Source organism: Aricia agestis, chromosome 1 (assembly GCF_905147365.1).
Source record: "Aricia agestis chromosome 1, ilAriAges1.1, whole genome shotgun sequence".
NCBI lineage: Eukaryota > Metazoa > Arthropoda > Insecta > Lepidoptera > Lycaenidae > Aricia > Aricia agestis.
Window position 1 is genome coordinate 16,251,381 of NC_056406.1, and position 243,793 is coordinate 16,495,173.

General features: G+C 36.1%; 4 protein-coding genes across 7 annotated transcripts; 2 read left to right on the top strand and 2 right to left on the bottom strand.

Moving 5' to 3' along the window:
- Window positions 1-35,377: 35,377 nt before the first annotated feature.
- Window positions 35,378-220,846, top strand: LOC121727706. 3 transcript variants are annotated; one of them, XM_042115698.1, is made up of 16 exons: window positions 35,378-35,909; window positions 92,270-92,298; window positions 138,070-138,130; window positions 146,137-146,192; window positions 176,835-177,056; window positions 178,570-178,660; window positions 178,697-178,761; window positions 178,981-179,104; window positions 179,265-179,951; window positions 180,057-181,621; window positions 181,853-181,998; window positions 183,987-184,187; window positions 185,187-185,313; window positions 189,804-189,988; window positions 210,541-210,612; window positions 220,082-220,846. In XM_042115698.1, exons 4-16 carry the CDS (start codon window positions 146,146-146,148, stop codon window positions 220,168-220,170), a joined length of 3,621 nt encoding a protein of 1,206 aa, XP_041971632.1. In that variant the 5' UTR covers window positions 35,378-35,909; window positions 92,270-92,298; window positions 138,070-138,130; window positions 146,137-146,145; the 3' UTR covers window positions 220,171-220,846. The 3 variants fall into 3 exon arrangements, with proteins under 3 accessions (XP_041971632.1, XP_041971616.1, XP_041971624.1); XM_042115682.1 differs by having other exon boundaries at window positions 178,570-178,761; XM_042115690.1 differs by lacking the exon at window positions 92,270-92,298 and having other exon boundaries at window positions 178,570-178,761.
- LOC121727739 lies at window positions 101,572-108,210 on the bottom strand. The gene is made up of 15 exons (XM_042115724.1): window positions 108,106-108,210; window positions 107,415-107,451; window positions 106,768-106,797; window positions 106,477-106,533; window positions 106,174-106,188; window positions 106,028-106,096; window positions 105,927-105,959; window positions 105,695-105,754; window positions 105,379-105,477; window positions 103,902-103,988; window positions 103,415-103,480; window positions 102,567-102,605; window positions 102,268-102,300; window positions 102,072-102,137; window positions 101,572-101,614 (listed from the first exon to the last, which is right to left on the bottom strand). The coding sequence occupies exons 1-15, from the start codon at window positions 108,145-108,147 to the stop codon at window positions 101,583-101,585; spliced, it is 765 nt and encodes a 254-aa protein (XP_041971658.1). The 5' UTR covers window positions 108,148-108,210; the 3' UTR covers window positions 101,572-101,582.
- A 74-nt stretch (window positions 220,847-220,920) lies between the features above and the next one.
- Window positions 220,921-231,967, bottom strand: LOC121727749 (profilin). The gene is made up of 4 exons (XM_042115735.1): window positions 231,742-231,967; window positions 225,843-226,014; window positions 222,203-222,302; window positions 220,921-221,917 (listed from the first exon to the last, which is right to left on the bottom strand). The coding sequence occupies exons 1-3, from the start codon at window positions 231,850-231,852 to the stop codon at window positions 222,205-222,207; spliced, it is 381 nt and encodes a 126-aa protein (XP_041971669.1). The 5' UTR covers window positions 231,853-231,967; the 3' UTR covers window positions 220,921-221,917; window positions 222,203-222,204.
- Window positions 231,968-234,915: 2,948 nt separating this feature from the next.
- Window positions 234,916-239,147, top strand: LOC121727726 (eukaryotic initiation factor 4A). 2 transcript variants are annotated; one of them, XR_006035716.1, is made up of 8 exons: window positions 234,916-235,089; window positions 235,491-235,866; window positions 235,950-236,164; window positions 236,587-236,734; window positions 237,306-237,437; window positions 237,997-238,220; window positions 238,420-238,625; window positions 239,069-239,147. XR_006035716.1 is itself a non-coding variant. In XM_042115713.1 (7 exons), exons 1-7 carry the CDS (start codon window positions 235,067-235,069, stop codon window positions 238,562-238,564), a joined length of 1,263 nt encoding a protein of 420 aa, XP_041971647.1. In that variant the 5' UTR covers window positions 234,916-235,066; the 3' UTR covers window positions 238,565-239,147. The 2 variants fall into 2 exon arrangements, 1 of the variants encoding a protein (XP_041971647.1); XM_042115713.1 differs by having other exon boundaries at window positions 238,420-239,147.
- Window positions 239,148-243,793: the final 4,646 nt, after the last annotated feature.

Below are 243,793 nucleotides of genomic sequence, written 5' to 3' on the forward strand. Positions count from 1 at the left end.
TACTTACTTAATATTAGTTTCGATTGTGTTAATAATAGCAGATATAATTGGAGAATGCACATCACGCTTGAACACAATATTTACAAATAGACGAAAGAACAAGGACTCAATACAATAATTATTATAAGTCTAACATATTATTAATGAGTAAGTACTAATATGTACCTAGTTACTAAAAGTTCATATCGGGTATAATAATTTAGGTCTCTTTATCCACTAGGTAGGTAGAAACTAGAAAAGAACCTTCTATAACGGTACTGAGTTGAAACTTCAGTAACTGTTTATCCTCCAGGAGGCTATGTCTAAATATGGCAAATTGTTCTATGTCTTTTCCAACTAGCCGGCTAAATGACAAGATAACGGCGCTTCTGCCTTCTAGACTAAAATAAACGCGATGTTATCTCAGAATAGATGAGGTGCAATAATCCTTTATTTTCACCAATACGCTGGTGACAAAGTTTCTAAAATCTTAAATTCTAATTTTTGACCGACTTCAAAAAAGGAGGTTAGTAATGTATGTAATATCACCAGAAATGTCCGAAAATCGGTGCAGTGAGATAGGGATTTTACATAAATGGGTACACACATGAATGTGCCTGCCTAATGCTTACTTACACTTACCTGCTTACTAAATGCAAATTTTTCATGCGTAAAGCGTATTATGTTTAAATACGATACAATAATATGTACGGTACCAATTTATGGGACAGAATGTTTCGAAGGACATTTAATTACGAAAGTCTGCGAAATATCATTTTTGAGTCAATAAAGGCGTACGGCGATTGTCACGTTTATTCTCAACTTTTAGTGAAGTCAGTCGGTGAAGGGCCGTCTGAGGGCCTGCGCAGTGCACTAATTGTCGGCCCTGTTAGTACCGAGCTTCAAATTCAAGCTCTACACCAGACGTGTAGGTAACTATATTGTCCGTATGATGCCTTGTTTGTCGAGGAGCGGTTTTCTTTGACGTGCGTAGGTAATTTAAGAGGAGTCCACACCGCCCTTTTTTCCATACAAACGTTGTCCCCTGTTTCCTCCCTGGATAATGCTAGTAGAGTTATAATTTTTTTCCTGAATATCTACGGCCACTAATACGATGTCCCTATGTTTTCTTTTTTTTCATAATTTAATTATTAAATAAGATATGAACGTTCAAAAAACCAAAAAACTGGCCAGATTTTCCGCTGTGTTCAAACGTCCAGAAAACAGATTTGGCTAGATTATACAAAAAAAGTAAAACATAGGAACGCAGCTCAAGCCTTATTTTAATCTTTAATGAAAAAAGTACTTAAATCGGTTAAGTTTTGGAGAAGGAATCAGGGGACAACGAATCGTTGATTTTCTGGATTTTCTGCAGTTGTCTCTATCGCGTTCTGCGGTATAGGCTTGAGGTAAGGGAGACAGCTATAGATATTACACGTACTTTTTTTTCATTTCTCTAGCCCCTGGTGTATCCTCTTAAGAACGCCTGAAAAGGTGACACTATAGTTTTCTATACTCTACTTCGATCACAGTTTCCAGGAAATGCTAGAATACAATTCTATTGTTGTCGCGATCACCGGTGTTCTTAGGGGGCTTGAAGAATTAAAAAAAAACGTTTGAAAGGAAAACTGCTGAGATATTAATATTATACTTAGTACCTGAACTAATTCCTCTATTTTTCTCTAACTTAGTTTTTCCACTTTTACAACTGCGAAATTTACTTTTTATACTTTTTGTGCTGAATTTTTAATTCCCTTACGAAGGATGGCAGTCAAAATGTTCGCACTTCGCAGGGATTTCGGAGCTCCCTGTGAACCGGCAATCGCGTAATTTGATGAACACTCTCTAATCGAGTGACCGATGGTTGCTCCGAGAGGTAATGATATCACAATTCACAGTTCTTTCATTTTACGCTTTTTATTTTGTCATTTAAACTTTAACTAACGTTTAAGGCATTTAAAAATAAAATGCTAAGTAAATATATTAGAGTTTATCATCAACGAGTTAAAATATATTTAAGAGTTATAATAACATCTGCTGGTTTAGACTTTAGACCACAATCCACATACAGACTCTGATGACGCCTAAGAAAAAAATTGGAGCAATCTTCACTCTTCAGTCCTGAAGATTGTAAGCGATAAAAATTTCTTAACTTACTGAAATTATGTGCTAACTGCTTAAAGTAATTTAGATACAAGTAGGTATTCTAGTTTTTATTGTAGTAAGTATAAAAGTTAAGACATAAAATTCCTTGCAAATCTTGCAATATAAGCCGATGAAGCAGAAAATAAGGAACCGCTATCAGATTGAATTATGATTAGGCTCGATTCTGTTATGGAAACTCGCATAGAATACGAACTAACTAGGTAGGGACTAGGGTCGAGTAAAGTAGAAACCGTCGACATCAAGAGTTTTTATTTTTTCCAGTTGGAATGTGGAAGGTTCAACAAACTTAAACAAGAAAACAAATGTTTAACTGACGTCAGTATTTAGCCCTCCGGGCTCCGATCAATAAAATATTGACATTAAGAGGGCGACTAACCCCAAAAATCAAACATCGTCCTTCTCTCTTCTCTCGTCTTTCATTTGCCAGGTGAAAAAGAACGACGCGGATTCATCGCCAAATTAGTTTTTTCTCAATAACTCGTTAAATATACAACTTTTTAAAAATCCGCTAGGTCGATCTCTCAATTATAGAATTTTATACAAAGTGTTAAAATATTAACTTAGTCCAATGCGAAAGTTTGTTTGGATGTATGGACGTATGGATGTTTGTTACTCTTTCACGCAAAAACTACTGAATGTATCTTAAGGCGGGGACTAATCTCAATCCACAATCCAAAACGATAACTTTGCACACAACCAAAGACTAAGCGTATACGCATCGCAATAAGATTCATTTTAGCTTAGCATAAAACTGTAGTCACTCGAGCGGATCTTCTCTATTTTTCATGTTTTTTTTAAATATCTTTGGAAATAAATATTAAGAAACAAAATTGTTCGTTTAAAGAGATTTTAATATAGATTTACTAACAATTTATTCAAATAAAATGTATATTTATCCTAGTTAATACTTATATTTCGATGAAATAGATTTTTTCGGAGGTGAGTTTGTAAATTAATTACAGCGAAAGTATTAGGTTTTATTAAAATGTTTATGGTTTAAAGTATTTTAAATATTGTGCTTCATATCTCATATTTTTAACACTTCGTTATTATATTGGAACTAGGTAAACCGGGAGTCACGGAATAACAAATTGGGGTTTATCCTCGCCTTAAGGAGTTAGTGACTACTCCTAATAAATTATTATTATTAAATGCCTCTGAGTGCGGCCCTGCTGTAGCCAAGTCTAGAGTACACTGTACAACAGAAACTACCTACCTACGTTCTTCGATCATTTAAATCTCAGGATTTTTTCTCTTGGGAGTCGCATACTAATTATCCTGCAACTTTGTAGTGGCGTAAATAAGGAGTTCACGTACGGACTACGGTATTATATTCCCAAGTACTAAGTAGGTCGTGTCTTCAAATAGAATCCTATTGTGCATAATGTATTGCGCCTCTTCCACTCCGCTGAGTTACTTTAGAGTAGGCAGTTCGCTTACACGTTCCTGCAAAGTTTCGATAAGTTCAGTCTCTAGCTATCGTCTCGTATAACTGTCTATCGAGTTACACATAATTGGCCCGATTCGAAAAGAGAATGAACAAGTATGTAGACATAAGGATTCAATTTATGCCGGCCGCCTTTCTAACATGGATGAAATGGATTTTAAGTTCGCTTTCAATTTTCGTTTAAAAGCAAACAAAATATCTCTACTATCGACTATCGAGGGCTATGCTACCAGTAATGTCACGTATTAACCACGCAATAAATAATTTAAGTTAAGTTGCGTTTAAATGTTTTCCCTACGCATAAAATAATTTTAAATAAGTAAGTAATGTACCTAAATGTAGGTACGCGTACGTAAAATATACTTAGATTCAAATTTTCGGAGTACTTAATAATATATTATACTTAATATGTTACCGTTAGAATGCAGAATAGGTTAACGTGCACATTACCTAGGTAATCTGCAGGTTCCCTGATACCATCCGTTAAAGTGTGAGATTTCTAAATAAAAAAGCGTATATTTTCACTTTACCTAGTTAGTTTGCATTCCCTTCCTTCGTAAAAGTCCTAAAAACTATGAAGCTTGTGGAGTACTTGGGCGATTGCGCCCAGGGTTCTTGGGCCCAGTGGGCCCAATGACTAGATATTATGAATTTTTAACATTCTTTTATCTAGCGATTGGGCCCACTTTTATGAACCATTGTTTTCTGGCAAGAAATTTTGAAGTAGGGTTGACACAAAAATAATCAGCTGTTATAACTTATAACCATAATAATTATTGTTTTCCACATTCATTATAATTATTATTATTACCTCATCATACTGCGTTGAATTAAGTTTAAAAAAATACCTGCTCCATATATCTTAATGTCTGTCATAATAAGTAATATTTAAGGTACTTACATAGTGTTATTAATTTTGTATTTAAAATAACGTAAATTTGAGTGTTAGTGTTTCGTAGCTATTGTCATAATATTGTTTTAGTGTGCAAAAAGGAACCAAATTCAAAACGGTTGCAGTGTGGGAGTTACGTTTCCTTAGTTTTATTATTCGTTGGTTACACAAGTAGAAAAGTCAACTAAGAATATGAAACTACATTATTTTATTGTTACGAATAACTTATCATAAGGTTATAATTTTATTATTAGTTTTAATTAATGTTACTTCACTAAATACTGATTTCAGGCATTTAATTCTTTATTTATAATTAGCTTTTATTGTATATTAAAAAAAAAAACTATATATGTTTGTATTTATAACCATAGAAATTACTTAATGTAACATAATATGATTATTTTTATGAAAAAAATGTAATATTATCGAAAATTAGAAAAAATAATGTACGAGACGTACGAACAATTTAATGTTATTAGTTTTAATAGTAATACTTATTATATAAGTGTTTTCTTGTTGTTTTAGATCCTTCGAATAAAACGTTCTTTAGGAACATGGATCTATTGGTTTAAATTGAGTTTTATGTTGCAAAATTTACTTGTAGATAGACAAGCAGATACCTATTTAAATTTTAAGCACGTGTCCGTCTTTACAAAGCCATCGGCTTTGTAAAGACGGACACGTGCATTCACTTAGCCTAGATAGGTATACCTATATAGGTACTCCATCTTCTTAACCCGGCAGGGTATGCTTTGCAGAGGCGAAATTTCTTTGATGCAATTATTTATCAATTATCATCATATTTTATAACTAGCTGTTGCCCGTGACTTCGTCCGCGTGGACTTCAGTTTATAGCGCGCGATGTCAACAAAATTGGTGTCAAAAGCTTTTATAAAAAACCCTGTGCATGTAACTTATTTCATTTTTTTAAATTAAACTTTATTTATGCCAAATTTTAAAGTATATTTAGGCCAACAATACACAACTTTACCCATTAACTATTTATCAATAAGGTTACGTCACTGCATAGATGAAGTACCGTACTGAGTTATTTAATAACGTTAACAAGAAATAACAATCGCAAAAACCATATACTTACGTTAAAGATGATACCACCTCTTATAGAAAGATGTTTGAGCAAGCGTCAGCGCGATGTAGAAGACGGCACGGCGCCATCTATTATGCATTTTTGGAACTAACTTGAACATATTTACGTATTTTCACCCTCTTACAACCCCTTTTTCTAGTTAAAAAGTAGCCTATGTCCTTTCTCAGGCTTTAGACTACCTGTGTACAAAATTTCATTATAATCGGTTCAGTAGATTTGGCGTGAAAGCGAGACAGACAGACAGACAGACAGAGATACTTTCGCATGTATAATATTAGTATAGATTACAGCTAAGTAATAATAGATACTATTATTATAATATTCAATTACCCACCCCAATTAGGTATTAATAACTATTATCTATTCTGTGGTATTAATCAAATCTCTTTTTACACCTCAATTCAGGAAATCCATGGAGGTTCTATTCCGAAAAAAAAACACCTCAATAATTTGTGAACGCCCCCTTAGCGTTCACAAATTATTGAGGTGTTTTTTTTTTAATTTTTGACCCGCCTCCCTGGTGAGATTTCGTGAGATTTTATTCAACCACGTGAAAATTTCACGTGACATTTTTCAAAATGTAACCCACATTTTACTTTACAACTTACGTAAACGTTTGGTTTGGCAGTCAGTAGATTTTCTTTCGAACGAATTTGTGATCTTAATCGTATAACGATTACGACAGATTACGATTTACTAAGATTACGATTAAATCTTCTAATGATATGGACCAAAATAGTATTATTTTGTTGAGAAAAAAATACGTGAGATTTGTCGAGACCCCCCTCTTCCCAACGTGAGATTAGATGAGATTTGAGTCCCCCCCCCCCCCAAACACCTCACGTAATTTGTGGATTCGGAAGGACTCATACGGAATATAAAGTTTTATTATGTTTGTGTAAATAGAGCGACGTTGTCGCGTGAGGTCGGAGGAAATGTAATCAGGATCGAAACGATCCCTTGGAAATAAAACACCCCATAGTCGTTTGGTTATGGTTGTTGTTACTGTTACAGCACCGTCGTAAAGGCTGGCTCTGAGCTAAAAACTATGTGCCTATTACGGTACAGTTGTGTTGTGCAGCATGTAAGTCGCAATATTAATGAATGCTCGTTACACTTTCATTCTAGTCGGTCATACTGTACGAGGGCTGCTATTTATGTATCCGGAATTAAAAAAAGAAATAAACATATATCATTTAATATGGTTTTATTGCTTTTCAAAATATTCGCCGCGATGATCGACACACTTTTGCATACGCTGGAACCAATTTTCATAGCACTTTTTCCATTCTGATTGAGGTATCTCCAAAACGTGCATTTTGAACGCATCAACAGCCTCTTCGCGGCTCGAAAAACGTTGACCACGTAATTTGTTCTTCGCGTATGGAAATAAAAAGAAATCGTTAGGTGCCAAAGTTCTACTCCTGCATTTGAAATATAAGACGATTTTTTTTTAATAAAAAAAAATCTCCTATAGTTTTAATTTTATTGTTAGTCATAAACAACGTAAGTATGTGATCTTTTCCAAACTTATTACTAGTCATAAGCATCGTCTATTTATACTAGTAATAAACATCATAATGAATAGGCAAACATGCGTTTTTTATGACTAGTTTACTTAGAATTTTGACGTATGAAATACTAAGCATAAAAAGCGCATCTGGTACTTGGTAGTGGGAGAAGCCCCATTAGTGAGTATAGAGGCACAAGAACCGGAGAATAGTTTGCTTCTACCAGAAGATCCCTACGGCCAAGACTAGAATTTCCGATCGTGAAAAACCGATTCTTATGCAAATATAGTTTCTGAAAACGCGGACTTGCTGTGTATGTTCTGCGATACAAATAATTATTCTAATGACAGAGCTAGGGAACCATGGGTATATGTACTGTCAAAGTAGTGACTTATGGCCCTTATGGGCTCATGAAGCCTCTGAAGGTGATTAAATGTAAGTTATACCTTTGATAAATATAAGCACCACAATTATGCATTTCCTAGACATAAACCACGCAACTGTCACACATGCGTTGATTATGCTTAGTAAACTTATATTAATTAATGCAATCTATGTTTCCTAGTCTTAAACAATTTTTCGTAAGTAATTAAAATAAGTACTTACTTAAATTAACTAAATTTATAAACAGCAAGCAATTATTACTTATTACTTATTATCATGATATATTTAAAATTAGAAATGTACTTATTAAAATTATGTATAAATAAAATATCATTTATAAATATTCCATCGCAAATGCGAAGTTCACATTTAAGGGCACCAAACAAAACAAAAATATTTGAAATATTCCTGTTAGTTTCGTAGGGACAACAAAAAAAAAGAATAAAACTTTAGGCGCGAATTACTCGAAAGTTGCCGCCATGCAGATGCGTTGTTTATTATAAGGACGGCAGAATTACTGAAACAAGGTCAGAATTTAATTGAATAACTCCGAGTAGTAAGGCTCTACATTGGGCTCTACTAAAATAAGAGACTAGTCAGTCGTGATGGATCACTATTCCAGTTATTCAATATATAACGTACAATTTTATGTCTATTCAGTGATATTTTACCGCCGCTAAGTCCTTGTATCAAAGAGATAAGGAACACTTTCGCATGAACTCCGATGTAAAATAATTAAATAACTCGAAACGGACAATTTAGCATTGGCGCTCAGGATAACAGACATTACGCTGTGGTCTGTTTGAAAAAGTTTCTTTGTATACTTATTATATAAGTGTTTTCTTGTTGTTTTAGATCCTTCGAAAAAAACGTTCTTTAGGAACATGGATCTATTGGTTTAAATTGAGTTTTATGTTGCAAAATTTACTTGTAGATAGACAAGCAGATACCTATTTAAATTTTAAGCACGTGTCCGTCTTTACAAAGTCATCGGCTTTGTAAAGACGGACACGTGCATTCACTTAGCCTAGATAGGTATACCTATATAGGTACTCCATCTTCTTAACCCGGCAGGGTATGCTTTGCAGAGGCGAAATTTCTTTGATGCAATTATTTATCAATTATCATCATATTTTATAACTAGCTGTTGCCCGTGACTTCGTCCGCGTGGACTTCAGTTTATAGCGCGCGATGTCAACAAAATTGGTGTCAAAAGCTTTTATAAAAAACCCTGTGCATGTAACTTATTTCATTTTTTTAAATTAAACTTTATTTATGCCAAATTTTAAAGTATATTTAGGCCAACAATACACAACTTTACCCATTAACTATTTATCAATAAGGTTACGTCACTGCATAGATGAAGTACCGTACTGAGTTATTTAATAACGTTAACAAGAAATAACAATCGCAAAAACCATATACTTACGTTAAAGATGATACCACCTCTTATAGAAAGATGTTTGAGCAAGCGTCAGCGCGATGTAGAAGACGGCACGGCGCCATCTATTATGCATTTTTGGAACTAACTTGAACATATTTACGTATTTTCACCCTCTTACAACCCCTTTTTCTAGTTAAAAAGTAGCCTATGTCCTTTCTCAGGCTTTAGACTACCTGTGTACAAAATTTCATTATAATCGGTTCAGTAGATTTGGCGTGAAAGCGAGACAGACAGACAGACAGACAGAGATACTTTCGCATGTATAATATTAGTATAGATTACAGCTAAGTAATAATAGATACTATTATTATAATATTCAATTACCCACCCCAATTAGGTATTAATAACTATTATCTATTCTGTGGTATTAATCAAATCTCTTTTTACACCTCAATTCAGGAAATCCATGGAGGTTCTATTCCGAAAAAAAAACACCTCAATAATTTGTGAACGCCCCCTTAGCGTTCACAAATTATTGAGGTGTTTTTTTTTTAATTTTTGACCCGCCTCCCTGGTGAGATTTCGTGAGATTTTATTCAACCACGTGAAAATTTCACGTGACATTTTTCAAAATGTAACCCACATTTTACTTTACAACTTACGTAAACGTTTGGTTTGGCAGTCAGTAGATTTTCTTTCGAACGAATTTGTGATCTTAATCGTATAACGATTACGACAGATTACGATTTACTAAGATTACGATTAAATCTTCTAATGATATGGACCAAAATAGTATTATTTTGTTGAGAAAAAAATACGTGAGATTTGTCGAGACCCCCCTCTTCCCAACGTGAGATTAGATGAGATTTGAGTCCCCCCCAAACACCTCACGTAATTTGTGGATTCGGAAGGACTCATACGGAATATAAAGTTTTATTATGTTTGTGTAAATAGAGCGACGTTGTCGCGTGAGGTCGGAGGAAATGTAATCAGGATCGAAACGATCCCTTGGAAATAAAACACCCCATAGTCGTTTGGTTATGGTTGTTGTTACTGTTACAGCACCGTCGTAAAGGCTGGCTCTGAGCTAAAAACTATGTGCCTATTATGGTACAGTTGTGTTGTGCAGCATGTAAGTCGCAATATTAATGAATGCTCGTTACACTTTCATTCTAGTCGGTCATACTGTACGACTATTAAAAATCTAGACTAAAAGGATTTTGGTGCAAACTGAGGAAGTTTGCAGGTGCAACCGAGTCCGTACTCAAATTGTCGTTAGGCAGTTGTTGTTGATGGTTTAGACTGCTAAAATCACAAATGTATGGGATGTGATGATGACACTTTGACATGCGTTATGTCAAATCCCATACGCTTTTTGACTAAAGAAAAAATCATTGACCCCCATAACTGGACGCTGTTAAGCATTCGTGTACTAACCCACACAAAAATTACGTATTGAGTTATGAATGCAGTTATGTTCTTTAGATGATTTAGAACAAGACTGCATTAAAATTTAACAACAAAAAAAATTGTGGGTTAGGACACTAATGCTTAACAGCGACCAACTATGCCTAAACTAAATAGGCATCTTAGCTCTCCCTACACTGTAATTCAGCATTACATGCATTTACGTGACAGTATTAATTGTTGTGCGCCGCATTGAATCGGTTAACCTAAACCAAAATCTGTACAAGCGATACTTAACATGTTCATGGAACTAAATGCCCTAAACACAAAATAGCAGTAAACCGCCAACATTTATTAGCAGTAATATCTGCCATTTTGTCTGAACATCAGAAATCAATTCCATAGAGAACAAATAACAATCACAGCTAATTATCTATCAGATTAGTGGTCTCAGAATCACGGGCTCAGCTCGCTCGGCGCTCGGCTCTCGCTTCGAGTTAGAGAACTTTTATCGGATAAGATATATTGGTTCTGTATGTATTATTGGCTCCGATAGTGTCACTACTTACAGTTAATTATATCATTTCACATATAAGTGATATTGGAAAATTAAAGGTGCCTTCAAGTAGAGCAGGAGCAATATTCACGAATCACGACGCTATGACAACATCGCATCGAGATTTGTGAATAGTCCGTTTAAACTTTAACAGGAAGCAGCAACTACATACTTACAACATATTATATAGTACATAATATTATACACTATACAGTGTGTAAGTGGAAACTGTAAACACCGTTATCCTTGAAACCATCAAATGAGCCCGTCAAAATGAACAACTTTTTCTATGAGAACAATGCTGGGAAATTAAAAAAAATGCCGTCTTCGTACCCATACGGATGCCCGGATCGGCAATTTGTATCCCAAGGTTTTGAGTTCCCAGGATTGTTCGCATAGAAAAAGTTGTTCATTTTGACGGGTTCATTTGATGGTTTCAAGGATAACGGTGTTTACACTAACATCTTATATACTTGTAACATAACAAATAAGTTTTTTAATTATTCAAATTCTAGTGCCTGCATAAATATCTTGATGAAAGTAAATACTGCTCACTTTTGTGCCAAAATCAATATTCCCATAACTCTAGAGTCTAGCATTTAACGCGATGAAATGCTAGACGTTATCTAACGCTGGATCTAGCAGCTGGAAGTTCGTCGAGTGTCGGCTATAATCCGGCAGCTCTGTTTACATTCAGCGAGATTGAAATTATTAAGATGGAATTGCGATTGTGCTAAACTTATTCGAAGCCTGATCCCTCCGCATTGAAATGCAAATTTAGGTCAGACATCAATTGCCTTCCAACAATATAATTAAGAATCCGAAAGTTAGGTTTTGTCTTATCTTACAATGACGATTTTATAAGAAAGGTTTATTTTCATGTAAAATTTTTGTTTGGGACTCAATAATTAAAGACTTTGAAAGTTTTTGCTTTTTTTTTAATTGCCTCTACATTAAAAAAAAACTTTTCGGTATCGATTCTAACTCTATATAAAACTCTTTGTGTCGAAGTTATGTGCACCCACAGACATTTGCACCACTCAAAAGTAATCATGAGCCCTTATATAAATAATCGTAAATCGTAATTTTACGCAATTACGCCCGCAACTCCGTCGCGCCAAAATGCGTTTATCGCCCGGGAACCGTATATTTTTTCAGGATAAAAAGTATCCTTGTCCTGTGTTGTGTGTAAGTGTCTTTTCTCGGGAGTCGGGACTCAAAGTATCGCCATACCAAATTTCAGCCAAATCGGCTCAGCGGTTTGGGCGTGAAGAGGTAACATACAGAATATAGTCGTAAAGACAGACACACACACTTTCACATTTATAATATTAGTATGGATTATTTGCATGACAATTTTGACAGTTCGTAATACATTTCACATTTGAATTTCAAAAATGTAAACGTAGCTGTCGAAATATAGTCCTGCCTATCCCCCACTTTGTTCCGATTTCTACTGCTCGGAATAACCTAAAAATTTACAAAGGCCCAAATTCAGTAAGTTAGTGGTTCAAGCATACAGCAAACGTTGGGCATAATAATATGGTTAGAAGTGGCTGAAGCGTCAAGGCAGGCGGCAGCGTTCGGCGTAATCTCATCACGGGAGACTTCACATTAGATACTCGTAGGTAATATGCAAGAAGATGCATTCGACAGCGGATTAACCAGTCTATGTTAAAGCCTTGTGTTTAATGTTTCGCTTGGCATTCATATGCAGTCTATAACGACACTATTTCATGAAGCAGGGATGCATGTGAACATGTTGTGAAAAAAGTAGGTAAGGTATGTATTTTGAGCACATTTCTGAAACTTAATCTTGATTATTATGCACTTTTAAAGTTAATTAGTAACTTATTGTTTATTGTTACTAATAATGGAAGTATTATACCGGCAACAACGTTTGCCGTATAACATTATACATAATATAATATCATAGACAGCTGCACTGCATAATGCAGTTAGTCAATAGTCGGAAATCAATCAAAGCAATATAAATAAACACTTTCACGCAATACGGAAAAGTCCGAAACATTTCATTGAAAAGTATCTTTATTCAGTGCGTTTGCGTGCACTGGGGGCGGCCGGCGGTTACGTACAGACGGACATGCGATCGAAACGTTAACAGATAATAGTGATATTGCGTAATTCATGTTTAACTAATTCTTCTAAAACTTTCATATCTTGGATGTAACTCGTAATTTGAAAGTTATTTAGAATTACTTTGTAATTCTCGTTACTTTGTAGAAACGTGGAGATTATCTTCCGTTTTCATTTTGTCTATGATTTACCTTAAATCTATTAGTATTTAAAAGTTGAGGGCAAAACAAACCATCTTTTTACAATCAATTCTTGCTCCATTCGTAGCACTTCCGTAGTGGGGGGCTATTATAAGTTTTGTAATTAATGTATAAAATTTATAACAGCTGAACGCCAAGCTGCCGGCTTTATCACTTAACAGATGGCTTCTGTCTTCGAATCATTTATTGGAGGCGATAGCACGTAATAGACGAATACAATCTGTTAAAGGCGCGTCATTTTGCTGACACTTAACAAATTCTTGATAAGCATTAACGTCAAATCTTAGACACTTCAGAATTCGTAATTAACATTCAACTTGTAATTTAAAATGGTCTGTTTGAAAATAGAACACGTAAGGAGGTGTTTTGTTTTTCAGCCGAAGGCAACAAATTTATTACTAAATAAAATCATGTTTATTTTATAAATAAATAATAAAATCGGCCAAGTGCGAGTCGGACTCGCGCACGAAGGGTTCCGTATATATATAGAGCGAAAAATTGTGTTTTTTGTATGGGAGCTCCCCTTAAGTATTTAGTTTATTTTAATTTTATTATTAATTATTAAAGTACAAATATAATTAAGGATTTTGTGAAAATTTCAAGTGCCTAGCTGTTACCATTATTGATTACGAGCTAAAAAGGCCGAAAAAATCACGTTTCTTGTATGGGATAAATATTAACTTTATTTTATTTTTAGTAAGTATTTGTTGTTATAGCGGCAACAGATATACATAATTTGTAAAAATTTCAGAAATCTAGCTATAGCCGTTCTTGAGTTACAGCCTGGAGACAGACAGACATACAGACAGACGGACAGACAACGAAGTCTTAGTAATAGGGTCCTGTTTTTACCCTTTGGGTACGGAACCCTAAAAAGTAAATGCTCAAAACTTTTTAACAGTATTTTATATATTTTCGTGTGAAACTTTGCTTTGAAATACAAAAATACTATAATAATATACTTGTAATACATTTTGATCGTATGTTGCCTATAATATTATAATTAGGTGTGTACTCATTTAAATATTATTTTAAACTTTTGCACCATGCATTTTTATACAGGCTGTAACAAAAATAAGTGATAATACTTTAGGGTGTGTACGTGTTCCTTGTAGAGAGTTCACTGTGAAAGTAGCAGCGCTGAAAGACCAAAAATTTTTTTCACTTTTGTATGGGGAAACTCGTGACGCTCGGGCCCTTGCCCATGCAAAAGTGAAAAAAAAATCACACTCACGCTCTCACAGTGAATTCTCTACAAGGAACACATACACATCCTAAAGTATTATCACTTATTTTTGTTACACACTGTATATACGTATGTGTCGTCTAAACTCTAAACTCTAAAACATGGTTTTAAAAGTGATTCGTGCTACAAGCTTCACAATATTAATTATTATCATTTCGTAAAAGCGTAGTCAAGAATAATTATGTCAGTAAATAAAATTAGATAATAATGACAAATTATTAAACTTCTCTTTAACTGTTGGTTTATGGGTAAAGTTAAATTTAATTTGTTGAATGTGCCGTGTCTTATAACTCTTAGTTTCGTCATTTATCATGATCACACAGTGAGGGAAAATAACACGAGCTCGAAATTGTATTATCTTCCACAATTATTTATTACTTTGAGCTATTAATGAAAATATATGAAACGCTTTTAAGGAGTTTGAACATTTAAAAAAAGCTGCTTAAGAATCATGCATCAAATTCTCATTATTATTATGTACCTGTTTGTGCTTCTGCATATAAACATAATTATTTTACCTTACTGTTTTAGAATGGTCGTTTTTTAGATAATTTAATAGGTATTGTTTTTCGTTGTATTGTTGTGTATGCCCTAAGGCCTTCCTAAATAAAATTTACTTAAGTTTCCGCGTACTATGAGTCTATCACAATTGACACGTCGTCATAATATATATACTTAATCTGATTGTTATTATCATCATTATTTCCGGACGATTTATGTTCATGATAATACGTGTGTAAATATGTGACACTTGACAGTAATCACAGATCGTGTTAAGAGATACAAGATTTGTAGCCCGAGGCGGGGACGGTGGAGGTCACTGACCTGTTACGCGCCCTACGTATAAATTTTCTTTTCGGACACTCGCGTCCTGCCTTGGGGTGCACTACGGCCGAAATGTGCCTTGTCGTCACTTTGTGTTACCATTGTTTTTCGTCCTCAGTTAATGTAAGTAGGTAGCTACTAAATACTTATATAAAATAGGTCGGGTTTTCCTTCCTGACGCTATAACTCCAATGCACGAACCGATTTCCACGGTTTTACATTCATTGGAAAGGTCTTGGGCTCCGTGAGGTCTACAGAAAAAAGAATATTCAGAAAAAACTTCAAGAGAAAAGCAGGCAAACAGGGAAAATCATTTTATGGCAAAACAACGTTGCCGGGACAGCTAGTTTTTTATAGAAAAAATATTTTGCAAGTAGTATCTTTTGAAACTTTCAAATACAATTTCTTAGAAATAATCCATAAGTCCTGTTTTGAGAACAACGCAACTGACCTCTGTTTATTGAAGTGTTACCTAAAAAAAGAGTACTAAAAACAAAAATGGTCCGAAAGCATTCAAAAAGCTCTCAATACGATATCGCTGTAACAACAAACTGCTAACAATAATATTCGTTACTTAGCACACAAGTAACAGAATATATTATTTTGTGTCATAGCAAAGTTAATTGTATCCAACACAAACATCCAGAACAAATATTTGTGTGTGCCGAGTCAACAGCGGCTTCTTCGATTTCATTTATCTGCACAATCGTACACGGGAGACTCGGCCGCCATAATAATAAAGAAAATTAATACGTAGAGTCGCCAAAATCAATAATTATATTAATGAAGCTGGAGCGCTAAGTAGTTTGAACAGCGCTAATAGGATTACGTGCACTTAGCAATTTGCGGCCGCGGGCGATGCTAGTTTATACATTATGTATTATTATAGCTTTGTAACATTATACCTGCGTGAATTTAGTATCGTTATTGTATCGTAGACTAGTTTGATACTCCGCTAACGCAGTTATTTCGGTGAGTTCGTTATATCCGGATGAATTTAGACCGGCTGACATTGTAAATTCTATTAACGTTAAAAGGACTATGTTTTGGCACAGACCAACTGTAACTGGTCTGTGGTTTTGGTTACTATTTAGCAAGTGTAAAACATGAATACAGCTTTGGTTAGGCTAGGTTTGTTAAACCTGGGTTATAGGTTTTTGACCATATACTTACCTTAAACGCGTTTGTCAGTAGACGTTTCCTGAGTATACTGATTTGTTATAGCTTGATCTTATAGACTTATAAAGATTACAATATCGAAACCATAACCAAATTATTATTGAATGTTGGAAATATATATTGCAGAATTCTAAAATCTTCAAGTAACAAAATGGAATGAATATTACGAAAGTGCCCATTTTAAACCTACTGGCTGCTGGGCAAGGTTCAAAACTGCAGCAACGTTAAGTAGTAAGTACCTACCTAGTATAGTACCTACCTTGCTACGCGCATTGCGCTACGAACCTACGAGCGCCTAAGCAATATTGTACTAAAAAAACTTATGCGTAATCTAATTTCACTCAATATCTAATACCCGAACACTATAACCCTAAAAAGGTCGATCAATATGTCTTTCTCAACGTCCCAATAGCGGGGATAGCGAGCACGCGGTCCTTATGGGCTCTCGGCCATCTGTTTTCCGGCGAGTTATCGGCACACTTCAACTTCAAAGTGCCCCGATTGCTTCATGGAAGGCGCATTTTGTTTTATGACTGATGCGGACGGACTATATTTAGATGTCCAAATATTATACAGTACTAGCTGTCCCGGCCATGTCCCGGCAAACGTTTCTTTGCCATATAAAGTATTTCGCCCGTATTATTTTATTGAAGTGACTAAATAAGTATGTCACCATGGCAACGTCCATCGCTATCCCGTCGCACAAACAATGGTCGCCGTCAGTTTTGAGTTGTAATAATTTACTATTATTTATTCAACAAATGCACTTATCAAAATAAAAAGTACCCAGTAGCCGATTCTCAGACTCACTGATTATATATGAATATAAAATTTGGTTAAAATCAGTAAAGCCGTTTCGGAGAAGTACGCGGCCTAACATTGTGACACGAGAATTTTATATATAAGATATGGTTTCCTCAATTGTATTCTACACATATTTGCGTTTTTCATATAATATCATTGGTTTTCCTGTAAGTAGTTATATTTCGAAAGTTTGGAGACAAAACAGTTTCAGAAATATTTCTATGCTAATGCAAAAAGCTGACTGTTACTTAGTAGTTAGTATCATCTCATGCATGATGCAAGTGTTGCAGTGGCGGATTTACAAATTTGCCGCCTGTAGGCTATTCAATTTTTGCCGCCCCTATTGCTGACCTTTGAAATTCAATACGTTAGTTTAGTTCGCAATCATATCCCACCAAAAACATTTTTTGAAAATTTTTGCTGAGACGACCACACAAGGTTTCACCCTGTGCGGTAGCAAAACGGCGAAACCTTACATATTTACTGGTATGTAGAATTTGTTTAAGTTAGGGTCAGTAGAGTTAGGCCGTGAGGATTCAGAAGCTAATTCGCTCTACAGTCTACATGAGATCTCATATCTTTTTCACAGGGTAAACCTTATGTGTTCGTCTCGGCAATATTTTACAAGAAATGTTTTTGGTGGGATTTTTTTATTTCTGTAAGATAAGAAAAAAGATAATAAATTTGCCGCCCTAGGCTCCAGCCTACTTAGCCTATTGGTAAATCCGCCACTGAAGTGTTGACTGATTTAGATGAAATATGGCATGGGGATTGTTTCTTTTATAAAATAGGTAAGGGGCAAACGAGGAAACGGCTCACCTGATGGAATGCAATTTCCGTTGCCCATGGACGCTCGCAACATTTTGGCAGAGCTGCAGGTGCGCTGCCTAGGAAAAGGTCAAGGAACATGAATATAGTATGTAATAACTAATTTTTATGTTGGAAAAAATGTGCGATTTATACCATAAAGTTAATATACTTAGCAAAAGAGACGTGTGATACATGACAGCAGGACTCTTTTTTTAGGGTTCCGTACCCAAAGAGTAAAAACGGGACCCTATTACCAAGACTTCGTTGTCTGTCCGTCTGTCTGTCTGTCTGTCTGTCTGTCTGTCTGTTTGTCTGTCGCCAGGCTGTATCTCAAGAACCGCTTTAGGTAGACTTCTGAAATTTTCACAGATTGTGTATATCTGTTGCCGCTATAGCAAAAAATACTAAAACAAAATAATATTATTATTATTTAATTATTATTTATTCCATACAACAAACATGATTTTCTTAGTCTTTTTTGCTCGATATCAATAATGGCAACAGGTAGGCACTTGAAATTTTCACAAAGGCACAGAATATATGGCTGCTGTTAAGCATTGGTGTTTCATCCCACATAAAATCGGGTTTTGAGTTAATAATGCAGTTTTGTTCTTTATAACATAAGGTTTACGACAGTGAAATCCATTTTTTTGAAAACCCACTGTAGCAAATTCTAGAGTACAAAAATGGTTAATGATTATTCGTCTTAGTGAGGTTTCGTATACAGCATTTATGTACTATGTTTCTAAAATGATTTGCGCTTAAACCGCTGAACCGATTTTGATAAAATTTTGTATGCGGATACTTTGAATCAATTAAAATGACATTCGATATTTTTTGTCCCGGAAAATGTACGGTTCCCGCGCAGTCAACAACAATGAATTTGGCATAAGATATCGATATTGAGTACATGTAGATATTACGTAAGGTTTTGGAGAAGGACATAGGAAAATATTTTTTATCATGGAAAATGTTCGGTTTTCACGCAATAAACTTTATTGATTTGCGTTTAAGCTGCTGAACCGATTTTGATTAAATTTAGTTAATGTAGAAATAATTAGTTTGTCACGTGCAGAGTTGGGCAAAAAGTAATTAGTAATTTTAATCAGATTACAAATTAATCAGATTGATGAAGTAATTGTACATCTGAAATTACCCGTAAGTTGATTAATAATAATATGTATAAAATGTATTCTAATTATTTTAGTTTGCAATTAGATTAATAATTTAATTAGACTAACAAGTATTTCAATAATTATGCCCAATGTCCAATGCTGGTAATTATAATAAATAAAAAAACTCCCACACCGATTTCGGGGCGGTGGCCGGTTTCAATAAAACCAGGCCAGTTACGCAGGAGTAATATCATAGTGCCCAAGTGTGTGCGCAATACACAAGAGCACTCTGGTTTCAATGAAACCAGGCCAGTTACGCAGGAGTAATTTTTATAGTGCCCAAGTGTATGCGCAATACACAAGAGCACTCTGGTTTCAATGAAACCAGGCTAGTTACGCAGGAGTAATTTTATAGTGCCCAAATTTGTGCGCGATACATAAGAGCACTCTGCGGGAAGCGCGGGAAGGGAAGAAGAAGCGGGAACTCTCTGTCCTTTTCCGATACATAACGTATCTGCATACCAAATATCATCAAAATCCATGTAGCGGTATAAGCAGAAATCATTTTATTTAACGCCTGGGAACCGTACATTTTTCCTAGACAAAAAGGATCCTATGGCCTTTTCCGGGACTCAAAGTATCTCCATACCAAGTTTCATCAAAATCTGTTCAGCGGCTTAGGCGCAAAATAGGAAATTTTATAACGCGGTAACCGTACATTTTTCAAGACACTAATTATCTTATGTCCTTTCACGAGAGTCAAAGTATGTGCACACCAATTTTCATCAAAATCGGTTTAGTGGTTTAGGCACAAATCATTTTTGTTTATCATACGGGTACCGTACCTTTTTCACGGATGTAAAGTATCCTATGTCCTTTCCCGAGACATAACGTATCTGTATACCAAATATCATCGAAATCCACGTAGCCGATAGCGGTATAAGCTGAAATAATTTTTATTTAATGCCTGGGAACCGTACATTTTTTTAATAAAAAGGACCCTATGTCCTTTCCCGAGACTCAAAGTATCTCCATACCATATTTCAGAAGAATCGGTTCAGCGGTTTGGGCGTGACAAGGTAATTTTATAACATTTTGTTAAAATTAAAGCACTTAAATTTATATTGAAAGAACAAATCAGAATTTTGCATTTATGTGAAATAGCACAAAGGACATTAATGCTATGTAATAAGCCCTATAGCAATATTGCATTAACCATTTTTATACGTTTTCTCTTAATACTGAATGTAAAATTAAAATGTTTTTTCATAATTATAATCTACGCATTTCAACAAAAAAAAAAGATACCGCACAATAACATTTTTTTGTTTAAAATAAGCAGAAAATAAAGATTATTCCAAAAAAACTTAAAACACCGATTACTCAAAACTAGTCCGATGTGGGATGACAAACCAATGCTTAACAGCTTCCATTATTATATTAGTAGTACCAACAGAAGTCTCACTAGCGAAACCCGTTTAAAGAAATAACGACTCTTGTTACGATACTATTCAATTCAAATTCCGACCGCGCAGTGCTAGGTGCCTACAATTATATTCACCTACATGTCCGCTCTCTGTCTATCGCATAACTCGTACCTTTTCTGACGAAATCAAGGTTTTCACCTTTTAGAAAACAAAATATTCTTTTTTAATTACTATTGGTATGAATAGCAAACCTTTTTATAGTAATATAAAATTTTAGTAACCCAACCTATATTTTAAAGTAGTTTTATATATTCGATTATAGTGCAGGAAACTTTTACAATTTAAACATAGTAACTTGTGTTTATTTCTGTGTAGTTTGTGCGTTTCTTTGTATGAAATTGGTTTATTTGCTATGTTTGTATAGTTTTTATCTACTTTTTATATTTAAACTAGATGTCCCGCGCGGCTTCGCCCGCGTAAATTAGGAATTTTACAGAAACCGTACATTTTCCCATAAAAAAATATTTTCCCTGTTTTTCCCGCATTTTCCTGAGTTTCTTCGGTCGTATTAGTCTTAGCGTGATAATATATTATATAATATATAGCCTATAGTCTTACTCGATAAATGATCAATCTAACACTGAGATAAGTTTTTAAATCGGACCTGTAGTTCCTGAGATTGACGCGTTCAAGCAAACATACTCTTCAATGTTGTTATATTAGTAAGTACCTGATGGACTTGTGTTACAGGTACCAGACAACGGAAATATATTTAATACTTTTATACTATACATATATTTAAGATTTTTATTATATGATACACATATTTAATACACATCCATGACCCAGGAACTTTGAAAACTTTTTGTTCCGTCGGCGGGATTTGAACCCGCAACCTCCGGCTTGAGCTACCAACGCGCTCACCACTGAGCCACAGAGGTCGTCAAACTATTTTTAGACATAAAATAAAGATTTTTTTTAATTATCGCTTGACAAACTCGAGTCTCGATCTAAAAGACTATGAAATGGTATAATATGGTAGTGATGATGATGATGATGATGATGATGATGATGATGAATGTAATTTGCATAGTAGCATATGGTTCCTGTTCTTAAAACAACGCCGAAACTCCCAAACTTGTATCTATAAAGAATCAAGAGTTCTCTCAGCACCTTCCGAACCACGGTATACCAGGTATATCTCGGTGCAAAATCTTACTTGTTGGTAGCATATGCTTAGAATACTTCTCACGTAACCGAAGTCACCACACGTTTCCCTATAAGTTTTGAGGAGTTCCCTCGATTACTTATGGATCCTTCATCAGATCACCACTTTTGTGAATATAAAAATCGGGTAACATACGGCGGAGTAATCGTTGAATATAAGAAAACGAACATAACACCTCCCCCATTTTGAAAGTCGGTTAAAATTGTAGCCTTTGTGTTATTCTGATGTATAAGCCATATTATTGTAAAGTTTCATTAAAATCCGTTCAATAGTTTTTGCGTGAAAGAGTAACAAACATCCATACATCCACACATCCATACATCCAAACAAACTTTCGCCTTTATAATATTAGTAGGATGTAGCCTATAATATATTATCACGCTAAGACCAATAGAAGCGGAGCACCAATGAAGAATGTTTCAAAATCGGGTGATTTTTCCTATTGTGCTGCGTAAACGATAAAAGTTTCGCAAAAATTGGCAGAATTTTCTTTATTTACCCATGAATTAGTTACTCTCTCGGGTCTGTGGCTGTTTGGTTGTTCGTTTTGTTCGGTGTTGCTATGTGTCTGTGCGGATGATTTTCTTGCTCTCTGTATTCGATGCCTATCCCTATTCTGGCTGAGGCGAGCCTCACGCTCTACAGATGATTCTCTTTCTCTCTGTATCCGAATTCTATCATTTTTCCGACTGAGGCGAGCCTCACGCTCTACAGACGATTCTCTTTCTCTCTGTATCCGAATTCTATCATTTTTCCGACTGAGGCGAGCCTCACGCTCTACAGACGATTCTCTTTCTCTCTGTATCCGATTTCTATCACTATTCTGGCTGAGGCGAGTCTCACGTTCCGTTGACGATTCTTCATCTCTTGCTGAACGTGCTCTTTTGGCATTCACTGTACTACGACCTAAGCAACAAATAACCCAATCGCAAAGCAAAAACAAAAGTCCGTTTTTCTAACGCAAGTCAAATATATTTTTATCGACAATTCAGAAACCAAAGAACCAGAAACAATGAATATCTGAAAGAAAGCGCTGTGGTTGCTCCTCTGCGTTACCGTCTGCACAACCACACAATGACGAAATACACTATCTACTACAATAACATAAGCCCGAAGCTTATGAGAGCCCCCGGCCGGTTCTGCCGTAACCGCTATGTCCCTCGGCCGCCGCCGCGCGACATATTTTTTGATTCCGCGTAAGTTTATACGTTTGAAAACTTCTAAAGTATTGATCGAAATTGTATAGTGTAAAAGACAATTATAATCTACATTTAATGTCTTAGCTTCCAAACATGTTTATTTGGATAAGGGTTAATGTTGTAAATTGTTAAAATCGCTTCGTAAATAAGCCATTATTTTTCGTAAAAAGTAAAGAACAAAAATGGCTATTGTGAGTTATCCCTAAGAAATAGACATATACCATCGCGGACTTTTTTGTTTACCTAATTAAGGTGTACAATACTGTAGTACATTATTTTGATCTATCTCGTAGGGTTTAGCCAGCGTTTGCAATATAAACGCAAAAAAATGAATTTATTTACGACATAACATTAGAAACCTCTAAAATTATCAGTGTTTCTCTACCATATTATGCATATGTTATACATATAAACCTTCCTCTTGAAACACTCAATCTATTAAAAAAAACCGCATCAAAATCCGTTGAGTAGTTTTAAAGATCTAAGCATACATACACACATACAGACAGCGGAAAGCGACTTTGTTTTATACTATTTAGAGATACCTTATTCAAATACATATTTCATTGGCCTTTCTTAATTGTTTATTTATATAAGATTTATAACGATTTGGTCACAGCGGTTAAATCAGTATCATGAATAAAATTCCTCTATGACCACTGATCAATAAACAGTAGATACGCGACGAAAAATCTTGCGCGTGCGTCACCGCTCGCTTGTGAGTCCCTACTGATTGGCCGCCCGCGGGTGGTACTTACAGTTCGATACCTATTCTCGCGAGTGGAACGGCCTGACAAAGGCCTTAAATATACGTGTACATTAATAAATAATAATAATATTGAAATAAAATAAAAATTTAAGGGGGGGGCTCCCATACAAAAACACAATTTTTTTGGCCATTTTTCCTCTATAACGGTACGGAACCCTTCGTGCGCGAGTCCGACTCGCACTTGGCCAATTATTTGACGTCCAGTCGGCACTTATTGGCACGTAGACAATTTAATCTTTAAGAAAGATGCTTGTGTACAAATATTTTTACACACAGATGTAAATCAATTTCGGTTTCGTTTGACAGCTCGAGATTGTTGCTGTATTCCGCTAGGTATATTATTAACTTTATGATTAAAACGGGTGAAGAAAATACCAATAACACTTCCTTAAAATATCTTTATTCACATCAAAAAGTCCAAGCTCTATTTCGTCTACATCACATCTACCTTGGTGACAGCACATGTCACCTTCTTAGTCTATAACTAGATTCTACATGCCGCCCACCATGAATGTATATAATGAATACATTCGTAATACTTAAATAAAATTATGAATCCCAGTACAATAACAAAATATAACAAGCCTACCTACTACAATAACAAAATATAAGAAGTGTCATCGCCCAGCATTTTTAAATAAACCAGACCCTGTACAGTGTACATACAATCTATAGTTTAACCTGTTTAATATTATATCTAACCATAAAAATACAAAATAGAATCTACAAAAAATAAAATAATAAGTATGTATTTACATTCCTTTGCTATTGGCCCTAAGCAAAAATAATAACTGTTAAAAACTATCGTAATTCTCTTTATAATGTTATCAACCAATAAAAACATTAACCTATCCTACCTTAAATTCTTTTGAACTTCTTGGGACTCTACCAGATAGTATCCACCCAAGGTGAGTACTTTGCGCGGTTAAACTGTATGACGCATCTCGAAGAACACTATTTTGTAAAATACGTCCATATATATCAGCACCCAACAATACATCTATTCTACCAGGCTGGTAAAAATCAGGATCCGCCAATTTTAAGCATGACAACTCTGGCCAATTATTATTGATGTCTATAGCTTTTACCTCAGGGGTTGACAGAAGTTCATTTAGAACGTAGGCTTGTACGTTACAATTAAAATCACTAGCAGTGGACTGTATACTGAATTCTACCATATTCGTTATAGCCACGTTCTGATCTTCTCCCCCCACACCAGTGACAAATTCTTCTACCGGTAGCTTTTCAAGGCCTAAAATTTCTGCGATTCTCTCAGTGACAAATGAAGCTTGTGAACCCTGATCTAGCAATGCTTTCAGTGTGATATTGGTATTCCCTGTTTCAACCTTAACCAAGGCTGTGGGCAATATGACATGAGATATTTCAAGTCTGTTCTTACCCTCGTCATTATGATATTTACTCTCTTCGTGAACCTCATCTACAGCCCTTACGTTCCTCTTTGGATACCAAGTAGTTCTCTCTCGGTGTAACAATGTGTGGTGTCGACCACTACACCGTTGACACGTTCTAAGACGCCTGCATGCAGATGCCCTGTGATACGAGCTAAAACAATTAAAGCATAAATGATTACTTCTAAAAAATTCAAATCTAGTGCCAAATTCTTCTTCTCGAAACGTTTCACACTGGTCTAGCGTATGGTTCCTTTTACAGTATAAACATATCACGACAGTGGTGGCAAAGGTATGTGTATTTTGTCTTTGATCTGCAATTGTCTTCCGCTCTCTTAGCTCTAAAAATTCTAAGGCTCTAAATCTGTTTTCTAAAAATGTATAAAATTCATCTAAAGTAGGTAAATTCTCTAAATCATTACTGATCTTGTGCTCCCATTGCTTTCTAGATTCCTGATCTAACTTTTGTGTTATAAAGTAAATAATCATTAGGTCCCATGTGGAAACATCTACATTTAATTTAGAGAGAGCGCTCAAACATTCATTTGTGGTATCGAGCAATTGTTTTATTCCGCAACTTTCCTCTGAACTTAAATCCTTTTGTCCGAACAGGCGATTCAATGTGTGATTTACTATGTACCTTTTGTTATTATACCTCCTTATCAATAATTTCCAACACTCTTCATAACCAGCTTCTGTGATAGGTACATGGCGTAGTAATTGCTCTGCTTCACCGGTGATAAAAGTTTTTAAATAATAAAGTTTCTCAATATTATGTAATTTTTGATTTTTGTGTATCAATGTATCAAATAAATTGTAAAAAGTTGACCATTCCGTGTACCTCCCCGAAAACGTTGGTAATTCAACGTTAGGTAGATTAATTGACAATGCGTCTCTTTGTTTAGCCTTAGAAATAGTGGGGTCATTAATGAATCTTAAATAACTACAATAGAAAATACATGAGCTCGTGTTACTTTATCGTTAGTTGACTTTTGGAAATTTTCATAATCTTTCAAAATTTGATTTTGAATATGTTTTTGTATTCTAACAAGTCCTTCCATTGCATAAAAATACTAGCTATATTATTTTAGTTGAATATTTTCCACTCTTGTTTACTTGTTGCCAGGATACCAAGTAAAATTTTCTAAGATACAATTCCAATAATGCTTACATCCATTATTACTTGTTTAGTTCTGCTTACAATACTTCCATAGCATAGGCTAGCTCATCTACTATCCGGCTGCTGATGGACCATGAAGAAAATACCAATAACACTTCCTTAAAATATCTTTATTCACATCAAAAAGTCCAAGCTCTATTTCGTCTACATCACATCTACCTTGGTGACAGCACATGTCACCTTCTTAGTCTATAACTAGATTCTACAACGGGTTTATGTGCCACAATTAGACAATAGATCAAGATAGGTGTCAAAAATATTCTCCCAGTCAGCGTAATATAAATAATAATTTAATTATTAAACTTATATTAGAAGTTTTCTTGTTACAAAATGTAGGTGTAAATGTAGAACAGATCATTATTTATTTACATGGTTTTGTATGTTGTAAGGAGACAAACTATGCGATTTGTCAACGGCAAATTGCGTGTAATTTTATGTGGTGCCAACAGCGACGCCTCAGTCACATCATGTTGTAACAATTTGGTACATTTGGATCAAAGAAGGTCTGTCCATACAACTCGTGTAATTTGTGCATCTACTTATTACGTAATCAGTGAGCACCATGATTGAACTTTTATATTACTTTTATTTATATACCTAGAGCGATAGAGGTCAGGATAACTTGACCGCTATAAAGCTTTAGGAGGCGGTTAGCGAAAATGGGCAAAAATAAGCTATGCACTTCCTAAATCCCAGTTACGAAATCATTCCTATCTATCGCTTACAAAATACACTATTATCGTTACTAAACAATATGACAAAGCGAAAACGGAGTAAAGTACGATGCCTAATGATGCGTTATTGAAAGCTCAATAAAAGATTCCTTATTTCAATAAAATATTTCGGCCGTACGTGTCGGTTATTGGCTAGAATATTTTCTTACATGGATAAAAAGCTTTTATTAACATAAGGGAACATTTAAATTACGGTGCGGTAATCTTTATCAATACCAATTGTTATTCTACATATTATTCAAAATAAAATGTACGGCTTTCTATGACATCAACAGTTTGACTATAATTTATAGGATTATTAAAGTACTGACGTATTAATCTAATATATTATAAAATTCTCGTGTCACAGTTTTCGTTGCCATATTCCTCCGAAACGGCTTGACCGATTCTCATGAAAATTGAGTAAATGTTGAGTAGGTCTGAGAATCGGCCAAAAAATTATATGGCAAAACAACAATTGCCGGGACAGCTAGTAAATCGTAAATTATTGTTATACCTGTGTTAATGAATGAAATATATAATTTTTTATTGAATTTGTGGTTTGTATTTAGACCATTTAAATAAATAGCCGACCATTAAGAAGGTCTCCGAATTTTACAAAACATTCAAAATAGAGCATACGGAGACAGAAAGAGAGAGTTACACATATTACAGCTGCAATTATAAAAACACTTAATATATTTAAAATACTGTAATAAAGGCAAAATAAATAAATTGATCAAAGACTGTGTAGTACAAAAACAACCCGCCTCTGGCAGTCGGAAAATGTAAAGTAACTAGGTACTGCCAGCACGTAGTTAGTGTACATCACGTAGACTCTGTAAAAGGAGAGCACTGAGCTATGTTATCTAACAAACAAAAAAGAAGAATACCAAGCAACGACCTACAATCAGAATCATTGTGTTTACAGAATATTATACGTCTAGCGAAAAGTCGTCGTATGCAAATTAGTTAGATATAGGTCTACCAGGATCTGATGGCAAAAAGTGCGAAAGTAAATTGACTCTAGTAATACCGGGATAGGTAATTGGAACCTTTTGATCCTTTTTTTCCTTATAGCGGCTGCTTCTGTGTGTGAAAACAGAAACATGCAAATATAAAAATTTATCCAATGATCAAGGATATTTTTTGAAAATCTGCTGTCAAAATTTGCCATGATTCTGGTAGACCTATACTAACAAGCGACTAAAAATACCGGTTAACTAATCTAATAACAAATTAGTAATTTCTTGTTAGATTAGGTAAACAATATCTAATGTAATTTGAAATTAGGTACATTAGACGTACAGTTTCGACGGCGAAGTCGGATACTAAAATATACCTACGGCAACCTACGGCAATTTACGAATTCCATGTCACTAAATGCCGCACAGACATTAAATTATGATTAACCTTCAATTTAATGATAAGTTTGACAGATAATGTATATGGCTTAGGTCAAAATTTTAAATTCATTACATTTATTTGTGTATGATTTATTAAGTAATTAATGTTCCACTCTAAGTACGGCAGTAACCGATGTAAATAAAGAATAAACTAATTAATATTTAAAAAATTCTTTGTAAAACTTATCAAATCTATTATTGGTCCCTGAAACTGAAACTCCGTTTATCCGCCCACGCCCACCGCTTCAAAAAACAAAGGTGAAAAAAGGAAACCAAATGGTAATTTTCAATTGTTACGTAGAACCGTGGGTTTCTATTTCCGTAAGTGTCCGGCCGATCTCGTTAAGTATTTAATTGGCGTAATTAGTCCTCGAGCCCGCCATTGGACGGACCTTCGACCTTCAGTCCTATCTAGGTACTCCACTTTTTCCTTTTTAAGGGCCTCTTGACTCCTCTTTAATTATTTAGGAAAATCCCTTTCAGATGTTTCAGTTCTCCTGAAAATGTTCACCTTTTTATTTTTACGCGCACCGATCCGTCATCGCTTATGAATTTTTAATTCGGTTTTCAGTTTTGCTTTGAAAATTGCTACGAAATAATGTGAATTTTAAAGTACTACAAAATAGAAAATAGTATTATGAATATTGTTACTCCTTACTACGTACGTACATACTTCCATATTTTTTTAATTTTGCCGTACTGTTTCAGCTAAACTTAAGTACCAACCTATCTGCTATCTATATAGGTTATTAGGGTAGCAGATATGTTGTAAATATTCTTCTTCAGTAATATGGGAGGAACATTAAAATATTAAAGCGGTAAAGTATTAAAAGCGGTAAAAAATAATAATAATAATAATAATAATATCTATGGACGCTTCACACCACGTCAGTCTGGCCCCGTGCTAAGTACCTAAAGGACTTGTGTTACAGGTACCAGACAACGGAAATATATTTAATACTTTTATACTATACATATATTTAAGATTTTTATTATATCATACACATATTTAATATACATCCAGACCCAGGAACATTGAAAACTTTTTGTTCCGTCGGCGGGATTCGAACCCGCGACCTCCGGCTTGAGCTACCGACGCGCTCACCACTGAGCCACAGAGGTCGTCGTCTGCGATTGATAGCGGTGTTGGAGGGAAACTATTGGCAGTTCCCGCAGAACCCTGTGAAAAATGGCCTCTAAATCACTGCCCATGGCTACACACTACAATAGGCTGCCCACTACGCGGCTGAGACAAAACACTTCTTATTATATTCATGAATTTATGAATATTTTGATAAAGATTGAAAACTAGCAGACAGGGCTAAATAAATTAATCAGAATAACATTAAATTTATTATTTTTTTATTTTATTATAATGTGTAGAAATTAAAATAATAATATTATAAATTGCCATAAGACGTAATCGCTGTAATGAAATAACTTTAAAAAGGAGATAATTTGGAGTGAAGAGAAATTTGCAGTAGCTTCGGCCTGACGGATTAAAAGCTACACCGTACACGGGAATTAGATATCAGTGAAAAAGCCGCACAAAAAAATTATTTTATGGACTTTAACACCAGATTATATTTAGTAACCATGGTTATCCTAAAAATGACCCCATTACACCACAACACCGCATAAACAACTAATAAAAGTTTATTGAAACTGCACGGAAATAAATACGCGATGCATGAAACATGCGATGTAACAGTTTTCTCTAGTGCATGTTTTATTGGCCTATAAAAAGTCGCAATGCTGTTTAGTGTTTATCAATAACAGATGTTCCTTGTTCGGAAACGTTTTTGTTCCTTTCATAATCGTTGATGGGTTGACAGGAGAATGTTACAGTCGTTTTAGCTAGACTTTTATACAGCGATCAATATTCAATGTTTATGCTAGAAAAATTTTCAGAGATCAGTATGCATTGCTTTACCCAAACTTTACGGCATTTTTGTTGAGGTCCAAGATCTAAACTACCAGACTACGGACACGGAGCCATTCATATTATTATAATGAAGTGCAAATTAGTTATTGAATGTTTTCGGAAAATTTTTTAGAGGAAACGCTAACACTGTTTTTCCATACAAACGTATTCCCCAATTTACTCCCTGGACAATTCGTCTATATAAATGATTTTTATACAATATTGGTATCTGTTAAAGCTATGCGGTATGCCTCTACGTTCTTTTTTTTCTAAATTAACATACCTAAACATAAAACAAAAACGTAGAGGCATAGACTCACTCTTCCTGAAGATATTTAAAAAATAATAATTAGATAGGCTCCATTTTTTTGAGGAGGAATCAGAGGACTACTTAACCTCGATTTACTGTTATATATTAAGTCTCTATCACAATACACGTGCCGGCCGGCGCGGCGCACGGTGAAGCGAATACGCTTCACCGTGTTCGCTTCACCGTGCGCTATTCAAACTATTGCCAACAGGCAATAGTTTCTTCGTTTAAATTCTACTGCACCCGCGTTCCCTCTTAATGTTCGGAGGAGACTTGGGACAGTTTATCCTCCATAACTTTTTGTCCATTGTAATTTTCTCATTAGATGTTACAATTTCTATCTAGACACGCGGTAGCATGTCAAGCCAAGTTCCAGCATAACAGAACTGGCGAGCAGCACCGTGGCTGCGTTCCAGAAGACGTTAATTTTGACCAAAACGCTCAAAACGTCCCCTTCTGCCGTTCCCTTTGGCGACCGGGGTCGTTTTGATCGCGGCTATGACGTCACTCATGACGTCATCATTTTCGCTCAAAACGACCCTTGACGAAGATGGGTCAAAGTGGGCGCTGTAATTTTTTTTTAATTTTAACGTAACTATATCGCGAAAGCCATGTTCGGAAAGTTTTCAGGAGAGAGTAGAGACAAAAAAACTTTATATTATTTCATTACAAAAAATATTTTAATTGAAATATATTAAATAACATTTAATCAAATATTTTGATTGGAAAAGAAATTGTTTTTAATGAAAGGAAAGGAAAAAAATGATTTCTTATAAAATATAATACTAATTTTCATATCTCCTGCACTTGTTGACTTACTCGTACTTGACTTTACGCGGTATTGTTACCTAACGTTTATATGTGACAATAGTCAATATGCAAAGTATATTATAATAATATTATGTGGTTTTGTTATGCATTAATAAAAATTTAATTACTATTTACTATATTAAAATACAATTACGTAACTAAAAAAATATAATACTAAAAACGAAACAAATATAATATCTATTATGTATTTTGTAATAAATGTAACTATAAACAATTATTACTTTTATTTACGACTTCAAGAAAAGGATCGTAATATCCAAGTTCGGTTCAATGTACCTATGTATAAAAAAATATTATATTATGTTCTTTTTTTAAACTTTTCTCAAAACGCTCAAAACGCTCCATAATCCATTCCACTTGGGTTTGTGTCACTGACGCTCACATGCTAGTGGAACGGGAAAAACTACGGTCTTGAGCGTGAGCGTTTCTAACATCATCTGGAACGCGGGGCGTGTGTAGTATTACACGAACCATTTGCAGCTACTTTTGATATAAAATTAAAACTTACATAAGCGCAGCAACAAGACTGGCGAAAGCATTAATTTTATGGGATTAGTAAAGTTTAGAATATTTACATGGTCTCCAGAATCTCGCCAGAACTTAAGGGGTTCATAAATTACCGTGGATGGTGTTTATAGCCGTGCACGCTCGACACTGTCAGATTAACATACACTACACCCTCATTGTATGAGTCTAATTATGATATTATATCTATTACTCCTAATTATTTCATGTAGTGTATTAATTTTATCTCTTTTTCAATTCATAGCTAACGGAAGACATTTTTAAATCTACAAAATAAATACTTACTTAAATATTTTTATCTAGGAAATATAAAGTTTTTAGGTAACCGTAATACATGCTTATAATTTTGTCAATGGTCAGGTGTGTAGTGGGCTGTGGGGCGTAATGTAGGGTCCCAGTGTGGGCACCACAATGGGCCCCGCTGTAATACGGGCACCGTCCCGAGGCCGGCGTGAATTAATCCTCGCATCTGAAAAGGTTTAAGATGAATGCAAACCGTGTACTCTCACAATGCAGCAACAGTTTAGAAACTACTTACTTCTGTTCAGTGAACACAAACAGCTGAATTATACAGCTTTAATGACTTTTTTCTATGAGTATAGTCAACAAGTATATATTTGTAACATATATATAGTCGACTTAGATAAATAAATAGTAAAAAAGTTGTATTCATTGCTTTGGTTATATTGCTAAAGTCCGGTTGCTTGATATAAGTAAATAAATCCGTCCATATTGTTGCTTGTGTTTTTCACACGCGAACGACTATTTTGTTATCTAGCTCATATTAACGTACTGTGTTATATGTCTTATATAGTTACCAATATTTCTTTTGTATCCAGAAAACAAGCTGGACTTCTCTGTCCTGCGACAAAACTATCCCGACAACAATCAAAGCAATTTTCTTTACACAGCTGGTGTTTAAAAAATACTCCGCATTATCCAACTTCATCAATAATTTGGCAACACCAATATAATGAGTTTGGCGGGTTTCAGCAATCCGTCTGCACAGGAAATGGCTCGCAGATGACCTGTAACAGCAATACACCAGCCAAATCATGTGTTAAGTTTCATTTTGCCTTTAAAGCGACCTTTTTGCCAATGATGATAAGGATTAATGTCATAGAAACTCGAAGAAAAATTCTGAAAGGTCTATGCAGCCACATCTTATAGCAATTACCTACAAATTTGTTGACCTATGATACCTAAATTCTACATGGTTTGCCTTCTTAGCGCCGAAATTACAGAATACGCTACTAACTCACGTACAGACGGATATATCCTCTTCCTTTTTGGAGGTCGGTTTAAAAGCTTCCAAATCTTCGAAGTTTTCGTAAGTCCTAAAAGTTTGCATAATGCAAATGGCACGAAGAAGAAAAACTGCTTATCTAACCACCGCACTCAGAGACATTTACGATTAACCTTTAATTTAATGAAGATTTTGTCAGATAATGTAATGAGGATTATGTCAAAATCTGAAATTAATTACATTTATGTAGCATTTATGTTAGTAATTAATGTTCCACTCTGAGTGCGGCAGTAAATGTAATAAATAATAATTAATTTTCACATACGTAACATAGAACATTGCAAAAAGTAATCTCATCTTGACACATTCGGTTTATCTCACTTTTTAAACAGGAATGAAGAATTTGTTACGTACTTGCAGTTCCCTCTTCGTGTTGGTCTTAATGAATCTGTACAATGTGCAGCGAGTTTCACACGATTGATCAACTTGAGTATGTCGTAATGGAAGTGCAAAACATTTCTAGTCTTATCTTCAGCTTCCTTCCTATATGTACTTCTTTTTTGTGCAGCTGGTTAAAATTTTAGTTACAAGGAGTATGACATAAAATTTATGGTATTTGGTAAAATGGCCAATACTTATAGTACAATTCTTTACTAAATACTGAATCATTATAATCAGACCGCAATCACAAATTATGCCCTGTCAGTGAAAAGTTATGGCTGAATGAAAAGTCATGTTTTATACCATTTTATATGAAAAATATTGTTGATGTAAGTAATAAAAATGTATATGATACCTACGTATGTAATGGTCTGTTAAATACTGAATCATTATAACTGGGAAGCAACCAAAAATATCCTGTCAGTGAAAAGTTATGATGGAATGAAAAAGTTTTCTACCATAATAAGTCTATATGGGTCTCGTTAGTGGTGGACATTTGGACCACTTCACGTCATTCTCCTTTAACTGTATTTTGTTCAATATTAAACTGACTGTCAGTAGAAAAAAAAAACTATTTTTATATTTTTCCATAACAATAATATTAATTAGTAAGTTTTTACTTGATAGAGTAGTCTGGGCACATTTTAACCAGCCTTTGTTTGTTACCAATTTTTTATAACGCAAATAAAAAAATAGGGGCAGTACAATTTTTTTATGAAGCAAACATTGACAATTATTGGACTTCGATCCCATACAGTAAACTTTTAAGTTTATCGAAATTTGATTATGGTATCGTTACTAAAATTGTAACTTTGCTAACAGTTAAAATAATATATTTTGTAATTTTAAGGAGCTGTCGAAAGATAAAATATGGGGGAAATAGGAGTGACACTTACGAGTTCCATTTTCACCCTCTCGGGTCTCGAAACATTTCTCTTTACTTTTTGATAAGGACGGGATCCTGTCCGTGACAGCAATACAGTACAATGCTTCGCATAAAATTTATTACGAATAAATGCTACTTACGAAATTTCAAAACAGTGTATATTTTAATGCCCTTTTCTTTTTTTCTACAAAAAAGGTTTTTTTTATTATTATTGAAACACATAAACACGACAATAAGATACAACTGTCTACTATTGAGTGCTTTTATGTCTACAAAATGTTATTCTTTGAATCTAGGTAGGTACTAACCAATGTGAAATGTGAATTATTTAATCCCCTCACTATCTACAAAATCGTCTCCCACGCCAAACTGAATTACTCCTAACTTTAGCTTTTACTAAACTTTCACCATAGAAATTCGTACTTATGACTATTAAAATAGGCGTTCAAATCACAAATATTTTTTTATGTGCATTCTACCTGTGCTTACCTCGGATAGGGATTTGCTGGCCAATAAAGAATATAGTTTATTTATTTACATTCTTACATTTTATATTGTTCTAATTTCGCACTCACTTATTTTTATGACTACTTAAAAAATTAATTAGTGTTTCGTTTACAATGGAAACCTAATTACTCATTAATTCTAAATGATATTATTTCAGTTTTATAGACTGATAGGTTTGTGCGTAGAGGCGCGCGCACAAGGAGGTATGCGGCAGGCGGCAGGCGGCGCGGCGGCGTGAGGAGGCGCGGGGTCCTTCGCTGTTCGTTGTTCCGCCATACGCTCGGCGGCGCCCTCACAGTTCAGTCAGTGCTAAACTACGAGGGAATGAGCGCGGTTATGCGGTCGATCTCACCCGGCCGCATCGCTGTCCCGACACACACAACATAGCGGCCCTACGCCGTGTATCGTACGAGGGCATTTTTTAAAATTCCGTAGAACCCTTTTTTTTGTTTTGTCTAACTCACCGAGACCGGCTTCGAACTTGACCTGTGATTGTTTGGGCGAACTGTTAGTGCGCGTGTTGTGCTTTATCGATAATAATATTATAACCTATACGACTTCAAGGGCACGGCGCTCGGACCTTGTGTTTTGAACGTAGTGTTGGGACGTTGTCCCGGGATACTTGCACTGTAAATTTTAGTGGGCGTATTCGAAAGTTTGAAAATCGATCGGGTGACGTGTGTGCGTGGGATTGCGTTTACGTAATCTTTGTTTACCTTGGGAATATGCACTCTACCCGTAGTGTGATGATAATACGCCACCATTGACAACTTTCAAAACAAGCCCGGGATCTTGAAGGTGAGTCTGTGACATCGCATGCTTTGTATTCATGTTTTTTTTGGCCAGAGTATTTTTGTCGTGAAGTTTAAGTGGTAAATAATTTTGCTTCTTTGTTAACACGTCTAGTTTGCTTTGCGATAAGAATAATATTATCTTTACCTGCTAAATATACCCAGAAAGGTACTTATTACTATTATAAACATTTCATTTTCAATAATTCAACGCTTTTAGCAATAAAGTAATAATAATTGAAGTCGTCACTGATATCTTATTAAGAAGAAATATAATTTTATAAAGCTGACAAAATGTTATTAATTTTTAATACTTAATGAAATTAAATTTTTAACTTAAGTAAGTAATTTTTTTATATGGGATATTTTTTATAAAAATAGGAAATATCATAAGAAAAAAATGTTTATCAAATTTTTTAAATATACTAAATAATATAAAACAATATTTCAAATAAAATTTAAAATAACTTTACTTAAGTATAAAAATCTGGCGGCGTGGCGTGACTACGCCTTACGAAGTTCCTGAGTCCTTGCACGAGCGAATGTTGCCAAGTCTCCCCCTTAAGATTTTCCAAAAAAAATCTTCAAAAACCAAAAATATACTTTCGTTATCGTAAATACACTTTCTGCTTTTGTATTTAGTTCCGTTTATTTTGAATTTAGTACTTACATATTATATTAAATAACTTTTATTTTTGTATATTTACCTACGAATATTTTCATTAGTTTTATTTTAATTAGATTTTCAGTAAGTTGTCACTTGTGGATGTAGTGTAGGTTGTTGTAAACGATATCATTACCATTAGGCATTAACCATAGTTTAATGACCTGATAATGAGGTATACCGGTATACGGTATACCCCTCCTTATTTATACTAGGTATGTCATTACTTTATTGTTACTTAAGTAACCACTTACTTAAAGCTTAAGTAATCAATTAATGTTGTACATCAAGGAGGTTTATGTAATAAAGCAGCCGATGTGTATTTTCGTTCATTACGCCAATATTGAGGTTACCATTAATTAAAATAAGTATAAATAATCTTAATTACTTACCTTTCATATTACTCATTTTAAACGAGTTACACAATTTTTATTTTAAGTTATGTTTTCAAACAAAAGGGGTCAGGAGTCAGGTCTCACGCGGAACCGGTTAGCATGGGAAATATGGGAATGTTGTTCTACAATAAAAGGTTAAGCATATTAATGTCAGCGGGTATTCACGCTCAATCGTAAGTGAGGCGCTTTTGTGTCAATATTAGGGATCTATGGGCATTTAAAACGAGCAAGTAAGGGACCAGCCGGTCTTTCAGGAGGTGCATTCATATTTCATGAGCACCGCTCCGAGTCACAATGGCGTCGCGGGGTCGTTGGACGGGCACACTTTGCTTAAAAACTGCATGTATTTTGCGCCGTATGAGCTTATGAGCTTACTCGTTATTAAGTAAAAATTACCCTATTAGCTTTTTTATTATATTGTATATATGTAAGTATACCATTTAGGTTAGCCCTATTTGTTATCGGTTTATCTTTTGGGTATGTGTATCTTTAGCTAATTGAATGCCGAGAAGCTGCTCTAAAAGTAATGCAATGTCCACAATATAAATGGTAAATGGTAAGATAACTGATGAGTTAATAGTAACAATAATTAGTTACATCTTTTGAAATAGAGAACCTAATATTAGGGAAATATGACCATTGACCATATTATCATTTGGTTACAATAATATCATTACTGTGCCTATTCAGTATATTGATACATTCACTTATCATTGACTCGTGAAGGTTATCGTTAGGTTTGTCCAGAACAATACATGACCTACAAGATACGAAAGTGCATACTAGGAACTAGTAGTAATGAATTAACATCGATATCTTCGGTGTTTGACTGACGTTTGTATCTATAATATTGTACAATCTAGCATAAACAGAGTTTGGTTAGTGGGCATTTGAATTTTGGTACGAAATGTCAAAATTAAATGGATCCTGGAGTCTGGACCCATAAACCATTAATAAGTTATCCAGAAATGATGTTTTCTAAATCTGCTGATGATGAATTCCATCGATTTAATTGCACACAATATAAGTTGCTACAGTAGACATAGTTTGAATTATAAAATGATACCTCAAAGACTGTATAAAAACAAACTGTACCAGTTTTATTTCCCCGGAGAAATTACTGTGAATTACAGATGACTACAAGATATAGGCGCGCTATTTGACGTATCATGTAAATCTCGCAGTTCCTGGGAGTGACGTAACGAGAAAACTTTGTAGATAGGCATTGCTCTTTAGTTTAATATTTTGTCAAGAGGTTTCCTCCTTATAGCTTTTTAACTCTCATTTTATTTAGGGATTTTAGCTCACACATTGGCTATGTCAATTCCATCTTGCTAGTAAAAATTAAGGCTTATTCCACTTTTCCCCGTTGAGGATCCTTGTCAACGGCGATTAGTGAATTTTTTGTTCACTAATACCCGTTGACCACAATTTTTGCTTGTAATGGGGATTTGTGAACTAAAAAAGTTCAATAATCCCCATTACTTTAAAAATAAAATACTAATGTAAGAATTAGGTACCTTTTATTTATTATTGGATAAGAACTCACTTATTGGTTTTTATAATCAAATGAAATTAAATTTAAGCCCGATTACTATAATAAAAAAAATACTTAATTTACAAAATACAGAAATCAGAGTCCCAAACGTTGCTATCAACTTTTATATTACCCTGACTATTTTTTATTCAGAGCTCTATCTATATAATATCTATATATATAGCCAATTACATTCATTAAAGGCATTAAAGGCATTTGATGGGCCACGTATTTTTAGTGTCACATAATTTTATTATTATTGTTACTCTAGGTTTCTAAATCCCGACCTTTCGTTGTCCGTATAGCTAGCTGTCGATTTTGTACATATCCAATTTAATTGACTTTGTAAAGGGTAAACGATGTACTTGGAAGATCACAATATTATGTAGGTATAATTATTATATCGTTTTCATAAGATTTAGTTAGTTTTCGCACGATATAAACAAACAAGACGAGGTGATACAAGCGTGAGTCAGTGTGACGCCATCAGGCATCAGCACATTACAGAACACGGAATACTAATTAGGTAGTCTCTACCTAATTGTTAATGATGACTTCATTTTGGTTTCGTATTCTTAACCAAGTAAAAAGTGACTGGGTTACTGTTTACAGCTGTTTAGTATCGTGAAAATTAACATTTAGCATTTACTGTTAAATATATTATGCTACCCATCAACGTGTGTTAAAAGTAAAAAGTGATTAAATCGTTCATTAGTTACTGAGTACCTATACTTGATGGTATTGTGATTAGTCCTTGCAGTTCGTAACAATGTTCCCAGAAAATTATTAAAGCAGTAAAATAAAAGAGAAAATCTATTATTACGTCTTATTTACACTATTGACGACATGACACTTATAGACAGAGGGTGAGCCTACGTATGTTGTCGGATTATATCAAGGTGACGATTAACATTGACTCTACCTAACCCAAAATATAATGTAAGTCCGCCATCTGTCTATAAATATTTTATGTGATGGTACATATCAGCTTATATCTTTAAACGAGCAATCCTTGTATATAATTATATAATTGGAATCTCGGAATCAGCTCCAACGATTTTCATGAAATTTAGTATATAGGGGGTTTCGGGGGCGATAAATCGATCTACTTAGGAATCATTTTTAGAAAATGACATTTTATTCGTGTTTTATCGAATACCGAGCAAAGATCGGTCAAATAGCTAGTCATAGTATAAAATATAATGAAAACATAATATCAAATCTAACACATGAATATTGAATACTTACATAATATTATACATGTAAGTTGTAACATACCTTCAATACTTAGGCGGTACGTGTGAATACTAACTAGTGTGTAGAAATCGGATTATACTAATGAATTAGGAGACAGTTGGTCGTATAAGAGTATAAGATACGAGATTTGTATACAAGTGAGGTCTGCGAGCGTAAGTTTGTTCATTACCGGATAATATAATTGTGCTGTCGCCTGTCGCGAATGGCGGTAATAACAATAGACACAGTTTTTAAGTAGGCAATCTTGAAAATTGCGTCATTAATGTTTATCATCCAATATAATTTTATTTTAGATGACAACTGGCATTAATGGCGCAAATATTGCGAAAGTGTGTCTGTCTGTCTGTTACCTCTTCACGACTAAACCACTGAACCGACTTTGCTGAAATTTGGTACGGAGATAGTTTGAGTCTCGGGAAAGGACATTTTTATCTCGGAAGAATGTACGGTTTCCGCACGATAAACGAATTTTGGCGCAACGGAGTTGCGGGCGACTTCTAGTAGGATACACCTCAAATCTTTACTACCTTGTATAGTTAAATAAGTTAATAAGTATAATATGACTAGCTGTTGCCCGCGACTTCATCCGCGTTAACATAGTATAATAACAAAGATGGATAGTTTTCTCCTTTTTGTTTTTGCGGTTCCTTATACAAAGGGTAAAAACGGACCCTATTTAAGAAAACGTCAAACGCAAACGTCAATAAACTTTCATGTTTCTAACTCAAGAAATGACGGACTTTCATTGAAACTTTCTACCCCAATTTCACCCCCTTGGGGGTAGAATTACCAGAAACACTTAAATACGTATCCATTCATTTTTAATCAGTAGCACAAAAATAAAGTTTCATGTTTCTAACTCAAGAAATGATGGACTTTCATTCAAACTTTCAACTCCAATTTCACCCCCTTGGGGGTAGAATTTCTAAAAACGCTTAAATACCTATCCATTCATTTTTAATCAGCAGTCCAAAAATAAACTTTCATGTTTCTAACTTAAGAAATGACGGACTTTCATTTAAACTTTCAATACCTATTTCACCCCCTTGGGGGTAGAATTTTCAGAAACGCTTAAACACGTATCCAATTATTTTTAATCAGTAACCCAAACATAAAATTTCATGTTTCTAACTCAAGAAATAACGGAGTTTCATTCAAACTTTCAACCCCAATTTCACCCCCATGGGGGTAGAATTTCCAAAAACGCTTAAATACGTATCCATTCATTTTTAATAAGTAACCCAAAAATAAAGTTTCATGTTTCTAACTCAAGAAATGACGGACTTTCATTAAAACTTTCAACCCTTATTTCACCCCCTTCGGGGTAAAATTTTCAAAATTCCTTACTTAGTGTCTACGTAATAAAACAACCCTACTCACCAAATTTCGTGGCTGTAACTTTTACAGTTTTTGCTCAGCGATGATGAATCAGTCAGTCAGGACATGTAATTTTATAAGTATAGATAAAGATAATAGTTATCCATACTTCCATTCTAATATTATAATAGGAAAGTGTGCCTGTCTGTCTGTCTGTCTGTCTGTCTTCACGCCCAAACCGCTGAACCGATTTTGATATAATTTTGGTATGGGGATATTTTGAGACCCGGGAATGGACATAGAATACTTTTTATCCCGGAAAAATGTACGGTTCCGCCGCGATAAATGAATTTTGGCGCAACGGAGTTGCGGGCGTCATTTAGTAACTTATAACACAAAGTTTGAACAATCCCAGTCGCCTAGCGGGTCGCTAATGTGTTGGCTGCAAGGCCTACTTATCTTCGTGCGCTAGCACTCTCGAGGGAGAACAATGCCTTCCCCCTACATTTTCACATACGTGTAATGAGGAAAAAGAAAAGCGTTCCCGTCAAACTTTATTAAAGCGTCAGGAGTGGTAGACGAGGGCCGCTTTAATATAATTAATTACGTAACCACTAAACAAATTTAGAGCTCGCTTGCCCTTTACAGAATTAGATTACTGGAATACGTTTTTTTCTTGTGAATTTGAACCCCAAGTTTATATTGCGGAAGTATTTTAGGTTGGATTGCACCAGAGGCGTGGTTAAAGTTAAAGTTATGGTCAAAGTTCAAAAGTTTAAATCAAAGGTTTTAACCTTTTACCTTTTAAAGGTTAAATTAGCCTTAACTATAACTATTTATAGTTAAGGATAATTTAACTTTAACCTTAACTTTGACCACAGAATTTGACTGAAGACGTTGCTGGTCCGACAAGGCTTCATAAGAACGTTGGCGGGGGCGCTGCTAGTAGAGGAGAACTGTCAAAAATGGCGTTTTTGTATGATGACAGCGTTAATTCCTTTTTTCGCCACGTGCATTCAAAGCCTTGTCGAGCTCGATGGTTATGGTTAAACATGGCGTCTTGATGGCGTCCATTTTTAACTTTAACCAAAGATTTGACATTTTACATTATAGTTAAAGGTATAGTTAAAGTGACAGTTATAGTTAAAGTAAGTTGGTGCAACCCACCCTTAATAACGTAACACTATCATCGCTCTACATTTTCGGATTTCGTATGCTAACATGCGTAACTATGGACGTTATTATTCGTATTATAATATTTAAAAACATTCAATGAGTATTTTAATGGGAAAGTGAACACGTTTACTAATGTTTCGTGTTTTCTACATGCCGCAGAATATTGTCTGACAACAAAGCGAGGTCAACGAGGTACAATTAATTTTATTATATATAATTAGTACACGTAACGAATTAAATATAACAATGCCTGTTTTGTTTGGTCCTCGTATGCGGAGGATAATTATACTTAGAACACGAGGAGACTCAAATATAATGAATATTATATTATACGTAATCTTTGTCCAATTCATCCCTGCCAAAACACAAGTCTGATGCGCGTTAACCACTAAAAAGTCACCACCACCACCAATGGTCGTATATCCTCGTGTTGAGGGCACCTCTTTAACAATCTCCTCCAACATTGAAATACTTGGCGTAACCATATGTTTGCGAAGTCCAGTTGCGATGTCATCTAGAGGGTGTGGCCATTTAGCCTCGAAAAAGCTTGGTGTTCTTAATCGGCAGTCTTCTACCGTGCGTTTTTCGCGTAACTTTCTGCCGCGTACTGTAAAACTCTGAAACGAATTACTGTCACCAGCAGTATTTCCGAACCAATACGACCTGCAAACCTTCAAGAAAAGAGCGTATTCCCTCTTAAAAGGCCGGCAACGCACCTGCAGCTCTTCTGGTGTTGCGAGTGTCCATGGGTGACGGTAGTTGCTATCCATCAGGTGACCCGTTTGCTCGTTTGATATTTAGAACATGAGTTGATCTAGGATTATTCTATTATATTAGTCTGCAAGGTATTATAATAATTTCTACAACATAAAAAACCACAAACTTTGTTGCTGGTATGCTAATTCTTTGAATGATATTAATATGAATTGATCTAGGATTAGTCTATTAGTCTGCAATGTATTGCAATAATTTCTACAACTTAAAAAATAACAAATTTTGTTGCTGGTATGCTAATTCTTTGAATAATATTAATATCAGTGTAAAAATCTTTATTGGCGCTCACATTGTGCATTGTTAAAATTCTTTCACATAACTTAAGTGCATTCTGTAATTAAATTCTACATTATAAATATAAATTAAACAAGTTATTTATACTTACTGAGATTAAACTATTTTTTTTTTAAATTATAACAAAAAATCTATATAAACTAAATAAATAATTATGTCTGTGGGAAAATACGCAATATTTCAGTAGCTGAAGGATTTATGGACTTGAAAAGATTGACGTGGAAGTAAACAAGTTCTTTGTGTTTGTTGTTGAGACGGGAAAAGTTGTAAGAAGTTGGAGCCAGTTGTACGTCTACGTGCAGATTGTAGCTGCTGAGTAAGGCATCGACCACACTGCCAAGCGAAACTTCTACAGAAATGCATGCGCAAATATTATTGTACATACTATCGGTTGGTTGAATTTACTTGATATCTCAATAAAATATTTCTGCAGTGGACTAATGGAATGGAAGATGGAATTGGATGGGAAGATGAGACACTGAAATAGTTCAAGGGTGGCCAGTCGTCAGCGATTGATCGTTTCGATCCATCTATCCACGAAACCCGCACTGTTCATGCCAGCGGGGCTAAAATGGACACATTTAGCAAATCCTCTCAATCAATTCAGCAAATGAATTGTCAAAACTGTCAAACTGACAAATGTCAAATTAGTACAAATTACAAGACATGAATTGCAAGCAGACTTGCATTTTGCGATTTTAGAAAGATGAATCATATTACGATTCATAATAATATGATTCCACAAAGCGACCATTTTAGCCCCGCAGTTCATTTGCGATGGATCTACACGATCGATTTCAAAAAGTGGCATGACAGTGTAAAATCTAATTCTACTTATTATATTAAAAGAATATGCAATTAGGATATCCAAGTAAAATATATGCTATAACAATTGTAATTTACTCAATTTCCTTTTATTCCAGTTTGATTCATTTGCATTTATGCAAAATTGTTTTTATTTTGCATATTGGTATATAAATCACGTTTACATGCAGCAACTTATTTTGCAAAACATCAAAACGTTAAATGCCAAAGATTTTTTGGTATGAGTCCGTCCAATTCACTTAGTCAGAAATTGTGAATTCGGTTTTGGCAGTTAATAATCATTTTTAGGTTAGAAAATGGTTTCTTCAGAGGACCTAGCCCGTATAATAGACAAAGATTTGTACGTGGGTCTTCGAAATGTGAGAATACATATATATGAGAATCCGGAATGAGAATGAGAAATGGAGTTGTACAAGAGCTCCACGCCGCCGCCACTGTAGAGTACCTATGCAGCTAATTTGTTACTCATATTTTTCTTGGCCACTTAAAATAAGAGATTGGAGAAATGAGTGCGTTTGTAAGTAGTGTATATTATGTATATGAATAAGTTAGCGCTCGTCTCCGTATCAGGTTTCCACAAACGAGGTCGAGGTGAGACTGATTACTTTCATTAACGCATGACTTGAGACCTACGCGAAGGAGCCGCCGTACATATATTATTATATACCGCATATATAGTATTAAATACCGCAACCCAATCTATATACGCTAATGGTGCGTATCTATTACGAACTACACTAATGATTCCAAATTAAACCAGACAAATTAAATCGCCATAAACATCATCGTAATCGGCGTTGAGCCTGACTTTCCTGATGAATGAGCTAATATTATTTTATTTGTTTTTCTCTGCTACTTTGCTGTAATAAAGCTGTAATAAATAATAATTTAATGCACTGACCGAGAGACTTAAAACGAAATATAACTACTTATAGTAAATGACTTTTGGCGAAACCAATCATGTATTTAAAGCCATAAGGCAATAGAGTAGCAATGTCTTACAAAATATTCTCAGAAATGCGTAACCACTTTTTTGTTCAAAAGACAATGTCAAGTCATATATTCGTTATGTCATTATGTATGTGAGATATGCCTGCAGGCATCTTCGAAGTGGCAACGCGTTGCTACCGTAAACTTCCAATCTAGTTACGTTAGTAACATAGAATATCATTGCCATAAGGTGTCAGCAATGTTGAAACCATGAAATACTCGTCGGTTTTAACTTTTAGGTAAAAGCGGGTTGTAAATATTATCACATCATATAGATAGAGGTAGAGTATCAGAGCGGAACTGGGCGCAGTCAAGCGTCCGTCAAGGTCATTGTTAATATTCACGTAATTCTAATTGCTCAGTGCTCTGTTAAAATAACCCCTTGCCCCATGGAGTTTCATGGAACACTTATTTTATGGCTTCTTCATAATGGAAAATTTATTCAATGTCATCGACTTAATGATTTGTCGACTTAAATAAGCATTGTTTTTCTGTTTTTTTTTTGCTAAGAAGTTACAGCTAAAAATATTATAATATAGGTGATTACTGAAACAAAAGAGTAAAGGACCACAATTTACCGTAACAATGTTAATAGCAAATAACAATAACAAATGTGATCTCTGCTGCGATAAATGTACTATTTTACGGCAATAAAACTACAATTTATTGCTATCATCGAAACCTTTCACGTTTGAGATGTGAAAGCGAGCAACACAGAAACAGAGTTAGCTGCTGCAGCTGGTTAAAGTTTAGACTTTGCAGAAAACCGACCATGACGCCACAAAATAGCGCCATTTTATTGCTATAATAGCTGTTTATAACTTTATAGATTCATTGTCATTCTGTTCAGCTTGAATAGTTCAATTTAATACAAGATAAAGATTTGAGAAACAACACCACTAGGGCACACTATGGTCTGGGAGCAACTAAATTAATTTATTCCGAATGTTTGTAAGGAGACGTGTGTTTATTTATTTTGCATTTTAAAATGTTGTTAGTATTTTTTAACTTGAAAACGTAAGTCGAAACACTGGAAATTATGTAATACATAATATTTTAATGAATCTTGTTTTAAAAGTGGAAAAAATATTTTATTTTAGCTAACAGTAGTTTCAACGACTAGCTAGAATTACTCGTTCGTGTATATTTTCGTGTATATTTCAGAAAAATGCCATAAAAAAGTGAAATCTTAATGTCGATGACTAAAATCTTGCGTAATATCACGCTCAGGCAAAAACTGGCTATTATGTTTTCATTATAAATATTAATATCTGAAGATAACTAAAGATAAAACATTCTTACAGCAATTTTTGTACGTGGTGTTGTGCACGTAAGATTCCTTTGATGAAATGAATTAGCCACTCTGAAAAATTAGTTTTTACGTGGTAGTGCCATGCTTCGGTACGAATGGGCCGGCTTGACCGGAGAAATACCACGGGCTCACAGAAAACCGGCGTGAAACAACGCTTGCGCTGTGTTTTGCCGAGTGAGTGAGTTTACCGGAGGACCAATCCCTTGCCCTATTCCCTTCCCTACCCTTCCCTATTCCCTTCCTTACCCTCCCCTATTCCCTCTTTAAAGGCAGGCAACGCACCTGCAGCTCTCCTGATGTTGCGAGTGTCCATGGGCGACGGAAGTTGCTTTCCATCAGGTGACCCGTTTGCTCGTTTGCCCCTTATTTCATTAAAAAAAAATAGTGAAACATTTAATCAATCATCTGCAAAACTGGTCGCGAAAGCAAAATTAAACAGTATTTTGTCTACTTTAACTTTAACATTTGCTGTTTTGGGCGAAACTTGAAAATGTAATATGATTGATCAATGATCATAGAACATTTTAAATAATATGAAACTAATTCAAAGTGTTACAAATTTCCATAATAAACCTGTTAAACATGGTTGAATTGTTAAAATTAAGTGGGAAAGGTTTAAAAGTTTCTTGTGAATGACAGTTGCGTGACTGCAATGATTGCAGCCAGATTTCTCCGAGCCGTTTAGAAAAAAACAGAGATTGTTTCTAATAACGGATATTACGCGATGAATGCCGAAATATTTTTGTAAGGCTCCAACTTGTTCCAAAGAAATGTTTACCAGTCATGCCATTTTGTTGACAACATTGTCTATTAATACTGATATGCTATTTCCAGTTTTCATTGTATTTGAAACTTCGTATTCAAAAAGGATGCCAATTATGAACAATATCTTATATGTATTTTAAAAAAACATTATAGCCCTTAAAACCGTGCATTTTGTTACTGAGCTCCATGTCCCAACTAGTCGTAACTTTTATACGTGGGAGAGCCATGCTTCGGCACGAATGGGCCGACTCGACCGGATAAATACCACGTTCTCACAGAAAACCGGCGTGAAACAGCGCTTGCGCTGTGTTTCGCCGAGTGAGTGAGTTTACCGGAGGCCCAATCCCCTACCCTATTCCCTTTCCTACCCTCCCCTATTCCCTTCCCTTCCCTACCCTCCCCTATTACCCTATTCCCTCTTAAAAGGCCGGCAACGCACATGCAGCTCTTCTGATGCTGCGAGTGTCCATGGGCGACGGAAGTTGCTTTCCATCAGGTGACCCGTTTGCTCGTTTGCCCCCTTATTTCATAAAAAAAAAATATCATAAAAGGTGCTCAGTAGCTAATATGGATTTAAAAGTAAAATATTGATATGACCTTTCACCCTTAATTTCGGGGGATAGAAGTAAGTTGTGCGAAATCCTGCCCACATTCAAAGTAACCTTTCGATATATCGATGCCTGTGGGCGGCGTTTGCCATTTATTATTCGCAAAATCAATTTATCAGGTGCTCTATCAGCTTATCCACTTTCTTTGCTATAACGAGGATTGTTGTTTTTGTTTTGTTATGCTGATCTCGCGTAGGAGGAAAACATTACGTGCGCACGAAGGAGGAACTACTTGTGTAACTGATTAGCGAATCTATTGAAGATTCTAAAGCTTTAGAACCGACAGTAAGGATTAAAATTAATGCATTTGGAAGTTCTATGTAAGTTCAAGCTGTAAAAGTAGAATGCACATATTATTATGTTGCATCCATCAGATAGTTCGCAACTTTCGTTTTTCTTTATGTTGTCGAAACTAATCGAAAAAAATTGTAATGTTTAATGACAATTATTTGGATACTGAAAGATTTTATTTTATCATGCCAATGATGACTTTTTCTTTGCGGTAAGTCCATAATTATAATGCACGGCTTGAGGTGCGGTCTGACTCTACATAAAAATATGGGCGTTGCTTACTGTATAACATTCGCCATATGATCACGTAGCTCGTCGTATTGGCGGAACATTATTAAAGTTATAACATTCTAACTGCATTTCCTGACACTTCAAACTACGTGCTTACAACGTACGGCTTAGTCATACCAAATATAAAGTATAATGTCACAAAAATATGGTTTCAAAACAGATTTTTATTTATTTCAGGGATAGATAATGCGAAAATAAAAAGAAAATCTGTGGGGCTTAAGTTCTATCGTAAAGATTTTATTTCTTTTTCCTGAGGAAGTAGATATTAGTTGCGATTGCGGCGAGTTGAAATAAAAAGGGATTACCCAAAACCGTAGTTCGGGAATCGGGGGGCTGTCCGTGGCCAGTATTATGAAGGAAAATATATTTAGATGTTGCCATGAATAAGGTGCCCTGATAAGATTAGGTACGCTTCTATTTTCTTTGCAGTTCGATTTAAACGTGTTTTTATAAAAATAAATTGTAATAACTTTTTGTTTCTAGTTTAAGATTTAACGTTGGCAATTTAGCTATAAGTATATTACATTTTTGAATTCTAAGTTTTTTTAATTTTTTTTTTTTTTTTTTTTATGAAATATGGGGGCAAACGAGCAAATGGGACACCTGATGGAAAGCAACTTCCGTCGCCCATGGACACTCGCAGCATCAGAAGAGCTGCAAGTGCGTTGCCGACCTTTTAAGAGGGAATAGGGTAATAGGGGAGGGTAGGGAAGGGAAGGGAAGGGAATAGTTAAGGGTAGGGAAGGGAATAGGGTAGGGGTTAGGGGATTGGGCCTCCGGTAAACTCACTCACTCGGCGAAACACAGCGCAAGCGCTGTTTCACGCCGGTTTTCTGTGAGAACGTGGTATTTATCCGGTCGAGCCGGCCCATTCGTGCCGAAGCATGGCTCTCCCACGTATAAAATTATGTTGATAGGGTTAGCACTTAGTAGGTATACATTAAGAAAGGACAATAGAGTTAGGGCCTGTTTCACCACTTTCTGATAAAGTGCCTAATAGGCTATTCATAACTTTTTTGACAGATTCTCCATACTTGATCTGTCAAGGTAATTGGTGGATAGCCTTATCAGGAAGTGGTGAAACAGGCCCTAAGTATGATATCCAGGTGCGTGCCATATTATACCAAATGCAGATTGTCCGTAGGGCTGGGCCATTGTCATGTCGATCCGGAAGCGTAATCACTAATCAATCATCGTATCCTTCAATCACTCTCGACAAATACCTCGCCCGTAGAAGGTATACCGTTATTATAACTGACGTCTCGAGCTTCGTCCCGAATGTGGAATACTAACAAGCGCCGTTGAAATGCTTGCAACTGATACCTCAATATTTATAAAGTCTGATGTGTACCAACTACCACATATTTTCAGGAAACTCTCAGATGTCTCTAAAAGCATTTCTTTATTTACTTAATTTAATATGCTGTTTAAATTACATACAAATAAAGTAACTAGTGGGTAATCTGTTGTAAAAAGTAGGTCAATAAAAATATAGTATTCCCACCATAGTAAGAGATTTCTAAAATTCATTAATATATTCGCTTCAAAACTTATAATTAAATTAAATTGTATTTCATTAAAGATGTTTTTTTTTTTTAAAACGACTAGCAAACGTGCGTTCAGACAGCGTTGCATAATGCATTACGGACTACACAGTGGACACCTTTAAAAACTACTCTAGTTTAGAATGGAAAACGTGAATTGCAACAGAGACCCAATATCGCGGAATCTTTTTGAGATCACAATAAATCTGAGCCGGCGACATTCAGAGCGCGGAGTGCGTATAGACTATAGAGTATAGAGTATCGATCGTAAGTGGCACAACACTACGGCCCACATTTTCCGCTGCAAGCCTCCACCGTGACGCCAAATTAAATATCAATACTATTATTATTGTCATCACTAACGATATCATTTATAATCATTATACCACTACCGTCATCTTGGATAGATCACGGATCGTAAATAGTTCTACATCGACGACGATGTCGAAAAATTATATTGGCAGATCCGCAAAAATTGCCTAATTATTTTTTACCTTAAAGCTATTTATTTGTTCACATTGTGAAACAGCTAGTCTATATTTGTTCAAATTTATACCTCTCCACATCACCAAGATCTAGGTAGATCATTATTAAATATTTATCGTCATGTTCTGATAGTTTCTACGTGAGTACTAGAAAATGTTATTTGTTAATATCACGACCGTCGTGAAAGTACGAAGTGAAACTCGATAACAGAAAATAATCGATATTATTTTTAGCTTCTGAAATTAGAGTATGCCCCGTTTGTAATAATATTGTAATGAGTATGTTAGAAAGTATTTCCTACCTAATTACGCTCAATATAAATTCATTAACTAATTTATTCATACACATTTCAAACATTACACATAGGTACGTAATAAGTTTCAATTAATTTTGAGACGATGTAATAAAAAATGTGATACAATGGCAGCACACATATCTACAAGGATGTTGACGTGTGGAGGATATTGTCATGGAGGCGTGGAAGCGAAACAGCTGACACTCAAAATAATATCAGCTGATAAATCATATTAAATTATTTAATATTAATTCGTTCACTTTCAAAGTGATACTTGGATGACATTCTTTCAAAATATACTTTGCAAGATGGCGGCGTTACTTCCAAATCCGGCCATCTCTCAAATAATCCTTGTAGGATTGTGAGATGTATTTTGAAGACATTATATTGCCATTAGGGCGTTGTAGAACCATTAGGATTACAAAGAAAATCATAAGTAGCCGTAGACGTGCCGTAGTTTGCATAACACCAGATGCTCGGTGAGTCACGCCAGTAGGTGCTCTGTCATAATACAAATCGCTGTACTTGTATGTAATGTGTATCAGTATTGCCCTCTGCTTCATTAATCATTATTAAATCCTGGGTTGTTTATAGCGTAATTGGTGCAGTTATTAACTGTTTGTGAAATAATATGATAAAGTTGTGAAATATGATGATAAAGCCCTTATTGCAATTCTAAAAATGACAGCCAAATTGGATTCAGATTTTAAAAGTTAAGTTTAACTTCTAAAATCTGAATCCAAATTTCTAAATCCAATAGGAGCTATATATATATATATATATATATATATATATATATATATATATATATATATATATATATATATATATATATATATATCGTTCCAAATCTAACCATGTTCTTTCTCAGGATTCTCCATAACTTATTGGTAGAGTTGAAAATAAGATGATGTATGCGTTTTAATTTGCCTCTAGCAAAAAGCAAAATTCAACATTATTCTACAGAAAATCGGTAAAATGTTGAATTTGGAATTTATATTTTCCATTGTTTAGTCATATGCCGTTGGAAATGTGAAGGTTTTTGTGAGAAAGTAGAGTTTCATTTTGCAATATGACAGTAGAAGTATTGATCTGGGCCGTATTTAGTGGTGTGGAGACTCCAAGACAAAAAAAGTAGTGAAGATCCAGGTCCAAATTATTTTCTAAATAAAATTGATTTTCATTTTCAGCTTTGTTCTTTTTTCCAAAGCAGTGATTGCCGGTGACATTAAAAATATTTTAGTAAACCGTTTCGTACCACTCAACTTTATTATTTGTAATGTAACATTTACAAAAGTGATTACGCTGACAATTTATGTGCAAACATGAATTGCAATCATTTACTAGAATAAAAAAATACTACTTTAAACGGAATTCCCTTTGTCTACGTAGAGCAAAACAATTTTTCCGAGTCTTGTGGGGAGTTTTTCCGAGTGTTCCGGGTTCCCTTCCTTCCTTTGTGGAGGCCCAACAACTGGCCGGTGCCCCTGTTCTCTTTCCTAAGTATGGCCCTGCTGCTGATAAATAGGATACGAGTTATTTTTGCAATTCAACGATGTGGCACAGCCGCACACCGGTAATAATACCCGTAATACTAGTTCAGCGTCCTGTCGTGGGAAATGTGCGACGTTCACTTTCCGCCATTATCTACGCTCAACGGAAAATATGGAACCTTAGCAAGGTGCGAATGTAACGGAAAAACTAGATAAAACCGGAGCCGTTGGCCCGATTCTGGTATTAATCTAACATCAGTCGCTCTAGTCCGGAGTTCATCACACAACAGAATATCATATTAGATTTTTGGATTTGACCAAGACAACATTAAAGTCATATTTAATGAAAACTTTTAATTATTTATTGATGTTGAATGCAAATAGCAAATTCATGGTCTAAACTGTATGAGTTACTATGTCCATGTGATAAACTATAGTTACTAGATCCATGGATCCAAGACTTCCAGCAGTCGCTCGCCACTGTCACTATATTTTGGTTACCTCTAGAGTGTAGCAGTTGGGCGGGAACTGCAAACTAATTATTTATTAAGACTCCGTGATATAGTCGCGGCTCGCTAGTGGGCCCCTCTACAGTTTCCACGTTAGTTCATTAAAAATATAGGTCGTTGAACTAACGGCTTATATAATGTATGCTTATTGTGTGTGCGTGTCGTGCGGCATGATTTTATATGCTTCATCGGTTAAAATAATTGATTGTATAACGACTGGTATAACGTTCAATTACGATCATTACTAGCAGTGACCACATTATCATAATTACTCGCGTGGACTTTTTAATTCCCTTTTACCTTATATGCTCCTCGATAAGAATTTTAATTGATTAACTGGGACAGCCCGCGGCTCGTTTGACGATCAGCAGCACACGACTGCTAGTCTGACACGAACTGTTTAGCAACACAAATAAATAGGAGCAAATATCTCTCTATATTCGAATGCTTTGAAACATCTTAGAGGGGATGATGAGTTCTAAAATCACTAAACACAAAGCACAGTGGTGCATCTGGTACCGCTTTACCGCTGCGGCTGAGGCCATCAAATGCATCATTAATTGAGATAATGTTACCAATTTATTTAAAACATGCAATAATGAACACAATAAAAATGATTTTCGGTGCTCTACATAAAAAATAATAACAAAGAACTTCATATCCCCGTAAATTGCCGTAGCACAGCTCGCCGGATCGCTACAGAGATGAATCAGACATATTTTAATCAAGCAACTTAATGAAAAGATAGGTAATTTAAAATTTATTGGCTGGCAGAGAGCCGGGTCTGTAGGTCTATACTATAGGAATACTCGGAATATATTTTCAGTGGAGCAACTGACGCTCGATCGGTCTGTATATGGCGTATGTAGAGGCAATTTCTTTTATCCCTATGTCGGCTCTGCTCGATTGATGCGAGTATGCGACTATTGTTTGCTTCTATTAATTGGACTCGATTTTCGTGCTGCATATTCCGTATGAGCAATTTTATATTTTCCATCCGACTATTAACATTTTGGAAGGATTGGAATCGTAGGTTTATCTAGTCCTTTTTATCTGTTTTTCCGAGTCATCGAATTAAAAATGTTGTACGTAATTTAAGTGGTTATTTTCCGTTTATGTTGAGCTTTATACTGATAAAAATGGCTCAATGGTCGTCGGACGAGGGCGTAACCTTTTAACATGATAAAGGACACGAAGCCACAAACTGGAACCATTCCTGTACTTCCCGTTCCATTACACGCGCTGCGAAGTGCGTTGTGTTGCGGCGTTGGACAGAATGTATCAGCGGATTATAAGGAAGTTTTAAGGGTGTCAAAGGGTCGTTTGCGGCCTGACAAGGGTTCGGCGATGTGTATAGAGGCATAGCGGCGAAAAAATATCTTGTTTATCTCGCCACGTTACTTAGCAGAAACTTATTAGCGACGGCTCGCCCGTTTTACCGCTCATTATGGTGTCTGTTTCTTGTTAAACTGGTCGGTAGTAAAATAGGGTACGTCGTACGTGACAAAATGCCCTTTGAATTATATGTTGTGAAATTACTGTAGTATCTTGATCCGATTGGTATGCTTGACACGTAGAATTTGTATCTATACCTTTTCTTTTACCGAATTGCGCATCAAGAAATTATGTAAGCCTGAGGTTATTCAAACAAAAGCCAATGTAGAGTTAGACTCATGGCAGGTCTTAAACCAAATGTAAATTCCATCCAGCCTTCATTCAACTTACGATAAGTGATTACAGTAGCCAAATAGAGCAACAAGTGTACCTACAGTAAAATATTACCACTAGTCGTGTTTGCATTACCAATATTTACATGCGCAGTTGACGTTTGACACTCGGTTGACATTCAAACAATGTCAAACATACAGGATGTGGCAAGGTCGCGAGTCGCGGTGAAGTCACTCGGTCGTGGTCATGCGATCGACAATCGACTAAGTATTAGCCATTAGCATTAATCTAATGCATTCTCATACGGCCTTGAAGATGCATCTGTGGCACAATACGGCTATCTTCATAATTTGTAATCTAGTTTTTAAATCTGAAATCTTATCGTCTCAGATTAGACAAAACGAACAGTGTAGAATATTTTACCTTTGAATTTCTTTTAGTTTTTTACAGTTTCTCTTAGCTATTATATACTAATGATATGAAACATCGTAGAATACATACAAAATAAGAACAAAACCGTTTAAAATGATCACGGAAATTATTGGGTAATGCCGCATACGTTACGTAACCGCAGCGATAACATACATTAATGAAGTCATATTTGGTTTATCACGTTTGTGAAATACGAGGTTACTATCTTATAATTGACAAATACTTTTATTAGTAGAAATAAGTAACTTAGTTTTCTGATAAATTAAATACTTTGAGTTAAAGCGTTAGCGAGTGCATCACTGCCTACGAATAATAGTTTTTATTATTCGTAGATCACTGCATTATCTTTCAGTTATGACTATGGCTGCGACTAACGTAGGCCTAATAATATTAAGTCGCCATATATCATTTTCGAGCGATCCTCGAGATCACGTAGCTATAATCGTGATTCCTTCTAGCTAATCTGAATTCTGGACGCAACCTAAGAGAATTTCAACAAAAGTACGAAATCTTCACTCGAGCTCGCATTATTGACAAAATTTATTTACAGATAATTGGTGAAGTTATAAACTTAAGATGATTATGTTCAGGAAATTACCTCTACATAATCAATCGAGGAAGTAAGCCGTCGAGGCTCGTAAAAACTAAAAGCGTCATTTTCCTTCCTTTATAATGTGATGATGGACTAACGATTTTTAAATATAATTTGTGTTGGCACGAGCGTGTTATGTGAAAGTCCATCAGCGGGAGCCGGCGATTACGGACGTTGTAACACAAACAAAAACGTCTCGGCCGCGGTTACCGCTGCCTCGTTATATGGAAATCGGATTACGTTCAACGATTTTCATGGCGTTTTTAGTGGCGGTATTTTAAAACTTCGTAATTTTGTACGCTGTTAAAAATTAATTCTAAGACTTGGGGTTCCTTAGTTAACTATGATAAAATGTATGTATTTAGATACATGTGCTTTGTTACCTACGTTGTGTCATTGGTACGAACTTGCTTGAATTTATTAACCAATTTTTTTTTTATTTCAGGTAAGCATCTCCTCGTAGCAACTGCTTCCAACATTAATTTGATAAGCTTTCTTATCAAACAACTGTAAACGTAATAATTTATGAAAATGATAATTTATTGGTGTATTTATTGGTAGCACAATTTATTAAAACGACGATTTTTTTATATATTATTACAAATTTCCTTATCAAACAATTTCAATATTGCACTTATATTAAAACATAATACAAATACGTTAACACTTGTATATTTTTTATTATTATCTTAATTAAAATAAAGGGCTTTTGCCGTACACAGCATGCTAGCCCTTGTATGAATTTTTTGATCGTAAAAATGTCACAATTCTTTCAACTCGTTTGCTGCTTTTAATCCCAAAATCTCGAGAGCGGGGCAGCAGAGCCAGCGTGGAGTACTGTGGACTGTGGAGCCCGTGACGTGACGTTAAGCTCCGAAATCTACCAATTCACTCGCTGCAGATGAAATATTGTCATTTTTATTAAACCGAACAAGTGCAAGCAGCAGGTGATAAAGCAGGGTTAAATAATAGTATTAACTATTATACGTTATAACTATTTATGATAGTTCATCTATAGAGATTAAGTATCATAAATATGTATTTGTAACGTGATTAAAATATTTTTTGTAGTAAGTTTTAAACTATTCAATTTTCATGGTACGCGCAGGTACACAAAATTTAAGCCACAGTTTATACTTATTTATGGGCATAAACCGTTGTAGTTAACTGTTTAGTAATCTAGATTACGTTTCGTAGTAGAGTATAATTAATTGTAAAGGAACATACTTGAAAATATATTTTATGTTTTATTTTTAAGGAATGGCGGCAAAAAGCAAATCAAATAAAGGAGTTTAAAAGTAAAGATAACGATATCGTTAGTGAGCGCTTCCCGCAGTTAGCCGGGATAAGTGACAAATGACCGTTTACGCCAGTCGGGCAGACGAGCTGCGATTAACGCGCCCTGCCGACAGAACTACACCTTGCTACTTCATGATGGTTCCAAAGGAAAATCAATTATAATGTTCCGGATGTTTTCTTTACAGGATGTAACAGAATTAAGTGATATTACTTAAGGGTGTGTATGTTTTCCTTATATCATAGAGTTCACTGTGAAAGTAGGCTAAGTGCTGAATGAGCAAATTTTTTTGTAATTTGTATGGGCAAATTCATGAAGCTGAGGCGCTTGCCCATACAAATCATAAAAAAAATTGATTATCGTAAAAATTCACCTTTATAAAATTTTAGTTTTGCTTTTAGACGAAGTATTTTCCCCAATCGACGAACGAAAGGTACAGTTTTTTTAATTTTTCGCATCTGTGAGGCTAACTATAAATCTGAGATGCGTTTGAAACTACTCATGTGAGAGTTATGACGGTTATCAATTTTGTATCTTCGTAGAGTCTTTTACGATTATTTTTAAAGGGCTTTGGCGAAAATTGATAAGAAATGAGACTGATTTTTGTCACTGTGAGTATAATCGATCTGCTAAATTTCGTCCGGACGATTGGCTCTCTAACGTACTCTAGCGTCCGGACGGTCCGGACGGTCAGGACGAAATTAACCCATTAATCGATCAGGATGCTGCACACGCCACACGCATTGCAGATACGAGCTCCGGAAATATTAACAAATAGACACTGTAGCCTGTTTTTAATATCATTAGTGATATGTATATTGCTTTGATTGATTGGGCAATTAATAAGGATTTAGCTTAGAATGATTTAGCTATGACGTTACTGTTAATCAGTGGCGGGTTTCCTTATTAGTTATTTTTTAGGGTTCCGTAGCCACATGGCAAAAAACGGAACCCTTATAGATTCGTCATGTCTGTCTGTCTGTCCGTTCGTATGTCACAGCCACTTTTCTCCGAAACTATTAGAGCTATACTATTGAAACTTGGTAAGTAGATGTAGTCTGTGAACCGCATTAAGATTTTGATACGAAAATGGAAAAATTATTAAAAATTTTAGGGGTCCCCATAGGTACAACTGAAACAAAAAAAAAATTTTTTTTCATCTAACCTATGCGTGTGGGGTATCTATGGATAGGACTTCAAAAATCATATTGAGGTTTCTGATATGATTTTTTTCTAATCTTAATAGTTTGCGAGAGAAACTCTTCCAAAGTGGTAAAATGTGTGTCCCCCCCTCTAACTTCCAAAGTAGGTGCATGATAATTCTAGAAAAAATATATGATGTACATTACTATAAAAAATACCAACGAAAATTGGTTTGAACGAGATCTAGCAAGTAGTTTTTTTTATACGTCATAAATTATAGTAAACCATAATTTAACTTTCATTAAATCAACTTAAGTATAAAAATAAATCGAAAACCTATTAATTTCATAGAAATATACCTTATTGCTGCTGTGGAACCCTTCATGGGCGAGTGCAACTCGCACTTGGCCGGTTTTTTTTCCTGTGGGCCTTAACTCCTACATTATGAAGACCGTGTTCCAAATCGTTGACTAGCTATCAGAGTAGCTTTTATGATAAGAAGTATTCAATATTTTAACGAGTTTTTACTTTTATGTAATTGTTAACTTTCAACAGGAATTGGTGGTCTATCGTTTACAGAAGACTATTCCTGTTCACAAGTTGTCAAACCTGCTTCACCGTCCCGGTCAACATGGATAGTGTTATGTAACAGTTGCGTTGTATAATTATACTAGATGTAATTATACAACGCCCGCGTAAATCAGGGATTTTACAGAAACCGTACATTTTCCCATAAAAGGTAGCTTATGTCCCTTACTCTTCCTTCACTTGGTCTACTCTATATCTGTGCTTAATTTTGCCATAAAAATTGCTCCAGTAGTTGGTAATTTCTTTTATTTCCTCCGTTTTTCCCACATTTTCATGAATTTGTTCGGTCGTATTAGTCTTAGTGTGATAATATTTAGCCTATAGTCTTACTCGATAAATGTGCTATCTAACACTGAAATAAGTTTTTAAATCGGACCTGTAGTTCCTGAAATTAACGCGTTCAAGCAAACATACTCTTCAGGTTTGTAATTTAGGTAGGTATATATTTTTTTTTAACTATCGCTTGACAAACTCGAGTCTCGATCTAAAAGACTATGAAAAGTACCAATAACATCCCTATAAATTTTGAGGATTTCCCTCGATTACTTATTGATCCTTCATCAGATCACCACTTTTGTGAATATATATATATATATATATATATATATATATATATATATATATATATATATATATATATATATATATATATATATATATATATATATATATATATATATATATATATATATATATATATATATATATATATATATATATATATATATATATATATATATATATATATATATATATATATATATATATATATATTATTGTAAAGTTTCATTAAAATCCGTTCAGTAGTTTTTGCGTGAAAGAGTAACAAACATTCATACATCCACACATCCACACATCCATACATATGGATGCATCCAAACAAACTTATACATCCTCTATACATCCAAACAAACTTTCACCTTTATAATATTAGTAGGAAGTAGGGGATACGTTGAAAGATTTTAACATTTACACGTTTAGTAATATTTTGTATTTTTTAACTTTAAATAGAGAGCCCTGTTGTTGTTTTAAACGCGATACAAGATTACGTTTAAGAACATTAAAACTCGGTCAGCCCAAATATCTTTGACTTATTGAGGTTGATCGTCTTGTTCTAATTTAAAACTTCAGTTTTAATGCGTATATAAATAGCAGCTTGTTTCCCAATCGCCGCAGTAAAAAACGAAGTAGGTATTATTTAATTAATTAAAATATGCATCCCGAACTCAAAACGGCAAACAATAATAAACCATAAAAATAGCTCGAGGCGAAGCCTTTGAAACTGGAGGCTGTAAAAATAAAAACAGCCAGTCTGCGGCTAAGCGCGGAAATCGATTTAAAGTCTGCCACATGAACTATTGCAAGGACGAATATAAAAACTGAACATTTTTCTGACCTGCACTGACAGCATCGATTTTATTTTCAACATAAATAATAATTGGTTCGTGCCCACAGCTATTTCCATCTGCTGAACCCGAAAAAAGTCATCAATCATTTTCACCTTTTCCGACCCTCAATTATTGGATTTTTTAAATAAAATATGTGACTTCGGTCGTGACTCGTGAAATGTGCAGCACCCCCATTAAAGTACACTTTCTTTTAAAAAGTTTTTCTAGAACCTACTTGACATAATTCACTATCTCAATTAAATGCTCCTACGCAGTACCATAAAAGTAAACTTGATGAGTTTGTACATAACATTTTAATTATTATCAATTTCAAATGCCTTTTACGTCCTCTAGTTTAATGTTACGTAATAACTATACGTTAATTAGAAAGTTTAGGTTTAGAAATTAGAGTATAAAAATAAAAGTGTAGTGCCACTTGTCACATATAAGCTTGATCATTACATTATTTTTTGGTGTTTCACAGGGTACTTTAAAACAGGTAGGTTCTTTTAAAGGTGGTAAATACACGAGACAATTATCGTAACTATTTATCTCCTCGATGTTAAAATCGAACGACAAATTGTACGTGTGTAGCAGGGATATTGCGAATATTCGCATCCGCATCCGCAAATGCGGAGCATCCGCGCAAATTTAGACGTCTGCATCTGCATCCGCATCCGCATTAAATCAATGCGGATTTGCATGCGGATGCGGATGTCTTACGAGTTGCGACAAGAAAGAAAAGGGTTTGATTTACGAACCTCTGCGTAAGTCTTAACCGCCTTGACTCGGAAAAAACGGCAATTTTACTTTTTATTAAATATTATAATGCTCCTATTTTTAACTTCGAGGATTAATAAAAAAATTCGTGAAGTTAAAAATAGGGGAATTAATTTAATTTTCAATTACAAATAATTATTTCTGTATCACAAAAGTATGATAAAACAAATTAGTAACACACATAAATAATAAACCGGCGTCCCCCTTAAAATCCGCATCCGCATTAACATCCGCGGATGTCAAAAAATCGAGATCCGCAACATCCCTGGTGTGTAGCAACATCGCAAACGATTTTACGTTCAAAAGATCGATTGGACGATTTTCTTGACGATCGATCGAAACGACAAATTGTCCCGTGTATAGGCACCTTAATAGATCGTCATCTAGTGACCCCTTTCTTCACCCATCTTATTATGTATATAAAAAGATATAGCTAAGCTAATCTAAGCCGGTATAACAGGAATCCCTCAGTATAAAGGAAAACATCAAAGAAATTTGGGAGCGGCGAGCGATACATGCGTTTAATAATATTAGGGGACTAACAATTCTGAATATCCATGACCTCAGAAGGGTCGTAACGGTACCTAGTCAGATCAGATTAAGCTCGCGTAGAAAAATAAAAGTAGAATATATTAGGATACACTATGCCATAGAAAATACAAAATTTAGGTCCAGCTGCAAGTTATAAGGAAAGAAATAAAAACACTTCTGTCAATACTCGGCGGTAATATAAAAAAATATCTCACAAAGTTGATCCGGTAATATCTCCCGGAGCGTCTGCTAAGTTTCTAATAAATATAGTATTAGAGCTCAGCTAGAGAAATCCTGCAGCGGAAATCCATATAAGATATAGGATTACTAACGCACGGCTATCAATCATTTATCTCTCCCGCGGCCATCTATCGTCCTGTTTTCGTCCCGATTTTCCTTCAACGTACGGAGCTTATATCCACTGTCAGCGCATTTCTTGTTATTGCGAATATAAATTCCAAATGGTATTTTTGTTTTTCATGATTTTGAATACGTCCGCCATCAAAACAATTTTGCGTTTCCTATTACACACTACTTTCACGATTATAGACGACACAATAAAATCGGTTTACCTACCTCTAGAGTTCTTTAACAAATTCCTAACAATTGCCTTCAGATAATGTCCTGAGTTTCCGCAGCTTTCACCTAATATAGAGATATAAGGTGAAAGTTATAATAATACCTGAACAAGCAAATTCTCATAAACTAGCCGGAGTCCACTTTGAAAGCCTTATTTAAAGTTCTTGTAGTTTCCAGAACATACACAGATACTCCACGTGACTCTACATAATATTATTAGCTCTCCAAAGTTAACATTTGTTTCTTTTATAAAATAAATTATGAAATTTCGTTTTCCTCATTATATAAAATCCATGACCTACACTCGGCGCGGCCTCACAAAAATATAATCTATACTAATGTTATAATTCTGCAGAGTTTGTTTGTTTGAACGCGCTAATCTCAGGAACTACTGGTCCGATTTGAAAAATTCTTTTACTGTTGGATAGCTCATTAATTGAGGAAGGTTATAGGCTACATTTTATCACGCTAAAACTAATAGGAGTGAAGAAATAGAGGAAAATGTTGAAAAAACGGGGGAAATTGTATGAAAGGGCTTATTTGAACGCGCTAATCTCAGGAACTACTGGTCCGATTTGAAAAATTCTTTCAGTGGTAGATAGCCCATTTACCGAGGAGGGCTATAGGCTATATTTTATCACGCTAAGACTAATAGGAGCAAAGAAATAGAGGAAAATGTTGAAAAAACGGAGGAAAATTATTTGAAATTGCTTATTATCTTAAGAACTACTGGAGCAATTTTTATGTTATTTGGCAAACATGAAGAATAGACCACTTCAAGGAACAAAGGCTATTTTTTGCGGAAAAATGTACGGTTGCATGAAATTCCTAAATTACGCAAGCAAAGCCGCGCGAAACATCTATATATAATAAAATCTTAGGAAAGTCAATTCTGTACATTGAATATTTTTGTACAATAAATAATACTTTGGATGTGTTCTACTATGCTAACGCGGACGAAGTCGCGGGCAACAGCTAGTTTACTACTAATTTGAGTAGAAGTCACCTTATTAACACAAGTTAATAATATTCATATTTGACTTCTTAAACAAATTAATATGAATAAATTATATTGTTTGCTTTAAAAAGCCCAAACGAAACAATATATTTGTTTTTATTATAAGTGGGGTTATTATTGTAGCGGGCGTATAACAGCCGTCATCTCTGTCAGGCTCGCTGAGCTGCGGTGAGAGCCGAAACGAATCATCTCGTGCCCTGTCCGATGCCTGTCCAACATAAATCAATCTGCCCCACAAACAAATAGATATTTCACTTTTGATACAATGTAACTTAAAATCTTTTTATTAGAATAAAATATTATCAAGGGTGATAACAAAAAATAGGATTTATGCCTAGTTTTGTTTACATCGCAGAAAAATACTTACTCCGATGAGCCAAATTCAATGTCCACTCAAACGTTTGAGCCAGCCATCCGCCGCATTTGGCAATGTGCCAAAGATCTACCTGGAAAGGGCGCCCAAGAAGACCGGTCTTTCACCATTAAATACATAGTCGATAGTCGCGCTCTCACCGAGAACTCGACAGCAGCTAAAAGGGATCCTAATCTTCAAAAGAATCCGACAAACCTATTAAGCATTCAATAAACATGACTGTTATTATTTCCTCGGGGATTTATTTTCCTATGAGATGAATGAATAGAACGAAATTGCTTATACGATGCAGTCAAAGCTGGTCTGAATACTAAGGAGATCGGCGATGCCTCAGCGGAGAGCACGTTCGCTCCACTTGTGTGGCGGTTCGGTGTCCGAGCCGCCCGCGCCGGACTTGCTTTCAGTAGGGAATAGGGATCCGCGTCCATAATATGCAACAGATCATTTTGCATTTAAAATTTAAAATTGCATATAATTTTCACCATAGTTTTTATTGTAATTATATAAGTAAGTTGTACTTCCAGCACCCAGAAATCTAAAGAAGACGTGAAATTTTTGAATACCAATCATAAAAAGTTTTACACGAAAGTCATTATAATATACGTGGGAGAGCCATGTTTCGGCACGAATGGGCCGGCTCGACCGGATAAATGCCACGTTCTCACAGAAAACCGGCGTGAAACAGCGCTTGCGCTGTGTTTCGCCGAGTGAGTGAGTTTACCGGAGGCCCAATCCCCTAACCCCTACTCTATTCCCTTCCCTACCCTCAACTATTCCCTTCCCTTGCCTACCCTCCCCTATTACCCTATTCCCTCTTAAAAGGCCGGCAACGCACTTGCAGCTCTTCTGATGCTGCGAGTGTCCATGGGCGACGGAAGTTGCTTTCCATCAGGTGACCCGTTTGCTCGTTTGCCCCCTTATTTCATAAAAAAAAATATATTATCCAAGCCTTGGAGCTGCTTAGATTTTATACTTGAGTTGTACTTTTTTGGAAGTTTTGTATTGCTTTAGAAAGTTAAACTAGTAAAACTATTACAGAGGATATAGTATTTTTAGCGCATTAATCATCCTTTTTTCTTAGAGTCAACATTTCATTGGAGCAATTAATTAAACGGGCTTTGCAAGCTTATAACATATTATTATACTTAGTACCTTTTATGGTTAAGTCGAGCATAAGGAGCAATAAAGTTAAGTCAGTACTACACTCTACTAGAAATTAATGGCTCGAAAAGCAAAACTAGATAAAAACAACGTTTAAGCATCAGGAATTAGGTACCAGCTTTATTACTTTTACAGAATTAAATATTCAGAATATCTGAAGCAGTTTCTCGTTTATTTTTCATTTGGAATGTTTACCATGCGTTGGAGCGATGAAAAATGTTTCCAAACTGAAAAAATAGGCCATGCAGAGAACATTTTGTACGACACGGACTATTTCGGGACACGAATAATAGACAACCACAACTACCGGCTTTGTAACTCACGGGAACTCGAATTCACTTTTACCTGAAAATCTTAAATTATTTCAAACTTTGTGTGCAACTACAGAAACTATTTAATTTTTGCAATGTAAGTACCTAATTAAGGAGGATCCGACATTTTTAGGGTTCCGTACCCAAAGGGTAAAAACGGGACCCTATTACTGAGACTTCGATGTCTGTCCGTCTCCAGGCTGTATCTCAGTAACCGCTAAAGCTAGACTTCTAAAATTTTCACAGATTGTGTATTTCTGTTGCCGCTATATCAACAAATACTAAAAACGAAATAAAGTAAATATTAAAGGGGGCTCCCATACAACAAACGTGATTTTTTAGGCTTTTTTTGCTCTATGTCTATAATGGAAACAGGTACGCACTTTACACAATTTTTTACAAAGTACTTTGTAATATTAAATCATATTATTAAAATAAAATAAAAAATTAATGGGGGCTCCCATACAAAAAACACAATTTTTGGCCTATTTTTGCTCTATAATGGTACGGAATCCTTCGTGCGCGAGTCCGGCTCGCACTTGGCCGATTATTTAAATCATCTTACTTCAGTACTGCTTTTTAATACGAGATCTGGATATAATTATGGCGTTCTAATATTAAGGAAAGTAGCAACTAGAAAGCTATCTGTTTCAAAACAAACATTGTTGTGAGTGTGCGCTTGTGTCGGTGTTGCTAAGTGTTGTTAATAATAACCATGACCATGATTGTACGTTTTGATTTCGTGTTACAGAATATTGCTACTCTCACCAGTCACCAGTCACCAGTCACCAGCAGTGTGACCAGACTTATTGGATTTAAATACGATTTGAATGTACTTTTAACTTGTAAAGAAAGTGTGTAAGATTTCTGTGATTGCATTACAAATTACAATGTTAATTGATTTGTATTATACTTAAGTAAACCTAGCTGCACTCAGAGACGAATATTAATTACTTAAGTTTAATTAAATGAAGAATTTGGCATAAGCCCCATACATTAATTATTTCTCAAACTCTTCATTAAATAGAACTTGAATCGTCATGAAATATCATTGAGTGCGGCAGTAGCTGTTCCCGCACCATTCACCAACAATATTTTATGGCATTTCGCTACATTTCTATATTTTATAAATGAGATAAAAAAATATCCACAGCCGAACATATAACCTCCTCCTTTTTGGAAGTCGGTTAAAAATAGTTGGTATTTGGTTAAAATACTAATTATTTCCTAAATGTTCGCTGTAAATTAAGCCAACTGACCAAATACTACAAGGATAGCGCTTCACATGCTGTTCCTGTCATTTGGTAAAAAGGCACAGTGATCGCATGTAAAAGTAGAGCTAACAATTTTTTTTTCTCACCTCCGGGCGGAAAACGTGAACTTTCTTCCCGCTGCGCTTACCGATGTTGCCGTTTTCCACCTCCGTCGATGAGAAAAATAGTATACGCACCATGGGCAGTAAATAAGAAAGCCTCCGATCACATGTTCACATTAAATTTTCTTATTATCCTGCCCTAGGTGCGTAATGTACTATTAAACTATTTGAGTATTTTGTTAGTTTGGCTTTCTCTTAAACCGGAATAATTTTGTTATTTTATGTAAAGCAATCAAACCTGGATGTCTTTATAAAATTCTATTTCTAAATTGTTTATTATGAATTGAAAGCTGACGAGCGGGCATTCCTTAAACTGAGAAACAAATAAACATTTGTACAGTTGAAATGGGAAGTGTTTCCGCTTCGTTTCTTCTATAATTCATAGATACTAATTAACGATTTAATGTCAGTGCTCCTTAGAATTGAAAAGAAAAAAAAAAGTCAATAGAGATAAAAATAAATAGTCCTAACCCCATACCGCCCATAGGTATCGTTTCGACATAGTTTGAACGTGGGATGAATTTGCTTCAGCGTGTCCAGTCGTCGCGGTCATTTGACGTTATCGTGCGAGGGGGCGGGAGGAGGGGGGTGTCGACTGTCGATGTTGTTTCACGTTTGTGATGATACTCTCGTTGACTGCTGAGCGCACGTCCCTGGTGTCACGACATTTCACTTTCACCGGTCTCGTTTGTACCGTGAATCACGTGGTACACTCGAAAGTGTCGCAAACGTTTCTGCTCTCGTTTCAGCCTTTGACCACGATTCAGCGTGTACTTTCTGTGATGACAAAACACGACTTTTAATATCAAATATTCCAATTACCAAAAATGTTGAAACGTTTTCTCTTGTAATAAAAGTTCTATGATATCCAAAAATTACCCTTACGTAGATTTTGTTAATATATGACTTTTAAATATTCAAACATGAAAGCGTTTAGGTGAAGTATTATATTTGGTGTCTGCAGTGTCAGATTTTAAAAATATTCCCAGGAAACGGAGACATGGCGCGGGCGCGGTGGTCTCCTGACGTTTCCAAACGCGGAAAGAGTTTATAACAACACCGCACCGTCTGAGACGGATTTGGTTTACGTCGCCGAAGACAGGTTTATTTACATAATGCACATAATTTTTCTGCTTCGTTCTCCTAAAAATATGAAACAAACTTGGCTCTAAGGATGAGAAAATGAGAAAATTGGTGCTCGAGTTTTAAGGAACATTTCAATTTCAGTTGAAACATTACTTAAACTTTTGAATCTATGGCTTTGTAAGTACGTAATTTACAAGAAGTTTGTTGTACTGTCTGTTCACATTCTTTTGTCAAACAAAATACCAGAGTGTTTATGAAAATAAAATAATAACTGTTACTGTTATAAATAATCGTTATCATTCATGAATTTAAAGTAAAATGACAATTCTCAACCGTTCTCTATGACTTCCTTATCACAACGATCGGCAAATGGCGAATAAACCCAAAGTTTGCTAAATACAGAAAAGATTTTCCTCAGACAATGATGTATCATATTTCGATCAATTTCAAATTATGCATTGAATATGAAATAGCTTAGCTCAGCGAATAGCAGCGTAATTTACCGAATATCGCAGGCCGCAGCCGTATAAGCTTCGCGAGTGATTCATCAGCTAAGTTTTTGTTTGCTGTTAATCGATACAGTAATGTTTTTGTTAACACTTAATATATTGCTTAGTAAACACACAAACAATTTACTATATCTTTCCTCTTTTTATTGTTTTTGCTCTGTTTCCCAGTTTGTAAAGTTGGCGGAGCATCTAGACGTGATCGGGTGAAGCTGGGCTCTACATGAGACATTCTAATAAATTTTTGTCTTTCATCCGCTCTATTTATTATTTCATGAATGGTTATGAGGCGAAATTAATTTGTCCTGCGGCCTGCCATAAAAATTGGATCAGTTTTACTATATATCTGTAGTAAAACTGTGTATAACTTCGATCGCGTAGAGATAACATCTTATGTATAATGTAAGTATGTGTATGATGTGTACGTGAATACCGTAATTATTATTAATACATAATAGCAGGCCTGTTGTCGAAACACGTGCAAGCCCGGCCGAGCAACTCGAGCGCTATAAGGTAAGAATACATTAAAGGAAACGATAACCCGCCGGGTTCGCGATTATAACAAATGTTTTATTTCACGATCCGAATTACAATCCGAACCACACAAAACAGACCGCAGTAAAATCCGAGCCTCGCGCAAGGGTCGAATGCTCTACTTTGTGTCTTTAAAATAGGTATTTTGATTTTATTTACATTTCTCATGACAGTAGCGATCTAGTCTCTCGCTTCACATGTCTTGCAGACGCCGCGCTACGAGGTCATGCCCTCCATCAGCTCATGGCGCAACAGCGAGTATGTTACATCAATTTGCAATTATCTATGTAGTGTGCACTTTTTACTTGCAGTATGGGAACACTTGCGCTTTCCCTCGCTATTAATTATCTTTAACATGTGCACTTATAATGACGTTATGCTTCACGTGTTTCGTTTGTGTTCGCAATCGCCACGTTCCCAAGGCGAGTGTGCACACGATTCTGACATTTTTCGTTCACCGCTCCGACTTGCATCATTATTCTCGAAATGTCGACTTGATAAATGTATTTCGACATTACATTGTTACCGGCAAAGATCTATTTAACTTTTTGTTAAAAGTTACGACTGGGTAACGTTACCTGAGGTTGGAGAGATTAATTTATAATAAATTCCTCGAGCGCCGAGCATCATACTCGGCAATTTCAATTTCCAAGATAAATTTATAGCCGCGCTCCTATTTTTCATACCTGTTAGGTACCTACATATTGCGTAGGTATTATTAATTTTCCATATATTATAGGTTTTATGTATATTAGGTGTCGTCACTCGTCAGGACCGTCTCGGTTAGTAAATGAAAGTCCTTCGCGCAGATTGAGGAGGAACCTTGTCGTAATTGCATCGCAGTGCGAGTTAGTTGGCAATGGCAGTAACGCAGTTAGCAAGTTACAGGGAGACGAGCCTCCGGCCTCCCCGAGTTCTGTCTGTAAGCCCATCGAAATGATTAAGCCGTAAGGTATTTTGCGAGGAGGGGTGTGGACACATTTATAGGAAATGGGAGGTGGAAATAATTTCAACGCAGTATTAGAATTATGACTCATAAGAAATACAACCTAAAACTAACAAATATTTGAATGAACTTGGTTAAAAAGACTGCGAAGGTTTCCTTAAGTCAACGAATACGATTCGTGGAGGCGATTTATTACGTGGTCAATCCCTTCAGCACATGAATCTTGTAACGCGGGGGTCGCCGAGCTTGAATATACAAGCAGCGGGAGAGCCTATCTAAAATCGTTACGTCACTGTCGCCAAGCACGCACTTTATCGTATACATTACATAACGTCAGCACAATAATCGTAAAAATGGATGGATCCCTTTTCGGAACGTGCACGCGCTCTCTGTGCGCGGTGATAAAGGAAAAGGCATTACTTCCCCTTCGAGCCGAGACTTTTCTTCGAAGAAAATTTCGTAGCAGAGGTCCGCGTCATTAATGCCCGTCCGAGGAGTACCCAAATTTAAAGTCCACTTCCCGCTTTTTATACACAAACTTGGCGAGTTACACTTTATAAATTGGCACGAGTTGCGCATAGAAATTTTGTTTTTCTTTGAAGTTTTGTTTTATTTAACTTATTGTATTGTAATTGATTTATATTCTTTTTATCTTTTATTGTAAATATTTCTCTGCTGATTTCTACCTACATCTTTTACAGCGTGTGTACTGTGTAGCCTTAAGAAATCATGTTCATATCTATAATAAATTCCGCACCCCTTTAGACGATATTGTGTAAAATTATTGTCGTCGAAAAATCGTTGTTGCTAGTTGCTACCCGTTGTTGGTGAAAACTTTGTGGCTCGTATGCTAATTGCCGGTCTTCAGCCCCGCCCGCTACTTGTGAGTTATGTGCCGGCTAACTATACACTTGCTTTGTAACGGATTTCGTCCCTACACCCATTATGCTCTACTGGAGAACACGAAGACTTTGTCATATGTTTATTTTCTTTGCAATTTTCATGTCTATGTTAAGACAGTAAGTAGCTGCTAGTAATTCCTATTAATAATTGCTTTGAATCTATTATTAAGCACTTATTGCTATCTCTAAAAAGTACCATAATATAAATAAATGCAGTAAGTATCTAGATACTGCATTTATTATTATATCAGACTTGCGGATGGTAGGTACTAGTACCTACCATCCGCATGATTCTAAATAAGCCATAAAACATCAAATATCGCACGTAATCTACGCTCATCTCCATCACATTATGTCATCAACTCAATCAACATAATGGCGAGTTCCTTTTGACGGAGTTAATAGAAAAAATTACGGCAAAACATACAAGAAAAAAAGGGCATGTTACGCAAGAAAATAATTTACTTAGTAAATAATCCCGGAAGATGACGGTCCAACGTGAGCGAATGACGTTGGGTAATGATTATTATTTGTAACATCGGCACATCGTTTCCAGCTAACGTGTGACTGATTGTGCCTCAAATTGTTACCAAAGTAATCACTTCCAAATAACATCGTTATCATAATATTTTAAAGTACATTGAAGATGTAAGGTAATGTTGTGAAATGCCTATTACATTGTGTAGCTTATTTATACAACATGTGTTTTAGTTATACTTGTGAATATAGGAAAGTTTGGTGTATATTGACTTAAAGTTTGGTCATGTTGTGTCAAGCCCAGCCTTACAAGTTACAGCGCGGTCACGACTCTGACCAAATAACGTCGGTCCGCCATCTGAATATGAATCAATTTCTCTAATGGCGCATTAGTTAACTTTGCAATTTTAAACATCTAGATGTGGCCATTTATTGATATATGTAGTACTAGCTAAAAGCCGAGTTTTGTGAGGGCTCGTGTCGTCACACCTTGACTGACCGATGATAACACATAACTACACATAAATAAAAATTACTATGTTAAAGCACAAATCAGTAGGCGTGACAGTTTTTCCGTAAAATGTACGACAAAATGTACAGGGTGTGGAATATACTAGGGCTCGCTTCGCTCGCCCTGACTACATTCAGTTTGCGAACAAAACGCTGGCTACGGTATCAGGAGAAATGTCAAAAACTGAAATCTGATATTTTTTACTAGGTGTAAAAAAAATTTTGGTGAAAAATTGTGATGCAGAGGTTCATCTTGGCGGGGGCACTTCCGTGCCCCCAGATCTGAAATGTTCTGGCTAACCGTATTTGAATTTCCTTGAGACGAAGCGAGAACGTGAGGAGTGTCGAAAGCAGTACGCTCAAATATATTATACCTAGGTACTACATCTCATCTACATCATACATCTCAATTTATCGCGTATAGTCACTTATTCTTTACTCAAAAAATTATAATTTAAGTACCTATAGTTATGACTAAGTTTTATATTTTTTTACACTAATGTCCTAAGCAAGTTAATCAACACTAAAATTTTTCAAAATATTTCATTAAAGAGTTGTTTTTAGAGCTCCGTACCGAAAAGGTTATAAACCGGCCAAGTGCGAGTTGGACTCGGCCATGAACGGTTCCGCAGCAGCTATAAGGTTTACTTCTATGAAATTAAAAGGTTTTTGATACATTTTTGTATTTCAGTTGATTTAATGAAAGTTAAATTAAGGTTTACTATTTATGACGTATAAAAAACTACTTGCTAGGTCTCGTTCAAACCAATTTTCGTTGGTGGTTTTTATAGTCATATAGTTAGCCCCCCTCTAACTATATGACTATAAAACACACACATTTTACCACTTTGGAAGAGTCTCTCTCACTTTGGAAGAGTTACAAAAAATGATATTAGAAACCTCAATATATTTTTGAAGACCTATCCATAGATATCCCACACGCATAGGTTAGATGATTTTTTTGTTCCAGTTGTACCTATGGGGACCCCTAAAATTTTTAATATTTTTTCCAGTTTTGCATCAAAATCTTAATGCGGTTCACAGACTACATCTAGTTTACCAAGTTTCAATAGTATAGCTCTTATAGATTCGGAGAAAAGTGGCTGTGACATAGGGACGGACAGGCAGACAGACATGACGAATCTCTGGGTTCCGTTTTTGCCATTTGGCTACGGAACCCTAAAAACGGGACCCTATTACTGAGACTTCGATGTCTGTCCGTCTGTCTATCCATCTGTCTGTCCATCTGTCTGTCCGTCTGTCTGTCCGTCTGTCTGTCTCCAGGCTGTATCTCAAGAACCGCTATTCAACAAAAACTAATAAAAACAAAATAAAACGTGATTTTCTTAGTCTTTTTTGCTCGATATCAATAATGGCAATAGGTAGGAACTTGAAATTTTCACAGAGTTGAGAGTCCTTAATTATATATGACTGTACTCTAATAATTAATAATGATAATATAATAAAATAGAAATTTAAGGGGGGCTTACAAAAAACACAATTATTGGCCTATTTTTGCTCTCGTTACGAAACCTTTGGTGCACGAGTCCGACTCGCACTTGGCCGATTTTTTGCTTTACTCCTAAGTCCTAACAACAAAAATATTAAATATCTAGTTCGTTAGTAGTAAAAATATTTTAAAATCATTACTTATACTCTATATTTTTTGTTTACAATTATATCAAAGTTCAAACTGCCTACTTAACCTATATTTTGACGACCTCTGTGGCTCAGTGGTGAGCGCGTTGGTAGCTCATGCCGGGGGTCGCGGGTTCGAATCCCGCCGACGGAACAAAAAGTTTTCAAAGTTCCTAGGTCATGGATGTGTATTAAATATGTGTATCATGTAATAAAAATCTTAAATATATGTATAGTATAAAAGTATTAAATATATTTCCGTTGCCTGTACCTGTAACACAAGTCCTTCAGGTACTTACCACGGGGCCAGACTGACGTGGTGTGAAGCGTCCATAGTTATTATATTATTATTATTATTATTATTTTAGTTTAATAACGGTGAATTCAGAAAAAAAATATGCAAGTCTACACAAAATTCATTAACGAGGACTTCATATTTTATTTGAAACTACAGTAACGAGGGTATCGGAAACTATTAACCTTTAAAAAAGTAAATAATATATTTTTCAGGTTTTACACTATCGTTTCAAATAGAAACTTAAAACTTTCTAATAAGGTTCTGTTTAAAAAAATATCATATTTTTGACTTACTACACTTTAACTTTTGAATGATACTTTACGTTCACATTTTGAGTTAAGCGCGAAAATGATTAACGGTTTGTCGAAATTGCAGGTCAATGACCGACCCTTACTACGTTACCCTCGCTACACCCGCACACTACGGTACAGCTCCGTAGCCCTGCGCCTAGGGCCCGAAAACCCGGGTTTTGGGGATCATGAAAAAACCCGGGTTTCAAAAATGGAACCCGGGTTTTTCGAGCTTTTCGGGTTTTTCGTTTTTTTTGATAATTAATAAATGCCAGACCTGATTTAAGGTATTTATAACAAACTAACATACAAATTATTTATTTTTATAACATATTGTATAGGTTTAATTATTTATATTGGTCATAATTAAACAAAATATAATATTTTAAAGTAAAAAATTTGTTTTGAGAGCATTATAGACTAATTGTCATAAAAATATTTATTAATTATTAATAATACATATTTTAAAAGTTCTACCAAAACTATTCAATGTAAAAAAACCAAGTCTCTTCAAACAATCTATCCTTCGCAAAAAGTTTTCAAATTTCATAGAAGCCAAGTCTTGTTATACTTATTTTATAGTTTTCAATCAACATTCAGTGATTGACCACAGTTTTGTTTATTATGTGATCAAAGGCTTACAAAATAAAACTGTACGGTGGACAGATTCAAAGGGTTCTAGCTTCTAAGTCTGCTGAAAGTATCGTAGATTTTTGATGATGGGCAAGTCAGCCACTAATTAGTGACAAAACGTTGAAACTTGTATGTACCGTAATTGCTGATAAAATACACCCATCAACTTCAACAACAACAGACTTCGGGTTATTTGTATTTTTGGAATATCTAAAAACCTGACAGGAATTTTTGAAGACAGTGTATGGAACAACGATAGCTTATTTTTTGGTATTTAAAAAAACATATTATTTAAACACTTTTCCGAATTTTATCGTTTCTAAAGCAATCACAGGTATCTACAGTCATAAAAATCAATGATAAGTCAACAAATCTTTATTTCGTTTTATAAACTAAAAATTTCATTCGAATGATCATTTTTTAAAAGATTAAATAAAGATTCCTTGGCATACGTTTTATATTTAAGGTTATTCTTCCATTTAAGCTTAGGCCAAACCTACGCGACCAAAGCGACTGCGAAGCGGTAGCGTCTACCGCGCGGCGGACGCTGCCCATGTAATCTTATGGCGCCGTACACACTTACGCGACCGCGACGCGAAATGTTCGCGTCGGCAAAGCGAAACATGCGCGTCAAGTTGTCAGACGCGTGTTTTGAAGTGTACATAACTAGACTTCTTTTTTATATTTTTTTATTGTTTTGTACAACTCTTTAGTTTATGATTTTTTGATTTGTTTACGTTTTGAGATTGTGTCATGATATTAAGGCACCTACCACATGTGCATGCTTGAACACAGTTTTGCTAGCGCATTCTCGCATGAAAAGATGTAAGACTGACTTATCTACCACATGCATGCGCAAGCCACATTCTTGCCGAAATCGTCGGCGTATAAACAATGTTTCTCAATGAAGAACTATGTCTTCTACTTTAATTTTTCCAGTGTTAGCTAGTGACAAAATTGATAATGCATAAATAAAATAATTTTTTTCATATGCGTATTTTTTTTATTCCTGTCAGAATAATCTTTCGATTTGATCTTCCACAGAGCGAGCAGAGTTTTTTCTAATTCAATGATTTCAGTTGCAAACGACGTTTATAATATGTACGTAAATCTGCCCTTTTATAGCAGCGTGCGCGCATTTTAACACCATATTTTGACTGACAAAGAGCGGCTTGAAAACTGAACTTCCAACCACACGCGCAGACAAGTCTACACGAAGGCATGCCTGAATTTCAAGCAAGTAAAAAAAAAACAACAAGACAGACTTTGGGGCTTGCGCGTACTACAGCTTTACCAACTACACGCACAATGTTAAGTGTTCAAGCCGGCATGCACAAGCAAATCTGTAGTCAAGCATGCACGTGTGGTAGGCGCCTAAATTAATTCAACTTGACCATTGGGACGTGTTTGATTTCTCTGCACCTTCCAAATCAAAAGCAAGCTTAGCATCTCGCATCCCTCATGTCCGTCCGTCCGACGCATCGGACTCTGATATTAAGTATGAGGATGTCATTACCACAACAGTTAGCATACACCAGATAAAGTCGCGCGTCTTCAGTGACTGTTCATTAACAAATGAAGTTTGACGGTTCGCGCCGTAGTCGCGCAGGCGTGCACGGCCAGTTTCGCGTTGCAGACGCTCCCGTATCGCGTACCGCGTCCCCTGTCACTGACGCGTAGGTTTGTTCTAAGCTTTACTGTCTTCAAAAATTATTGATAGATTTTTATATATTTCATAAAATACAAATACATTTAATAATATATGTAATTTGGAGGTGAAGCTTGTTGTTGTAACACTTAATCTTAGCCCGAAAATCTTAATCCCTACTGTGACACACTGGATGCTAAATTGGATCTAACCATAATGCAAAAACAAACAGCTATTTACACAAGTACAATTGTTTCAAAAGTTTTGGGAAGTAACATACTAACAGTCGAAGGCGAATCCGCAGTACCCTCTCCCTGAAGGTTTCGGGGCGGGACTGAGATGAATGCCAGCGAGAGCTGTGAGAAGCCAAACTTCACTCCGAATAATATAATATAATATAATATAATATAATATAATATAATATAATATAATATAATATAATATAATATAATATAATATAATATAATATAATATAATATAATATAATATAATATAATATAATATAATATAATATAATATAATATTATACGTGGGAGAGCCACGCTTCGGCACGCATGGGCAGGCTCATCCGGTGAGATACCACGGCCTCACAGAATACCGGCGTGAAATAGCGCTTGCGCTGTGTTTCGTCGAGTGAGTGAGGTTCCGGACGCCCACAGGAGGATGCGGTCTGCAACACCAAAGGAATCATACCTTGGATGTTGCAAAGCGTATACCTTCTTATATTTTATTTATGTATGTTTATTCTTTAACATAATATATATCACTATTATATTTATAAACTTACCTTCAAATATGGAGAGAGAACTTGATCGTACTAGTATAGAGCCGCTTCCCGGGGGTGATCGCCGGGGCATGTCTGGAGCTGGCGCTGGACATTACAGCATGCAAACCGCCAGTGGCTACTCGCTGACCAGGCGGGCGAGGGCCGAGGAACTCGAAAATGCTACAGCCGAACACATCCGAGAGGACGATACTGCCTTGCGAAGTAGGCCTCATGCCACAAACTCCGCCGGTATATCGCCAGAGACCATAGCATCACAGAACACGAATGTTGATATCAGGCAAAAATGGTCTCTAGAAGAAGCTAGGGAGCTTCTATTCTGCTACTTCAAAGCCAAATCACAAGGAGTAGGCTACATTAGACGACTGGAAAATCTCTTTAAAGATAGAAATCCAACTAGTAATAAAATCAATAAATTAACAGGCACCACACTCTCTAACCAAGCTCGCAGTATAATTGCACGAAGAACTTTATCCGACGAAATCATCAATGTTATAAAAAATCAGGCTGAAAGTTCCGAAATAAATACTAATTCTGAAACCAATAGAGTTAGCGAACGAAGCCAAAATCAGTTAATCCCTCAAATAACAATAACACAAAATATACAAAGTACAGAAAGATCAATAATTGAAGGAGATAATAACGATTCATTAGACACAGGAATTTCGCAAGAAGACTCTAGAAGAAAATGGACACCCCAAGAAGTGTGTGAACTTATGTATTGCTATTTCAAGTCTAGATCAGAAGGACCCGGATATGTCAAAAGGCTAGAAACACTTTTCAAACTAAGAAATGCAAATAACCCTAAAGCAAGAAAAATGACAGGGCAGCTTTTATCTAATCAAGCGCGAAGGATAATAACGTATAAAGATTTATCAGATGATACATTAAGAGAAATACGAATGCGTGCAGATCAACCAAACGATAGTAGCTTGCGCTCCGTGCAAGAAACAAATGATGCAGTAGAACCAAATGAACATTCAATACAAAATCGAGTAATACAATCAGACATGCAAACACCAAATCTTGCAAACTTTACTGAAGACAACCATAGACTCTCAGAATTACCAGGGATACCAGGGACTGATGATGATGATAACCATTTAGCGCAGACATATAGACAACCACAATCATGCGCACAAACAGAAGTAAACCAGACAGAACCACATTTAAATATAACAGAAAGTACGTTTACCCTTGACCAAAACGCGCTGATGGAATCAAGGCTACAGAATAAGAGCGCTGAAGTCGATGATATGCAAGACCAAAATATTATAAATGATTTCCTACAAAGTCTGGCAGAGACTAAAGAAACCCCAGTTGAAAACAGACAGTCTTTACCTAAGCCCAATTTTAATAAATCATTCTTTGACAAATTAAATAAAATAAATAAGTACTTACCGAATATTTTAGAAACACAGGAAACACTCAGAGGCATTAACGATGTAATATATGCTGCTGCAAAAACACTAATTATCAGCAACTGCCAAAAGCCATATTGCAAGCAAAAGGCTGCAAGACCCGCCAAAGAACCAGCGTGGAAAATGAGAATAAAAAATAAAATAGAGCAAACCAGAAAAGATCTAGGTCGATTAATTGAAAGTAAAAACAATAATATAAGCCTGAATAAACAAAACACTATTAACAAACTCTATGACAAATATCAAATATTCAATGAGCAAGATTTAGAAAACACAATAGAAATTTTGAAACAAAAGGTCAAACTATATGCAGGAAGAATAAAACGATATGAAGAAATCATAAACAGGAAAATTCAAAACACACTCTTTAAAGAAAGCCAATACAAATTCTACAGGACTTTAGGTAATAAAACCAAGAGCCCCCGAGATCTTCCAAATAAGCAGGACATACAAACTTTCTGGTCGCAAATACTATCACAACCAAAGCAATTTAATACTAATGCTCCGTGGATAAAAGAAATAGAGAACAATGTACAAATTGACCCCGACAATCATATTTACAGGTTTGAAAATATAAGTGTAGAGATGCTGAAGAATGCAATTAGAAAAACTAATAATTGGAAGGCGCCTGGAATAGATAAAATACAAAATTTCTACCTAAAATACTTTACTAGTACCCATTTCTACATAGCAAAAGCATTTGACCGGATCTTTAACGGAACAGAAGATACAGAAGAATGGTTCACTACAGGACAGGTGATCCTTATACCGAAAACAGAGAATAACACAGATAACCCAAAGAACTGGCGCCCCATAGCTTGCTTACCTACAATGTACAAACTATTAACGTCCATAATAGCAGACAGATTATACCTATTTTGTGAACACAACAAAATTCTAGCAGTTGAACAACGCGGATGCAGGAGAGGTACCAGAGGATGCAAGGATCACCTAATGCTCAATAAAGCAATACTTGAAGATGCATATCACGCAAAGAAAAATTTAAGTATGTGTTGGATAGATTATCAGAAAGCCTTCGATAGTATATCCCACGAGTGGCTAATAAAACTACTTAGCCTTTATAAATGCCCGATTGCTGTCATAAGCTTTCTGAAGAAAGTAATGACAAACTGGAAAGTGGTTATGACAGCCCATGGAGAAAGAACAACAGTAGTTACAGACCCGATACAAATTAATTGCGGATTATTCCAAGGAGACTCACTCTCGCCCTTACTTTTCTGCCTAGCTATAAACCCGCTATCTCAAATTCTAAACAAATACACAAACAAAGGATACCAGCTCAAGGATAGCGCAAACATAAATCACTTACTCTATATGGATGACCTGAAATTATACGCTAAAACTAAGAAAACTCTAGAAAGCCTAATACATACAGTAGAAATATTTACAAATGACATCGGAATGAAATTCGGACTAGAAAAATGCAATACACTACACATAATAGAAGGACGAAAATCCAGAAATCAAACAGAAGGGCAGATGCTGTTAAGTGGAGAGGAATTCGCATACTTAAAAGATAACGAAACATACAAATATTTAGGTATCCATGAATCTGGAAAGCTAAATCATCAAGAACTACGGCATCAAATAACAAAAGAATACTTTAAAAGAACTAAGAAAATACTGAACACACACCTTAGCGCAAGAAATACGATGAAAGCAATAAATGCGTATGCAACTCCAGTACTACTCTATTCATTCGGCATAGTTAATTACAAAGATAGAGATATAAAAGCAATAGATACTAAAACAAGAAAATTATTAGCACTTAATAAGGCACACCAACAAAAAGCAGAAGTAGAAAGACTATATCTACCGACAGAGGAAGGAGGAAGAGGGTTATTAAATATAGAATCACTGTATAAAAGCCAAATTATTAAATATAAACAGCATCTAAATAATGCGCGTGATTACCTAATAAAAGCAGTTAATGATCATGATAAAAATATAAATAAATACTCAATAAATGTAAATGCAGAAGAATATGTAAGAGAAATAGGATTAAATGGAAGAGATAATATAAATGAGACGGATATTAAAAAAGCTATATTAAAAAAGAAAATACATACCTGGAAGTCGAAACCCTTGCGCGCACAATTCCATAAACAAGTCCTAGAAAAGGAAAATATTGACAAAAATCTCTCGTTTAATTGGATCAAAAAACAAATGATATCCCCTACACTAGAAGCTGCTATTTTTGCAATCCAGGACCAATCTATAATAACTAAACAGTTCGAACGAGATATACTAAAGAAAGAGGTAGATGGAAAATGCCGAATATGCTTTACCAAAGATGAAACAATCCAACACATAGTTTCAGGTTGCGAAAAATTAGCAGGAATACAGTACACACAAAGACACAACAATATCGTTCAATATATTTACTGGGCCCTAAGCAAAAAACACAATTTCAATACAGAGCAGTTATGGTGGAGAGATAAGCTCACACAACCCCAAGTTAAAGAGAACGATACAGCCAAACTCATGTGGGAGATGCCAGTACAGACAGACGTACAAGTTATCCACAATAGACCGGATATAATATACATAGACAAGCAACAAAACATCACTTACCTGATAGATGTCACAATACCCACCGACTACAATATTGGCGCTAAAGAAATGGAAAAATTAACCAAGTACCATCTGCTGAAAAAAGAAATAACTAGACTCTGGAAAACCAAAGCCATCATCGTACCAATTGTAATAGGAGCAACAGGAATGGTCGCCAAGAGCATCCGTAGATACTGTGACACACTGGATGCTAAATTGGATCTAACCATAATGCAAAAACAAACAGCTATTTACACAAGTACAATTGTTTCAAAAGTTTTGGGAAGTAACATACTAACCGTCGAAGGCGAATCCGCAGTACCCTCTCCCTGAAGGTTTCGGGGCGGGACTGAGATGAATGCCAGCGAGAGCTGTGAGAAGCCAAACTTCACTCCGAATAATATAATATAATATAATATAATATAATATAATATAATATAATATAATATAATATAATATAATATAATATAATATAATATAATATAATATAATATAATATAATATAATATAATATAATATAATATAATATAATATAATATAATATAATATAATATAATATAATATAATATAATATAATATAATATTCGGAGTGAAGTTTGGCTTCTCACAGCTCTCGCTGGCATTCATCTCAGTCCCGCCCCGAAACCTTCAGGGAGAGGGTACTGCGGATTCGCCTTCGACTGTTAGTATGTTACTTCCCAAAACTTTTGAAACAATTGTACTTGTGTAAATAGCTGTTTGTTTTTGCATTATGGTTAGATCCAATTTAGCATCCAGTGTGTCACAGTATCTACGGATGCTCTTGGCGACCATTCCTGTTGCTCCTATTACAATTGGTACGATGATGGCTTTGGTTTTCCAGAGTCTAGTTATTTCTTTTTTCAGCAGATGGTACTTGGTTAATTTTTCCATTTCTTTAGCGCCAATATTGTAGTCGGTGGGTATAATATAATATAATATAATAGGAGATGTAAATAATCGCTACTATATAAGTATGGTACGGCCGTGCCCGTTCACTCGAGACTTGGTTGGGCATTGTCGTGACCGCACACTATGGTATTTAAATAGTATTTTACTTGAAAGGTGTTCGCAAACGCTGAAAATCATATTTAAAGTATTTTCGCACCGTTAATCTTTGAATTTTAAGAAAACCCGGAAAAACCCGGGAAAAACCCGGGTTTTCGTTTTAAAAAACCCGAAAACTCGGGTTTTGAAAATTGGGTCCGAGTTTCGATGCCCTACCTGCGCCACATTGCGCCCTGCGCAGCCCAACAACAATATTTAAAATATACTTTAAGAATCCTGAAGGATGATAGTATTATTGTTATTTATTATTTTTACTATACCTAAAGACTACTTTATGCTACGTCATGTACGACATGTACTAATAACTAACATCAAATACGACATGGTAATTCTATTTTCATTTACCTTTAATATTTGAAGAACATCGAATAAAAATCAATGGATCAATAATTACTTATCTATTTTTAATATAAAACCCTCTTTTGAAAAAGTCTTCTTACGCCTACAACGAATAAACAAAATCAACTCACACACTTAAAAAAAAAAAAATTCTCGTAGGAAGGTCACTTTAAATTGAGTATTCGTTCGGATCGGGAAATTCCAAGAAAACGAAAGTATGAAAATCGATAAAAATGAACAATTTGAAACAAATTCTCTTTCCTTCGACTTAAGACTTAGTATAATAGAAGGGATATAAAATGAGAATTATGGGCATCAAAAGATTTGAAACAATAGTATTTCGATTATAATTGGTTAGCCACAAAGATCCCTTTTCGCGAAGATTACAACGGAACAATCCGTGCCGATTACAGCGGCACTACCTACCCACTGAAACAACTGAAATTTTCGATTCGATTTCGAAAGAAAAGAGAAGATTCTGACAAAGACATGGGACAAAGAATTAGAAATAAAAAATATTGATAAAGTATTTGAAATTTAAATACAAGCGCCATATTATTCATGTCAAATCCCAAACATTGATACGCTTACAAAGTTGTCGAATGCAAGTTGTCTCACCTTATTCCCTTTTGTGTGCTATCCATCTGATCGTTCACCAATAAAAACCTTCTTTGTACCGAATATCTCATGCACCGGCGTGACACGGTTAAAGAGAAGTGGATTAACCGTTACTTTAACTCGTAGGCTGTTGCGAGTTGCCACTGCGAGCTGCCGGCGGGTATACGTTCCACTGCAATAGTTGATGACGTTATTATTATCGAAACATTGAATTATACTGTTACATCAAAAGTCACATGTCAACGTATCTTATCTTATATCTTCAATTCTTGTATATATATATATAATTGGAATCTCGGAATCGGCTCCAACGATTTTCATGAAATTTAGTATATAGGGGGTTTCGGGGGCGATAAATCGATCTAACTAGGAATCATTTTTAGAAAATGACATTTTATTCGTGTTTTATCGAATACCGAGCAAAGCTCGGTCAAATAGCTAGTGTGTATTAAAAACGCTTAAGGTTTCAGTTGCATTTCCATGAATTGCAATTACAAAATATTGCTGTTTATTTTTTTTATTTTTCGTATTTTTGATCAGATCGAATTGGACCTTCGTCGGGTGCAGGCCTTCTCGTAAGATTAATATTATTAAGTTTTCTAAATAAAATTATTCCAGTTTTAATAAAAGTTATTTTTTTAAGTCTCTCAAGATCCACCAAGTAACAGTACGTTTATAATGGAAAAAAAATCAATTAATACATGAATTGTCTCAAAATGTCTCTGTCTATGTCTTATTTAGGATCAAACTAATGAATCTTGTATGAACTTCAATATGGAGCTACTCATATCCCGGGAAAAGCTATAGGATAGTTTCAATTATAAAATGATTCACGTATCACGCGCAAAACAGGAATTTCCGCGCTAACGTACTTGCATGCAACTATTGCCACTAATATAACTGTAAAATATAACATAAATGTGATGGTATGGAATCAATTTATTTGGTTACCTAGTTGCTCGAAATAAATGCGGGTGGAATAGCTCACCTAGCGTAATCCCAGTTTCGGGTTTGCCGTATTTATTGCCCCATGCACGCGTTAGCGACACATGACTGCGCCCTGATGCAGCCTGATACAGCCATCAATTCAGATCAGTTCATACACTGACCCGTTGAAATTCGGATCAGTTTAGCCTCGACGTCAATACCTTTAAGCTGAATTTAAAATATTCTGCATTATTTAGTTCTTTTGTTTTACACAAATTAGTTAAAAAACCTTTTTAAAAAATCATGTACGCATTTTATCAGTTGTACGTCCCGGTGAACTTCGTGTCACTTTAAAACCTTCCCTGGACTTCTACGAATATTTAAAGACTAAAATTTAAAATTTTAAGCCCAATCCGTTCAGCAGTTTTCGAGTTTTAGCGTTACTAACACAATTGAAAATCTATTTTTATATACACATATAATGTATACTGAAGAAAGCTTACAGTGCTAAACTACGTAGAATAGGTTAGGGTGTTATTCGTGTAGTCACTCGACCGATGGGTTCAGAAACTACAGCCATTTTAAAGTTATGAAAAAGAAAATATATTCAGAAAATTGCTTATTTAGGTAAACTATAACAAGAGATTTTAGACAATAAGGACCAAATCATTTAGTTTAGTGCAACATAAAATATCTGCGAAGCTTAACCTGGGTCCAGACGAGTGTAACGTGTAATGTAATTCACCGTGTAATGTAACACGAATTCTACGTGTGGATGACACAACGAGCATTACATGTAACGCTCGGGGTTTGTCCATCGACTGTCGGTTTTTGCGCGAGCACAAAGGCGTTTGGACAATTCGCTTTGAGTTCGTGTGCCGTCCACACTGTTGATGCTAAATTACACGTAATCTTGCATTACACGTTATACTCGTCTGGACCCGGCTTTAGTTAGAAAAATATGAAGCTTTATTTTTTTTATATTTTAAAGTGTCCCTAGACTCCCTACAGGCTTACCTTACCTTTGAATCTACAGTGCTTTATATGGAAGCTTCTATTTTGGTATACTAAACATCCCCTATCTTAATCTGACAGATCCGATGACATTTCAATATTCGAAAATAACTTTTTTTAACCCACCACTTGAGAAATCTGATTTCTATACCATGATAACTAGACACATATCGGAAGCCTATATATTATACAAGCTTAATCTGACACACTCGAGCTTTTAAGTATTTGTAAGAAAGACAAGCTTTTACTTAGTTTATAGTATTCCACCGGACGGGAAAGGCGCAATACTTTTTCGAAATAAAGAGTAAAGTAATAATCCAAAGACTAAACTACATTCATGCCATAGATTAAAATTCGTTCAGAATGTTTGCATGAAAAAGAAACAAGCATACTCATTACACACATTTCGCCTTTATAATATTATTATGAAAGTGTTTTTGCAAAAAAAGTTAAAGCAAATAAGATTAATTTCTTGCAAACAGTGTTATAATAAGTCTCCTGGATCTTGGAAAACTTTCATTTAATCGTGTGCTCTATAGAGTGGGCGTGATAATATTGTCTCGTGTCGAAAAATTAAGACGATCCTGTAGAGTGTAGAATACGAAACTCTCACTTCGAACTTGGAAGGTTTCGACGTATTACGAATTTTAATTGACTTCTTCAGACTTATGTAATTAGGAAAATTATCCTATTTATTAGAATCGTTATTATATTAATTAGGATATTTTATTGTTTTTCATTAGGATTAATATTCGAGCAGGCGTACCCAATGAGCAATGATTATTATGAAGAAATATGCTTATTTTCTTGCTAATAAATGCTTATGAAGTTAGCGAATTATAATCCTAAGCAAATACGTACTTAGCTAAAATTTAGTATTAGCCATTATTCCTACATGAAATACTCTATTTATACACAAAGCCCGCCTTTTATGGGATTATAAGTTGAATACTGCACTGTCTGCGCACGCCGCGCGCCGGAGCTGTTTGCAAAAATGTAAAACTTCAAAGTGAAAGCTTTGTGCTTTTATGTTCATGATGGTTATCAAATCCATTCCATTTACTGCTGCTTGTGTTCCAGCTTCGAGTAATTACAAGTAATGGAACTTGATACCGAATTTAGTTGATGCTGATCCGGAGCGTATCTCAGATCTAGAAATGTAGAGAGCTTTTCCTCGGCGGTAGTGCTCCAAAAGTATAGATATTGTACAGCTGTAGACGATCTTGTTACTATGTCATATATAATGAGGAATAGCTTTCTCCACATTGTGCCTTTTTTTGTTCAACAAGGGCATGCGTTATAGCGCAGTCAACAGCGAAGATGTGGAATGCCCGTGACGCGCGTCAAAATCCACCCGCGTTGAAAGAAAAGTGTCACAGCGCGCTACGATTTCAACGCGCGTTACGAGCATGCCTCACGTTCGCTGTTGACAGCGCTATAAGGCATGCCCTTGATGAACAGAAAAAGGCACAATGTGGACAAAGCTATTGAGGTGGATTACGAATTTTATTCCAATATCAGGGTTAATACGAGTATTATAACGTCTCGTATGTTATATTTGGTGTCCAAAGCATACTATCAGCAATTTGATCACATGCAAAGACTGCAGTATAAAAAACCGGCCAAGGGCGAGAGGGCGAGAAACCTCAATATGATTTTTGAAGACCTATCCATAGGTTAAATGAAAAAAAAAATTGTTTCAGTTGTACCTACATAATATGGGGACCCTAAATTTTTTAATAATTTTTCCATTTTTGTATCAAAATCTTAATGCGGTTCACAGACTACATGTACTTACCAAGTTTCAATAGTATAGCTCTTAATAGTTTTAGAGAAAAGTGGCTGTGACATACGGAGGGACAGGCAGACATGACGAATCTCTAAGGATTCCGTTTTTTGCCATTTGGCTACGGAACCCTAAAAATTATGATGTGTTTATTTTGTTATTGTTTCTCATTTCCATGGAGGAAAATTGTATTGATTTTAAATAACTGATGATGATAGGGTTAATTATTAATTATTTTAGTGAACTCAATACCAAAAATTGCGTATCGTCTGCCTCGTTACGGATAAATTTTCAACGCACAAAAATCTAATTACGGCAATTTATTTTTAATATAAGTACATAATAAATAATGAACTGCTTCCCTAAAAATATAAAGCTTTCATAAACTGAATGATATGGAAGGTATAGCCTGTTTTGGTTATGGTTGGTTTGATTTCATTAGGGCGGACTAATTGTGTTTAAATATTTTGTAAATAACAATAAGTTATCATAATAAATAAATAAATAGTGGAGAGTTGTGAGTTAATCGAAACTTCAATAATGACAAAAGGTTCATAGATTAAGATGCTAGTCAACAGATTTTTGTTTTCAAACTCAAAAGTTTATTGTTATTTTTAGGTAGTTGCTGAAATTATAAATTAACTAGAGCTTTTAAAAAATAAGGAGTTTTAAATATGAAATTTTCACCCTAAATATAGGACGTATTATGTCCTGGCGCCACATTAGCGCCACCAGGCTCTAGAATCTAGATCATTCGAGATTATCTTGGCGATCAACTGCTCTCCTTTGCCTGTGACATCTGTGAGTTGTGACACGGCCATCCCGTCACACGGAACATCTAAATTACGAACAATCAACTGTGACTCGTGAGTCGTGACAAAACACGACGCGACGTTCTATAAGTTATGTAGGAAAGATAAAGCAGATAAAATAACTCTATTTAATACAGGAGTAGCGAAAGGTTCTTGAGGGTCAAATAATTAATTTGTCAAAACTCATGATATCAATACAAAAGTTTAATTTTTCTAACTGTATAGCTCCATCATGTAAGTAAGTATGCCATGAATTTGAGACAGATAATCTCTTACGATTCTGATAGAATATTATGTATTGTATGTAATTAGTAATTACCTTCTACACATACAATAAACAAAACTGAAGAAGTGCCTACCCTACCCCCAGCATCTTTGATCCATGCTGGCGCTGAGCCATTGCGTAATGAATTATTTATATATGACTGTACTGCGCTCATAATTAATTCATGATATTGACTCGTCCTGATATTGTTTGAGTTTGTTGATATAATAGAGACGAAATGGCGATACATAGCGATTTATACAAATATTAACTTATTGAATTAAATATTGTCAATCGACTCGATAAACGACGGATCGCAATTTCATGTCGAATTTATTCAAATGCAATATTCGGAATCATTTTGTACCATAACACGTTAAATTGCGTACAAAACCATTATTACTTACAAATAACGTCGTTACAGGAAGATATTAAAATATTATAAAATGTCAGGAAATTAATTAATTTTAGGTATAATATCCATTACGAGTACGAGTGTTTTTATTTGTCATAATAATTTGCACACCATTTTCCGCTAAAATTAAACCTAATTAATGTTATAGTCTGTCAAGAAAGTGCAGAAATTAAAAAGTGGCAACATCGTAGTGTCGTCTCTTTCAAATCAATCTAAGAAAAAAGGGATGACACTACGATGTTGCCACTTTTTAATTTATTCACTTTCTTGACGGACTGTACATAGGTTTACCAATGGTAAATTACCAGGTGGAAAACCTACTTTAAGCCTTTAATTGTTTGAAGGTTTCTACGTTCTAAGGATAAGTAAGTAAATGCTTATAGTAGGGCCGAAGTAAATTGAACATGGGAACAAGGGAGCTAACGGGATAATACGCGTACACTCCTAAATGATATTTTCCGCTTATCATAACCGAAAAGGCTTACGCTCCTCGAATAGGATTACCCAGGCATTAAATTAAAATTTTACATCTACGTGAAATATTTCTTTCTCGGCGCAACAATATGATTCAATTTTAGGTAGTCGGCATTGTTTTATTAATGTCATACGCAAAGGGTAAAAACGTTGAAATTCTCACAGATAGATGGAGTAAAGAGTAATGCTGTTGCTATAATATTATATTCTGTAACAACAAAAATGTTAAGCACCAAATGTTTTAAATATCTTGATCTGTCAAATCTATTTTAGGTTGATTTTTAGGGTTCCGTACCCAAAGGGTAAAAACGGGACCCTATTGATAAGACTTCGATGTCTGTCCGTCTGTCTGTCTGTCTATCTGTCTGTGTGTCCAGGCCGTAACTAAGAACCGCTACAGCTAGACTTCTGAAATTTTTACAGATTGTGTATTATATATCTGTTGCCGCTATAACAGCAAATACTAAAAATAAAATAAATTAAATATTTAAGGGGGACTCCGATATAACAAACAAGATTTTTTTTCTATTTTTTGCTCGATATCAATATTACGGCAAAACTTATAATAGGCACTTGAAATATTCACGAAACAAGTACTCAGTTTTATTTTTACTATAAAAATTAAATAAATGAAATAATTAATTGATTTAATTGTAGTACGAAACCCTTAGCGCGCGAGTCCAACATCCAGCACATGGTCGAATTTTTAAATAATCTGAAGGCAGTAGTTGCAAACTCCTTAACAATCTTCACACGATAATATAATATAATATTCACAGTATTTTTCTGTACTCGAGTAAGCTTTTAGCGCGAGACATAACGAGAAAAAACAAGGAAAAATTGAGCGCAACAACGCCACCTTAGGATGGTGAGGAACATAATAGCGATACTTTTGACCCGACTTCTCGTTTTCCCACTTTTCTATACTCATATAGGTCAAGAGACTTCGCTTAGCCTAATTTAAAACATTTATTCACGCCTCGCCTGTAGAACCAGTGCTATATTTTTTTATTCCCTTACAATTGAATGTTGCCATTTTCCTTTGAAAACCGAGCGTTATTAGCGGCGTTAAATGCGGTATTTAACTTGTGTGAGAATAACAGTTTTGACTCAGATTTATTTCTGTGGTTGGGTTATAAAATTTTAATCCTATTATTCATCATCATCACGGCAGTTACTTCGGGTCATAAAGATCCAGTGCTCTGTTTTTATAACTTTAAGGGTCACCTCAGATAAATTGGCCGACTATCGTACAACTAAATTGAGTAGTTTCACAATTTAATTGGACAACTTAATTTGTAGGTAATCGGAAAGGAATCGTGGTTCTCATACGATCGGTGTCCAATTATTTAGTTGTACAATTTAGTTAGATGCAATGTGTGAGCTCTCATAAGTCGCTATTATAGCCGTTGGTATACTGACTTTGCGATTTAGTTGGCCAACTTGAAATTGTAAGTCTGCGGTCACTCTAATGCGACAACTATCTATAGTCTGTATTCCTATCAAACTAAAAGTGGGGTATTTTATTTAATGAATCTCTTGAAAATCTCTTTCGATTACTCGTTACCAAAATACTCCATAGTTTGATATTCCCGTAGATGATGTTATTCAGTAAGTGGTTGACTCTGGTCCTCGCTTCCACAGGATCATAATTGCTCGACCCAATTATCGTCCCACATCCTATCGCTCTAATTCTGTGCTTACTTTAGATTAACCTTATTCAGCCTTTTCGCCACAATATAATATTACTACTAATGCTGCCGTATCTGATTACTGGTTAATAAAGTAGGAAGTACCTATTATCGATCCCACATCCACTACACCACTTACTTATTTAAAGATGATTACGTACGTTGTTTAAATATATTTATATATTTATGTCAAGCACATTATAGGTATCACACGCGTAAGTTTTCTGTACTAAATATTATGACAGTGTACTTATTATACCAATAATCGTTAAGGCTGCGATTTAAAATCAGTAACTTTATATTAGTTGTCAACATTTGTATGAAATTTTGTAACAAGTCTCGTGATTTGGACCATAATAGGACCACTAATGTAATATGAACATTTCGCGTTAAGCACGCCTATCATCCTGACTGAATTATTACTGCATCTAATGCTCTTTATTCCTGCGGGCCCCTACATATTTCACATACAATAGCGAATTATTGTAACTGTCACCGAAAGGCCCGCACGAAAAATTGCTGCGAGGGCGGAATTAATTACTGTCAAACCGTGCGTTGATAATACCAGATAATACTAATTAAATTTGACGGCTCGTATGAGCTCATAATTATGACAGTAATAATTACATGTAAGCTACCATGTAAACATGGGCGTACCCAGGTTCTGGGCCAGGGGGGGGCAAATTACCCAGGTTCTGGTGCCAGGGGGGGGGCAAATTACCCAGGTTCTGGGTCTATAGGCTGATATGATGATATGATGAGGTGTTTATAAAGAATAAAAAATTAATCATTTTTAGTTGTAAAAATATTGTAAGTATTGCAAACAAATGGCAAAAATTCGTTTTCTTAATTTTTATAGATAAAAGTACTAGATAATATACTTAGTAGGGACGTCAACATGATCCAGCTGCCCCCCCCTGCCCCCCCTCGGTACGCCCATGCATGTAAATATATTAGTGAAGACTTCAAATAGAGTTTGTTCCCGAAAAAGTCGGGAAAATCAAAAATGACAAAAAAATATGCCAGAAACGACGTCAGGGATAGTCGTATGTTTTCAATATAATTGATTACTTTACAGTCCCGCCGATCTGGGTCGTGTGCGTCGGGAATCGCGGCGTGTCATAAAATTGGAAACGCCGCGCGACGCTGATGCCCGATAATTCAATAATTACTTGGTCCGGCACGGCTGAGGCCGAAGGTTGACAGATATTGATGGTCATTAACGACTTTTGGTGGCCGGGGCGTTTGATACGCCACCGCCGCAGATAATTGGCGACATCGTATATACTCGTCAACCCAAATAACCAGCTGTTCGCGTAGTACACTATGAATGGCTAAAATACTGCCGTCTAAGTTTAAGTTTTTTTTTATTACATGCACTTTGTAGCGGACGGCTCGTGGTCGTTACAGCCAGCTAAAGTTTAATTTTATTATTAGCCAGAATTAAGTTACGTAGCGTCCAATAATAAGATTAATAAGGGATCGTCGTTACGAATCCCCAGATCAAAATAACGACATAAATACGCACTGTTTCGTCTCAAGTTCGACTACTTGAACACGTATATAGTCTGCCTTGATAAATTCATCGCAAAATATTTCCCATTCAAGTGACTTCACGGCGAAAAAGTGAAAGCTGGAGGGTGTATTGTGAGGGCCCAGGAGCGATACTCTCGAGGAGAGTACAGCTAATTAAGACTCTCCCTGCACTCAATTAATATGCTCCTTACTTACATTGTCGTCGACGATGCCGATGTTTACATTATTAGCGCGAGTCGGTACAAGCCTATCCTTACTATACAAATTCACCTACATACATGTAGATTTATGGCAGGCTTAAGGTACAAGTTGGAAGCCGGCTACATAAAGCGGCAGCAGACGACATGTCGTCGCGTCACTATGAGTTTCTATGTATATCTATGAATAAGTTTCGCTAGCTTCGTGTCGCTAGCTGCGGAGGGTGTTTCATAGAAATACATAGAAACCAGTAGTGTCGCGACGACACGACGTCGCGTGGTCTGCTGTTGTCGCGTGTCGCTCGGCTTCGACTTGTACCTTTATATTATTCCAATCCACTGATCCAATGCAACGGTTTTTTTTGCAAAATTGCAATTCAGTACCCGTTTACAGTATTCCAATAGTAAGCCAGCGCTGGATACGATCACTGGATTCGAACAATGTAAACAGGCCATGAAGATATTATGTTGTCATTTATATTTGATAGGACCTTTACCCATTATACTCATCCCCATAATATTATACTCATCCCTCATAATACTCATCCCCATAATATTACTTATATAGTAATTGTATCCCGACGACGATTTCTCTTGTCGAAACTACAAGGTAAAATTATTACTTAAATAAGATGTAATAAGTAGGTAAAATAATCACAAACTTAAACTAGAGAATTATTATAACGTCTACTTTAAATATTTAGTTAAACAATGCGTTTGACATATTATTATGTAATAATTTGTGTGAAATAAATATGAAGACATTGTATCGGGCTTCGCTCCAAAGCTCCACTGGAGGCAAATTGTTCGAAAAGGCCTTTGAAGAGCATTTTTATACAATTTCAATTCTCAAACGTAATACTTCCGATTCTATTTTAAAATCGTAATATTTTTGTTTCAGGTAGCCGTTTCGTCTTCCTCGTACTAAAGGTTCGTACTGACAATATGTGGCTATATTATAATGGTCGCCAATTTTGTAGTATTTATATTCTATTCGCAATATTAAAAATAGGTAAAGCTGAATTTTATAGCTCCTATGCTCATCGAGTATGTGACTCGCTCAAAAAACTCTACATAATGAAACGTTAGAAATCCTAGAATGAATTTTATATAGCCATAAACCTATTTAAAGGCTATTTGAGCATTTAATGGCCGTTTATGAATTAGTCGGTGCTGCGCCGCGCTGTCGAGCTTCCTGTTGCTAAACTGGGTTGTATTGCGATAGCGCGTCCCGCGTTGTCGCCCGCGCCGAGTGCCGACTCTATCGACCAACTTTAGTCGACAGGTAAGCTTTTCGCTCCACTTCGAGCTATTGGCTATTTGTCAATTAATTATTGACTCGAGATAAAACACCGCCCATGAATTATGTATTTCCATAAAAATTGTGACGAAAACTTTCTTAGTTTATACTTTTCGCTCGCTTTAATATTCTGTCATTTCCAGATAGGTAATTCTGTTTTGTTTGACTACTTATATTAATGGGGAGAAATATTAACTTTAAATACTTTTTATTTTTAATTTTTTGATCATTATTTACTTTTTGCTTAGGTGCTAGGTAAGTTTTCGTGATTATCCAACACTGGTTTTTACTTTAACACGGCGTCACCTTAATACTTTTATGCTATATATATATATATATATATATATATATATATATATATATATATATATATATATATATATATATATATATATATATATATATATATATATATATATATATATATATATATATATATATATATATATATATATATATATATATATATATATATATATATATATATATATATATATATATATAATATTTAAGATTTTCATTATGTGATAGACATTTAATACACATCCATTACCCAGGAACTTTTGAAAACTTTTTGTTCCGTTGGCAGGATTCGAACCCGCGACCTCCGGCTTGAGCTACCAACAGCCCACCAACTGCCACAGAGGTCGTCAAATATAAATAAATAAAATTATCCTACTTCCTATCCTACTAATATTATAAAGGCGAAAGTTTGTTTGGTTGTATGGATGTGTGGATGTGTCAATGTGTGGATGTATGGATGTTTGTTACTCTTTCACGCAAAAACTACTGAACGGATTTTAATGAAACTTTACAATAATATAGCTTATACATCAGAATAACACATAGGCTACAATTTTAACCGACTTTCAAAGGGGGGGAGGTGTTATGTTTGTTTTCTTATATTCAACGATTACTCCGCCGATTGTTAACCGATTTTCAACATTTTTCTTTTGGTATATAGGGTATCATCCCAATTTGGTATTATATTAACAAAAGTGGTGATCTGATGAAGGATCCATAAGTAATCGAAGGAACTCCTCAAAACTTATAGGGAAACATGTGGTGACTTCGGTTTCGTGAGAAGTATTCTAAGCATATGCTACCAACAAGTAAGATTTTGCACCGAGATATACCTGGTATACCGTAGTTCGGAAGGTGTTGAGAGAACTCCTGATTCTTTATAGATACAAGTTTGGGAGTTTTGGCGTTGTTTTAAGAACAGAAAGCATATGCTACTATGCAAATTACATTCATTATCATCATCATCATCATCACATCACACACACATAGTCTTTTAGATCGAGACTCGAGTGTGTCAAGCGATAATTAAAAAAATCTATACCTACCTAATATTATAAACCTGAAGAGTATGTTTGCTTGAACGCGTCAATCTCAGGAACTACAGGTCCGATTTAAAAAACTTATCTCAGTGTTAGATAGATCATTTATCGAGTAAGACTATAGGCTATATTATAATATCACGCTAAGACTAATACGACCGATGAAACTCAGGAAAATGTGGGAAAAACGGGGGAAATATTTTTTATGAGAAAATGTACGGTTTCTGTAAAATTCCTAATTTACGCGGGCGAAACCGCGCGGGACATCTAGTACATAATATAAGACTCGCAATTTGTGTTAGTTAGCCAATTGTGTATTTAATCATAATATTATTGTACAGTATGTATTATCAGAGAAGTTGATTCCTATGCAAATCAGGGACCTAAGTAGTTTGGTTGCGTTACGTCAAACCCAGCTGACGGATCACAATTAACATTGAATTGACATATTCGACCAAATAAAGTTGGTCTGTCAATTGCATAGGAATCAACTTCCTCGATGGTACAATGTCTGGGCGAGTGAATTAAACACAGAAATGACGTATAACTGAACACTAGTACTCTGGTGACGGCTGGTGTAGAAGTGATCATCAGACCGAAGTCGAGCGACCACTCCAAGCACCCCCACTACCTAAGTACCTAAGCGGCCATCTTTATTTACTTATCAATACACTACAATAATGGTATAACATTTATAATTTAGATTAAACAACATATGGGTTCAATGTTTATCGCTTAGAAAGCTAGTTCCGGTTTTATTGGCTAGGGTATAATCGGATATTAACGTAACAGTAAGCAGGCGTATTATAGACCATTCCGCGGTCGGCTTACTAGCGTGCGGTCGGGGGACCGGCGTACTGTGTTACCTATTGCTCTAAAACGGAAATGTTCCAGTAAATATTTAATGGGGCTTCCGATATTAGCGTCGTGTTCCCCCGCGTCGACAAATGGGTGTACCTTTAAATTTTTATGAGAAATATTTATCAAAATTTACGGCTCGAACTTTGTCCGCCGACGGCCGGACACAGAAAGCCATTTCACAATTTAAGGGGTTCTTAAAGGTCGACACGCACGCATGCCGCTCTTAAAATTACAACCTTTAGATATCCATAGCAATAAAGGTTTGCCACCATGCCGGAAAACCCCATATAAATTATATTTTTTTATTATCAGTTGGTATTACATTAGAGCGTTCTATGAAAGCACAGATAACTTAACGGTTTAGCCTCCTTACTAATAGTTATTATTCTGTTAATTAGCATTTGGCTTTCATTTTCCTTCCTTCTGCAGATTTATGTTATGTTAGTTTAGTATCAAAAAACTCCTGACAAAAAACTAGTAGCTATAGATAAGATATAATTATTACGTGTTTTGCAGAAAAAAGTATATAAGGTTTATAATACACTGCCAATCTTCAGGCAAAAAAGGAGCTTTTAAGCATGTTTGGTACAGGAAAAAGGAAAAGTATTGCGCAATAATTCATATCGAAATTCGTGTCAGTAGTGTAAAAAATTGCCATGAACTCCGTCTTTGAAAATGGAACGTGAATAATATCGTGGCGTGAAATTGAGCTTCATCATCCTTTGGGACTATTCATCTATTCGATTAGCTCTCTCGATAGACACCATGGCGCTGCCTTACATCTGAAATGGGTTACCTAAATAACCAGCTCGCCGGACGGAAATCCACGGACCACGTACCGATTGAGTTTGCATTTGTCCGGTTCGGATTTTAATTAACATTGTTTCAGTCCAATATTGGATCTAGCCGGTGCCCTAGATTTTTTCGCTCTAATAAAATAGCTACCTGCAGTATGAAGTGCATTTCTCACGTACTTTTATTAAATTTTTATTTACATGACACCCGTTCCGTGATATTTTGTTTGGATAAAAACAATTTTGGCGACATTCTATTTTCCGAGCTTTGTTTGTTATGAATTTTTCAAATGGCATAAGTAAAATTCAAATTGAGTATTTTCAAGTTGCAATTGAAACTTTGGTAAAAATATATTATAGAGATTGACGAATGTTGGCTACATGGCTATAGGTACTTGCGGCTACTTTTGACAAGGCAACCCAACATTAATCCATTTTATACGTTCTAAAGATTATTTTAAAATAAATTTGATCGAAAAAAAACGATTCCTGCAGGATTTTACGGTCGGATCCAATACTATAAAGTTTGATGTCTTTTTAAAATCGGATTGTCATATTAGAAGCTTACAATATTCGCTTATAAAAACTTGAAAGGGTTGACCTAAATATAAGCGGCGTCGATGGCCGTGACCTACATTTTATTTTAAGTAAATTACATCGTTAAATTTTAACGACAGATAACATAATATTAAGTTATGACTTTTAACGGTGGTATTTTTATCGTGGCTTATCTATAAATCAGTTTTGTTTTAAAAACTTCCAATTAAGTTTCTACTCGTACATTTGAGTATTTTTTAGTATAAAATTCTCGTTGTCACGTTGTTTGTGCGCGAACTCCTAAAAAAAGCTCAACCAATTTTAATAAAATTTTGTTTATAATATTATATATAAGTACATTCGTTAGGCCTGAAAATGATTTTTTGTTTTACTTTTTGTATTGATACTAGAAATAATTTATATGGCAAATTTTTTTTTTGCCGGGTCAGCTAGTGTTAATGTAAAAAAGAATACGAGTTACTAACATATTTTATGAAATTCTAGATGATAAGTAAATATGGAAAGATTGAATTTTAGTTTTTCCGAGCCGCGGTGGTTCCACGCCAGTGCTTCTTGTTGTTTTTCACAAAAAGCACAACTGGAACCGTTTGGAACTGTGATATCTTTCTTTGTAACTCAATTTTTACGCCAGGTCCATCCGGTATTGTATTTACCTTTCATCAATGTTTTGGCTGTAAACCAACCAGAGTTTTTGATATTATGAATGTTCTTCATCAGTTGGAACTTGGAATTGGAAATTGTTTTGAAAATTAAAACTATATAAGGATTAGTTAGGAAGTTTGTGAAACCGTTTTAAAATGGCATTCATCAATTTCAGCTATCGGCTATATACTCTTTAATTTACCTTATGATAAACATTGATAATAATTAATACGTATACTTACATAATACTTTATAATGCATACGTGGGAGAGCCATGCTTCGGCACGAATGGGCCGGTTCGACCGGATAAATACCACGTTCTCACAGAAAACCGGCGTGAAACAGCGCTTGCGCTGTGTTTCGCCGAGTGAGTGAGTTTACCGGAGGCCCAATCCCCTAACCCCTACCCTATTCCCTTCCCTACCCTCAACTATTCCCTTCCCTTCCCTCCCCTATTACCCTATTCCCTCTTAAAAGGTCGGCAACGCACTTGCAGCTCTTCTGATGCTGCGAGTGCCCATGGGCGACGGAAGTTGCTTTCCATCAGGTGACCCGTTTGCTCGTTTGCCCCCTTATTTCATAAAAAAATAATAATAATAATATACTAGCTGACCCGATAGACGTTGTCCTGTCTTAACGATGGGTATTTAATTCGATTTGGTATAATTAATAAAAAAGTGTTTTTATTTTTAAGTGTCACCTGGCACCGTGCACCGGGGCAGCTATAATATCTCCATGCCATTATACGTGGGAGAGCCATGCTTCGGCATGAAAGGGCCGGCTCGACAGAGAAATACCACGTTCTCACAGAAAACCGGCGTGAAAAAGCGCTTGCACTGTGTTTCGCCGAGTGAGTGAGTTTACCGGAGGCCCAATCCCCTATCCTATTCCCTTCCCTACTCTCCCCTTTTTTTTTTTTAAATACTTTATTCACTTTATTACAATTGTTTTACAGTATACATTAATACGCCCTTTTTCCTTCCCTTCCCTACCCTTCCCTATTCCCTTCCCTTCCCTACCCTCCCCTATTACCCTTAGCTGCAAGTGCGTTGCCGGCCTTTAAGAGGGAATACTCTTAAAGGCCGGCAACGCACTTGCAGCTCTTCTGATGCTGTAAGTGTCCATGGGCGACGGAAGTTGCTTTCCATCAGGTGACCCGTTTGCTTGTTTGCCCACTTATTTCATTAAAAAAAAAATGCCAAATTTCATCAAAATAGATTGAATAAAGTTCAGGCGAAAATCATAAAAATTTATTGTGCGGGAACCGTACATTTTCCGGGACAAAAAGTATCCTATGGTCCTTTCCGGGACTTAAGTATCTTTATACCAAATTTAAGAAAAATCGGTCCAGCCGTTTACTTACACATGATATCCTGACCACGCGGTAATATTATGGATTTATATTTATTATATAACTAGCTGTTGCCCGCGACTTCGTCCGCGTCAACATACTTCATAGTATAATAACAAAGATGGATAGTCTGCTAACAAATATGAAAAAAGTAAAATATATCCTCCTTCTTTTTGACATTCGGTTAAAAAAGTAGCCTAAGTTACTCCTTACTGCATCAGCTATCTGCCAAAAAAAGTCCCGTCAAAATCGCTCCAGCCATTTCAGAGATTAGCCGGAACAAACAGACAGACATACAGACAGACAAAAATGTAAAAAATGTTGTTTTGGTGTCTATACCGTATATACATTCATATGCATGTAGTAAAAAACGGTTCTTTCAATATTACAAACAGACACTCAAATTTTATTTATATGTATAGATTTATATAGATAAAGTATAAACCTTTTCAGATGAGAGATGTTTTGAGTTTCTATAGTGAGCTGGGATTTTATTTGATGTTGAGGCATGCAAATTCACGATTGAGTGATTTCTCGAGCGTCTTAATACCGGCCCTCCTCCCAAATTGCGGTAATGACGTAACGAGTGCCGACACGAATTTGTTCAGACGCTGATGAGTCTGTATCGAATTATGAGCCGACGTCTTCAGCCCGCACAGACCAAATAAATACTAGACAGTCGCTAACCTCCAATTAAGATGCTCAATTGATGAACAATTATTACAGTTTCGAGTCTGCGCGAGATAGAAGGTAAAGGTGAAACAGGTAGAGCAACAACATTAAAGAATATAAAGCGGTTTGCAGGATTTAGAAGAGTAAAAAGCTAAATTTGTATTTTCACCAAGCGGCGAAAATTAAGGGTCTGTAATGGAGGAGCGAAGGGAAGGCTATGATAAAATTACTTAAAAATCGGCATAATAAATTGCGGAGGATCCGAAGCTGGGGTCATAAAAATTCGAGGCCAATAAGGAAACGATATATAGAATACACTTACCCATTTATCCACCGGGGACCGTTGGAGGAAATTGGGCTCGTGTTGTACTCTTACAAGTCATTTATCTTTGTAATTTAGTACGAAACAAAAGAAGAAAAACTTATTCTATTAACATTGTTTTCTAAAAACATAACTGCCGCGATTCACGAAGTTTTTAACGTCTGTTCGGAAAAGTAAACATAATTAAACAATTTAGTCGTTTCGCTACCTTCGCGACGGGGAAAATGAAAAGTATTTTATTGTTTTCCAAAATATCCCAAAGACCTTGTGTTTTGTACTTTTTATGTTTCTGTTTACTCGTAGGCTACGAATTTGTAAATTCCGTACCTAACGGCGTTAAACCGTCAATGTTAGAACTGAGGATACGCTTAAAAGAGTATGGGTATACAAAATGTTGAACATAGTCTATGCCGGGCTGCCGTAGCCGCCGGCTGGTAATCCAGTTAAAGCACCGCCATGCCGGCGAGCCCTGATCGAAACGTAATTGGGTGTACACACCTGCCCACAGGATTATAAGGGAAATACTCTATAAGCCTGTCTTGTAAAATAAGACTCAACTAAACGAGCGGCCGCTTTCAATGTTGTTGGACTAAGGACTTATCAGTTTTGAACCGATATGGGTGATTGATAGAACTATAATAGATTTGACAGCTGCCTGATAAACGCGTCTGAGTGACTGTGCCGATAGAGCAAAGCAGCTTTGCTTTATCTATGATTTGATTAAGAAATCACTGCTTATAGTTAATCCAAGCTTTTTGACGAGAAAAGCTGTTACCTCTTAAAAGCGAAGAGAGAAAACGTACAAAAGAGTAAAGGTTGATGAAGGAGTCATAATAATTAGTACTCTACTAATATTGACTGGAGTTAACCAATGCAATATTACACGGTGTACGTTACACGTAACTAAGAAACAAAGTTAACCACGCAGTATAATAATTACTACTCTACTAACGTTGATTGGAGTTAACCAATGCAATATTACACGATACACGTAACTAAGAAACAAAGCTAACCAAGCAGTTTCAAATATCAACAGACTTAACCAGCTGTCAGCTACACAACGCGCCGCACCGTCGATCATACTAGTGTAACGCCACTGCCGATACTTAGTCAAAATGAATTCGCATTTCGCCAGTTTCGATGCAAAAGTAAAATGACAAAATATATGCATGGGATTTGTGCATAACCCATCGCTAGCGCCATTACACTTAGCGATGCGTGCAAATCCAATACAATTTAGAAATTTAATTTTGCCATCGTGACTGGCGAACCGCGAATGCATTTTGACTAAGCACTCTGAACTACGTAGCGACTGCTAGTGCCATGCCGCAGTCCATCATAACTAGCAACAACTGCTGTTGCGCCACCGTTACAACTCGAGCGCAACTAAGTCTAATTGAAATGTCAGCTGTTACCATCAAATAGAAACTCCATCCTCGTGTTTTTGCACGGCCGAGAAAGGATTGTTTTATACGGCTGTAATGTTTTGTTTCAAAACATTTATTTATTTAACAATAGTGTAGACCTTGAATGTTTTGTTACAATACCCTCGACGTATGAAATATTAGATTGGCGATTGCACAGTTTCGACTCTGGTTTCGATATGTTGTCAATTTCAGGTCACCGTACCCTAGAGACCCATAGTGCTGTAGTGTCATTTAGCGCTACAACCTACTATTAATTAAAACATTCACAAAACTATGTTTATGCAACGAATATGACATGACAAAAATAATATTGCGTCGTAGTTACATCATAATAATAAGTATGTAAATGTATGGAAAATGTAAACATAAGACATTCTGATCGCATATTGTTCGCTACAGAATAATAATTACATTCGAGAAGATTCCGAAATATAATCTCAACCATATAGGTACATTTATACGTAGAGTTCATAATAACTGCGAATATTCACCCCTATCGCCTCCCACGTCAAATAAACAATTACCCTTTTTTAACAAGATGATTTTCAGGGTTGTGCAACATTTCCAGTTGCACGTGGAACAAAGGCATTGTGATGGTGTCAGTCAGTTCCGACAAGTTTCAGAACTGGAGCCGCCGTCCTTGTCCGACATATTGCCATCGACGGCCACGCGTGTAACCTTTTACCTTTATCCCGGGGAGTGGGTGTTCAGGTGGGCAATGGGAATAAATATTGCTATTTGTTTTAAGCTCTCTTTAAAGGTCAGTTAGGATTCTCCTTAAAAACATAATTGCCATTTCATTACGCAACCGGATTTAATGAAAATAAAAAGTCTTTTTTAGTTTTTTTTTATTATTTTTTCGATATTAAACTTCTTTTGCAGTAGAGTATGAAAATTACTTTTTGCTGCAAATAAAAACAATAAAACGCCGCACAGTCGGATTTTTATTGAAGTCCTATACTATCCGTTGAAGTTGCTGAAATTAACACACTTGTTAATAATAAATAATCGGCTAAAATCAAAGTCCACTTATGAATTTCTGAGTACTATGTTCGAAGGAGAGTCACAGATGTTGGATTTTCCTTGTGAGGATTGGTTGTGCATACTTAATGCTCTGGCCTACTTCCGCTCTAGAACTCAAAATAAACTACGTATCAACGTACATAGTGGAACAGTTTATATTGTTTCGTTTCAAATAATCACACTAATATTATTGAATGTTTTTCAGTCCTTCTAGCTAAAACTACTAAAATTGTAATAATAACATTTTACATTTTATTAGTCCTACTTCTTTTTATACTTACACTTCTCACTCTCACTCTCACTTCACACTTAGTTAAATAAAAAAATATCTAGTTTAAGCTAAATCTACCTTTAAAAGTCTTGCTTATCTAAACTTTAAGAAAGTAATACTTAACTAATTTGAAAATTACCTGAATATCTGTCCATAATATGTTCAAAGCGGTCCGTTAACTTTTTCAGTTTTTCATCTACGACGTCTGAAATAAAAGTTTGTAAATTGAAAAGTTGAAACGTCAGTTTTTATCAAAAAGTTCATCTTAATATAATTTATTTTCAATTTATAATTTAAATTGAAAAAAGGGATTTCAAATTAAAAAGTAGACTTACAATCAGTGTGATCAGCAGCATGCCGCGTTTCTACTGGAGACAGATAGCACTAGGATTATAATATTATGCTGTGTCGCGGTCTGGGCTAGCATCGATAAAGTTTTGATAAAGTATAAAGTAATCGATAAAGTTTAGCTACCCGGTAGGTACCATAATACACTATGTCTTAAAACTTTAATGTTATTTTTACTAACATTATACTTCAGTCAGTCAGGTAATAGCGGCTAATAAATAATGATATTTTATTTATTCAAAAAGCTCAAAAAGCTTGGTAAATCATCAAACAGAAGGTTACTTACATATTTTTTCCACTTCTTCATCAATTTCTGTTATACCTACTGTAGTGAATAAAAAAATAAAATTTATAAAAAAAGTTTTAATTTTCGTTAGTACGATACGCAGGAAATAAAGAGACGAAAATAAACAAGACGAAGTGTCAAACATTACAGTAGATAATAGATATAAGTAAGTCATATTATAAGTAATAACTTTTTACATAAGTAATTTTATTTTAAATTGTCATAAATAATATTATAACAATATATTTGTAGGTATAATTGAATTTCTTAACTCCGTTAATGTTCTCTATTACTTCCTTGTCACTCTTAATATACAGTTTAAAATGTATTTGACGAAATTTCTGGAAAAACCACCCACCCCTTTCCTAGCCAGCACGATATTACGGAGTTAATACACCCAGACAAAAGCGACCAAAACAGTTTGTGTGATCATTTCGCCATGCTTTCATTGTGAAATTGAAACAATTTAATTTTAATCTAATTAGACAGTTCACTCTGACGTAATGCCGGTTAAATGGAAACTTTTATCTGTAATAACTGATATTATTTATTGCAAAATCTGTAGAAATAGAAATATTTTAATCTACGATATATAATTATTTGATTTCTAATATCAGTGTGGTTTATATATTACAAACACCTAATTCCGAAGTATCTGTGACCAACCAGAAGTAGACTTTTAGTTGGCAACTTCACTAATATTAGTTATATTTCGAAAGTTTGTTACCGCGCACGTGTTTGTTACTTTTTTCGTATAAATGTAGTTGTAGTTTAGGTTTACCGAAAAAAAAGTTACCGTGTAATCGACTTTGTCCAGGTAAGCTAAAACGATTACGTATAAAACTTACACCACTTTCTTATCTGATTATCGCGATTCATCTGCGCTGAGGTCCGTCGTTGGCTTTTGGCTTCTTGTAAAAAATATAATTAAACTTACTATACATAGTTATTGCTTACAACGATACTACAATTTATATCAATTAGAATATGTAAAGTGTATAATAATATGTATATAATAATAATAATAATAAAAATTTTATTCAAACATAAATACAATACACTGCACACACTAAAGCAAAAAAAAAAAAAAAGCAAACAATAACCCAAAAGAAAAAATAAAACAAACAACAAACTACAAAAAAAAAATATGGCATCATTAGGCAGTGCATTGTATAATGCCGAAAAGGATACCCACTCAGGTGTATTACCACGGCGCAGAACACTGCACCGCGGTACCTGATCTTCCGTGGTTCCTATACATATTACGCCTGACGCACGACAGATTCAACATAAATAATAATAATAATATATAATAATATATTATTGTGTACTTACCATTTTCTAGATCAGAATCTTTGCAGAGCAAAAGCTTACAACTGTCGGGATCCTCGGGATCCACACATTCGTACTTCCACCTGCATGCTGCATTCAAAATATATTTCTACTTTAAAACTTTATTAAAATCTGTACAGTGATTTAAGTGTGCCAGATGCATTTCGTATTTATACCTACCTGTATTTTAGTACCTATTTGAGGCTCATATTCTATTTAGTTGTCATTACTGTTTAGAAAAATTGTGTACCAGAGTGTCTGGTAGTGCGGCTACGCTATCCTTTCTCGGTTATACGCCCACAGTAGTGGTTAACCGCAACCCCACTTACGTGAAGGCTAACGCTGACTCAGCGGATTGGGGCTCACGGTTACCGCGATAGCATAATCAGGCGTTATATTGCCAATTTAGCAGTCAGAGGCCCGCTGGTTCTCTAGCTGATTGCTTCAATTCAATTCACTTTGATCTATTTATTATTGCATTGTTGTCTTAAGAAACAGTGCTTTGTTATTATATGACATGTAAATGAATAACATTTTAGCCGGACATACGGCACATAATAAATGAATGAAACATGAAAAAAAGCGGCCAAGTGCCCATGAAGGGTCCCGCAGCAGCAATAAGGTTTATTTTTTTGAAATTAAGAGGTTTTTGATTTATTTTCATATTTCAGTTGATTTAATGCAAGTTAAATTAAGGTTTACCATTTATGACGTATAAAAAAACTACTGGCTAGATCTCGTTCGAACCAATTTTCGTTGGTGGTTTTTGTAGTAATGTACATCATATATTTTTTTTTTTGATTTATCATGCCCCTACTTTAGAAGTTAGAGGGGGGGGGGGGGGCACACACATTTTACCACTTTGGAAGAGTGTCTCTGGCAAACTATTCAGGTTAGAAAAAAATGATATTAGAAACTTCAATATGATTTTTGAAGATCTATCCATAGATACCCCACACGCATAGGTTAGATGAATTTTTTTTTGTTTCAGTTGTATCTATGGGGACCCCTAAAATTTTTAATAAATTTTCCATTTTTGTATCAAAATCTTAAAACGGTTCACAGACTACATATACTTACCAAATTTCAATAGTATAGCTCTTATAGTTTCGGAGAAAAGTGGCTGTGACATACGGACGGACAGACAGACAGACAGACATGACGAATCTATAAGGGTTCCGTTTTTTGCCATTTGGCAACGGAACCTTAAAATACGGAACCCTAAAAATGAACGGTCACGGAATATTACACGCACAGTGCACAGAGCATTGAACAATTTTCAGCCAGTAAAAATCTTACTTGCTGGTCTCAACGGGCGACGGTAATCACTTTACATCATGCGATCCGTCGAGTTGTTTGCTCGTTACATCATAAATGTAGTAAAGTGGTAACCGTTTGTGAGAACCGTTAGCCTCCGCTCGTCTATAAATGCCTTTTCTTAACTTCAATCAATTTTGACGCCTACTTCGATCGGCGCTACCTTTTTGTTCTTTTGATTCATTTTTATTTCCTCCTCGTTTCAATCCATTGCGTCGTTTGTTTACTGAGTGCCAGCTTTTTTGTACAGACGATGGGAGACCTTGAAAAATAAGGCACATTTACTTGTAGATATCTACTACGATGTTTACACTTATTTTATTTATAGGCCTCTCAAGCCCCTTGGTTACAGAATTACCTGAATATATTGCATTAAATAGCTGGATAATACAACATTAACAGACCTAATAGTCCATTAAGATTAGCGTGAGAGCTTTCAGAGCTTTTTAATCACTTTTTAAATAAAAGAAAAACATTACCAGTTGTAGGTTCGTTTATGGGTAAAGATTGTAAAGCACTAATCCCTGACATGTCCTCATCTAAAATAAACAAACAACTTTTTTTAATTGATAAAAATTAATATTTCTTTAAATAAGGATATAACGCTCTACATCTCTATAATTGTAATAATTGTTGTTATGTTGTCAATTGTCATGGATTTCCAAGTTATTAATGAAATAATTAAATTGCTTTATTGACTTTTGGTCTTACCTTTTAAAGCAACAACTCGCGCTTTCGTCGAGACTGCAAAATAATAATAATAAAAAATAGCAAACATTTAAATAAAATACTTTTTTATGTGAAGTACTTACAGAAGGCTTCAAATAGTTTATCTGCCAACTCTTTAGGAGTCTTTGTTGAACTAACAAAGCCTTTGCCGACTGAAAATAAAACTTCGAATAAAATAGAGCTTTTTACGTTTACTCTCGTATAAAATATTATATTATTTTATACGTACTTCCTGGTTCTTCAACTGCAAGTTATAATATTAATTTAATTCAACATGAATTTGATTACCTATACCTAAGTACAACCTTTAATTGAACTTATTATATTTAATATTGCTTTAGATTTTACTTTTAGACAATATTATTTCCGTGTCATTTTATTCTTAAAATACAGATCATAGACACCATGCCTATAACTTAATTGTAAAAAAATAATCTTTAAAATGTATGGCCTTTATAAATTAAGAATACAAAAAAAAGTAAGGTTATTACTATGGGTGATAGTCTGAAATAAATGATTTGAATTTCAATACCTTTGCTAAGCAACCTTGTTGCGATTGGTATGAATGCGACGGCTGATATTCTTTCGCCTAAAAGTTAGTATTTAAGGAGATAAGACTCATTTTAATTTATGACTGAAGGTGGAAAATTTGTGTACAATATTTTAAACTTCAGCTTTATAAGATCTTGTTAAAGTACATGCAATGGATCGTTACAATACCCGTTATAAACAAGTAAGAAAGTCTCCAGTCTTTTGTATCAACAGCACCAATCATATTATTGTGCGACGTGCTAATTAATTTACATAATTAAATACATCATACCCGTTGTAAACTTTTTTAAATCAGCTAAAGCTGTAAATATCATATTATTATTAAGTATAGAAATTTTAAAATACATAATATAATATTAATTTAAAACACTTAACAGAGGTAATAATAATCTCGCTAGGGATAGTGTCACTAAAAACGAACTTGTGTAAGAGTGGATCCATAGTTTTATTTTAAGAAGCACTTAGAAAATGTAGACTTTCTGCATTTTTTTAATATAAAGTTCTTAAAATGTGCAATGACTTTGATAAATGCCTTAAATGTTGCACAAACTCTGGAGCAGACAAGACGTTATCTACAAGATTTAAGAGCATTTTATTTGGTCAGCCGCTGCGGTGAGTATCTAAGCTGCGGTAGTATTAAAGACCAGCGGGGCTAAAATGGTCGCTTTGGAGAGTCATGATATGAATCATAATATGATTAATTTTGTTTTAAATTGCAAGTTGCAACTCTGCTTGCAATTCATGTCTAGTAATTCGTTCTGATTTGACATTTGTCAGTTTGACAGTTTTGACAATTCATTTGCTGAATTGATTGAGAGGAATTGCTAAATGTGACCATTTTAGCCCGCAGCTAAGTTAAACATACTTACATTTCAATGATGATTTGATATAGGATTATAGAATATAAGAAATACTTACTTGTGGTTGTGACAACTTGGGATGATAGTATGATCAGCTGTAAAAATAATATAAAATATATTAGTAGATATATAATAGAATGTACTTTATAATATTGTATAAAATATTTTTAAACGACCTTTGGTATTTTGAAGTGCCGCGTCTGCGTAATAGAGACTCGATCTTCATTTTAAAGGAAACACATAATTTCTACTGTAAGTAGTCCTCCTTGGCTGCTTGGCAAAGGGCGACCATTAATTACGTAGGCTTAAGAGGGAGGCAAGAAGGTACGGCAAAACCTCACAAAATCTCATTTAATGGCAAGGGAAAATATAATTATGAAACTAAATCTCACTCGAAGGTACTCGGGCTCCACGTCTTACCGAATTTTATCGAGGGGAAAGAACCTATTCGAAAACACCTCCGGTAAATTGATGTCTTCCAATGGCTGCGGGGATTAACGAGCGAATGACGCCCCTGATATGAATAAATGAAGGAACACAAATGGTTCCGAGCAACATTAAGCTAACATAACATAGGCATTAAAGTACCTCACTAGGCCCATGTTAAGGGCCGTGAGGAGTAATTAGGTTTAATTTAGTAGTGAAACATCGTGTCTTTGAAATTTTACAATTATATTTTATTTCTTTATGGAAAGAAGAAGTATCAATTTCGAAATAAGTAATAAGTAGTAACACTTGCATGTACTTACCATACAATAAACAACGGAACACCACATGTTTATTTGCGGCATCTAATATTTTTATTTCAGCAAATTATGGGAGTAACGAAACGTAAAATAAAAGAAATAAAATAAGAAAACACATTTTACACTTCAGTGCCAAGTAATAAGAAAGTTTAATTTAGAAACAATAAAATGTTAGAATGCCGTAAAGTTAAAACATTTTATGGTCACATAATAAATAGTTGTAACAGAACATTGGAGAAATTGAGGCTCAACTCTCAAGAGTACAACTATGACATTTTAACAAATTAGGGTACATAATAATTAACTTTTATTTGATTAAATCGTTTTTTAAGCCTCTACATCAATGATTGTTGTGGTATTTACAATAACTAAGTATTAATTAATAGTAATTAGTAACTAATAAACTAATGAGACCGCGATGTTACAATCGCGATTGTGCTGATTTGTCAACAGCTACAATACGTTTTGATGTTACTAACCGCGTGACCTTTGATATCCATTTAATTGTTCTACAATCTATATCAGATCTACACAATTCGTTACTGACTACTGTTCCAAATTAATTAAATAAAGCTAAGATTACGCAGTCTGACATTTGGTAATTCGTGTATTTTTCAATGAACAAGAAATAGCCTTAAAAACGACTGATAGTCCACATTCTCCAAAGCAATTTTCAATAAAGTGAGGTGTGATAACAGCGCATGTATGGTGTCTGGTAGTGCGATAGTGAAAGGTCGCACGCAGTGACCCACAGCTGCCACAGCACCACACGGCCGAAAGCCGACTCCCATTGTAGACCACGGTTTCGCCATTTAACACTCTCGCCGCGAAGAAAGACTTCCAATTACTAACGAGTTTCGTAAAGAGAGCATTGTTTGCGTGATCTAGATCTTCGCGCTCAAATTGTGTTTCTTAGATCATCAGCTCCATTGTTCGACTGACGAAATCGTTTTTCCTTTACCTAGACGTATGTTACAGATTTGTACAGTGTCTCGATTTCTAAAGTTTCTATCACCTATTTAGGTTGTTGTTTTTTCGCTCTCAGTTCTTACAAAATGAAGGCAAATATGGAAGAAGGTCTACCTTCTCACGAAATGTTGTCTGACGGACCTATATTTGGAAATTACCTTGATAGTCAATGGATTTCGTGAAATAACATGTATCCTCAATCTAAACTATAAAGGATAACACCTGTATGTACTAAGAACTAAAACCATGGGAAATATTAATACCTACAATAAGACGACTATTTGAAATCCTTTGGCCTACGAACAATAAAAACTACCTTTGGCGCAACAGTGCTTAAGAGGATTCCACACCGCCATTTTTTCCATACAGACGTTGTCCCCTGTTTCCTCCCTGGATAATGCTAGTAGAGTTATAATTTTTTTCCTGAATATCTACGGCCACTAATACAATGTCCCTATGTTTTCTTTTTTTTTCATAATTTATTTATTAAATAAGATATGAACGTTCAAAAACCTAAAAAAATGGCCAGATTTTCCGCTGTGTTCAAACGTCCAGAAAACAAATTTGGCTAGATTATACAAAAAAAGCAAAACATACGAACACAGCTCAAGCCTTTTTTTAATCTTTAATGAAAAAAGTACTTAAATCGGTTATGTTTTGGAGAAGGAATCAGGGGACAACGAATCGTTGATTTTCTGGATTTTCTGCAGTTGTCTCTATCGCGTTCTGCGGTATAGGCTTGAGGTAAGGGAGACAGCTATAGATATTACACGTACTTTTTTTTCATTTCTCTAGCCCCTGGTGTATCCTCTTAAGCGTCGTGATTGCATCAACTTATATAACGAGAAATTCATTTTGCTACCAGTAGCCCTAGCACGGCCACCAGTAGAAATGCGAAAGTATGGACAAACTGTGGAGATAAACTTAATGTAGCATTCCGCTCTTTTTTCGTTCCCAAAAATTTAATTAAAATGCCACTTTATGACAGACTATAGTCCTAAAAATTCAAATAATATCCTACTCTATGACATATACTATAGTCTGTCATAAAGTGGCATTTTAATTGAATTTTTGTCGGTCGCGATTGGCCGCGGTAATGATCGGAACGGCACCTTTAGTTTATGTCCACAGTTTGTCCATACTTTCGCATTTCTACTGGTGGCCGTGCTAAGGCTACTGGAGCGGGTAAAAATTTATTTGCATATAAATTACCAATAACTTGGAAACCTAGTTTTGAGGATATTTCGTAGCGAACGATAGAGATCCGCGCCGCGCCGTCTAGACGCGACGGGCGAGGTAGACTCGTTCTCCGACTGCTGCACCGCGCGACCGACGCACCCCACCCGTCCCCCGACCGGTCCGCCGACGAATCCGAGATAAGATGTAGAAAACCCTGCGGTTTGCGGTAAAATTCTCTAGACAGTGACAGCGCAGTACCACGCCGAGTGCGGCTGAGGATACAATGTAACATTATTGACACCTAAAGTGCACTTCGGCGTTGCTTCCGAGAACGAGCACTTGCTTAGAATAAGCCGATATTGGCTATAAATTCATAGAGGAAGCCGGCTAAAGTAAGTTAGAGTGGCGGAGGTAAACACTTCAGAACATCTAATTTTAGCTATCAATTTTGATCCTTTTCTTGATCGTTCTTCAAAATAAATAATTATAAAACTTGAGAGGTGTCAAGGGACACCCAAATGGAACGAAGTTATTTCTTATTGAATATAAGAAATAACTTCGTTATTTCTTATATAGAAAAAAACCTGTATTATAATAATACACTCAAAAATTATTAAAAATAACTTACGCCATCTATTGACGCCCTGGAATACTAACAACGCGTCGCTGTTTATTCTTAAAAAAACGTCTAGTTAACGCACAGGAATACTATCAACGCCCTCTGCCCCTACCATGCAGGTACTAATAACAAATGTCGAGGTCAAATATCGTTCTGTCTGTGTCTTATTGGAACTTCGTTCCAATAATATGAATATCCTTTATGCACCACATGTAACTTGTACCCCTACCTTAGTTCACAAGAAACGGTTTGTTTCTCTTAAAAGTCTTCAACCATTCCTAAAGGGCAATAAAACTAATAGAACAGAATTCTATGACATTGTGTGTTCACATTGTGTACACAAATCAACGTGCGCTTTACGTCAACAATATAAATCAAAGGAATAAAAGCTGAAAACATAAATGCCTCTATTTGTGTAACTTTAGCTATGACATTTTGCGGTTTAAAAAAGTGGAAAATAGTTTGAAATGTCTGGTTTAAATGAAATATTTTCCCATAACAAGTGAACAGCTCGCGACACGAGTGCCGAGGAGTCGTGAATAGAATTCATCACTCACCGACCGCGACGTTCGCCGCGTGCCTCGTGTCTCTGCCTCGTTAGCTGTCGCGACTCGCGGTTTGTACTCACCGCACTTAGAGCATTAAACCAGATGCTCTAAGTCACCGCACCGTCGTTATAAAAACTTAGGAAATTAAATCATGAGATAAATAATCATGTCTAGCGCCTATTTACGGCAAAGTATGCAGTAAAGACTCGCTTCAAGTTTCATTCACTTACGTTACTCTGTTATGCTTTCTTTTTTAAACGATACAAAACTCACTTGACAATGACACTCCTATTCCATATGGAATAGGATAAGCGTAAAGCAAACAGTACGGTTTAATAGTATAGTATAGCATAAAAGTCGAATCGCCCGCCTCAAACAGTCATAGTAAGATTAACTCAACAACAATATAGTTTGCAAGGTAAAATATACTTCATAGTTCATGATTTTTCTCTTTTGTTCAAACACTTCCAATTACTGAAATGACGGTACAAACTATTCGCTAACGACATTAGTTCCACAATTTGCAATATCAGTTATGAGTTTACAACTGTCAACGGTAATTGACGTCAATGTCGCTCGAGGGCGCGCGGCGGTGGGCGGCGCTTTCCCAGCGACCCAGCTGCGTCCGGACCGCGTCATCAACTTGCTACGTTTATTTTGTTCCCATTCAGGATTTCCTCTATATAGTTTATAGGGAACGATAAAAATAGTATGCGCTACTAAAGTTATTAGTTACGGTTAATTTTGTTGTATCTGTGAGTTCTACCACAGGTTCTGACATATTAACGGATGCTCCGTATTTGTCTTTGATTGGTTGTATAGAATTATCACTGGAGCTACTCTACATTTGCAACCTAAATAGTCATTTTAACAAATACATAATTACACAGCAGTTCTAAATTGCGTTACCTATCCCCTCTACCTACATCTATGTTTTATTGTATACTAGTCGTTGCCCGCGACTTCGTCCGCGTTATCATAGTATAATAACAAAGAGGGATAGTTTTCCCCTCTTTGTTAAAAACGAGACCCTATATTTTAAGCGAACGTCTTCATCATAGTAGCTCCAATCTTTAATTATTTCAGTTCGATCAGTCGAAAATCTAATAACTAATATAGTTCTTGCAATCTACGAGTGCGCGTAGCCTTTATTTGTAGTTGGAAATACGAATAGACATTTTCGTTAGTGTGCGTACCTAACGGAGCAGTCAGTAGCGAGCGAGCCATGGATATGGAGCGTGTATAGATATGGTCACCAACACAACTAAGGGCGCCCCGCGCTCATAGATTGCAAGAACTATAAGATTTATATACAAACTTTCATCCCCTATATTAACCCCTGGGTGGAATTCATCTTTTTTATTTTTGTTTTATTTTCATTTTCATTATCAAAATCCTTTCTTAGGAGATAACTACGTCATAGTAGTTTTGTGCATGCAAAGCAATGAGTTTCTAAAATACTAGAGTAGCAATGTCTTACAAAAGATTCTCAGAAATGCTTAACCACTTTTTTGTTCAAAAGACAATGTCAAGTCATATATTCGTTATGTCATTATGTATGTGAGATATGCCTGCAGGCATCTTCGAAGTGGCAACGCGTTGTTACCGTAAACTTCCAATCTAGTTACGTTAGTAACATAGAATATCATTGATGCAAAGTCTCAGCCCGATCGGTTTAAAATGGACAAAGTTTCATATAAACTTTCATCCCCTTTTTTATCCCCTAGGGGGTAGAATTGATAAAAATCCTTTCTTAACGGAAGCCTATGTCATAATATCTACCTGCATGCCAAAGAACAACGAACCTTATTGGCATGCCTAAACTTATACGTACATATAAAATGTCGTATTTTGGTGTACACCTTTGAAACATACGCCAATCAATTGAGAAGATGTTTACAAACAATAAACATTCTTTGACAAAATATCGTAAATGATAATATACTTTCTGATATATTTCAGTCAGAAAATGTAAAATAATTTTATTTCAGATAATGTTCAGATATTCAACTTTAAATATTTCAAAAAGTATATAATTTATGACATTTTGTCAAAGAATATTTGTTGTTTGTAATTATTTTCTCTGTCAATTGACGCATGTTTCATAAGTGTACACGAAAATAGCTTTAGGCATGCGGGGCATGCCACGCTCTATCGTAAGGGACTATTATTATAAATATTCTGTGGCTCCATACAAAAAGGTTCGAACTCTTTTCAGCCCGATCTGCCCAGTGGTTTGGGCTGTGAGTTGATAGATCACTATGTCAGTTACCTTTTTGCTTTGAGTTAAAATTATATATGCTAGTGCGGCTAATAAGTTACTCATTACATAGAAAAATTAATAATATAATAGAACGTCGAACTTTACTAAACATCTTTACTTAAAACGGTATTTTTCATTTCAGGTAAGCAACAGCTGAGGCACGGTAAAGCGATTTATTCCACAAAAGTGAGTTTTGTTCAGACGATCGCGGCAATACCTCACCTGAGGAGTCAACTTCAGTTCTCTCGCAGCTTTGTTTATGCCAGCTATATTTATGGTCTAGACTAGAAAAATACTACAGAGCGTCTATGAATTATGTTTGCAATTCAAAAGTCCGGAAAACTGCAGTGAAGCGGTGTGTGTACTATCAGAGAAAATTATTCATTGGTAGATGGTGGACGCACGAAGCGATTTCCACGGTTTTGCATTCGTTGGAAAGGTCTCGGGCTCCGTGAGGCCTATAGAAAAAAAATCAGAAAAAACTTCAAGAGAAAAGCAGAAAAACAGGGAAAAATTATTTTATGGCAAAACAACATTTGCCGGTACAGCTAGTATCGTCTATATTATATAAACTGTATCAATATATTATCTTAAATAACATTTAATTATCAGTAGCTAATGAGCTACAACCCAATCTATTAAACTTACAAATCTATTATATTATTATGAGTGCAAATTGTGTGTGAAACTGAACTTTCAAAGTCTAAACTTTCACAAGAGCTTTCTCTTAAAATATATAATCATCAAAGTTGATTCGTACCATGCGTTGCAACCTCATTAAATGGGTATCTTTAGGTTTCAATCATTGCATTTATTTTTGAGCCTAATTAACAAATAATACTAAGAATGGGCATTAATTCTAAAGCTCACCGGTGTATTGAAGTGCTTTAAAGGACACAGCCCCCCAACTATAGATGCTGGCGGGAAAGATTCCGAATTATTCCCGTCGAATACTTCGGAAGTATTCCGAAATATTCCGAAACTTTGGGAATATTTCAACTGTCAAAAAAAACGAGGAAAATTGCGCTTGGAAGCTGTAAACTATTTATCTTTAGTTGTGTATCTAAGAATATGTGATGCCGGTTACTAACATTATTAGCCAAGCGGCGAGAAACGGCTTTTTTGGCTTATTATCATTACTAGCGATAAATAGCGGCTGGTAACGGCTTGTTACTTTTCTTTGATAATACCTAATCATATGAGTTCGTTTATGTTTTATGGTTTTTTTTCTGATTTACTTACAATAGGATATATTAGTATGGATAGTATGGATATAAGTAAGTAATAAGTAGGTAAGTATAGATCCTCGATCCCATTGGCCATTACTAATTTATAATAAAACTAGATGACGCCCGCAACTCCGTTGCGCCAAAATTCGTTTATCGCGCCGGAACCGTACATTTTTCCGATAAAAACTATCCTATGTCCTTTCTCGGAACTCAAAGTATTTCCATGCGGTTCGAGCGTGAAGAGGTAACAGACAGACAGGCAAACAGACGCACTTTCGCATTTATAATATTAAACCTAGAAGTAGGTATAGATAAACAATTTATATTTTACTTAAGAACGTAATGTGCCACTGAACAAATAATTCACTCAACCACCACAAACCACAAACAAACACGTATATTTCCATTGAATTATTCCGGCGAAATATTCGACGGAAACATTCGATTGCGGGGTACGAATCTTTCCGCGGGGTGAGGGAAAACTTCTCCGGGGAGCATCTCCCTTCCGCGCCGCCGTCGCCCGCTCACACGACTCGCTCGCCCGTACGAGCGGGCGACGGCGGTGCGGAAGGGAGATGCTCCCCGGAGAAGTTTTCCCTCACCCCGCGGAAAGATTCGTACCCCGCAATCGAATGTTTCCGTCGAATATTTCGCCGTGGCAGTCGGCGCGTGCGAAGCGGTGATAGCGGCCGGCGGGCGACGCTCTATTCGCGGCGGCGATCGATGATTGATGCAAAAATACGATTTTTCAGCATAAATAAAAATTCATATTACTTATTTTTTTTATTAAATTCATTTTGAATAATTCAAATTTAAAGAAACTTTCCCAGAAGTTTTCCGGAATTATTCGGAATTTTTCAGAAGTTTTGCAACTATACCCCCAACATAAAACATACTTATGTGTAAGTCATGTGTAAGTATATAAATAGAGATCATGTTTGCTTATACGAAATCCAAAAGTAATATTAAAGTAATAATAATAAGAGCATGGTAGGGGCTGTTCTGTATTCAGTATAATTTGGTAAATAAGCGTAAAGAATCCTTCCACCTTTTCAATGGTTTAGTAAAACTTAGTACCAACATTCGCGTCGCTGCGTTCTACTTTTCTCACTAAAATTGATTTAAAACAATATGATTGTTATCGATCAACCTTGACGTTATATTTAAGTACGCTAGTGATGATATAGATTGACGTATCCGTCCATTGGCCCCCTTGCATTTACTAGGGTCAAGGGAGAGAAAAATAAAATACTCATGCTGTATCTAAAATATTCTTACATTGCTTATTTCAAATACATTTTAAACGCAAAGAAATATTAAAGACCAGACTACCAGAATATTGCAAGCGCCATCAATGTTACCAACTTCTAAAAATGTTTTTCGCTTTTGAGTTGAAAATTATAAATTCACTATAATAATTTATAAATACATAATTACAACACTGTACATATTTATTAAAAATGTTTTTACTACGTACTAATCGCCACACTTTCGTTTGTAGCATCGCGTCGTCCTGAATATCATATAGATTTCTATAAGAAAAGTCAATTAGTTACGATCGTTTTTAAAGTACTTGGTGATTGTTTAATCCAAAAAGGACATTGTATTTGGGATACTGTATAAGTAGTCTAACTATGCCACATATAAATGGTTTCAATCGATTACGGGTTTTTGGTCCATACATTTTTGGGCATTTGCCTTTATTACACAAGTCAACAGGATTTTCGTGCATGAAATCTGTGTACCCGATTTGGATGTCTCACATCTAATTAGTTATAGAAACAATGATTTTAACTTATAAAATTTGCTTTTATATAAACTGAGACCACATGAACTTTCAAATTTTGAAGAAAACCGGTATTTTTTTCTATCGGTTATGTAGTAAAAGAATGAAATATATATTCATTATTTTTTAGATAATATAAACTAAAAAATAATGAATATATATTTCATTCTTTTTGCTTTCGTTCTTATATCCCCAAAACTTGCTTATATCCCCAAAACAAGATTGAAATTAAAAAAATATTTAATTTAGATTTAAAACTTTATATATTTTGTATCTAGGTGAGCATATCCTAAATATTATATTATATTGTTGTATGCTTCAGCGGTAAGTACCTAGTACCTACCTGATATAATGTGGCGCTCCTACTTTTTTCTGGTTTTTAATCGACTTCCAAAAAGGAGGAGGTTATAATATGTTCGGCTGTGGATATTTTTATTTTTATTTGTGTATGTTCAACGATTACTCCGCCGTTTGTGAACCGATTTCCGAAATTATTATTTTAAAGTAAAAAGTTTAAAAAAACAACTTTTTTTTGTAATAAGTATTAAATTGTTACATTACCTTGCTTGTTGTTTTCTTTATTATTTGATTGTTTGAGACGATTAGAAATCATAGTACTTATCTTGGTTTTCATTTTTCCCATTGTTAGTATTTACTCCACAAATAAATTCAATAAATCTGTTTTTAAACAGGCAGGCGCGCGCTTTTTTTTTTTTTAATAAGAACATCCAACAAATCCTATTTCAATTATTCATGATTTCATAAATCATGAACGCGCGATTTTACAAAGTGTTGCTATTTTTTAATAATAATGTTTTATTTAAATTCACTGGTTTTAATAAATATTTAATTTCTTTTGAGTATATCTTATTTTTTAAACAATTTTTAATTTTAAAATTTATAATGGCTTAATAAATGTTTAAAAATTTAAATATAATATTCTAGATCTCTTAAACATAATATCTGGGATGTTTAAGACATTATGTTTATATGGAGGATGATTTATTTGTTAATTTTAATAAAGAAATAATTAGTATTTAAGGACGGCTTTATCGTTTTACGATAAAGTCTCTTCTTTTCTAGATTAAAAAAACAGAATGGTAATAATTTATATTAAAAAAAGCCACGCCACGGCCCACGTGAGTCTTTGTAAAATATTAAGAACTAAGCCTTTTTTAAGTCGCATGATTCTACTTGCCTAATTTAAAAAAATATCGAGAGACCATGTAGTTTGGATCTATATAAAAAAACAATACTCATTAATTTGTTAGTCGGTAACTTTGTTGTGAAAATGTTTTGTTCTGAAAAAAAAATTAGATTAGTACGATCTTCATAGGGTCGATAAAAGGGCCATTTTGGAATACTTCTGCATTATTAACTCGATTTTGGCAATGGTGTTGATTAATTGACCCTATTTATGCAAAATGAGTCCACATTTTGCATAAATAGGGTCAATTAATCTAATCGTTATTGTCTATTAAAAAGTCCTTGCACAATTATTATTATTATTGACGCGGAAAGTATTATTTTGTGTCAACGCACATGGTTTGCAATAGGTCTTGCGATATAAAAGTGGCCCGAGCCCGGTTATTACGATAAGGTCACTGTTTCTATTGACATTCTACACGAATACCAACGAACAATTAAGCTAGTATTACACCGTTATACATTAAAGTATAACGGTGTAAGTTCTTAACTAACTTTTTTAAGGAAAATATCCGAAACATCGGGAATAAGAAAAGTGCTCCGAGAAAAAGTGATTTTCCAATAAAAAAAATCCATAATGTGCTTCAACTACTCAAACAAAAATATTAATACTCCATTGTTTTACTACATTAAATACATAATACTTTTGTAAGTATTTAATAAAGTTGTAAAGTGTTGAGATTAATATCTGTTGTAATATTTTAACGCACACTGTACACCGTACCTACGCAAAAATTACCCTCTTGGTCACGTATCGGAGAGAAAAGATAATTGGCACTTACGATTTAATTCTGTTGAAAATGGAACAATGAATTGTGGGCTTCTCAAACAACGAAGTATTATGAGGATTGTAAAATTATGTGAGGTATTATATATGCTAAGGAGTTTCTAGGTAGAAAATCATAAATTAGGTACTTTAGAAGAGTACTCGGGCTATTGAACCCATAAAAATTGGACCCAGACCCATGGACACTCGCAGCATCAGAAGAGCCGCAGGTGCGTTGCCGGCCTTTTAAGAGGGAATAGGGTAATAGGGGAGGGTAGGAAAGCGTGGTTTTCTATGAGAACGTGGTATTTCTCCGGTCGAGCCGGCCCATTCGTGCCGAAGCATGGCTCTCCCACGTAAATTAAGTATGTAATAATATTATAATTATTAAAGTATGAATAATACTTTCCATACATAATTTTTTCTAGTTTTTAATAATATTACAATTTTTTAACAAAAATAATCCTTAGATATTACGTTAAGTAAATTCTGTGGTTATAATATAAAAATATATAGTCCTAACAGTTTTTATTTTATTTTTATATTATACTAATAATAATAATAATAAATCAAGTATTAAAAATGCCTGAAATCAGTCTTAAATGTACTTAGTAACATTCATTAAAACACTAAATATGTATTTTTAATATTATTATAATATTAAAGATATTTCTTTAAAACTCTAATTCGACGCACTAGGTAGTAAATAGTAATAATTATAATATAAGTTAATGAGTTCTAAGTTTTAAATAAGTGTACAGAATAATATGGTTATAACTGATTATTTTTGCGCCAACCCTACTTCAAAATTTCTTGGCAGAAAACAATGGATCATAAAAGTGGGTCCAATCGCTAGATGAAAATATGTTGAAAATTCATATCTAGTCACTGGACCCAATGGGTCCAATTTTTTTGGGTCCAATAGCCCGAGTACTCCTTTAGAATATAATAGAAAACTTTATAATTATTTGCACGTTTTTGAAAATATTAAACCATAATTATTTTTGGCAATAGAATCTGTACAAGTCTTAGGCCGTGTTCAGACGACACGCGCCCGCCCCGCCCACGCCACGCGCTTCTGCACCCGCGCTAAGCTCGCTTTGTTTGTTGATTTTATTTGAGTCTTTAGGCACATCAATAGATCTCAAATTGCATTTATCGAATTCCACCCGCGTACGCCACGCGCCCGCCTCGCGCTCACCCCGCATACGCGCTGCACATGCCTTGCGCCCGCGCTGTGGCTAGTCTACGAAGTAGTCTAGTCACTAGTAGTTTAAGGGAGATCGCAGACGAGAGACTTTTTTTGCGATCGAGTCTGCGGCGCCCATGCAGTCGGCATGGCGCGGCCAAGTCTGTCGTCTGCGATCTCCCTAAGTGTGCGCGGGACGTGCGCGAGGCGTGCTCGTGGCGAGCGCGGGTGTAATGCGGGCACAACGCGTGTGCGGGTCCTGGGCGTGGTCGACGAGTGTCATCTGAGCGCGGCCTTACTGCTTACAGGAGTTGTTCCGGACACTATAAACACTAACTAATATTGCTACTCTATTTATAGAAATAAAATATTCGTAGCGTCTATTTTGTACTTAAACTTCATAGGCATTTGAATAAAGATGCAAAAGTTATAAAAGTTTGTTGCGGCTAACAAAGATCCTTTTGTCACTAAACATCTTTGAAATATCCCGGTTTGTATTCACGAGTTCGGGACGGATTCCTGCCCCGAGCAGCCCCTCAGTAGCGATATTGAGGACGCTCGAGACGCCGAAGACAAACGCGAGAGACTCGAGGATCCTACAAATACCAATCTCACACCATCTTTTGATATCAAAAGATTTTATATAAAAACTAGATTATAAATTTAAAATTCCACTCGAGAAAGTTCTCGTTATGAAACGAACTGAAAACGTGAGTAAAATCCGGTAGCAGTTAGCGGACATTTTAAGAAATTAAACGATTATCAAGATTTAGATAAGATAATAAAGTGACAACTCTCATAAATTGTTAGGAAAGAAAATTTTATATAATTAAGTGAAGAATATTAAAATATAAAAACAATATTAACTAAAATCATCGTTGCACAAAGTTTAGTACTACGTAACAACCGTCAATAAAAAAACCACTACCTGTGTATTATTAAAATCCAGCGCTAAAATCTCGTGACCTACATAATTTAGATGATTTTAATTTGATGAAATTTAAAGGCGTTCCACGGGAACGTCCTAAAATGTATCTGGGGGAAGCTGGCCGAGTGCCAGGCGGGAGACAATCCTGGCGCGGAGTCAGGACATTTTGATACCGGAGCTTTATCTACGACCTATACGAGCTTCTACTTCAATTAAATCGATTTTCGAAGAAACCGCCGAAATCCTTTAAACAAATGCTCGTTTATTGCGCCTTTTAGGAGTTCGCTGGAGCGGATTGAACTGGAAAGGTGGAAGATAATGCTGAATTGTAAAATATACTTAGTATGTTTTAGCAAAAGAAATATATATATATATATATATATATATATATATATATATATATATATATATATATATATATATATATATATATATATATATATATATATATATATATATATATATATATATATATATATATATATATATATAATATAATTTCCAGTTTAAAATTTAGGTGTATGCATCAATATTTTTATCCAGCCTATGACTAAAGATTTGCTATAAGTATTAGTTATTATCTCATAGCAATACCCCATTAAAAATAAACGAACAATAAAACAACCACCCATATTAGTAGAAGACTATAACATTATTAGTCGTAAAACACATCCCGTCGAATGTAATTAAGAACAAGATACGCACGAAACAGATTATTGCGAAAAAGTAGCTCCTCCCAACGTATAATTTAATCCCGCTTTAAATTAATGACACAGCAACAGGATTATAACACGATCATCAACACTTAATGTAAATTAAACGCTTCGAGTATCATCGGGAGGCGTGAGCGCAGTTAATGAAACGTTATTTTCAGCCCCGTGTAATTCGCCATTTGGACGATTATGTAAAAACTAGATGTCCGGCGTGGCTTCGTCCGCGTAAATTAGGAATTTTACGGAAACTGAACATTTACCCGCAAAAATAGCTTATGTCCCTTCACGTGGTCTACTCTATAATATATGTGCCAAATAACGTAGTAGTTCGTGATATTATTAAACCCTTTCTAATAATTTTTCCCGATTTTCCACATTTTCCTGTTTCTTCGGTCCGATTAGTCTTAGCGTGAAAATATGTAGCCTATAACCTTAGCCTAGGCATAGAGACATCGATAAATGAGCTATCTAATACTTCAACAAATCTTACTTATTGGTAGCATATGCTTAGAATACTTCTCACGAAACCGAAGTCATGTTTCCATATAAATTTTGAGGAGTTCCCTCGATTACTTATGGATCCCTTCATCGAGGTTACCACTTTTGTGAATATAGTACAAAATTGGGATGATACCCTATAGGGTGTCATCCCAATATAAACCGCCGAACCGATTTTCAAAAATTTTCTTTTGGTGTATACACCAAAAGAAAATTTTTGAAAATCGGTTCACAAACGGCGGAGTAATCGTTGAACATAAAATATAACTAACATAACACCTCCTCCATTTTGAAAGTCGGTTAAAATTGTAGCCTACGTGTTATTCTGAATTATAAGCTATATTCATGTAAAGTTTCTTTAAAATCCATTCAGTATTTTTTGCGTGAAAGAGTAACAAACATCCATACATCCAAACAAACTTTCGCCTTTGTAATATCTGGGTGCACGGGAGTGCCCCCGCCAAGTTGATAATATATTAGTAGGATAGTAGGACGTGTCCGGAGGTAGCCGGGCCGAAATAATAGAGTAGGCGTGGTACAGATCGTATGACCGGCGCTTCTACTAATAATATGAGTAGCCTACGACAAAAATTTCACTATGAGAGTAGAGATAACAGAGAATGTATAAGATAAAATTATAATTTACTTATTGCCAATTTTCACTTTGCATTACAAATTAAATAGAGGCAAAACAAAATGATCGAGCCCGTGTTTGTCTCCGCGAGGGTCTACAATCAACATAAATTGTCTTTGTTGTGTATAGAGGGAGGGAGGGTAGTATCATGTAATCGTGTAACGTATTGATATTGAGCAGTACAGTGTACACCGTCAGGGTATGGGAGGAACCCTACTTACCCGTATTTTATGCAGACAGCTCCGAAGCCGTTTAATGACAATGTTCTTCGTTCATTAAGTCAACGGCGACGGAGTGCGAGGTATTTTGTCACGTGTGTCTGAAATGCTAATTCGTCCCCGAGCAGTCAATATAGGCCCGCGCCGAAAGGTGCCTTTTAACAAAATTCTACTCGCCTTATTTGTATGCAAATTCGATATAGAGCATTTTATTAAAAGCTCGCTTTCACTTTTACACGTGGGCGGAGCGTTTACCTTTACGGCTTTTCTCAATTATTACGACGAATTTAAGTCAGTCCAAAATTCTTTCTGAAACGAGAAAACAACAAGTCGCCATTTTCCTTACCAGGAACTTTAGAGATATCCACCGGAATTCGCTCTTAATTTTACTGACTGTTTGTTTTTGAGATTTTTTTGGTTCCATTTTGATATTGCTATAGTTTAATCCTTCGATCGTGGATTCTTGGAAATCTATTGTTATTCTAATTTATATTGGGTCTCGCTCACCGGTGAGCTTATGGGGCTTGATGGGTTAAAGTAGAAATTATACTACTACGTGTTGTACCTAAGAACTCATGTACCTGTAGTAGCAAAATATGATTTTATCAGACAGAAATCGGAAGCTCCTTATCTATTTTATCGCTCGACATATAGTTCACGTTTTTATGAGCAAAAGGACGCACGAATATATTTTTATGGCTTCATTCGTGCTATCTACGTGAACCCCTACATAATGGTCTTTTTAAATAGCATAGATATGTACGGGACGTGATTCGAAAGTAGATCACCTAAAACAGCTACCCTCATAACAATTACACTTATACAGTTATTACTAGTAGTAAAAGAAACTAAAGTATGGCCCATTAATCGCCTTATAGGCTTTAGCTAGATTTCTTTTTCATTGCCATATAAAGTAATCTAGTGACTGGTCCAAAACGTAACATTTTTGACTAAGTATATTATTTTTCTATTATTACTTCTGCTTTTACTTTAGCTGCTACGCCACTTTTACTATCATAAAACCCTGACCCCTTTTTACAAAACCCTAAATGTAAAGCTAATATAAAATTTAAATATTATTCATCTTAAAACATTCCTACCTAATAATGTTGACTGTTGTGTAACTAATTTTCTGCAGAACTCTCGAGCGAGGTGTTCGAAATTTGAATGTTGAAGTACGAATACAAATTGTGTTGTTCACAGAACTTCTGCCGCTCTGTATAAAGCGTTCCGCCGGACCGCCACACAAATCATAACCCAATAGTCAATAGCTATTTAAACAATGTATATGTCGCAGCCGACTGGTTTAAATAGCCGTTCAATCAAACAGCTAGTCCTTTGACTGAACAACGCCATTCAATCACACGTCTGGCTTTTATATTGAATATTTTAGTCGCTCAAAACGTTCAACACTACAGCTGATTCAAAAGCCGCCGTCTAATTGAAGTAGTTCAGCGCGCACCGCTGCGGCGCTAGGTGCGTTTTATTTATAATATGGCGTCAACTACCAAGTGTTTGTTGGTGTTTGTGGTTGTTTTTTGGAAAGAAAGTAGTTAATAAAAGTTACAAGTGTTGAGGCACATACGAGTGAATTAAAATTTTACCAAATATTCGAGGAGAAATTACGGGATTATGAAATGGATGGACGCAGCCTCCCTTGAAAGGGGGGTTCGGGGGGGGTTTGGTTAGGTTAGGTTAGAACTTAGACCACAACTCAGAGGGAGCCGAGCGAGCGCAGCGAGCGCAGCGAGCGTGCTGCGGCAGCAGCCGGCGATCGCCGTCAAATAAAAGGGGGGCTCGGGGGGCGCAGCCCCCCGCCAAAACAAAAAAAAACAGTTGGCTAAGCGTCGTCTAGCTGTAGTGTTGAACCTTGTAGTCAACAAGTCGGCTAAACGACGTATAGCCGTGTGATTGAATGGCGTTGTTCAGTCAAAGGGCTAGCTGTTTGATTGAATGGCTATTTAAACCAGTCGGCTACGACATATATATAATTGGAATCTCGGAATCGGCTCCAACGATTTTCATAAAATTTTGTATATAGGGGGTTTCGGGGGCGATAAATCGATCTAGCTAGGAATCATTTTTAGAAAATGTCATTTTCATCATTTGTCATTGTCATTTTCATCGAATACCGAGCAAAGCTCGGTATTCGATGATTTTATTCGTTAGATACATTTTATTCGTGTTTTATCGAATACCGAGCAAGCGAAGCTCGGTCAAATAGCTAGTAATACTTAATTGGTACAAAAATCTTAGATATTTTTTAGATATTTTGTTTGTCGAAAGGACTTTCCATTTAAAAAAAAGTATTTTTTATTAACTTTCTTCTACTGGCTGGTTTACATAAATATTAAGTAGATAAGTAGTAACTAAATTTTAATTGTCATCTAGTTTAGTACTTACTAAATTTTAACTTGCTACTTGCCATTAAATTTTGTGTTTACATGCAATTAACAACTTAAAATTAAGTTAAAATTTAGTTACCTACTTACTTATCAACTTAATACGTGTAAACCAGCCAAGTCTTTTATTAAAATACATAATATATTTTTGTCACATTCGTGTAATAAACATAATGTCAAGTGAATTTTCCTACAGGCCAACTTCCCAACTGTGTTACACATCGTAATTCGTATAGAAAGTGGTGACATCTCTAGGGACATATTTTATTTTCGTATAATAAACGGATATATTGTAAGAATAATGTGATACAAGGTCACACATGGTATACTAATTTTGGTGTTTTCACTGAGGCGATTCTCATTGGATTCTTGACTTTATTACTTTGTAATAAAGTTTAGAAGCGGGAAAGGTCTGTCGGCGAACTTACATCAAACTCAAACACAAATTGCCGTCCTAAACCGCTCAGATAAATTAGTATTTCGGAATGAGAATTGCCAATGACGTACACTTTCGAAGTTCTTTGAAGTTCGAGACCGTGAAGTGGACGAGTCGTCTACCGTGGCCGGAAGATTAATTGCTCGGAAAACAAATCGAGTATCAGGTATGGCCGGCCACTAAATCAACCGAACAGGTTAGATAAGGACGAATATCTACAAAAGTACCAACCCTTGTCACCGGGCGCGGGAGATTAACCCTAAATACTTTCCCTCGTCAGTTCGGACTTTATTAGTTTTAGTGCCTTTTATGAGACCAATAAACGTCTCGAATAAACACACATATATAGTGTTAATTGCTACCTATAAAATATAACGCCGGCTAATATGCTTATCGCTTATGACCAAAACGGTCGAAGAGTATACGTATATTTACGTTACAAGTGTATCATAATAGCCACTCTTTCGAAACATTGATATGTTTATATGGCGTCTTTTATACGCTCTCGAAATCGGACGCCTCGATTGAACCGTCGGAAGTAGGTCAGTTAATTGAACGAACTTAATATGTTTTTTATTAAAGCATTTTGCGCAGGCAAACATGGTAATCGTTAAAGCTGCGAGCCGGCGATACCTCCCTTTGACGCGAACAAATGTCCGATTGATCCATTTGTTTGATTGCGCTGATATTCCTGTTCGATCTGGATGTCTAAAAGCATTATCAGGCTTTCAGGCGGTTCATCGATAGTGGATGTAGGTCGCCGGGCGCGGGACAGGTGGACCATTGTACCGCTAACAATAGACAATATTGTCGCACTCGCGGTTTGTCAAAATAAATTCATTTTACATATTTTTGCTGCGTATTTTTTGTAGATGATGCGCATTTAGCATAACAACAAGCTACTACACAACTAGCAAGTGTTTGTTGGTGTTTGTGGTTGTTTTTCGGAAAGAAAGTAGTTAATAAAAGTTACAAGTGTTGAGGCACATACGAGTGAATTAAAATTTTACCAAATATTCGAGGAGAAATTACGGGATTATGAAATGGATGGACGCAGCCTCCCTTGAAAGGGGGGTTCGGGGGGGGGTTTGGTTAGGTTAGGTTAGAACTTAGACCACAACTCAGAGGGAGCCGAGCGAGCACAGCGAGCGTGCTGCGGCAGCAGCCGGCGATCGCCGTCAAATAAAAGGGGGGCACCGTCAAAAAAAAAACAAAAAACCAGTTGGCTAAGCGTCGTCTAGCTGTAGTGTTGAGCGTTGTAGTCAACAAGTCGGCTAAATGACGTATAGCCGTGTGATTGAATGGCGTTGTTCAGTCAAAGGGCTAGCTGTTTGATTGAACGGCTATTTAAACCAGTCGGCTGCGACATATATATAATTGGAATCTCGGAATCGGCTCCAACGATTTTCATAAAATTTTGTATATAGGGGGTTTCGGGGGCGATAAATCGATCTAGCTAGGAATCATTTTTAGAAAATGTCATTTTCATCATTTGTCATTGTCATTTTCATCGAATACCGAGCAAAGCTCGGTATTCGATGATTTTATTCGTTAGATACATTTTATTCGTGTTTTATCGAATACCGAGCAAGCGAAGCTCGGTCAAATAGCTAGTAATACTTAATTGGTACAAAAATCTTAGATATTTTTTAGATATTTTGTTTGTCGAAAGGACTTTCCATTTAAAAAAAAGTAATTTTTATTAACTTTCTTCTACTGGCTGGTTTACATAAATATTAAGTAGATAAGTAGTAACTAAATTTTAATTGTCATCTAGTTTAGTACTTACTAAATTTTAACTTGCTACTTGCCATTAAATTTTGTGTTTACATGCAATTAACAACTTAAAATTAAGTTAAAATTTAGTTACCTACTTACTTATCAACTTAATACGTGTAAACCAGCCAAGTCTTTTATTAAAATACATAATATATTTTTGTCACATTCGTGTAATAAACACAATGTCAAGTGAATTTTCCTACAGGCCAACTTCCCAACTGTGTTACACATCGTAATTCGTATAGAAAGTGGTGACATCTCTAGGGACATATTTTATTTTAGTATAATAAACGGAAATATTGTAAGAATAATGTGATACAAGGTCACACATGGTATACTAATTTTGGTGTTTTCACTGAGGCGATTCTCGTTGGATTCTTGACTTTATTACTTTGTAATAAAGTTTAGAAGCGGGGAAGGTCTGTCGGCGACCTTACATCAAACTCAAACACAAATTGCCGTCCTAAACCGCTCAGATAAATTAGTATTTCGGAATGAGAATTGCCAATGACGTACACTTTCGAAGTTCTTTGAAGTTCGAGACCGTGAAGTGGACGAGTCGTCTACCGTGGCCGGAAGATTAATTGCTCGGAAAACAAATCGAGTATCAGGTATGGCCGGCCACTAAATCAACCGAACAGGTTAGATAAGGACGAATATCTACAAAAGTACCAACCCTTGTCACCGGGCGCGGGAGATTAACCCTAAATACTTTCCCTCGTCAGTTCGGACTTTATTAGTTTTAGTGCCTTTTATGAGACCAATAAACGTCTCGAATAAACACACATATATAGTGTTAATTGCTACCTATAAAATATAACGCCGGCTAATATGCTTATCGCTTATGACCAAAACGGTCGAAGAGTATACGTATATTTACGTTACAAGTGTATCATAATAGCCTGCCTGATTTAAAACAAAAACACATAAAATATTATTGCTGTATTTAACTAAATATTTGTAATTATAAAAGCCTAATAAAGTAACAGCAATATCGCAATTAGCTCATAAATTGCCTCAGTCTCTAGATTCTACTCTATAAATAGTAACCTTTACATTTACCCACTAAGCATAATGAGCCACTAAAATGAAGCAAAACCTTGCAAAAATGATTACAATTTTCAACACCGACTACTAAACACATTACACATGTAATCAATCTAAATTATTCAATAAATAATATAATAAAGGCGTTAATAATGTTATGTAAACAGATTGTCTCAGCGCTGTGGAGCAACGATAGTCTAATGGAGGTCTGTGGGTTAATCGACGGCCTGATTGAAATTAATGGCTGCCGTTACAAAATATAAAAATAAATTCCCTCCCTAGCTCTTAATTGTTCGTAATAGTATTTCATTTAATCTGTGCTAGTCGTAAGCTATTAGCTACGACTCTATCGAATTATGAGCATTGTGTTATTGCACTCGAGTATCGGTCTATTTATGATGTCTTTGCAAGTTTGCACTCTTTCGAAACATTGATATGTTTATATGGCGTCTTTTATACGCTCTCGAAATCGGACGCCTCGATTGAACCGTCGGAAGTAGGTCAGTTAATTGAACGAACTTAATATGTTTTTTATTAAAGCATTTTGCGCAGGCAAACATGGTAATCGTTAAAGCTGCGAGCCGGCGATGCCTCCCTTTGACGCGAACAAATGTCCGATTGATCCATTTGTTTGATTGCGCTGATATTCCTGTTCGATCTGGATGTCTAAAAGCATTATCAGGCTTTCAGGCGGTTCATCGATAGTGGATGTAGGTCGCCGGGCGCGGGACAGGTGGACCATTGTACCGCTAACAATAGACAATATTGTCGCACTCGCGGTTTGTCAAAATAAATTCATTTTACATATTTTTGCTGCGTATTTTTTGTAGATGATGCGCATTTAGCATAACAACAAAAATGTTTTTCAGCAGTGAAAAGTTTTAAACCGTTACAATCAAAACAAATTGCGTTTAAAAATGCGTTTAAAAAGATTTGTTCGCACGTGCATTTAAAAACATTTTCTATCAGGTATATTGAAGTTGTTTTTAATATTATTATCGTTTGTTATAAATAATTACTCGTTATAAATAATTCACCTTGGAAACTTATTTTGAAAATAAATTTGGTAGGTGACCACAAAGAAAGTACAGTAAACTATGAATACCTATGTAATTATGCGTAAAGATCTATTTAAAGGTAAGTTATAGCGTCCGTTTCACAGGCGAACAATGTCGGCATTGTTTCCTCTAATATTTATTTAGACTCTCCGCGAGAAAACTTTCATTTGTGTGATCTCTATCGGTCAGCTGTTGTTTTGAAAAATCTAATAAATATCCCCGATTTGAGTTATAAATCATATATTTTGAGATGTAGATTCCGCCGATATATTACTTGTGTAATAAGCAAGTGTGAAAAAGTATAAACATTTATTTATAATCTAAAGTTGTAGAATACGGAGACGAACAATGACGTTCTCAGGCGGCAATGCAAATGTGCATCGTCAGAAAATTATGATTTTTGCACTAATGGGTCATTATAAATGTTATGCAAATAGATTGTATCTAGTGACCTGTGACACAGAAGGCACAGGACGTAATAACGCCAACGAAACTGGCGGGGACTCCATTTATTATTTACAATGAATTATCCCCAGAATTTTTCGCCCGACGAAGTTCATACCCTCTTGTTTATTCAGTAAGACTTTATTTAAAAGTTATCTTATTATATTTTTATAGTATACCGACATATTTTATGTTACTTTGTTATTTGCAACACGGCGGAAATTCGCTATCATTTTCCTTCAAATTTTAAATGGACTATTTTATATTTTACCGGAATGCGTCAGATCTCAGAATGTATACGAGTTTATTTCTATTTTTGATTATAAAAGATGATAGGAGTTACTATTTACAACAATTTTAAACTCTCTTTGTAATTAAATGCAGTTTCTTTCTCCGTCCTGCATAAAAGGTAGAAGGAAATACACAGCAGGAGTTAGTTACAGCTCTATTTAATAGAGTTATAAGTCTGTTATAACACTTAAATGACTAACTACCAGAAACCCTGTATATTTAGTTCTGATATGGCAAGATATAACATTAGGGTAATTAAGATTTCTCTGTAACTTTATGAAACAAAATGAACAACGACAAACAAAATGCATGCGGGTTTGAAGATCGTCTGACTTTCAATGTTAAAGATTGAAATAATTAAATGTACATTTAAACGAGCAGTAATATATTAAATAAAAGGTAATTTCCCGTAGAAAGGCACATCTAAGTACGTTTCATCAACTCTCGACAGTTTATTTTTACAAAAAATATAATCATAATATCTATGGAGATATTATTATCATCAATGAAAGAAATTATTATCAATGATTCATCACATCCACAATCATAATAATTTGTCTATAATTTGTCTACTAATTTTCTATTTCAAATGTTCAAAAATATAAAAGAAACATATTATTCATACTGTTCATCAATATAATATCAAGTAATTGGTCGCAAAAACTCTATAAAGTGTCGATTATATAAAATCTCATATTCGACAAAGCCAAGACGAGCTTTTCTGCCTATCGTCTTATTACGTTCATACTATGAGGGAGAAAATATTATCTTCACAGTTCGTAGTCAATTTATACAAGATAACAAAACCTACTTTTAGGATGGAAATATACGAAACAGGGCCGGGGTATGAATATTTATCTTTACAACACCATATTATGTTGAACGTCTTCCACAGGGATGTACGTTTATTTTATTTTTTTTCATACGTATAACGTATAACGTAGCCGTAGGTTTAACATGAACACTGAACAATAAACGATGAACATTAATAAATACGAAACAACGACATTAAAAACATCAACTTTTACTGGAACACATAACAAAACGACATGATTTGTGTTAGACAATAATACATAATGGATGGTACGGAGCACAAAAGTCAGCCGTAACTTTGTTACTGAAAAAATTCACGCGCAGACAGAAAGTTTGTGAATAGAGCAACTTTTTCCAATCAATCCATGTGTCAAACATTTGTGTACTGGCAAATGCCAAGTAAGGGAATGTAGATTTCGGGAATCGGGACGTTCTCGATTGCAAATTCATTTATAACTAGTGTAATCAAGATGGGCTGCGACTGAGGTACAGGATCAAAGTGACGGCGTTTAATGATGACGTAAAGGGTTCTTTGGAGACGGAGATTTGTGGATACGGAGTCGACAATTTCGGCTGCCACTTTAACTTGTAATTTAACTTGATTATCTATCAGTTGTCACCGTATCGCAAGTTTCAACACATTATTTATGCAAGAGCTGTATAAATGGATTTTCATCATTAAAACCACGTTACCCTTTGATTTTCAGGGACCGTAGCTAAGCGATGTTTTGGGTAATTGTTAAACTATAGTACCTATTGAAAATAAGAAAAACAATAATTAAAACTTGTGATATTTAATTTTGTTTAGTTTATTAGAAGTATTAGAATTTATAAGACAACAAAAACCTGCAGACGATAATTTATGAGCTCCTATCTGCTGAATCCTGATTTCCTTAATTCCCCCTAATCTCACTAACATTGTGTACCAATTTCCTTAAAAGGTTTCGCTAATCAACAAATTATTTTCTTCTAGTTTCGCATAAACGTCGAATTTTAAACGCTTGTAAACGCTTTAGGTCAGAAATACAATATTCTGAGCCATTAATACGATTAAAATTCAATATTGTTCAATACAACGTTAAAAGATATATTTAGGCATTAAAATGCGTAAACGTTTAAAAACCTACATAAATATTTAGTTGAACTGAACACGCACTCGTAGAAATCAAAATAGAGAATAGGAACAAAGCAAAGATTTCAGCTTTTAGGGAGAATTGGCTTCGTGTAAAATTTGAACTAGTCGGTGCTACCGGCGGCTCATATTGAAGGGAGCGGACCCCATGTGCCAACACTCGTCTTTGATACACGCCTTTTGATGTCTGCCTCGTACAATACTACTTTCACATCCTCCCAAAATAACTTTCTTTGACTATAAAATTGGAATTTAAATAGGCTTACTTAGGTAAATACGCACGGGATCTAGCATTTGCTCGTGTATGTAAATTAGCCTGTTCGAGGAAAGCTGTACCGTATTTTGTCCTGTTTTCGCTTCAATTTTATCTCTTTACCCCGTAGATAAATATAAAATAAAATATATTTTGAGATTTTTATATTAAGTAGATAGTAATAGTAGATTTATTCGGCTTCTCTGCTTGGGCTTTTTGCATGAATTTCAATTTCCAAGCGACCTACCGACAACTGTCAATGGTTTCTTGTAACTACTAACTAGCTCTTAATACGTAAGCTACAACATAGCTCTTTACATAATAATATAATGCAAACTCAAATTAGTTAGAACTCTACGACGCAAGTTATCAACACATTAGAAAGTACCTCATGTAGTAAAACTACATAATATGCATCAACCATCCCCCTTTCCGGCCGGAGCCGGAGCCAAGTCTGCCAACATTAGCGGGCCGATGGGACCATAAAAACTTTTACTTTCTCCTTTAATGACTCCACCATAAATGAAATCCCATTTTACGAGCACGACGCTCACGAATTGTGTAAATAATAACACTAAATTGCAAAAATATTGACATTGCTATCAACGTTGTTGTTCATTATCATAAACTTTAAAGTGATTTTTAAATTTTAAAGATATTTATTACAATGTATTTTTTCTTTCAGTTAGTGGAATCAAATTAATTTTATGATAAAGTCCAGTTCTTCAGATACCAAACGAAATATTCCAAGAAAAGTCCGCCCGACGCAGCGTCGCCCGATAGAATCGCTAACTTGTTTAAAGTGCATTTAATTTTTGTGGAAAAATTTCAGCGCCAATGGTGATATCGCAAAATGTAAATATAAAACTCGTTAAGATTCTAGGACGGAGAAATATGAAGAAAATATCAGTGAACATTCCCCCTGCTAACTGCATATTTAAAGGAATAAATTAAAAAGTATTCGTGCGGTACGGTAACGGTAGTTCAATGGAGTCTGTACGATTTAGTTTAGAAAGATATAAGCCTAGTTAAATGCATAAGTGCCTTACAATTCAACACGAATTAACGAATAAAATCAGGTACTTTAGTTTTTAAGATCCTGTCCATATGAGGCGTTTTACGCGCGAGTGCTCGACTCGCGAGTTTTACGCGCGTACTCGAGATACTTGAGCTATAACTGTAGTATATATCCCGTCCAGTAGCTCTACCATAAGCTTAAAGCTACAGTATTTTTTGGATACTCGATACCGACTACCGTAAATTTTTAGTATGGCAAATTTTAAAGCGCTTCTAGCGGTTACTTGCGGAACTAAAATCGCCATACTAAATATTTACGTAGTTGGTATCGAGTATCGATAAATACTATAGCTTTGAACTCATGGTAGAGCTACGCGCGTTTCCTAACTGGCGCGTAAAATGCATGCAATGAGCGGGACTCTCGACTCGCCCGTTTAACGCGCGAGTTGAGATACTTGGGTCTTTGCAGCATCCAGCGGGGCTAAAATGGTCGCTTTAAAGAATCATGATATGAATCATAATATGATTCATTTTTCTAAAATCGCAAAATGTAACTCTGCTTGCAATTCATTTCTGTATTTTTGTACTGATTTGACATTTGTCAGTTTGACAGTTTTGACAATACATTTGCACTACGCGCGAGTCCGTGGCGAATGGACGTATTTGATTGAAGCGCGGCGTGATAACTTCGAGTCCATCCTGTCTAGAATAGCCAACGAGATATCTCACTCTCGAGATAATTAAAAGCTACTCGTCTCATAATGTCAAAATCTTGAGATTATCTCGACAAAACTCTATAAAAATGTGTTATTTCGATGATAGATCTACGCGAGAAAAAATGTTTGTCATGCTAGGGTCAATAGAGATGAAGAGACAAACCATCAAACATCGAGAAAACATGTAGAGTGAGATATCTCGTTGGCGTATGCTAGGCAGGCATGTTTGTAGAGTAATAACGTGCGTAAAACGCGGTATCTGGACCGGCACTAAAATTTTGAGTCTCTAGAATGTAAAACCATCATAGAAACAGGGTTTATAAAGTTTATTTTCCCGTGTAACAATAACAACTTCCTTGTGTGAAAGTATCATAACGTTCTAAGACAAAACCGCGCTAATATTTTGCCAACAGAATCGAGACTAATGGTCCCGCAGTCTAGACATAAACCTCCTTAGTGGGCAGATAAATTACCACTAATATGCGGATTCGCAGCAGACAATAGGTGGTGGGAAGTTTAATAGTAAATTACTGCAGCACACACGAATATGTAAATAGATACCCATTGTAGTATTATGTAACTTCTTGTGTCGCACTGACTCTGATTCATAATGAATTCAGGAAACTAAGGTGAAAATTTAACTTTTCTTTGATAACCTAGTCGGTACTTGAAATACTCTGCTCCACCTAAGAATATTTCAATATTCGATGTTGCTTTCTACCTCCCAGTAAAAAATCTTTCGCAACTTTAAGTATAACTCAGGAATAGTTGCAGTGCTATTATTAAAGGACATTATTAGCTCAAGTGAGCCTCTATCAGTTGACGAGCTGAGGCGGCGATCAGATGCGGCGAGCTGCTCGCGCCGATAACAAATTGCAGCGTGTCTGTCAGAAAATATATTCCTATTTTCTATTCAGCTCTCATAAAGTCACTAAGAGAATTTTGTTGCCAATCCAATTTGCAAATGAGGTGAAAATTATGGATCTTTCGCATCGAAGTGACGTGGTCCTCGTTCTCATTTTATGTCTGGAATTGAAAGTTGATTAACAAAGCATTTGGGGAGATAATGACTATGTCGGAAGTATTCTATATTTCGCTTGCATTGAAATTTAACGAAATTTAATTATAAATGCTCGTTTAAATTGAGAATCGGCGTCATTGTCGGGAGCGATAGCGCGGCGAGGCGACCGCGCGCACTGACCTGCGGCAGTCAAAGCGCCGCTTCCCGATTTCTCTGTTTTATTTTGCTTTGTAGCCTATACGTTTAACTGTCAGTGGGACTTAACCGGTTAACACATGGACGGGCTTAATAGCTCTCTCCATTGTGGGCTAACTGGGCCGCGAGTCGCGGGGATATAGGACGTAACACATTTAAACACTAACTAACTCGCTCGTTTCATAAACAATACGAGACTCAATTGTGTGCGGTGTACACTTTTAGGTTTCTTAATAACACAGGTTTTAATTAGAGCTTAGAGTGGCTTAATTTACGTGGCACCGGAGTTGTAGAGCGTCATTTGGATTAAACAATGTCGGACATATTATATTACACGTATGATTCCATCGTGTTTTCTTAGTTTTTCTGGATACATTAACAACAATACATGGCTTGCCATATTATATTTATTCTGGTAATATTTAAAAAAAGGACCCCAGTTGAATGGGAAGTTGTGCTTTCCTTCAGACCAATGATTCTATCTTAAATCATCTTAAAGCTAAGAAAAGGCTTTGATAGCGTAAAATCCTATAAAAAAAGCTCCAACCACACACTAACTTTAACGAGTTTTTTGTATAGAAATAAGTGATTCAATTTGTTTTGAAAATATAAATAAAACCTAGGAGCGGTGCGATCATTAACATGAATCTTGAAACGATTCGCGGTTCAGGAAATCTGAAACGTAAATTGTCCTCGTGTAGTATTTAGGCCGTAAACATTTTTATTGCGATCGCAGGTGCGTGGAGTCCGCGGCAAAGCTGATCGTGTCTTTTTATTTGCACCAGCCTTTTAAAGACTTACCGTAAATAATTTACGAGCTAGCACTGAATATATTACATGGTGTAATATATTCAGTGTGGTGATGATCGCTGCTTTGCTTGCTTTATATATCAATATCAGCACGTAAGTCAATAAATATAGCGTCTACTCGGGTTTCGGGCTGTCCTGTAACGAAAAGGTCTGTAACTCTATCTGGGCTAGCAACGTGCGGCTAGCAACAAAAAGAGTTGATGCACAAACCGGTCAGTCGCACATATGGGTCAGGAGATTAGTGCTACTGGGACACGGCCCCACCGCTCTTAATATCGGCAAATTGATTCCTTATAAATGAGTTCACGCCATATTTACTCAAGAAAAACGTTTTCTTCGTGAAATACTTTCTGCGAATATATATACACTATCATATGAAATAACATTTATACACTATCATACATTCCTGATACAAGGATCAACTGCTGGTAAAATCCCATGATCTACAATATCTTTGATCTTTAAACTTTCATAAAAGGGATATTCACATTCGCGTCATACAAAATATTTAAAATTTTACGCCGGGAATTTATGTTTTTCATCGGGTGTTGTAAAAACTACTTTTATTTGGCGCGCAAATTTGGGTCACATGCATGTTACATTGGAGCTTTTACGTGCCTCATAACGTTAAACTAGTGCCGTGTTAAGCTCGTAAGATCGCGTTTATGGCTGCCAGTTATCGGGAATAAAATATACAAATCATCATCACTATCACAAAAATGAATCTCATCAAAACTTTATTATAATACTACTAGTGGCACGGCTTTGCACGGGTATAAAATATATACAGTAGAACTCCAATTATCCGAATTAATGGGGACCGGGGCCCATTCGGATAATCAAATATTCGGATAATCGGATTTTTTAAAAAAATTGCCATTGGAGAGAATAAAAGCTACGTTTTGATATTGCACTATTTTTTTATTGAATTAAATGAAAGAAACATGAAATTTTCACATGTTTTAAATATAAATAAAATGTACTTATGTACAAGTTTAGAAATAAAAATCATTGTTTTTTAAACATCTCCGTTAATGTAAGCTGTTTTGCGGTCTTCAACCGTTTTCGGGCAGCCAGGTCACGCATTCGCTTGACGGTGATCAGTTGCAAGTGGTCACACTCGGGCTGACGCGTGATTCGGATAATCGGCGATCCGGATAGTCGGAGTTCGGATAATTGGAGTTCTACTGTAGCCTATGTCACTCACTGAAAAATGATTAAAATTTAAAATCGATTCAGTAGTTTTGATTTATATTAAGTCTGTCTGTCTGTATATATATTAATTAATTAATATATATATATATATATATATATATATATATATATATATATATATATATATATATATATATATATATATATATATATATATATATATATATATATATATATATATATGTGTATATACAGACAGACAGACAGACAGACCGAAACTATAAGGGTTCCTTGTTGACCGTAGGCCGTAGGCCTCTGTTGCCTGTTTTCACCAACCTCCTCCTAACGCTAAGTGGTCCCCTAGCGGCCATTAAGGGTACATATCCTTCAAGACTTCACGAATTTTTGTGTGTCACGTTCGTCCTTAGGGCGTAAGAACTTTTGCCAAACATTTTTTTTTTTTAAATGTGTTGGTTTTAAGAGATATTTGACCCGTAAAGATCGCTAGGGAACACCTAGCGTTAGGAGACCCTTGGTGAAAACAGGCATGTGTCTTCTTAAATAATATTTGAAAAGTCAATTACCAACTACTTAGTTGTTCTCAAAGATTTAATTATTGTGCAATTATAATTTTAGTGATTTCTTTGTTTCAGATATTGGAATGAACCAAATTAATAATCCATACCGACCACCAGCTCCTGACCAGCCCTCGAGGTAATTTTTTAAAATTTTTCCATATTTCTAGTTATGGTAATTTTATTGGTCCCTCCGATGGCCCAAATACACAAATTATAACATATTTTGGCCGTAAAACTTTAAAAAATCATTACGCGTAATATTTTCAAGTTGGCATTTAGATACACTATAATAGTCTACAAAACAGAATGCCGTATCAGCCTTGTGTTCAAACAGGTTAGCTTTTTCGAAATAGCTGTTATGTTATATAATATAATAGTGCCCAGGAAGCCATTAGCAAAATATTAGCCCAATAAGCCAGCGGTCTTTTTCCTCATACACTCGCATTCATCACGTCCGGCGTCCGCGAGACATCTGCTGCGAACGCCGTGATAATAGTAATATGGCGTGTTCCGCTAAATTATCGCCACAATACACGATGATAAATTAAAATTAATCACCTCGTTCCTTCAACGGCTAAACAATAACACATTATAAATTTTATGACATTATGTAACAAAACATACAAATCTCAAAAAAATGCTCTCTCAGCGCTGCTACTTTCACAGTGAACACTATACAGGGGAGTCAACACAACCTTAAGTATTATCAATTAGTTTTGTTACCCCCTTTATAGTAAGTACACCAAAGACGCCCAAATCAAATTAGCGAGATTATAGTGTCTGAACACACTAGGCCGAAGTTACGCGGCGTAAATTACGCATGATTACGTCAACGCATACAAAATACGGACGGAATAGTATGTCATCGGTAATTTAAAATACATTGCGGGCATATCATGCGTAATTTACGCCGCGTAACTTCGGCCTAGTGTGTTTAGACACTACTTAACTTGAAGTAGTAAAACAATGTCACGCTCGTGTAGCTTGTCTTATCTCTCTATCTTATTGTTTATGTTGTTGTTACAACAATTATTATCACGGCCATCTACTTTCTTACCGTGTCGTTTGTCCTTGGAATGTATATTGAGCACCTGAGCGCACCCCCATGGACTCTAGATTCGAGCCAGAAGGGTGTACATTACCTGTCAGGCTGTCACTCATTCTCCTTACAAGTTGCGAGTTTACAATCGAGCTCAATAGCACTTGAAGCGATTTGGGGGTCGTTATAATATGTGTAATCACTCCTTACGATAAACTTAAGCCCGCGGCCTGCGAGGTTCGACCGCGCAGATGACAAGACGTGTTTGCTTTGCCGTGTTTGTGGGAAGTCTAAGCGAAATAATGCAGGTCGAGTTAGCTTTACGCACATATGTAGAGAGATTCACAATATTTGTAGTTTAGTTCGTGTAATTTAAAACGATAGTTCGTATGTTTTTATGTCATAAAATATGTCCTAAATCTAGAAAAAATCTATGAATTACCTCATTCCATTCCCATATAATCTGCGACCAAAATACCTGGCACCATATATTTTCAGAGTTTATTTTCAGAATTATTAAGTTGGAGTCTAAATTTTTAAAATGTAAATGTCGTTCCAAATAAATTGGTTCTAAATTAGGAGCACAATGGAATCGTATTTACTTTTTATGTGGCTGATTTAGTCTGTGTGTTTTGTACAAATGCAAAGCCATCTTTACGACAATTTGATATTCATACAAGGAGCGCACGACAATAATAATATGTTTCTCATTTGTTCGCTAGATTGGATTCGCTATAGCTTAGACATCCAATTTGATTAGATCGCTAAAACACAATCGTATGCATACATTGTGTTATTCCATTTCTTTTATACGATATTTGACAAGCTCATGCAGGATGCTCATATTGGTACTTATTTTGTATAATTGGTACTTAAGTATCCATTTCAAAATAAACATTATTGTGGATATAATATTATGCTTGCTATACCAATTTTTTTATGAGTAACATTAATGTCTTATCTATACTTCTATACTATAATATTATAAAGAGGTAAACTTTATTTGTTTGTTTGTTTGTTTAATTGTAATGAATAGGCTCAAAAAGTACTGGACCTATTTTAAAAATTCTTTCACCATTCGAAAGCTACATTATTTACGAGTAACATAGGCTACTTTTTATTTTGGAAATTATAGGGTTCCGTAAGATATTTCAGTTTTTCCGAAACAAGCAGAAAATTTACTTATTTTGCGTACGCTGCCTAAACTATAAAAGATAGAACCATACAATGTTCTAAGTAAATGTAGATCTTATAAATATCTATAATTGTCTACTTTCGGTCTATACCAGTACGGAACCCTACGTGCGTGAGTCCGTCTCGAACTTGGCCGATTATTCATTATTATTTATTATCCATGTGAAAAAATTATAAATTTACTAGATGTCCCGCGCGGCTTCGCCCGCGTAAATTAGAAATTTTACAGAATCCGTAGGTACATTTTCCCATAAAAAATATATCCCCCGTTTTTCCCACATTTTCCTGAGTTTCTTCTGTCGTATTAGTCTTAGAGTAATAATATAATATAACCTTCTCGATAAATGATGAGTCTTACTCGATAAATGATCTATCTAACACTGAGATAAGTTTTTAAATCGGACCTGTAGTTTCTGAGATTGACGCGTTCAAGCATACATACTCTTCAGGTTTATAATATTAGGTAGATATAGATTTTTTTTAATTATCGCTTGACAAACTCGAGTCTCGATCTAAAAGACTATGAAATGGTAGTGATGGATATAATATGGTAGTGATGATGATGATGATGATGAAGAATGTAATTTGCATAGTAGCATATGCTTTCTGTTCTTAAAACAACGCCGAAACTCCCAAACTTGTATCTATAAAGAATCAGGAATTCTCTCAGCACCTTCCGAACCACGGTATACCAGGTATATCTCGGTGCAAAATCTTACTTGTTGGTAGCATATGCTTAGAATACTTCTCACGAAACCGAAGTCACCATATTATGTTTCCCTATAAGTTTTGAGGAGTTCCCTCGATTACTTATGGATCCTTCATCAGATCACCACTTTTCTGAATATAATACCAAATTGGGATGATACCCTATATACCAAAAGAAAAATTTTGAAAATCGGTTAACAAACGGCGGAGTAATCGTTGAATATAAGAAAACGAACATAACACCTCCCCCATTTTGAAAGTCGGTTAAAATTGTAGCCTATGTGTTATCTATATATATAAAAATCAATTGCTGTTCGTTAGTCTCGCTAAAACTCGAGAACGGCTGAACGGATTTATCTTATCTTGGTCTTGAATTATTCGTGGAGGTCTAGGGAAGGTTTAAAAGGTGAGAAAAATTCGAATAATTGCCGGGAAAATCCTCAAAACAGCATTTTTCTATTTCCCATACAAACGTTTTCTAAATAAAATGGAGAGTCAATTTGTAATTTATTACCGCTGCATAAAGTTCAAATTCGCGTGCGCGTTGGAGGACCTAATATCGCGTTCTGAAACTCAACAAAAGTGAAAGTGAATCGCGAACGCGACAAAATTGCATAGTCTCAAAATACATAGTACATAAATAAACACAATTTTAGCTAACTTCAGTTGTTACTCTGTCCGATTATTTTTTTATTTTAGCTAACTTAAGTTGTTACTCTGTCCGATTATTTTTTTAATAAGACTATATAGAAATCGAAAGATAAATCTATATATATAAAAATCAATTGCTGTTCGTTAGTCTCGCTAAAACTCGAGAACGGCTGAACGGATTTATCTTATCTTGGCAAATTTTGATGAAATTTTTTGTGTGTGTTCGTGGAGATTCGAGAATGGTTTAGATTTAGTTTGGTCTACTGGAAAATGTTTTTTCAATTAATTTCTTATTTATAAGGAGTTGTTGATTTTGGAATGTTTTACATTAGATCCGGCGGACGGCGCTATCATCGCATTCAATATTATTCTATTTCAATTTTAGTTTGTCCTGACAGATGGTGCTACGATTAATTTGAAAAAAATTTTGTTATTCAATTCATGTGCTGATTAAAATATTAAATAAATAACACATAGGCTACAATTTTAACCGACTTTCAAAATGGGGGAGGTGTTATGTTCGTTTTCTTATATTCAACGATTACTCCGCCGTTGGTTAACCGATTTTCAAAATTTTTCTTTTGGTATATAGGGTATCATCCCAATTTGGTATTATATTCAGAAAAGTGATGATCTGATGAAGGATCCATAAGTAATCGAGGGAACTCCTCAAAACTTATAGGGAAACATATGGTGACTTCGGTTTCGTGAAAAGTATTCTAAGCATATGCTACCAACAAGTAAGATTTTGCACCGAGATATACCTGGTATACTGTGGTTCGGAAGGTGCTGAGAGAATTCCTGATTCTTTATAGATACAAGTTTGGGAGTTTCGGCGTTGTTTTAAGAACAGAAAGCATATGCTACTATGCAAATTACATTCTTCATCATCATCATCATCATCATCACTACCATATCATAGTCTTTTAGATCGAGACTCGAGTTTGTCAAGCGATAATTAAAAAAAATCTATATCTACCTAATATTATAAATCTGAAGAGTATGTTTGCTTGAACGCGTCAATCTCAGAAACTACAGGTCCGATTTAAAAACTTATCTCAGTGTTAGATAGATCATTTATCGAGTAAGACTCATCATTTATCGAGAAGGTTATATTATATTATTACTCTAAGACTAATACGACAGAAGAAACTCAGGAAAATGTGGGAAAAACGGGGGAAATATTTTTTATGGGAAAATGTACCTACGGATTCTGTAAAATTTCTAATTTACGCGGGCGAAGCCGCGCGGGACATCTAGTTTATTTAATATTTTAATCAGCACATGAATTGAATAACTAAATTTTTTTCAAATTAATCGTAGCACCATCTGTCAGGACAAACTAAAATTGAAATAGAATAATATTGAATGCGATGATAGCGCCGTCCGCCGGAGCTAATGTAAAACATTCCAAAATCAACAACTCCTTATAAATAAGAAATTAATTGAAAAAACATTTTCCAGTAGACCAAACTGTAAATCTAAACCATTCTCGACTCTCCACGAACACACACAAAAAATTTCATCAAAATTGGTCCAGTCGTTTAGGAGGAGTTCAGTCACATACACACGCACACAAGAAATATATATATAAAGATATTAATTAATCATCGCAAACACTATTAAGTCGCTGAAACTAAATTTTTCCAATTTTTACCCAACCCTACTACTCCCACACCCACCGCCCACGACCTGCCAGCACGCAGATTATCAGACAGGGTTGTTTAGGGAAGTAGCTAACGGAGTTTTAATAAAGCTGAACCGACATTTTTTTTTCCCCACCGCACTACTCCCACACCCACCGCCCACGGGCCGCGGCCAGCCAGCACGCAGATTATCAGAAAGGGTTGTTCAGGGAAGTAGCTAACGGTGTTTTAACACAGCTGAAGCCACATGACCGATTTGGTCGCCAGCTCTTAGTCGAGTAGTCGTAGTAGATCTATGAGTAAACAAACAAAGTTTACCTCTTTATAATATTAGTATAGATTAAAAACTACTAAACCGATTTTAATCATTTATTCAGTGAGTGACATAGGCTATATATTTTTACCCGTGCGAAGCCGGGGCGGGTCGCTAGTGTTATGTATAAATATTAAACATAGTAGTAAAAAACTTTAGACGAACATTATTTTACATCATTTTGTCTTTGAAGCAACTTCAAATTCAATTTTATCTGTATTTAGTATCAATTGAATCGTTATAAATAGCTCTAATCTATAAAATAATATTAATTGGGATTAACGTTTCGTAGCAATCCTCGCCATCTGGAATTATTCAGGGCCCGTGATACAAATGTATTGTCAAGTATTTAAGCTGCAGGTCCTCGGGTTGAGCTGTTTGTATTGAACGGTGCCATTTCGAGTTCTCGACATTGAAATATTCACAAATAGCAATCTATCTGGCTCTCGGAGGATCTCTGGCCATTTGCCTGCTAAATTACCACCTTTATCGAGGAGAGGAGCAGTCCGATTGTTGAATCAAATTATCCTCCCGGCATGAAATGCGCCACGTTTATCTTATCTATGCACTCCGGGGACGTTATATTATGCAAACACATATAATTCATTTTAAATTACAGTTATCCTGTTAAATGTGGCAATTATTGCGTAAAATGTGAAACACTTAATTATAATCCATAGTTATTATTAGGTCCTTACATATGAAATTGGCGTTTTGTTGTACAGACCAGGATGATACTACGGTGATCTCGTGGACAGCGCTAGCAGAGTAGACAGAATGATAGAGTATACCGACTTAGAACTGATGTTGAAATTTTTAAATTTGACGTATTATGACGAAAATCGTCGCTAGGGTTGTTAACTTGTTACCTACGAATTTAAAACTATGACATATTCGCTGGACTTGTTCCTCTTTGGTCGTATTATTGTTTGTGTTTTGGCACATGCGATTAAAATTGTCAGAATCCAATTTTGAAATCTTTGTTTTAAATATTTAAAAATAAATTATATCAGCCAGCGCGAGGCACATTCCGTTCATAATCCTAGTGAAACCCGACGAATTTGACAGATATTGAAACCTGTCCGTCTCTTTGCAGTCGAATTACTGGTCGTTATGTCTATTGTGGCGCTAGGAACTTCCGTGCCTTCAAGCGTTTTTGTCACAATTACTACTGTCAACAGTCTAACACAATAAATTAATTTAGCTCTAGCGTAGTAGTCACTATTATTATTAACGTTTATTCCCGTGGTGCTTCCCCCTTCCAGTTCTTTGACTTTCGGTCACTGCAACTTTGTGCTGTCTCCCGCTTTATATGGGGAGGGAATCTGGAATTCTTCCTAGTCCCCCTATTTTCTTCTGATTAATTTCGTTGCGGGTCCCAAGACAACTTTAGCATGTCCCTCGGGCTCTCTGAGATCATATCAAAGGGTTTTCGTGTTTGGATACCGCTGTCGATCCTGGCGACACAGGAGACACAGTGGTGGGAATGTGTAGTGGGCCAAAGCCCGTTTAAAAAAAGACCACGTTGATCTCAAATCGTTCTAAAATCGTTTATATCGCGCAATGGAAAAATTGAAATATCGCTTTATTTACGAATATGAGTTCTACCGTGGCACGAGTACTGCAGAAACAGCTCGAAGAATTAACAATGTGTATGGCGCTGGTGTCGCAAAAGAAAACACGGTAGGTACGGTTTTGGTTCCAACTTCCAACGTTTTCGTTCTGGAAATTTCGACCTTCAGATCGCTCTAGGCCACTGCTGCTTCAGGACAACGCTAGACCACACACTGCACAACAGGCGGCCGCAAAACTGGAGGAGCTGCAATTGGAATGTCTGCGACATCCGCCGTACTCCCCGGACCTTGCTCCAACTGATTACAATTTTTTTCGGAATTTGGATAACTTCCTACAAGGAAAAAAAATCAACTAGTGGCAGTACCAACCGCATTCATAGAATTTATTGACTCTCGTCCCTCCGTTTTTTTTAGTAAAAGGGATCAACGAACTACCCTTACGATGGGAAAAATGCATCGATAACAATGGTACATACTTTGATTAATTAAATACTAGCTATTTGACTTAACTTTGCTCGGTATTCGATAAAACACGAATTAAATCATAAATGACATTTTCTAAAAATGATTCCTAGCTAGATCGATTTATCGCCCCCGAAACCCCCTATATACTAAATTTCATGAAAATCGTTGGAGCCGATTCCGAGATTCTAATTATATATTTATATACCTATATATACAAGAATTGCTCGTTTAAAGATATAAGATACTATACAAAAAATCGACTTTATATTCCTCCCATACAAAACGCCAATTTCATTTATTATGTAAGGACCTAATAAGTAAATAGTCAAGCATCAAAATATACGTTTGTTTCCAGAGTTGATTGTAATTAACTAACGCAAAGTAAGAGCTCATCAGATACGTTACATTAAATACACCTAGCCTTATATCATCTTGTCATATGACACGCCTATGGGAAAATTATATCATCTAATAAGATAAAGCAGCTCTTAGTAGTATTTGCAGAGACACGGAAAAGGGCCGCGTCGTTAATGGATCGCTTGTTTTTTGCAGGGCTCGGGCATGATGGCGCGAGCGGGCATGCTTCAGAGGGGAAAGAATGGAGCTGAGTAAGTATTCCATTCTACTTACCCCCCTATTTTACTACACACTTCAATCTACTTTCATCACTAGGTACGCATCTTTCATGCGCTGCTAAAGTACCACCATTGGTTTTTGTATGGAGAGGCGCTTGAGCTTGTTATGTTTTTCAATTTAAATTAATTTACACTTTTATTTTATTAACTTACCAGCACTGTATTAAAAAGTTTGATGAGATCAGGCTGATATGATTAGTCTGTGTTTTTATTTCCTATTTATAGGTACTCGTATACCTATATAACATAAGAAGTTTGGCAAACATCCTAATAAAATAGTCTATAAGGGTGAAGCCAAACGACCGTAATTTGTAAGTTATGAAGCGCAGAATTTCGTCTGGCAGAAATTCTGCTGCATTCAGTTTCATACAAAAGTCCTGTTTGATTCACACGAGCATAATTTTGTGAGTCATTATTTGTACGAAAAGATATTTACGCGGCAAGTAGACATCCTGCGACTCACGAAGTCACGACTCACAAAATTACGCTCGTTTGGCTTCACCCTTATAGTTTGAATGCTTTCTCATCCGTGCTAAAATAATATTACAAATGAAGTAATAATATAAACATAAAATGTCTTATAAATACGTTTTTATTAATTTGTGTTTTTAAAATAATAAATTAAATTGAAGTATATCCGTTGGTTATGCGTTTCATGTTATTGTAATGCAATTTTATTTGCAACTATTGTAAATACCAAGTGTTTTTTTTTATGGTGGTTGGTGGAATTATATCAACTTGAGCACCTTATACTATGAGTATGGAAACAATTTTAAAATGATAAAGAAAACGAAGAGTTGAAGCCTAAGTCCACGGCGTCAGGTGCAGGCGTGATAGGGCAATTACTTATTTTAATATTTTTAATGTCTCCCCAGTGGCAGCTGGCTTTTTTCTCAGCGTCCCATGAAATTATGTTTTAATAATAAAATCTATTATCTTAAACTGTTAAAGTACTCGAAAATTGCTCGTTTTATTTTAAGAGTTTTAATTTAAAACTTTTTAATTTTCATTTGCAAGTCGTAATAAAAGTTTAAAAAAGACTGTGAACGATATTGTATCTACCAGACTAGAATGATCGGAGCTTATTAGTGTATGTCGATGCTTGTTTCTAATTTTAGAAGTAGGATAGATGAAACTAAATAGAAGTAAGCAGGTAGATTTTTAATGAGAAGTGGTAACTTTATTGAATAAATTTAAATTTGCTCAGTAGTGTAATAGGTACCTATGCTCCCATACCATGAAATTCTTATAGATAAATAGACTAACAGCTTCAGCTAAAATAAAACGAAATAAGTAACCATTGTTTCAGTTCAAAACCTTTTAACCGAGCATAAAATGTTGGAAGGATACTAAATTTAACAGTGTCCATTAAAGTTATGAGAGTGCTTTGTTGGTGACTGTGCGCCGTGCATTGTACGAGAAGATGCCAAGATTTAAATATAAGAAAAAATATTGCACTATAAAGTTGTACCGATACAATCTTCAACCAATTTGGCTTTGCACGGAGAGATCTACGAAAAATTCGTAATGTCTAAAACAGAAAAATTGGCCAAGTGCGAGTTGGACTCGCGCACGAAGGGTTCCGTACCACTATAGAGCAAGAATAGGAAAAAAATATTTTTTTTTTTGTATTTTTGCTCTTGTATCGGGAGTCCCCCTCAATTATTTAATTTTATTTAAATTTTATTATTATTTATTAAAGTATAAATAAAACTGAGTATTTTGTGAACATTTCAGTTGATACCAAGCAAAAAATGTTTAAAAAATCATGTTTGTTGTATGGGATTGTTTTTAGTATTTGTTGTTACAGCAGCTACAGAAATACATATTCTGTGCAAATTTCAATTCTCTAGCTGTTCTTGAGTTACAGCCTGGAGACAGACAGACGGACAGGACATCGAAGTCTTAGTAATAGGATCCCGTTTTTACCCTTTGGGTACGGAGCCCTAAAAACTATGTGACTAAGCAGCATAGCTACACAGTTTTTAAACAACATAGCAACTAATAATCTCCTCCAAAACGGCTCAACCGATTTGAATGAAATTTTGTATGTAAGTACATGTAACATTCGTTCGGCCTGAGAAAAGGAAAAAATATCATAATATATGGAAATATATGGAAAAACAACATTTTCCGAGTCAGCTAGTATGAAATAAAATATACATTTGAATACTTTCAATAGTCTGCTGCTTTTGAAGCGGGGTCTCCCCTTTCCTTCGATTATTCTGAGGGAGTAAAATATTCGCTGGCCAATTTCTTCAACAATCGCCGCCAACTTTCCAACAAAATCTCATACATTTTACTCGCTATAATAACATTTATCCAGTTAACTATTTTAACTTTTAAAGTGAACTGTATCAATTGCACTCGCTTCAACCGCGCGGAGCGCTCCGGCGCGCGGCGCCTTGTCGCTATAAACTTTCCAGACGGGTCGGAATGGAACCGCTTAATGTTAGTGTTCGGTTGGCTCTCGCCGATCGTTTGTTATATAAATAAGCCAACAAAAGCATCGCGGTCACTTCGACCCTAATAAATATGTCCAGATCTTTAAAGAGTTTAACCCTAAGAACATAGAAACGCGAACGAGTAGGCAAATAAATTCCATCCAGGGAGTGCATATTTGCATCACAAATAACAAATAGTTGGCATGGATATTGTGATGTTTATCTTCCACTTTCCCTTTCTTTGAACATGAATATTTACTTAAGATTTTTTTACAACGTATTAATGTTATAACCAGATTAAGTATGTACTATGTTGCATAATTTTATTGTAATTATTATGCAAGGAACCATTATAAATGCTAACAACATTTTTTCCTTGACTCGATCCACAATTTCGCCTATGTAGTGTCACATGAGTGTGGAGTGTGTTATTATTTGTTTCCATTTACCAAAACCGATTCAGTTGGCACAGCAGGTAATATTCCTCCGGTTTAAACTTTTCCAATTAAGAGAGCGCGTGTTTATTATTAACTGCACGGAAACAACGTCGCCTCCGGAATTTCCATAAACTTGTAGTGCGCCTCCGCCGCGTACTCAGCGCCGACCGCCGGTACCGGGCTGCTACATGCAGTGTTTAAGGACCGATTCCAATTCGCGACTTTCGTTTAAGTCACTTATTCCCGGTGAACTGCAACTTTATCAATGCCAGTGCCGCCCGCCCTACCCCGCCTAACGCCTCTCACCTCTTAAACTACGACAAACTTTAAATTGTCAACTCTGGTTCCCATTTAAACGAGTTCCATTCGTTCATTATAACTTGTAAAGTTTTACATTTTCCTCGATATCTCGAAGGTTTTATGGCGTGCGAAAATATACGGAAAAAACTTGTAACTCAGTTACGACCGGAGATCATAGTTGGAATCCCCGGGGGATAGGGAAATATTTTAATACGAAACGAAGGCGGGGAGCGCACCGCGCGGAGGTACGCGGGAGACGTTATTGTATGTGTAAATATTCTAATAAACTGTAAATACATTTCGCTGGGGCTCAAGATAACCGACCGAAATGGAGGTGGTATTAAAAATCACCAGAACGCGAGGAGCATTTTCGTTCTACCATTTCTATTTTGTTACGTTCGTAGTCTGCGAAAGTAATAAACTAGCTAATCCTTGTTGTACATTGCGTTCTTTTTGCTGTTTTTCATTCGTACAAAGGAATTACCCTGCTATAATATAAGTATACAGTTTGTACTCTACAATTCTTTACAAAAGTTGAAACAAGCAATTGTTCACAGTTGGACTATAACATCTTATTGTTAGCCATAAGGAAGTAGCTTGTAACTTAAACTGGCCCTCTTAGTTACTTACAAGATCTTCACTCGCTAAATCACATCATTAGTGTTCGCTAAATATCGCAACAAGATTTCAGATTCTGCCTTTATAACACGCACCTCAGTGACTATAATGTATACGTATGTAGTTGTATATGTCCTTGCGTATTAAGTATTTCATACAACAATGCTTCAGTAAAATGATTGCCTGAAGCTTAAAGTTAAAAGCTATTTTAAGAAGAAATATTGAATACGCAAATATTTTGTATGGTAACGCATCTAGATAAAATATGTCTATAAAATGAATGAAATTGTTCCTCAATATTAGCACAACAATTAATAAAGTGGATGGTTTTTCCCACTAAATTAAGATCAATACACAAGAAAGATTTAGTTTGTTATTATTTTTTTATTTTTTTAGCAATATTCCGCGAAAACAACTTCCACCTTTAAGTAAATGAGTGAGTGTACGCATAGGCATGCGTACAGCACCTCCCTCCTCCCACACTGCCTATGCGTACACTCGCATGCAAGAACTTGCAAACACCACCACCACACAAGCAATAATGTTGGTAAATCCGTGCAAGGCCCCTCACCACCATGCAGGTTGAAAACCTCGACGCGCGTTTCGCCCCAACACCGGAGCATCCTCAGGATGTGGACTCTACGAACAACGTCCGTTAAGTGCCGCCAACGGCCAAAACACCGCCTTTTATACACTATCGAGCCCCGCTACTATCCCCACTACCCCCACTACTCTCACTAGTACCCCCGAACATATTAATAAGCGGTGACGTAGTCAAGCAAGTTTGGTCATTCAACAATGCAAATCTGTTATTTTTCTTTTCTTTTATGATCTCTAATTGTTCCAACACGCTCAGCCGAAAGCCTTTATCGCATTTATGTAAAACTTTATAGGAATGGCCATCGGGCACAGTATGATTACTATCTAAAAGATGTTTAGCAAAATGTGACTTATCAGGATGACCATTTCTATAAGCCGCGATATGTTCTTTATACCGAGTCTCGAAGCTGCGTCCAGTTTGACCCACGTATACACTATCACATTCAGGACAATCGATCTTATAGACACCGGATTGATATTTTTTATCAATCTGGTCTTTATTATGACACAAATGATGTTTTAAAGTATTATTTGTCCTGAATGCGACATGCATATCGTTGCTTTTCATTATTTTGGATAAGCGTGCAGATACCTCTCCCATGTAGGTCAAACTGGACTTATATCTAACTATCTCTTTATCAATAGGACCTGCGTACAAAAACTTAACCAGTTCTTTCTTGTTTTTATTTTTCAAAATATTATTAATGATTTTTGGACTATATCCGTTGGATATCGCAATTTGGAAAATAATATTAAGCTCATTTTGATAATTATCTTTACTAAGAGGGATTGATAATAATCTATGAACGTAACTATGAAAGGCCGCGAGCTTGTGTTGCCAAGGATGACATGACGATGCATGAATAGTAGTATTAGTATATGTCGGCTTGCGAAAGATTCCAAAACTGTGTTTATTATTAACTCTAGTAAAAGATAAATGGAGAAAATGTAGTGTTATTATCTTCACATTCTAATTTGAATTTAATTTTAATATGTTTCTTATTTAGTTATTTTACAAATACGTCCAGTTGTCTCTGTGTACCCGTCCAACAAAGAAAACAATCATCTACATATCTAAAGTAATATAAAATACTTTTATTAACGACGATATTTCTTTGTTCAAAATCGTCCATAAATATTTCGACCATCAAAGGACTTAAAGGTGAACCCATAGCTAGACCGTCTTCTTGAACAAAGAATTCGCCGTTAAATCGAAAGTAATTTTGTTCCATGCATGTTTTAGTAAGAGTAAGCAATTCATTACTTTCACCAGGAGGTAAACGTTTTTCTAGTGCATTCCTTAAAATACCCAATGTTTCCTTACATGGAACATTAGTGAATAAACTATCGACATCAAGTGAAACTAATTTGCAACGAGGTGGCAAAGTCACATCTTTAATTTTGTTGACTAATTGTAGACTATTTTTTATGGCATAAGGTGGCCGAAATGAGAGCTTTTCTTTTATTATGAAATTTAGTGACTTTGCCAGCTCGTATGCTGGTGCACCTATGTATGAGACAACTGGACGCATGGGAATATCAGTTTTGTGAATCTTTGGCAAGCCGTACAGTGATGGTGCGCGAGGATTCATTGGGATGAGTTTTTTCTTTGATGATTCAGTTTGAAAGAAATATTGATTGTTATTAATGACTAATTTAAGCTTAGCTAAAAACTTGTTTGTTGGGTTAGAAGGAACCCTTAGAAATTGTTCACCCTGAATCACGTCATTTACTCTGTCCAAATAATCGTCGCGCTCCATCACTACTACTGTGTTACCCTTATCCGCTTTCGATATTACTAAGTTATTATTATCTATTGTTTGTTTTAATGACCTCAAAGCCACTCTTTCGGGGTTAAAAGAAGAACCGGAAGGAGTACCTTTGATTTCGTTGGCTAGTAAGCCCTTAACCATGTTATCTTTCTTATTAACTACGGCAGTTATTTCCGAATCCACCGCAAGCATTTCCAAAGCATTCTGATTAATATTAGGAGTGATATTATATTTAAGACCCTTTTCCAAAAGTGTCATCTCATCCTTGGCAAATTGTACGCTGGTTAAGTTTTTGACGCGAGGGTGGAAGGAAAAAGGTTCAGACCTGGATTCTGTACGTGATTGGACCATCCTGTTTTTATTTACTAAAGTCTGAAGCTTTTTCCTTTGACTTAAATATTTAGCGTGCACTTCGATTGCTGCGAAATGGCGTGCTTTTTCATCTAAGCGATCGAATTCGATATTATGTAATTTAAAAGAGAGCTCGGTATAAAGAACTTTGAGATGTAATTTTAAATTATCTCTAACGGTAAACCAGTGACGTGACTCTTCGTTAAGCCAGATGGTCTCGGCTTTTTTGATAGCAATATTGGAGGCTCGGCTGTGCGTGTTGGTTCTTACATTAATATAATTAGGAACAACATTTAGACGTTTGCATTGTTGATTGAACCAAACATTTTGAGCGGCTACACGATGTAATTTTGTTAACTTAATGTAGAGTCGTGTCTGATCGGTCATGCTCACCGATTTTAAATAGTTAATGGAATCAGGCGTTACTTTGCGGAAATCCATAGTTTAAATTTAGTTTGTTATTATTTTTTTAGCAATATTCCGCGAAAACAACTTCCACCTTTAAGTAAATGAGTGAGTGTACGCATAGGCATGCGTACAGCACCTCCCTCCTCCCACACTGCATATGCGTACACTCGCATGCAAGAACTTGCAAACACCACCACCACACAAGCAATAATGTTGGCAAATCCGTGCAAGGCCCCTCACCACCATGCAGGTTGAAAACCTCGACGCGCGTTTCGCCCCAACACCGGAGCATCCTCAGGATGTGGACTCTACGAACAACGTCCGTTAAGTGCCGCCAACGGCCAAAACACCGCCTTTTATACACTATCGAGCCCCGCTACTATCCCCACTACCCCCACTACTCTCACTAGTACCCCCGAACATATTAATAAGCGGTGACGTAGTCAAGCAAGTTTGGTCATTCAACAATGCAAATCTGTTATTTTTCTTTTCTTTTATGATCTCTAATTGTTCCAACACGCTCAGCCGAAAGCCTTTATCGCATTTATGTAAAACTTTATAGGAATGGCCATCGGGCACAGTATGATTACTATCTAAAAGATGTTTAGCAAAATGTGACTTATCAGGATGACCATTTCTATAAGCCGCGATATGTTCTTTATACCGAGCCGCGATATATTTACGTTCATAGATTATTATCAATCCCTCTTAGTAAAGATAATTATCAAAATGAGCTTAATATTATTTTCCAAATTGCGATATCCAACGGATATAGTCCAAAAATCATTAATAATATTTTGAAAAATAAAAACAAGAAAGAAATGGTTAAGTTTTTGTACGCAGGTCCTATTGATAAAGAGATAGTTAGATATAAGTCCAGTTTGACCTACATGGGAGAGGTATCTGCACGCTTATCCAAAATAATGAAAAGCAACGATATGCATGTCGCATTCAGGACAAATAATACTTTAAAACATCATTTGTGTCATAATAAAGACCAGATTGATAAAAAATATCAATCCGGTGTCTATAAGATCGATTGTCCTGAATGTGATAGTGTATACGTGGGTCAAACTGGACGCAGCTTCGAGACTCGGTATAAAGAACATATCGCGGCTTATAGAAATGGTCATCCTGATAAGTCACATTTTGCTAAACATCTTTTAGATAGTAATCATACTGTGCCCGATGGCCATTCCTATAAAGTTTTACATAAATGCGATAAAGGCTTTCGGCTGAGCGTGTTGGAACAATTAGAGATCATAAAAGAAAAGAAAAATAACAGATTTGCATTGTTGAATGACCAAACTTGCTTGACTACGTCACCGCTTATTAATATGTTCGGGGGTACTAGTGAGAGTAGTGGGGGTAGTGGGGATAGTAGCGGGGCTCGATAGTGTATAAAAGACGGTGTTTTGGCCGTTGGCGGCACTTAACGGACGTTGTTCGTAGAGTCCACATCCTGAGGATGCTCCGGTGTTGGGGCGAAACGCGCGTCGAGGTTTTCAACCTGCATGGTGGTGAGGGGCCTTGCACGGATTTGCCAACATTATTGCTTGTGTGGTGGTGGTGTTTGCAAGTTCTTGCATGCGAGTGTACGCATAGGCAGTGTGGGAGGAGGGAGGTGCTGTACGCATGCCTATGCGTACACTCACTCATTTACTTAAAGGTGGAAGTTGTTTTCGCGGAATATTGCTAAAAAAATAATAACAAACTAAATTTAAACTATGGATTTCCGCAAAGTAACGCCTGATTCCATTAACTATTTAAAATCGGTGAGCATGACCGATCAGGCACGACTCTACATTAAGTTAACAAAATTACATCGTGTAGCCGCTCAAAATGTTTGGTTCAATCAACAATGCAAACGTCTAAATGTTGTTCCTAATTATATTAATGTAAGAACCAACACGCACAGCCGAGCCTCCAATATTGCTATCAAAAAAGCCGAGACCATCTGGCTTAACGAAGAGTCACGTCACTGGTTTACCGTTAGAGATAATTTAAAATTACATCTCAAAGTTCTTTATACCGAGCTCTCTTTTAAATTACATAATATCGAATTCGATCGCTTAGATGAAAAAGCACGCCATTTCGCAGCAATCGAAGTGCACGCTAAATATTTAAGTCAAAGGAAAAAGCTTCAGACTTTAGTAAATAAAAACAGGATGGTCCAATCACGTACAGAATCCAGGTCTGAACCTTTTTCCTTCCACCCTCGCGTCAAAAACTTAACCAGCGTACAATTTGCCAAGGATGAGATGACACTTTTGGAAAAGGGTCTTAAATATAATATCACTCCTAATATTAATCAGAATGCTTTGGAAATGCTTGCGGTGGATTCGGAAATAACTGCCGTAGTTAATAAGAAAGATAACATGGTTAAGGGCTTACTAGCCGACGAAATCAAAGGTACTCCTTCCGGTTCTTCTTTTAACCCCGAAAGAGTGGCTTTGAGGTCATTAAAACAAACAATAGATAATAATAACTTAGTAATATCGAAAGCGGATAAGGGTAACACAGTAGTAGTGATGGAGCGCGACGATTATTTGGACAGAGTAAATGACGTGATTCAGGGTGAACAATTTCTAAGGGTTCCTTCTGACCCAACAAACAAGTTTTTAGCTAAGCTTAAATTAGTCATTAATAACAATCAATATTTCTTTCAAACTGAATCATCAAAGAAAAAACTCATCCCAATGAATCCTCGCGCACCATCACTGTACGGCTTGCCAAAGATTCACAAAACTGATATTCCCATGCGTCCAGTTGTCTCATACATAGGTGCACCAGCATACGAGCTGGCAAAGTCACTAAATTTCAGAATAAAAGAAAAGCTCTCATTTCGGCCACCTTATGCCATAAAAAATAGTCTACAATTAGTCAACAAAATTAAAGATGTGACTTTGCCACCTCGTTGCAAATTAGTTTCACTTGATGTCGATAGTTTATTCACTAATGTTCCATGTAAGGAAACATTGGGTATTTTAAGGAATGCACTAGAAAAACGTTTACCTCCTGGTGAAAGTAATGAATTGCTTACTCTTACTAAAACATGCATGGAACAAAATTACTTTCGATTTAACGGCGAATTATTTGTTCAAGAAGACGGTCTAGCTATGGGTTCACCTTTAAGTCCTTTGATGGCCGAAATATTTATGGACGATTTTGAACAAAGAAATATCGTCGTTAATAAAAGTATTTTATATTACTTTAGATATGTAGATGATTGTTTTCTTTGTTGGACGGGTACACAGAGACAACTGGACGTATTTGTAAAAGAACTAAATAAGAAACATATTAAAATTAAATTCAAATTAGAATGTGAAGATAATAACACTACATTTTCTCCATTTATCTATTACTAGAGTTAATAATAAACACAGTTTTGGAATCTTTCGCAAGCCGACATATACTAATACTACTATTCATGCATCGTCATGTCATCCTTGGCAACACAAGCTCGCGGCCTTTCATAGTTACGTTCATAGATTATTATCAATCCCTCTTAGTAAAGATAATTATCAAAATGAGCTTAATATTATTTTCCAAATTGCGATATCCAACGGATATAGTCCAAAAATCATTAATAATATTTTGAAAAATAAAAACAAGAAAGAACTGGTTAAGTTTTTGTACGCAGGTCCTATTGATAAAGAGATAGTTAGATATAAGTCCAGTTTGACCTACATGGGAGAGGTATCTGCACGCTTATCCAAAATAATGAAAAGCAACGATATGCATGTCGCATTCAGGACAAATAATACTTTAAAACATCATTTGTGTCATAATAAAGACCAGATTGATAAAAAATATCAATCCGGTGTCTATAAGATCGATTGTCCTGAATGTGATAGTGTATACGTGGGTCAAACTGGACGCAGCTTCGAGACTCGGTATAAAGAACATATCGCGGCTTATAGAAATGGTCATCCTGATAAGTCACATTTTGCTAAACATCTTTTAGATAGTAATCATACTGTGCCCGATGGCCATTCCTATAAAGTTTTACATAAATGCGATAAAGGCTTTCGGCTGAGCGTGTTGGAACAATTAGAGATCATAAAAGAAAAGAAAAATAACAGATTTGCATTGTTGAATGACCAAACTTGCTTGACTACGTCACCGCTTATTAATATGTTCGGGGGTACTAGTGAGAGTAGTGGGGGTAGTGGGGATAGTAGCGGGGCTCGATAGTGTATAAAAGGCGGTGTTTTGGCCGTTGGCGGCACTTAACGGACGTTGTTCGTAGAGTCCACATCCTGAGGATGCTCCGGTGTTGGGGCGAAACGCGCGTCGAGGTTTTCAACCTGCATGGTGGTGAGGGGCCTTGCACGGATTTGCCAACATTATTGCTTGTGTGGTGGTGGTGTTTGCAAGTTCTTGCATGCGAGTGTACGCATAGGCAGTGTGGGAGGAGGGAGGTGCTGTACGCATGCCTATGCGTACACTCACTCATTTACTTAAAGGTGGAAGTTGTTTTCGCGGAATATTGCTAAAAAAATAATAACAAACTAAATTTAAACTATGGATTTCCGCAAAGTAACGCCTGATTCCATTAACACAAGAAAGACACAAAGAAACAATACAAAATGGGGTATCAATGCAGGAGGTAAGTTTCATATAAATTATGCATCTATAGAGAAGCCCCGAAACGCTCGCTACATAATCGTTACAGCGCAAACCCTCGCCGCTAACAACAAATATACACAGCACATAGTCGAGCTACACCTTTTTTATGTATGGTAATTTATGAAACAAATATTCGTCAGTCAAACAAGCTGTAAATGGATGGCGTTTAACTGGAGTTTAACAGAAAATATTAAACGGTGTATTGAACTCAAAATAAATGGTGGAAGAAAATTTTGCTCTTGTTTTTTGTTTATGAACCTATTAACTGTAACAAAATTTCTTATTTAAACGCTCCAAAATTCACTTTTTATATTTGCGTTCTTTTATCGAACAAAAACTGTCAAATAATATTGTTCGAAATATAAATAATCTAATAGTGCGTGTGCACATGCCTTTAGTGGGTCCTATATAATATTAGTGGGTTTCTTAAACGTTTTTCACACTCGACCAGCGCGCGGGCCGGTCGTCCAGCGTCCCGTGAAAGTTTACGGGAACATGATCCCGGCCATCCCGCCCGCCGACACTTGATCAAAGGTTTACGCCACCCGCGAGGACTCTTAAAAAGCCTCGTTGCGGCTTTAATTTGTTGCAGACGCTTTATGGGCCAAATACGCTTCGAGGAGCCGTTGTAAACTACGGATTGAGAGCACGATTTCAATTTCAAATTTATCAGTCATAAAACGAACCCCAATTAAGCGTTAACTTAATCACCAAAAGTTTTTGGTGATTAAGTTAACGATTACAAGATATTTTTAAAAATTTATTAAAAAAAGAATAAATGGCGTCTTACTTTCGAATACTTTAGATCTCGCAAAAATATTTAAAATTCGCACGTCGAGAATGTTTTAAAATATTTGAAGCTTAGTTGGCATTCCTCGTGATAATGAATTGCGAAACGAGCTCGGGGCGGAATGAAACGTGAACGGCGCTACGGCTTTGGAACAATTTTATGTCGGCCCGGCTGAACCGAGCGGTGCATAATTATGTCCAGTGTTTGGGCCCTTTACCACCCGCTAGGTGCAGGCTTGCGGCCGGATTATTCGCAATTCTACTGCTCACTGCGCCATGTTCGAATAGACCATTAGCTAAGCTACACGAGTAGCGTTTAATATAGCGGCCGTTTCATACAGATCTGTCCGAGACTCGTAAAGAAGACGTTAAACGTAACTGTCTTATCTCTGCGCTTTTAAAAGCAATTCTAATAAAACAAGTGCATTAACTTGTCACGAGTAAATTTATTTAATAGATGGAGCTCATACTCAAAGATAACATCGAATAAAATGCATTTTTGCTACAAAAGTAAGTAGAGTTATATAAACGTTGAACTGAGTTCCACGGTCGGTCCCGTATTTGGTACAATTGTATTGTACCTAAACTTGCGTTACTTCCTATTAAGAGATAATATATGTGTATACCTATAATGTGTTTATAATATCAGGACAAGCGAAATATAAAGAAAAAAAATGTTCTTAAAAAAATCAATAACTTGTCAATCATAAATTATGTGCTTCAAAACGCGCATGTTACTATATCGCTATACCGTTGTGTCTATTGTGGTTATTTGATGATTTATAAAGTACAAAGGTATAATATAAAACATTCGGTTTGTAAATATAGCACGATATTGAAATAAAACGCAAACCGAATAGACGTCAAATTCAAATCTTCAGCCATTTCCAATTTCGTCGATCTCGTATCGTGTAATTTCCGATTTCTGATGACAATTTTCAATATGTTTTACCCGAACCCTTAGCAATTTCGGATAATTTATCATTCAAAGTTACCTGGAATATTTTGAAATGCAATTTATAATGTTTTCGTATTTGATAAAAACAAATTCCTCACAAAATAAAAATAACTTTAACAATATAGTAAAAGATACTTCAGACTTGAAAATAAAATTTAAAGCTAGATATAAAATAATAAAATATTAGAGTAGTAAATTGAGGTGCAGGAGTTCTCAAACAAACAGTGTAATAAACGTGTCACGAAATCTTCTGAACAGCTCTACGATCACGTAGCAGTTCGTAGCGGCGCTGCGCCGTAGTCAGCTGAAAATCTGCTCACAGAAGTTTGCTGAACAGACTGTGTTATATTTACTTTATTTGACATCACAGATAGTAAAGCATTTTAAACATTTATTACCCGACCACGATAAAGTGAAAAGGAAGTCATGATTTTGACAGTCTATATAACTAATGTAGAGGCTAAACAAATGGTGTCAATTTTATTGGTCCGATTTTAACAAGTGGTGTCAATTTTATTGATTACCTCGTAGTAGCCGTGCACTACTAGGTTAATTTTTCTGAGTTTTTTTCTTATTATTTTGTTTTACGTATTAAGTATGTATAGGTAATACGTTTCTAAACTTATTACTTGTTCATTTCTGTTAGTTTCTAAACACATGCTAAAGGTCAATTTATGTTGCTAAAGGTGTTTATGTGATACAATTTGCGTTAATGACTTAATTTATAAAATGTCGATATCTTGTATCAATATCGTTAGCCAAATCTGGTAGACCGCAAAATAAAGCATGATTAGAAAAAGATTTATTCCTGTACAAGTTATCTCGTTTAAATATACTAAAACGTATAAAGACATGTATGGTGTGGATTACATAACATGTGAATGCTAATTGACACATTTAAGATTTAAACAGCGTCTATATTTTCAATTATGTAAATGTACCTATAAAGCTATTTACATTTACGTACATGTAAGGCGCCATATAAATTGCATACATTTAGCGCGAGTGACATGAATGCTCGATTTTTCCGTTCATTTTGATGTTTTTGTGACGCCAATTACTTAGAGCTACAGACAGGAAATAATTAAATTATAAATTAAAAATGTGCTTGTCTGTGGGTTTGGTGCCTATTTGAAAAGCTTATGCTGCTAAACTGTATTTGATGGAATTTTGTATGGAGATACTTCGAATCCAACAAAATGATGGGATAGTAATATTAAATTTGAGAAGTTAACTGCGAATAATAAAAACTAAGGATGAGTGTAAAAAAAAAATTGTTCCGATTCTACAAAAACCCGAATACAATGCATACTTTATGCAAAAAGAGACCCGAATGCATGCAAGAATTTTGTGTAATTATTATAGAAGTGACAATTATTGTCAACGGCTTTAATTCGTCAATTTGAGTGTAGTGTTTCGTAGCTATATTGCCATATTTTAGTGTGCGAAAACTGAAAAGGAACCAAATTCAAAACGATTGAAGTTGGTAGTTACTTTCCTTAGTTTTTATTATTTGTAGGAAGTGAATGAGTGCCCTTACTAACGTGTTAACTGTCAATAAAAATTGCAATTGCAGTATTTTTAGTTGTTCATCATCTATGAATCATATTTAACCGAAGGTAGCCGGTAAAAAATATCGATAATAATAGTAAGACCATCCATACACCTCATACCCTGACACTTCAATTTACATAATGGAGCGCGGGCTTGGCTGACCACCTGCTATTATAAACCTGGATAACCCTTAAAACGTCGCTGACACGGGGTTCAAGAACCCCGGGGTAAACTAGCACTGACGTCTTTTATTAGCCTTAAAACATTACATTTCTAATGTACCTTTACTGACATAGTTTACGCACTGTTTTGTGCACAGGACTCATATTTTAAACCCTTATTTCTGCTATAATAAGTCTGTCTGATAAGTAATTAAATAACGTATCTATTGTAGTAGATAACATATTACAGTATACATAATATGGTAAAAAATTAAAACAGATTTATTTTTACAGTAAAAAAGATCTATTTTAAAATTTCTATAGCAAAACAAAAATGGAACAATCGTTTTGATTTGAGGCAGTAAATAACAATCGATTAAAGAAAATATTAAAACTGAAAAGGTCGAGCGCGGGTGTGTGCGTGAACGAAAGCGAAGGTTCGAGCCACCCTACGCCGACAGACTCACCCAGACTCATGCAGACTCACCCAGACTCACATAGACTCGCACAGACTCCGCCAGACTTCGCCGCAGACACCGGGGAAAGTTCGATATTTCACCTTATATACTGTCGACGTCCTTGTCGATGTTACTGTTTAATGTTTATCTTATAACGAGACTGTTAACTAGAACAACAGACGGGAATAGGTGTTACGATCTCTCTCGTAAATGTTAAAATAGAGTGCTAGATTTGGAGGTTGTGAATCTGTGGGAAATACCTATTACAGGTTGGTGGCGAAATATGAATTATGAAACTATGTACTTATTTTGTGCTTTTATCGATCAATCTAAGAATATACCTATTGTTTTTTTAATAACACTTATGTGACTTTCTTTTCGAACGAGCAAAAGTCAGATAAAACATATCTCGCGATTTATCATACCTGTAACAATTCCCTTTATGAAAAAGCATTCATATGTCACGAGGGTACATAACATTAAGGCGTCATCTCCACCTGGTAAAACGTGTATTTTAAGTAAGTTACGCACACGAGAGTGGTAATAGAGCTCTGTGATAATTTGAGCCCGCCCTAACGAGCTAGCACTCGAGTGAAGCCTCTCGACGCGGATCCGGCAGACTAGATTATATTGTGACATCTGTGAGTATTGTTTACGTCGTGAGCCGCGCTAATACCAGACAATGACGTCACTAGGATAGATCCCCTCTTCGCGTTGGGCCATGATGCGTAACAATGATTGAGCTGAGACAGTTTGTATGATCAGAGATGATCATGGGCAATAAGCACGTATATACCTCTATACGTTCGTGATTGCCTATGTTTGTCGTCTTGAATATTTTTTTTGGTATTACTAACTAATAGGGGCATATTACACGCATCAATATTATCATGATTCCGTGATAATATTGACGGTGTAATAGGCCGAATCGCAGTATCGCAGTAGAACTTATGATTCACGTGATACTAGAATATTCGGCGAAACGAATGGGCCGGCTTGACCGGAGAAATACCACGGGCTCACAGAATTCCGGCGTGAAACAGCGCTTGCGCTGTGTTTCGCCGAGTGAGTGAGTTTACTCGGAATCGGCTCCAACGATTTTCATGAAATTTAGTATATAGGGGGTTTCGGGGGCGATAAATCGATCTAGCTAGGAATCATTTTTAGGAAATGTCATTTTATTCGTGTTTTATCGAATACTGAGCAAAGCTCGGTCAAACAGCTAGTTTAATTTAAAGCACGTTATATCTTCTTAGTAATATAGACTTCAATATTTAAACCTATGCACAAACTATTGCTAACTAAGACTGACATTTCAACCAGCCGAGTTTTCTCGCACCGTTACAAGTCGTGGCAGCTTTTCTACGAAGGCAGTACCGAATGCGCCGCGGTGCCTAAATTTGGATCCCTCTCCGGTAAATGCAAACCTTGTAAGCCCATTTCTATTAAAATCTCTTAAGTCGCGTTTGAGACATTATTTGGAATAGTCTAGGAAAGCTAAAATAATCGTCGGTAGCTTCTCTTAAGTATTTATTTCGAGGTGATATTTTCTGCGCTTTCGGATGAAAATAATTTGACTTAAGCTGATTGAATAAATTTTCCGAGTTTGGATTTTAATCGGCGAAATATTATCAGGACGCGAGAAATTTCGCCGCTAGCAAGAAATAGGATTTACATTATTTATGTTACTGCTTTTACAATAATATTACTCGCATATTTATACGAAAGCTTATTTCATCAATCAAGCGAGAACATAAATATATGTTAAGTCTAGAACAACTAAGATCGTACTAATTAAATCCTTTATGTCCTGGATAGTTGGTACGCTTTGTACTTCCCCCTGGAACTTCCAATTAAGGTTTTAAGAAACACATGCGTTAGTATTCTGATTGCATGCGAGTCATTTCCCCGTAACAATCCCGGCACGAGAATATTTCAGTGTCGTTGACCTTTCGGCGGCTGAACTGCGCGTGGAAAAGGCTTTTAGCTTTTCTTTAAAAAACTTTGTTTTTATTGGATGAGTGCAAGGCAATATTTTGCTTCCGTTATTTAAAACTGTGGAATTACGTTCTCGACTTCCGCCCGCTGGCGTCCTTTGTTTATGAATTACAAAGAGTTTTATTATGGTCTGCTAAAATAAGGAGAGCTCTATATAAACATTCTATACAATCGATGCCGATGCTCACTTAGGCAATTGACTCCGTGATCGATAGCCGAACTCAAGATGGATCGTCGTATCGATGTTTGATGCACTCGATGGTAATTAATTGTTCCCGAGCACACGGCGACCGCTAATGGCCAGTTATTTATATCTAATTAAACGGTTTAATAAATAGCGAGCGTCGCGCTCGGCCAGTTTTATGACCTCGCGGGAGTTTCGTTAGATGAAAGTCATAAATCAAGTGGCTGTAAACTTTCAGCGCCTTAACTGTTTCTGAATTCTATCTTTGTCTGTCTGCATTCTGCAATACTTTCTTGACCTTACCTTGAATGTACTACGATCGCACAGCACACAAAAACTTTTCTTCAATAGTAAGGGAAACTCAAAAATTAATAACTCCAAGCTAATACGATTACAACGCTTGTAAGGTTACGAACAGCGCAAGTCGGAGACGATAAACTCAGCGGAGTTCGCGAGCGTTTAACGCCGCAACATATTTCCATTAGCACCTGGTCTTCCGAGCGGTGTGATTAATCTAATTCGTTCGTTTGAAGCTGATGGCTCTCGGAGTGAGGGTCTCTCGGAGTATTCTTTCAGCTGCTCAGTGCCGTGTTACATGCCTCTCGCCGCCACTCAGCTTAATGCCTTACATCACTTAGTACGTAATAGCATAACCCTTTCCGGACCGCCGTTTGTGAAATATAAAACACTTAGCACAGTCTCAGGTAAATTTTCGTAGATTCATAATTCTGATGTTGAGTATTTACTTCACTACTAAATAAACTTATTTAAACTAAAACCCCAAAAGCGTCAATGAGCGTAAACGCTTTCTACACATTCGAATCGAAAGCTTAACATTATCATCGGCAAAGACAAAGGTAGCTGAACATTGAATCACAGATGTTCATCGATTTTAATTAAAACTAATTTGAAGGGCTTCGGTGAGATAAGACAAATCCACAGATCGCTGGGGGAGAGATTGGCGCTCGCGACGTCCCCTCGGCTCCCCTACCAGATAATTAACTGCAGATAGGTACGCCGTGACGTGGGGTTCGAATTTTCTGCAAAATTTTAAAGAGCTCCAAGCGCCAGGGATCAGACGATAGGGTTCAACTAATTTGCGGGGGCGCCACCGTCAATCATCTATTGATTTTCCTAATTACACGACGTTTAATAATATTTACCTGCCCAGAAGAACTCATTATTTGGTTGTTTTTGCATGATCTCGTTACGGAACCGCTTAATTAAAAATTGTGTTTAGATCTACTATTTCTTTAGCCTCTGTTAGAAAACTGATAGGTGCACAGGATTAACAGCTTGTGTTAGCACTTCGCAAAATATAAATACTATTAAAGAAGCTGACCCGGTTTTTGGCCCTAATGAGAATTTAAATAGCAGTTCAAACGCTTCGCTTACCATAAATCTGGTTCTTAATCTTTAAGCCGTTACATAAATTGCGAATCACAATGACGAAAAATTTTTGATTTACAATATTAGTTACTCATTCAAATTCAGGAGCGGGCTTACGGAGTGAGTGGGGTGCGAGGATTATGGAAATCTAAGCGAGAATAATTATTGTTGCGGATCGAATATCTCATTTGGTACGTTCCATCGGCCAATGTAACTGCTACATTCAAGAAAATTATTGAGGCTTTAAATATTTAATATGATCATTACACGTGCCATTGTGCCGTGACTTGATTATGTATTGTTACAATTCGGCAACATTGAAATAAAAGTAGAGAGATGTAATCCCCGACGATGAAACATTTCAGTTGCAGCCCATATCCGATAAAGCAGGTTTTTTTTTATTAATTTATTTAAGGTCGCTTTAACATCAGGGTCATTAGCGACCACAACAAAGAATACATTACAGAAGACTTAAATACATTTGTATAAGTTTATCATTTTCAAAAATTTTAGAGTTTTAATACATCCATTTTCATCATTTAAACATTATTTTAGATCGGTAGGTAATTTACAATAGCTTTTTTCAACATTATAGGACAAACATTCAACAAGGAGGTGAAAAACAGAAAGAAAACATCCACATTTGCATTTGCTTTTTTCAGTCTTAGTAATATTGTGAATATGGGTGATGTTTGTATGTCCAATTCGCAATCTGGTTATAACTACTTGATCATTTCTACACGAAAAGTGGACAGGAAATTTATCAAATATTTCTTCTAATAGAAAATAATTTAGACACATTGCCTGATTTCCAATTAATGTCCCAATTGCATTTAATTTTGTACTTTATATATTTCTTTATGTCTGAATATGTAACTTTATTTGTACATTCAATATTTATTTCATTAGTTGTGTTATAATGTAATTTTAATTCTACTTTTAGATACTTTGGAATCCATATAATTTTAAAATTGTAAAAGATCTCATTTATATGTGCAACACATTACACTGTAAAATTAATAAAAGTTTAAAAAATAGATGCTCTAGACTTACGAAAAAACTACATCAAATGTTAGGTAATTCATAGATTTTATTTAAAAAAAAGCAGGTTTTATATAAACGCATTTGGCTGATATTAGTTATAGTAGGGGAGGGGAAGGTGTTATTTGTGTAGTCACTCGAGCGTCATGGAGACCTAGTAGGATTTGTACATTAGGTAAAACTGATACAAAAATAATAAGAGCGTTTTTTATTTTAGCTGTGGGTTCAGAAACTGCAGCCATTTTAAAGTTTTGAAAAAAAAAATCTATTCAGAAAATTGCTTATTTAGGTAAATTATAAATATATTTTAGACAACAAGGACTAAATCATTTAGTTTAGTGCAAAATAAAATATCTGCGAAGCTTAGTTAGGAAAATATGAAGCTTTATTTTTTTATATTTTAAAATGTCCCTAAGCTTTGAAATGCACTGACATTTTATATGGAATATGGAAGTACTAAGAATACTTTATATGGAAGCTTCTTTGGGGTATACTAAACATACCCTATCTTAATCTGACAAACACGATGACATTTCAATGTTAAAAAAAAAATTAACCCACGTGAGAAATCTGATTTCTATACCATGATAACTAGACACATGTCGGAAGCCTATACAAGCTTAATATTAAATATTAATACACGCTCGAGCTTGTCCCGAAATCCCCTCTTCCCCTCCCCAAGTATTAGAATTTAGAACGGAAATACACGCTCTCCATAAGCAACTTCGACGGCTATTGTCTAACTCCACAGCACGATGATTACTATTCCAGGCGCGAAGTCATATATAAAGCAGCCGCAATGTTTATAAATGGTATCAGCGCGGTGATAGAGGACAATTCATTATTTACAGAATTAACGCAACACACGGAGCCAGACGAATAAATCAGCGGGGTGAATCTGCTGCATCCGCCGTGTCTCGGCGCCCATTGTCGAGAAGCGCCGACATTTGCTTAATGTTTGCTACTCGGGGCCCCTCCTATTACCCTCGCACTCCTGGTGACAGAGGGAGCGATTTTATATTAATATTATAACAGCTTTTATTGTTCGAGACGTACTACGGCCACTTTAGGCCGATAGAAATGTTGCCAGTCTTAAAAACATCGCAAAACCTGTCTAAAACCACTGAGTGCGCTTTCACGATGGCTTCAATTACAATACACCCTCCACGCGCCGAAACAACAATAGCCATATTGACGTCTCACGTCTGAATTACTGTGTAAACTGTAGGGCCTACACAAAAACCACAACACGTAACTCTACCTGTAGCTTAAGGTAGTACTGAGAACACCAGAGGGCCTAGACAAGCGGCAAGCGATTATCGTAAACGCCAACGCCAACGCCACAAAATGTATGGGATTTGACATAAGTATTCGCTAGCGAAGCGATGACTTAGGTATGTCAAATCGCATACATTTTGTTAGCGTTTACGATAATCGCTTGCCACTTGTCTACTAGGGCAGCTAAATCGCTGCTGAAATACGTCAGATAGTACTTTCGCCAGCTAGTAGCTAAGCCTACAGGGACTGCATGCATATGAAAGTACTTATTCCGGAGTTTATGTAACGTTCTATTTTGGCTCCACTTACCGGACTTGTAGGTCATATGTAATGGGTTTTATGCGAGGGTCGCTTCGAGATCCCGAAGAAAACAAGGCAGTTACACTATAGCGAAGCCGACGTCACCCATCAAGACGAATGTAACGACGCCGCATCTAGTATGTAATTACGTACGAGCTGAGCCCCTCACATAACAAATCGTCTTCACCGAATATCTTGTTATGACAACATGACTGTAAATTATTTTATTATATTCTAAGTGTCACGAGTCGAGAGTTGCGGAGTTCAAACGACTACTCACGCCCTTTGGTTCGGTTCCATGAAAATTCGAACGTAATTTTAATATCGTTTGTGGTACGATTTGTAAGCGGCTTTACCGTTTGTTTTGCTTCCCATGACTGTTTGAATATATCAAAATAATATCTTGTTAGATCATGTTGTGTAATGTAAAAATTCATCCCTAAATTTTTTGTTATACGCGAGTCAAACTTTCGATTTTCTAACAAATACTCTTGCAGAAGGATTATGACTTATAATGACTTATGTAATTCGAGTGTCACTGTAATATGCTTATTATTATGTATATTATGTTTTGGTACGCTCCACAACCTAAACGGCTTGTCACAGTTAGTGTCTGAACACACTAGGCCGAAGTTCCGCGGCGGAAATTCCGAATGATTACGTCAGCAATATCAAAGGCATACTTAATATAACGCGACGGAATTTCGGCATGGTGTGTCATCGGTAACTTAAAATACAATACAGGCGGAATCATGCGGAAATTCCCACGCGGAACTTCGGCATAGTGTGTTTAGACACTTAAACTTGAAGTCAAAGCAGTGGTAACTTCTCAGACTCAATATCGGTATTCTTTAATTTGATTTTCGTCTTGATTTTAGTGCTAATAAACTCTTTTAGACTATTAACACCGACATAAAGTTGGCGCGGGCGAGCAAGTACAGTTTTTCATCGACGCGACGCTCCGACGTCTGGCTGGAATAGAGATCAATACATTTGTTCACTCCAAAACTGAAACTCGTAAAACATTTTATTATTAGCGACTCCTTCAAATAGGAGGCTGTGTAGAGTCAAGAGTGTCCTCATTCGATCGCTCTCTTCACGCTTATATTACAATGCCTGAAAGTGTGCACCAACTTATCGAGCAAAAATTAGCTCTTTAAATCCTGAAAACACTTCATAGTATAATTATACAATTTTGAAAGCATTACTGGCGGAATGAAATAAATTGTTCGAATCTGCTGAGTATAATTTTACTGGACATTCGAGATTAGGTTGAATTATTGTAGCAGCAGACGTGTTTAACGATCCGTTATATTAGACAACGAGTTTATTTATTTATTTGGACGGGGACGTCCGAAAGGGAGGTGTTATAGGATAAAGAAAAGTTTTGCGATAAATTACTTTTAGTGCCAGGCACGCTTTAGACATTTTAAATATGTTCGCGTGAAAAACTGTAATGCGCTCTCAACATATTACCCACCTAAATATTGAGAAACTCCCTTTAACGTTTCACCAAGTCGTCCATGCGTGAGTTTCATAAAGTCATCGAGCAATCCCGCATTGCAGGTGGAAAAACATGGTTGTATCCTGAGCGTAAATCGAGTGCGGTGGCACTCGCCGCCCGCGCCATGCGCTTGCCGCGTGCGATTCGAACGCGAACCGAAGCCTCCAATGTTTGCCCTCTTACATTTTGCTCGTGCCATTCTTGGTTTATAGCTTGCCTAAGCGGATTTCTATTTCGAGTGAGAGTTAGGACGCAGATAATTTCTCAGAAATTGAAGCAGACCACGACACTAATTATTTCGCCCAGTGAAGCCCCGCTAGTTAATATTTAGGTGCGTACGTAGGACATAAATTAGGCGGGATTACATTTTTTATTCGAAGCGAAATAAAATTATTTTTGTACGGTAACAAAATATTAATGACAGCATTAACGCGTGGGATAAGTCATTAATTAGCACACAAACAAGCTCACCGACTATTAATGTTAAATGCATTCCACGAAGTTAAAATTACCATAAAAACGCCATAAAGTTAAAAATCTAGTCGGAGGTGAGTAATTCGGAATTCCCTTTTTGTAATCAACTTACACCTAATCTACCTACCATAAATGCGATAACGACAAACTCGTCATTTTTAGGATTTTTATTTAATGATAAAAGAGTATCATAAAATAATATACGTCTATAGTATAGTCTATACTCAGTAATAAAGCACTCAGTAATAAAACACATCACTACTTAGTACTGAGTAATCTTGCTTGTCAAATTGAATATAATCGTTGTAACAATTATATTCAGTTTGACAAGCGTGAGCAATTTACATGATGTTTAGCTTTTAAAACAGTAATTTAGCAAGTTAATGAGGTTCATTTTAAAAAAAATAAAATATAATGTTTGAACCTTATCTTTTATGAATCTAATCCCAAACCGCAAAACAGTTCCGTTTAAGTATCTTTAGAAAATATAAATAGTAGGGAATCGTAAAAGTACGCACATTAAACGAAATGACGGTCGACAAAAAGCGTCACGACTCACGACTAAACCAAATCTTTATAAGCCGCCGGATTACGCTCGTAAACAGTGTTTTATTTTCCTTTATCGATTAAAGTCTGTATATTATTTATTATCTCGCCCCAGCAGGCGGTGCAGATCGGGTGCTATTCGGATCTTGTACCCCGACTTAACGTTGTGATCACACGTCACTCACGATAAAGATATCAAAATACCCTGTACCCCTAAATAATGAAAAATATACCCAAAATCTTTTGCAGGCGTGTTGTAGATAGATTACTAGGAGATACCTAACCAATATCCACATTTTCTTACTAATATAAAATATTATGCGAAATTGTGTCTGTCTTCACGCTTAAATCGCTTAACCGGTTTTGATAAAATTTCATATAGTTATATGAAATTTTATCAAAACCGGTAGATACCTACTTACTTTGAGTCCCGAAAGAGCTGTCATTGTTTGTTGTCCTGAAAAATGTATGATTTCGCGCGATGAACCATCAAGGAAATTGATTCCTAGGCAGTTGACACACCAACCTCATTTGGTCGGATCATGTCAATTCAATGTGAACATTGTTATCTGTCAGCTGGATTTGACGTAACGCAATCAAACTACGTAGGTCTCCCATCTGCCTAGGAATCAACTTCCCTGATAGTACAAACGGCTCAATGTCGCGGTCGTTGCGGGCAACGTCTAGTTGTATTCATATTATCGATCGATAAAACATCTACGAATTTATGAAACAGGGTTAGGTGAGGTAAGCTAATTGTAGTATCTATGGTATAGTTCTACAAATCAGCCCTTCGCCTATAAAAGTGGGACGGCGCTAATGATTTAGGGTGTAACCCCAGGCGCCGGTGACCATAAATATTGTCAGGGCACACCAAATCACAGTGTCGGGAATCAAACACCATACTAATGGAAGGGTTACATGTAAGTAAATTAGTTTCCAACCTACTAAACTAACATAAAAGCTACGAATTTAAATAAAGTTATAGTTAAATTACGTTTAATATTGTCTTTATTGTTATTTGCTATTTCCATAAACAACATATTAATTGTTAATGCTACGAATGCTATTACAGAGATGAATCTCTGTATCATAATCCGTAAGATCTTAAAGCTGAAACTTAAGTGAACGATACACGTGTAAATCTGCGAAATCGTTATATTTACCACTTTTGTTGGAGAATCTTAGCTATTTCTATTGTTAACGGATTCAAGATTTAATTTAAAAAGCTCTAAAAACCAACATTGCCGAGGAAATCTGCTCGTTTCCTTACATTTACCTCCTAGTCTTGCGAGCGAGATCTAAGTTAATTGCCACAATCGGAGCCCGTTTAGGCGGACGTTAGCGTCACCAACTATTCACACTACTCCAAGTTAATAAATTATTCAAGCAGAAATTGCCGACAAAATGGAATATTTAGGCACATGTGGAGTTCCTGTAAAGCGACCTAACAGCGTTTATCAATTAACTTTGGAAGCTTATTAACAGATTAATTAAAAAATTCATACTCCACATTATGTAATGCAAAATGCTAGTAATTTAGTTATTTTATGCTAGCTACAAAAAAGCAACTAAAACATTATTTATTAAAACAATTGTACATTAATATTAATATAGAAATAGGCAAATCCTATTTCTGTAGTAATATTTAATCCTAGTGGAATAATATAAAGAAAAGCTCAGATTTAGCAAACCGTAATCCTCGAAGAAATGTTAAATAATCCACTAGTTGATTCATTTGAAAGGGACACATCGCTTCCTAGACTTGGCAAGTTCAATATTGACTCTCCAAATTGCTTCAAGTCCTGCAGCCGATGACGTTGTTTATGGAATTTGAGCTCGAAATCGAGGGTGCAAGGTGCAAAATTGCCTGTCGTGGTGGTCAGGGCAAGGTGTAGTTACGGACGCGTCGATTTATGGCTCCTCCTCAAGTCTCAACGTTTCCTTCCGCTGTTTAAAGTGTATTTATTTTCGTAATCACATCCACTCCTAATAGCCGGCAATTAATCTCAGACCTTGACTTTGGTGAGCTGCCCTTTAAAATGGAATGACTTAACTGCTGAGTGCATTTCCTAAGCCATTAAGTTTATCACCAAAGTAACTAAGAAATTAATAGAGTTTAGAGAATGAATATTTAACGTTGTTAGTGGCGGCCGAAAAGGAAGATCTTCCGACCGAGCGAGATAGCATGCTCGGTCAGGCCGAAGCCCACTGACGTCATTTCAGACGTTGTATATATCTTGCCGTTCTCCGAAACTTCGATAGCGATGCAGGAATGTTAGGCGAATTGTGGGTACCGCCACATCACTCCCCCCCGAAGACCTTGTGGTATTCTTCGATGCGCTTGTGTTGTCAGGTGTGGGCCGAAGCTACGCGTGCAATGACCAGGAGAGGGACCCCGTGCTCTGCTTATTGACCGGTCGTTGTAGCCTATGGCTGCCCCGTTCAAGCCAGACACGGGTTCGACCAGCGCGGACGCCCAACGCGGCTTATGGTCGAGGCGACCCGGTTATGCTTGATGTCTGCTGACGTGGTGCGGAGGGGCGGGGAGTGTTGATGATGATTGATGTCCAGAAAGATGCGTGTTCTTGTCGGTGGTCACCAATTTAACGTTGTTAGTGGCGGCCGAAAAGGAAGATCTTCCGACCGAGCGAGATAGCATGCTCGGTCAGGCCGAAGCCCACTGACGTCATTTCAGACGTTGTATATATCTTGCCGTTCTCCGAAACTTCGATAGCGCGATGCAGGAATGTTAGGCGAATTGTGGGTACCGCCACAAATACATTACTTATCACATCTATTCATTTTCCTTAAAAGATATAATATTTTCATGTAGGTATTATATAGGTACTATATTTCCTATAAAATTATTTCCTAGTTGTGGTGCAAAATACAGCAATAGCCAATAAGGAATAATCATTCCATACAAAGTTCATACCTAATAGCAAAAACGTACGTATAGAGCCACTATATCTAAGAACAAAATTCGTTTAAAGAGAATCTAGCACAGCAAAAATTTTAACAACAAAACAAAAGTACACCGTATTTTAAGGATAAGAAAAGTTTAAGTGTAAAGGTGAGTATAAAATAAATTGAGGTAAATGTGTGTCATAAGCAGGTAATGTTTTACGGGCGTTTGGCGCCGAGACTTGACCCTGGAAATTGCCGCCGTTTCCCGCCGCGCCCAACCCGAGAGGACTTCACATTTTATTTCTCACAAATGTATGAACATTTAAGAAGTAACTGTCGTAAAATTAAATTTTATTGTAATTGCTGAAGAATCGCTCTGGCAAATGAAGCTTTTTATACGGTCTCTTAAACATTGTAGGGAGCTGAAGGATCCTCAAATTGGGATTTAAATTAGGTGGGACGACGTCTATATGTAATTTATTGTTTTTATTGACGAAATGTACCCACATGTTTTTACCATTACCACATTAATATAGTAGCTAATTATAACATGATTCTTTTACATTTTCCATATTAATCCAACGATATTATTTGACAAGCAAGCAGCTATAAAATATTTCTTAAGCATATTTTATCGGTTACCGACAACTTAAAATCAATGTCGAAATGAAATTACAGCTCGACGCGTCGTCCGCCGGCGACTACAACTAACAGAAGTTCAAGCCGCGAGTACTTAATTGACCAAGTTTCGCTCAATTTAAAAACTAAATGGATTCCGGGCAAGTTGTGAACTTCGACAATTCGGATCCTTTAAAATTGAGCAGCTGTACTAGCCAGTAAATCTATTAAGTTGGAGAATTGTCACCGCTTCCATAATTATTTTTTTCTATTGCGTTTTTGTTAGTGAAATAATTAAACCAAAATTTACAGATGCATGTTCACTGTTCACGGGTACTTACAAAGACCTTATATCATAGAGGAATTATACATAATATTATGTATAATAATTGGTCCATGCTAATGATAATGACTGCATAACAAGTATGTAATCGTAAGACTGCTAAATACACAGCAACATAGAACTCTTATATGAAATCCGCAAAATATTTCGTCCAACTTACGATGGGCTGATTGATCTTTGAAAAGCTTACGCGCGGCGCGTCTGCATTGTGTGCGCGCTATTATGTCGCGGGCGGCGCGGCGTAGCGGGCGGCGTAGCGCGTGCTACGTACACGGCCATCAGCTGGGGTCGACGCCCGGGGGTGCGCCGGGGGTTGCACTTCCGCCTCGCCGCACTCATTTCCGCATAAGCAGCGCCTTACGCCTACCTCGCCTTATCGAGATATCCTCCAGATCGCACGACCGCGATAATTTATATTCCGACGCGCCGCTCGGACGTCGAACTAAATTAACTGGAAAATGTAGCTATCTGTACAACTCGTGTACACCGATAGAACTACGACGACGTAAGAAAACTCGAAGCTCCGACTAATCAACGTAAACCGGGCGAGTTAAAAAGGAGGAACACGATTTAAGTCCCCCTTAAAAGTTTCCAAAGTGGAGGAGTGTGGGTGAAATAAAACAAAGGCGAGCACGCGCCCGCCGCGGCACTCATGGTGAGTGCTCTGCTTTGTGGCAGGCCGGGCGATACAATGCGAGACGCCATACCTACAGTACGCGCCTATCCAGGCCAGGAGCGAGCGCACGACTCACGCTCCTATTAAAATATCGGAGCCTTCGAATGATGACCACTTCACGTGCTCCAAAAACAGCACCGTAACCACACGCACGTTAAACTTACAGCATTATCGAAACAATGTTTGAAATTGCTGGCAATATTTTTATTTTTATAACGATACGCAATTGCAGCAAAACTGTGCTGTACAGATAAAAAACTTCTAAATAAACGGCGCAATTTTCAATGTACTATAAAAATAACACTTAGGCGGAACGAGAGCGGGCTCCAGAGATCATTAGAGGCGAACACTAATGAAGCCCTCCACGTCTGTGATGTAAGAAACTCTCTATCGGGACCCACTTCCACTCATATAATACGTACTTATCGGCACACCTTCTTTCACATTCGAGAGCTCATGTGAGGAAAAAGGTCACTTCATTTTATATTTTTCTTTTGTTTTTAAGTACAGGCTGAAGCGTGTAATAATTTAGAAGTACCCTTAGGGGATACACGTGTAATATTTGTGTAACATGACAAAAATATCATAAAGAAAACTGAAAAAGGCGATATGCAAAATAATTATATTTTGTTTCATATATACGATTATAGTACTGTCCGTGTCGTATATAAAGAGAATTTAATGAATCATGTAAGATTATTATGTATCATGTAAGATTATAATTTATAGGACGGATTATAATTTATAGGACGGAGGTCATCTGTAAAACCTTTGAACGAATTGAAAAGCCTACTCTATAATATTATAGGGATTAAGTATGACGGTTTCAGTAGAGAAAAGCCTAAATGACCGATCCCAAATTTAATGACAGAACGGATTTTACGGGCAAAGTTATTCGCCAACGACTTTAACCCTTATAAAAATCTGTAATTACATTTTTAAGTAGGTACTTCTCGATGTTATCTTATAAAACTCAAGCACATAATTAGACTTTAGGTACAACCACAGATTTTAGAAGTAAGGTACAACGTTCACTAAGCTTACAGTTGTCGTAATTATTTTCTCTCCATAACCTACGATGTTACAAAAGGTCTTAGGATTTAGTTAATAGAGGAATCAGTAAAAGTTACGTAGAAATAAGTTTCAATATTACTGCTGGATGAGTTCAATAAGTATACGCGGGATATATTATACTGAATCACAATAAGATTGAAATGGATTCGAACTGTAATGGATTCCTGGCAATATTAAGTGACTAGCTCGAACGGTACAAGTAGGTTAGGAGTATTCTTCTAATCTAGTTTAAATTGCGAAGCTTTTGCCGTCCAGCGAGCTAGAAATAAGTTCAATTGACTATTAACTGTTTCCTTTGTTTTCTCTGTATGTTTTATCGTATATGAATATAGGTATTGGAAAAAGTGTCTTCGAGTTGGATCTAAATTGGAATTTGGACATTATGGTTCATTGAAGCTTTTGATATCTTGTACCATCGAGGAAATTGACTCCTGGGCAGTTGACATACCAACGTCATTTGGTCGGATCATGTCAATTCAATGTTAATAATAATAATAATTAGTGTGATCTGTCGTGTTGGGCCGACGTGTTGATGTAACGCGACCAAACTACGTACGAGAAGTGGACTCGACTAGGAATCAACTTCTCTGAAATTTATACATGGAATATAAATCGTAGACTTACTTTTTACCTGAAAAGTAAAAACTTACTTTATAATTTCTGATAGTCATATTCCAATCCCATCACCAATACTTGACTGAAACTATCTAACTAACTTAACAGCCTTAAAAACACTAGATCTATGTAATCTTAGACACGGTTTATGGTTTACTTATCTTCATTTCCTATGATTTCCAGCGGGTGCGACGACGTGCAACGTTCGCTGGAGCTGCTGGACCAGGTGCTGAGCGAGTACGACGAAGGGGAGCCGCGCTCACTGGAGCCCACCGCCGTCGTCCCGCCCACTCCGGCCACTCCGGCCACTCCGGCTACTCCAGCCACGCCCGGCACTGACGACGACTCGCCGCTCGCCGGACACACGTCCGAAGACGATGGATACATGAGCATGAACGGCAGACGGTGAGAATCCCACTATAAATAATTAGAACAATGACCACGACGTAAAAGGCAGAGTGTGATCGATGGCATTAGCAGTATCTGACCTCACATAATTATGCTTCTACGAAAGCTTTCAATTATTTTAATACTTCTTTATTATAAGATTAATCTATCTTGAGCTGAGTTTCACTGCTCAATTTATTCTAGTAAATCAATGATGGTAAATCAATTATGATGAGCTAGTCAATGATGATTTAAGAAGAACCCAAGAATAGTTAAAACGAACAAGAGTTTTGGGTTAATAATAATCTTTGTGCAGTTTCGTAGCCAATACATAAGAAATCGGTACGAAATACTTTTAAACGAGAATAATTTTATATACCGTACCAAAAAACCAATGGGGATTGTCCATTTTTTTTTAATTTTGCTCATTACAAAAACATTTCGAGGAATAAGGTCAGTGATCGTTTTTCTGTATATAAACGAAAAAAATACCCATTAGTTACTTATATTTTTGTACAAATATGTTTAACCTTTGTTTGACCTTCAATGGCGTTAAATTAGCAATAAATTCGACCAACATTACGTTTCGAACTTTTGGTAGGCTTCTCGTATCAGCTTTCACATAATAAGAACTTAAATTTGACGAAACAGCCATTATAAATAAGATTGAAAGGAAAAAACATACTGCAGAGGTCAATTATTGGCCGCCGATGATGACGTCAGAGCGAAACTTTAAAAATTTATTGAGAAAAAACTAGCCAATGAATTTCAAAATTATTTAATTTATATTCTTAAAATACCCTATTTTAACGAAAAAAAATATAAAAAGTACATGTGATTTTTTTTGGACAATGCCCATTGATGATAAAGTCTATTACAATAATTAATACGCACGATCATTGCTTGTAATAACTAATAAGAAAGTTGATATTTACATTTTACTACAGTATATTTATTAACAATGCACAAAATCGTTAAACATAATAATTGCAATTTTATTATAGCCAATTTACTAGATTTCTCAGCAGAAACAGAAAAGATTTGTGCCAATTTCTAAATAGGCACAGTTGATTAGCTTTGAGTTAGTACCTTACTACACTCTACAGTGAAAGTCATCTCGACTTAGAGTGTGACTAATTATGTGATAGTATCTACATAGAAGGCGATAGTCAATAACTGTGTACAAATGGTATGAACAATGAAAATGACTAGTGTCTAGCATCATAAAAAGAGGGTACTATCATGGTACCAATTTGATTTCTTCCAAATCCTCAGTTCATCGTTACTAAGGTTTGTTCTTTGGCCTGTGGGTTGAGCAAAGACAAGTACTAGCTATTCGTAAAGTTATCGAGAGAGAATTTTTAAAAATAATGTTAGTCCCATGTTATAGCGAATATGTATGAGACGAATTCGATAGTAATTCGTAATGCTATCGAAATTGTAATTATCAAACATTTATGTACTGATACTCCATACACGAGATACAGGCCATGCCTTTAATATACTAATTCACAACACTTAAATATTTCAGAGCGAAGTTCGCGCTGGGATTCCGTCCGACCGAGGAGCGGGAAGAGCCGTCTCCGCCGGACCCGCTGTATCCGCGCTCCCCGCACTCCCCCCACTCCCCGCACTCCCCACACTCCCCGCACTCCCCACACTCCCCGCACTCCCCGCCGCCGCCTGAGGAGGCCGAGAGGATCATCTCCACACTATTGCCTAAGTAAGTTCCTCTCATAATACGCTTACCTACTTCTACATGACATACATACATTGACATGTAAAACAAAAGTCAATACTCAAACAATTAAACAAAAGAAAATAAAGGAGATATGTAATGGTCTAAGTTATATTACTTGAAGAGACAGTTACACAAGTATCTCGGAATTTAATAAACTTAGGTAGTAAATGTAATCTGATAAATTTCTTTCTCTAATTTCAGGGTATCACCTGCAAATTCTGCGAAGCGGTCGATATCGATTGAACGTAGGGAGGCAGAGGAAAAGTTGGACTCTATAATCAGCATCAACGGTGTCACTACAGCAACACAAACACAAACCACTTTTGTAAGTTTTGTTACATGCCATATCCCTGAAGTCTACCTCTAAAAAGTACAACAGAATTATTCCTTGCCTGTTTACTACATGACAATAATTCATAATATTATGCAATAATTATACATCACATAATTTTTCTTTATTTTGATGATCCTTACTCATTTTTCAGCCAAAGACGAGGCACCAACGTCCCTACGGGTGGGACAAAGAGAACGAAACGAACGGCTTCCACCAAGTGCAAGTGCCTCCGTACAAGTTTTCGTCGTTACAGCACGGCGCGAGGCCGCCGCAGCCCGACACCGCACCCACGTGGCTGCCTCCTCGACACACAGCGCCGCCAATCAATCAAAGAAAGTCGCCCAGCTTCGATAGCCCGCCCGTGTTCCCATTTATGGGCTTCTCCAGCGAATTCAGCGACAAACCGTACAATGAACACCCTGTAACGATATATCCAGGACCTAACATACAATACAATAGACAGTCACACTCACCGACGTACAAAATTTCACCATCCAATACTAAAAGTATCGAAAAGAAAACAAACAGCACCAAACATGATAGCAGATCAGACGGTGAAATTTTGTCACCGAAAACTAAAATACCACCGCGAACTCTCGCCAGTTCTATGGAAAGACATAGAGAAGTGTGTAGAGGATCTGCAGAGGATCTTATTGAAAGGTGCAAGCCACGAGCCGTGAACAAAAGCAAGGACGAGGAGCATTTTTCTGACGATTCCCTCGAAGAGTCGTTTCCACCACCACCGCCCGCAGTTACCACGCCTTCAAAACGAAATTCAATCGCTTGGGAAGTATCCCTCGACGGCGATGATCCTCTTCTCACTCCAGGAAGCACAAAGGTATTCGTTATTTATTTTAACACTGTGCCTCTGAAAGTGTAAGTACATCAAAATAAGAATACTTCGATTAATGAATAATTTCTAAGCCAATACATTTTTTTTCAGGTAATAGGCAGACGAAGAAGAAAATCAGGGGATCAGTCTCACTCGAGCACGAGTTCTATTCCACAACGAGTAGACGATGATTGGGGGGAAGAATACTGGCCGCCTCCACCTCCGTTATCGCAGTGCGAGACCCCGGCTTCGCCCACATCTGACGTAGATAATGAGCGTCGAGCCCCAGATATGGGCACATATATCATAAGAAAGGGTAAAAGTAGAAAACAATTGCCGAGCTTTAATAAGAGTCCTAATAATAAAGCACATACAAATACAAACAATTTTTCACATAGTCACAGCTTGAATAGAAGCACTGACAAGTCCATAGATGGTTCTAGTATTTCTTTAAGTGGGTCAGGATCTGTAGGTTCATACAACTCGAGACCGAGCTCAGACTTGAGCCTACCGCAGTCCCGATACAGTGTCGATTTGAATTCAAGACTAAGTCGAGAACTAAATACGCCTAATTCTAGATATAGCATAGATCTTTGTACACCGAATTCTAGGTTAAGTAAGGAAATGACGTCACCTAAGTCTAGATTAAGTTTAGATCTTAACAACGGCCCAGACAGATACATAAACCCCGATTACTACGCTCACAGCCCCAAAAGTAGAAAAAGTAATGATAAAGTGTGTATGCCGGGATCCAAGAGCAATATGCAGATACAGAATAAACTGTCACCCCAAAATAGATTTACCGATTTTAAGAAGTATTCTTCTACCTTTGATAATATACAATCGTTAATAAAGGAGGGTAAAGTAGAGGAGGCTCCGCAAACGGAGTGTAATGAAACTGTCAGTGAACTTTCAACCGTTGCCCCTAATATGGTGCGCGTGATATCGCTGCCGGCCCTCGGAGCCGAGGGCGACAGCAATAGCGCGAGCCGCCAAGCGCTCATAACGACGGTCGAGGAGGAGGAAGACCAGGAGAGCGGCGAGCCCGAATCCAGTGGCGAAACCTCCCCGCTTCGCAAGATAGAAAATAATATTAGTGCTATACTAAGTCAAGGTCGGGACCAAAAACATTTTACACCTTATATGCCAAAAGACTGGAACATCCACAGGGATGAGTACTGTGATGAAATATCGAAGGATATTTTAGAAAACAATTTCCGGTATAGCTCTAGGGAAAAGCAGAAAAGGCACGACATTCAAAAGTCATCCAGTCACAATGAAATACAAAGTCAGAGGTCGATAGACCGAAGGGACCGGTCGTCCGGACGACGGTCGAACAGCATGCACAAATCTACTAGCGCTAAGGAAATGCCCGTCAGTTTGATGCGCCAGCCCTCCTCCTCTGACTCGGCAGTATCGAGTGGGGGAGATTTTCCTCTGAATGTTCAAGTAGTCGAGCACGCGTATAAGCACAACCAGCTGCCGCCTTCACCCAATAAGACTCACGACAGGGGACCGTTGCCGCAAACGCCGGAATCGCCGAAATTCCCCCCGCTGCCACCTTCGCCTGTACAGGAGGTGGAAGATGAGTACACAGAAATAATGCAACCTCCAGAGAGGAGGCAATCCAAAAAGGCCGACACGTTGCCGACACCGACCATGGAAATCAGAAGAAGGTAAATAAAATAAGGACATAGTTGAAATCATACATGAAAGCTTTAAATTATAAAAATGCTAAAGTATCATTACTATCCATAAAATTATTTTCTCCTTTTTACAAACCTGTTAGCTTACACAACGAGACGTGATCTTAACAATTCAAATGGTTTAACTGCATACGGAGCTCTCGGTTGGCGATTGCTTCTCTATCTTGTCTCGTTTCTTACTTCCATATTTTGACATTTCAGGCCCTCAGAGCCACCAGCCGTACCGCCACACAGAGACACAACCAATAGCCTGAAAACGCGATCCATGGAAACCAGCTACAGCAAAAATAGAAGGAGTAGTGGAAACTTCAAGTCTGGCTCAACAGACAGAAGGACATTACCCACAGGTAACATTATTTAATCACAACTAAGTATAGTCTGACAAGAAAGTGAAGAAATTAAAAAGTGGCAACATCGTAGTGTCATCCCTTTTTTCTTACATTGATTTGAAAGGGATGACACTACGATGTTGCCGCTTTTTAATTTCTTCACTTTCTTGACAGACTTTACTTACCTGTTTCAAATGTATTAATTGTTGTATTATATTAAACAGTGATCGATTTTATTAATTGATACATGTAGCGACGACGAACTTTCTATAGATACTTATTTTATTTTTAATGTTATAAATCTGAAGATTGTTTAATGTTTATCTCAGGAGTTACTGGTCCGATTTGAAAAATTGTTTCAGTGTTAGATAGCTGATTTATCGAGGAAGGCTATATATTATCAGGGTAAAACTCATATGACCGAAGAAAAGAGGAAAATGTGGAAATAAAACAGTAAAAAATATTTGAAAGTGGTTAATATCTCACAAACTACTGGAGCAATTTTTATGTTATTCGGCACAGATATAGAGAAGACCACGTGATTAGAATATTTAAAAATGTACGGTTTCCGTGAAGTTCCTAATTGACGCGGGTGTAGGCGGCACGTCTAGTTAAGAATATACTGACATCTCATTAATTGATAAAAAAAATCAGTAATGCGCTACGACGAAACACCCATGGCACATAAGTTGGGGAAAAAGTTTGTTCGCATTTTATATAAAAATTCAAAAGGTTTTTTTAAAAAGTTTATTTACAATTGACTAAAGTATATAGCTGTGCTATTTTGTTCGATAACTTTTTGCGATCTCGTTGGTAGGGACATGATCCTATTGCTATAAAAATTTTGGGGCTTCTGACGAAAAAACTTCGACAAGTGGTTTTGGCAGTCCTCTTGTGATATCAACCTGACACTGCCTAAGGAATTCTGCAGCGACCGAAACAGGTGGAAATCTGAAGGTGCAAGGTCAGGACTATACGGCGTATGCATTAACACCTCCCAGCCAAACTCCTGTAATTTTTGCTGAGTGGCTAAAGATGTGTTTGGTCTAGCGTTATCATGGTGAAAGCCCCCACCCCTTCTATTGATTAATTCCGGCCGCTTCCTCTCAACTTCTTGCTTTAATCTCATCAGTAGTTCGCAGTACAGTTCAGAATTTATGGTCCTGCCTGGCGGTAACAGCTCATAATGACTAATGCCCTTCCAATCCCACCACACACACAGCATCACCTTGTTGCGTGTTAACCCCGGTTTCGCCACAGTCTGTGAAGCCTGACCGGCCTTTGTCTTGGCGTACGTGATCCATTTTTCATCACCAGTTATCAAGCTTCTTCAAAAATGGTTCGGTTTCATTACGTACTACGTCGTAATAAAGAGTAAACGGTTCATTAGGTTTCTTTCAGTGACCTCATGAAGCAAATATCGAGCTTTATTGTGTACCCAGCTGTTTTAAATGCGCCAAAACCGTTTTGTGGTCAATCCCCAGTTCTTCAGCTACATCGTAACTACTAATAATATGCCGATCTTGCTCCACTTTTTCAAAAATGTCCGTAACAGAGCGACCAGAGCGACGTATCTTTAATATCACCGGATTGAAAACGCGCTTCTCTCACAGATACTGCATTAGATCCATAAACATCACAAATGTTTTTCGCGGCTTGTGTTGCATTTTTACCTTTTTTGTAATAAAATTTTAAAATGTATCGAATTTCTTCATTAGAATCACTCATTTTAACAATAAGAAAAACAAATGAAAATCTCACATTTACCTAATTTGAATTTGGAATTGTTTTCTGTAAAATTAAAACTTTTTAATGATACCAAAATCAGTCAGATACAATTGGTATAGCCCAAGAGATTTTATTTATGACAAGTTCATACAAATTATAATGCGAAAAGACTTTTTCCCCAACCTATTATTAACCCTCAACAAAAAGTGTGACATAACCCTACCTTGTCCTCGCTCTAATCGGGTAAAGATATTCAACACCGACTTAATCGATTCCAGACTCCACCGGTACGAACGGGGCTCGTCGCCGCACGCTGCAGCGTCAGAACCGGGAGACATCAGTGCGCGGACAGCTGCAGACGTCCGCCAGCCTGCCCGAGACGCCCGTGTTCGCTCGCGGCTGCGACGTCCCCCGCACCCCGCCCAGGAACTCCACCGGTCCACCCAGAAATAACACCATGAACTCTATCCAAACTATTGGTTAGTATTTTACAGTTGTACTCTCAAAAATTGAACCCAGCCGATTCACGACCAACATTGAATTGACATAATTTGACCAAACGAAGTGAACTGCCTATGAATCCATTTCTTCGAATGTTGAATTAGACTTTAAACTCCAACCTTCGACACTCCAATTTTTTGGCATACAATTCCACCTTTTAAATGAAAATTGACAAGGAGACCATAACTATTGCCTACCTAAATAAAGTAAATAATAGGCCACTGTTATCTAGAAATAGTAGCTACAATGGTACTACGTGATACTATAACAACTAAGCTTGGCCCACGGCGGAACTGCGGGTAAAAACTAGTAAGTCAACATAGAACTCAGTTTCAGTAGCCATATTTCATAGTAAGTCATATTCATCACAAGCGGTACAGGTATTAGTTTTCCTTATAGTTTCGGTGTGGTTGGTTATTTATTTAAATTATTACAATAGGGATCATCAGTGTCACAGGATCCCGGCACTAGATCAATCCTGTGTTACAGTAACTCTAGGAAACGCACTCCGCAGACCGCAGTAGGTACCTCTATGTAAACATGTTTGAATCCAGCATCCATTGGCTACAGTCCACATCACCACTATTGCGCAGGAAATTGAATTGCCTCGGCAATAATACCGATTTAAAGGCTATATTGCTATTTTATATAACTACATCTAGATTCTAGTTCGATATTGAGGAACCCGGCATAAACAGATAAATATTATAAGAATATGCGTACTATCTGATCAAATATATGCTCGTCTCTCCGTAGAGCCACCGCTATACGGAGACTGGAGAGAGACAAGTCTTTCCTTGTTATAATTGTAATATTGTTAATGTCTACTGTGCCCAATAAATTGTAAAAAATAAATAAATAAAATAAGTAAGTACCTACATAAATGTGCTCCTACGTTTGCCACGCAACACGCGAAGCATCAACAGCGAAGACACTATAGCATAATAAGTTACTCAAACGAGCCCATGTTCCCACAGGAAGCAGCGCGACTCTCGGCGGGTACGGGCGGGGCTCGGTGATGGGCACCTCCGGCGTGTGCACCGGCGCCGACCTGCTGCGGATGGGCGGACCCGCGAGGGGCTGGTACCCGCGACAACGACACAGGTACACACAAACATCTACATTCTAATATCACTTATACAGAACAAACACTGTATTCTGTGACTATCACAGAAGTTGATTCCTACGCAGATGGTATACCAACGTAATTTGGTTGCGCTGTAATTACCCAAGTGACAAATCACGACTAATATTATAAACAATTGGCATGATGACTATTTATTTTCCATTTTAGGACTATCAGTGAAAGAATTACTCTTTAGCTTAAAAACTTCCAAGATCACAATATAAAAAAATCTAATAAAATAGTCAATAGACCTTCCCGAAATGCTCCATTGCATCCATTGCACTTTTTTAGGGTTCCGTACCCAAAGGGTAAAAACGGAACCCTATTACTAAGACTTCGTTGTATAACGGCAAAGGAAATACACAACCTGTAAAAATTTCAGATGTCAGGCTAAAGCCATTCTTGAGATAAAGCCTGGAGACAGACATACAGACGGACAGACATCGAAGTCTTAGTAAGAGGTTCCCGTTTTTACTCTTTGAGTACGGAACCCTTAAAATCAGCTTCTTAAAAATATTAAATATCCCTATTGTCATAACTTGACCAAATGACGCAGGTCCGCCATCTGCCAATGAATCGATTTCTTCAGTAACTAAAAGCTAATGTAGGTACCATAAACCATTAGACTGAGAACCAGTGTTCCACAAGCTTACGTTATAATATGTACGTTATAATATGCAACTAGGAAAGTAACATTAATTCTAGGTAGTTACTAGTTAGCAAACTCTACTTACATTTATTCGGGTCTGTCGCTGGTTCACACCACAGTTTTTCGAACCACGGTTCGAAACAGCGAAGGATTGTTTTTTAATTACCCGATTCATACCGCGGTTCGAAACAGAGAAGACCTCATTTCGAATTAGTGGATTCGAACCGCATTGTAGATAGTTCTATTAATACATATTCCTTTAAGTACAGTTAAGCTCAACATAAATAAGAAATCAAAAATATTAATTTTAAGTCTTAAGACCAAACTAAAGTAAAAATATGCGAGATGGACGCAAAAAATTCCCGACTTAATTAGCGAGTTAAATAACCATCGGTCACTGCCTGGAAACATTAAGGGTTTAAAATTTATAATAATAATAATTTTACTCCTTTTGATTGTTTTACTACTTTGTTTTTTTTTTATTTTTTTTGATTATTTTAATTTTTCGACTAAGATTTTATACAGTTATGTAATTTTAAATTTTTTTATTTACATTAAATATTATTCTTGTTGATTTGTTTAATTTTTTACTGTAATTTTATACAATTATACAGGGTGTAACAAAAACAAGTGATAATACTTTAGGGTGTGTACGTGTTGCTTGTAGAGAATTCACTGTGAAAGTAGCAGCGCTGAAAGACGAATTTTTTTTTTCACTTTTGTATGGGCAAGGGTCCGAGCGTCACGAGATTCCCCATACAAAAGGAAAAAAAAATTTGGTCTTTCAACGCTGCTACTTTCACAGTGAACTGTCTACAAGGAACACACACACACCCTAAAGTATTACCACTTATTTTTGTTACAACCTGTATAGTTTTAATTATTTTTATAAAGATTATTTTCTTTTTGAATATTTAAAATTTACGACAACCTTATTATTATTATTATTAAAGTTTCCCATTTTTTATGATTTTGAAAGAAATGTAATTTCTTTATTAAAAATGTGTTTTTATTACTTTTTGAAACCACTTTTCTATACGTCTGTACAAATAAATAAATGAGACTAAAAGTTTGTTACAATAATTAGTGGCTTAAATTCGTGGTCCGAATCCACCCGTAGCAAAAAATATTTAATTAGTGGTTTCACACCACTCCAATCACCGCGGTATGAATCGGGAATACAAAATATTTCAAAAACGGTTCTTCGCTGTTTCGAACCGCGGTTCGAAATTCTGTGGTGCGAACCAGCGAAAGACCCATTTATTCTAGGTAGTCTGTTTCATCTGCGGTTGATGAAAATATGGGCATCGTTTATTCCCATAGTGGGTTCTTTTAGTCGTGTCTGGCCGATAAGTTAGAGCAGGGGTCACCAAATGGCGGACCACGGTCCGCATCCGGACCGCCGACCCATAGTGTGCGGACCAAGCATTTTCGAAGATAAAATTCGTTAAAAATAAATTTCGGACCGCGAAGGTCATTTCATTTCTTATGTTCGGGCCACACTAACGTTTAACGTCAATGCCCAACAACGCGACAATTATCGCGATAATTTTAACGCGTTAAAGTGGGTGGCTACACTTGAACGGTCAACGTTTAATGCCCAACGGCGTTGAAAACGGCGTTGATTTTACTTAACCGACTTCAAAAAAAGGAGGTTATCAATTCGACGCGTATGTATGTAATATTCCAGAACTGCCTAATTTTCGTATATCAGCGTCTGAACAAATGTGCCAAAATATTTCAAAAGTGTAGATATTTATGTCATGTAAGTATGTATGTATGTATGTTTTATGTTTGTGTTCGCATATCTCTGGAACTACCATTGCGATTTCAGTAAATCTTTTTTTGTTGTACTAGATATTGTTTAACTTAGGGAATAGTGCAAGTTGCATCAAAATTGGTTCAGTACTTTTGGAGGTAGGGCGATTTAATTCTAAATTACTTACAATTTTGAAGTCGCTTTTATCTTTTTACTAGAAGTACCGCGCGGCTTCGCCCGCGTAATTTAGAATTTTTACGGAAACCGTACATTTTCCCATAAAAATAGTCCCTACTCCCTTCACTTGGTTTACTCTATATCTGTGTCAAATATTGCCATAAAAATTGCTTCAGTAGTTCGTAATTTCTAACATTGTCCTGAGTTTCTTCGGTCGTATTAGTCTTAGCGTGATATTAGTCTTACTCGATAAATTAGCTATCTAACACTGAAAGTTTTTAAATCGGACCAGTAGTTCCTAAGATTAGCGCGTTCAAGCAAACATACTTTTCAGGTTTATAATATTAAGTATAGATTGTTTTCAATTATCGCTTGACAAACTCGAGTCTCGATCTAGAAAACTATGAAAAGTACCAATAACAGGGTCATTATAGGCTCATAAGTCATAACCATGGGACGATGTATGGTATAATATGGTAGTGATGATGATGACGATGATGAATGTAATTTGCATAGTAGCATATGCTTTCCGTTCTTAAAACAACGCCGAAACTCCCAAACTTGTATTTATAAAGAATCAGGAGTTCTCTCAGCACCTTCCGAACCACGGTATACCAGGTATACCTCGGTGCAAAATCTTACTTGTTGGTAGCATATGCTTAGAATACTTCTGACGAAACCGAAGTCACCACATGTTTCCATATAAATTTTGAGGAGATCCCTCGATTACGCATCCTTCATCAGATCACCACTTTTATGAATATAATACCAAATTGGGAAGATACCCTATATACTTCGGACCCGCCGGAGCTATTCCCATTGTAGGCCTTCGCCCCGCGACCTCCTCTCTGAAGCGAGGAGGTGCAACTCGGCGAAGACCCTTGCAACCAGCTCCCACGGCGGGTCTCCCGACAGGGCAGTAGCTGCCACCCAGGAGACCGTACGGTACCCCCTGATGACCCTCACCGCTATGACCCGCTGCGCACTTCACAGCTGGGCCTTGTTACAAGCGGTAAGGGAATCCGCCCAAATTGGGGCACCATACATGCCTGTAGGCGGTTATACTCCGACAGACTCCGGAGTATAACCGCCTACAGGCTTCGCTGGGCCCTCCTATATTAGGCAGGAGCCGGCCCAAGTCCCAACGCTGACGCCGCCCTCACGACCTTCGGTCCCAGCTGTTGGAAGTGTGGGCCGAAGGTCCACCACCCGTCTGGAATGAGCCCAAGACATTTAAGCATCGGACTCGTCCTGACTTCCGTCTCTCCGATAAGATAAGTCGAGCTCCGGGTGGGGGTCCTTAATTGGTGACCCCTGTACTATAGTATCTCAATTCTCAATGCGTATGTATTTATATTGCTGTTGTTAATCTATCGTATCTGTCAACATATTGTCATAGTGTATTACCTTCACCGAGATGGCCGTAAAAACATGTTTATTACTTAAATTACGTACACACTTTTCTGAGTGTAATTTAAGTACTTAACAAGTGAAATCCATATCGTTGCGACAGCTTAGTTTATCTTATTATTATTATTATTCAACCTTAAGGCCGGCCGCACATATTCCGAAGTTCTGATCAGAAAAATTCGTATTTCGGACGCCCCGCCGGAATGCACTCTGTTCAAAAAATTCTGACGCCCCCGCGCCCCACTCATACATGTTGACACGTCAGAGTTCTGCTAGTATGCGGCCGGGCTAAAATATAATATAGAGATATTTAACGATTAAATGTTCTTATGTCTACATTAATTTTACATATTTATCTATTTTGATAAAAATTCCATATTCTACATTTTTAGTCAAACTCCAATACTTATTCCTAACTTCCAAATTCCTACGCATTTTCACTCTATCAAACTTGGGCTTATTTTTTTTCACAGGCCGGCATCAATCGAACATTTAGACCGGATATCGACGTCTAAGATGGCGGGCGACCACCCGGGGGGTTGGGAGGGGTCCGCCAGCCGGAAACCGCTCACTCTGCCTCCCAACTTGACGCCCAAGTTCTTCCAAAAGTCGCCAAGAGAAGCGCTAAGAAGAGTTACCAGTTTATTGATTAGAAAAGGTAAGACATACATTTTATATAAGTTAGTAGAGGTAGAAGTAAGGCTATTTAGGGAAGGGCCGGATTTATATTTTTCATGGGTATAAGCCACTTAAATTTTGCCGCCCCTATGTACGAACTCTGCCGCCATCCTAGAAGCTAGAACGCTGCATGAAGCCACCCCTAGGACGCTGCCGCCCAAACAGTGGCGGATTTAACAATAGGCTAAGTAGCCTAGGGCGGCAGATTTAGAGGGGCGGCAAATTTAGCCCCATTTTTTTATCTTACAGAAATAAAAAATCCCACCAAAAACATTTCTTGTAAAATATTGCCGAGACGATCACATATTAGGTTTACGGTTTACCCTGTGAAAAAGATATGTGATCTCATGTAGAGCGAAGCTTCTGAATCTACACGGCCTAACTCTACTGACCCTATAAATATACAGTATGGCATCGCCGTTTCGCTACCGCACAGGGTGAAACCTTGTGTGGTCGTCTCAGCAAAAATCAAAAAATGTTTTTGGTGGGATATGATTGTGAACTAAACTAACGTATTGAATTTCAAAGGTCAGTTATAGGGGCGGCAAAAATTGAATAGCCTACAGGCGGCAAATTTGTAAATCCGCCACTGCGCCCAAAGGGGATGGCCTATAATACTGCCTATACATACATCCAAAGCTGATTTAGGGTAGATAAGTTCAGTAAAACGGTTAATTCCAAAAATTCGAGTTAATTATAATAAACAACGTGTGAAATGTATCTGTATTCCATACATCATTTCAACGCAATAACACTTAACAGTTCAAAGATTAAAGTGTTAAGGTAATAGACAGACAGACGCGCTTTAACATTTTTAAAATAATATTAATAAAATAATAATAATAATTCATAAATATACAATATATAAATTGGGTCGAGCATCATTAATAAGTACTTACTTAAGTTTTTTTATTAAAAACAATAATATTATGCATCATCTATTTATCAATAATTTGCAAAATATTTAGTCTTAATTTTGCACAATCTATTAATACATATTATTTATTATCTTCTCTCTATGACCATTGACCATGTACAGTCGTTAACATCAGCAAGATGTTTTATTAATATAGTTTACAAAGTCGGTAATAGATGGCGCTAGCAGTCTGTGTAGCTATAATTTTATGTCCATTTAAATACTTTGTTATCTTTGAGAGATAGTGTTCATGACTAATTTTAGGTCAAGATATCATTATTTTACCGTTTTCTAAAAACAATTAAGTGATATTATATAAACAAAAATATTTAGGTCGTTAGATGGTACCTAACAATAACTTTGTTAGATAATAACTGTGTAATTCCTTCAGTTTTAATTGTAAACTAACTGAAATCTATAAGCTATAGTAATATAATATTATAATAATTTATTATTACAAACATGAGAGGTGGAATAATACCTAACTAAAGCATTTTTACAGATTGAACTCTCTATAAATAATTTAAATATGTAATAATAATATGAAATATCAATTTATTAAAATAAAAGGCCAGCAACACACCTGCAACTCTTGACTTCTGATGTTGCCAGTATCCATTGGCGACGGTAGTTACTTTCCATCAAGTGGGCCACTTGTTTGCTCGTTTGTCGGTTGTCCCCTAATTTTATAAAAAAATACATATCGAGTATTCTAAAGCATACCTACATGACACATTGTTATCTAGATTTTTCTGCATTGCAATTCAATTCGTTCTAACTTTTGAATCCTAAAAGTTGTTTGAATTTTATGGTATGCTCCTGACATACAGCATTATTAGCATTCAACAATCGTTATCAAACCATCTGTGTCCTAAAATAGGTGCTGTCATTGTTCTAATCTGAAAAATAAACCTACACATTCGCCTCAAAGAACAATAACACAATAAGGCGCTAACAATCGGTTAGGGGGACTCAAAGTTCGGCCCCACAATAGAATCCAGCATACAATAGATATTCTGTTACCTGCCCATCAGTATGTGCATAATATGAGCAGTGAATCAGACGCAAGTCGGCAGCGAGAAGTCACTCCCTCGTCGGAGTGACTCACACAGCAGTTCGCGTTGCGAGGGAGGATGCCAATACACCCATATTCCGTGATTAATGAAGACGCTGATTACTCTGTCATCTGACTCAACCGCTACCGAGATAAAATAACCCTTTGGCTATTTTTGCCGTTAAATTCTGATAACTTTGGAATATTGACCGCTACTAATCAGCAATGCATATTCTTGACGCATGTTTGTATCCTTTCATTATATTTAAATGGAGTGTATACTTTAAGCGAACATAATTATTGAGGCTCATTTGTTAGGACGATCACTAGAACATAATATTATTATAGTAACGTGATATTAAATAAGCCCATCTTCTAAAACAGCGTCAGCTTTAGTAGATCAAAAACTGCTGTGTAAATAGGGGTTAACTGTTAAACAAAATAAGTGTGCGGACAGAACCGGTCACCGCCAAAGATGGCAACCGGTAAGGCTTTGAGGCCGTGCGCGACGTCTGCGCCCTACTTACGAGTTGCGACCGCTCACGGCTCGCCTCCGACGATCTCACGTCTTTCACACATGGGACATGCATTTTTCTCTTCGAAAATATCACGAAAACAAAATTGCTTTTCGATGTACCACGACACCCTGGATCGGTGCCAGTGCTTTGCAGTTATTTCTAGAAACATCGAAATATTTCGTATGTAACGTAACGATAATGTGCGTGACTTTCTTTTAAAAATAAACCGTATCTGCCACTAATTAGTGTTCGATACCTCTTATCTCGGTGTAAAAAACCGATAAGAAGCCTCGCTGCAGGCGAACCTACTAGCTAAATGGAATTTTTAACGGGGAATTGTATCAAGTCAAGTCTTATATTTTTAATTTTAACTTTCCTTTGTTCGGCCGATAACGTTGATAAACTGATATCGGTTATGTGCGATAGTGCTCTTCGGATAATCATGAACATCTAATCAATATTATCTTCTATACCACTTGTGTAATATTAGGCGAACATTATCACAGGAAACTGACAACGCTATAGAAGGGAAACAATATTTTGATTATGGATGTGTCTAATAACGGATGCGACTGTATTCTATCTTTCGCTTCTTTTCCGCTAAGCGTATTGTGCTGAGTTTATCATCCTGCATTGGTGTTATTAAACTAATAAATTATTATTGTAGTTTTTAATTAATTATCCGTTGCCAAGTAACTACCAATTTCTAAAAAAAAATTTATTACCCTGCCTACAGCTGTTAATCTTACCATTAATAGAATTACGAAGTTAAATATTGAAACATTGCAAATTTTAGGAAACTAAATAACAAGTAAACAATTCACATTAAAAATTGTCTTTTTAAACTGCACACCCTTACTTATCCTTATTTTACAGAATAGACATAATAAGGTATACCTCCTTACTTCAACGACAGTCGATACCCTAATGCACTTAAGGCCACTTACCGCTTTACAGATAATGCTAACGACTTACTATGTTACTAAACAGTAAACTAATCTTCTCTTCTAACTTCTAAGCTTTCACCACTACTTGTTGCATGGTCAATTTGGATTTGTTTCCTTTAAACTCGTGCTTCTCATATTTATTTATTTTCCTTTAAAATTAAAGTCAATCCCTCAATTTAACCTATGTATAAGTATTTAAAAAATATTTCATTTGTCAATGTATATACAGTTTCACTTGAGAAAAATCGCCTTGAGATACAGACCTACTTCTCCCCTTTGCCTCAATCTTGAAATAGTTGCCAAGTGGGTACTCATTCGCAGCGAAAAGGTTTTTTTTATTTCACTTAGCCTTTAGCTGGTCACGACTTACGAAGATGCTTAGTTAATATGTATTTGTCTATACTCTATAGCTATCCATAAAAATTAAAAATAAATACCACCAGCTAAAATGCCCGGGGTTTTTATTTTAGAAGGTTTTATTTTTTAAGTAGAAGAGTATTGATTATATTCCGTAAAGCTGACTTCCCAGTGCTCATTATTCCAGTGGTGGCGTCTACGCGTTGTCGCCGGCACCCGAGCCGAATGCAAATGTCTCTACATCCGCCAGCGACCAAATATAATGTAATATCCGGACGATACCACCACGAACCAAAAATCTGTACATTATGCCATTATCAAAATTGATATTTACAAGCCATTTTGAGTAATCTCATCATTTGAAAAGATTATTTTTACAAACGTATTTTGGAAACTGCCAATTTTAGTTTTCTTTTAATTTTTATTATTATCAGAAAGGATTACTCTGAACCCTTTCCACACAATATTATTGAACATAATATGGGACCATTTATAAGCTCTGACTCACTCATTTTAGTTTTCAACGGTTCAGTACTGCTGTGGTACTGCTAAAAACACATGGAGACAAACGCATGTACAACGTTTATAGAATAAGCAACCTAAAGCTTTTTATGGACATGACTTTGTGGACGACCATCATGCCATATGGCGCCGTACAGGCGCAGCGAAAATTATTTATGACTTATAAATTTACTAGCTGTTGCCCGCGACTTCGTCCGCGTGGACTTCAGTTTATAGCGCGCGATGTCAACAAAATTGGTGTCAAAAGCTTTTATAAAAAAACCCTGGTACCCCTTAAATCAATACAGCTGTGCAGTGTGCAAACAATAAGTACTTCATTTTTGTATGTTAAACTTTATAGCCCCCCAATTACACAACTTTACCCATAAACTATTTATCATTGATGGTTTAGCCCCAATTTCACCAACGTCTGTTAGTGTTAACAGGGCCTCTATCATGAGCTCTTAAATCCATTCACTTTACGTCCTTATACTTACTGCATAAGGACGTAAAGTGAATGGATTTAAGAGCTCATGATAGAGGCCCAGCTTGTTAAAATATCCTGTCTTCTCTTTCATTCATATGAAAAACGAAACAGCTAACGTGATACTAATTCGAGCATTAACTTTAACAGTCGTTGGTGAAATTTGGTCTTAAGGTTACGTCACTGCCTGCACAGATAAAGTACTGAGTTATTTAATATCGTAGAATAGATATAACAATCGAAAAAAATCGAGACTTAAATGTAAGATGATACCACCTCTTATAGAAAGACTTTTGAGCAAGCGTCAGCGCGATGTAGAAGACGCACGGCGCCATCTATTATGAATTTTTTGAACAAATTTACGACCCTTACAACCCTTTTTTCCAGTAAAAAAGTAGCCTATGTCCTTTCTCAGGCTTTAGACTATCAGTATACAAAATTTCATTACAATCGGTTCGGTAGTTTTGGCGTTTGGCGTGAAAGCGAGACTGACAGACAGACAGACAGACAGAGATACTTTCGCATTCATAATATTAGTACAGATTATGTGCACACTGCACAGCTGTTTTTGGGTATTTTGATTAATTAAGGGCCGTGCTACACCGGAATGGCAGCGGCGAGGCGAGCACTTTCAGCGCTGCCATTCCGGTGTAGCGCGCTGCGCGGCCCTAAGAGGGGTACCACTTACCAGGGTTTTAAAAAGTTTTTAAATTTGACACAAATTTTGTTGACACCGCGCGCTATAAACTAAAGTCCACGCGGACGAAGTCGCGGGCAACAGCTAGTTATGAATAAAAACAATAATATATAATAAAGTAGGTATGATTAGTTCTGTTACAATAATAAAGTAAAAAATAAAGCGCCATCTGTTTTCATATATTAGAATTAAAATGTTGATTGCATTGATATATTTTCTGGATGGAATATAGGCCAACACAACACACTCGAACTCCTTAGAAATGCAGTAGGAGTTCTATAAGATAAGATAGATTGATTATTATTATAGCAAGTGATAATATTATTAAACATAATATTCTAACGTATTAAAAACTATAAACAAAAACATAATAACTAATAAGTATGATTAGTTCTATGTTACAACGAAGTTAAAAAGAAAAGCGCCATCTGTTGAATCGTATTAGAACTAAAATGTTCATTGCATCGCGTCGATATATTTCTGGATTTTTTATAATATTATACATAAAATATATTTAAGATTTTTGAAATATTATTTTAATACACATCCAAGACACAGGAACATTGAAAACTTTTTGTTCCGCCTGCGGGACTCGAACCCAGGACCCCCGGGATGAGCGCTGGCCACGCGCAATGCGAAGTAATTTTCATCGATATTTTCATGGAAATAAGATATTTTCCCACATCAAAATGTAGCCTATGTCCTTTCTCAGACTCTAGAATAACTGTGTACAAAATTTCATTGCAATCGGTTCAGTAGTTTTGGCGTGAAAGCGAGACAGACAGACAGACAGACAGACAGAGATACTTTCGCATTTATAATATTAGTATAGTTCTATAAGATAAGATAGATTGATTATTATTATAGCAAGTGATAATATTATTAAACATAATATTCTAACGTATTAAAAACTATAAACAAAAACATATAACTAATAAGTATGATTAGTTCTATGTTACAAAGAAGTAAAAAAAGCGCCATCTGTTGAATCGTATTAGAACTAAAATGTTCATTGCATCGCGTCGATATATTTCTGGATTTTTTATAATATTATACATAAAATATATTTAAGATTTTTGAAATATTGTTTTAATACACATCCAAGACCCAGGAACATTGAAAACTTTTTGTTCCGCCTGCGGGACTCGAACCCAGGACCCCCGGGATGAGCGCTGGCCACGCGCAATGCGAAGTAATTTTCATCGATATTTTCATGGAAATAAGATATTTTCCCACATCAAAATGTAGCCTATGTCCTTTCTCAGACTCTAGAATAACTGTGTACAAAATTTCATTGCAATCGGTCCAGTAGTTTTGGCGTGAAAGCGAGACAGACAGACAGACAGACAGACAGAGATACTTTCGCATTTATTAACTAATAAGTATGATTAGTTCTATGTTACAACGAAGTAAAAAAAAGCGCCATCTGTTGAATCGTATTAGAACTAAAATGTTCATTGCATCGCGTCGATATATTTCTGGATTTTTTATAATATTATACATAAAATATATTTAAGATTTTTGAAATATTGTTTTAATACACATCCAAGACCCAGGAACATTGAAAACTTTTTGTTCCGCCTGCGGGACTCGAACCCAGGACCCCCGGGATGAGCGCTGGCCACGCGCAATGCGAAGTAATTTTCATCGATATTTTCATGGAAATAAGATATTTTCCCACATCAAAATGTAGCCTATGTCCTTTCTCAGACTCTAGAATAACTGTGTACAAAATTTCATAGCAATCGGTTCAGTAGTTTTGGCGTGAAAGCGAGACAGACAGACAGACAGACAGACAGACAGACAGAGATACTTTCGCATTTATAATATTAGTATAGATAATTTATGTTACCCACTCTACTTTTTTCGCATAAAAATGATATTCTTGGTACGTAGGGTGAATAAAGGAGTTTGAACCATTTAGATTTTAGACAAAACAGGCGTCATAAAATTTTCATTGTGTTACATCTTTTACCTACATATTTTATTGCTTTATTGGGCTTTACTATTTGGAATTAAAGAAATATAAAAATAATAATTATTATAAAGAAGCTCAGAAGCTACTGTGATTGACGACCTCTGTGGCTCAGTGGTGAGCGCGTTGGTAGCTCAAGCCGGGGGTCGCGGGTTCGAATCCCGCCGACGGAACAAAAAGTTTTCAATGTTCCCGGGTCTGGATGTGTATTAAATATGTGTATGATATAATAAAAATCTTAAATATATGTATAGTATAAAAGTATTAAATATATTTCCGTTGTCTGGTACCTGTAACACAAGTCCTTTAGGTACTTAGCACGGAGCCAGACTGACGTGGTGTGAAGCGTCCATAGATATTATTATTATTATTATTATTGTTCAAATAAGGCTGAGCTATGTTGAATTTTAGATATTATTATCCTTCAATTTTATTTATAGTAATATGTTGACGCTATAATCAAATTGAAGAATATATTACGCACGAATATAATATCACAGTTACATTATTATAGCTGTAGCGCGCGACTGTACGTAGTTTAACCTTAGGGTATCCTTTCATATCACACGCTCGAGTACGGCCTCGTAGTAATTCAATATGTCGCGACACGCTTCACAGCGCGATCGCTCCTTTAGCGCCAATTATCCTCACTCGTATCGTAATTCGTATCATGTCAAATTTCAAACGGAAGGTCTAAGTACTATGCAGCTACCATATCGTCGTATCCTACGAATAAGGGCGCTGTTGCAAAAACCCTACTTTACAGGAAAAGGCTTTTTGTGTTTATTTCAAAATATTGTTAGACAACTTTTAGAAATTAATTATGAAATTATTGCATTACTACGTAGCGGTTGCTATGAAATTTTGAATGAGACGTTTAATTTGATATTTCGGGTAGATTTGTCCCTTATTTCTTTTTCTTTAAGTCTCATCAGACACAAGTAACGTTATGCCTTTTTTGTGCGGATTCAACGGGGTCTTAAGAGCATTTGTGTCTTTTTAGTGATCATTATCAAAAAAAATCCTTTTTAAAACCACATTGTAAAATCGGCCAAGTGCGAGTTGTACTTGCACACGAAGGGTTCCGTACCATTATACAGTAAAAATAGCCAAAAATGTGTGTTTTTGTATGATTTCCCCCGTAATTTTTTAATTTATTTTAATTTTGTCATCAATTATTTTTAAAGTATACCTAAATGCAACGGAACATTTCAAAAGCTCACCTGTTGCTATTATTGATATGGAGCAAAAAATAGCAAAACAATCACGTTTGTTGTATGGGAGCCCACTTAAATATTTAATTTAATATTTTTTCAGTATTTATTGTTATAGTGGCAGAAGATATACTCAATCTGTGAAAATTTCTTGAGATAGGTCCTGGAGACAGACGGACGGACAGACGGACATCGAAGTCTTATTAATAGGGTCCCATCTTTACCCTTTGGGTACGTAAACCAAAAAAAAAACAATATAAATAGGCATATGGAAAAAAAAACATACATTAAAATTAATAATATAGAACGTTTTATAATATTAATTCTCAACCCTGAAAGCAATCACAATAACTATTGGTTTCTTTCAACTTTTAAAAATAAAATATATAACGTGATAAGACTTCACAGTTTTATGCCAGTTATTTTAAATTACCAAATAACATTATAAGTAACGACTAGTTACTTTGACTATTATAATAATTATTGGTAAACTTTTATGACAATTAGATTACCCAAGAGCCAGCAATAGACAGATTTTTGTCATTTTATAAAAGCTGAAAGTTTTACTGTATTAACAAACAGCAACTATAGAATTTCGATCGCGTTTAGGAGGTATCCAGTTTTGAAGGTCTACCTAGCCTTCGATATAATGTAAAGCGCTTTTATTTTCTTACTTCTTTCGGAAATGTAGGAATCTCATCTCAAGACACCCTTAAGAATTCCCTAAAATGCTAAAAGTACACACTTTAAGGTGGTATGGCAGTGGGAAGTAACTGGCATAAGTTGTCTAGCAATAGGGAGCAACTGTCATAAGGGTCCGTCAGTGGAAGACGAGATTCGAGAGAGAGAGTGGGAGAGAGGAAAACAAAATTGCCTTAAATTTTATCGAAGGTGCGGTAGACTTTCAAAACTGGATACCTCCTAAAGTATCCGCGACCGAAGCTCTATAATAGTTGGTTGCCTTTCTTACCTCTATATGAGTTACTCTCTTTTGCCCCCGGCTTCGGTCGCGTGAAATTCAAAAATCGCGTAAAACACGAGTATTTTAGGAACATTATGTTTTTCCAAAACCAAAAGTAGCCTTTGTTACTCTTCATTCTTTCGACTTAGTATGTGGCTTCACTAGGGCGTGAAGGAAGGACAAACAATTAATATACTTTCCCATTTATACTTTAAGTATAGGCATACACATAAGAGTATAGCATAATTATTATAGGTAAAAGAAAACTCTGGCTGTTTCTGGCTCTTGGTTTAGCTTATGGGTAGTTACAATATGACGGAGCGGTGCCTATTCTACTTCAACATCAGCTTAGCATAATAACGCTAATATTTTGTATTCCAAATCAAATTCTTTTATGAGACGATATACGACAGGGATAGTGTCCTTTTGGAAGAGTGTGATGACCGATGATTCATCATCAGCACAGCTCAAGAGATGTACTCAAAATTTTGGGTACGTTCAGTTACTCACAGTTCTTCCAATAAACCAAAAAAATTAATAGTAACAAAAAAAGTTTCGTTACACTCACTCTCGATACACCAAAAGCTCTTTTCCTAAATTTTTAATAAAAACAAAACTTTTTTTTCAATTCTTTCAGGCACCGGGGACTGTTTTCATTTTCTAGAACCTAAAAATACAAAAAAAAACTCAAATTATATTGTAAAATATTATTTTATATTTAAATATTCTTGTAGCACACTACCTTTAACTATTTTTCTATACGGCGGAAAAAGCCACAAAGTTCACTGCGGCTTTTTAACAAAATTAAAACAAAACATTATAAACTTTCAATTATATACTTTTCGAAATGGTTAGTATATAAAAGGCAAATTCATATAATATTTATTTCAATAATAACTGTTTAACTAAAGAAAAATTAAAGAAATAAATTTCGTACATGGAAAAAGGCAACAAAAGCCATTAGGGCAAACGATTATAATTAACGATATAGTACTTGTACTAAGAGACGATTCCGTGGAAAAAGGCCACAGACGCAATAGTGTCTTTGTTCCAGGTAATTACTTTTAAGAATGTAAAATATTATTCTTTATACTTACTGTGTGTTCCCTTTTACGGTTAACACAAAGTAATTTAAACAAAAAACAGTGCAATGACGCATACGCGAGTTCGCGGAGTAAGGGCGTGGTGGCGCGAGCGCCTCGTCCCCGCCCCGCGCGTCCTTTCACGCACTCCAAGAAAACGGTCACTGAAGCCTTTGTTGCTTTTTTCGCCGGGGAATCTAAGAGCTAACAAAATATGTGACATTTTTTTAAACTTTATTTACTGGTTATTAAAATTAACTTTTTAGTTTTTACTATTTTTTACACTGAAGGTTATAGATAATGAGCTGCCGATTTCGATTTTCCAGTAAAAATAAAAAGCCATAGTGACCAGGGCACCCTTATTCGTAGGATACAACGATATGTGCAATGTGTGAAATGCACACGGGCGCCATCCTCTAGGGGCGCCAAATCGCCATCTTTAGGGGCGCCCAAAATAAGGACCCAAAAAATTTGCAGTTTGCGCCAGTAGCCCTTACGGGGGCCCTGGTACTATGTAGGTTTTGGAGATAATAATATTATGTTTACATCTTAACTGGCCATTTTTCGTATCAGCGAAATATACAAACCGCCTACTAGTACAAATACGTATCAGTTATATAATTATTATAATGGCTCTATAACTTATTTGAGGTTAACGATTACTACAGATGGGGAAATACAAATAACTTTACTTAAATTATTATCAACAGTCACGCCCGATGACGCATACTCGTCGAGTACCTACCAGTACCTACTACCTACCGACTACACCAGCGGCGCAGCGTAGCAACGTCGATAAACAATATTATACGTTTTAGGGTTGATTCAGACCACAACGCGACGCGTAGATGCATTTCTAAATTTGTATGGATTTGACAGACTCGCAAGACGTCTGACGCAATTGAAATCTGTCAAATCCATACAAATTTAGAAATGCATCTACGCGTCACGTTGCGGTCTGAATCAACCCTTAAGGCTGCGTTTCCACCAGAGATGTGTTGCGAGGAATGTGTTTTTAAGATCCAATAGCATCGCCGCGCTCAGCGATGTCACGGCAAGCTCAAGTCAATGAAGCGATTCTATATTTGACAGATTTCAATTGCTCGAGGCGACATGCCAATCTGTCTATTCCACAGAACACATTTTAATGTGTTCTGTGGTCAATTCAGTGCCTACAAATTAAGAAATGCATCTAGGTACGCGTCGCGACTCGCGTTGCGGACGAACGCGACACACAAAAATTCGTGAAATCTTGAAGGATATGTACCCTTAATGGCCGCTAGGGGACCACTTACCGTTAGGAGGCGGTTGGTAAAAACAGCCATTAGACCTTCCGAAAAGTGGAGCTAAATACTTTCTAGAATATCCTTCAATTTTTAATTATTAAGATACAAGTCGCAACAGCTGGCTGAAAATCATACATTATATTTTAAATAATCACTAATAAGATTTACCCCTCTCTGTTTCTTAATTTTCAAACTTCGCTTTAGGGAGAATAAAATTAAATGCAATTATAAATACGGTCCCATAATCAACACCCTCATGCTAGTCCAAACAGGAAACACATTCTGTACAAAATAGGTAGGTATGGATATATGGAGCTGGAGCTCTACATTATAACTATTATAAGTCACTAACATCACAATTCACGGCACAATATAAACCAGTTTCCACATAACATATTGTTGTTTTGTTGTTTGCTCTGAATAGCCGCATGTAACAGAAGATGTAAAATATGATACACGTCTGCATGGGCGTACCGAGGGTTGGGCAGGGGGGGGGGGGGGGGGTCAGCTGCCCCCCCCCTGGATCATGTTGACGTCCCTAAGTATATTATCTAGTACTTACTTTTATCTATAAAGATTAAAAATTAAGAAAACGATTTTTTGCTATTTGTTTGCAATACAATATTTTTACAACTAAAAATTATGAATCTTTTATTCTTTATAAACACCTAGCTTATGAAAAACCTGGGTACGCCCATGCACGTCTGCATTCACTTCTGTAATCTGTTACAGCCTGTTGTACTCTAAGATCTGCAAAAGAATAGTTACAAAAAAATCTATATATGTATTATTATATTGTAATCTTAATTTTATTTTCTTCGTAATTGTACACAAAGTCAATGTCAAAGTAATCTGTGACAGCTGGACCCTTGTCCCAATTTAGTAAATAAAAAAAACTAGCAGGTAAATTAACTCTGAACATTGGATACAATACTAAGAAAGTACATAAGTAAATATTACATTAAATAAATAAAATAATAAAAATTGATTTATGTATTTCTGAATGTATCCAATGATGAAATACTCAAACCAGATATGTTACTACCGCGCGCGTTGTGAAGCTTCAAATACGGCCCAATTAGGCCGTCTGTTGTTTAGTCTGCATCGAGCGTAGTCAAGTTTGTGCCGCGTCTTGTCTTACCTAAATAAATTGAAAATGAGGTCGTGCGTGTAACGAAAATGTACCAATTATGACTCGAAAGTAAACAAAATACATGGAATCTCTTACCACATGTCTTGATTGCAATAAATACCTCAATTATTTACATTTTCAATTATTTTTTCGAACAATCTGGAAAAAATCGAATTTTCGTCATAGCTCAGGCGAAGAAAGAGACAGCGATACGATTCGACGTTTAAAAATAGAACTGTGTCTTTTACGTAAATGGTTATTCGCATGTTTTTCGTATCTTTTGTTTCACTCATCTGTCAAATTTGTCAATGTCTGCAATTTTGAATTTGAAAATTGTTCGGAAGAGATTTAAGCCGGAAAATAGTATGGACGTAACATATCTGTATAAGTACAATATCATTGAATGTATCAAATATTTACAGAACATCGTTATTACGGGTGCGTTGCATTGTAGTTTAAAAAAAATTAAAATCCATATTATAACGCTGATTGAAGATACTAAATACTATATTATTAACCACTTCTTCGAACATAACATACATAACCTAAATACGTCCCACGATACGTCATAATTTTAATGAAGTGTTTTTATAAGCGATTACAAGTCGTTTATGGCGTCATTCCTATTTTCATGTCGTTGTCATCGAACCCAGAAATCGTTAACGATAGTTAAAAGAATTAAACATCTCTGTAATCTGAATTTTAACACATTTTATCAGTGGTCGCTTCTTACATCCGTAATTGGTTGTTAAAACTTAAAAATACCAAATATAAAGAGAAGACAATTAAAATTAATTGCATTTTTGGACTCAATTCCGAATTCGTACCGGCACGCGGCATATCGCTTACTGCGCGAGTGCCGGAATTAACAGATACGAGTATCTTAGCAACTGTTCATTTATTTTCCATTTTCGAATAATTTATTCAATTGCCAAGTCGTTTTTAACACCCTTTTAATTCGTATAGTTTTACACATTTATATGACGTGAGTAATATTCAAAATATTGCATTATAAGTAATTACTGATTTACATTTTACCTTGTGTCTCCTAAAACTACGTATAGTTACGTCTTCATGTGTATGCTGTACAATGTATGTATTTGCTTCTATGATATTTGCTTAAGATATTATATTATTAAATTAAACCGAACATATCATTACAATTTACAACATTTCAAGCGCGGTCTAACCATGTGTAGAGTATGGCCGAGAGCGATCGCAGGGCAGCCAACACTTAGTTTTGTACAGACGTAGACATTTAAATAGTCAAAATATACAAATTATGCTCAAATCTTCATAATTGCAGCAATAAAATTATTAATCAATCTTATGTATTATTGTAAAGCTTATTAGGAAGTTGTTAGTTGAACAACAAGTCAAAGAAGCGAAAAATAATAGAGACTACATAATTGAAGACAGTTTCTATTCTTTATTTGTTAGTCCACCGGCGTCACATTGATACTGAAATATCCACATTTAGACCATGGGAGAGCCATGCTTCGGCACGAATGGGCCGGAAAAATACCACGGACTCTCAGAAAGCCGGCGTGAAACAGCGCTTGCGCTGTATTTCGCCGAATGGTGAGTTTACCGGAGGCCCAATCCCTTATTCTACCCTCCCCTCCTCTCCTATTATCCTATTCCCTCTTACGGCCGTTCCCAATATTTGATCTATCTCTGGTTTTGCCCTACTAGAGATAGGAATAGCTCATTAGATACATATATTTTATGTCAATTGTGAGCTATTCCTATCTCTAGTAGGGCAAAACCAGAGATAGATCAAACATTGGGAACGGCCGTTAAAAGCCCGGCAACGCACCTGCAGCTCTTCTGATGTTGCGAGTGTCCATGGGCGGCGGAAGTTGCTTTCCATCAGTTCACCCGTTTGCTCGTTTGCTCCCTTATTTTATAAAAAAACATTCCACATTTCTTGATTAATATTTTGTTAAGTACATAATATGATGTAATAGTCTGAACTTTTAACTAAGTACCTTACTAATGAAAAATCTATAGTGTGTAGAATAATTGTAGATATACTGTTTTGTCTCACAACTGGCAACGCTGAGAAGGTTAATTTACCAACGACAGTCGACAAAACATAACATTGTTATGTATCTATTAACTTTATCATACTTATGTAAATGATTTAATTAGTAAAAGGATTAAATTAAAATGTTAGAATCTGGCAACCCTGAGCGGTCTGCTGCGATTTGAGGCCGCGCAAGTCAACGCCACTGCCAAGGCCGACCCGTCCGCCTTCTATTAGCTCATGTAATAAATTAATAGAATATGCAACAAATCTTAAACTAACAAAGGAATATCGATGTAACGTATCAACAACTATAATATTCGAAAATAAACTTAACAATAATGATGATTCTCGGTAGAGACATAATATTTTAGAAAAGCATATAAAAAAAGCTCAGCCGTCTACTTGGCCAGATTTGTAATAAATCCTCGCTCGTTATTATCCGTAACTAATTCAAAATAGAACATCGCATTTAATTAAAACCTGGTAGGTATGCTAGACGGACCGTTAAAAACGTTATGTATACAATTATTTCGTTTAAAAAAGATTTACGCAAAGAATTAAATATTTTTTTAATAAACTTAATCTTTTTGATGAAAATGTTACAAAGTAATGAGAAAAATTGCTCAATACCTTACTTTTTCTTTTTTCTTTAACTTTAAATGTGAGAATAAGACTATTATTGTCTCTTCATCGGAATTTGGAGCACATGGCTATGTCCGGGAGCGGAGCACATGGCGCGGGCGGATCGATCGAAGCCCAGTCTCGTGGGGTTACCGGGTACGAATACTTCGAACCGACTGGGGTAAATAAAGCCGCGCGTTGCAACTTTAGTGCAAAATGAACACGAAGGCAAAATCATTACAAGATTATACCCTAGATAACGGCAATCAGAAACGTTATGAAATGATTTAAAAAGTGTTTCGTTTCTTCGATTACGTGCGGAGATTTTCATTTCAGTAAAGAATGTAGAATTTTTCGTGGAAAATTTATTTCTCTGAACCAACTCGACTCAATTAGCTTTTGGAGGTGAACATTTTTCTTTAATGTCCTTGTAAAAAGCTTTTGCATTTAAGAAGCTAGCAGCTTTTATTGTAATAAACCTAAGATCCCAATTCCCAAACCTCTATGTTAAATACAAACAAATCAAACAATAAAACCTGGTCTTTCAAATAGGCTCTCTTGAATACTCTACATTTTCTCACTAAACTTTATGCAATGATATTCTATGTTACTAATGCCAAATAAGCTCTACAAACTGAGCTACTGCTTTTAACTTTCTATGGCTCTGATCCAGCTATTGAAACATCTACTGAAAGTTTGGCTTTAATTGTAACTTACCAACTGCTAACTAGCTTTAATGATTCGTTTAAAACTTTGCCTTGCCTTACAAAATTCTAATGCAACGACGATTTTGGAACTGTCGTTTCATCGTCATCGTGCTTAAGCGCTTTCGAATTTTACAGACATGTTCGGTGTCATAAAATACATAAGTATTAGTGTTAAGATAGTAATGAGTCGATACATTACGATAAATGATTTGTAACAAGTCGATCGTCAATTTGCGAGCGGTCGCGAGGCGCGAGTTGAACGAACGCCGAACCGGTCAAACGGCAATGGTGGCGGCGCAAGGATTCTCCCGGGAATGCGTCGCATGTCTCCCTCGACTGTTCTCATATTTCCGCCTTTATCACACTAATTACGATCACTATAATTATTATTTGTCCCTAGAATAGACTATAGTGAATATTTTTTTTTTTTTCTTTGTTTAAGTTTAGCACTTTAACATTATTTTCTGCCACCATATTTTGGTTGCCTGGAAGAAACCGCTGAAAGCGGTAAGGCCGCCTATTTGCTATGTTCCTTGCCTAATGTTGTTTTTTGTTATTTTATATTGTTTATAATGCAAATGAAGAATTTATAAATAAATATAGTCTATATGGAGCATTTTTATAGACGTTATCCTAATCAAGCGACTCAAAGTTTTATGGCTAAAGTCCAAACGGCGTATCGAGACTCAAAACTGATTATAAACGTCAAAATTTTAACATTAAATATATTATTATTTATTATGTCTTTACTTATATAAAATTACTAGCTGTCCGGTGTCCCGGCAAACGTTTTTTTGCCATATAAAGTATTTCGCCCATATTATTTTATTGAACTGACTAAATAAGTATGGCACCATGGCAACGTCCATCGCTATCCCGTCGCACCTTAAAGGCTAGAGCATTAAAGCATTGCATCGCAATTCGCACAAACAATAGTCGCCGTCAGTCTCGAGTTGTAATAATTATTCATAAAACAAATGCACTTATCAATAAGTATAAAAGTAGCCTGTAGCTGATTCTCAGACCCACTGAATATGCATATAAAACTTGGTAAAAATCAGTAAAGCCGTTTCGGAGGAGTACGGTAACTAACATTGTGAGTTGTGACTTGTGACACAAGAATTTTATATAACATTGGTTATACATAAGGAAATTATTTCTCATAATTCCACAGGATAAATCATGAGGTATTATATATTTCAGGAGCTGTTTAGTTAAATAAATTGGCTAAGTGCGAGTCGGGCTCGCGCACGAAGCGTTCCATACCGTTATAGAGCAAAAATAGGCCGGAACATTGTGTATACAGGCCCTTAAATATTTATTTTATTTCCATTTTATTATTATTAAGTATAGCTCACGTAGGCTCACACACAATTGAAGATTCTGTGAAAATTTTCAAGTGCCATTATTGATATCGAGGAAAAAGGCCAAAATCATATTCAATGTATGGGTATGGTGTACCCTTAAGTATTAATTTTATCTTGTTACTTTTTAGTATTTGTTGTTATAGCGGCAAGTGGCAACAGAAATGCACAATCTGTAAAAAATCAGAAATCTAGTGGCTATAGTGGTTATTGAGTGAGACAGAAAGACCTGGAGACAGACAGACGGACAGACAACGAAGTCTTAGTAATAGGGCTCCTTTTTGACCCATTTGAGTACGGAACCCTAAAAAGGTATGAGGAAAGGCGCGATGACGCAGGTTGCGGTTTTGGTAAAAGTGGTTAACGCTGTCGAAATTGTTTAGGTAACTTTAATGTTTTCATTATTTTACAAAAAAAGTCCAAAATATTTCAACATATTTTAGGAACCCTTTGGGAAATTTTAAATTTGAAACCGTGTATTTAGACAAATCTCTTTAAAACATATCCATTCTTATCTCAAAGTAAAAACACCTAATGGTAGAGTTTATAATTTTGTTAGGTAATGGACGTAACGCGAAATAAGATAGCGATATTTCTTATCTGTCAAGATAAAAAAATTCGTCATATAAAATATTGATCGCAATTCGCAACAAGTGCAAAGTGTTCTACTAGAATCTAGATTCTAGATGATGCCGGCAACTATGTCGCGCCAAAATTCATTAATCACGCGGGAACCGTACATTTTTCCGGGATAAAAACCATCCCATGTCCTTTTTAGGGACTACAATTTTGATGTAATCTGCATATCAAATTACATCAAAATCTGTGTAGCGGTTTGAGCGGGAAAGGGTAACAGACAGACACACTTTCGTTTTTACAATATTAGTGTGGATGATTTTGGGTTAAATAATAATCATTAATCAGTATTAACGACGGCTTCGTCATTCGTGTAATATTGTAATCGAGACCACACCCAATTAACACAGTATAGCATGATACCGACGCGAAGTGCAGGGTATAATGTGATATTAAGGAGTGAGCACACGAGACGGGCCGTGCCGGGGCTCAGAGTGCCGGGGCGCATCGCAAAAATCCGCCTTTATACAATTTGTATGGAGGCGGATGCGCATATCGCACACTGGGCCGGGGCGCATCGGCGCGGATTTTTGCTCGGCGGATTTCCGTCAATGCGACACGGCCCGACAAGACCCGCTGCGCCCCGGCAACAGTGTGCTATAGCAAGCGGCGCGCGGATGTGATGCGATGCGGCCCGGCAAGCAGCGGCTCAAAATCCGTTAATGCGTTGCGCGACGACCCGCCCCGGCATGCCCCGGCACAGTGAGCGTTAAAATCCGTCAGTGCGATGCGACCCGACCCGGCAATAGTGTGCTCTAGCGCATTTTGCGCTGCGCTGCGCCCCGACCCGTCCCGGCACGCGCCGACAAAGTGGGCGCGAACCTTTATCCTGGATTTATTAACCTGTGGTTTCCTGTTTATATTTCCTCGTACAGTTCCAATAAGAGGCTTTTGGCGGATCATCATATCATGCAGTAATATTATGTTTTTAACGCAATATATTGGAGACTTAATATTTATAAAAAATCGGCCAAGTGCGAGTCGTACAGGCGCACGAAGAGTTCCATACCGTTATAGAGCGAAAGTAGGGAAAAATTGTGTTTTTTGTATGGGAGCCCCCTTAATTATTTACTTTATTTTAATTTTGTCATTAAATATTAAATTACTTACACATATTATTATAATCGAGGACTTTGTAAAAATTTGCAGACACACTTTCGCATTAAGTATGGATATGGATTTTCTTATTATTACATACTTTCATTATAATTGAAAACTATTAAGTACTATCCTTTAAAACATTTACAAATTGATGTTTAGGTAATTGTAAAGAAAACAGTCATGATTGTGGATTGTTACGAACTGACAAAAGTAAATATTGTCGTGGATAAAGTCAACCGAGTCTAAACAATGATATAATATATTATCTTATATATAAAAATGGATTTTCAAATGTGTTAGTCGCGCTAAAACTCAATAACGGCTGAACGGATTTGGCTGATTTTAATCTTAAAATATTCGTAGAGGTCCAGGGAATGTTTTAAAGTGACACGAAGTTCACCGGGACAGCTAGTCTAATGTAATTATTAGGTTGAAGTTCGTTTTATGTATGGCAAGTGGCAACGACGTGGTGTCCAACTGTCCATGTAGTATGGGTGGTATAATATGATTTATGCATAAAATAATAAGAGAGGAAAAGGTTTTTAATATTATTTAGAGTATTTAGCCTATGTATTCATGAATACAGTCTGAAACGTGAAACAAAACAAAGAGACAACGACGGCATTAGCTGAAAGGACTTCCCTTGAAACGTTTTCCGCCCATCGCTACAGCTCTATGGCAAATGTCATATGTAATATTTCTAAAGAAGTATGCAGATATACAGATATCGTATATAAGCTAATGGAGTTGTATAAAATCGATATGATATTTCGTTATCACATTCATTTCATTTGATACTAAGATGTTTTATCAAGCGTTACTCATCAGATCGTTACATGCAATATGAAAATATTCAATATAATGTTGTCACAATGCTCGACGAAACGTGATATATATCACGTCCGTTTTTATACGGTAATGTTAACTATATGTTTTGTTTTTCGTAGGTAACAACGGCAAGGAGAAGGAAAATTCTAGAAGCAAAGAGACGACTTCACCTGCGGCGCGCTCTGCGAACGGTTTGTATTCTTTTCTAGCTCGAGTAGGACTACATTCATAGTTCATACGATTGTGGTCAGTAGACTCCAAATTAAAAAAAAACTTTATAGCTACCAACAAATTCGAATTAATCGAATAATATGAGTGAGAGAAACGGTAGTATATCGTGGAACAGCCAGGGTATGAATGGACGGGCTAATGATCCATTCCGTTTTCGACTCGACGCGGGGGTAGGGCTGGGCCCGGCGCGGAGTTGTGCGGGGTAGTGCGGGGATGTGCGGGGTTGCGCGAGGCTGCCGGCGCGGCGGCGTCGCACATGTTGTCTGGGGGGTTGCGACGCACGCGTGGCGCAGTCGCAGCCGCCACCCCGACACGCAGCACCCCCGCCCCGCCCGTCGCGCCCCACCCCTCTTTGCAGGGGCGACGACTCCGGGGACACCCTGTTCTGCTCACATTTTTGCGGAAATTGGAATTCTCCCTCGAATTAACTGGTGTCTAAGCCAACTTCGACATTGCTTCGCCGCAAACACGGCGCAAAGTCGCAGAGAATACTAGGTAGCCGCGTAGTTGTCATAAATTTATAGTACGAGCATATTAATTCATACATAATAATCTATACTAATACTAATATTATAAAGCTGAAGAGTTTGTTTGTTTGTTTGTTTGAACGCCCTAATCTCAGGAACTACTGGTCCGATTTGAAAAATTATTTCTGTGTTAGATAGCCCATTTATCGAGGAACTAGGAAAGCTATAGGCTATATAATATTAAGCTAAGATCAAATGGAGTAAAGAACCAGAGGAAAATGTGGAAAAAACGGGGAAAATTATATGAAATTGCTTATTATTTTAAGAACTACTGGAGCAATTTTTATAAATTATATGTTGTTTGGCACACATAAAGAATAGACCACGTGAAGGGCCATAGGCTATTTTTTGCGGAAAAACGGTTTCCGTGAAATTCCTAAATTACACGGGCAAAGCCGCGCAGAACAAATAAACCCGACGACCCGATAGAAAATAATTTCATTTATACTTTGACGTTATAAATCTACTGACTGTCAAATAATTTTAGAAACCCACATTTTGAAAAATCTCACGTGAGATCGGGGGAGAAAATTTCAAAAAACACCTAACGTAATTTGTGGACGCCCCCATACAAACAAACCCTTTAGGTATTTCTCAGTAGGTATATCTATACGTTCCAACTTCCACCCGATCTTACTTTAGGTTAGGGCAAACATCTATTCTATACTATTCACCGATAAGTTATTTTTAATTATTTGAAAATATAATTCTTTATTTTTTATATTTAAGTAAGTATAGCAAATAAATACCTACACCAAAACACATTAATTTTTCAAAGTAACTATATTATATGAATCAGACTTTATTTAAACTGCCAAGGAGGAAAGAGTAATGTTTCAAGAAATTTCTGCTGCCTATAAGCAATATAATATTGCCATAATGTCCATTGTCCAACGTTTACTTAGCAAGGCACACTAATATCAATTAGTGTGCCTTGCTGACTCTACTAATGTATTAAATAAACAATTTCATAATATTGTTCAATAACAATATGATATTTAGGCCTATTGATAATCATCAATAGGCCTAAATAGTCAGCAGTCAGCAGTCAGCACACATAGGTATTATTATTATTGTTAATATCACAAGATTTTCAACAATCAGCAAAAATCACAATAATTATTATTACAAACAATACATCCAAATGTCAATTATTACAAATGTCTAAATGTAAAATAGATAACAAAATTAAAACCTTTGTTGATCACCAAAACAGAGTCTGGTTTCCAACAAAGGCATTCCACGCAGCTGATACGTTATAGGGACACCAAAACGCATTGTCAGCGGCGCACACGCATGTGTCACATTCATAATATTGTCACAAAGTTAAATAAATACGACAAAACTATGACTCTCGGCCGAATCATACAGATTTGTCATCAAAAAATAATATACCTACATAATATTACGATTATAATCATTGACTTGTGAACACTAATCATTGACAATCAAAAGTTATAAGAAGACGAATATGATCTAGAATTTATTTCAAGTATAACACTATCCAATAAAATGTAATTAATAATTATAATATGTATCTAGGTATACTGGTAGAGTACAATACAATTATTTATTACAATTATATACATTTATTAATAGTAGAGACCTAATTACTGTAGTCTTTACCCCACTGACTACAGATAGTGATTAGTAAAAGCTCCCAATTATAGATATTGCTAACTATCGAAACGAGATCCGGTAACGAAAAAAAACATGGCGAAATAACCGTTCGTTCGATAAACACATGTCTGGCGCGCGGTGACGTCATGCGATTAACTGGGCTACCTCTCCGCTATAGTATAAGGTAAGGTAGTATAAGGATCTCCTTATTGGTGTCCACAGAACCATTGAATGTCGCGATAAACTTGAGCTTAATTTTGTAACTATAGGTGGTCATATAAGAGAAATTAAGTTTTTTTTCTGCGACAGTACTTATATTAATGCTTTCTAGTTTTAATGGTCCAAACCAGAAGCCATAAGACTTATAAGTTATAGTTGGTACTACTAATATATATTCTGTGGTTATAGTCAGAAAATGTCATACAATACAGTATACAGTACAGTATGTTTATTGTTTACACTTTACAGTAAGTATCTAAAATATTAACTTTTACATAGCAAATTTAAATATTTGTTAGCAAACACATCGTATTTCTAAACCAGGTTAATCATTATTCAACCGCCTTTGTTCATTAGTCATTATAGTCATTACAAACGAGTAACGACTTAATTAATTATCTGTAACAAACAAAATTACATTACTCAGTGAAAGAATAGTTCACCTAGCGTATCGTATAAAATATGCTAAAGCATGCAAACATGGGCGTACCCAGGTTCTGGGCCAGGGGGGGGGGGCAAATTACCCAGGTTCTGGGCCAGGCGGGGGGGGGCAAATTACGCAGATTCTAGGCCAGGGGGGGGGGCAAATCAGATTTTTTATAAGCTAGGTGCTTATAAAGAATAAAAAATTTATAATTTTTAGTTATAAAAATATTGTACCTATTGCAAACAAATGGCAAAAATTCGTTTTATTATTTTTAATTTTTATAGACGAAAGTACTACATAATATACTTAGTAGGTACGTCAACATGATCCAGGGGGGGTGGGGGGCAGCTGCCCCTGCCCCCCCCCCCCCTCGGTACGCCCATGCATGCAAATCACATGATAATCTTTGAATTACCGTTTATAAAACAGTGATCGAAAGAATCGATTAGGTATATTATTGTAACGATTAATAACAATCATGCTTATGTTTAAACTTTAAAGTTGAGTCTTCGTTGCAAGAGTGCGGCGAAAATATATAATGACAGATTTAAACTACCACAAAGAGCATTTAAGCCAAATTTTATTTTTTTAAAACGGTATTGAATTCGAGTCTTCAGGCCGACTACCTGTGTAGGTCGTCGACTTTCGAATCTCTCTAATTCTTATTACAAACAAAACATGAAAATAAATTCATATCGCTAACTGCTTAGCAACAAAGATAAATTCGCGTGCGGTGAGTCAGCGACTAAAATTATGCAGTTTTAACGAGTTACCTACTTTCATGATGGTTTCAGACTTTCAGTAGGAGAATTTATTTCGTTAGAATCAAAATACTGAAACACGTACATTTCACATACCCTTTAGTTATATAATCAACAGAGAAAAATGTGAGAAGTTTTAAATGAATTAGTCCAAGGCTAATTTGATTTTTGCCCTACAGCTCATTACGCAATCGGCCGGCTATTCCTGGCCCGGCCTACATCTACGTTTACGTTCTTCGCGGGCTTTGGAGTTTGGACATGTTCCAGTGTAGCGACTGAAATTTATTACAAAACTTGTAAACATGTTTGTATAGATTTCGAGTTTCGACATTCGTAACCCTTTCACTGCCGAACGCCAAGGACCGCTTTCGATAAACGTTTAAATAGCGATTAACGATTAGGCTCGATATTATGCGGGCAAGAGAGGTTTCGTCCGCGGCTCTAGTTCTACGAAGTGAGGTAGAGTTTCGAGATGAAAGTTTTTTGGACAACTTTTACAACTATTATTTCTACTCGTAAGTGTTACTTTACATATCAGTCCTTCCCAGTATCACGGAGATATTGACAGCTGATAGCGTATCTGTGTCGTCGGGCGAGATCGAGATCGGCTGAGCTACAGTTAATCCGCCCGAGCGGGCCGCCCGCGAATGCCCGCGATGCACTGCGTTTTTTTCATTATTAACCTCTTTTTCTAGTCCGTTCTCGTTTTAAATAACGCTACAATATACTTCGTCAATTATTTACCGAGCGCTCGAAAGTACGTCATTATGGATATGTAGGCAATTAGTCGCTTGTGTAATGAAGGAAAAATGTAGATAACATCGATTGCCCACTTACGAATGTTAGGTGAGTCACTTTCGAGCGGTAATGGGGCGCTGATGCGGAACCGACCTTCTCCTCGTAAGGAAAGGACCTTCCGCGATATTCCGCGACTCCGTGCCGTACGCCGCCGTGCGCCGCCGTGCGCCGTTAGACGTGATCGACATTAACTACCTACTGAATTAAATGACTCACACACGGTCATTACTAGGATGGAAATTTTACTCATTTCTGAGATGAGATTTGCATGTATAAAAAATAGGTTCTTACTTATGTATGACTGCCGAAAACTTGGTCCAACTCGGATTGTAAAAAAATCGGCCAAGTGCGAGTCGAACTCGCCCACGAAGGGTTCCGTTATCCGTACCATTATAGAGCGAACTTGTAGGAAAATAATGTTTTGTGTTATTATTATTTATTTTATTTAAATTTTATTATTTATTATTAAAGTACAAATATAATTAAGGATGTTGTGAAAATTTCAAGTGCCTGTTGCCATTATTGATTACGAGCAAAAAATGTCAAAAAATAACGTTTGTTGTATGGGAGCTCCCTTATTAAATGTTTTTTTAGTACTTATTTGTTGTTATAGCGGTTGCCGCTATAACAAATAAGTCCTAAAAATAAAGAAATACGCAATCTGCTAAAATTTTAAGACTATCAATAGCGGTTCTTGAGATACAGAATGGAGACAGACAGACAGACAGACGGACATATTATGTACATCGAAGTCTCAGTAATAGGGTCCTGTTTTTACCCTTTGGGTACAGAACCCTAAAAAGACAAAATTATTTATAAGTAATTTGTTGCCAAAAGAAAAGTTATTTATTAGGAAATAATAAATTGGTTTTTCTTTCATTCATCCTTATTAAACTTAAGAGCATTACTGCCTTTTGTGATAAAAATCCCGAGCCTCCCCCTTGTGCACTTACGCATAAGTGCTAAAAAATATTTTCCCGTGTTATAATATAACGCATTTATGCGGCCCAATCCAACTTTAAACAACTCCCAACAACTAAAGCAGTTTTAATCAGTACGTTCGGTGAAATGATGAAATCGGTAGGACGCCCCTCGTGTTGTCGGCTGTCGCAGTAATCCGTAGCAGAGCGAAGGATATTCTGTGGTGACTGGTGACTGGTGACTGGTGAGCCAGGACGAGTACTGCGCAGTTACATCGGGACTTCACAGCCACTCCGTGCCATATATCTCGTAGAAAAACTCAGTTGAACGAACTAAGTTGTATCAGTTCGACTGGTCAGTCACCCTGGTGTTCTGATAGGTGCAATTATTGTTATGATATTATTATCTTTGGATGCTATTTTGAACTCTTTTAATATAGTCAAGCTGTAAGTACATAAGATACAAAATTATGATGCAATGTTTGCAAACTACAGGCGGCATATTATAAGATGGATTTTAAGTAAAAACTGAACAATTTACCACACGTGAGATATAAAGACATATTTGTCCTTAATTCTTCAGTAAAATTATAAGTAGTTTTTAAAATTTCACCTATCTCCACTAAATAATATCACCACAGCTAAGCACATTTGCCTCTGCTTAAAGTTATGTATGTAGATTTATTACATTTTATTATGCTTGTTAATTGTTCCTTAACTATTTGTTTATTTATTAGTCAACTTTAAATAGTGCTATAAAAATACCGTACTGTTACGGAATAATATTTGTTACGCCTTCTGAATTGGTATGCCGTCTTGTATTAACGATTTGTTCAAAAAAATGAAAATAACATTATCAATAAATAAAAATATGTCGGTACACCTAAACGAGCGTACAACAAGTTGTTTATTAAGTCGAGAGGTGGCTAAATACTGCTACACATTTTTGTACAGGGCTACAATCAAAATATCTAAAAGATAGCTAATTTTTGACAACCGGACATAGCTGTGATAAGTGAAATTGACATTATTTAAAAATTAGAAGTAAAAACCATTAAACAAATCATAAAAGTAGCTGGCTTATAATAATTGTTAATAGTTACACTGTACAGTGGTTACGAAAGAAGAGATCGAGCGGTTATTTATATTCATGATAAATATTAAATACTGCCACAGTTCTTAAATGAGTATGTTGTCATTTGTTCAATCACTGCCAAGAACAAAAATATAACGGAACAGTAAATTGTTTGCACTTCGACTGGACGACGGACACGGGACACTCCACACGGTCGGTCGATGGGTCGATCGATACGGGTCACAAGTCACAACTCGCTGGTGATGACATTTCTCATAATTTATTACTTTCCTGCGAATGCTCCATATGATAAAAATAATATATTGCGACTCTATCATCACTCGGAGAAATAATATTGCAGCAAATCTCAAATTGAAATTCAAATTGAAACCAAGCGTGGCAATCACAAAAACTCGCACACTAAATTACCTCTACTTTTTATAACTTTCGAGACGTAAAACTATACAAGTCGGCTATTAGCCGCTGTAAATGTAGAGACCGTTGTAATCAGTGCGATCGAATAAAAGTAGATTACGGGGACCATAAAGCACCATTCCCGGTTCCTGCTGGGCCCATAACCTGTAGCGTGTGCCGTAAAGTTGCAAGTTTTGAGTTTATCTTGAGGCCGTTCATAGTAAAATCATGAAAATGAAGGTCGCAAAACGTGTTCTTGAATGGAGGTCGCGTTTGAGAAAACACGGTATTGATCGGCCGCATATTAAGCGGGTGTCCGATACGTACCTAGAGTACCTACACCGCCGACTCGATTTGATGCTGGAGAATAAAATTATTTCAAATTTCGTATTATTTTATCGGAATGCATCGTGTTGGCAGTTGTACTGAATACTGATTACGCGCTTTGTGAAAATAATATTTTTGACACGTCAAAAAAATCTGAGAATTAGGTTGAGTCATCACTCATCAGTCATCACTTTGAGAATAATATTAATAAGCATTACATAGCTCAAACAAAAATATGATTTTGTGGAACCTTTAATCTACTACGTAGTTTATAAGTAGTTAGGTATAGGTAGATCTAGATACGGTACAGAAACAGAAATTGCTCGTACTACAAACTACCTACGTATAGCTATGGCCGTAGTTAAAAAGGTCTTAATTTTAACTACGGCCATAGCCATAGTTATTACAAGTTTTGGTTTTTCTCAAGTATTGCTGTTTTATGCTGTTTAAGAATCGGAATGCTCGCTTAATTGTTCATTAAGGTGCTGCATAGTCTTGGCACAAAGGCAAGGTATTAATCATTTTAAAATAAGCAGGTCCAGGGCGACAGTCCTATCAAAGCTCGATTCAACTTTACATCCGATTCATTCATGATACGGGAGGCATATTTTTAATGGACGGACCTGGGCTAAATGCCAATATTAACCATATATTTTTAGATAAAGTAGGTAAAATGATTTAACATTATTTAATGACAGCCACAGACAGATATGACAGCGTACTGCCCGCTGCCCACTTTCCATACTTTCATATTAATTGATGAGAGTAAACCAGTTTTAACATTTAGTAAGTTGTTACATTTCAACATTGCGGGGGAGTCGTGTACAGTTTCATAAGTATCAGCGCCTGAATTAAATGACAGGGTAAACAGTGCACTGTCTGTATGAATATTTCTCTAATGCATGAATATTTGAGAAGAATAGAGAAGGCAGTCACCGTAGCCGGAGCGGAGGCTGCGATCAATACGAGCTGTGCGCGGCTGTGCGCGACGCGCGCCGACGAAAGCGAACGCACTGGCGCGCCGCCCGCCGCCGCCCGTCGACCTCGCTGCCCTTCACCGTGTCGTCGAACCCTTGCACCCTGCATCCCGCGCCGCCCACGCGACCCCCACGCGGGCCCTACACACTTCCCCATTGCTATCTTCCTGACCCGATTTTGTATTCCTAGTGTAACGCCATTGTGCCCAAAAATTGGCCGTTAGCATTCGATGTTGAGTATAATTCTTGAGTTATGACTCATCATTAGACATTTTCCTTCCGTTGAATCTTAATCATCGTCACCGAGGGCTGGTTCCGAGAAATCTATTTTGGGTTAAACGCTCCGGGTAAAGAGTTACTACTTACTGAATACTCGGCCTAGCTTTGCGATTAAAGTACTAATAAAATATACTGATATTTGGGTATAGAGAAGCAAATCCTACAGATCAGTAAAAGCAGAGACGAAATTGAAATATAGCAACATATTTCTGTAAAAACTCTACCGATAGAAAAAAAAAAAATCTTGATGGTTTTACAAGGTTATCCAATATCCATCCTAATTAGTAAAATCTTTGCGGGGTGCTAGCCAATGAACTTGAATTAGAGACCTCCTCGGCGAATGCTATTTTTATTTTTAAACAAACCGCGGTCCTCAAATAGAACTATCATGTTCATAGTTTTGTCCTGAGTTAGGAGTTATTGCTTGTACATTCATCAGTGTTTTTCTTTAAGTTCGCTAGAACTCTTATTAAATAATAATAATGTATCTTATATATTATTATTATCTTATATCTTTAAACGAGCAATTCTTGTACATATATTTATATATAATTGGAATCTCGGAATCGGCTCCAACGATTTTCATGAAATTTTGTACATAGGGGGTTTCGGGGGCGATAAATCGATCTAGCTAGGAATTATTATTAGAAAATGTCATTTTATTCGTGTTTTATCGAATACCGAGCAAAGCTCGGTCAAATAGCTAGTCTAGATATAATTTGTAAAGTAAACGACCCATTTAGGTGAAGATTTCACTAGCTCACGTAACTCGGACCCCGCGACTGCGTGGTTCCAACATTACTGCTTATTATAAATTTGTTTACCCTTTTTTATTTAAGTTCAAACGTATTATTTCACTCCACCGAGAGTCAAATGTCCAGCGTCAGGGCTATTTTAGGCAAGGTGTGGTATTTGGGACGCGCGCTGGAATAACTTGCAAGCATCTATTCCTGGACGCTCTACTAAAGTTTCTCGATCTATATCAATTTATACGATTGTCCCACATTTACTTTTATGTAAACTTCAATTATATCACGATTAATGAATATTGAATATGTAGTAATTAAATGATTGTTTGTCAACAGGCGAGGAGCATCCAGGTCAAAAACAACGCAAAGGTTTCTTTAGAAGCCTCTGGAAGAAGTCTCGCCACTACTCGCTGGAGCACCCATGACCAAACCACTCGATGTCCCACGACTTGACTTTGAAATCTCTGCCCTAATTAAGTATTGTATTAGGGTTGAGTAAATCAAAAGTATTGTTATAGGCCAATGTAATTTTTATAGATAATATTACTATACCTACCGTACGGAATCGATGACTTTACTCGACTCGACTCCGGGACATTTTATTATGTTGGGCATGAGATAGAAATGTGTAACGTGCGTGATTGTGGCTTTCAGTATGTTAAATGTTTCCTGTAATTCCTAGCAGAGGTCAGAGGAAAAACGCTTTTGATTATTGTTAGTCTCGTTTCCTTTACTTTTGTACAGATGCTACTTATTGGTTTATATAATATTTATTTTATACTAACGGTGAATGCCTTTATGTAATTGTTTTTATTATTATAAGGATATAGGTATGTAGAAATGTAGATAACCTCGTAGTGACTTTTCATGCGTTTAACAAATTTTCTATAAATTTTGCTTTTTCTTTTTAAAATTTATATCGACAAACAAATGTTTCTATCCATATTTTTACGTAGCGTTAGAAATGTACAATTATATTTGTGTGGTAATATTATTCAAGAACCAAAATCACTTTATAGGCTACCAGTTTTAACATTTTATACCAATCCTTGTATTTGAGTGTACTTAATTCTTATTATTGTAGATTTTGTCAAAGGAAATAAAATTATGTTCATTAGCACTCTCGCGTTTCATTCTAACTATTAAAGGACCGGGTAGGGAACAAAAACATGTCATATAATACAAATCATTTATTATTAGATAGACACAGTTCCCATCGCTTATCAGAAACAATGTACAAAGCTATAGTAGTAATATCAAATATAAACAATATGCACCCTTCGATTACTGCAAGCCTTGTTTGAGGATACAGGATTATAATTGAGCGCTTTACTTTCTGCAGCTAATACATAGATTAAAAAACATAATGCATCGTTTAATATTTACTACACGAGAAAATGCGGCATAAAAATACGGAAGCATAGCGAATTGTGTGCGAGCGCAGTACGTCACCGTGCGGCGAGCGAGCCGCGCCCGCCATCGCGCCCGCCACCGCGCCCGCCATCGCGCCCGCGCGCGCTCGACAGGGTTGCTCGCACGATGGTGATGGTACCAGTGGGACTAGAGATTTGATTTAACATTGAAATGTTTTCCTTGGGTTACAGTGTCTCTCGTTTGTAACAAGCCCTTACACAAAATGCTTACTTGTAATTACATATATAATTATGTTTTATATCGTTACAGTAATTTCATTACGTGGTTACAACTATATTTCTTATCAAGCAGCTGTACGCGCGGTATGAATTCATGATTTGTATGTTTCCACAGTTAATTTAGGTTACGCGAAATGTTCAATTCGTTTTGGGGTGTCAGTGCTTGAAAAGAAATCTTAAAAAAATCTCTATACATCACGCTTCGAAGACCACCGAGCATAGCGGAATATGTGCTCCGTTGCGAAAGTCGATAAAAGCAATTTTTTATTAAAATACAAAATTCCAACCATTTTACAGAAACAATTACTTCCCGATGTAGGTGAGCATATAAAAATATTCCAAAGTCAGCAAAGTAATCACATCTGTGAATGGTTACCGCATCAAAACGATGACGTGATAATTCATCAAATATCAAAAACAAATTATCGGTCCTTATCACTTTTATAGAATATACAAAATGCAGTTACTTATTTCCCTGTGGAAAAAATATCTTATTCTTATGATCACGGCGCGTTTCGATCTGTGGACAAAACATATCTTTTTCATAATGCTGTTTAAAATACCTAAGTCACAGTATTAGGGTAAATATTGTAATACTGTGCCTAAGTGTAATGATGTCTATTAGATAAAAACTTGCATGGTTTTATAATTTAATCGCCTTGAAACTAGTAATGTAACTTCGAAACTAGTAATTTAAATTGTATTATTTTAGTTCAATAAAGGTATTATGTAACTAAACTAAAGACGACAATCAAAAGTACCTACATACTATAATTTTGAAAAAAAAACTATAGACAGAACTTACCTTTAATAACCACAGTTCACTAAATAGTCTCCTAGCTTCTCCACTACTGATGCCGCCTGCTGGGGTTGGATGGGTTCTTCGTACAGCGAGATAACAACCGCTAAAACAAAACAAAATTATTATAATCGTGAGACTCTTCATCACAGAATGGTAACACTATGGATAAGGCTAGACGATTTTGTGGATGGGAAGGTAAGAAAGGTGTATTTGTGTGAATTAAACAGAATTTTTATTCGGCTGGTGTATTGTGAAAATCACATGGTTTGGTTAGATTGTACTATCAGAGAAATTGATTCCTATGCAAATCGGGGACCTAAGTAGTTTGGTTGCGTTACGTCAAACCCAGCTGACAGATCACAATTAACCATAAACCTATAACCCTATAATGCTAAAGACCAACAAAGAGTGCGAGAGAGAAGAAAATCCTTTATGGAATTATAACAAGATGAAAAGAGAGAGGCAGTCTAATGAAAATTGTAACCACTTTTATTTGACAGGTCGTCAAAAGTCGTCAGTCGTTTTTATGCCCTTTCGGTATTTCCAATATATTGTTCAATTTGTTTGTTATTTTTAATAATTATTATTATATTTAAAAGTAGTGACTTGTGCTGTAAGTGTTTGCAGTGTAAATCATAAGAATAATCCTGAAAAATATACATTTCACAGGTAATTAATCTTCATGTCCTAATTGCTACGATGTGTTTATTTTTACTATATTCTGTCTTTAGTTCTCTATTTCAAATAAAATATTGTGAATCCTCCCTTTTACTTTCATATTTTGTGTAACTAAAGGTACTTACTATTGTTCTTATATTACACAAATTTGAAGAAAAATTTTTCAACAAAATTTTTTACATACACGCTAGTGCTTGAATCAAATTTATCGATATGCTTATCGATATTTTACAATAACATTAAACTAAAATAAAAATCATTTACCTTTATATTTATCACCTTAAGCCCGGCCGCACATTATCCGAAATTTCTGATCAGAAAAATTCGGACGCCCGGCGGTACGCACTCTGTTCATACATTTTGTTGTAGACCCATCATACTAAAAGAATTTGTATGAGCGGGGCGGGGCGTCCGAATTTTTGTGATCAGAAATTCGGATAATGTGCGGCCGGACAAAAAGGACATATTATCTTATTTTAACTAATATAATATAGTATAGTATAATATAGCTAATATAATATAACTACTATAATACAGAGTGACTCTAAAACTAGAGAAATATTTATATTTATATATCATAATCATATTTTGTTTTACAGATTCCCTCAAGATCCTCTAATAAGAGGAAAATGGCTGAAATTAATTGGGCGTGTTGTTTGGAATCCCAAGAAAAATTCAATAATATGTAGCAAACATTTCACTGAAAATTTTTAAAGCATTGCAAACACCACCACCACACAAGCAATGCAAGTTCTTGCATGCGAGTGTACGCATAGGCAGTGTGGGAGGAGGGAGGTGCTGTACGCATGCCTATGCGTACACTCACATATTTACTCAAAGGTGGAAGTTGTTTTCGCGGAATATTGCTAAAAATAATAACAAACTAAATTTAAACTATGGATTTCCGCAAAGTAACGCCTGATTCCATTAACTAGAATAAATACTATTTTAGTTAAAGGAGCTATCCCAACTTTATTTGTACCAGTAAGTTTGACATACTGTTGCACTTGTTACTGAAGCAATTATTAAAAATAAGCAATTATAAGCAATTATTGCTTTTTAGTTTATTTAAGATTATACTTAAATGAACTAAAAAGTATTTTGAAGTCGGTACCAGTCCTAAGTATATAAGTTGCAGTTATACATATTCCGTCAGAGAACTGGCGATTAGGTAACCTGGTACCGATTGCAAAATAATGAAGATTGAGAACAGAATTAATACTGAGTACAGTATAAGAATTATTTAATACTTTTTAGTTCATTTAAGTACAATATTACAATTGTCATTACCTTGGAAGTCGGTTTTAATTTTTTATTTAAAAATAATAATTTTACTCTTTTTAGCTGTCCTTAAGGTTTTCTATACTTACAGTTGGTGTTTTAAAAAATCAAAATCAAATTTGCTTTATTTCTGAACAAATCTAAAATAAAATATATTTTCAGAATACATGGTGCCTACCACCGGTTCGGAAACTAAGCCGACGAGAAGAACCGGCGTAAGAAACTCGCACGGGGCCCACTTTTTACCAAAACAAGTGAGAAAAAAATAATCTTTTAAAATAAAATTTACAATGCTGTAACTAAAAATTATACAATGTAAACATAAATAGATACATATTAATAATTGTAAGTCATGTAGAAGTAGTCTTGCAAGCAGTCATTCAGCATTCTACTCCCAAGATGTGCCATCATTTATGAAATCATTTTGGCTTTGGCACAAAACGTTCTTTGACTACTTTTTTAAATTTATTAATCGAAAGATTTTGAACGTTTTCTGGGACCATAATATGTTCCCATTTGAATATCATGGAGTCATCTCGATTTCTCATGGTTTCCATCACCAGACCACCTACCTACTCGGAACAATACAATGTACAACAAAAGAAAATATTTGAAAATCGGTTCACAAACGGCGGAGTAATCATTGAACATACATAAAAAATATATCCTCAGCCGAATGTCTAGACTCCTCCTGTTTGGAAGTCGGTTAAAAATAATTACTCGGAACAATACAATGTACAACAAAAGAAAATATTTGAAAATCGGTTCACAAACGGCGGAGTAATCATTGAACATACATAAAAAATATATCCTCAGCCGAATGTCTAGACTCCTCCTGTTTGGAAGTCGGTTAAAAATAATTGTAATATAAAATAATATGATATTTTATGATATGTATTTAATTTAAGAATAAAATATAATATACTATGTGTGTTGTTTACTTTCAATGTAAGGGCTGATTTACCAGATATATTTTACCTGAGTAATACATAAGTAACTTTATAATTATGTGATATGTGTATATTATTTACCCCTATAAGAACCTCATGTCATAACATATCCGACGATTGAAAAATCATTCCAAAAGAAAATGTGTATCTACTTTTCAATAGTCACCTTTTTTTGCCAATTAAAATTTATGATACCTAATTTGAAATACAAATCTGTCAAAGTTGCATATTATTTATTTCTTATAGAAACTCAGGTAAAATAACTCGAACGGACTAAACTATCGATAGCAAAATACTATACTATCGATAGTAAAATATACATCACTAGCACACGCACACATTGACAGATCGAAAATGGTCACGCATTTTCGGGTTGACAGGTGGTCTATACGACAGTATATATTAAGTCTATGCAATTAACATTGAATTGACATATTCGACTAAATAATGTTGGTCTGTCAATTGCATAGGAATCAACTTCCTCGATGGTACATCAAAATCCTCGAGCAGAGGCAGCAAACATTGCAGCTATGGTAACACTAATTACGACATATTTTATAGAATCCCATTATTAAATTATTATATCTCAATGCTGATTAATAATAATTAACAATCATTTGGTTTCTGGATAAAGATTTTTTCAAATCAGTTTCACAAATCAGGACAGGTTTAAGAACAAAATATTAAGAATGATTTTGATAGAAGAAGAGCGATAAGTTAATCCAAAGACATACCTTGTTGCGTCTTCATGCAGTGCACACCAACTTTGCCAAGTTTCGCACGTATGATGCGGTCCGTACCACTGAGGTAGATGTACCGTGATCCTGCTATCGTCACACCTCCACTTGTGAGGAGTGATTCATTTTCAAAGCCGGCCACTATTTTTGCTACCTCTTCTTTTGAAATCTGACAACAAAGATTTTCAACAGATTAGTATAAAGAAAAATTAAGTAGATTAGTATTTTTGCTTTATGCTATAAAACATTGGCATCAAATTTTTATTTCCACAACAAGAGAAATACACAATCTGTGAAAATTTCAGAAGTCTAACAATAGTGGTTTTTGAGATACAGCCTGGAGACAGACAGACAGAAGAACAGACATTGAAGTCTCAGTAATAGGGTTCCGTTTTTACCCTTCGGGTATGGAACCCTAAAAACACCAAATTCATACATCCATCCTCTAAAATATTTAGAGTTATAAGTAAGTTTAAAGTTATAAAGTTATAATATTATATAAACAACAGCAGGGCAGTTCCATGTAAAAGTCTACCATAAACTAAGAAAATAAATACCTGATTTATATTTGAAAAATACTTAATTATAGTCACAACATTATGGCACTATGTTATTTCTAAGCATTACTTTTTTAGCAAAGCTGCCATTTATGAGATGATGTCGTTAGCTCGGCTGAGTGTGGTTAGGTGTGATGAAGTTCTGACTTAGTTTTCACATTATGTATTTTAAATTCTTGTCATATTTTGTTACACACTGATTGTTCAAACAATTAAATACCGATATAGCTTTTGAGATTCGAGAAAATTCATTTTTATAAAGATTATAATAGGCTTGTAAGATCACAGTGTCGAGTTATAGTGTTGGTCACATAAAAAACATTATTTTTGTCTTTTAACTACAGTGAAATTACTTTTACATCAATAAAATCAGAAACTTTCCTACGTGACGACTGACGGCGTTTAAATAAAATCCAAAATTTTGCGATGTCTGGAAATGGGAAGCAATTGTCACAAAAATCTGGCAGTAGAATATGAGATTCTTACAGATATCGCAAGAAAATAAGATAAAATTATTGAGCTTTATGTTTTATTAAGGTAAGGTAGACCTGCAGAACTGGAAACCTTCTAAAGTAATAGCGACCGAAACTCCATAGTGTCTGGTCGTTCTTATCATACCTCTATTTAAGTTAGAAAATTTTTAGCTTAAAAAAAATACGAAAGTCTGCCTATCGCTTGCTCTTGGGAGTTGGGTTATTATGCAAATAGTTTTTGAGAAGATTTCGTGTTGAATTATTTTTTGAAAAATTATTAGTGATTTCGTTTTTGTGATGTTTAAGTTCAAAAAAAGCATTTTATTGAATTAACTTATTACTGATTTGCTTTTATATAATTTTAGAGTTCATATTGTACATGCTGAGATACATAAATTTTAAGGTTTCATGTAAAACTACCGATTTTTAACTGCACAAAGTGAGTGTAGTGTCGGCCACGTTTTGGGCTGTAGTGTCAGTCACAATTTCTTTTGCTAATAAATATTTTTTTAAATAACTTACAGGTTATAGGTAGCCATTTTTTTTATAGTTTGTTTCATGAACTTTCGATAAAAATACAAAGTAGAGTTATTTAGCACACAGAGAGGAAGATTATTGGTGTTCACAAACACTCTCGGAAATGTTTATACGTGGGAGAGCCATGCTTCGGCACGAATGGGCCGGCTTGACCGGAGAAATATCACGTTCTCACAGAAAACCGTCGTGAAACAGCGCTTGCGCTGTGTTTCGCCGAGTGAGTGAGTTTACCGGAGGCCCAATCCCCTACTGTATTCCCTTCCCTTCCCTTCCCTACCCTCCCCTATTACCCTATTCCCTTTTAAAAGGCCGGCAACGCACCTGCAGCTCTTCTGATGCTGCGAGTATCCATGAGCGACGGAAGTTGATTTCCATCAGGTGACCCGTTTGCTCGTTTGCCCCCTTATTTCATAAAAAAAGAAAAAAAACTACTTCCTTTGCATGTAGTGTCAGTCACATTTATGTTTGACTAAATAAATGCTATTTGAAAACAACAGTGTATACCATTTTTTCTACATAACTTGTTTAATCTGCTACAAAGTCATCTTAAAATTTATATTAACAACATGATAGTAACCATAATAATATATGACAAAATAAAACGCAAGTCGTATCAAATGTAGAGTGGAATTGCCCAGCAACATTTTTAAGGCATTTCAAAAAAGTTAATTTAGAAATTATAACAAAACTTCTTTTATTTTGCTGATAAACAGCATGAATTTATGATTGCACAATAGCTACAAATTACTAAAAATAAAATAAACATAAATAAATGTGATCTCATCACTCTCAACTCCTAGCAAGCACCAGGAAAGTACATAATTTGTGAGTGACAAGTTTGTTTCACACTTCCACCAAGTTATCAATCATTGCTTATCAATGTTCAAAACATTAGATTAGAGAGAGTGGCTATAATTTATTATTTTACAGACAAATTAATTTTGATACTTTACAAGTGTAAGGCCCGATTTCACCAACGACTGTTAAAGTTAATGCTGGAATTAGTATCACGTTATCTCTTTCGGTTTACATATGAATGAAAGAGAAGACATTACATTTTAACAAGCTGTTAACACTAACAGACGTTGGTGAAATTGGGACTAAAGTATCAAAATTAATTTGTTTGTAAAATAATAAATTATAGCCACATCACACTTAGACGAAGATGGAATGTACTATAAAATATATTGTTAAACAATCAGTAACAGCTGTTACTAGAAAGAAGCACTTACAGTGGACAATGCAAAGTACACTTTAGCCATAATATTTCAGTTAACCTTTTAACTATGGACATCCAAAAGTTGTAACATACTTATGGACATGGGGTCTGACAGACCGCTCGTATTTTCATCTGTATTTTATGTGTATTATTTTTGCTTAAATGTCTTAACACACAATTGATTTAGGGAATGTATGGGTTAAATATTCAAAATTCTAAATTATATTGTAAAATAAAGCATTTTAAGCAAAGAAGTCACTTTTAAGACTATCATTCACCTGTTTTTCGTCACAGGTCAATGACATTTTTATTTTTTATATAAGAAACATAAATTTTAAAACTTTTTGCCTTTTTATATAAGCCATATTAAATATAAAAATTGGAATTTAAACATATAACATAAAAATTTTGTCATAGGGTGAACATGGACAAAATTATTGGTAGTAATTTCACATGGTAAAGGTCACTACAAACATAATAATTATTATAGCTCAAATGTACTTCTCTTCTTTAGGCAGTTTCATGGATTGCCAATGTCAGAGTGTATCAGATAGATTTTGCTCTATTTAACCCATCAATCGTGGAATAATGAGACACAATAGCTTTTCTATTGTTATCGCGGCCGGGTCTTCATGAATTAATGTAGGTCTGGTGAAGCAACAAGGGTATGGTTACATAATTATATTAATACATATTTACAAGTTGATTCACCTAAAACAAAAACAAGTGTTAGTAGAGACATCACAATCTAATATTGTTAACACGTATGTATGTACACAAAATCTCAATAAAAGGGGTATTTACATAACTTAAAACTGATTTAAAATTGATAGGACAAGGAATGTAATTGGGAAGACAGTCATATAGGGATGATTGGTTACTAGGACAGCAAAAGAAGATGTGATCTAAGGTCTTATCTGATCTAAGATGTGGTCTAAGGTCATCTAAACCACACTCACAAAGAGAATATTATCCCTAACCTGAATTTTAGCAAGAAAAACTGGTGAACAGCAATGCCCAAGTCTAAGACGACAGATTCTCGAGCATAATATTGGTTTGCTACATTCTAAGTATTTAAAAAAACCAGGGTCTAACAGGTACACTACCCTGAATATCAAAATAGTGTTTACCTTTGGTGATGCTTGAGCCGGCCTATTCTGAATTCTACTTGCTAGAAAGCTGAAATTTTGCTACTGGAATAATGTCATGACAATAGAGTTGGTAATTACTTTAGCATAACCGTCCACACTCTCACTGCCAATAATTCCACTATGATGACAGGTATCCATGTAACCTGGATATTTTGAATACGACACTAAGGAGTAACTGTCTTATTTTCAAGATCAATGGGAACTGATTGGCTGAAATACCCTCTAATACGCTTCTGATGATTGCGCACTCCCGAAAATACAAACATAATAATTATTTGTATGGGAAGTATAGATATGGGGTCTCACAGACCACGCTCAAAGTTCAAACCGAAATAACTTTGCTAACTTGCAGTCAGCGTCGAATTTTTTTGCTTCAAAATACATTTTTCGACCAAAACTGAAGCTACTAAGCGCCGCAAGAGTGAAGCTTAAGGGGAAGTAGGATATATGAGATTCTTGCAGGGTATGAGCGGTCTGTGAGACTGCACATCCATAGTTAAAGGTTAACTTGGTTTGGGTATAGCACACATTACTGATAGACCTAGCACACTAACTCTAAATGTTATTAGTATTGATTGTAATATTTAAACAACTTAACTTGACAGATAGAGTATGGATTATCTGTCAGATAAGTTATGGATAGCCGGTCCTGCACTTATCAGGAATTGGTGAAACAGACCCTTATGGTCAGTTTACATTTAGTTGATAAGTAGTAACTATTATCTAGTTTTTACTTACCAAAATTTTAACTTGCTACTTGCTACTAAATTTTGTGTTTACATGCAATAATAACTTAAAATTAAAATTAATTGCATGTAAACACAAAATTTAGTAGCAGTAGCAAGTTCAAATTTAGTTAAGTATAAAGTCATAAGTTAACATTTAGTTGACTATTTATCTACATAATATGTGTAAACCAGGCATAAGTCTCAATTTATTTTTATCTTAGAGCTTTTATAATAGATGCAGGTTAAGTTGTAGTTATTCAAAAGTCAACAGTTCCTATAATACTAAGCTAATCAGTTCAAAAGGTGTAACAGAAATGAGTAGAGGACTTTTTACTTTACTCACAAGGTAGTATTAATAAAGGGCTTTACAAACCGCAGCTATAATAACAAATATGTACATTATAGCATCTAAGTAAATTCCATCACAGGAAATTGTCAGAATATAAAAAATTAAAACGATATTACATTTTGGCTGACACTACTGAACCGGTGGTAGGCAACGTAGTTTCTTCGTTCGACTTTCAAAAAGTGTATCATGATACCCATTTTGAATAAAAAGATATTTTATTTTATTTTACTCTTGATGATTTCAATGGAAATATGCAAGAAGCGCCTATTGAGCTGCCTGCACACCTTTACATTGTAACTGTTGTAAATCCTTATCATCGAAACGCAGTATCCTTGGAGTAAGTAACCAAGTTATTAATGAGAAAAAAATTAAATCCGGTTAGCAGGTAGGTACATACATACTAAATTTTTGCGTAGTTCGTGCAAACTTCAAAGTTTCTATATCAGTGTGCAGATACCAGTCTCTTCTTTTGGAATTCCGAAATACTCCCTAGCTTTTAAATTTAATACATTTTTACAGCCGTATGCTCCCCTATCAAACAATTGCAAACTTTGAGTAAAGCCGGCCGGCGACTTCAATTTGCAATTTTTTTATGGAGATTGTATCATGTCGCTATTTTAACTACTTTAAATCCAATTCCTTGAATTTTGAAACACATTTTATATGTCTAGATGAACGAAAGAAATATAGGTAGGTTCATTTTTTCTTATTCGAATTAGTTGCTACCACATGTCGCCATCTTGTCAACTTGCCGAATTCGTCACCCACTCAGATCCAATCTACGTAGTGTTCTCACATTACGTGCACTTTTAACACACTTACACATTAATTTTAAATAGAAAAATTAACACTTATCACGTATAATTTATTTTCTCAACTTACATCAAAGCCTTCTGATTTGGCCCATACATTTCCGTCGTGACCGGCAATTGCTGCCTTTGTTACACATCGGGATGCGATTAACTGTTTATCGACATAATCTTGCCAGCTCATTGTGATTGAGTTCTAATAAAATAAACTTAACTTGACTAATCCACAATCTACAGCCTCGCAACGAGCAAACGCTCCACACGAACAAAAAGCACTGCCGTTTCAAAATGGCAGCGTTCTCATAGACTAAATTGATGAAGACAGGAAGTTTAGTGTTGTATGCTACCAACATTCAGATAAAAAATTACTTCAGCGGGCCTGACGTGACGCCTGTATTATTTTTGATAATTAGACGCAAATTACACGGTTGTAGATTTTACTTTCGTAGTCACTAGTCACTGTCATTATAGCAGTGCACATATAGTCCGTCAAGAAAGTGAAGAAATTAAAAAGTGGCAACATCGTAGTGTCATCCCCTTTTTCTTGGATTGATTTGAAAGGGATGACACTACGATGTTGCCACTTTTTAATATCTTCACTTTCTTGACAGACTATATTATATCTAGATGTATCATGTAATGTCGGCTGTACACTCTCGCTGAGACACAGCGAGGCGGTCCGAGTGCGAGAGTGTAAATGGGTGCGCTCGCCTCGTCTCGCCTGTCTCGGACCCTCTCGGTCCGGTGTCGGTATTTTGCGCCCAAGACAAAGGGTCTCGCGAGGAAAGCGAGCGCATTACTGTACACTCTCGCGTTTTTCACTACTAGTCGCGCCACTAGACAGTGCAGAACAGAAAAATTACAACAATAAACGTCGTAACTTGCCAATTTAAAAAAATACCGTCAAAAACAGCGCGTAGCGTAGCGCGCCCGTGACGTTAAAGGTTAATTTTGTGCATACTCATCAGTCAGTTCAGTATGCACTGAACTGACTGATTAAATTAAGTACTTATTTTACAAAAGGTAACGTTATCAAAGAACATATATTTACCGTTATAAATCCTATTTACCGTTATAACGTTTACCGGTATTAATTCCAATTTTTACCGTTACTTCTAGTATCGTGTAAATTTTCATACCGTTATCTATGCCCTTGAAGCAGTAACGTTATGAAAAAATACCGGTATTTGAAGCCCTGCCTCCCGGAGACAGGTGCGATATTATCGGTCGATAATATCGCTATTGGGATTTGCGACAGGGCTTTAAATACCCGTATTTTTTCATAACGTTACGTATGAAAATTTAGACTTTGAAACTTTATGAGTGAAAAAGCGTGATTATTCAGTAAAAAGCGGGACAAATAAAAAAAGGTATAAAATCAAAAGTTTCTTTAAGGTTTTTTATATTTTTATTTGCGTTAAAATAACGTTTACGTGACAATAGATAGCTAAAGTAGCCAAAGAAAATCCACCCCTCTACCTCCCACACTCTTATCTTCATTACGCACCTTTCTTTCTCAGCACGCTGCACGTACGTTCGGGCTTTCCCCGAAAAGCGGGACTGAGCCTGTCCCTGTCCCTGGACATTTAATTTTGATCAAAAAATCGGGACGTCCCTCTAAAATCGGGACGTCTGGCAACGCTGGTTTGTAAAGTAAATTATTGTATTGCCAGCACGTGCACCGTGCGCTGGCTGCCGGGCGGACTCTGTTATTTTGCAGACGATGGGGCGGGGCGGGTTTTCAGATGACATTCAAGGCAAGCCTTCAACTTATTTTGTAATTTAAATCAACATTCAGTAAACGTATAAATAGATTTCTTTATTTTATAATAATTATTAAAGTGGCTTGGCAATGCTTGGTTAAGCTAGTTTTAATACTTGCTCTTTGTGACCGGAATTCTAAATCCCTAGCTTTGTTAACATCGAAGATAAAGGGGGTGTGAAATAGCCGCGAACCGCTTAGAGAAAAGTATGGTACGGCATTGCCTTTGCTAAAAAGCTTGGCTGGGGCACGGCCGTGTCCCCAGATAGAGCTAGCTGCCGCCTTGCATCGCCGCGCCGTCTGCATTACTGCATGTAAACTAGTTTGTGTGATCCACGGCGGGCAGCCGCGGGCATGCCGCGCCACCAGAGCTGCCCTTGCCCTTTTTGCCCTTGGTGTGCGTTGGTAATACATATTGTAGGATTCCCTTTGTGCTATCGTTCGCGGTGAAATTGACCGATCCGCCCCGCCCCGTTGATATTTTTAACTACAGTCTACAAAATATATATGTATTAAACTTAGAATTCTAGTAATAAATACTAAGACATACAAATGATTATCCATATTTTGCCCATCCCCCGCATTCAACACAATTAAAACAAGTTAATAAATACGGACATAGGTACTTTGCATAATTTTCTGCATTCATTGACTAAACAAATTGCAGCACCATCTTGACTTGTTAAGTCATCTATATTATACAGTGTTTTGCTTTTTCGGCCCTTTTTTACTCCAAAACAATAACTATTATTTTTATTATTTCTCTATGCATTAAACTCCTAAAAGTAGGTAAGCACAAATCTCGCAAAAAAACTGGTGCTCAGAAGTCGGAAGTTGGGCTGCGAGTGAGATTTGGTGCACGACGCATACCGCATACCTGATATCAGAAAATATCGTTATATTTACCGATATTTTTATAACGATATATTTTTTGGGTTACGTTACTAGATATTGACAAAAATATACCGTTATCTGGTTACCATTATGAAAATACCGGTACGTAACGATATTTTTCGGGTATTCGATAACGTTATGAAGCCCTGGCGGGAGACTGTTATTTTTACAGTGAAAATATAATGTTCGCATGACCGTGCACGGTCAGCTTAAAGTCTATGTATTACTCCTAATCTGTGGCTTAAAGTTTTAATACTAACTAGTAACTACTAAATATGTAAATAGTTAAATACTTAATAATTCTTATGCTTCCTCAATAATTTATTGTAAATCTAAAAGCTTTTTTTGATAAAATCAAATACTTATTATTATCAACGTAAAATACTATAGACTATAGATACGTGCAATATTATGGATTTATAGTAACTCTTTCTTTCACATGAAACATCAATAAGTCTGTCTCATCGATTCATTGATAATTTTAACTTTAAAAAAGTACAAATTGTCAATGTCTACTTCCGTCGTTTAGATCCTAAAATTTCATTTTTACCTAAATTTCCTAGAAGAATATAACTTTTAAAAATTATCAGCGTTCAATAATTCAAGTAAATTATTCTGATATTCCATAAATTGTGTGCAGCAAATTTACATTTCAGATTCTTTTTACCATAGTGTAAAAAGCCATTACTAAACTTAACTTGACCTTGCTAGTTCTTTTCCGTTCAGCTACCGCGATTGGAACATGTCGTATTCTCCAGAAAGAAGGTATGTTTTATTTTTCTCTTTTATTGGCTTATTTCATTTGAAATATCAATTGAATTAGTGATAAACAGTGATGAAATTATTGTGAAAATGTAATACAAGTCATACATTCAGCAATTAAAATAATAAAATGCTAGGGGTACCGATTGCCAACATGGCGCTGGTAAGCAGAGTATTACTAATCCGGCTCTGTGCACGTGTTTTTATTGTCGCGAAATTAATATATCCCAAAAGAAATATATCCTACACTCTAAAAAGCTGCCAAGGTTGTATATTGGAGTATTTGTTGATAGGCGTACATACGAATAATAGTTTGACAGTCCGTTAACGATTTTTTTGCATATTCACATTAGGCGTATCAAATTAATTTTACATACAATAACTTGTTATTTTACTCGTTGCAGATCAGAAGATTGGCCGGAAGATTCTAAGAATGGGCCAACCAAAGAGCCAGTCTATGACGGACCCCAGGGAATGGAGCCTGGCGGTACTCTTGATACAAATTGGCATGAAGTCACGGAAAGCTTCGATGACATGAAATTGAAAGAAGAATTGTTGAGAGGAATTTATGCTTATGGTTTCGAAAAGCCATCTGCCATTCAACAGCGCGCTATTATGCCATGCATTTTAGGTCGCGATGTAATAGCACAAGCCCAGTCTGGTACTGGAAAAACTGCTACCTTCTCAATCTCAATTCTTCAGCAAATAGACACTACTGTTCGCGAATGCCAAGCTCTTATTTTAGCACCAACTAGAGAGCTGGCTCAACAAATTCAAAAGGCAAGTAATTTTATATTTTTGTAACAATTTTGTTGCTACTTTATTACAATCTAATAATTTAACTTTTTTTATTTATTTTACAGGTCGTGATCGCCCTCGGTGACCACTTGAATGCTAAATGCCATGCATGTATTGGTGGAACCAATGTACGTGAGGATATGCGTCAATTGGAGAATGGTGTACATGTTGTGGTGGGTACACCAGGACGTGTATATGATATGATCACGAGGCGTGCACTCCGTGCCAACACCATTAAATTGTTTGTACTAGACGAAGCTGATGAAATGTTGTCTAGGGGGTAAGTTGAATAAATTTTTGCTTTTAATAAGTTTTAATTATTATGCTGTGGCTGTCCTTCTCTAGTACTTGGCAATTGGTAATGGATTTTCCGTAAATATACGGAAAATCAATAGTTAAGCACCCTTAGAGGGATAGATAATTTGTATCATGCGGCCATTCCCAATATTTGATCTATCTCTGGTTTTTGCCTACTAGAGATAGGAATAGCTCACATTAGACGTTAGAGACATATATTTTATGTCAATTCAATGTTAGCTGCAATCGGTTGTATGTCAAACCAGAGATAGATTGATATTGGGAATGGCCAAAGGAAATGATAACAATAATTTGAGTCAAACAATTAATCATAACTTTAATATTTCTAGATTCAAAGACCAAATCCATGATGTATTCAAATAATCATAACTTTAATATTTCTAGATTCAAAGACCAAATCCATGATGTATTCAAAATGCTGTCAGCTGATGTGCAAGTTATTTTGCTGTCTGCTACAATGCCTGATGATGTGTTAGAAGTATCAAGGTGCTTCATGAGAGACCCTGTTCGCATTCTGGTTCAAAAGGAAGAGGTAATTTTTATAAATTGATAACCTGACCTTACAGTGACTAACCGCTGCACTCAGAGACATTTAATTATGATTAACCTTCAATTTACTGAAGAGTTTGACAGATAATGTATGAGGCTTATGTCAAAATTTTGTATTAATCAAATTTAACTAATTAATGTTCCACTCTGAGTGCGGCAGTAATGCTAAGTACTCACATGCGGTTTTGCTCTATAGTTTTACTCTAAATCAAGTAATAATTACGGTGTGGACAAAACTGACAGCTTGAAGGCTCGCATGAAGCTGGCTTGATGGATTAAATATGTCGATTTAGAATAAAACTATCGAGCAATGCTGAATGTGTGGACGAAATCCCGAGCCGTGGGTTTTGCTCGACATTATTGCTCGATCGAGCAAAACCGTGAGTATTAAGCATATGAGTGATAAATAAATGTCCATCTATATTTTTTTAAATACAATGCGATTTTAAAATTTAAAAGTATAACATTATTCAGTTTCTGTTGTTTTTTAATTTATAGCTACAAAGTTGTAAAATATAGCAAAATGCTCCAATGAGTTAATTGTTTGTTTTCAGTTAACCTTGGAAGGTATTAAGCAATTTTTCATCTCCATTGAACAAGAAGACTGGAAGTTGGATACCCTGTGTGACTTGTACGATACACTCTCCATTGCCCAGGCTGTCATCTTCTGTAACACCCGTCGCAAGGTAAATTGATTTTTTAATATAATAATAATAAAAAAATGGAGTTGTATTATGTATTTCTCAAATATCTTAGACGAAGAAAATTTTGCTGTGTTGTCTAATAAGTATCCTGGAAGACAATTGACTTATTATTAATTCATTGTATATTTATCTGATATTTCCCTATCAAAAAACACGATTCACTTATTTTGACTCGATAGTTATATTTTTGGAAGTTATGAATCTTTCTGGGCTTTTCAACAAATATCTGTTACACTTATTGAGTTACTATCATTAAATAACTTTGCACTACTATTATCACACACTTTATAAAATAATGACCAAAGGAAATATTAGTATTGTATTTAATTTTTAAGTAATCATCAAAAACATTTTTGGGACTTGCAACCTTTACTTTCGTGCTATAATGCGGGAACCGTTATTACGAGATATCGTTCACTATTAGCTGAAGTGCAAAGCAGCCTGGGGGCACGATTCTGGAATGAATGAATGGTGTGTAGGCGGGGCTAGCATGCTTTGATATTTCTGGCAGCCTGGTCTTAAAGCAAGAATATTGTTACAGGTCGATTGGCTCACCGAATCAATGCACAACCGTGATTTCACTGTGTCTGCCATGCACGGTGATATGGATCAACGTGAGCGTGAAGTTATCATGAGGCAGTTCCGCACAGGATCATCCCGAGTTCTGATCACCACTGACCTGCTTGCTCGTGGTATTGATGTGCAACAAGTGTCTTGTGTCATCAACTATGATCTTCCCACCAACCGGGAAAATTATATTCACAGGTAGGTCTCATGAGAAGCTTTTAAAAAACAGCAGTTTGAGATAGAAAACTAGTTAATTTTCCTTATTTTAAACCTTTTCTTATCTTTTTATTTTAAGTTTAAACTTTACATTGTTTTTGAATTTACATTACAAATAAATAATATTCTATGAAAAATACATTTAACCAGAATATAATATGTTGGTTATGGTTTCTTTCAGAATTGGAAGAGGTGGTCGATTTGGACGTAAAGGAATTGCTATCAACTTTGTGACTGAAGCTGATAAGAGAGCATTGAAGGATATTGAAGACTTCTACCATACAACTATTACTGAAATGCCCAGTGATGTGGCTAACCTCATCTGAGAAGTTAGCCCATTCCAATTTACATTTCGTGTCCTGCATTCTATTGCGATATTTATATGGTGTGAGTATTAGGAGCTGACTCCTAAGAATCGCTGTGCTGAATTTCTATTGGAACTTTAATTTGGATCAATATTTGTTTTAGTTTAATGAGTACTTTATACTATAGTAGACGTATCACTATAAGTTTAATTAACATAGTCATAGTCCCGGCAAGGCCGGATGGCCCCCATTCCGCGTAGACCTCTCTGCTACTTGCAGAGAGGTCTCATCGGGTTCTGGAGAGGCTATTTCAATCACAAGAGCTCTAGAAGGAAATAATGTATTTGTAACCTTTTCTTTTCCATTTGTACATACTATGGTAACTGTTTTGTAATACGGTAAATAAATATAATTAAATATTCTATTTGTATTGTTATTGATGTGATTATAAGCGCTCCACTCCCGATCGGAACCTTAATTTCTTGAAAAAAATTGTAGTTTCATTGTGAAAAATTTTCTTTACAGAAGACCTACCCACAGAGCTGTTGACACTTACTAGACACAGTGGACACGTGTGGAAATAATAAAATTCAATTTCCTCTAAGTTCATTATTTTTTTTAATGCAGGTCCCTATAAAATCCTGTATTCCTTTACCATTTATTTTGAGAATTGTTTTAACATCATTTATACAAATTCATTTTGAATTGTTTTTATTTTTGGAATAAATTTTCTTGAAAATACTTTAATGGATTTGGTAATTAAGGTTCCTATTTTACTGTAACCATGCAATTTAAAGTCCAATACACATTGTTAATCAATATATTATATGGTACATTAATAAAATCGAGTTCATTCCATTTCAAAGACCTTTCTTTACATATTTTATAATTATTCACAAATGGTCATCAACTGAATCTGATAGTACTGAGTTTAAGTAGGTACATCATTGCTTTAAAAATTTAAAACCTCTTTTGGAGTAATGGATTCATACGCTCGAATGCTTATAGTGGAAGATAATATGAAAAACGACGTTTGCATTATAAAAACAATTACAGAACATCGACGACGCAAGGCTGTGCAAGCATAAAAGTAAAGGCGTACCTCAGAGACATTTAATTACGATTAACCTTCAGTTTAATGAAGAGTTTGACAGATAATGTGTGGGGCTTTGGTGGGGCTAATGTCAAAATTTTTAAATAATTACAATTATTAAGTAATTTAAATTATTGTTCCACTCTGAGTGCGTCAGTTAGACACAGCGCGTCTTAGGCTTGATGAGCGTCTAGATTAGTTACAATACGCGTACTTATTCGAAACTAAAGGACAGCTAATATGCTGGAAGAATATACATGCTCCATTTCAATTATAAATAAACGTATTCTATATGTTTATTCGTAGAATCTTTTATTCCGTATAACCGTATTCTAGACAGGTATCGAAACCGGCTTTTAATTATTACATCATTACTCCGTATTATAATATTACTTTTATTTATTAACTAGATGTCCCGCGCGGCTTCGCCCGCGTAAATTAGGAATTTTACGGAAATCGTAAATTTTCCCATAAAAATAGCTCTTATGTTAGGGACATAAGAGCTATTTTTATGGGAAAACTCCCTTCACTTGGTCTACTCTATATCTGTGCCAAATATTGCCATAAAAATTGCTCCAGTAGTTCGTAATTTCTAATATTTCCCACGTTTTCCCCACATTTTTCTGAGTTTCTTCGGTCGCATTAGTCTTAACGTGATAATAATATATAGCCTATAGTCTTACTCGATAAATTAGCTATCTAACACTGAAATAAGTTTCTAAATCGGACCAGTAGTTCCTGAGATAAGTGCGTTCAAGCAAACATACTCTTCAGGTTTATAATATTAAGTATAGATTTTTTCAATCATTATCGCTTGACAAACTCTAGTCTCGATCTAAAAGACTACAGGGTCATTATAGGCTCATAAGTCATAACCATGGGACGATGTATGGTATAATAATATGGTAGTGATGATGATGATGATGATGAATGTAATTTGCATAGTAGCATATGCTTTCCGTTCTTAAAACAACGCTGAAACTCCCAAACTTGTATCTATAAAGAATCAGGAGTTCTCTCAGCACCTTCCGAACCACGGTATACCAGATATACCTCGGTGCAAAATATTAATTGTTAGTAGCATATGCTTAGAATACCTACTTTTCACGAAACCGAAGTCACCACATGTTTCCATATAAATTTTGAGGAGTTCCCTCGATTACTTATGCATCCTTCATCAGATCACTACTTTTGTGCATATAATACCAAATTGGGATGAAAGAAAAATTTTGAAAATCGGTTAACAAACGGCGGAGTAATCGTTGAGCATAAGAAAACGAACATAACACCTCCCCCATTTTGAAAGTCGGTTAAAATTGTAGCCTATGTGTTATTCTGATGTATAAGCTATATTATTGTAAAGTTTAATTTAAATCCGTTCAGTAGTTTTTGCGTGAAAGAGTAACAAACATCCATACATCCACACATCCATACATCCATACATCCATACATCCAAACAAACTTTCGCCTTTATAATATTAGTAGGATTACACGGTACACCACTCGCAAGTCACAATCAAATGGTGTAATGTGCGTTAGTACAATATGTCTGAGGAAAAAATGCTGGAAAGTTCTATATAATAAATTGATTCATAGGCAGATGGGTGACCTACATTATTTGGTTGGTTATTTCAAGGCAATGTTAGTCATTTCGTCGGTTGTTTCAAGGCAATGGCACTCATGAATCATGGCCTGTCAGCTATATAGGTAACATAGACAACGTAGGACCACCCTGCCAATGAATAAATTTCTCAGCCCGCTCTGTACGCATTGAGGGCGTTCGCTGCATTGAGCGTGTGCCCGTCGCGGGCGTGCGCTCGCCATCACAGACTACTTAGGGATACTACGTCTCGCCATAGTAATCGTGCGACGGCTGACCCCCTCAACGCAGCACTGCTCTATGGGATGACATGAAAAAAGCTGCACGCCTCGCGGGTGGCCGCGACGGGCGCACACTTAACGCAGCGGACGTCCTGAGACTGCGCACACAGATTACTAGTATATATTTGTACTGCGCATCAGAGTAACTATTCTGCGCATTAGGTCAACGTGTAAAGCACAGAGTACTGCATTCTTATATAGGAAAGTGTAAAGTACGGAATGTCGCTACCAAATACCATTATAGGCCGTGCACTACTAATATATATTCTGTGGCCGTGCACCCTTTTTGTAGCGATGCAGTCGCGATACTGTCGCATATTTGCATCGATACAGTCGCGATGCAGTCGCTAGCTGTGTGTTTTGTATGGAGTTGCAAATGCGACCGCGCGTTAGTTTAGGCGCACACTAGACGACACGTGTCAGCGACAGCTCGGCGACTAGACGCGACGACAGGCTATGGCCGACAATTTTCATATTATTTGTTCGAAGCTCCGCACACTTGGGATCAGAGTAGCGGAGTCGCGAGTCGCGACGACAAGTCAGGGGAGTCGCGTGCGCTCGCTACTAGTCGCTGCGTCTAGTAGCCCGTAGCGCTGTGCACGCGCACACACGACGACAGTCGCGCGACAGCCGACAGCGCATCGACGCATCGTCAGTCTCGCTGTGAGCGCCAGGAAGGTGCACAACTTTTTTTTTTTTATTAAATAAGGGGGCAAACGAGCAAACGGGTCACCTGATGGTAAGCAACTACCGTCGCCCATGGACACTCGCAACATCAGAAGAGCTGCAGGTGCCTTGCCGGCCTTTTAAGATGGAATACGCTCTTTTCTTGAAGGTTTGCAGGTCGTATCGGTCCGGAAATACTGCTGGTGACAGTTCATTCCAGAGTTTTACAGTGCGCGGCAGAAAGTTACGCGAAAAACGCACTGTGGAAGACTGCCACTCATCAAGGTGATGAGGATGGTATGTTTTTCGCGTCCCACGCGAAAAGTTGCAGGTGGTATGATTCCGAACAATTCCTCAGAGCACTCCCCGTGATACAACCGATAGAGGATGCAGAGTGAAGCTACATCTCGGCGTAATTCCACTGGGTCCAAGCTGTTTGAAACACTATGGCAGTCAACAATTCGAGCAGCCCTTCGTTGGATACGATCCAGAGGGAGCAGTTGGTATTTTGGCGCCCCTGCCCAGAGATGAGAACAATATTCCATATGAGGCCGAACCTGCGCCTTGTAGAGTTGTTGGCGTTGGTCCGGACTGAAGTACTGTTTTGCTCTGTTATGAACACCAAGCTTCTTCGAGGCTAATTTGGCCTTACCCTCAAGATGATATCGGAACTGGACTTCGCTCGATATGTTGACGCCAAGTATCTCAATGCTAGGGGAGATGGTTAAAGATGTGCCCTCGAAACGAGGATAAACGACCATTGGTGACTTTTTAGTGGTGAACGCGCAGACTTGTGTCTTGGTGGGGTTGAATTGGACTAAGTTACGTCTACCCCATTCAGTGACCTTCTCCAATGAATTCTCCACCTTAGACACAAGTTCGTTTCGACTCTCAGTGACATTTTGCCGAGAAATATTAGGGGAGCCGGTATATATACAGCATCACCTGTACTATCATCCGCATAGCAATGAATGCCGTTGGTTTGTAACATGTCATTGATATGCAGTATGAATAGAGTAGGCAATAGCACACAGCCCTGAGGGACACCAGCATTAACAGACTGAGTTTCCGAGCATTCGCCGTCAACTACGACCTTTATGCTTCTGTCTGCTAAGAAACTAGTGACTGCTGCCCGAGAAATTATGTAAGTGTACATAATTTTTCGGGCAGCCCGTATGATGGAAGCTTTGATAGCAGCGCTTTATGCCAAACCCGATCAAAGGCCTTCGCAATGTCCGAACTAACAGCCAATGCCTCTCCCTTCGACTCAATTGCCTGAGCCCAACGATGAGTCAGGTATGCCAAAAGATCACCAGCCGAGCGACCCTTACCGAACCCGTATTGTTTGTCGCTTAGCAATCCCTGGCCGTCCAAGTATCGAAGAAGCTGGCTATTGATAATGGATTCCATTATCTTCGAGAAGAGAGACGTTATAGCGATTGGTCTGTAAAGGAAAAAAAATGGAAGGATTTGAGCGGTCACCTTTTTTGGGGATCGGGTGCACCAAGGCTGTCTTCCAGGAAGCCGGAATGATGCCAGTGGAATAGGACAGCCGAAAAAGACGCGTCAAGACCGGAACCAACTTTGGAGCACACTTTTTCAACACAATA

What these genes read in the sequence shown, in the direction of transcription:
- LOC121727739 (XM_042115724.1), bottom strand. Translation starts at nt 108,147, where the DNA reads ATGCCGCAAATAAACATGTGGTGTTCCGTTGTTTATTGTATG. An exon ending in GTTCCGTTGTTTATTGTATG is followed by an intron (nt 107,452 to 108,105) that starts GTAAGTACATGC and finishes TTATTTTTACAG; the next exon opens with CTGATCATACTATCATCCCA. An exon ending in TGAAGAAGTGGAAAAAATAT is followed by an intron (nt 102,301 to 102,566) that starts GTAAGTAACCTT and finishes ATCTGTCTCCAG; the next exon opens with TAGAAACGCGGCATGCTGCT.
- LOC121727706 (XM_042115682.1), top strand. Translation starts at nt 146,146, where the DNA reads ATGATGGCGCGAGCGGGCATGCTTCAGAGGGGAAAGAATGGAGCTGA. An exon ending in TCACTCCAGGAAGCACAAAG is followed by an intron (nt 179,952 to 180,056) that starts GTATTCGTTATT and finishes ATTTTTTTTCAG; the next exon opens with GTAATAGGCAGACGAAGAAG. An exon ending in CAGTTTATTGATTAGAAAAG is followed by an intron (nt 189,989 to 210,540) that starts GTAAGACATACA and finishes TGTTTTTCGTAG; the next exon opens with GTAACAACGGCAAGGAGAAG.
- LOC121727749 (XM_042115735.1), bottom strand. Translation starts at nt 231,852, where the DNA reads ATGAGCTGGCAAGATTATGTCGATAAACAGTTAATCGCATCCCGATGT. An exon ending in CCAAATCAGAAGGCTTTGAT is followed by an intron (nt 226,015 to 231,741) that starts GTAAGTTGAGAA and finishes CTTTGTTGTCAG; the next exon opens with ATTTCAAAAGAAGAGGTAGC. An exon ending in CTGCATGAAGACGCAACAAG is followed by an intron (nt 222,303 to 225,842) that starts GTATGTCTTTGG and finishes GTTTTGTTTTAG; the next exon opens with CGGTTGTTATCTCGCTGTAC.
- LOC121727726 (XM_042115713.1), top strand. Translation starts at nt 235,067, where the DNA reads ATGTCGTATTCTCCAGAAAGAAG. An exon ending in TCGTATTCTCCAGAAAGAAG is followed by an intron (nt 235,090 to 235,490) that starts GTATGTTTTATT and finishes TACTCGTTGCAG; the next exon opens with ATCAGAAGATTGGCCGGAAG. An exon ending in TTCTGGTTCAAAAGGAAGAG is followed by an intron (nt 236,735 to 237,305) that starts GTAATTTTTATA and finishes GTTTGTTTTCAG; the next exon opens with TTAACCTTGGAAGGTATTAA.